The 288358-nt window shown below is 42.6% G+C and overlaps 2 protein-coding genes, 1 long non-coding RNA gene and 3 pseudogenes across 5 annotated transcripts; 5 read left to right on the top strand and 1 right to left on the bottom strand.

Annotated features, from left to right (window-relative positions):
• The first annotated feature begins 50521 nt into the window (after positions 1–50521).
• PROSER2 (proline and serine rich 2) lies at positions 50522–102264 on the top strand. Its single transcript, XM_075552387.1, has 4 exons — positions 50522–50650; positions 78292–78517; positions 98145–98397; positions 100723–102264. The coding sequence occupies exons 2-4, from the start codon at positions 78380–78382 to the stop codon at positions 101754–101756; spliced, it is 1425 nt and encodes a 474-aa protein (XP_075408502.1). The 5' UTR covers positions 50522–50650; positions 78292–78379; the 3' UTR covers positions 101757–102264.
• Positions 58569–58986, top strand: LOC142451301 (peptidyl-prolyl cis-trans isomerase NIMA-interacting 4 pseudogene; annotated as a pseudogene).
• A 61605-nt stretch (positions 102265–163869) lies between the features above and the next one.
• Positions 163870–273890, bottom strand: UPF2 (UPF2 regulator of nonsense mediated mRNA decay). 3 transcript variants are annotated; one of them, XM_075552384.1, is made up of 22 exons: positions 273771–273890; positions 267820–268199; positions 265856–266635; positions 252991–253151; positions 249399–249596; positions 238760–238909; positions 235204–235307; positions 229138–229223; positions 212239–212347; positions 204851–204964; positions 202518–202634; positions 198675–198860; positions 195266–195469; positions 194344–194619; positions 191482–191665; positions 185355–185494; positions 182311–182415; positions 181920–182018; positions 179285–179452; positions 172141–172282; positions 169962–170082; positions 163870–165153 (listed from the first exon to the last, which is right to left on the bottom strand). In XM_075552384.1, the coding sequence occupies exons 2-22, from the start codon at positions 268179–268181 to the stop codon at positions 165144–165146; spliced, it is 3816 nt and encodes a 1271-aa protein (XP_075408499.1). In that variant the 5' UTR covers positions 268182–268199; positions 273771–273890; the 3' UTR covers positions 163870–165143. The 3 variants fall into 3 exon arrangements, with proteins under 3 accessions (XP_075408499.1, XP_075408500.1, XP_075408501.1); XM_075552385.1 differs by having other exon boundaries at positions 238760–238906; XM_075552386.1 differs by lacking the exon at positions 163870–165153 and having other exon boundaries at positions 169958–170082.
• Positions 215810–216580, top strand: LOC142450586 (peroxiredoxin-1 pseudogene; annotated as a pseudogene).
• Positions 273891–274364: 474 nt separating the features above from the next.
• LOC142451300 (uncharacterized) lies at positions 274365–283836 on the top strand. Its single transcript, XR_012784982.1, has 3 exons — positions 274365–274500; positions 277975–278084; positions 283182–283836. It is a non-coding gene; the product is annotated as an uncharacterized LOC142451300 (long non-coding RNA).
• Positions 283837–285639: 1803 nt separating this feature from the next.
• Positions 285640–287733, top strand: LOC142451714 (large ribosomal subunit protein eL6 pseudogene; annotated as a pseudogene).
• The last annotated feature ends 625 nt before the right edge of the window (positions 287734–288358 follow it).

The raw sequence follows: 288358 nt of genomic DNA, 5'->3' as shown, positions 1-288358 counted from the left end.
AGAGTTCCCCTCATAGAGGGGTTTAGGAGAGGAGATGGGTTAATTAGGGTGTGAGGTAGTACCGATGAAGAACACAGCTTTCCCCCAGATCCTGGATGCTTCCTCCCCCCAACTACCATGATCCGAATTCTACCTTGCAGGGCTGGATAGGACAGAAGCTGTACACTGGTACATATGAAGGTTGGAGGTACAGGGAATCCAGGGTGGATGATACCTTCAGGACCAAGGGTGTGAAGGACGATGCTGGGAGAGTGGAGGGTGAGTGGGTTGGAAAGGGGGAACTGATTACAAGGATCCACATGTGACCTCTTCCCTGGGAGAGGGACAGCAGAGAAGGGGGGAAGGGAGACTCCATATAGGGCAAGATATGACAAAATAACGATGTATAAATTACCAAGGGCATATGAGGGAGGGGGGAATGGGGAGGGAGGGGGGGAAAAAAGAGGACCTGATGCAAGGGGCTTAAGTGGAGAGCAAATGCCTTGAGAATGATTGGGGCAGGGAATGTATGGATGTGCTTTATACAATTGATGTATGTATATGTATGGATTGTGGTAAGAGTTGTTTGAGTCCCTAATAAAATGTAAAAGAAGAAAAGAGAAAAAAATGATTAGGGCAAAGACTGTAAAAAAAAAAAAAAGATGTGCTTCTTTTAGGCAGCATATTGATGGATGTTGTTTTCTTAACTTTCTGCTACTTTCAGTCCCTTTGTTGGTGCATTTAGTCCATTAACATTCCATGAAATTATTCATATGTATGTATTAGCTACTGTCATTTTGGTGTATACATCTCTGTGTGTAGTGTGTTTGTATGTGGTTTATGTTTAGTTTCTTTGTGCTCTGGTGTTGTTTTCTTGCTTTGGGTGTTGCTCTGTGGGGGGGAGTTTTGTGAGGAATTGTCTTGTATGTTGGTTGCAGATCTGTGTGTTGTTGCTGTCAATTTTGAGCCATTTAGTATTTAGTTGAGTATTTTGTTTGTTTGTAGTGGTGGTTTTATTTTTGTGAATTCTTTTAGTTTTTCCTTGTCTTGGAATACTTTTATTTCTCCATCATATTTGAGTGATCATTTTTCTGGGTACAAGATTATAGGTTGACAATTTTTTTCTCCAGCATTCTGTATGCATCACTCCATTGTCTTGTTCTTGGCTGAGGATATTCTAATTCCAAACACTTTATATGTAATTGATCTTTTTTTCCTCTGACTTCACTTTGAATTTCTTCCTTGTCATTGGTGTTAGACATCTTGACTAGAATATGCAGGGAGTTTTCCTTTTGAACTCTTTCCTGGATGGGGTTCTTTCATCTTCCTGAATAGTTGTTTTTCCTTCTTTAGACATTGAGGAAACTTGTCTTGCAGGAGCTCTTGGATTTTCTTCTAATCTTCCTTTTCTGGAATCCCTAGAAGATACAGGGTGTTCCTCTTAATTCTGTCCCATATTGTTCACAAGCCTTTCTCAGTCTCCTTCGCATTTTTTGTTATTTGTTCTTCTTTTAGGTTCGAAGCGATAGGTTTGTCTTCTAACTCACTAATTTGTTTCCATCTCTTCAATTTTGTTTCTCTGTTGTTTTATAGGGCCGTTCTGTTCCATTAGAGTGCCATTTAGTCCTGCTATGGTAGTTTATGATTTTTGTGTCTGTTTGGAGTTTCTCTAGTGAGGTTACTAGCTTTTCTATTGTTATACCTTTTCTCTCAGATGCTTCCTTAAACTGTTGCACGAGTACAGTATCATTATTTTAAATTATTTTTCTGGTAAATCCATAGCCGGTTCAATTTCAGAAATTACCTGTAGGTCTGGTTGGTATTCAGTTATTTGTTTCTGCTTCTCTCTCTCTCTCTCTCTCTCTCTCTCTCTCTCTCTCTCTCTCTCTCTCTCTCTCTCTCTTTCTCTCTCTCTGGGTGTGTGTGTGTGTGTGTGTGAGAACTGATGTCTTCTGTTGTTTCCCTGACATCTTGGAGTCACTATGAAGGGTGCTGGGAAAGGATGTTAAATGGAAATGGTTACCTCTGTTAGGTGGTGCAGTGGAGGGGTGATGGGCCCTTTGTATTATGTATCTGGGGGAGAGTTCTAGATTAGGTGTTAGGGGAACAATCAGAATGGGGGGCTGTGTAAGAGAGGGAGAGAGAAAGGAACAGAAGGCAAAAGAGTGGGCAGGATCAGGTAGTGTTATTTGGTAATTAAAAAAAGGGAAATTACATTTTTAAAAATGCCTGTTTTGCAATGATGGAGAAATGATATCAAATGATATTTGATAGACAAAAGATGTTTAAAAGTGTAAAAATAATGTCAACTTTTGGTTTTATGAAGATGAGGAGGAAAGAAAAGGTTTGATGACAAGAAAGGTGAAACTAAAAGATAGATTGATAGTGCTATGAAATAAAACAATGTATTTAGATTAAAGGAAGAAAAATTAAAGGAAAGGGCAAGAGATGAAAATTTAAGAATAATATAGGAAAAATAATATGAGAGAAAGACACAAAAGTGTTAATGTACATTTGTTTGATCTCTAAGCTTTTCCCAGGAGCTTTGTCTCTGTTGTGTGTGCTAACTTCTGGGTAGATAGTGTGGTAAGGGACTAGAAAACACACAAAATAAATTGAAAGTAAAAAAAGTAAAGTTATATATCATTTCCCCCCTGTCCTTACATATACCTACAAGTGGGGAAGTCCTGATGGAGGATGAATTGTAACAGTAGACACAACTTTATTTTAAAGAAGAGGAGGGTATAGGAGTGATCGTACCCAGAGCAACAATACCAGCAGAAAGCAGCTGAGTCCCACACCTTGCCCTGGGAGGGAGTCAGGACTGTGGGAGCACAGATCTTTAAGAAGTTGGGGGACAGTGTCTGGTAGTATGAAGTTGTACTACCCTGTGATCTTGTAGGGTGTCAGAATAGGGCTAAGATTCAGGAGAGAGGGATGATTTTGGCTTCTGGTATGGCTGTGAGTCCTATATTCTTTGATTTAAGTTAATTATCTTGAGAGAATAGACCTCTAGTGAATCAGGTCAGAGGGGATGGGGTTCACTCTTTTTGGACAGTGGGGGTGACCAAGTGGGGATTGGGGTAGTGGAGTCTATACCTATTATCTACCTAGGTGGCCCAGGAGCGCAGAATAAAGCAATCACCAGCTCAGAGGGCAAGTGGTTTATGTGAGAGTCTTGAGATACTGACCAGGGCCTGCTGGATAGGTAGGTATGTGGATAGCTAGGTATGTGCACCATGATTGGCTCCTGGGCCCCTAGGCTTCCAGTTTCTGTCTGAAGCCTAATGTCTGTGCCTGTGGTTGTGAAACCTGTTGCAGTTTCTACCTGTTTTGCTATGCTGATAAATGGATCAGGTGTGCATTGCCTGCAACCAGAGAAGTTTAAAAAAATAATTTTAAAAGGCCTTGTAATGGCCATGTTTTTTTTTTAAGGCTTTGGCCTTTGTTGGGTGTCTTGAGATCAGGGGCTGTGCCACGTTGTGCCTCAGGGAAGGGGGATGATTGGGTTTGCTGAGTGGGGCTGCGGTTCCCTGGACTTGCGTTCACTATTTATGCCTGCTCCAGGCTTCCCTGCAGATGTATCCCCATGTAGCTCCATAAGCTGTGTTGTCCCTGCTATTGGGGAGTTAGGGCTGTGGGGTATCCACCAGGACTCCTCTGGCTTGGGCAGAGAGCCAAAGCTACTTATATTTAATAGTCTCATTGGGATATAATCCTCATATAATACAATCAATCATTCAATGAGATCAATCAGAGTTGTACAATCTTTGCCAAAACCAACTTTAGAACATTTTCTTTGTTCTAATATTCATCACTATTAGCTGCCCATGTTCCCTGAACTTCCCCTGCCCAAACCCTAAGAGCCATTAATCCAGTTACTGTCTCTAGAGATTTGTCTATCCTTGATTTCATATGCATAAAAACCTTAAACAATGCCAACAAAATGAACAACAATAACAAAGTAAAATGGATAAAAACCTCAATCGAAATGAAGGCAGGGCATAATAAAAACTAGAACATTTTTAAACTGAGCCGAAAGAAGATCAGGTGATAAGGTATTAAATTTTAACCTAACTGCATCTGTAATAAGCCACTTTCCAATGCATTCTGAGCGATAGCAAAGTTATCCACATCCCTGGTCTATGGCCAGAGGGATTTCCTAGAGGCTTCATCTATGCATATTTCCCCTTCTCTTCTTCCCACCTTCATGCTAACGTGCCACAGTTACTTTACGATGCTCTCTGATTTGTACAAACAGACTGCCAGATCTTCCTCCCAGAGAGCTGCTGGCGGGTCCAACCACACAACTACTGCACAACTAAGGTTCTGGGTGTAATAGCATTAACCATTTTATATTTTACTGTGAAACATTACACACACCATAGTGTGCATATACTATATATGTACAATTAACAGACACCCATGGATGCACCAATCAGTTTAACCAGAACAAGGGCAGCAGTTCGAAACCACCGTTCCCTCTGCGGGGAAAGATGAGGCTCTCTGCTCCCAAAGCATTTAGGGGGAGCAATTCTACTCCATCCTACAGGGTCAGGGACACAGAATCAAGTCCCTGGCAGTGAGTTGAATTCCAACAACTATAAGCCACTAGTGCCCCCTCTCAGTTTTCTCTACTCCCCTCTTACCCACAGGTAACTACAACCCTGAGGTTTATGTTAGTTATGTTTTTGCTTCTCGTTATAGTTTCATTATCCAATGAGATCTCTCTAAATAATTTGCCTAGCCTTGCATGCTTTCTGACTTCAATGGAATCAGACTGGTATTCATTCTTCAGTAACTTTCATTACAATCAACTCTGTGTTTGAGATTCCCTCCACGTTGAAACATGCAGTGGTAGTTCATTTTAACTCCTATGGAAAAATACACAAAAGACATGAATCATACCCAAACATGAAATATTACAGCCATGACACTCAAAGCGCTAATTTCCATCACCCCCAATAGTGCCAGCCAAGGGAGCTGATGTGTGTTATAATTAGCAAGATTAGAGTGAAGCAAGAAGCTCTCCTTTGCCGGATTTCAGGGAATTTCCACCTATCTCAAGGCTATTATTAAAAGAAAATTATAACAATTTCATGAGCGATATTAATGTGTATTTTTCTTTCATATAAAGCAATAAGGAGTACTTCCTGATTTCAATGGTTGGTACCTAACTACTAAATAAAACAGGAGCCTTGGTGGTACTGTGGCTTAGGTATTGTCCTGCTAACGAAAGACCAGTGGTTCAAACTTAGCAGCTGCTCCTTGGGAGAAAGATGAGGCTGTCTGCTCCTGTAAAGATTTACAGTCTCAGAAACCCAATGTAGAGTTGCTATGAACTGGGGATGATTCAATGGTAGTGGGTTGGTTTTGTTGGGTTATGTGTTAGTCTGGGTAGACTAGAGAAACAAATTCATAGACACTCATATGTGTATAAGAAAGTGTTTTATATACAAGAGCAATTGAGTATTGAGAAAACATCCCAGCCAAGTCTAGATCAAGTCCATAAGTCCAATATCAGCCCATGTGTCTGATACCAATCTATAAAGTCCTCTTCAGACTCAAAAACACAAGCAAGGACACCGAATGCAGGAGATCATAGGCCAGTGGGTGTGAAGTCTTGTGGATCCAGTGGTGTTGCAATCATCTCTGTGCTGGCAGGGGTCTCCCTGTGGATTCTCCAGCTCCAAGGCTCTGGCTGCCATTGGCCTGTCTCCATGTGGCTTGTCAACAAGAACGTCTCACAGGGACTGAGCCTGTGTCCCACCTAGTTGTCTCCTTAGTGCCTCCAAATGAGGCCATCAAGCTGCCACCTGATTGATAGGCTAACCCTACCCCTTCTCTCTTAATTCTCTCAAATTGACAACAGATTATGTAACTACCACAGGTTACTAAACAAAAGGTTGGCAGTTGACTCCATCCAGGGCCACTGATCAAAAACACAGAGTAATTGTCACTGACCCCAGGTGCTCAGAGTCCCCCTGCTCCATAGAGCTCAGGTCCCAGACCAGTCTTCCCATGCGCCCCCCAGGCCCTCCCAGGGGTTGACAGGGAACTGTCGTGTGAAAGATTGCAGTAAAGCTGTGCCTCTTCAGGCAGTCAACAGAGGGAAACAGGACACTCTCAATTGAAGGGCATCCTAGTTTGCTTTAGCCTTGAGTGCATGCGGTAACATGTATAGAATTTGCCTGGTACTCCTTGGCCTCCCAAACCTGACCAATCATTACTGGCACCGTATTCTTTTGTGGGGGGTGTGGTGGATATTCTTGAGTGCTGGCTAGTTGGTTCCCACTCATGTGACCCCAGGGGACAGAGTAGAACTGCCTCACGGGGCTTTCATAGCAGTAATCTTTAGGGAAGCAGATCACCAGACGTGTCTCCTGTTCTAACAGTTCATTTTCCAGCCAGCAATTTAGCCCACCATCATGGCTCCTTTCCCCAAGATCATGGCCACTGCTGCTCCCTATGGGGTGCAGCTTTACCCCAAAGTGCGTGGGGCCCTGCCAGGGGTCAGAATGGACTGTCTGGCAACAGGGTTGCTTCTTGGGGTTTTGATATCTCGAAGTTAACAAGGGAATGTAAAGGTCAGGCCCTGGTATTCCCCACAGACAATGAGATGTATAGTGGGACTAGATACACAGTCAACATTTACTGAGAACCCAAAACATCTGAGCAAAGAGGCAGTGGGTCTCTTAAGCTTGTTTTAAATATGGAGAAGCCAAGACACAAACTAGCCAAACAACCATGGATGGAAGCAAGCAATAGAATTCCACAGTAGAGTTTCCAGTGGTTGCCGATCTTTACATTATGTTGGGCTATTTTTTTTAGGGTATTAAGGAAGGAATGAGAACAGGATGGATTTAAGGGTCTACTAGGAAATAGTTCATTTTTAAATGCATTTCCACATCCTATAGGCTCTCTCTATATGGTCACTGTGATATGTAGGTTTATTGTGCAAACCTGGCCAATAGGAACATGTAACATTAATCCGGTCGCACTTTGATTGGAGGGCAAAGGGATAAATGACTCTGCAAGGCCCGCCTCCCGCTCTCTTGCTCTCTGGTGATCGAGCGTGCTGGAGTATGTGTGCTGTTGCCGTAGCAAAATTCTCTGCCTCAACCTGTGAGCTACACTACCTGTGAGCCAGGCCATCCCATGGATCGTGTGACTAGAGCTTGAGGCTCCTTCCAGACCTGCTTTGCCATGCTACTGGTGTGTACATGGTAGTATATCGCTCGAGCTTGAGGCAGGTGAATTCTGTCGCCTGGCATTGCTTGCTTCCACATCCCATCTGGGCCTGCCAGGACTAAGTTCTCAAGCTACTGACTGTGGGTGACCCACCCTGCTGTTTGTTGCCTGTGGGCAGACTCTGCTGTCTGTTTCTTTGACCTTGGACTGGGCAGCCCACATGAGTTGAAAGACTTTCAGTATGTTAGCTGTTCCACAGAAGTGAATTGAACTGAACCCTCTGTACTGCTGTGTGGACTAATTAGCTGTTATATTCCCTCTTGCTGTATGAATCTATATCTATCTATCTATCTATCTATCTATCTATCTATCTATCTATCTATCTGTCTATCTAATCATAAGTGTCCTGGTTTTGTTTCTCTAGAGAACCCTGCCTAACACGGTCATAAACCTTCTACTTCTTCCACCAGGGCAGCGCTACGGATTGGAATAGCTGACAGCCCTCAAAGGTGATTTTGTCACTTGGGAGAAGCCCTAACCTACATGCTTATTCAGCCACCCTCCTGAGATTCCTCCACCAGCAATCACTAGGGCAGGACCAAGAGTTTCCCATCTCAAGGCTCCCCGATAAATTACGTTCATTCCCGAGGGACTGAGTAAGGTTGTGGGGAGGCAGGGCTCGGGATTCTGGGAAACAAGCCGGGCAGCCTTGTTAAGGTAGAGAACGATGTGAGGGACGGGAACAAAAGTCCAGGAGACAAGGGGGGAGTTAAAGACAGATTTATTACTTTTGCCTTATCCGGCCTTCCTTACAATGATCTCGCATTCTTTACCTCTGAGTCTTTCGCTCCACTCAGTTCAGAGCGTTCCTTCAGTCGGGAATCCTTGCCTCCCTTTGCCAGGCCTTGTCCAACATTTTAAGATAGCGGCTCTCAACCTGTGGGTCGCGACCCCTTTGGGGGTTGAATGACCCCTTCACAGGGGTCGCCTGATTCATAACAGCAGCAAAATGACAGTGAGCAGGTGATGAGGGCTTACGGTAGGAAGGCCCCAGGCTACTGACATGCTGCTGGGGCAGCCAGTCTGAGTCACAGGGGGTGAGGGGAGGCGTCGTGCAAATATTTAACAATCTCGTCTTTGAGAACTGCGCCCACCGGGAGGTGCCTCCAAAGAAATGCCTAGTGATCTACTAAGCCCTGGGTGGCATGGTGGTTCCACACTGGGTTGCTAATTGCAAGGCCAGCAGTTCAAAGCCACCATGCTCTCCACAGGAGAAAGACAAGGCTTTCTACTTCCATAAAGGGTTACCGCCTCAGAGACCCACAGGGCAGTTCTAGCCTGTCCTAGAGGCTCACTATGAGCCAGCAGTGATGCGATGGCAGTGCGTTTGGTTTGGGTTTGAAAACCCTACGGAGGCCAGTTCGACTCTGACTCATGCGACATAGCAGCACGCGGTACTGGTAAGAGATGAGGAAACTGAGCACTGGAGGCAGAAAGTTGGTGATGGAATGTGATGATCGCTAAAAGGGATCACAGGGTGGAACTGAGATGCAATTTTCGGCAGCTTAAGGCAGAAGAAGGACCCACCAGGAGAGGAAAAACAGTTGAGTCTGGAGAGAGAAAGATGCTAAATTCTGAGTCCTTGATAAGGTGTCCTTGGGCGCAGTAGTAACCCATCGGGCTGTTAACCGAATAATTTTATGGTTGGGGAGGGGGAGTCCCCACAACATGAGGAACTGTATTAAAGGGTCGTGGCATGAGGAAGGTTGAGGACCACTGATCTAGTGCATTCTGTCTTTTTATCTTTTCATCCCCATTCAGGTTTGCTTCCAGCTATCCGAGTTCAGTTCCGTGTTTAAAATGTGGAGCGCCTTTCGTGTTCTAGACAGGAAGAGAAAGACCAGGCATGAAGCCTGCCTCGGGCTTCAGAGGACTTCTGCTCCACTGGGAGGACAGAGGGTCTGAGCCAGGAATGGTAACAGAGTGAACATCCTAAGCATTGCACGAAGAGAAAAGGGGGCTACAGAGGCAGAGAAGAGGCTTGACAGACAACTGAGAAAACTTGAGGACAAAGGTAGCATTTAAACTGAGCTTTATGAGCTCTGGTTACCTGTTGGGCTGCTAACTGCAAGGTCAGCAGTTCACACTCACCAACTGCTCTTTGGGAGAAAGATGAGGCTTTCTGCTTCCGTAAAGAATTATAGCCCGAGGAACCCAGAGGGGCAGTTCTGCTCTGCCCTGTAGGGTCACTGTGAGTCAGAATTGACTCGATGGCAGTGAGTTTGGGTTTGTTGAAGCTGAACTTGAAAAGTCCAGCAAGATCATCACTGGGTCAAGATGAGAACATCCTGAGCCCCAGTCCTGAGCAGAGATAGCCCCCGTTAGCATCCGAGAAACAACGAGGACTCACGATCATCTAATGCAGAGAAGAAGCAAGGGAGCTGAGCAACGAGGTCATTTACAGGCCAGAGGAACACAAAGTTAGAGGTTGATGAATTTAGCAAACAATCAAATGTTTTTGATTGCCCCCCCCCTTTATTTCAGTGTTGGAATACTTATCAGGCAGCAGTAACATCTTACTAACTTGGCCTTTATATTTCAACTTCTCTGATCAGTAGTTCTCAGGAGAAAGATGAGGCTTTCTACTACCTTAAAGAGTTCCAGTCTCAGAAATCCACAGAGGCAGTCCCTGACCTATAGGGTCGCTGTGAGTCAGAGTCTAGTCAATAGCAGTGAGTTCACAAGGAACGAAGGACAGTGCCAGACACAAACAAACCCCAAATCCCTTGCTGTTGAGGTCATTAGGAGCTGTGCTATCTTCCCCCCCCCCCCCCGTGTCTGGAGTCGATCTGCTCCCCAGAGTTTCCTGAGCTGTCATCTTTATGGGAGTGGTCGCCAGGCCTCTCTTCTGCAGCACTCCTGGCAGGACTGGAACCAACAAACAAGCTTTAGGTTACTAGTCATGCACAAGCAATTGACAAACAATTTTTCAAATACACACACTCTCCCTCAAGTAACAAAGGAAGTGGGTCACCAGTCCCCCCTCAACATATCCCCGATTTCTTCTATGCTAACTATCTTAGTTCTTTTCCACTAATGGAGGGGGGAAAACGTCTCAGATTTGAGTATCAGCTTCTGGATCTGAATCTGAGCAGAGTCAGGAGTTTTAATTCTAAGTCATATTCATATATATATGCATATATATATCTGAGCATATATATGTGTGAGCATATATATCTATCTGAGTGTGTATATATATATATATCTGAGCAGGGTCAGGAGTTTTAATTCTTAGTAATATATATATATTACATAATATATATCTAAGTCATATAATATATATATATATAATCAGAAACAGACATCTTTGCTTTGTGAATGTGTCAAGTAAGCATGCCTCCCCCTCACCCCCTGTGACTCAGACTGGCTGCCCCAGCAGCATGTCGGTAGCCTGGGGCCTTCCTACCACAAGCTCTCATCACCTGCTCACTTTCTAAGAGAACTGGGTCATCACTCAGTAATCTCGAAACCGCTGCCAATAGGGCTCCTGCCCCGAGGGCAGTGCTTGCTGATCCTGGAAGGCAAGCCCTGGTGAAATGGAAGGCCTCAGAGATAGACGATGTGATCAGTCGGGGGATAGTGATCAGACCCAGAAAGGGTGGTCAGCCCACAGGCTAGTGCTGAAATGTCACACTGCCTTGGCACACACGGATCCCCCTGCTTCCGTTACTGGATACGTTTCACTGGCTTAAAGATCTCAAGCGAGGGCCACCCTATAGACATCTTTCTGTTGGCAAGGGAATGAAACACACACACACACATCCATACCAGAAATATATATAGTTTCTATTGTTTCCTTCTAATCTAATCTTTATGGCTTTTCTCAACGAATTAGCTAAACACTATGTTGCCGGATTTCACAGCACTGTATCCCTATGCTGCCTTATTTTAAGGATAAGCTGTTTTCATAGCAATCCCACCAGCAAGGTAAACCAGCCAGTTGCTGCCCTGTCAGTTCTGTCAGGGCAACCCCATGTGTGTCAGAGGAGACTGGCTGATTTGGAGGGAAGTAGATTGGTAGGCCCTTCTGCCAGGCACCTCTGAGCAGAATCAAACCGCTACCCTTTCGGTTACCAGCTGAGATGTTAAGCGTACCTCTTGGGAACTGTAAAATGAACTGCATTGAGAGAGTGCTCAGTCGTGAAGAGAGATACAGATTGGGGGTGACGGGCCCTACTCTCCCACCATTTCCTGTGCTTAGCTTTTCGTTCTGAAACTGAGAAGATGTGACTTACTGAATAAACATCTGGAAGATATTTTGAGTGTGAGATGTGAAAAGTCTGATGTGTCCAGAGCTACAGCCATGGCTCATCCCCCACAGACAGATGGGTGGAAGGTGTGTGTACCCTGAGTGTTTCCAGTGCAGCGAGGGGGGCTGTGAGTGCATTTATGAAAGGGAAAAGTACTTTATTAAAAAGACTTCAAATATTTCCATTCTATTATAGAAATTTTTAGGAGCCCTGGGGTATAGTAGCTAAGAGTTGGGCTGCTAGCCATAAGGTCAGCAGTTCAAAACCACCAGCCACTCCTTGGGAGAAAGATGAGACTTTTACTCCCTTAAGGAGTTACCTGGTCCTGTAGGGTTGTTATGAGTCAGTGTTGATGGTTTGACAGTGCGTGTAGTTTGGGTTGCAGTAATGTTTAATGCAATGTAAATTACCATCTCTTATTCTTTATGACATCATTCCACCTTTTAAAATAGATGACTCCTCTGTACTTCCCACTGTCCTTGAGTTGATTCTACCTCACAGCAACTCTATAGGACAGAGGAGAACCACCCCTGTGGGTGTCCATGGCTGTAAATATGTTAGGTTTCTTGGGTTAGAAATACCTTGGTCCTTGGCTTCCCCTGAGAAAGAATTCAAGCTGAAGCCTGGTTTGTGATCCAAGTGAGTTTTATAAAGGAAAGAAGAAGCTTCAGGCTTTACACAGGTGCCCTTGGGGCACCGCACACCCTCCTGTGGAAACCTGATGTGGAGAAACTGCAGCGCAGCCGGCCAAGGAGAAGCTGGAAAAGAGGGCGGTGGGCTTAGGATTCTGGTTTTTTCAGGGCCCTCCGCTGGGAGGCGTGGTTGACGGTACTGGTTGACCGCATTGGCTGAATTAAGCTCAGCTGACCTGGATTGGGGTCCTCCTAAATGTACTGGCTTCCTGTCTCAAAGGCCTGAATTTGTGCATGCCCCTCTAGCCTTGATCGTCTCTTGGCATGGAGAGGAAAAATCCCCTGTCCTTCTACCTAACAAATCCTTATGGAAGCAGACTGCCACATTGTTCTCCTACAGAGAGGCTATTGGGTTCGAACTTCCGACCTTTTGATCAGCAACCAAATACTGAACCACTGTGCTACTCTTGGGGCTTTTTCCTTCTTTCAATGTCTGCAGCTGTAACATCAGCTCTAAGCTGCTTAAACTACTTGTGTTATTCATTTAACTAGATCTGTCTCCCTGGAGGGCTCATAAGCATTTCTTTCCAGGACCTCTGGAAGGGAAGGGAAGTTAATGAAAATTAAATCAGTTGATTTTTGCCGTTTCTTAGTAAGCTTTGGAAATGTACCAATGAAAGACAAAGTTCAACCCGCTTACAGAGTTATGTTAGTAAACCAACTATCCCTGGGATCTTCAAGCAGCTGCTTAAAAACAGGTATATTTAAAAGCTACACCGAAAATCATCATGCTTCTTAGGTATTTCTCAAGGACGGCGAATTGGGACGGAGTATGACGCATCCTTGTTACCTGGCAACTCTCCTTACTGCCACTCTCGGTCCGGTGCGTGGAGGGCTTCAGAATGAAACTGAAACAACTACACCTGAGGACCATGAGTCCTAGGAGCCCTGGTGGGACAGAGGTTATGAGTGGGGCTGCTAACTGCAAGGTCAGCAGTTTGAAACCACCGGCTCCAAAGGAAAAAGACGGGGCTTTCTACTCAGGTCAAGAGTTAACCGTCTCAGAAAGTCACAGGGGAAGTGCTGCCCGGTCTGCAGAGTGTCGATGAGCAGCCTTGACTCAAGGGCAGGGAGTTCGGGTTTGAGAGGTCTCTTTGTTGCTTCTGTGAATTTTCAAGTAAAGACTTGTCTTCGGAGGAGCTGAGGCTTTACGTGGGTTAATATTACTCAATGGAGGTTTTCTATTTTAGGTTTATTTGATAGATGGAAGCACAGGATCATTTTTGTAAATAAAAACAGCTCTTTGTTTTTTAAAAAAAGTGAGAAAAATGAGACTGTCTCCTCCCGTAAAGATGTACAGTCTCAGAAACCCTCTGGGCAGTTCTGGCCTCTAGGGTCCTAGTGAGCTGGAAGTGGCCAGATGGCAGTGGGGGGTCGGGAGGGGGAGTATTTGGCACCTAGTGATGCTTTCTGGAGTACTTACGGAAAACCTTTGAATGCTTTCCATCAAAATTGTCATGGGATTTTTATACAGTGCTTTAGCTGGGAAATGCAGCTTGTGGTTTGTGTTCTCCTCACAGCCTCCTCTTAGCACTAGCCTGTGCTGATTCGATTCAGATGAATAGCTAATAAGATTTCCACATTTCTAACGTTTATTACTATTCCTTGAACTCTCATAAAGGTCGTACTTGTTCCCAATGCTAATTTCATAACCTTGAAAATAGTCAACAATGTGCACGCAAATCCCTTAATTGGTTTTAGAGAATGGGCTCCTTTCAAGGGCACTTCTGTGCCAGTTAGGCACGGGCACATGCAACACAGCCCTGGTGCCCAGCAGAGAACAGTAGACGGACAATGAGTCGGCTGCTACTTGTTACCTGAGTGGACCTGAGACTTGGGCCTCACTCTGTTTCTCTCATCTCTAAAATGGGGACATTAAGGCCACGGAGACGCTTGTGAGAATTCAATGAGTGTGAATGAGTGGTAAACTATGAAATGGTATGAAGATACAAGATATTATTATGTGAGCAAGAGGTCTTTTAAAGAACATAAGTAAGAAGAGTAGGCCACCAAGACACCAAGAGGAAGACAGAGAGTGAGACCCAAACACAACAAACGCATGAGTATATGAATGCCCCCATGAGTAATCTAGCAGATATGAAGAATAAGTCCCCAATGTCACAGACAAATGCCTTATATGATCCAGGCATCTTCTCGTTCTCTGACATCTCGGGGGCAGGAGTCACCATTGTATTTAATTTTAAAAGAAATGTAAATTATCATAATAGAAGATTCTACCACACCCCCATTTCTCTGAGATAGTGGGCGTATGGTGCTTTGTTCTCTCGTCCACGTTACAGCTGACTTGCCTGCCATCTTCTGACTCCACATCAGGACTCAGAGCTATCGTAGGACCCATGGGCCTCTCTGGAACCAGAGGACTCAGCTCTCCATTCTCTTCTCCCACCCCACCCTAAGATCTGCTGAGGCCAACTGAGGTTACTAAAGGTTGGGTAGTAGCAACAGAGAATTACTAGGCAATTTTCTTAAACCTCAACTTTTGTGCCGCACACCATTGCTGTGACAGCCTGTGGCCATCCCCGTATGGAGGATTTTTTGTGTGCCTATGTCTCTCCGCAGTCCTGGTCACATTCAGTCCCCAGTTCTCTTTTGAAGTGTCAGTGGATTACTCCTGTTTCCATATTACGCGGAAAGTTCCACTTTTCTCTATCCTTTCCCTTCTAGAACGTTCTAAGAAGAAATCTTTGGCTTTCACAATAAATAGATGGAACGGGTAAATGAATGGATTTAGTGAAGGGGAGTGAGCAGTTTAAAATGAGGTTCCCAACCAAAACGGAAGTAGGCACTCAGCTTGCTAAATTACAAATGCTGAAGGGGAGATGTTTTCCAGGTCATCCCTGGAGAGGCAATATTTGATGACAGAAGTGATGGCTGCTTTTTCCCAAGGAGAACAGGATAAACCCTATGCAGAAGGCTCAGCTCTGGGAAAAATACTTATATTTAATGGAGGACCCAGACTGCAAGGTAGAAAGATCAGAGGTGAACTGAGAGAATGTTGCTTCAGACAGTTGTGAGAATAGAATATACTCAGCAAGAATTAAGGAAACACATGGAAAATAAAATGATATGGGCAATAACTGGGTAGCTTGCTACATTCTTGTGTGACTATTTTCAAAGTTGGTATGCTTGTTCAGTAAAGCCTGCCCAAGGGGGGTGTCTTTTGTCTCATGTACCAATCGTTTATTCGTGTAACTGGTTGACTCCGGATTCCCAACTTGTTGGGGTATAAACATGACATGGTTACCTATTCTATCGTTGATCCCCAATGGGAAGGAGAGGTGAATGACACCAGGGATCAGATTTTTCAGATTTAATAATGGTCCCAACATTTATGGGTATTAGCCTATTGTCATTTTTTAAAACTCAAGACTCAATCCTAGTCATTGAAGGATTTTTCATCTCAAACTCAAATTGCTTGGCCTATCAGCCCCCTCATATTTGGTTGGCGCGTCTCCTTGATAACTTCCTATGGTCCTACCCGTGGCACTCTGAGAACCACAGGGGTCCTCCTCCACTGGCTTTGAGAGGCTTGGGGAACTGTGGTGGGTGGAGTTACCCCATCTCCTCCCCAGGCTCACAGTGCTTCCAACTTTGATGGAAATATCTCGCCTGGGAGCAGGGAAGAGTCTTTCAAGGATGCCCAAAATTTTAGTAGCAGGAGACTTACCATCCACCTTGGCTCTCAGAATGCTCTTTGTGACCTCTCTTACCATGTTCAGCTGACTGGTAACTGTGGGGTGTGTGCTTTAGCAAGGGCCCAGCTGGGTAATGCCACGCCAATTTCCTCAGTCTTCAAGAGTGACATGTCTTAAAAGGACACCCTTGACTTGGCATCAGGAATCAGGAATTAAAGGGAATCCTTTTCTTATGGGTAGTCAAAGATCCCCACCTCCCTTGTATAGAATCCCTTACACGTAGGCAGTCTGTGGATTTGATGGGGTGTTACTTCTGTCATTTTGTTACATTATGTGACAGTAGGCAACTTGGGGATAAAATTAAAGCTTTGAATCAGTTGGCTTGGAGTTATTCCGACCCTTTATCCTGAATGGGTCTTATCTAACCAGGTGATTGTGACAAAATAGGAAACAAGTTTTATAGTTTGTTTTACCCACTTGAGGCCTTGGTGTCATAGAGATTAAACTTTGGACCACAAAGCCAGCAGTTCAAAACCACCAGCTGCTCTGAGGGAGAACAGTGAGGCTTTTTACTCCTATAAAGAGTTACAGTCTTGGAAATCCACAGGGGCAGTCTACCCTGCTCCATAGAGTCACTATGAGTCAGGATAAACTCAATGGCAGTGAGAGTAGTACTCATCTACTACATTAAATTCTTGTAAACTCATTTCAGTTAAAATATTTTATTATATCAGATTTCTAAGTTTGAGGTCTGAGATTTTCAATACAGTTCAGTTGTAAACCCAAATATAACTTTCTCTCTAATCTGACTCAAAAGTTAAAGATGCTCATTTCCTGGATTCTGAGTGAGCTTTTAACCTAGCCTTCTGGGTAGAGAGCCAGAATAGCAAACCTCCAGTGGGACGATTGGCCATTTACTGTCATGCAGGGGTTCTCAACTTCCCTCATGCCACAACCCTTTCATACAGTCCTCATGCTGTGGTGACCCCCCTCAACAATAAAATTATTTTCATTGCTACTTCATCACTGTCATTTTGCTACTGTTATGAATTGGGCAACCCCGGTGAAAGGATTGTTTGACTCCCAAAGGGGTTGCAACCCACAGGCTGAGAATCGCTGCTATAGTGAGTCCAGGCCTGCCCCTCAGGGCTACAGCCAGACATTCCATTCTTGTCCCAGCTACCTAGACATGACTAGACATTCATCCAAGCTGCAAGATGAGACTGGGAGAAATCTTATTGGCACTCTTTGATAAACTTAAAATATTTTATTCCAGCTATTCAATGTGTTAGGGTTCTCTAGAGAAACAAAACCAGCAGAATTATGATTAGATAGATAGATGGGTAGTCAGATTGAAGATACATAGATAGATTTATACAGCAAGAAGGAATATAACAGCTAATTAGTGCACACAGCAGTACAGAGGGCTCAGTCCAACTCACTTTCATGGAACAGTTAATATACTGGAAGTCCTTCAACTCATGTGAACTGCTGGGTCCAAGGTCAAGGAAGCAGACGGTGAAGTCTTCCCTCAGGCAAGACAAGCAATGTCTGCTCATAGTAGCAGAGAGTAGGGTGGCTCAGCTACAGTCAGTAGCATGGAAACTTAGTGGAGCAGGCCCAAATGGGATCCCAAACTCAAATGATGCACGGCCACAGGATCCACCAGTCTCAAGCTCAAGTGATGTGCACACCAGCAGCGTGGAAAATCAGGTCTCAAAGGAGCCTCAAGCTCAAGAAACACGATCCATGGGTTGGCTTGGCCCACAGGTAGTGAAGCACACAGGTTGAGGCAGAGAACTAGCTAAAGCAACCGCACGCTGGTCTGATCACCATGCAGCAAGGGGGGGGGGGGGGTGGCAGGCCTTGCAGAGCCATTTATCTTATTGCCCTCCAATCAAGCTGCAACCTGATTAATCTCCCCCAACATGTTCCTATTGTCCTAGTTGGCACAATAAACCTATCACACTCATTTTTTTAAAAAATAACAAAACTTGTCAATTGCTCCACCTCACACACTTACTTCCTCCCTAATATAAATTCAAATAAACTCACTCATCAAGTCCATACCCATTCATAGTGACCTTATGGGACAGAGTAGAACTACACCTGTGGGTTTCCAAGACGGTAACTCTTCATGGGAGTTACAAGCCTCATCTTTCTCCCAGTGGAGCATCTGGTAGTTTCGAACTGCTGACCTGGTAATGACAGTCAAGTTTTTTAAAAAATGAAAACAAAGAAAAGAATAGATGTTGGGGGGGAGGGCTTCTGAGAGATTAGCATCCTCATACACTGCTGGCGGGACTGTAATTATGTGCAACCGCTATGGAAAGTGATATGGCACAACCTCAAACCATTGGGAATTGAAATTCCAGAGGATCCAGCAATCCCTCTGTTGGGTGTATACCCTAAAGAAGAATTGTAACACAAACCTGTACACCCATGTTCATCACACCCTGTTCACAAAAGCAAGAGGATGGAAGCAACTGCCCATCAGGAGAATGGATAAAGAAGCGTGGTTCACCGAGACAATGGAATATTATGCATTGCTGCAAACAATGACGAAACCATGAAACACCTGAATACATTGACGGACCTGGTAAACATTCTGCTGACTGAAATTATCCCATCACAAAAGGACAAATATTATGAGACCTCTGTTATAATAAATAAATAACAAACAAGAGAAAAGTGTTCATGCTAAAGGGAAGAGAATTTGGAGATTGCAAGGGGCAGGCGGGGGGGGGGGAGGGGAGGACAAGGAAGAGAAGAAATAGCTTTGGTCTAGACTGCTGATGAGTGCTCACCTGGGTGTAGTGGAAGATAGGAGTCCACAGAGGGAGAAGACAAATTAAGGAACTGGTGAAGGGGGAAACTATTGAGGAGTTAGATTACTAGTGTAAACTATTGAATACAAAGTTGATTGTTGAAGTATAAACTTCAACTAATTTACAATTTTAAAATTGCAAATAAATAAATAAAAATTTTTACCTGGAATATGAACAAATTTGTATGTCATCCATTTGCTTTCAGGAAGCATAAAACCATTTTATTATCACATTTTAATAATTTTCCTCACAAGTTGTCACACACATGTTAAAACTCCAGGCTATAATAGTTTTATTTGTTTGTTTTTTAAATCAATAAACATCGCTGGGAAGGTACCCTTGACATGTATCAATCAGACACAGCACAAGTGGATGTACACTCTCCCATGTTCATAGCAATGCAGTTCACAGTAGCAAGAAACTGGAAGCAGCCCAAATGCCCAACAGTGGAATACTGGATAAAGAAACTCTGGTACATACACACAATGGAATACTCTACATCCCTTAAAAAAAAAAAACAGTGATGAGAGCATGAAGCACCAGATGACATGGAAGGACATGGAGACCATTATGCTGAGTTAAGTAAGTCAGTCACAAATGGATAAATATTGTATGAGTCCCCTGCTCTAAAGAGAAACACCAATGAAACAAATTCTCGGGACCAATTCCCAAACAAAGGTGTCGAGAGTCTATCGACCTTCCATGAAGCCTATATCCCCCTTTGTATGCACTTCATGTGAACCACCTTGAAAGAGAAACCTCGAGAAGGGGAAAGGGAACAAGACCTTCCACTTGATGCTATACAACATTGAGAGAAGGCTCGACAAATCAACAAGAACGAGAGGAGAACCCTACTGGAAAAGCAAGTTCAGACCAGGGGAGGGAGCATCTGCATTACAGAGGAGGCACCCATGTTTCTGTTGGTGGGTGTGGCAGGTGAATGGGGAGGAGCAAGCTTCACACGGAGAAGACGTGCTAAATAATAATTGGAGGGAAGCTAAAAAGGTTCTAGGGTCCTGGGCAGACACTTTGAATATGTTTCTACCCAACCCTTGGTGACCCTCGTCATGGACAATGATGACCTTAGCCTCTTGGGGAACATGGCATGTCCCAGGGGCCACATCAGAAGGACTCGGAGTGAAAGCCTGCCTGAATGAACTGGCCCTGCCTCACAACTACCTGCACCCTTGGACTCAGAACCGAAATATCCTGATGGGAGAGAAGGCAAGGGATGGCCACCACAAGACTTGGACCTTGGGTGGGACTCCCAGCTAGTGGGTGTCAAATGAAAGGGGACCCAGAACCACCATATACACAGTACCTCAATGTTCCCTTGATATTAATATGACAAGTGTTCATCTGAGAGGCAAGGGCCTTCCCTTGTAAGAAATCATACAGGAAATTCCCCTCGCACCAGCCCCCATGCTCAGTGTAAACAGAGCTCAATCAATCCGGAAATCAATCTGCACAAAGCAGCAACTTATGGATTTCAGCTCACACTTGGACTATCTATATTCACAGAAACTCCTCATATCAACAGTACCTTAAGTTCTATTCCATCAGATAAATCATCGATATTATCAATGCAATAGCCTTATTCCCTAGGGGGATGATTGGCAATGTTTTGGTTTTGTTTTTATTTGATTGGTGGTGGTAGATCTATTTTCTGTTTTTGTTATAATATGACCACCAAAGTAAACCAGAGCCGTTCATAAACCAGGGACAAGCAGATGGATTCTGGGCTCACACATAAGTCTAGCCCTAATCCAAGAAAAGTTACTTCTTATCACATGAGATGTATAACCTGCTTTCTATTCCCCTTCACTGAAGATAAGGGTGCTACAGCAAAGTGTGGTGAAGAAAGTAGATGGTGCCCGGCTATCAATTGGAATAGCGTCTGGGGTCTTTATTCAAACAAGCAGTCATCTAAGTGAGGAGCCAACTACGTCTATACGGAAGCAGCACCAGCCTGTGTGATCCAAAGATGATGATAACAAAATCCAAATAGGATGAAGGGAAAAGTATCAGAGCTTAAATTGGGAACACCCAATTTGCAGAATGCTGTGGAGGACAGTGGGAACCCAAAATCCACCTGCAGAGTATGTAGTCAGATTAAGCTGCGGGCAGACCCCTCTCTTCACAGGCAAGAGGCTCAAAGAACTTTACTATCAGACAGAGATTATTGTAGATTTCATTATGGTGGATAGAACCACGGTATTGTATGATACTTGGTCTCTTGACCTCTCTCTTGACCCAACCTGAATGTGCTCTAGGCTCAAATATTTCTCGATTTTTCCATGACAGAAATTTCTTCTCTGGCTTCTAAAATATAGTTGCCATTTTTTTCTTTAATACTCTATTATTATTGTTGTTGTTTTCTTCTTTCTGTTGTGTTCTGTTTCGCTTTTTTTCTTGTTTCTGGTAGGCTTCTCAGTTTATGAAACCCAGCAGGAATAGAAGCCCAGAGACAATAACTGATGCAATGGTTTATCAGGAGGCGAATTGGGGAGCAATCCATGAATGCGGGAGGTTGGAGGGAGCATTAGAACTGACTGTGATGATGTATATACAACTCTTTCAAAAAGCAATTTAACTATGTAAATGTGATGCCTCTAAAAGCTACGTGTACTAATGAAGCTAAGTCAATTCCTGTCTGTTTATATTTGCTTTTCCCGTTTTGTAAACTCTTTGTCCTTTGTTCATGGTGACTTGTAAGCTAAGGGGAAGGGGCGCCTAGATGCCTTTGTGTTTCTCCATGTTCTGTGCTCCTGGGCCAGTTGCCCCCCACCCCCTTCCTCTCCTATTGTACGTCATGGCCCCCCTTCCTCTCCTATTGTACGTCATGGCCTCCCTTCCTCTCCTATCATATGTCATGGCCTCCCTTCCTCTCCTATTGTACGTCATGGCCCCCCTTCCTCTCCTATTGTACATCATGGCCTCCCTTCCTCTCCTATTGTACGTCATGGCCTCCCTTCCTCTCCTATTGTATGTCATGGCCCCCTTCCTCTCCTATTGTACGTCATGGCCTCCCTTCCTCTCCTATTGTACGTCATGGCCTCCCTTCCTCTCCTATTGTATGTCATGGCCTCCCTTCCTCTCCGCACCTTTCCAGCAAGTACTTTCCAAAGAACTTTGTACATTTTAATATAAAAATTATGTTGAGCCATTAAGAAAACTAAATGTGGGATATGTGAAGATTACCAGGGGGTACCCAATAAAAACCCAGAATTGTGGTGGGCAGTGCACGGATCTTTCATTCTACCCATCTCCTTGCGCACCCCCTCCCCCAAGGTGAGCATCCAGAAACTCTCTCTGAGTTAGTGCACCCAGTGGCATCGCCTGGGAAGGTTCTCTCTGATCACAGTGAATTTTTTTCACAAAAACAGTTTCTCTTAAACCTCGTTTTTTGAGGTCACCAGTTTTAGAAAATATCATGTGACTGAAATTTTGTTTCCTGCTCAGGAAAAATGCCACAGAAACTGTTGGGATGTTGAACACAGCTTCCAAGGACAGTACTATGAGAAAAACTCATGTTTAAGAGTGGTGTTCTCATATCAAAAAAGGTGAAATGTCAATTGATGACAAACCTTGTTCTGAATATCTGTCAGCTTCCCAAATGGAAGAAAATGCCAATTCATGGTGCATTTGGGGTTCATTCCACCAGGTCAGACTGTTAATCAAGCTTTCTATTTAGAGGTTCTGAAACGATTGGGTAACAGCGTGTGACCTAAAAAGGCCTGATTTTTTGGCAGACGGGGAACTGGTTTTGCCACCACAACAATGCACCTGTTCATGCAGTCGTCTCAGTGTGCCAATTTTTGGCAAAAACAACATACCTCTCTTGCCCCATGCACCTGACTCACCTGACTTAGCTTTGTGTGACTTCTTTTTGCTTCTTTGAATGCAGAGGGGCATAAAAGGACAGCAATTTGACATCGTAGAAGAGGTGAAAAAATACAAGGGAGATGCTGTCAGCCATCCAAATGGATGCATTTGAAAAATGTTTCCAAGAATGGAATAACAGATTTGACAAATGTATTAAGTGTAATGGAGAGTGCTTGAGTTCTTTGAAGGTGATAAGATTACTTTGTAAAAAAAAACCAAAATCAATTTACTCCCCTGCACTATCATGACCCCAATTCTACCTTACAAATCTGGCGAGACTGGAGCATGTACATTGGTACAGATAAGAGCTCGCAACACAAGGAATCCAGGACAGATAAACCCCTCAGGAACAATAATGAGAGTAGCCATACCAGGGGAGTAAGGGGAAGGTAAAGGGAGAAAGGGGGAACTGATCACAATGATCAACACCACCACCACCCGACCACCTCCAGGGGAACAAAACACAGAAAACGTGGTGAAGAGAGACAGAAGTCGGTGTAAGACATGAAAAAATAATAATTTATAAGTTATCAAGAGTTCATGATGGATGAAGGGTGGGGGAGGGAGGGAAAAAATGACGAGCTGATACCAAGGACTCAAGTAGAAAGAAAATGTTTTGAAAATGATGGTGGCAACATATATACAAATGTGCTTGATACAATTGATGTATGGATTGTTATAAGAGCTGAATAGCTCCCAATAAAATGATCTTTAAAAAAATTTAAATACATAGCTTGGATTGGGGTGGGAGTGGGGTGGGGGAGAGGAATTATTCTGGAGTTTTTTAGGTACCCCTTAGTATATCAAGAAAATTACTAAAAAAGAAAAGAAACCAAACTTGACCTATGGTTACTATGGGTGAAAGAGGAAGGGATTTTGTTTAGGGGGCCTTGAGTTGATGTTCATGGTGATGGAACAATTTGGAGAGGGATATCAATAATAATTGTACAACACAAAGAGCATAATCAATGGCACTGAATCATACATGTAGAAGTTATTGAATTGGAAATGTTCTGTTGTGTATGTTTTTGCCAAATATTGGGGGGAAACTGCATGAATAACAATGAGTACAAGGGAGAAGAAAAAGTACTAATATTGATTGTGGTAAAGATTGTACAACTCTTCTTGATATGATTGAACTATTGAATTATATGATATGTAGGTGAAATGCCAGTAAAACTGTTTTAAAAAAGAAATGAATCATTCACATTTCTGTCTTCCTTGTAGCCATCAATTAAATATTAAATGTTTGCTCAAAGCCAGACTCTCTATGTCATGCATATCAACACTCATCAGCTGATCGGATAAATGACATTTGTTAGTTTGTGTATAATAAAAGTAATATACAGTGACAGCAAAAAATGGAATGTGAGCTCTCTCAATCACAGGCCAAAAGATAACTGTTAGAGGTTAATATGTTTCTTTCTGTTTTTTCACATATTTACATTTTCTATAATATATTGGATAGTTTGAAATGTTCTTTTCTAATAATCTACTGTGGTATTTTCTCATGTTCATTTAAACTTCCCCATTTTCAATAGCTTATTATGCTTCTTCTGATCCTCATGATAGAAGCCCCAGATAGGGAACAAGAGGATCACTGGACACAAACGTCTTTAAGGATCTTGAAATACTTCACAAAAAAAGCTTTTAGGAAAGCTGTATCAACTTATGTTCCCAAAAATAGTTTATAAAATCACTCATTTCATCACACTGCAGCCGGTACTTAATATTAAGATCAATTATTTTCTAATTTATAGGTAAGAATATTGTATATTATTTGTAATTTTTCTGAAAAAGTCAAGTTATTACAAAATTTGATAACTATGAGCAACTTAAAGATTTTTCTTTTAACTGTGAAGATGTACGGTACAAATTCTACAAAAGAAAGTTCACATAAGAAACTTTTTAGATTTTCCATTTAGAATATTTGTGACATGAAAATACATGTGGAAATATATAGTAATTACCAAATATTTCATTTGATATCTTTCTACTATGTACTTTACATTTGAACTAAATAACATATGATTATTCACCAGCAAAAATGTGTTTCTGTAATGCTAAATTGAAATATAACTGATAGAAATAAAGTAGAAAAGTACTGCTAAATATAACTTATTTTTTAAGTTACCAGATAGCTCAAACACATGCATGCACGCACACACCGAGAGACACATGGATGCGTAAAAAGTCTTGCTGTAGGGTTCTAGTCCATGCGCATGTCTCTGAGAGCAGAGAGGGCTACAAACAAGTTCCCAGTAAAACATGTATCTTCATCTCCTTTGGTGCCTTCTTGAAATGTCCAGTCAACATAGGGGCTTCTGGGATCTGCTGAGCTAGTTCAAGGCAGAGAAGTCAGCTCAGAAGGTCATGGTGACTGTTCCTTTTTTCAAATAATTTTACTGGGGTCTCGTACAACTCTTATCACAATCCATACATCCATCCATTGTGTCAAGCACTTTTATACATCTGTTTCCCTCATCATTCTCAAAACATTTGCTTTCTACTTGAGTCCTTCGTATCAGCTCATTTTCCCCCACTACCCCCTCCTTCATGGATAATTTATAAATTATTATTATTTTGTCATATCTTACACCATTCGACGTCTCCCTTCACCCTCTTCTCCGCTGTCTGTCCCCTAGGGAGGAGGTTATATGTAGATCCTTGTAATCTGTTCTCCCTTTGTCCCCCACCCTTCTGGCATTGCCACTCTCACCACTGATCCTGAAGCGATCATCTGTTCTGGATTCCCTGTGTTTCCAGTTCCTATCTGTACCAGTGTACACCCTCTGGTCCAGCCAATTTGTAAGGTCGACTTGGCATCATGATAGTGGGGGAGGGGAGGATAAAGCATTTAGGAAGTAAAGGAAAGTTGTATGTTTCATCCTTGCTACATCACACCCTAAAGGGGATGCCCAATTGCCCACAGATGGACCTTGGGTCCCCACTCCGCACTAGCCCCCCTCCTCATTCACAATGCTATGATTTTTTTTTGGTCTTTGATGCCTGGTACCTGGTCCCTTTAATAGATTGTCTCACGAGGGATTGTTAGGAAGGAGTTTTAAGGAAACTGAAAACTGCATTGGTGAGGAAAAAGCCAGGGAAGTTACTCTGAGGAATTTTTTTTAACATGACCATGAACTTCATCTTCCGGATAGCAATGGGGCCTTAGGAGAATCTCAGTGGCAAACCTTACCCCATCCGCCCTACAACCCTGATCCATCTCCTTCACACTTTTCCAGCCCCCAAACTCAAAGAACACTTCCACGGAGCATGATTGGAGTCCCCTGAGGATGTCCAAATGCCATTTTGTTGTGGTGTCAGTAATGGAGCCAGGGTTGTGTAGGGAACAGTTAGAGAGATGAAACATCTCCGGAAGGATCTAGACCTAGATGGAGGATGCTGCTGCTTAATTTAAATTTCTAAGATTTTGTAGCAGTACTTTTTCTTTTCCTCATATAAGTATACTTACAGGGACAGATACACATATGAAGGGGTTTTAGCAAGTTTGTGGGAAAACGGAATTAAAAGACAGCAGGATTTTCCCACAAATATTTGGAAGCCTCCTTATTTACAGTTACTGTTTCTACCTCTTGTTTGAGGAAATTTTTTCCTTAAGATTTTATTATTTTATTATTAATTTTATTATTAATTTCCTTATTAATTTGCTCATAGTTTTGTATTAATGGTATAATTCAACATCAGATTTCTTAGTCTTTTAGTTTGAAATATTTTTGTAATACTTAATATTTTAAAACTTAAATTTCATTTCCAGAATTCATGTTCCTATAGATGCACACATGTGCATATGCATACAGGTTGTGTTCCCAAGCAAAGGTGAGGTAAGGACTCTACATCTCAACTTATTGAGTTATGGGTCCCACATAAAATGACTCTTTAAAAAGCAGGATCACAAATCCATTGGCACAAATCCGTTATCATGTGGCTTAAGCCCCCAGAGAACCCCCTCTGACCAGGAATGTGACTCCCCTTGCTATCAGGCAGAGTGGAGGGCACGGGAAAGTGGATTAAGGCTGATGTAGTTTGGCTAAAATGAACACCTTATATCATTTGTTCTCCCTTTGACCTATTTAAATATGTTCTAGTTTTTATAATTTTATATAATTATACAATTTTATAAATTTTATCATTTCAGATTGAGGTCTTCCTGTGATTTGTTTTGTAATTGTTGTTGGGTGGGGGTTGTATGGCTTTCTTGATATGAAATCCAGGATAGATGAGTCTCTATAGAGACAGTAACTGGATTAATAGTGCTTTCTTAGCATTATGACCGGGGAGGCTGCATGGAAATGGGAAGCTACTAATCATGAGGACAAGAATGAAGAAAATGTTCTAAAACGGATTGTGGTGATGGTCGCACAACTCTTTTAATATCTTCAAGGCCCTGAAATATGTGGCATGAGAATTGTCAATAAAACTGTAAAAAAAACAGTCTTGGCAATTGAAAGCTGCTATTATTTTTTTGGAAAGAACATATTACTTATAGAAAGCAAACAGTAAATAACTGGAACAAATTTGAGGTGAACTCGGCCCCTCCACCCCTATCAGTACCCTTATCATTGTAGGGGAGAAAATACTTATTTGCAAAAGAGGGTCCACTCACCCTTCCCAGATAAGCCATGCCAATTCCTGTGTCCCTGAGTGGACATGTCACAGATCAGTGTCCACAGGTCCTTTCTCAGCAAGTGTGTCAGGGACTCAGGTTGGGTATGGCATGACTGGGTTCATTCTTCCTTACATTGTTGCTTGGCTGCCTCTGGCTCCCTGTGCTTACTGGTCCAAGCTTCAACTAAGAGCTTCGGGATAACCTTGAGTAAATTCCAGGGATAGACCAGCATTTCAATATCTCTTGAGATAAAACAATTTTATAGGAACCCCCTGGACGTTTCAGGTCCTTCAGATTGGCCCCCCATCAGCCTTACAGTTACAGGTTCCAGCACAGCTGGATTTGTACCACTGTCAAAGGCAGGTCCATGTGGACCTGACACTTGCTCTGTGCAGGCGTCTGCCTACAAAGGCCTGGAATGTGGCTGCTTCCCCTTGGTAGGGTGTCCTGGATTACATTGTGTCCCCCCAAAATGAGTTGGCTTGACTGGGGCATGGTTCTCATTGGCAGTTATGTAATGATGTAGTCATACTCCATGGTGTGACCTGGTATGGTCTGTCGATTAGTTATAAGGGGATAACGGTGGGATCACAAACCCAAACTCACTGCCTTCAAGTGGATTCTGACTCAGAGAGATCCTAAAAGGCATGGTAGAACTGCCCCTTTGGGTTTCTGAAACTTTAAATCTTTATGAGAGTAGATAGCTCATCTTTCTCCCACAGAGCGGCTGGTGGGTTTGAACCACTGACCCAGCAGCTCAGTGTGAAAGGTGGGATGTAACGCCCTTTATCAAGTCACACCCCTGATCCAGTCACACCCCTGATCCAATGCAAAAGGAGTTTCTCTGGAGTGTGGTCTATGAGGGGGTAACCTAGTGCCCCCAGGGAGTACCCCCAGAAAAAAGCTTGGCTGGGCAGGGTTTTCATTGTACCCATTTTTCCTGATAGGCAAGCATCAAGCAACGTGTTCTGAGTCAGTGCACCCAGTGGCGTCACCTGGGAAGGTTCTCTCTCTGGTCACAGTGAATTTTTTTATAAAAGCAATCTCACTCAAACCTTGTTTTTTTGATGGCCAATTTAAAAGAATAGCTTGAAGCTGTGAGATTTTGCTTCCTGCTCAGGGAAAATGGCACAGAAACTGTTGTGATATTGAATACAGTTTATAAGCACAGCACTACAGGGAAAACTCAAGTGCTCTCCTTTCAAAAAAGGTGAAATGTTGATTGACGACAAACTTCGTTCTGGACATCTGACAACTTTTCGAATGAACGAAAATGTCGACAAAATCCCTTCACTTGTGCTCAAAGACAGACAACGGACCATTTAAGAGAAGGGAAGACATCTGAACTGTCTTGGAGCACAGCTCAGCGAATTTTAGCAGATTTGGGAATGAGAAGGGTCATGGCAAAAGGTGTGCCTCAGGTTCTGATTGACCCAGAAAAAGAACATCAAGAGGAAACATTCTGAGCTTTGAAAAAACAGCTCCAAGGTGACCCAGACTTCCCCACCTTCCCCCAAGGTCATTACTGGTGCTATTCTTACAACGCTGAAAGCAAACTAACCCAAGCCAGTAGGAGACTCCATTGTAACCTCGCTCAAAAAAAGCTATTCAAGACGATGCTCATTTGGTTATTTGATGTGAGGGGGATAGTGCCCTTGGAGTTCACTCCACCAGGTCAGACTGTTCTTCAAGCTTTCTATTTAGAGGTTTGAAAAATATAGCATAACTGCAACCAAAAAAGGCCAGATTTGTGGCAGACGGGGGACTGGTTTGCCACCATGCCAATGCACCTGCTCACTCAACCATCTCAGTGCGCCAGTTTTTGGCAAAAAACAGTACGCCTCTCTTGCTCCTGACATCTGACTCACCTGACCTTTCTCAGGTGATTTCTTTTCTTTGCATGAATGAAGAGGGACATGAAAGGACATCATCTGAGGACACAGAAGAGGTGAAGAAAAAAACAAGGGAGGTGCTGTCAGCCATCCAAACAGATGAGTTTGAAAAATGTTTCCTAGAATAGAATCACAGATTTGACGAATGTATTGAGTGAAATGGAGAGTGTTTTGAAGGTGATAAAGTTGTTTTGTAAAAAAAAAAAAGTTAAGATCTGTATATACTCGCGTATAAGGCGAGTTTTTCAGCACAAAAAATGTGCTGAAAAACTGGAGTTCGCCTTATACATGGGCCAGTGGTACCCCAGCGAGGTGTAACATCTTGCGGGTGATTGCCGTTCCTCCAGTGTTTGTTCAAAGCCCCACTGACACTCCAGGGCTTTGAATGTTTGTTTCCTCACATCTAACCAATCAGAGCTGTCCTATGACGTGGACGACTCCAATTCACAGAAACACCCGTAGTGATTCACTTACGTAGGCAGCTGAACTGGTAAAGATGTGTCTGTGGCTGCGCTCTGTCTCTCCCCTCTGGTCTCTGTGTTAATTCACATCCTGCATTTCCCACCCTAGGCTTATACTCGAGTCAATCCGTTTTTCTGGTTTCCCAGGTAATAATTAGGTACCTCGGCTTATACTCGGGTCGGCTTATATTTGAGTATATATGGTACATAGTTTTGAAATCAAAATTCTGGCATATTTTGGCTACCCCTTGTATATCACCCTCTATCTTACAAGAAATAAAAGAAGAGACATACATATATAGAAGGGGAACTCCTATAACAAAGAAAGAAGAGGTGGGAGTGGGTGTGTCTCTTGGACCTGGGTTCCCTGTGCTGTGAAACTTCTAGACCCTGGTGAAAACCAAGATACAGGAAACTCTCTGTGGAATGTTGGGACCGCAGATCTTAAAAGAAGGCATGTGATGGGATCTATTGTAATGGGAGTTGCCCTGGGGTGTACACCACATTGTCTTTTACCTTAAAGAGGGAAAAGGGAACAGGCAGGGGGAATGACTACGACCAAGAAAGAAGAGTCAGGAGTGGAGCATGGTCTTTGGATCTGGGGGCCCAATACTGAGAACCAAGTACCTCATCCCAGTACTTGCACAGAGAGGAAGTCTTCTCTAGAGCTGGCGCTCTGAATTCAGACTTATAGACTTCAGATTGCGAGGGAACAAATTTCTGTTAAAACCATTCACTTTGGGTATTTCTGTTACCATTCAAAATCTCACGGCCATAGGGTGGATCCCAACTCATAGTGACCTTATAGGACAGGATAGAACTGCCTCTGTGGGTTTCTGAGACTGTAAATCTTTCCAGTAGTAGAAAGCATCACCTTCATTCCACAGTGCAGCTGATGTTTGGAGCTGCTTAGCTTTCAGTTCGCAGCCCAGGGTGTACCGCACTACGCCACCGGGCCCCTATTTCTGTTACAGCAGCACAAAATACTAGGACACAGCACACCCTGCTCTGCTGGCTGTTTTCAAGGGTCACCTCACCCACCACCACCTTCTTCCCTGTAGGACAACTAACCCATCAGTCGTCTCTGTGGCTGGACCACATAAGACTTTCATTCAGTGTTATCAGCTTAGTGTTAATCCTTTCACCCATATTGCAACTCTTCTAGGAGGTTCTCAGCATTGGGGCCCCGGGGCCAAAGCATACACTCCTCTCCAGGTTCTTGTTGAGCAGGAGGTCCCCCAAACACCTCCCTTATAGAGGGAAACTCCTTGTTTCTCTCTATAATAAACCAAGAGTCACTTAGGGCCTAAGTCTTCCGCAGATAGATAGCCAACCACTGTAAGACACTGAGGCAAATAGCTAACAGACCAATTACTTCTGGTGGATTGCAAACCAACTTATCACTTTGGAAGAAACTCATACCGTAACCAGAAAGGTCAAATAAGAAAAATACATTGCACACAGAATTCATTTTTCAATGTAATCTAATCTATCCAATAGTTGTTTCCCTTGTGATTTTTCCATTTCTTTTCTTCCCTCATATGGCTTGCTGTTGTTTTTGTTAGGTGCCGTCGAGCTGATTCTGACTCATAACAACCAGAAGGAACACTGCCCAGCCCTTCAATGCATCACTAGCTTTGGTGGTTGGACCATAAATTGGAATAATAGTTGTATTGATTCATTTCCTTGTGTGCAAATAGATATTACCCTATCACAGTCAGCACTGTACTTCAAGATAGATCTTGAGGTGTCCTTTTTGACTAGGAAACGATATGCTTTTTTTTTTTTTTTTTTTTTTAAACATTTTATTAGGGGCTCATACAACACTTATCACAATCCATACATAGACATACATCAATTGTATAAAGCACATCTGTACATATTTTGCCCTAATCATTTTCTTTTTTTTTTTTTCTTTTACATTTTATTAGGGACTCCAACAACTCTTACCACAATCCATACATATACATACATCAATTGTACAAAGCACACCCATACACTCCCTGTCCCAATCACTCTCAAGGCATTTGCTCTTCACCTAAGCCCCTTGCATCAGGTCCTCCTTTTTTTCCCCCCCTCCCTCCCTTTTCCCCCCTCCCACATATGCCCTTGGTAATTTATACCTCGTTATTTTGTCATATCTTGCCCTATTCGGGGTCTCCCTTCCCCCCTTCTCTGCTGTCCCTCTCCCAGGGAAGAGGTCACATGTGGCTCCTTGTAATCAGTTTCCCCTTTCCAACCCACTCACCCTCCACTCTCCCAGCATCGTCCCTCACTCCCTTGGTCCTGGAGGTATCATCCACCCTGGATTCCCTGTATCTCCAACCCTCCTATGTACCAGTGTACAGCCTCTGTCCTATCCAGCCCTGCAAGGTAGAATTCGGATCATGGTAGTTGGGGGGAGGAAGCATCCAGGATCTGGGGGAAAGCTGTGTTCTTCATCGATACTACCTCACACCCTAATTAACCCATCTCCTCTCCTAAGCCCCTCTATGAGGGGATCTCCATTGGCTGACACTTGGGCCTTGGGTCTCCACTCTGCACTTCCCCCTTCATTTAATATAATATATATATACACATACATATATACATATACACATAAATACACATACATACACACACTTATATTTTTTTTTTTTGCATGATGCCTTATATCTGGTCCCTTGGGCACCTCGTGATCGCACTGGCCGGTGTGCTTCTTCCATGTGGGCTTATTTGTTTCTGAGCGAGATGGCCGCTTGTTCACCTTCAAGCCTTAAAGACCCCAGACACTATCTCTTTTGATAGCCGGGCACCATCAGCTTTCTTCACCACATTTGCTTATGCACCCATTTGTCTTCAGCGATCCTATCATGGAGGTGTGCAGTCAATGATATGATTTTTTGTTCTTTGATGCCTGGTAACTGATCCCTTTGGGACCACTCGATCACACAGGCTGGTGTGTTCTTCCATGTGGACTTTGTTGCTTCTGAGCTAGATGGCCGCTTGTTTATCTTCAAGCCTTTAAGACCCCAGTCACTATCTCTTTTGATAGCCGGGCACCATCAGCTTTCTTCACCACATTTACTTGTTCACCCATGTAGGCTCCAGCTGTTGTGTCGGGAGAGTGAGCATTTTAATTCAAAATGGTCAACAACTGTCCGTTTCAGCTATCTCACCTAGAATCTCCATCTTTATGCATTTCATTTTTAACCACTTCCAATGTTCCTGGGTTCATATTTTGTATATTCCAAGTTCAAACTATTAATTGATGTTTGTAGCTGTGTCTTCTCATTTTGAGTCGTGTCCCCTCAGGAGGTGCAGGTCCGGAAGGCTGTCCTCCCACAAGCTTCACTCCATCCCATCCGCATTGTTGACTCTACTTTGAGAAGGCGGCTCTTTCTTAGTCATATTTGAGTGTCTTCTGACCTAAGGGGTCCATCTACTGACAATGTTCTGCTTCTACTCACTAAGTGTTGAGTAGCTGACAATGGTTTGGTGCTGTCCCTGGGCTTTCAGGGGCTTAGTCCTGTGAAGTGGACAGCCCATTCCTTCTTAGTAGCCTGTTCTTAGCCTGGAAGCTCTGCTGAAGCCTGTGCACTTGGGGTGACCTTGCTGGTATCTGAAATACCCGTGACATAGCTTCCAGCACCGCAGCAACACACACACCACAGTGTGACAAGGTGACAGAGCAGTGGTGGCCGCCATCTTGAGGTTACATGAAAAATGGCCTAAATTTTCTCCTAGTTTTAACAGGCTTTTAATGTTTTAAATTTCTTTAGTATGTAATGAAAGGTAAAGACATCATTTGATTATTTTTTAAATTACTGGTTTTATCCATCTCCATTATTCAAAATCATTTCTTTTTCATTTATTTATAATGACCCCTTTTCACATATTAAAATATTATACCTATGATACCATTTTCTAGGTTATATATTACATGCTGTTATGTATTAATTTACTATTACATTATAATTCTATGATTACACTTCAAATTAGAATAATCTTATAGTGTAGTGTATATGCTTCAAAATTAAATAGGACATTACCTTCTATTTTCTTTATTTTTGTATTTTTCTTAGCTCTTTTCATCTGTTATTTGTTTGCAGAAATTTTGTTTTAACCTTACAAGGCAGAGGTTCATCGCCTCATTGCACAGACGAGGAACCAAGACTCAGAAACGAAAGAGAGCAACATCTCAATAAGAAAAGAACAAATAATCTTATTAAAAGGTGGGCAAAGGCCATGAACAGACAATCCACCAGGATGACACCTGAATGGCTAACACGCACATGAGGAATTGCTCACTATGACTAGCCATCCAGGAGAAGCGAAACAAAAATTGATGAGATATCATCCTACAACCATAACTATAGCCCAATTAAAAAACAAACAGAGAACAACAAATACTGGAGAGTGTACGGATATAGTGGAAGTCTTATATCTTGTAAATACGTACAACCATTGTGGAGAGCACTGTACAAAGAAACAGACTCTGTCATCGAGTTGATGCTGACATATATAGACCCTAGAGGGCAGGGTAGAACTGCCCGTGAGATTCCAATACTGTTTTATTAGTGCCACATTTATCTTATTCTTTTCCAACAGTTTTATTGGCAAGTAATTTACATATCATATAAATCAATAGTTCAGTCGTTCAATCATATCGAGGAGAATTATACAATCACCCCCACATCAATTTTAGAGCACCCCCCCATAGTTAAATCACCTTTAAGATGAGTTACGCAATCACAATCCCTTCTAGTGCTCCCTCCCCACTTCTGTCTTCATTATTTACTGCTGAAATCCCCTTTTCATCCCCACCCCCATCCCAGGATTCCCTATAACTCCTTGTATCAGCTATTAACATTATGCATCCACTGCTCCTGTAGCAAACATACAAATAATGTGCAGGAAGGAAAAGATCCCCAATAGCATTCAAAAAGCCAAGGAAGAAATTTCTGTCATGGAACCAGTAAGAGGTGCTTGCCCCCAGAACCAATTTGGGTTGGACCTCTAGGGAGGTCAATTGGCCACGTGCTGAGTTTGATCCAGCACAATCAAGATTACAATGGTCTCTGCCTGACAGTCAGGCTGTTTGAGACGCTTGCCTGTGGCTAGAGTGGACCTATCTGCCAGGGGCTCAGTCTGATGAGATACTCTGCAGATGGGTTTGGGCTCCCACTGTCGTCTACAAACTGGGTGGTCATCATATTTGTTCTCATGTTTTTCTCCTCACCAGAGTCGAGGTTTGCAATTGTCCTCCTTGGATCACACAAACTGGGGTGCTTCTTCCTTGTGGACTTAGTTGACTCCTCCCTCAGATGGCTGCTTGTTTAAATGCAAGCCTTTAAGACCCCAGACACTATTCGGATTGATAGTTAGGCCCCATCTGCTTTCTTCACCACACGTTGCTTTAGCACCCTTATCGTCAGTGATCATTTCACGAAGGTGAGCATCGAGCAGGGCCATGAGGTAAGAACTGATCGTTCTAAGTCGGAGCTAGGATTTAATACGAGCCCAAACCCCATTCCTGGATCTATGCCTTTTTTTTTAATCTGCTGGAACTTGGGAGCCAATGCATATGTCATATCATTCCATAGCTCAATCATGTCAAACATATTTGCACAGTTTCTTCCATAAGCATACATGTTTTCCAAAATACTTTTCCTTCCTAGACTTCTTGACACCATCTCCCCTTTATCTCCCGCACCCCTCTAGATCCCCCAACCCTTGTTATATTTTCTTTCCCTGCAGGCTCAGCATCCCTGGGTTTCATTGACCAAAAAATAAAGAAACAAATAACACAGCTTCAAGAGGGGTGAGCCCCAATGGTGACGCACTCTAAGGTATGCCCTAATACGAACAAGCAGAAGCAGAATATAACAGAATGGTCGTCACATGATGGCCGGGGATGATACATCTCTTCATACAGCATAGAGGTCGTTGATGTACCACGATCTTGTTTGTTCACCAACCAACAGTGCATCTGGTTTCTTCTACATATGTCTTCAGGCCTAAGTCCTCAGGTTACAAACGTGTCTGTGAGAGAGCACAGTTCACCCAGTGGAGTTCCCATTTGGGGATCTCACTGATACAGCCTCTGGAGCATGACATGCACCCCTAAGATCCAGGATTCGGTGTTCTGTGGCACCTAGCCGGCATTCCTAGGTTACGTCCAGGCAATTCTGCCCTCCAGCTGCACACCTCTAAAACCCCTCATTCTCTCCTCCCCCCACCTGGTAGGCAGCCCTCCCTTTCCCCCTTCCCCACAAAGACATGCAACTATGCTCGCCCAAACTTGACCATTCCCTCTCCCTTCTCCCGCACTGCCCCTCCCATCAGTGACCTCATCCATCTGACAGGGCCGCCTCCCTCTCTGGGAAACCTCACCCCCGATACACAAGGCTATCACTCAGCAGACAGCACCCCACTCTCTGCCCCGACCATTTGATCCCAGCTGTAGGGAGGTGCCCTCCAGTCAAGTGACCTCCACTATGCTTACCTGGATCAGATGATGTGCGGTTCATTGGCACTGGTCCAGCTCTTTGCCAGGCTCGCTGGTCTTCAGCCAGAAGACTGGATGGCCTGCAAGCTTGAGCTTGTGTCCCTTCTGCTGCCTGTCCCTCCCACAGTGGGCTCACAGCATGATGTCTTCCAGATCCCTCTGCGTCTTGAGGTGTTTCATGGTTTCATCGCTGGTTTGTAGGGATGCGTATTGCATTGTGTGAATGCACCCGAGTTTTTTCATCCACTCTTCTATTGATGGGAATTTAGGCTGTTTCCAGCTTTTTGATATCATGAACGGTGCTGGGATGAACATGGGGAGCAAACATCTGTTTGTGATCTGTTTCTTAGTTCTTTGGGGTACATGCCCAGTCATGGTATTGCTAGGTCATATGGTAGTTTAATTTGCATCTGCTTTAGGTATCGCCTTCCACAGTGGTTGTACATAGCTACAAGTCCACCAGCAGTGGATAAGAATTCCTATCTCACCACACTCTCTCCAATGTTGGTTGTTCTCGTTTTTTGTTTGTTGTTTTTTGATTGGGCTACCGCAATGGGCGTTAGGTAGTATCTCATGGTTGTTTTGATTTGCATTTCCCAGATGGCTAATGACCGAGAGCATTTTCTCATGTGTTTATTAGCCATTCGAGGTCACCTTTGCAAAGTGTCTGGTCAGGTCTTTTGCCCACCTTCTCAGAAGGCTATTGGTTTTTTTCTTGTTGTAAGCTTTTAAAATTCTGTAGATTTTAGTAATTAGTCCTTCTTCTGTTATTTTGTTACTAAATACCTTTCCCCATCTGTGGGCTCTCTTTTTACTCTTTTAATAAAGCAAGACCGGAGTTTTTACAGGAGTAGAAAGCCCTGTATTTCTCCCTCAAAGCAGGCTGGTGGTTTTGAACTGTTGCCCTTTTGGATTACAGCCACATTCATAACCAGTATGCTACCAGGGTGATATGGTGAGACACAGAAAACAAATGGAAAAAGAAATCCCATACAACCCAGCAATGTCTTTGCTGGACACTTACCCTAAACAAGTAAGAGACAGAGCATGAATAGATGTATGCTCCCCCATGTTCCTCACAGCACAGTTCACAGTAGGAAGAAGCTGGGAACAGCCCAAATGCCCATCAGTGAAAGAATGGATAAGGAGTCTAGGGTACATACATGCAGTGGAATACTACACATCCCTAAAAACATCTCAACTCATGAAGGGGTCTGGAAGACACGATGCTGAGTGAAGTTAGTCCATCACAAAAAGACAAACATTGTATGAGCCCACTGTTACAAGAATAAACACTAAGATGAAGGCAGGCTTCTGCTGCCAGGTCATTTGATCGGCTAACTAACTCAGTCTGCCAAACAACTCGGGGAGAGCCTGCCGAGCACCCATGAACCATATAGCACCCCTTCTAGATGTACATCTGATCTCCCTTTTGACCTATTTTAAAGTTGGTTCTGATTTAAATAAGTGAGGGAGACATCCACATGGATGAAACCTCTGGTGTATGCCCTCTGACCACAGAGCAGGGATGTGACTCTCTTGCTGTCATGCAGAGCGCATTGGAAAGTGCACTATTGCAGGTGCGGTTAGGTTAAAATGTAACACTTTATCATTTGCTCTCCCTTTTGATATATTCTACATTTGTTCTACTTTTGAATATTTTCTGCATTCTTTTCTATCCAGGTTTTCTATTGTACTTTGTTATTGTTGGTTTCCTTTAGTTTGTTTTTGTACGTTTTTCTGTATGTGGAACGCAGGAGAGGCAAGTCTAGAGACAGTCATCGGATTAATAGTTTCTTGGCGGTATGGCATGGAGGTAGTGGGGAAATGAGCTAATAACAATGAGTATAAGACCGAAGAAAATGTTCTCAATTTTGGTGATGAAAGTACAATTCTACTAAGTGTGATTAAACTATTGACTTGCATGATATGTGAATTATATGCCAATAAGACTGTTAAAAATCCAACAATAAATTCCAAAGGATGGCTGCTCGAGTTTACAGAGTATATGCTTTATACATATTTGGGATACATATTTCAGAAAGTAATGGTCCCATCAATTTTATTTAAGAGTCTGCACCAATGGGCTCAAATGTAACCATTGTGAACCTGGTGCATGACAGGGGAGGGTTTGCTTCTGTTGAATGCAGGGTCAGTATGAGTCAGAACTGACTTCGTTACTTATCAGCAATAACAGCTTTTTAATTTTTTACATCTTTGTAAATAATAATACTTTGTTTATTATGTTTGTCAAATATGAAGATAATAATGATATAATTTTAATACAAAGTAAATAACTCCAGGTAACATATCTTTGAAGTGGGAGAGGCATAAGTTGAGATCGTGTCTTTTGACATCTCCACTATGTTCTACTTTAAAGAAAATTCTTGATGTGTGACTTAGGGGAAGGTTTACAGAGCAGATCAGTTTCCGCTCAACAATTTACGCACATTTTGTTTCATCTCATGATGGCAGTCCCCACAATGTCACATCATTTATTCTACTTCCGCCTAGTGTTTCCATTCCTCTGAATCTTATCCTTGGAGAAATGTTGCCCTTTTGATCTCAAATGGTTGACTCTCCTAAGGTGTGCACACCACACTAGTGTCATTATTTCCCACATGGACCTGTCAGTTGTTTGGCTGAAAATTGAACCAAGGAGGTGAGTTGCTTTCTGCACCTGAAGGGTGGCTAAGGGACATGGCCTTTGGGGTCCACCCATCTCCGAATGACCAGTAAGCCTACTGCCGTGTGGCAGTTACGTAATCTATTATCAACTTGAGTGAAGGGTGGAGTCTGACCTGTCATTCAGGTCACAGCTTGATGACCTCATTGGGAGGCGCGATTGAGACAGAGCTCATTAGAGGCTCGACCAAGTCTCTCTATCTTCTCTTTCCTGCTGGTGAGACACTCAAAGAGCTGAAGGAGACACATGGGAAACCCATGCCAGAGTTGAGATCCTTCCACTATCACCGGATCCACAAGACAATTCTTCCCACTGGCCTGTGATCTTCCTGCATTCGGCATCATTACATGTGTTGTGTGAGTCTAAAGAGAAATGTATGGTAGCTACGGGCTGTGATAGTTAAGGTTTATTGTGCCAACCTGGCCAATAAATACATGTGGGATTAATTGAAGGGTGGAGAGATAAATGGATTGCCGAGCCTTGCCTTTCTTGTTCTCATATGGTCAGACTAATGTGTGGCTGCTTTAGCCAGTTCCCTGCTTCAGCTGGCAAGGCTCATTTCCTGCAAGACATACCTGAGGAGAAGCCGCATGGATCTACCCTGATGCAGCCCTGGGTGCTGGAGCAGCTGTGTGTAGACCCCTGCCAGCACTGAAATGCTTATACATTAAATGATTTGACTTTCCTCCTGCATTCAGCGTTATTGTGTGTGTTTTGTGAGTTTCAGGACTTTGTAGATTGGTGTCAGAGATATGGGCTAATGTTGGACTTAAGGGCTTGGACTGGACTGGATTGGGATGCTTTCTGAATGTACACTTACCCTTTATATAAACTCTCTCTTATATACATGTGAGTCTCTGTAGATTTGTTTCTCTAATCTACCCAGACTAACACATGGGCTAATATGAAACTTTGGGGCTAATAGCGGACTTATGGACTTGATCTGGACTGGGCTGGGATGTGTTCTCAATATTAAATTGTTCTTTTATATAAAGCTCATTCTTCTTTTTTTAAATCATTTTATTGGGGGCGCATACAACTCTTATCACAACCCATACATACATCCATTGTGTCAAGCACATTTGTACATTTGTTGCCATCATCATTTTCAAAACATTTTCTTTCTATGTGAGCCCTTGGTATCAGCTCTCCATTTTGCCCCTCCCTCCTGCCCTGCCTCCCTAACAAAACCTTGACAATTTATAAATTATTATTATTTTGTCATGTCTTACACTGTCCAACATCTCCCTTCACCCACTTTTCTGTTGTCTATGCCCCAGGGAAGGGGCTATATGGAGACCCTTGTGATCAGTTCCCCCTTTCTACTCTACCTTCCCCTTACCCTCCTAGTATCTCTACTCTTATTATTGGTCCTGAGGGGTTTATCTGTCCTGGATTCCCTGTGTTCCCAGTTCTTATCTGTACTACTGTACATGCTCTGGTCTAGCCAGATTTGTAAGGTAGAATTGGGATCATGATAGTGGGGTGGAGGGGAGAGGAAGCATTTAGGAACTAGAGGAAAGTTGTATGTTTCATCGTTGCTACACTGCACCCTGACTGGCTCGTCTCCTTGAGACCCTTCCATAAGGGGATGGCCAGTTGCCTACAGATGGTCTTTGGGTCTCCGCTCTGCACTCACTCTCATTTACAATGATATGATTTTTTATTCTTTCATGCCTGATACCTGATCCCATCAACAACTTGTGATCGCACAAGCTGGTGTGGTTCTTCCATGTGGGCTTTGTTGCTTCTGAGCTAAATGGCCGCTTGTTTATCTTCAAGTCTTTAAGATCCTAGATGCTATATCTTTTGATAGCCGGGCACCATCAGCTTTTTTCACCACATTTGCTTATGCACTTGCTTTATTTTCAGCGATCGTCTTGGGAAGGTGAGCATCATGGAATGCCAGGTTAATAGAACAAAATGTTCTTGCATTGAGGGAGTACTTGAGTGGAGGCCCAATGTCCATTTGCTACCTTAATACTAAACCTATAAATATATGCACAAAGATCTATTTCCCCATCATCATATAAAAATATATTTATATATGTACATGCCTGTATTTAGACCTCTATAAATGCCCTTTGTCTCCTAGTTCTTTCCTCTATTTCCTTTGACTTTCCTCTTGTCCCACTATCATGCTCAGCCTTCATTTGGGTTTCAGTAATTCCTTTCGGTTACTTTGCCCTTGATCACTCCCTACCAGGCCTCCTACACCCTCCTCGCCATCGATTTTGGATCACTTGTTGTTCCCTTGTCCCTGGGTTTGTTAACACCCACTTCCATAAAGCTCATTCTTATGCACATATGAGTTTCTATGAATTTGTTTCTCTAGTCAACCCAGAGTAACACATCTAGTTTATTATTTTGAGTTTCATTCCATATTTTTCTCACTCCATCTAGAACTTTCTAATGTGACCCCTTTCAGAGCAATTGGTAGTGGTAGCTTGGCACCATCTCATGCCACTGGTCTCTGGATCGTGGAGACTGATGTTAGCGTGGTCCATTTGTCCATTAGACCAATGGTTTCCGTGCATCTTTAATTCTCCTCATTCTTCCTTCCCTGAGAGAGAGAGAGAGAGAGAGAGAGAGAGAGAAATGGTTGTGCCTTAGATGAATGCTCACCAGCTTAGATAAATGCTCACCCATTTCTAGTCACCAAAGAAGGATGCAGAGCACTGTCCTTGTGGACTATCGTCCTGAGCCCCCAGGCCCTGGGACTCATTTCTTCAAAGTATACGCTTATATCTAAGCAGTTTTCATAACTCTGTGTGCATCACCACATCCATGAATATGTTTGCAGCAATATACACCTATACACTTTTCTGCGAATACTCCAACCCTCCCTGCCACACCCCTTCAACTCACAAGTCTATCTGCGCATCTACTCATAGTGCAATGTGATCGTAGGATTGTTTGTAAAGCACTATTTACTTCTTCTGCCCTAACTCTCTCACTCCTTCCAATGTCTGGCCCTCCTGCTATCGTTTCTCACTAACCTCCCTTTTACTGCATGTTGACTTCTCCTTCACGCAAGTTAACATGTGTCTGCCCTCCAGCTAGGGGCACCCCCACCCAGCCTCTGCCTCCCAGCCCTGGTAGCCAGCGGAGAATGTTCCTTGTCCTGTGAGTGAAAGCTGAAACTACATGTTTTCTTGACATTTTACAACAGTGTGTCATGTAATATTGATCCTTTTGTGATGGACTACACTCACTGAGCACAATGCCCTCCAGGTTAATTATGAGGCACTTGGCAAATTCCTCTTTAAGGTTGTTCAATCATGTGTATGTACCAAAGCACACATTTGCCCATTCTTCCACTGATGGACGTTAGGCTGTTTTTGTCTTTTAGCTGTTGTGGATAATGCTCTGAGGAACATGAATGTGCATATACCGAGGCTACCTCTTGGAAAGATACCAAGCAGAGGGGTTGATGATGTTATGATTATTTTTACTATGTTTGTAAATTCATGAAATTTACTTACCAACCACTATTCCCACTCATTTTTGTCTGCATCCCCCTAGTGGCCCCCACAGACATTGCAGTCTCTGGAAACAATTTTTACACCGATATAGTACAAACATATTCATTTAGCTTAAATTATTTTTTCTTACTTTCTAACAAGTTAATTTATACCATGTTCACAAGAATAATTGTCTACCATTTGGGGCTTATCCATTATCAGCATTTCTTAGCAAAGGCCAGCCTTAGAGGATATTTATTTAAAAGGCAAGTGACTATAGACATTTTATAAATGATATGGGTTTTTTAAGTATCAATAATACCTATTACAAACACCTTCCAGATTTTTTTGTTCATTTTCTTCTATTTAGCCATTATCTGAGTATTTTCATAAATCTCAAAATCAAACTCTGATGCTGATGGCTTAACCATCACCTTCTAACCATAAGGTCAGCAGTTCAAAGCCACCAGCCGCTCCATAGAAGAAAGACAGAGCTTTCAACTCCCTTAAAGAGGTACATCAAGGAAACTCACAGAGGCTGTTCCACTTGTCCGATAGGGTTACTGAGTTGGCATTGACTCTGTGGCAGTGAGTTTATTTTCATAAATGTATCTCTCAATCTCCCTGACAAAAGCGCTTTGTTTCTTATTCCACTTCTTGTCCCTTCTTGCCTGCTAGTCCCATGTGTACGCCCAGTGGCCCCAAAGGTTGCACGGAGCATGTGTTAGTGTAGGCACTTTAGAGAAACAAATCCACAGAAACTCACGAATGAGAGACGGTTTTATATAAAGGGTAAGTGCGCATCAAGAAAACATCCCAACCCAGTGTTACCCAAGCCCACAAGTCCAACATTAACCCATTAATCCATATGTCCAACACCAATCCACAAAGTCCTCCTCCACTTCACAAAACACATGCAATGATGCTGACTGCAGGAGGAAAGCCGAGTCGGAGAATGTGTAAGCATCTCAGCGCTGGCAGGGGTCTCCACAAGGGTGCTCCAGCACCCAGGGCTGCATTGGGGTAGGTCCATGTGGCTTCTCCTTGGGGATGTCCTGCAGCAAGTCAGCCTTGCCAGCTGAAGCAGGGAACTGCTAAGGCAGCTGCACCCTGGTGCGACCATCAGAAAGCAAGAGAACTAAAAGGGGAGGTTCACCGAGCCATTTATCCCTTAGCCCTTCAATTAACCCCACCTGTGTTTATCGGCCAAATTGGCACAACAAACTAACTCTGAGCAGTTGAAGAAGCCAGTCTGTGTTCTGCAGGGCAAATGGAGGTTCTGGCTAGGTCCGCACGCACCCAGAGGAGGGGCCGCCTGGAGGCAGTCCCCTGGAGGAGCTGCTGTGGGCTAACAGCATCTGACCCCTGTGTTCCCCCAGTGCCACTGGGCTGAAACCTTCTTCTCAGTCTCAATTTCTTCTTTATTTCCTACCCAGTTTTTTTTTGCCTTTATCTTTTCCTTTCTCTTCTTCTTCCTCCATTCCACCACCTTTCAATCTCTTCTTTGACCTATAATAAAACAAACGAACAAAACAAGTAATAAAACCCCACTTCCAACAAGTACATTTCTACTACTGTCAATCGTATATGAGTGTCCAAGGCCATAAATCTAAATGGGAGCAGAGGCTCAACTTTTCCCAAGAATTGGCTTACCGATTTGAACCTCTAATCTTGTAGTTAGCAGTCTTAGGGTCACTGGACAGCACCCCCAGGGATTCATCCTATAGAGAGAGAACAAAAGCAAACATTTATATCTGTACCCAACCAGACATACTGCCTACAGGTTGACACCTACGCACAGAAATCCTCTGGGACGGAGCAGGTAGAAGACCTGGGGCTTCAGGGGGGCATGCACTGAGCTAGTGACTGCCAGGTCAGCCGTTGGAACCCACTGGGGCTTCCACAGGAGAAAGATGAGGCTTTCTGTCCCATGAAGATTCACAGCTGCAGAAACCAAAGGAGGCAGGACTACTCTGACCTATAGGGTTGCTAGGAATGGCAGTGAGTTTTTGAAGGTTTTTTTTTTTGTTTTGCTTTGCTTTTAGGACAAAGGAGAACTGTCCCGTTGGGTTTCCAAAGCTGCCAAGCTTCACAGAAACTGGTGGCCCAACTGTCTCCTGTGAATCGGCTGGTGGGTTCAAACCGCAGGCCTTGAGGTTACCAGCCAAGCTCTTAATCTCTGCCCCACCAGGGCCCCCCTTGGAAAAGGGAAAATATGAAATGATAGTGAAGTGTGACTTCCTCTAACTTCATAAGGGGGAGGAAAATCACCACCTGGAGCATCGGCTGCCCAAAACTGACTCTTCTGAGGCGGCAGTTCCCACCCTACCAACTCTGACACCCACGGTCCCTCCCATGGCGCACTCTACTTTCCCCCTGGGCCCAAGAATTCCTTACCGTGCCACGCAACTCCCAGACAATCCGTACTCCCAGGACTGGTTTACTGAGGAGCTTGATGGGCTACAGAAGCCCAGAATGCAATTATGCAGACAGGAAATCTCTCCTCAGTTGTGCCTACAGGCAGGCAGGCCTTTCGCTAGTCCTCGGCTCTAAGTAGGCCACATAGTCCATTTGGGTTAACATCAATCAGTATGCCCCTTGCAGCTGTCATCCCTTGTGTGATCTAATCTCTGGACTATATCGTGAAGCTATAGTCCCATTTTGGAGGGCAGTCTCTACTAATGATGGGATTAAGACCCGACCTTGGTCAAGTGTGTGAGCAGGGCCATTCTCTTTGTTTTCTTGACCGTAGCGTTAAGATCCCACCTTAGAACAGGCTATGAACCAGGCTACATGCCTAATTTTCCTTGGATGCTGCCCGTTAATATCCTATCAACATTATCGCCTCACCTGGAAAGTCAGACTTCCATTTTCTGACAGAGCTTTGGTAGAAGCACGAGGAGCTACTGTGACTTTGGGACATCTTCGGCTTCTGGCGCTGGCACCTGCATCTGGCTCACCCCTCCCTGACCTTCAGGTTTTGAGCTTTAACAGTACCACGTACGACAGTCTGAGTTTCGGTGGGACATTGCAGTGATTCACAGACCCCGGGAATGCCAGGGAATATACTGTAGGGCGGAGCGGGTAGGAAAAACAAGAAACCACACGCACTGCCACGGAGTTGATGTCGACTCAGCAAGCCTGAGTTTCCCCCTGTGAGTTTTTCAGACTGCGACTGTTTATGAAGTAGAAAGCCCATCTGTCTCCCGAAGGGCGGGCTGGCGGTTTCGAACTGCTGATTTTGCTGATTGCGGCCCAATGCATAACTACTGCACCATCAGGGGCTCCCTAGTAGGGGGAGAAATGGAGCTGAATTGCATCTTGGAAAAGTTAGACATTTGGGCCATCATTCATGTTCAGCTCTTTGAGACTAGTCTGTTATTAATTCATCGAAAAGAAAGGATTACCACATCATTGACCTCTTGCTTGTGCAATATTACAAAGCTCTTTGAGGGTTCCCAATAAATGCCTAAAGGGCGTGCCACTCCACCTTAATCCTCAAGCCAAAGAGGGTCAGCAAGCACAGCTCCACCTATTCCAGGCCAGCCTCCTGCCTGAAGGCACTCTACTTGTGTGGGCTGGGAACCCCAGCACTGTCCAGTACTCTGGCTCCTGCTTCTGCTTCTCTGCCTTTCCTCTGGTGTCATAGCAGTTTCCTGGATTAAGGAGTGTGAGGGATGAAGTCTCACCATCCTTACTTCCGAGAACCATTCAGAGTGTGCAGTTCGCTGTTCTTTTGTCAGTCTGTTCAATATTCTTTGTCTACACGACAATTCCAAGGCATCAATCCTTAGTCACTGTCTAGCTTTTCTGTACATATGATGGCATTGAAAACACCATGCCTTAGGAAAGGTACAATTTAGTGCTCAAAGTAAAATTTTTACTTGTTAACTCTTTAAAGAAGTCTTTGGCAGCAGATTTGCCTAATCAATAATACATCTTGGAGTTTCTTGACTGCTGCTTCTATGGGCAATGACTGGCATCCAAGTAAAATGAAATATTTGACAACTTCAGTCTTTGCTCCGCCGATCATGATGTTGCTTATTGGTTCAGCTGTGAGGATTTCTGTTTCCTTTATGTTGAGGTGTAATTCATGCTGTAACTTCTGATCCTTATCAGTAAGTGATTCAAGTCTCTTCATTTGTAGCAAGCAAGATTATGTCATCTACATATCAAATGCTATTAATAACCCTTACTCCTCTCTTGGTTCTTTCATATAGATCAGCTTCTCAGATTATTTACTCATTATAGAGACTGAATAAGTATCATGAAAGAACACCACACTGACACACACCTTCCTGGTTTTCGAACATTCAATAGCCTCTTGTTCAATTCAAACAACTGCCTCTTGGTGTGTGTACAGATTCTGCTTGGGAATGATTAAGTGCCCTGCAATTCCCATCCTTCACAATGTTATCTGGATTTTATTATGATCTGAACAGTCAAATGCCTTTGCATAGTCAATAAGACACAGGGAAAGATCTTTCTGATATTCTCTCTGCGTTCAGCCAGGGCCCATTTGGCATCAACAATGATCTGTCTCATTGCACTTTCTCTTCTGAATCCAGCTTGACTTTCTGGCAGTTCACCGTCAATGGACTGCTGCATCTATTTTTAACTGATTTTTGGCAAAACTTTACTTAGATATGATATTAATGACAGTGTTCAATAATTTCTGCATGCTGTTCGGTTACTTTTCTTTAGAATAGGAATAAAGTCAGTCGTCCAGATAACTATCTTCCAAACGCATTGGCCTGAGGAGTGAGCATTTCCAGGGCTACGTGTGTTTGTTGAAACATTCTCAGTTGGTTATCTGTCTATTCCTGGAGCCTTGGTTTTCACTAATGCTCTGAGTAGCTTGTCCTTCATCCTTCAGTACCAAAGTTCTTGATCATGCAATACCTCTTGACATACATGACCACTGACTAATTATTTTTTGCACATTGATTCTATGTATCCTTCCATCTTCCCTTAGAAATGCTTCATTCAATAACTGGCCTATGGAATGCTTCAAGTAGAAGCTTGATTTTTTTTCTCCTCTCTCAACTCTTTCAATTTAAGAAACAACAAGAAAGTTATTTCTTTGGGGCTTTCTAATTTCACGTCTTGGCACATTTTTTGGTAATACTACTTTGTCTTCTAGACTCACCCTTTGAAATCTTCCACTGGTTTTAACCCACTCTATGTTCATGGAAAGCTTCAGAATCTCTTATCTATATTTTGGACTTTAATTTCTTTCTTGGCTTTTAATTTTTTTAAATGTTTAACAGTTTTGTTGGCATATAATGCATTTACTATGCAATTCAATAGGTGAAATATATAAAAGTGTTGTGTAATCATTACCACAATCCATTTTAGAACATTTTCTTCATTCTTGTACCCATTATTATTAGCTCCTAATTACCAACCTCTCTTGCCATAACCTTATTACTCTAATTACTGTCTCTATTGATTACTCATTCTGGATTTCTTTTTTTTTTTTAACAATTTATTAGGGGCTCATACAACTCTTATCACCATCCATACATATACATACATCAATTGTATAAAGCACATCCGTACATTCTTTGCCCTAATCATTTTCAAAGCATTTGCTCTCCACTTAAGCCCTTTGCATCAGGTCCTTTTTTTTCCCCTCTCTCCCCGCTCCCCACTCCCTCATGAGCCCTTGATAATTTATAGATTATTATTTTGTCATATCTTGCCCTATCCGGAGTCTCCCTTCCCCCCCTTCTCTGCCGTCCATCTCCCAGGGAAGAGGTTACATGTGGATCCTTGTAATCAGTTCCCCCTTTCCAACCCACTCACCCTCCACTCTCCCAGCAACACCCCTCACACCCCTGGTCCTGAAGGTATCATCCACCCTGGATTCCCTGTGCCTCCAGCTCCCATATGCACCAGTGTACAACCTCTACCCTATCCAGTCCTGCAAGGTAGAATTCAGATCATGGTAGTTGGGGGGTCATTCTGGATTTCTTATAAGAAAATCACACCCAAAACCCAACAATAATGACAACACAAAACACAGAAAAACCTCAATCCAAAAGAAAGCAGAATAGAAATTAGAGCACATTTTAAAGGACTAAAAGGGAAAAGTGATCATGTATTAAATTTTAACCTAAACATGTCTTCAGTGATCCATTTCCAATGCACTCTTCTTAAGGGCAAGACTATTCACACCCCTAGTCAAGGGTCTGAGGGGGTTCAATGGAGCCTTAATCCAACTGGGACTCTGCAAATGCATTTGGGGCTTTCACTGTCATCCAGAGCCTTCTGTAAGATGGGTACTCAGAATTAAGCTCTAACATAATTCTCTCCTCTGATCCTGGATTTCATTATTTGCAGTTCTTGGATCACGTGGGCGTGTGTGCTTCTTTTGCGGGGACTTAGCTGACACCACGCTTAGATGGTTGCTTGTTTGAAGACAAGTCTTTTTCCTTTCTTGGCTTTTTAATGACCTTTTGCTTTCTTCTTGTGCAAGCATGATGTCCTCCACAACGTGCTTGGACTCTGGTCACAAGTGTTTGCTGCATCCAATCGACTCTGGAGATGTTCTCTAAATTCAGGTGTGATGTACTCCAGGTTGTACTTCGGCTCTAATGGACTTGGTTTACTTTTCTTCAACTTCAACCTGAATATGAGCAGCTGATGGGATTCAGGTATACTTATCACTTACTAGTTGTGATCAAGTGGACGGCAGTGTCACCCATTCATAGTGACTCTATAGGACTGGGTGGAACTGCTCCCGTGTGTTTCTAACGCATCCCTTAAAGGAGCAGGAAGCCTTGTCTTTCTCTTTAGATTAGCTGGCGGGTTCGAACCACTGTTAATAGCCTCAGCCTTAATCTGCCATGCCACAGCTCCTGGGTACTCTATAGTCACCATTTATGTCATTGGAAAAAGATATTTGAAAAAAAGAAAAAAGGTATTTGCAAGGCATTAGTCATTGATCTTGCAAAATTTTAGCACGGGATCCCTGGGGCCAATTTCTATCCCCCGGCCATGCTTTCCAGCTACGGATGCTGTGTTTTTGTCTCCAACTTTTGCATTCCAATCACCAGTACTTAACAATGCATCCTGATCATGAGTTTGATTGATTTCTGACAGCCGAAGTTTGGGTACAGAGCTTCAATGTCCTCATCTTTGGCATTAGTGGTTGGTGAGTAAATTCGAAGGATAGTAAGACGAACTAGTCTTGCTTGTGGGCGTGCAGATATTATCCTATCACCACCAGCGATGTACTTCAGAATAATTGCCTGATTAACCAGCATGTTGGGTAGATTAAAGTGCTTTGTAAACATTAATTAAAGAGGCAGGGAAGCCAATGTGTTATTAGAGAAAAAGTTTTCTTCCCTTTAATCAGGTATTTCTTCCTGGGAATAGCAAAGAAATGATCTTAGGACTAAGGAACTGGACTGGGACTGGGTGTCAGGTGTTGCCAATGACTCTGCTGTTCTATGCAGCCAACCACTTCCTTCCTTGTTTTCTCTAAAATGGGGATAAAGAATATGGTCACTTTGGGAATATAGTTTAAGCTTTGCAATTTGAGTATATAGCAAACCCTGCAATTAGTAAAACCCCGTAACTCTTGCTTTCTCCTTCCCCGCAGAGCTGTCCCAGTTCACAGAAGCACCAATAGCGTCAACAGTCCACAAGTCACAAAAAGCGCCCCGCTGGAACAGGTAGGTAAGGTAGTCCCATGGTGATAGAGGGAAGTTAAGAAAGTAGCACTGAACAATGGGGTCAAAACTGGACACGTGGAAAGCTCCGTGAACCTCAGTTTTCCTCCTCTGAAAAATGGTCAAGAGACATCAGAAGATTGTTTTGTTGTTGTTTTTTATATTTTATTAGGGGCTCATACAATTCTTATCACAATCCATACATATACATACATCAATTGTATAAAGCACATCCATACATTCCCCGCCCCAATCATTCTCAAAGCATTCGCTCTCCACTTACAGAAGATTGTTTTAAGAGTCGAATGAAATCTCTATCTAGGAAGGTTTGTTGCCCAGTACCTTGTCCTGGCTTCATAGTATCTTTAATCTTGTCGGTTGTTATCATCATCTTCATTATAAATATAAAGTAACCTCTCAAAACGGAAGAGCATGAAAACAGCAGGACACGTCCCATTTCACTCAACACATCCCTACTTTTTCTTCGAGGTTTTAGCTCGGAGATGGGAAGCAGAGAGATGGCCACTAGGCTTGGGACCTGGGAACGAGGACCGAGGCCAGGGCAGCGCTGGTTCGGGGCCTGGCCCTTTAAACGGCGCGGACGCGCGCAGCCCCTGCGGAGCGGCCGGGCGCGGGCGCGCGCACGGGGCGGGGCGGCGCGCAGGGGGAGCGCGCGGCGGCGGGCCCGGGACCGGGCGGGCGGGCGCGCGCGCAGGCAGTGGCTGGCTGGTAGCGCGGCGGCGGCTCCGGGGCTCGGGTTTGCGGACGGCGTGGGAAAGAGCCGCCACCGGGAAGGGTCCCTGCCAGGTGAGTGCGCATCTTCGGCTCCAGGACCTTCGCTTTAGAGCGGCAGTGGGGCGCCTGGGCGCGGGTGCCCTTGTTTGGAACCCCTCTAAAGGATCGGTGCTGGGCGTCTGCCGTGGTTTCTATCGGAGAGGGTGAAGACCCCCCCAATCTCTGCGCTGTCCCCACGTCCCCGGGGTCTGCCCCCCCCCTCACCCCCCGCGCACCCATCTCTCTGCGTCCCCTGGAAGTTAGGAAAGACGGGCGCAACGCCGAAGGGGACACTCAGTCGCGGCGCCCCGCTTGCATTTTGTACCCAGAAACGCGCCTCTCCTTTGGAGTTTCACAGGTTCGTGGTGCGACCTGGGTTGGGGGCGTTGGGGACAACTGCGTTGTTTTCCGGCGGGGGTCCCAGTAGTTGGTGGCCCCGTTTTTTCAGGTGTGTGGCACGGCCGTCCCTGGTCGCTCCGAATACCCTTCCCTACCCCCACCACCCGTGCCCCGAGCCTTGGTGACGCCCCGACTTTCCAGCACGGCCCGAGAGTCCCCCCAGACCTGCTCCCAAACGCTGAGGACAGGAAGGTGTGAGTCCTAATTGGCCGGAGGTCGCTAAAGCCACCTGTTAAACTTGGGGTACAGTTCAAAATGAGCAGGAGTTTTCGTCCGCCCCCCCCCCCTCGCGCGCCCCAACAGGTAACTGAATCGTGCCGGAATGTGTAAGATCTGCCAGAGACAGGGCGGGAGGGATTAAAAAAGAGAAGAAAACGTGGCTAATGTGATGCAATTCGACAAAAGGCAATAAAATAAACTCCCCGTGTTTCATAGAGGCTTTGAAAATTTCCCAGTATTGTTTTACCGAATCTAAATTTAAGCATCTCGCTTTTTTTTTTTTTTAAGCCGCAGGAACGAACCTCAGAAATCATTTAACTCTTTGCCAGGACCTAGTTGGTACAGGAGCAGAAAACTTCAAGCGTGTAAAAGAAAAATGATTATCGTGTTTGTGCCTCGTCTCAACCAACAGTGCGGCCAGTCCTGGTCTGTCGCTTATAGGCTGTTGTAAAAAGGTTCCCCCTGGGTCCACTTCTAATGAAGTACAGTTATAAAACTCTTTCTTTCTGAAAGGTCTAGGGGCCTGAACTCAAGGGAAGAACATCTTCTTCCCCAGAGTTCAGGCCCTGTTAAGAATACATGTCTACTTTATTATTATTATTTAAGTACTATGGACTTCATGCTCCTAAACAGACATTACAGAGTTGGCCCTCAGAGTTCCCTGGCTGAATACTATGAGGTGTTTTTCTGGGTGGAGGATGTGTTTCCATTCATGCCACCGCTGTGGAAATCCAAACAAATGCCCTATTGACTTGGAATTGGGTGGGAAGGATGGAAGTTGTCTTAAAACTTTTCTTGCCAAACTTGGTGGTGTATGTATGGAATCGTGTGTGTTTTCTTACCCCACACCAGCAGTTAGGCATTTTTTTTTTAAGTGACTAGCTATCTCCCTGGGAATCAGCCTTTCCAAGTAGGTTTTTCTTAGAAAATGCTGGACACAGATACTTGGAAAGGAATGCATTTTTCTTCATTACTTGAAATTAGAATTCCAAAATTCATGTGATAATTTGGGCAAAACTGGACAGAGGAGAGATGCGTATAAGAACAGTTGGTTATGTTCTATTCCACCACCTTTGTTGGTGAGGGTGGGGGCTGGGAAGGGGGAGGATTTGCTTGTTTGATGCAGGCCTGGGGTGTTCACCCATTCATCCAGCAGTATTTGTGGGCTGACCACCTACTGTGTGCCGAGCTAGTCATGGAGGACACACTCAGCTCTCGATAATGACCATCTAGCCCGAACTGATGAAAACCAGATTAAATAAGCCTTCATTAGGCGTGGAAGACAGGCCTGGCCCTGGTTCCAAAGTTCCCTGACACCCAAGGAGTCTAAAGTTGGCACCTGATGTTGATTCTAAAGATCATATCAGGTAGCTGCAAGAAGCAGAGTGGGACCTTCAAACCTGAAGGGAGAGCGTGGAAAGACTTGGGTGGAGTCGGGCGAAGAGCAGGGGCCTTCTGCAGTACTGCGCCTGAACTCCATTGGGGTGGGAGCGCCAGTGGGTGTGGAAGCCACTGGGTAGGGGTTGGAGAACTCTAGGAGTATCCCAAAGCTCTAGGCTTTGACGGACAGGAGTCAGTATTTTCTTTCCATTTCCATTGCCCTTGCTGGCGGTAGCGGTCGCAGCGACCTAGGTGCCTGTCTGTCCTAAAGAGTATGAGCTTGGCACCTGCGATGCCCTGCTGCACCCCCTCTGGAGTTTTGGAGTGGGTCTGACAGGAAAGCCTTTGTCCACACTGACTGCACCAGAGGCGGCAATGTCGCTGATTCCGTGATAACAGGCTCAGTGGAGAACCACGGGGAAGCTGCACCCATCTGGGGCCTCCCCCACTTCTAGACTAGCAGCCTTCTTCTTGAAATCCAAGAGTATTTTTTTAAAAAGAAGATTAGGGGGTTATAACCTGTGCCCTCAGAATTGATGGCAGGGGCGTAGGGAAAGCATTCTGCCTTGGAGAGGGAGGGGTATGGTGAGATAGCTCTTTCTGGGTATTTGTGTGCGCTCTTCTGGCACGCTAATGACAATAGCACAATGAAGACTTGGTTGTCGTTTGCAGAAACGTTTGTACACTTTTTTTTGGTATACTTTTGTAGACACTACAACTGTGCATGGACTGAAGGGAAGTTGTTTTGAAGGGGCTTGGTTTGTATATTGTTTCCCCCAAACCCTCGTTCCTGTTCTGTCTGCTCTCTCTTTTAGGCCTCTGCTCCTTCTCCCGAGAGACTGACGTATCTGATTGGTGCTTGGAAATATGTTTAATATTCTCCTTTCTTCTTGATCCAACTGCAGATACGAGTCCTCTCCTACTCCTGTTTTTTTATATGCACAGATACGCTTTGTTTTTTTAAAGATTAACAGATTAATGGAGTGCTAGACTGGAAGCCAGGGAATGTTGACTTCTGCCTCACATCCCATTGCCAAATAACTGTATGACCTTAGGGCTCACCTCTTCACCTCGGTTTCCTGGTCTGTAAAATCGGGGTAGGACTAAATGACTTTGTAGGCCAGACCTTGAAACTGGAGATTCTGAATTAATGATTCACTACAGATTTCCTTGGGCACTTATTTTATTTTTTTACTTAAAGGAAATATGTTGAAAAAAAGCAACCAAAAAGATAAGCTTGCGTTCTTATGCACTAAGCTGTGAATTTTCCAGTTGTTGCTTTCCAGAGTGGTGCCTTTGCTGTTTCCTAGAGATTCAGAGGGGTTGTCGAGTTTCTTTAGCGAATATTTACATTCCTACCAGTTAGGAGGATAGAGATGAATCGGGTCTGATCCGCTGTCTCTAAAGCCCTAAGGTCTGGTAGAAAAGATAATGTCCAGTATGAATGATAGCAATATCAGGCAAGAGAATGCTAAGTGTTTGAGAAACAGAGGAACGAGACCTTCTGTCCGAGGGGGCTCGGAACAGGTCTAACATGTGGGGGGAGGGGGATCATGGAAAATTAGACTTCAATGGTGGAACTGTGGAAGGCATTATCATGCTAAGAGGTGTAGGCTGTATTCTGGGGACATTGACCAGGGGAGGTTTTTTGAGTAGTGTGTTTGCAGAATTTGGCGTTGGGGCCTCATTAGAAGTTGAATGAGCGTTTCGGGCCTGAGGAAGGAAGGCTAGACATATGAAGACACAGTGACACCTGCCAAAGCCGGAACCGGTGTCGAGTGAAAAATTATCCAGAGAAGAACAGCCCCCATAGTTCCCACTCAGATGAGTGTTAGAGACATGTTAAGACTACACCCGATCAGAGACACTAACCTCATGAGACCTGGGAAGACCAGGCAGCCCCATGGAGTCCCTACCTCGCAGGTTTTGCTGTTCGAAGGTAGGATGGTGTGAGGCCGAGAGGGGCATCCAGAAGGTTCAGAAAAAATTTGGAAAGCATTTTCCTGGAGTGGAGATCTAAGAACCTACTTCGAGCTCTGCCTGATTTGGCAAGTCTTCTCTGAGGCTTTGCACTTCAGTTGCTGCACGAATTAAAGATCAATTGTCCGACACACACACACACACACACACACACACACACACGAGATAATCAATGAAATTGTTCATTGGGCTCCTGCTTACTCAGGCAACTGTGCTTTATGAATCATGTTTTTGAAATGTCTGTGAGGTGAATAGGCTACATGCTAATCTTTCTTCTTTTTTTTTTTTTTCTCCCTCTTTGGCAGATTGCCAATAGGATCTTAGCACTATATCTTCTGTGGGAAAACATTCCACTATCAGCGTGTAATGAAATCACACTTCCACCAAAACTTTATTTCAAGGAACATTGTGCTTTTTTAAAAAACAAGGGCACTGATGAATCCAATTCCCAAACTGAAAATTCACACAATATAAAATGAACCCTACGAAATCAATCCAAACTCACTGCATCAAGACGATGCCAATTCCTATTGGCCCTATGGGACAGGGTAGTACTTAGGTATGGTGCTTCCTATTTCAGTTAAGAAATTAATTCTTATTAACTTAATTTTTAAAAACATATTCTCAAGTTAATTCTTTCACCAGGCTGAGTTTTGTTTTTATTTTCCAATGGGATTGACAAGTAACCTGGTTGCTTCAACAGCCAACAGCCCTTGTCATTTCTTCACTAAGTCTCAAACGCTAATCTGCGCTTCTTAAAGTCGCTGTTTTCTTCCAGAAGGCTTCCCAGGCCATGCTTGAACTTCGGAAAATAGTAGCATCTGAACTGTTGCTTTGAGTCATTTGGAGTTTTTTTGAACAAACATTTTATTGTCCACAGCCCTGGTCAAGATGCTGGAAGCCTCTTTTGTCTTCCTCCTCTGTTAAAATTTAGGATGTGCGTGGGAGATCAAAAGCCTAGATTTAAAATGAGTGGACTGTGGGACGTGTTATTGAATCTCAGAGTCAGGGTAGCAAGAGACCTGGGGGCAGGGTACAGGGAAGGGCAACTGCATCCATACACCCACAGGTAGACAAGTTGGTACTCAGAGCCCCTAAGTAGGTCTAACAGAGGGAGTGTGGATTAGCTCAACAGGAGGGCTTGTGTAAATTTTGCTCCTTGGCTGAGACTTACATCTGTTCTGTTTTCAGTAAGACAGCCCTCTGCTCTTAACATGGTCAGCCGTAATAAATTGTTGTTAGGTGCTGTCTTCGTCATTAAGTTGATTTCAACAGACAGGGGCCGCGTGTGGTAGAGTAAAGCTGCCCTCTAGTTTACTGTGTACTAACCTTTCTGAGAGCAGCATACCAGCCCTTTCTCCCTTGAAGCTGTGAGGGGGGCTACAAATCTTCAACCCTCCCTTTAGCAGGTGAGCAATGTAAGGGTTACGCCTCCAGGGGTCTCTGGTCTCATAAGTCCCACTGCAAAATGAACGCAGCCGATTTTATCCTTGTGATAAGGACAAATGAAAAGTGTAAGAATGTTGAGCTGCTCAGCAGGGGAACAATCCGCTGTAAAAAAAAGTACAATCGTTTTAGGTCACCCCTAATACATCAGTGTAGCATAGGGGGTGCGCTACTAAAATTTGCTTCACAAGTGACAAGAACAACTGCAACTGGAATTTTCCTTTAGGTTTTAAGTTGCTGGGGGATCCAGAAATGTAATAGGCAAGCCAGGTGTCAGATTTCTTCAAAATGAGCTGAGAAGCGAAATTGGAAGTGTCTATCTTTGTAAGTAGAGCTATTTTCCCAACTAGATTTTGCGATTTGACTGCTTTTCATAGGAATGGACTCAAGGCCAGTGAGTCTGCAGTTGTTTGTTTGGATGCTTTGCTCTTTGCTTTCCTGCACGTCATTGTTTTGTTTGCGGCTGGGAGTTAATCTGCAATCTAGTCAAGGTTGGCTTGTTTAGGAACAAACCCTGGTGGTGTGATGGTTAAGTGCTCATCAGGTGATTCAAACCCATATGCGGTTGTTACATAATCTGGTGTCAACTTGATACTATTAAGAATGAAGGTGGGGCAGGGTTTAGTCTGTCAATAAGGTCACAGCTTGATGACCTCATTTGGAGGCTCTACAGAGATAAATAGCTCACTGGAGGCCAGACCCACACTTACTGTAAGACATTCCTGTTGACAAGCCACATGGAGCTACGTTGACAGAGCCAGAGCTCTGGAGCTGGAGGAGCCACATGGAGACCCACAGTAGTAATGAGATACTTTCACCAACACTGGATCCACAAGACTTTCCACCCACTGGCCTATGATCTTCCTGCATTAGATGTCATTGCATATATTTCATGAGTCTGAAGAGGAATTTATAGATTGGTATTGGACATATGGGCTAATAATGGACTTATGGACTTGATCAGTATTGGGCTGGAATGTTTTTTTACAATATTCAATTTTTCTGTGTATCAAGCTCTTTCTTTCTTTTTAAAAAAATCATTTTATTGGGGGCTCATAAAATTCATATCATAATCCATCCATATATCCATTCTGTCAAGCACATATGTACATTTGTTGCCATCATCATTCTAAAAACATTTGCCTTCTACTTGAGCCCTTAATAACAGCTCATTTTCCCCCTCTCTTCCCACTCCCCCCTCCCTCATCAACCCTTCATAATTCGTAAATTATTATTATTTTGTCATATGTTACACTGTTCAACATCTCTCCCCTCCCTCTTCTCTGCTGTCCATCCCCCAGGGAGGAGGCTATATGTAGATTCTTATAATCAGGTCCCCCTTTCCACCCCACATTCCCTCCACCCTCCAGGCATCGCCACTTTCACCACTGGTCCTGAAGGGGTCATCTGTCCTGGATTCCCTGTGTTTCCAGTTGCTATCTGTACCAATGTACATCCTCTGGTCTAGCCAGATTTGTAAGGTAGAAATGGGACCATGATAGTGGGGGGAAGGAAGCATTAAGAACTAGAGGAAAGTTGTATGTTTCATCGTTGCTACCCTGCACCCTGACTGGCTCATCTCCTCCCCACAACCCTTCAGTGAGGGGGTGTCCAGTTGCCTACCGATGGGCTTTGAGTCTCCACTCTGCACTCACCAACATTTACAATGATATGGTTTTTTGTTCCTTGATGCTTGATAATTGGTCCATTCTATACCTCGTGATCAGACAGGCTGGTGTGCTTCTTCCATGTGGGTTTTGTTGCTTCTCAGCTAGATGGTCGCTTGTTTATCTTCAAGCCTTTAAGACCCCAGACAGTATATCTTTTGATAGCCGGGCACCATTAGCTTTCTTCACCACATTTGCTTATTCACACGTTTGTCTTCAGTGATCGTATCAGGAAGGCGGGCACGCACTGATATGATTTTTAGTTCTTTGATGTCTAATAACTGGTCTCTTCTACACCTTGTGGTCAGACAGGCTGGTGTGCTTCTTCCATGTGGGCTTTGATGCTTCTCAGCTAGATGGTCGCTTGTTTATCTTCAAGCCTTTAAGACCCCAGATGCTATATCTTTTGATAGCCGGGCACCATCAGTTTTCTTCATCACATTTGCTTATGCACACGTTTTTCTTCAGCAATCGTGTCGGGAAGGTGTGTAAAGCTCTTTCTTATACACATATGAATGCTTTTAAATTTGTTTCTCTAGTCTACCCAGACTAACACACCACAGGGGAAAGATGTAGCACTCTGTTTCTGTAAGATTACAGCTTTGGAAACCCCTATGGGGAAATGCCACTCTACCCTATAAGGTCATTTACTTAGGAAAAATCCCACGTGCCTATCTTACATTCCAGAGATATCCTGTAGTAGGAGATATCCTGCCTCCGGGCCTGTGAAGGCAGCCTGCTCTGTAAAGGCCTCCCAGTGAACTTGTTTGCTTGTGGGTAGGCGGATCAATTACTTCCAGGTGGTGTGTGGCCCTAAGTCAATTATTTCTTTGCATTAAGAGTTGAAAATAGGCGAGCTCGCCTGCAAGTTTCCAAGATGCCGCCCAAGGGAAGAAGTGGTACTGGAAAAGGTGGAAAAGGGGGAGCAGCCTCTGGGAGTGACAGTACTGACAAGAAGGCTCAGGCTCAGGGTCCCAAAGGTGGTGGCAATGCAATAAAGGTCAGGCACATTCTGTGTGAAAAACATAGCAGAATTTTGGAAGCCATGGAAAAATTGAAGTCTGGAATGAGATTCAATGAAGTAGCTGCACAATATAGTGAAGATAAAGCCAGGCAAGGGGTGACTTGGGTTGGATGACCAGAGGGTCCATGGTAGGACCATTTCAAGAAGCAGCATTTGCCTTGCCTGTGAGTGGATTAGATAAACCTGTGTATACAGACCCTCCTGTTAAGACAAAATTTGGTTATCATATTATTATGATTGAAGGGAGAAAATAAAATCATGTGAAAATTGAATTAAAAAAAAGAGTTGAAAATATTCACACTAGAGCCCATCTGAAATCAACTTTGCTTTTACTTTTTCAGAAAGAGATTTAAAAAATCAAAATCAAAATGAAAGCCTGGTACTTCTTCCCAAGAAGTACAATGACTACCTTTTTTATTTTTAATAGTATTTAATACGGTTTGATTCCAGTTAGAGTTTAAAGTCCTAACTTTGTACAAAAGGAAAAACCTGACCTGGGGGACACAGAATCCTATAACATGGATGTGGAAACATTGACCACGTCGACATTTACATCCCCAGAGCAACCCTCACTGGCCACTGTCAGTCTTCCAGCAGCAGCCAGCCTTTTACCTGAGCGGCCGTGTCCTCCGAGCCTCAGTGTTAGGACACAGCCCCAGTTTGCTCAGTGAGTATTTTTGGAAGTATTCTTTTCTTTACAAGATCTTTGTTTTCTTGAGATTGGGAAAGAGCTCACAACCAAGAGTAGTTTCTACATCAGCCGGTTTGCTTATATAATATATATACACACACACACACGTACATACATACACACACACACACACACTCACTGCCATGTAGGCTTTGTCAACTCATAGCAACCCTATGGGACAGAGTATTTATGGGATAAGAAAGTCTCATCTTTCGCTCTCACAACAGCTGGTGGTTTCAAACTACTGACCTTGAAGTTAGCAGGCCAATTCCTAACCCCTATACTACCAGGCCCATAACAAAATAGGTGAATTTGGTTAGTGGAGTGCATCTAGAAATACATACACATGCATTCATATTGATACTTTTGATATTGGGAAATGTTATTGGTTTAATGTGCTTATTGATGCCATTTTTAAAAAAAACTACCCAGTATTATTTGTGAAATGAAGCATCTACCCTATGGCTGTGTTTAAAATCAACTGCCTCACTTGATCTTCTCTCCACATTTGTTCTTGATTGAGTTCTATAAGTGGAATGAGATAAATTCTCTTTTAAAAAAATCATTTTATTGGGGGCTTGTATAATTCTTATCACAATCCATACCTCCATCCATTGTGTCAACCACTTATGTACATCTGTTGCCATCATCATTCTCAAAACATTTTCTTCTACTTGAGCCCTTGATATCAGCTCCTCATTTTCCCCCTCCCTCTCCACTCCCTCTGAGGTAAATTCTTCCTGAGAAGGATTTGACTTGTAAATATGATAGAGGAGCAAACATTGGTTTCACAATGATGTTCACATAGTTAAAGCATTTCTCATAAATGTCTCTTTTAGATCAAAGGTTTCACTTAAGGATGCTCTGATTTTTTGGTTTGTTTGCTTTCATATGGCGATTGTAGAGTATCAGAATATAAATGTTGGCTCAGTCGTGACTATTTATTAAGCCCATGTTTTGGAGCCCTGGCGGTGTGATGGTTACCAGTTGGGCTGCCAACCTGAAGGTCAAACTCGTCCATGGGAGAAAGACAAGGAGGCTTTCTACTCCCATCAAGAGTTAGAGTCTCGGAAACCCGCAGATGCAGTTCTAGCCTGTCCATCAGGTTGCTATGGCTCGTTGGCAGTGAGTTTAATTTATTTTTCCATCTATTCAAAGTGCTGTGGCCATACTTTAAAGCATGAGCTCTGCCTACAATGAGCTTAGAGTCTAATGGAGAGAAAAAGACTTTAGATGCATAATGAAACCTAGTAAATAATCGATTACATGAGATTGCCAAAGACAGTACAGAAGGAGCTGGGCGGGAGGTCCGTGATGAATAGATTCATGAGGTCATGTATGGCAAGGTTTGGGACAGTGTGTAGGCTAGTCCCGGAAGACTAGCAGAGCGACCGGAGAGGCTGTTGAAAAGTGGCCCACCACTGGGCAGAAAGTCTGGAAGACCCGAACTACATCAAAGGGATTATTGTTTGTTCTTGTTCATTTTCAAACTCTGTACTGTGAATTGGGAGAAGGTTTACAGAGCGGACCATCCGCTCGATGTTGAACAATTCACCCACATTTTGCTTCATCTCATTCATTTCAACCCCAGCCATCCCACCTCCTCTTTGTGTTGCCCGCCTCCACGCCTCCCTCTCTTCTAACCTTTCCGAACTTTGTCTCTGAGGAAATGCTGTCCACCTGATCTCAAACTGGAGCTCTGGTGACATCGTGGTTTTTGCGTTGGGCTGCTAACCCCAAGCCCGGTGGTTTGAACCCCACAGCCTCTCTTCAGAAGAAAGGAGGGGCGTTCTGCTCCTGTAAAGACTTACAGTCGCTGTGAGTCAGAATCGACTTCATGGCTGTGGGTTTGGTCTTGGGTGGGGGTGGGTGGGTGTTGACCTCAAGTGGTTGATTATTCTAAAATGTGTGCACCTCACTAGTGTTACTGTGCCCGTACAGAGCTGCCTGTTGTTGGGTTGAAAGTTGAGCCACGGTGCCGAGTTCAGTTCCACACGGGCAGGCCAGCAAGGGCCACAGTCTAGGGGTTCCGTCGCTCTATCCAACCAGTCAGGGCCACCTCTTCCGAGTTTCAGTCTGGGTCCACCTGTGTCTCCCGTTCCATACAGACAGGACCTTCTGTACGGGGAAGGGAAACTCAGTTCAAATTCTAGAGAGGTCCTGGAAAGCCCTATTTCTTACAGCTAGGTTCCTCGGCAGTATCGGTTAAGAAAAATGGAAATCGTGCAAGTGATGGCAGGCCCTTGCTACCTAGAATAATCCAGGATTTTAGCAAGATTTAGTACTTGGCACTAACCGGTGAGTGTTGTACTCAGTGCTTGTTTTATTTTTAATGAAGATTTTGAGAGTAGGAGTATTTGGACAAAAATGAGCTCTAGAACCAGCAGGTACTTTCTCCCTCCAGTAGGCCAACTCCATGCATGTGTGTCTCTGAGGCTGCAAGAGAGGGAAGAAGAAAGAAAATGTATTTCTGTACTTCCCGTGTGGAATTAGAGGTAGAATGGAGAATGGGCCTCCGAACCACTAGATGCATTGTGGTCACTAAAGTAAAATCCTAATTTTATGGAGGTAGTCTATCCATTATTTTAAGGGGTAGAAAGAAAACGATTCCTTTAGTCTAAGAAGTATTTTAAAACAGAAATTTGGGTGGATAGTAAGCAAAAAAAAAAAATTCCCTTCCTCCTATGAAATGGATTAGTTAGACCGTGTTAAGCATCTTGGCATAATCCATAGTTCCATCTTCTAGTTAACTTTTCATTGTAAAATTCATCTTTATTAACATACATGGCATATGTGAAAATAGGAACTAATCTTGAACTAGATAAAAATGATAGAGAAGTTGGAATGGGTTCTTTGATTGAGTGAAATCAGAGCCAGCTGCCTGTCCCAGGGAAGGCATCCGCTACATTACATGATCGAATGAACATGTGCTGTTCACAGGTCCCGCTAGCATTCAGGACAACAATAACTGTCTTGTGTCTAGTGGTTATTTCTAACTACAGGGGGTACATTCCATTAAAAATGGCCTTCTCTTCATTGTTACCCACCGTCTAACCCTGTGAAAAGCCCGCTCATGATAATGAGCTGGGGTGACCCAAACAGCGCCCTCTGTGAAAGGCTTTCATTTTTAAGGTTCTTGGGGGTCAACGAACACACACCTTTGGAGAGTTTCATGAGTGCTACATCATCGTACTGATGTTTCTCAGATTATTGCGTTTGAGTTGGCTACCATGTGTATCCCTGGATTTGGTCTGGCCCCTGCCGTACTACCTGGTCCTCACCCCAGGAAAGTTTGTATACAGTAGCTTTTTCTCTATGCCTCTTTTGCATTTTTTTTTTTTTAGAGCTTGCCTCAGCAGACTCCTGTTGTACTTGTCCTTTTGTGCTTGGCTTACTTTGCTAAGCATGATTTTCTCCAGTTCTTCCCATGCAGTTATGTGCTTCATACATTCATCACTGCTTTTTAGCGATGCGTAGTACTCCATTGTATGTATGTACCACAGTTTGTTAATCCACTCATCAGTTGATGGAAATTTGGGTTGTTTCCAGCTCCTTGCAATTGTGAACTGTGCCACAGTGGACATTGGAGCACAGATGTCTGGCCGTGGTTTGTTTCTTGCCTCTTCTGGGTATATGCCCAGTAGGGGGATTGCTGGGTCCTGTGGTAGCTCGATTTCCATCTGTTTTAAATATCACCAGATCGATTTCCATAGTGGCTGTACATACTTACAGGTCCACCAGCAGTGGTAGATTGTTGCTTTTAACGTTAATTTCTTACCTACGATCTTTTTCTACTACACTCCAGAACAGGTCTTGACACAATTCCTATGAGTGGAAATAGGAGAGAATGACATCCAAGAGTAGGACTTGGGTGAAACCTTGATCCTGCCCTCGTTCACAGACTTGCACACTGATCCTGCCTGAAAATATCACCAGAATCCATTAGCTTTGCTAAAGAGCAATCACAGTCCCTACATTCGGAGCCTCAGTGGCAGTGGTTACACATGGAGCTGTGATCCACAAGGTCAGCAGTTCAAAACCACCAGCTACTCCAAAGGAGAAAGATAGCTTTCTACTCTTGTAAACAGTTACAGTCTCGGAACCTTACCAAGGCAGCCATTCAACCCTGTTTTATAGTGTCACTATGAGTCAGTGACTCCATAGCAGTGAGTTTGGTTCTATATATTCAGTGTGATTTGACTTAATGAGAATTGCTACTTATATGACATTGAATCTTCCAATCTTGAATGTGGTATCTCCTTTAATGATGTCTTTATTGACTTTCAATAACATATTCTTATTGAAGGTTGAGTTAGTCTGGGTAGATTAGAGAAACAAATTCATAGACATTCAAATGGTATAAGAAAGACCTTTATATAAAGAGTAATTGTACATTAAGAAAATTTCCCAGCCCAGTCCAGATCAAGCCCATAAGTCCGATATTAACCCATATGTCTGATACCAATCTATAAGTCCTCTTCAGACTCATGAAACACATGCAATGACGCCAAGTGCAGGAAGATCACAGGCCAGTGGGTGGGAATTCTTGTGGATCCAATGGTGTTGTAAGCATCTCAGCACTGGCAGTGGTCTCCACGTGGCTCCTCCAGCTCAGGGCACTAGCATTGTTCAATGTATCTTGTCAGCTGCAATGTCTTTCAGGGAGTGAGCAGAGAGAGAAAGTGTCTCCCGCCTCCAAGGAGGAAATACAGGAGTTCCCAGAATCCTCAGGAGAAGGCCATGCCCACACAGAGACCTCATTGGCTATGACCTGATTGACAGACTAGATTCCATCCCTTCACTCTTAAGCCTCTCAAATGGACAAATGATTATATAACTACCACAAAAGGTTTACACATCTTTGGTAAACCTATTTTGAAGCAATAGGAATATAGATACATTTGTACATATATATTTGTACAAACATATCTTTCCATGCTAATGTTACCTTGTAAAATTACTATTTGTGGTTAGTATCTAGAAATTGGTGGGGATTTTTAATATATTGATTCATATTCAGCAATTTGGTTTGATTCTTTTTTAAAAAATCATTTATTTTGCTGTTGTTGAGAATGTGCACAGCAGAACGTACACCAACCCAGCAGTGTCTGGGAGTACAATTCAGTGGCATGAATTATGTTCATTGATCTGTGCAACCATTCCCACCATTCTTTTCCTTGTTAATTAACCTACATCCACTGCCTTCGACGTTTCCCATCTAATCTTTTGAGTGACTGTTGCCATTTTTATCACATCTACCAAACCAAAGCCACTGCCACGGCTGACTCTATAGAGATAAATCTTAAAAGAGCACAATGCTTAAGGCAGACATTCTTTACTAGTTAGGCTTAACCACTGATTTAAAGAAGAGTTCAGGGAGTAGTTTTGGTTTAAAGTTTAAAAAGTATCTGAGGACGGTCATCTCAGGGGGTCATCTCGTCTTCGGCTCCAGAAAATTGGGAGTCCATGAGAATTTGAAATTCTATCCTGCCTTTCTTCCCTTTCCATCATTATCTGTCTGCAGGATCTTTGATCAACGTGTTCAGTAAAGATAGCTGGGGCACTATCTAGTTCCTCTGGTCTCATGGCAAAGGAGCTGGTGGTTCTTGGAGACTGAGCCTCGTATTTCATACACCCTCCTATTCCTGACTCTCCTTTCACCTCTGCCACTTAGGCAAATAGAGGCCAATTGTTGTGCCTTCGATGACCACATGCCTGATTTTAACACCCAGATCCCACACAGTAAACCAAGAAGTAGAACAGAAACACTACACACAGTATTAGGCCAATTAACTAGGGGATCCATGAAGCCATGAGCCTAAATCTCGAAGCCAAGGAACATGGCATCTAATCGATCAACAGCTTCTCTCTCTCTCTCTCTCTCTCTCTCTCTCTCTCTCTCTCTCTCTCTCTCTCTCTCTCTCTCTCTCTCTTTCTTTCTCTCTCTCTAATACGTTAGTAAATTCTTACTAATTCTAATTATTTATTCTTTGGAGTGTTCTACACAGGTTATTCATGATCTCTGAATAATGACATTTTAGTTTCTTTCATTGCAGTCATTTTACACTCTTTTCTTGTGTGTGGATTGTTGGTTTTAGGTGCCATTGGGTGAACTCCTAGTGGCCTCGTGTGACAACAGAGCTGCCTCATAGGGTTTTCTGGGAACAGAGGCACATGACCATGTCTTGCTCCCTCGAAGCCACCGGGGGGAGGGTTCTGACAGCCAGCCTGTGGGTCAGTAGCTCAGCCCGTGACCACTGTGCTAGCAGGGCACCTTGAGGGCTTGACATACCGTGTGGAACGGCAGTGATGGTAATAGGAATGGTCTTAAGGTTTGGCCATTAAGTATAATGTTTACTGTAACTTTTTACTGGCTTTTATCAAGTTAAAATATTCACATTCACTTTTAAAACTTTAACGTCACTAAATTTATTTTAGTAACTTTATATTTTTAAAATGTGAATGTTTTATCATCTGTTGAGATAATTGTATGATTTTTTAAAATCAGTGTGATGTTAGCCTTGCATTCTTGATATTAACTCATTTAAATCATGACTTATTTCCTAGACCTAGTTAACTGACACCGTATGTACTTGCGTATAAGCCGATCCGAATAGTCACCGAGGAACCTACTTTTACCACAAAAACTGCATTAAAAATGCGCTGAAAAACCCGACTTATACTCAAGTATATATGGTCATTTGTTTAGAACCTTCTACCTCTGTGTTCAGCTCTGATGGATAAAGAATCTGGAGGGGGTTGGTGGCAGTGACCCCTCTCTCTTTGAATTAACTTTATTTATGTATGTTTTCCTTATGTCTAGCTACAAAGAAAGCATATGCTACGTAGTGGCACAGCCCCTCCCGTCATATCAGGGACGGTACCCATGAAACCTGCGTACGTGGGTCTCCCCCAGCCCACCCCAGCAAGGAGTGTCAGCTACTAACTGATTTTATTGAATGGTTATGCAGCAATGTACACTTTTCCCTTTTGTTCTTGAATGCCAAAATGCTCAAGAACTGAATATATATTGTCCCATAAGAAATAATGGAAAACCAAATAATTGATGATGAGGCCCAAATATTGCACTTATAAATTCCTTATGGAGGCTTTTAGCCTTCGACCGTATCGCTGTCATCATCGAGTTGTCTCAAATGTAGCCAAGTAGCCGTAACTTTTCAACCTCTTCCATGATCTGAGTTCCTTGTTTTGTAGATAACGATTTCACACCCTTTTTTTTTCCTTCCCTCAAAAAATGTTGATAATGTCAACTTCGCCCTGTGTATTCAGCGGCCAAATCAGACAAGCGGGGACCTGATTCAGATGTCGCAATGATTTATTTCTTCAGCTCTATCGTAGTTCTCACAGTTTTCCTCTTAGTTTTACTGCAGGGGACACTACCTTTCTTTGGAACCACGGTTACGATACTTTTTGCAAATCCAGCGCATACAAGGGCACAAGGACGAATGTTTTGATGCACTAACACAAGCACGGTATGGTGTCCCAGGAAGAGTGACCCAAGACTCACTCTCAGCTCACACAGAGTTTCTCTGAGTCAGATTTTCAGTTCGACTATGGAGCAAAGATACCAGCACTGAGCAGATTTTTTGGACTTCACTGTTTGTATAGTGGGCGGTGCAAGCCTGGAGCTGTTCAATAACAGAGATATCCCCTAATATTCTTTTGTCTGCTTTCTCAATCGCCACGCGAGGCATTCTAAAATCTCTCCCTATACTGGTGGATTTGTTCATTTGTCTTATACCTTTGTCTTTGAGACTAGTTATTAGATACAGCTAAGATAAATGGAACTTTTAAAATTACTATTAAATACTTTTATTGGGAGCTCTTACATCTCCCATCGCAATCCATTATGTTAAGCACATTTGTACATATGCTGCCATCATCATTTTCAAAGCATTTTCTTTTTACTTGAGCTCTTGATATCAGCTCCTCATTCTCATTTTTCCCTTTCACTCCCCCACCCTCCTTCATGAACCCTTGATAAGTTATGGATTATTATTTTCATATCTTACATCATCCTCTGCCACCCTTCACCTGCTTTTCTGTTGTTCGTTCTCCTGGGAGGGGATTATTTGTTGATCCTGGTGATCGATTCCCCCTGTCTCCCTCCACCTTCCCCTTATCCTCCTGGCATCTCTCTTCTAATTGTTACCTCTGAGGGGTTTATCTATCCTGGATTCCCTGTGTTTAGGGCTCTTATCTGTAACAGTGTATATGTTCTGGTCTAATCCAATTTGTAAGGTAGAATTGAGGTCATGATAGTGGGGGAAGGAAGCATTAAGGAACAAGAGGAAGGTTGTGTTTCATTGGTGCTATACTGCACCCTGACCGACTCATCTCTTCCTTGTGACCCTTCTGTGAGGGGATGTCCAGTTGTCTGCAGATGGGCTTTGGGTCTCCACTCCATGCCCTCCCACCCCAATTCACATTGGGTATGATTTTGTCCTGGGTCTTAAATGCCTGATACTGATCCCATTGACACCTCGTGATCAGACAGCCTGTTGTGCATCTTCCATGTAGGCTCTGTTGCTTCTCAGCTAGATGGCCGCTTGCTTATCTTCAAACTTTTAAGACCCCAGATGCTATATCTTTTGCTAGCTGGGCACCATCAGCTTTCTTTACCACATTTTCTTATGCACCCATTCTGTCTTCAGTGATTGTGTCAGGAAGAATGCCGGATTATTAGAACAAAGTGTTCTTGTTGAGAGAGTACTTGAGTTGAGACCCAATGTCCATCTGCAACCTTACTTCTTAACATATAGATATAAGTACATTGATTTATTCCCCTCTTGTTATATATAACCATATTTGCATATGTACATGCCTGTATTCAGACCTCTATAAATGTCCTTTGCCTCCTGGTTCTTCCCTCTACTTCCTTGGTAAATGGAACTTTTTATCATGTTGAAGTGGCTCCCTGTTTGTAGTAATTTTTGCCTTAGTCTCTTCTGTCTGCTGTCAGTATGATCATTCCTGCTGCTTCTTAATTGGTATTTGCCTGGGGAATATTGTTGTGTCTTTCTGACATTCACGGCTGGATAGAGAATGGATCCAAGAAGGTCAAATTGAAAATGTTTCATACGGCACCCTTCATCAATTCTAGAAGATTCTCAGCTCGTCTGTCTTTGAACACTATTTGTACCTCACTCTTCTCCACCCCCCCCCCTCTGAGATGCGAGTTTAACATAGGTTGAACTTTGTCATGTTGTCTTCTGTCTCTTAAACTTTTCCATATTTCTTCCCATGCTTCTCTCTCAGGATACATCGCTGTCTTATTCAGAACCGTTTTCTTCCTCCGTGTTGTCATTGGCTATATTTAATCCTCTACCTCATCCTCTGAGTTTTTAAATTGTTATTAATCGTTTTCATTTTTTAAATCCCATTTGGTTCTTTTTCAAATCACCCAGGTTGATATTCATGATGATAGAATTTCCTTCCGCCTTGCACTGGCAGGAGGAGGTGTCCAAGATGTGCTTCATATTTCATCCAGAATTTTAGGAAATTTCAACAAGTGGTCACCCAGGCTAGCTAGTCAACACCATTGGCTGGGAAAAAGGTACCCTCTTAGCCCTGTTCTCTCTCTTAGGATAATGACGAGGTTTGTGCATGTTCTGTTCTTAAAAACGAAACAAAGTAAGTAAGCAAAACAAAAAATCCCTCCAAATGACCTTTCTTGGACTTGGTTGTCTTCGGTGACTACCGCCTGATGGTTCTCATTCCTGTGGCAACTCCTGTTCTAAAAATAATCATTGGTGCTCTGTTTCCACAATGCTCACTCACTCTTGGCCTCTTGCCATTCCACTTCCAACCCGTCTCTCGACTCATTATTATTTTCTAGCACTCCCTTCGTTGATGAAGTCAGTGGATCATTTTTAGTCTTTATTCTGATTCACTTTTGGGGGCCATGGTTAACGACCCCAGGAAGGCTGCTGCGAGTCCAACTATCCTCTGTGGCAGGTTTGGTTGGTTGACGTAACTACACCTTCATTCTTGAAATGCCCTCTGCCCCTGACTTTAAGTCAATCCCTCCAGTTTCGTAGATTCTTCCCCTTTCCTCTCTCACACCTCTCCCATCTCTCCACCCCATCTCTTCTCTGAACCCAGGACATCACCTAACAACTGCTTTCATTAGCTTTTCGAAAAAGTATTTATTGAAAAGCTAATAGAGGCACCATTAAAAAGTTAGAAAGCTATCTCTCTTTTCCTCTAGTCTCCTGTCTGTCCATCATTCCTCTTTCCCTCCCCAGGACAGCCACTGTTACCGTTGTTCCTGTGTATCCGTTCAGATATTCCGTGCACGTAAAAGCATGTCTGTGCATAGCTTCTCGTTTATTCCCTCTACAGATAGACATGTGCTAACCTCTGCCCTCTGCCTTGCTTCGTCCCATGTCAAATGTGGTTAAGAAATCGCCATGCTCCTTCAGCCGTCCTTCAACAGCACAGTTTTTGGTGGTGGTGGTGGTATTTTTCTTTTGCTTTTGTTTTTAGGTTCTTGGCCTGATTGCTTGTAAGGTCTGCCTCCGATGCAGCCAATCCAAACTACTGCCAGAGTTGTCTTTCTAACTATAAATCATGTCACTCCGCTGGGCATACATCTTCCCTGGCGCCCCATCATCTGCGGGTGAAATTCAACATTCAAAGCTTCTTCTGGCCTCAACCATATTTCCTGATCTTTCCATGTGTTCTCTCCATCCCTTCAGCTTATTTTGTACCTTGGGCGTTGGCTAAGGGGAGGGTTTCACCCTGTCTGTCTACTGTTTTGTTTGGGTTTTTTTTTTTAAAATACAAGGCATGCATTTACATACCTCTGTGTACTTTCTTTCTCTGTGTGGAATGCTCATCACAGTTTGTTTAAACAGGCTCAAACCAAAACCAAACCGACTGCCAAATAGTCGCTTCCGACTCATCGCGGCAACCCTGTAAGGCCCAGTAGAACTGCCCCTGCGGGTTTCTGAGACCATAAATCTTCGCTTGAGTAGAAAGCCTCATCTTTCTCTTGTAAATAGGCAGTGTGGTAGGTATATAATTGTCAATTTAAGGATTAAGCGTGTAGGGGTGGAGTCTCGCCTGTTAATTAGGTCATAGCCAATGAGGCTTCTGTGTGGGCATAGCCTTCCCCTGAGGATTCTGGGAACTCTGGTATTTCCTCTTTGGAGGTGGGAGACTCTCTGCTCACACCCTGGGAGACATGGCAGCTGCCGAGACACATGGACCCACCCTGATGCAGCCTTGGGTGCTGGAGAAGCCATGCAGAGACCCCTGCCAGCGCTGAGATGTTTCTGATGCCACTGGATCCACAGACTCTCTACCTGCTGGCATGTGTTTCTTGAGTCTCAGGAGGACTTTATAGATTGGTATCAGACATATGTGCTAATATCGGAATTATGGACCTGATCTGGACTGGGCAGGGATGTTTTCTCAATATTCAACTGCTCTTCAATATAAATCTTTCTTGTACACACATGTGTGTCCGTGGATGTGTTTCTCTAGTCTATCCAGACTCACACAGGCAGTTTCCTTAAAGCTCCTTTAGAGACTGGCGTCGTTGTCACCGTTGCTTGGTCTCTAGATCCTCCTAGGAAGGGTTGGCCCTCTTTGCTGTGTGATCCCACATTGCCTTTACTGCCCCTGAACTTCATCTGTCTTCTAGTTGTTGTTATTGTGGGTGCGTGCTGTCAAATTGGCTCCGTCTCATAGCGACCCTGTGCACAACTGACGGAAACGCCCCATCCTCACAATGGGTCTTAGGTTTGAGTCCCTCGATGTAGCCACTGTGACAGTCCATCTTGTCCCAGGTCTTCCTCTCATTTGCTGCCCCACTACTTCACCAAGCGTGAGGGGCTTCTCTGGGAGCTGGTCTCTCCTGACAATATGCCCAACGTACATGCATCAGAGTCTCATTGTTCTTGCCTCTAAGGAGCATTCTGGCTGTACTTCCCCCAACTTCTTCCAAGACAGATTTGTCTTTAATTAGAGTCAGTGCTATATGTCAGAATGGTGTGTGGAGTTCTAAAAAGGACACCTACCCAGGCGCTACACACAACATGTATTCAGTCGATGTGGGTCTGATTGCCAACATGCTTCTGGTCTGTTGTCTGGATTAAGAACCAAAGCCCATGTTGTTTCCTCTATGGAAAAGAGGACTCTTTCCCAGCGGTCTTGTTCTAGTGCCGAGAAGCTGTTCAGTGTGAAATAGGAAAAAAGTAAACGTGATTTAGAATTCGCTTAGGCTAGAAAGGTTCAGATTCAAGCAGGTTTTGATTATAGGATAAAGCTTTGAAGTCTATTGGAAATGGGTGAGAGTTGCTATTTTTAACCACATGGTGACTTTCAACGTGGGATTTCAAGGTTAATTTCGCAAACGTTCAGAGATGGGAGGGAAAGCAAGGAGAACCATCGCAGCTGTGTTGATCTGCTCTAAAAAGGTCCGGAACTAAGGAGCGGGGCTAGAAGGGAAGTAGATAGAGAGACCATTGCTCAGGAAGAGCCCTGGGGGCTGCAAGCTGCTCGGTGGAGAAGGCAGGAAGAGGGAGAAGTCAGAGATAACCCCAGAGCTCTGTGTGAAGCTAAAAGCCACTGAGAGTAGGGCGGGTGGGTCTCTGGCAAGCATAATTCAGCCCCCACTGCCCTGGAGACGATGCTGACTCATAGCAACCGTACATTGGGGTTCTGAGACTGCCCGTCCTTTGAGGCGCACACAGCCTCCTCGTTCCCCCTCAGATTGGTGGGCGACTCCAAACTACCTACCTTGGCGCGAGCAGCAATGCTTCCCCGACAGCACCACCAATCTAACAAAACCTGGAAGAGCCCTCAATAAAATGTTTGTGTTTTTAAAGAGTAAAACAAAATCGCTTTAAAAAAACAAACAAGCTCACTGCAATCCAGTTGATTCCGACTCATAGAACAAGGTAGAACTGCCTCTGTGGGTTTCCAAGACTATTCTTGACAGGCTGAGAGAGCCTCCTCTTTCTCCCGCAGAGTGACCGGTAGTCTCAAACGGCTGACCTTGTCGGTAGCAACCCAGTGCATAACCACTACGCCCCTGGGACTCCTTAATTCACTTTCCAGGTTTGGCAAAAACAGAGATTTGGGGTGACTGGAGGAAAGACCTAGTTACTTGGGCTCCTCTGCCTATCTGGGCAGGGTGGGGGTGAAAGGAGGACTTCATCCCATCGAGGCCGGTCTAGGTCCGATTCTGCACGATAAGGGGAGGATAGTAAAATGGAGCTGCCCACCCCGGCTTCCCCAGGACCGTCCCCTCAGACAGTGCTTTCTGGCTGACTAGTCATGCTTGGCTGATGCAGATGAATGAAGAAGAGTGACCAGTCATGCCTTCGTTCTTGTAGAGACTTTACCAGAAAAAAACCCCGTGACTAGTAAGGAATGGGAAACACACAGGAAGTGGGAAAGAATCAGCAGAAATGAGCTCCCCCGTCCCTTGTTCTGCTCCCTTGGTAAAACGTTCCTGTCTTCCTCTTACAAGCCTATCTCAGTCTACTTTCTGGCCCTAGTCTTGTGTTTTTAAAGCGCTCACAGGTTGAAAACCCAAAAGGTGAACCGTCGACTGGAAAAGGAGTCCAAGTCCTTGTGGCTGGCAATGACCTTGCAGATGCCTGTCTGCTTCTTGTCTCCTACATCTTTCCCCCATCGCCTTCCCCTTCCGGGATGAAGGCAGCCCCCTTGCCCTGCAGAAAGCTTGGTCTTTCCACAGTGGACCTCCCAGGGCATTTTGTATTTTTAGTCCCTAGGTGTTGGGCTGCTATCCACAAGGTCAGTGATTCAAACCCACCAACCTCTTCTTGGGAGAAAGACGCGGCTATCATAAAGATGTATGGCTTGGAGCTCCCATATGGAATCAGTATGAGTCAAAATTGGCCTGATGGCAGCGGGAAAAGGGTCAAAGCTAGGGAGTTCCTACCTTGACACCCCCCCCCCATTCCTTGGGAGGCCAAAAAAGATGGCCACCACGCACCTGTGAAAAGGTAGTAAACATTTTCACTTTTTCTTTACAAACCCTGCCTTGGAGAGGACTCTGCTTGGCGTCCCCATAATGTTTCAGGAGAATGGTTTTTTGATGAAGTCTAAATATCATGATTTCACAGTGGCAGAATTACTTTTAGAATTATAGTAACACACGAAGAGGGTGTCACTCTCAAGTAGTGTGGGAAAATTGCCATCCTCCAAGCCCACTGTGGGGTCTCAGAATGGTTCTCCCATTGCCTGGACCGGAACCAGAATCCCATGTCCTCTCCCCTGGCCCTCTTCACTGGGTTGGGTGAGTCTGTATTTCACCTCCTGCCCTTCATCTCATTGATATGTGTGGAGAAGAGGTAGCTCGCCACCGTCTCCTCCTATTAGCACAGTGACGCACTTAGTTCAGGAATGGATTTACGCTGAGTCAGGGCTGAGGAATCTGCAGATCAAGGAAAATCTAAGACCTGTCCTATCTTCTCTGCATAACCTGGCCCACCTTCTCCAGGCTCCAGCTACTCACGGGACTCTCAGATTTAGCCTCAATGCCTGCCTTTGCCTTGCCTCTGTGGTCAGCTCACTGAGCGCGGTGTGTGTTCCTGACCTGCAGGTTGAATAGTTATTTAGATGAGGAGCCCTGGAACATAGTGGTTTCACATTGGACTGCTAACCACAAGGTCAGCAGTTTGAAACCACCAGCCACTCCTCAGGAGAAAGCTGAGGCTATCTACCCCCATAGAGTTACAGTCTCAGAAAGTGACTGACATTCTGAAGAAGTTGCCATGAGTCAGGACTGACTCGCTGGCCGTGAGTTTTTGGAGTTATTTAGCCAGTTTATGTAAAATCAAGGTATTTTTTACGCTTTCATATTTTTCAACGAATTTCAAAATGTAATGTTTTCTAAAGTCTTTATTATTTGGGGTGATAACAAGTTGGGGGGCTGGGGGGCTGGGCCCTGACTTGATTACAGCTCACGGACTAGAGGACAGCAGAGCCTGTCCATAGAGGGCCATGGGCTGTAGTCCTGAGAGGGCCAGAGCGACAGGTCTTTTTTTCCATGGGGGGGGGGGGGAGACGGGGGTTTCAAACGGCCAGCCACCAGCCAGCAGTCTCCGTAATGTCAATTTACAAAGTGTAGGCAGACTCACGGTCTTCTGGTTTCCTGTTCTTGCTTCTCAATTGCTGCTCGCCCTGTGCTGGCTCTCCAGATAAACCAAGCGAGGTGGGATGAGCTATCGTTTCTTCCTCCGTCAGTGGTAACAAGCTATCTTCAGCGTCTCTCTTAGATGGTGGTCACAATGTTTACAGAAATCTTAAGGAACAAGTTCCCCCTAAAGGTGTTCCATGCTGGGTGGGCTTTCTCCCCAAATGGTAGTGTTTCTCTTACACACACAGAGTACCACCCCCATGATTCCACGAAGCAACACTGTGCGGTTTTCCATAAGCGTACCACATTGTTCTCAGGGTAATTTTAGCTCATGTGCCCCATCAGTATTCTTTTAAAGACTCTGATGGCCACCGGACACTGGTTTTGGTATAGAAAGGATGTGAGACAGCAGTCTCTTCACTTGCCACTGTATCAGTCACTTTCCATAGCCTTCTAGAAGGTTGTGTCGAATCCACTTAATGGTTGTTCAGGGACTGGGCCGCATTTGCTGCGAAGGGGGCCAGAGAACTCCAAGAAACTAAGCGTCCTACAGAGCAGACGTTCACTGTCTTTGTTCCTGATGGGGAAAATGTGAACTTCCTGAGGGTGTTAAGGTCGTATTTGATATCTGAGTCTTTTCTTCAGACATTTTAATAGCATCCTGTCTTATGGAGAGTCTAGAATTGTTGAGACGTCAGCGAAGTTTCTATTGGTGACTGTATGGCTCTTGTTGCCGCCCCTCTGAGGGGGAATGTTGGCGGCACGAAAGACAAGTCTGTTCCCGTAAAAGTTAGTTTCACAAAAAAGCCCAGCTGTGAAAAGTGACCTAAGCTAACTTTTTAAGAGGTTGGCATAAATGACTTCCTTAAGTGAGTGGCTTTGGGTCCTGACTACATCCCATTTATTAGCATTGAAGTTGGCCGAGAGAGAGAGAGAGAGAGAGAGAGAGAGAGAGAGAGAGAGAGAGAGAGAGAGAGAGAGAGAGAGAGAGAGAGAGAGAGAGAGAGTTTTTCTGCATCTTCCAAGTGGAAATGTTCAATGGTTCTGGTGTGGAACTGCCTCCTGCTTTCCATCGGCCTGGAGGACCTGGGCAGAATGCGCGTAGCAGGTGCATACAACATAATCTAGATGGAAGAAGCCTGCTGGAAGCTTCAGTGCAGGCCATCATGTGCTTTCTACCTTCAGTTTGATCAAAGGCCCTTCCCGGATTACTTGACTGCGGGTGTGGTGGTGGTTTGCCACCTTCTAGTCACTTCTGGCTCACGGAGTTCCCACGTGCGGGCCAAAGGCTGGGCTCTGTAGACTTCTCAATGGCTGTGACCTTGAAGCAGACCGCCAGGCCTGCATTCTGACGTGTCTCAGGGCAGTGAGGGGCTGTTGAAACAGCCCACCTTTTGGTTCGTAGTCAAGCCCTCCACTCCTTGGTACAACTGAATTAAGTCCTGAACTGGAAAGGCATCGTTCGGGATCGATGAATGTCGTAACAATAAACAAAACAAGCTCACGGCCATCAAGTCAATGCTGACTTGTAGCAGCCTCCTGGTGGGTTTCTGTAGACTGGTTATGAGCGTGGAAAGCCCAGTCTGATGGTTTCCCTCTGCCGACCATGCGGATCACAGCCCAACTCGTAACCACCATCCCACCAGGATGACCAGGGTCATTTCCATAGTTGTTGGCATGTTGTACTCTGCAACCCAGCCTTTGCCTCCCTAGTGAGTCTGTTTATTTTGTGGTAATAGCGTGTACACTGGGGAAAGTGGGCACTTTCAGGTGACTCAACACGAGTCCAATGGCAATGGAGGAGCAAGGGTAAGGCAGAAGATTCTGTGACGTATCTATGCCCTTGGTAAATTGCCATTATGCCAAAAAGTAAAAAGAAAAAGATTTCAGAAGACGTTTTACGAGTTTCAAGATGTGTTTAATTTCAGGAAAGCTTGAACGACATCACAGATTTCACATCAACTAGCTGTGTAACCAGCCGGCTTAGCTATCTAGTGCTGCCGCCCAGAGATAGCACACATGGATATCTTGAACAGACAGAAATGCATCCTCTCACCGATTACGGGACTGAAAGTCCAAACTCAGTCTGCCGGGTCAGAGGGAAGGCTTTCTTTTGCTCTCTGCCAGAGCTGAGGGAAGGTTCTTGTCTCTTTGCAGCGTCTGTAGGCTCAGCCTCCCCTTGGAGAGCTGCATGTGAGTCGGCATCAATCAGTCTTCTCCAGGTTCTAGGAGGTTCTCAGCTGAGGGACCGTAATCCTGGTAATCCCACCTTCTCTGCTCAGTTCTCTCTTCTTTTATCTCTTGTAAGATAAAGAGCGATGCCAGCCCCACCTGTAGTAGGTCCATACTCCCTCCACTGGACCAGGGCTGTGGCCTGAGTACGGGTGTGGCTTCCCATCTTGTCTCCTTACAGCAGGTTGGCTGGTCACACCAACGCACATCATGGGGGGTGGTCCCACACTGCCATACCTGCCAAATGGCATCGCTACGTAACTGCCAAACCCTGCGAGTCATGGCCCGCCAAATGGATACATATTTGGGGAGCACAATTCATGCCATGACGAAGATTCACCTGCAAATTCAGGGGCAATGGAACTCTCCAAGGTTTTCCATGTAGTAAACTAACCCCCTGATATGAATGAAAGTACAGGCCCTCTGGGCAAAAGAAAATGCTAAAATATACTTCTGAAAGATTTGTAGTACCCAAGTGATGTTTAGTACATCCATCGTTTCATAAGAATAATCCCTACAAGCATTGTAAAGCCAGTGACGGCAGATGTAGTCACGTTACAATCATTTGAGCTCCCTTTGGACCCGTTTTACAGTTTGTCCAGTCGCTTCCCTCTCCATTGAGGTTTTCCTCTGTTGTGTGTCTAGTCGTTGTTGTTGTCGATCACTTCCGGTTTGTGTTCCGTATGATTTCCTGTGTATGCAATCCAGGGTAGCTAAATCTATAGGGACAGTCGCTGGATTAATAATGACCTAGGGGCGCCGCGGGGGACACCGAGGGGAAGTGGGGAACCGACAGCAGTGAGCTGGGGTAACCCGCTTGACATTTGGTACGCCTTGCGGGGTGAAGCGCCCTCTCACTTCCGTCGCCTTACATTTTACACAAATGGAGAGCCCTCCCCAGCCGGGAAGCAGCGCTGCGAACTATGACTGAACGATGGAATCATACGGGAAGTAAAGGGCTACCAAAACTCTGTAAAATAATAACAAACCCTCCATCCTCGTCAGGATTCGAGTGCCCCTCCTCCTTGCCCTTGGCTGCACTGTGCTTTGCAGCGGTGGCATTTTGTACCCCCTGAAGCCTGGCAGAGTCCTCGGTCAAGCAAATCTCACGTTTAGGAAACGATCCCAAGATTTCCAACTTGTTCATAATGCTGTCGCACACTTAATATACCACGGCATAGGATAAGCATGATGTTCCTGGGCACTGGGAGCCAAAGAAGTCAACAAAACAAGCTTGCTATATTGTGATATTCACTTTAGTGCAGTGGTCTCTGCACTCCAGCCCGAAGTATCACTGATGTCTGCCTGCCTCCATACGGGAACGGAGGGACACTGGCGACGCCAAACTAGCCCACCGAGGAAAGGGGTCTCCTTCTCATTCCCCTTGTCCTCCTGCTTAGGAATCTAGAAGGTCTAGGGGTCCAGATGTCAACCGGTTCATTTGGGGGGCATGAGGCCTTTCACTAAGCATTGTCACTCTGTGTTTGCTTTCTCTAGAAGTAATCCCGTCCCGCACAATGGGCCAGGGCCACTGGCTCCGCTCCCACGAGCTGTGAGCTGGCCCGGCGCTGCGGTTTCTGTGGGGATGCCTGTAAACCACCTGAAACCAGACTCCGCCGGGATGGACTCGGACATGTCACCCAGCTGCAGGCTCAGCGACTGGAGCCGAGGCGGGAGCTTGGAGAGCCGAAGTAGCAGTTCTCGATCCAGAAGTTTCACGTTGGTGAGTGATGGTTTGGCTGTGGGCTTGGGGGGGGTGCCCCTCCCTGTCCTGTCTCCCACCCTTTTTTTTTTTTGTTTTAAACGTTTTATTAGGGGCTCATACAACTCTTATCACAATCCATACATATACATACATCAATTGTATAAAGCACATCCATACATTTCCCCGCCCCAATCATTCTCAAAGCATTTGCTCTCCACTTAAGCCCTTTGCATCAGGTCCTCTTTTTTTTGCCCCTCCCTCCCCGCTCCCCACTCCCTTATGTGCCCTTTGTAATTTACACATCGTTATTTTGTCATATCTTGCTCTATCCGGAGTCTCTCTTCCCTCCCTTCTCTGTCGTCCCTCTCCCAGGGAGGAGGTCACATGTGGATCCTTGTAATCAGTTCCCCCTTTCCAACCCACTCACCCTCCACTCTCCCAGCATCGTCCCTCACACCCTTGGTCCTGAAGGTATCATCCACCCTGAATTCCCTGTCCCTCCAGCCCTCATATGTACCAGTGTACAACCTCTGCCCTATCCAGCCCTGCAAGGTAGAACTCAGATCATGGTAGTTGGGGGGAGGAAGCATCCAGGATCTGGTCTCCCACCCTTTTAAGGAATGGCTTGCAAACTTCTCTTGGGATAACTAGCTTGAGGTTTGGTAAGACTTGTTTGTGAAATCCGTGCATCTTACTTTGCACAAAGGTGCAGTCTGATGATCCACAGCGGGGAAGCCGATCCCTGGCTGTAGTTTTGGGCTGCCTTGGCCTCAGAAAGGCCTGGGCCACACACACAGAAGGGACACCCTGCTGCCCTTCCTTCCAGATGCCTGGTAGGAGAGGAACACCAAGCCTTTCACTAGTGAAGACTAAATTCCCTTGAAGACAGGTTTGTAAAAACTCCTTCACAAACATCAATGCCACAAATATGAATATGCCTTTGTGGGGGTTTGCCCTCTCAGGATTCTCCAAGGCCCTTCCGGACCCTCACCAGCTTTGGGAACGTTTCCATGAAAAGAGTCTTTAGTTCGAAAGATAAGAGAGGACCTTTTAATATTCTCCTGCACCCACCCACCCCACCCCCTACCCCCTTTCTCTCCGTGTTTTTCTTTCAAGAGAAATCTTTATATTCGTAGAGGGAGGAAATAAAAAAATTAACCCTTGGACCTTACTGGGTCTATAATTCATCTCAGCCCACCCCCTTTCGGGGGGGGGGGGGCTCCAATTTCTTTCAGGTACCCTGAGCACCAAAGTTAACCCCTAGTAGGCTCACTGTCAGAAAGATACACAGAATACGGGGGAAGCGGTTAAGTAATGAACAAATTTTATAGCTTCTACTTGCATATTTCCTCTTAGAGAAGTATCATGGTGGTATATAATAAATGTGAATTGATTTGCCAAAAGAAAGCTACAGTATAAACCGGTGCATTTTTACCAGAGACCTTAGCTAAGGGCAGCTGGCCTGTAAAAAGAGGCTCTATAGGCAAGCGGGGTATGAAGGCCTGTCTTGGGGCACAGTTGGAGCAGCTGCTGTGTTGTGTCCACTGTTTGTTCAGACCTCAGTCCCAACAACACATCTCCAGAGACAGCAGCTCCTATCAGAGAAGTCTGTTGTGCTCCAAAGTCACCAAGAGGAATGTCTTATTCTAAAATAAAATACATGATGGAAATTTCATCGGGCTTCAAGAAGAGGGGAAACGTCAATTTCTGACTTAAATAACAGAGGGTCAAGGTGGGTGAAGGAGCACCTGATGGTGCTTCTGATCTGCCCGATGTGGGAAGTTTCTTTTGAACCCCTCCTCCACCCCCCCCCCATGTTGGTTTGCACAGGTGTTATAATGGTGTCGGAGTTAACGGTACGAATTAGAAGAATAGCTCCCCAGATATTTGTAATTTATCTTCCATTAAAATACGTCCTTCTCCTTTAAAAAAAGAAAGGCCGTCTTCCTTGCCAACTAGTAATCTTGCAGATGAGCTTAACACAGTGATAACTGCAATGGTTTTGGAGACAGCGGGCTCAAATCCAAATAGAACTACTCGACTCTTGGGTCAGCTTCAGTTGGCTCATGAGCAGAGCCTGCAGAGCATCCCCGTAGGGTTTCCGAGACTGTACGTCTTTGGCTGGTGATTGAAACAGCCAGCCTTTAGGTGAATGACCCAGTGCTTAGCCCACTGCACCACCAAGTCTCCTCTCCACCCTTGAGGAAGTTCATTATTTGATTACTTTCAGCATCATCTTGGTCATTAGTTAGAAAGGGATGGGAGGATGATGATCCTTTCTTTCTTTTTTATCATTTTATTGGGGGCTTGTGAGTTCATCATAATCCACACATATATCCATTGTGTCAAGCACATTTGTACATTTGTTGCCATCATCATTCTCAAAACATTTGCTTTCTACTTGAGCCCTTGGTATCAGCTCCTCATTTTCCCCCTCCCTCCCTACTCCCTCCCTCTTTCATGAACCCTTGATAATTTATAAATTATTATTTTGTCATATTTTATACTGTCCAACATCTCTCTTAATCTACTTTTCTGTTGTCCATCCCCCAAGGAGGAGGTTATATGTAGATCCTTGTAATTGGTTACCCCTTTCTACCCCACCTCCCTCCAACTCCCTCCACCTACCCGGTATTGCCACTCTCACCACTGGTCCTGAAGGGATCATCTTTCCTGGATTCCCTGTGTTTTCAGTTCCTATCTGTACCAATGTACATCCCAAGGTCTAGCCGAATTCGTCAGGTAGGATTGGGATCATGATAGTGGGGTACGGGTGGGGGAAGCATTTAAGAACTAGAGGAAAGTTTTATGTTTCATCATTGCTACACTACACCCTGAATGGCTCATCTCCTCCCACAACCCTTCCATAAGGGGATGTCCGGTTGCCTAGATGGGCTTTGTGTCCCCACTCCTCAGTCCCCCTTATTCACAATGATATGATTTTTTGTTCTTTGATGCCCGATACCTGATCCCATCGACACTTGGTGATCACACAAGCTGGTATGCTACTTCCATGTGGACTTTGTTGCTTCTCAGCTAGATGATTGCTTGTTTATCTTCAAGCCTTTAAGACCCCAGACGCTATATCTTTTCATAACCCAACACCATCAGCTTTCTTCACCACATTTGCTTATGCACCTGCTTTGTCTTCAGTGATCGTGTTGGCAAGATGAACATAATGGAATGCCAGGTTATTAGAACAAAGTATTCTTGCATTGGGGGTGTACTTGAGTAGAGGCCCAATGTCCATCTGCTACCTTAATATTAAACCTATAAATAGATGCACATACGAAAGCCCATGAGCAGTTCTACTCTGTTCTGGGGGGTCAATGACAATAGATGTTAGCTCCAAGGTTGAATACAGTTGCTTTCCACCCTGCTGCCATCATTAGTTTTGGATCCGTGTTATGTCTTTTGCTCCACTCAATAGTCTCCTATATATATAGTAGGATACCCACCCCCACAATCGAATGGGTCCAAGGGGCGGTTGTGTGATTGAGGGATAAACTTAGAGACATCAGACAAGATAAGGCATGCAGGTGGTCACCTCCAGGATGATCATGGCTTCAGGAGCCAAGTCTGTGCAGAGAGAGAGAATATATTTCCAACCAAGCCTTATCTACACTCAGGGGGGCGTGCAAGGCCTGCTAATTACAGGGAACCACATAGGTAACAAAGTGGGCTGTACCCTAACCCTGAAGGTCCCTGAGTGTATTGGAGGAGAAACCTAACACCAGTATCCCCAGCCGGTAAGGGGGAGTGGCTTAGAGAGCAATAGCACACGTCTGCTCCTGTAGTACAAGCTACATAGCAATCAGTCACGTGCTGGTAAGAGGCAACCAACTTTAAAGCAGCACTACTGTGGGAGGACATAGTGGGAACAGTATTATGAGAATGTGATTGGGATTCACTTCCAACTCAGAAGAGTGAAGGCCTCCCTCCACCCCAGAAACCCAGCCTGCCAGGATCCTTAATATATGAGAGTAAAGGATTCACGCATATACACTCTCTTTCCGTTCTCTGCTCCCCAATATATATATATAAGACTAAAGGTAAGATGGCAAAAGGAAAATATCCTTTCTTCACCCACTGTCACGAATTTTCATCAACTGTTCTTCGCCGGCTGGTAAGATTTTAAGATATACTTTGATGTATTTGGCCCACTTGTCCAAAGGGAGCTTCAAAAGTTCCTGGGAAAATGATATTAAAAGATAATGGGACTTTGCCGTGAACTTTCTGAAGCCCCTGCATATGTTCTCCACGGGGTTCATCGTTGTGCGTAATAGAAGATAATAGTGGAAATGAAATTACAAATTCCACTTTGGCGAGGTTCAGCATTAGATGATAATAATCCTATGATATGTGTGTGATGACATGCTCCTGCCACATGCACTGCTGTACCACGTATTTCTTCCCCGGAGGCTAAGTCCCAAGAGTGTCCCATGACAATATACAAATCCAACTGAACTTATGAACTTAGGCTCACAGGTTGTTTTCAAGCATTTTCCTTTATGGAAAACGATTGAACCTGGCTGTCACCTATTATTATCTTTCCGTGGTTGTGTGTAAGGGGGTTTCAAAAAGTTCATGAAAAAATTCAGTGAAGAGATAACGGAATTTTTCCATGAACTTTTTGAATCCCCCCCATATTATCCTGGAGCTGGCAAACTGAGGGGAAATGGCACTAGGTTTTAAATGACAGCTGAAGTCATTTTTTAAAAACTGTGTTAATACTTGGTTTTTGCAAAGCATTATTCTTAGCGGCCAGGATCTCCTGGAAGAGAAACCATCTATAGCATACTTTAATTTGGGGGATATTTTGATTAGAAAAGAAGTTCTGCTGTTGTTGTAATCTTGACATCGAAGTCACTTAATGCCGTTTTTTATGATAAGCCTTCTCAAGCTTGAGAACCAACAGCAGTCGTCTGGCCCTCTGCTCTCCTTCAATCGTTCACAATGTGAAAGACGGCTCGCCGAATAGTGGATTTCTAGGCCTCTGAATTGTGCGATAGGCAGATGACTCTTAAAATAAAAGAACCTCGCGCTGCTTTATCAAAAATGTTTCTTTTAAGCAATAGCTCTCTTGCTAAAGAGATAACAATGTCATCCTGAGGCTTCCCTACAGGTTTCAACTAGCGAGCACTAGGTGAACTGTGACCTGCTCTTTGGAAACGCTGCTGCTGAGCTAATGCAAAAAATGATTGTGGTCAGATGGTGGTGGCCACTCCTGTGGCTCCCACTGTGACGGAGACTCCTCTGAGATGGGTGTGAGATCAGGATGTCTCCCTGGGGACATTTTTTCTAATGAGAGGGGTGGCAAGCACATGACCCAGTGGGTCATATCCTGGAATTCTTGACCGAGGATACAATCCTGGAATGTTATGCAGAGGGACGGCTTTGTTACAAGTGCACTGTGGTACTTTACAGAGTTGCGTATAATTGTGGAATGGCTGCCTTGGGGCGTGCTGTGTACTCCAAAGAAAAGGATTCAAAGATATTCCTAAGGGATCGCTCTTTAAGGCTACTCTTAAAGGAAGTTGTGGGGGTTGGATCGCCTATACCCTTAGCTTCTTGAGGTGAGTGTCTCCAGACATGCGTGCCAGGTGATAAACATGTGGGACAGAATGCTCTCTCCCGCCCATATTCTTAGCTTCTTGTTCTGAACGTTCCTGAGCTTTGCTCTGTTTTCCGTGCATAGCAGAGCTTCCTCTAGAAAGTCGTATGGCTCGATCCGTTGAATAGAATGGGAAACTCTTGATACCCAGGCTGTTTAAGGTATTCAACTTGTCTGTTTCGTTGAGATGGGTTGGGGAGCGGCATCACCAAGCTACAAGGGTACTTCCTATTCATTGTATCTCTGATGGCCTATTTTCATTATTCATTCATCTATAATGAACTTTTAAAATAAACCTTTCAACACGGTCCTGGAATTCCCAAGTTAACAAATACCGTGGTCCCGAAGTCGCATGATGATCTCATCTCTGGGCAGTGATTGTCAGCCCCATCCTTCTCCAAAGCACCTGATGTCTTTTGATATCGCCCTTTAGTCATGCAATAAGAAGGGAGAACAAATCCTACGAAATGCTTTCTTCGCGGCTGGGCTTGACTGAAATCTAAGGAACAGAGTGAAAGTGCACTACACTATCTGCTGTATGATTTTCAGGGGGAGAAATAGAAGCCTAAGAGTGGGAAGGAGGGACAGGCTTATCAGTAAGTCGCTTGTCCGTTCGGTTCTGGCTTCTCACCCAGGTGGAATAAAAAACTGTCCTCATCAAAACAGCTATTTAATAGGTGCTTACTCTTTGCAAGACCTAAGAGGTAATGCAGTACAACCGGGTTTGAACCTCATAGGAGTTCATCATTTAGGGGAAAGACAAGTCACACGACCCAGGCTGATGCCTTCTACTTACGATGTTTCCCTCCTAATCCAAATCTCTTCATTGTAAACAGCTTAAAGATGCTTAAGGCAGTCCGGGAGAGAGCCTAATTATAATTCTGCACACAAAACTGTACCTGGAATATCTGATCCTTCCCTGATTTTATTTGGTGTGCCTCTTCTCTCCCAGAAACACGGGTTGAGCTGTTCACAATGGAAATTTTAGGGAAGTGACTAGGTACTAAGAACCGTGAACCAACATTTAACCCTGAAACTGTGGGAGCACCATTTGCACTTATGGTCTTTTGGGGGTACAGCTGTCCACGTAAGCATGAAGGCTAGGCTGGGGGGCACTCTGTGGGTACAGGGGTTCAAGGCCCAAGTGCTCCGAGACTGCCAGAAGTTCAGTAGTTCACAGCCACCAGCAGCTCCACGGATCTGTTTCCACGAACGTGCGCAGCCTTGGAAACCCTCTGGGGCAGTTCTACTCTGTCCTATAGGGTTGCTATGAGTCAGAACTGACTTGAGGGTCGTGGGTTCGATTTGGGTTAAGAGAATTACAGAACAGGCTTATTTTGTTTCTGCTCTCGAGAGTCAGTCATCCATTCAGATTATTAGGTTAGTAAGGCAAGTGTCAGGGAGATCATTTTGGTGACTGAGAACATGCAAATATGAGGAGGTCACACCGTGCTAAAATGAATCTCCTAAGCCAGTGGTTCTCAACCTTCCTAGTGCCGTGGCCCTTTCATACAGTTCCTCATGCTGTGGTGACCCCAACCATAAAATTATTTCCGTTGCTACTTCATCACTGTCATTTTGCTCCTGTTAGGAATTGGGTGACCCCTGTGAAAGGGTTGTTCAACCCCCAAAGGAGTCACGACCCACAGGTTGAGAACCGCTGTAGCTGTCTGTGTACCTAGGAGCTGGTAGGTAAGACATGCTTGGTTCATCTCCAGACGTGTTTGCCGCCATCCCAATTATTTTTGTGACGCTTTAAAACACCTGGAACAGAGATGAGGTCTGCTGTTGCTCAGTCTCTCCTGCCTCTTCCTTCCTGCCTTCCTTCCTTCCTTCCTTCCTTCCTTCCTTCCTTCCTGGCTGCCTGCCTTCCTTCCTGCCTTCTATCTATCCTTCCTTCTTCCAAGGAATCAACTGACATTTCTTTGATTAAAAGAAAAGAAAATGAAAATCATAAGGGTTTAATTATGGAAGATTCAGTAGGTTTGGTTATTTTTAGTAGGGAATATTTTAGTATTATTTTAAACGGTCTCATTTTGTTGTTGTTGTTGTTGTTTAACCAAAACCCATGGTTTTCCCTCTGTTCCATTTGCCCCCAAACAAGAGTCCTGCCCCACGCCTGCACTGACATAGGTATAATCGAGCACGACTGATTGCCGTATCTACTGGATTTTAAAAGTGAGCCATCCAGGGATCTGATCTAATTCACAATTTAAAAATTATTTTTAAAAGGTAGCCATCCAACTTTTGGCCTGCTAGATCAAATGGAACTAGATACGGCTTCCGTCACTTTTGTGTAGGAATGAACTGTGCGCCTGTCGAACACGGTCCCCTCACCTGGAGGGAGCAGGTTACCAGGGAATTCTTTCTCACAGAGCATCCGGTAGATTCGAACCACCCACATTGTGGTTCACAGCTGAACTCTTACCTATGGTGCCACCACAGCACCTTGTCCTCAGCCCTAGGCGCCCCCTAATCTGCGTTTGGTCTCCATCAGACAACAAACCCAAACCCACTGCAGATTTCTCACTGCTGTGCGCGCCACCTAGCTTGTTGCTGCTCCACCTCTCCCCCAAGGACCACCCATTCCTCTTTGAAGACTTTGACTGAGGGAGGCAACCCCAATGTCTGGGAACTGGGGGACCAGACAGGCATTCTCTTGAACTAGGGCCACATACCCCCATTCCTGGTGCTAAATTGACCCGCTCCACTGCCCTCGGCATGGTGTTTTGTTTTGTTTTGCTTTATTTTCTCTCTGTGACTACCTTCTCACCTCTTCCATGGGCAGGCCGAGGCCAGGTTCAATGGAAGGGCAGCTTCGTGTTTGGGGGATTTAGCAATGGACTGCGCCCACAGCCCTTTTGGCCCTGGCTCATGGGTCAGGGCTCAAGGCCAGGCTGATCACAGAGAAGGCACTGGGGATGAATTCCAATCACTCAGCCCATACTCCACCTGGTAGGCCTAGCGAGAGACCTCAGCGGGGATGAGGACGCAATAACGTGGGTCTTCCGGGAGCTGGACATCTGAGCCCCGAGCAGTCTGAGTCACGCTGATTTGTGTCTCGTGTTGCCCAGACATGAAGAAAACAGGGCCAGGGAGGGAGGGATGGACTGGGAAGGAAACCTGGGAATTTGAAGAGTCGGCGGCATAGATGAGGAACACAGAGGGGTGGCTGGGCTCCGTGTTCTGCTTTCCTTCCCACAGAAGCAGTATGCTTTCACTCGCGAGGTTTTGGTTTGGGGTTTATTTCAGGTGCAAAACAGCCCTAATCAAAAATAAATAAATAAAATTTTTAAAAGCCCTAATCGTCTTGGCTGATCATCATAAATCAGACTAGAATGAATGGTAGTTCTATCAAGATTGGGGGACGTTTAGTGATCATCCGTGGTGGTGTGGTTGTTGTCGTCATCCTTGTGAGGTGCCATTGAGTCGGGTGCGGCCCTGTGCACAACAGGATGAAACACTGCCCGGCCCCGCGCCATCCTCCCAACTGTCCCATGCCTGAGCCCATTGGTCCAGCCACTGTGTCCGTCCATCTCGGTGAGGGCCTTCCTCTTTGTCGCTGCCCCTCTGCTTTACCAAGCATGATGTCCTTCTCCAGGAACTGGTCTCTCCTGACAACGTGTCCAAAGCAGACCTTTAAAACTCTTGACCTACCCAAGATCCCGTTTGCTGTCCGCAGCAAGGTGAGAAGCCAAAGGCATGGTCTCATTAGACTGTGTCCATCAAGCATAAGCATTTGACTTAAGTGCCTTATTTTCATTTTGGTTGTGTGACACTTTGTGAAACGACAGGGCAGTCACCTTGAGGGAGCTTCGAAAACTCTGTGGAAAAGCAGTAATGGAAATAATGGAATTTTTCCATGAACTTTTGGAAGCCCTCGATTAGGTGCCTGCATTTCTGCATAATGTATGACATTGAAAACACTAACGTGAACGCAGTGCATAAGCGAATAAGTAAATTAATGGATGGTCATGTCAGCAACTTACATTTAAACGTGTTAAAGTGGCTGTCGTTGGCATTTATTACGAAATGTGAGTAGAGTGGCTAATTCATCCTGATGTCTGCCACCACCGCCAGCCATTGCCAGTGAGTCACCTACAACCCCTGGACACCCGTCTGTGTGAGACTGGGTCTTCAGTGCCCAGTTATCCGGAGGGAGCAAATCACCAGTGCTTTCCTCCAAGGAGCTTTCTGTTCCCGGATGTGCTCGTCATTGCAGGGCCTCCTGCACACACTTGGCACGCAGTCTGCGTGACTCCATCCAGTCTTCTCCATTTTGGGCCAAGATGGGAATTTCCAGTTGAGAGTGATTGCTTGATTGTCTTTGTTCCTAATCAGCAGAACAGATAGGATGCAACCTCATCAAAGGCCGAGAGCCAATGGTACAGAGGACAGTGGACAGGGCTAGAGCAGTGGTTCTCAACCTCCCTAATGCCGCGCCCTTTCATACAGATCCTCATATTGTGGGGACCCCCAACCATCAAATCATTTTCGTTGCTACTTCTTCACTGTAACTTTGCTACTGTTGTGAATCGGGCGACCCATGTGAAAGGGTCATTCGACCCCCAGAGGCGTTAGGACCCCTAGGTGGAGAACCGCTGGGCTAGAAGAAGCCCCCCTGTGGGACTGAACAGGCACATTTGCACATAGGCCGCCATCATCATTTTCAAAGCATCCTCTTCCCACTTGAGTCCCTGATATCTGCTCCCCATTTCTTCCCCCTCCCTTGCCTGCCCTCCCTCCTTCATGAACCCTTGATAAGTTATAGGTTATGTTTTACATAGCTTACATCGTCCATTCTTATTTTTATCCTTAATGTCAGAAAGCAGCATATGCCTTAAGCTACAGGCTCATTTTTGTAGATCCATTTCTGTAAGCTGTAAAAAACAAACATGGGAAAAGTAGTGAACTAGTGTAGGTATTTTTTTAAAAGAAAACAAACAAACTCATGAGTAACCCTTCAGAAGTACCGAATTAAAGAGGCCAAAGTAGGCGGGAAAGGGCATTCACTTACTTTCCTAGATTTTTAATTCAAGGTTCTTATCATGATCCTGTCATCCTGCTGCTGGTTGTTGTAATTATTAATGAAAACACTGGCGATTGCGGATATACACGGCGTTTGTGTGGAACCCCTGAGCTCATCCATGCCACCGGGCTGGAAGACAGATGTGAAATGCCTTGAGGTGAATCTGGGGAACAGTGAAGCTGACCTGCGAGCATGGGGGAGTGGGCTGGGGACAGGTCCTCAGTAAGAACAGGAAATGGGAGAAGAGATGGGGCAGGAAGGCCCAACAGCTTTTATTGTGGTGATAATCCCACACATTCAATTAAATCTAAAAAAAAATACTTTTGAAAAAAAAAACCTTACCATAGTCAATGAAGGGGGGGGTGCAGAGTGGAGACCCAAAGCCCACTTGTCGGCCACTGGAGATCCCCTCACAGAGGGGTCTAGGGGAGGAGATGAGTCAGTCAGGGTGTGATGTAGCACTGATGAAGAATACAGCTTTCCTCCAGTTCCTAAATGCTTCCGCCCTCCCCCCTCCCCCCACTACCATGATCTGAATTCTCCCTTGCAAGTCTGGATAGAGCAGAGGTTGTTCACTGGTGCAGATAGGAGCTGGAGGCACAGGGAATCCAGGGTGGATGATACCTTCAGGACCAGGGGTATGAGGGGCGATACTGGGAGGGTAGAGGGAGAGTGGGTTGGAAAGAGGGAACCGATTATAAGGATCTACATGTGACCTCCTCCCTGGGGGATGGACAACAGAAAAGGGGGTGAAGGGAGACGCTGGACAGGGCAAGATATGACAAAATAATAATTTATAAATTATCAAGGGCTCATGAAGGACAGGGGAGCGGGGAGGGAGGGGGAAAAAGAGGACTTGATGCAAAGGGCTTGAGTGGAGAACAAATGCTTTGAAAATGATGAGGGCAAAGAATGTACGGATGTGCTTGATACAGTTGATGTATGTATATGCATGGATTGTGATAAGAGTTGTATGAGCCCCTAATAAAAAATACTTTTGAAAAATATATTGTATGACTGGGCTTCTTAGGAAACATCACAAAGGGAGTTTCTTGTTCTGCTTCACCATAGACAGATACGGTGAGCAGACAGCAGCTTCCGTGGTTACATTGACCTCCAACTGGCTGTCAGACCTCATCTAAGCCCCACGGATAAACACGTGGGTACCTTTCTTGAGCAAAAAGCCCAGCAGAGGTGAAAGACATGGGCATTAATCCCTCTCGTAGGGAAGAGAGTTCTGTATAAGGGGTTGATTCGGTGCTTTAAATATCTCTCAAAGCCACCTGTTTCTGTTTCCTAGGCTTCCTTTAACTCTAGTCTAAGTTGGTTCTCCTAGTCAACATTTACCAATGTTACCTTTTCTAGTAGAAAGACGTGTCTGACCGATCTGGGTCCCCCTTCACTCCCACCCATTTCTTTCAGGTTGCCAACGTAGAGTGTCCTTTCCTCTGTGATGCTTTTCCTCACCAGAGCTCGTTCCCCCAAACTGGGAATTGATATCCTTCTTGTGTGACCCATTCTACCTTTGTCACAGCAGTTTCCACACTGCAATGTATTTGCGTTTTCTAATCTGAAGCCCTCACTGGGCAGCGAGTTGTAGGAGCTAAGAACAGTATCTACACTGTTGTGTGGACACTGTTTGATGTTTACTCTGTACTCAAATATTTGACTGCATGATTCAGTCGATGCTATGGGAGTAGGTTGAAGGTGTGGAAACATTTAAGTTGGACCATGAAGGATCGGGTAAGATGTAGCTATTGGCACATTAGACTTTTAATTCATAGACCTGTGTGTAGGAATTAGCAAATAGATGCATGTCTAGGAATTAGCAAATAGTTAGATTTGATTAGCGTACAGAGCAAGGGCTGGCAAATGTCAGCCTGTGGATTATATGTGGCCACCAGCCTGTTTCAATGAGGATTTTGTTGTAACACGACCATGCTCTGTTATTGACAGTGTCTAAGGTTTCTTTCACATTAAATCAACAACACTCAAAACCCCCAAACACTCAAAAAAACCCAACACTCAAACCCCCCAATACTCAAAACCCCCAAACAGATCCTCTAACAGAAGAGTTAGATAGAGGATAAGAAAGGGAGGGTGGTAGAAAGCAAAGTCTGAAAAGTCAGTAGGAGCGTGTCCTGAACTTTTCAGAATAAACAATACATTCTGTAGTTGAATGTTCTATAGACACAAAGGACTGGGCAAGGATGATGATGCTGATTCACTGTTTCCCTTGGTCCAACGCTAAGTTAAAAAATATCAAATAAAGGATACTTTATATCCTTTTTACCTATAAGTATATCTTCTAATTTCTCTAATGTCACCTTCTGTTGACCTTCACCTAGAGGAAGCATGGACCTTCTCAAGGACAATCTAGCTGGGTAAATTGCTAAGAGTACAGCATTCTAGTTCATGCAATCGAGCCCTCGTGGTGTGGTTGATTATACATTGCGTTGCTAGCCACAAGGTCAGCGGTTTGAACCCACCAGCCCCTCTGTCGGAGGAAGAGGAGGCTGTCTGCTTCTGAAAAGGTTTGAAGTCTCAGAAACCCACAGTCCAGTTTTACTCCATCCAGCAGAGTCCCTATGGGTCAGAATTGGCTCAGTTGGCCCTGAGTTTTGTTTTCCTGGTAGTTAATATGAAACTTCTAATTTTAGCTCCCCCCCCCAAAAAAAGCTGTTCTTGCATTGGTGTCTAGTGGTGAGCGTAGCCTGACCTTCTCTTATACCCCCCATCCACCCCAACATCTCAGAAAAGGTAGGACAAAAAGATCTTCCATGAACTTTAATTTTATGGAATAGTATTTCAAAAGTTTTAATTTTTGCAATTAGGAGAGCTACAAAATGTGATTACAATGAAAGGACAACGGCAGGTCAGTGTGCTTTGTGAACATAATGCTAAACCAACAAACAAACAAACAGAATGGTAGCAAATCAAATTCAGGGGCATATGAGCAATAATGATGTCACATCCAAAGTAGACTTGCTCTGAGAATGCAAGGCTGGTTTAATATTTGAAAATCCATTCCCTTAACCGAATAAAGGAGAACATGCATATGGTCATCTCCAAAGAGCAGGTTTCCTCAGCTTGGGCACTCTTGACATTTTAGAGCAGATGATTCTTTGTTGTGGAAGGTTGTCTTTCTCACTGCAGGATGTTTGGCAGCACTTCCCAGTCTCGATCTACTAGAAGCCAATAGCATCTACCTAATTGTGGCACATGAAAATATCTCCATAGTTGGCCAGAGATGCCAGGAGGGACAGGAAGGTGGACGGTCATCCCTGGTTGAGGAGCACTGGCATAATTGAAGGAAGAGCATTTGACAAAATTCACTTATCATTTTAACACACCCAGCAACCTAGAAATGGAAGAGAACTTGAAAATTTGATAATTATACTTTAAAAATGCATTGCAGTAAATATTATTTCACTGTGAAATGTTCAAAGCTTTCTCCTTTGACCTGGAGAACAAGACAGAGATGCTACTTGTACCTGGCTGACTGGAGAGCCCTGCCCATGAAAGGGGGAATGAATGAAAGAGCAGCATAAGGCACGGAAACTGCTGCTTTCAGACACCATTGTCTAGGTAGGAAGTTGAAAAGAATCTTCAAGTGAGCTATTCAGAATTAAACAATGACTGTGTTAAATTATTATCAATTCAGGAGCCCTGGTGGAGCGGTGAGTTATGCATAGAGCTGGTAACTGCAAAATCTGCAATCTGAACACACACACACACACACACACACCAGTCGCTCCTTCAGAGGAAGAAGAGACTGCGCTGCTGTAAAGTTAAGGTCTCAGAAACCCAGGGGGACTGTTCTACCCTGCGCTATAGGGTTGCTATGAGCCAGCATTGATTCACTGGCAGTAAGTTTGGAGCATGTGGTAACGCAGTGGGTTAAGCATTGTGCCGCCAACCACGGTCAAGTTCAAACCCAGCAGAGTGTCCTCAAGAGAAAAGTGTGGTTGACATTCTGCTTCCATAAAGACTTACCGCCTCAGAGACCTTTTGGAAGAGTTACACTCTGTCCTGGGGCAGTGCCACGTGTCAGAGTCAACTAGGGGGTAACGGGTTTGCTGGTTTGCTTATCTACTTGGCATTTCTAGATAGAACAAGTATAAAAATGTTAGGTGATACCACTTATAGTGGCAGCAAATAAAAGCAAACATCGAGGAATACGTATGCATATAACCAGAAAATGTGTAAGACGTCTTACACTGGCAACAATAAAATATTACTGGGAGAAATTAACAACTCATCCCTTCTCAGACTTTCTTATGTCAGAATGGTCGTCGAAGCATGTGAAAGCTCAGAGGGACAGATCCAGTGTCTGCTTGAGTCATTGTGGGATGGGGCTGAGAAGTTGTATATCTAATAAGTTCCTAGGTGATGTTGTTGATACTGATGTTGGTGCTGCTAGCCGAGGGCCCACGTTTTGGAACTAACTCATCTCCATAAGTAAAAGAACACAGATAGTTGTGACTTGATAAAAGCTCTTTAAAACTGCCAACACTCAAGTTGAGGAATTTCACTGCAGTCTCCAAATCCAAGCAAGTGTGTGTGCGTGTGTGCATGTGTGTGAACTGACCAACTGAGACTAAGATGTACATAAAAATAAAAAGGGCCCAGGAAAACGGGGACACATTTAAGGGAAAACCACAAAACTAGGGGGCCTTAACTACCAGATATCGACGTACGATTAAGCTGTAATTATTAAAACCGGGTTTTACTGGTGCGTGGATAAAGATGTAGACAAACGAACAGAACAAAAACGCTCGAACCGAAGCACATGTCGTAACCGCTAACTGACAGCGAAGGAAGCACTGTAACGAAAGGATCGTTTCGAATGCGTGATGCTGAGACAGCTGGGTGTCAGTTTTAGAAAATAGTGAATCTTAGCCTCTTCCTGATGAATTGTAGCAATATAGAAAGAAGGTCAAAACCAATGGTACTTCTAGAACAAGACCGAAGTGAACATCTTCCTGGCCATTGAGTCAACACTGGCTTCTTAAATAGGACCCCAATTCCCACCACCTCACCCCCACTCACCCACCATCCCTCTCATTGCCATTAAGTCAATTCCAACTCATAGTTACCCTACAGGAGGAGAGGATATTGCTTTCTCCCACAGAAGAATCAATGGTTTAGAACTGCCAACCTTGCAATAAGCAACCCAAGACCTAAACCATCATGCCATTAGGGCGCTGCTTGAAAATTAAAGACAGTCTTCTCCCACCTATCATGATCCCAATTCTACCTTGCAAACCTGGTTAGGCCAGAGGATGCACAGTGGTGCAGATGGGAACTGGAAACACAGAAAATCCAGGACAGATGATCCTCTCAGGACCAACAGTGAGAGTGGCGATACTGGGAGGGTAGGTGGGGTGGAAAGGGGGAACCAGTCATGGGGATCAACATATAACCTCCTCTTTGGGGGATAGGCAACGGAAAAGTGGGTGAAGGGAGACACCGGGCAGTGTAAGATAAGCTAAAATAAAAATTTATAAGTTATTAAGGGTTCATGAGGGAGGGGGAGCGGGGAGGGGAAAAAGGAAAATGAGGAGCTGATTCCAGGAACCCAAGCGGAAGGCGAATTTTGAGAATGAAGAGGCCAACGAATGTATAAGTGTGCTTTACACAATTGATGTATGTATGGATTGTGATGAGTTGTATGAGCCCCAATAAAATGATTTTTTTTAATTAAAGACGGTCATCAAAAGGCCCCCATTAAGACAGGGAAAAGACAAGCCATAAAAGGAGAGCCGATATTTGTAATAAATACACGTATGCCTAATAAACGATTTGTACCTACAAAGTATGTATTTTTTAAAAGACAACTTGATAGAAAAAAAATAGAAGCTAAACAAGCACTTCCCAAATAGGATCTCCAAATGACCAATACATATCATGTAATTAATGCTCAACACCATTAGTCTTGAGGGAAATACAATTGGGAATATCAAGGAGTGATTGCTACTTACCTATCACACAGGGCTGTAGAGAAACCAGCACTCCAGCACGTTGCTAATAGGAGAGGAAATTGGTACAACCACTTTGGAAACCTGTTTGGCTGTGCCTACCAAATGAACACACGGTTTATGGTGCAGCACCTGTCTCTAGGTCAGCACCCAACAGGGACCTGCTGCTCATGCTCTCTGGCAACCTGCTGCTCTAGCTTCACCCAGCTCAGACTGTAGCCGGCTCTTCTTTTCCTGCACCGTCATTTCTTCAGCATTAAGCTGTGGGTTGTGTGTGGTCTGGCTTGTGAAATTGGCACATATTATTTTATTAATCATCCTAGAAACAGGATTTCTATAGTATGCATGTACATAGTATACCTACGTGTATACTATGATTTAAACTAAAGCAATGTCCCTAACTGTCTTTTCCTGTGATGGGCCTGAGAGTTAGATGCTACGGTATCTTCATTAATGTTTTCTATTTTACCTTTCTGGGTTCTAATATCCATTGCAGTGGCTATCCAAAATTAATGATTAAAGGGTTTATTAATGAAGTTAATAGGTTCTAATGCCAATGAGAAATGTACAGGGCTGAGTTGTTTATCAGGACATATTACAAAGTTCGTCCAGGTCTAGTAATAAATGCCCAATGGGGCATTCCTCTCCACTGTAAGCCACAACCCAAAGACCTTCAACTCAAGCTCTGTGGGTCAGCAAACCCAGCTCCCCGAATTAAGTGCCCATAGGTCACCCCACTCTGCACGCCAGCCTCCTGCCCCGAAGCACGGAGCTTTCCTTGATCCATGGGTTGGGAAGTCCGTCTCCTGATTCTAATGCTGCTCCTCTGATGTTGCAGCTGTCATGTGGATCTAGAAGGTTCACTGCACAGGGTCCAGAGGACATGCTCCACTCCTGGCCCTTGCTAGTAATGAGATCCTCCCCTCCTGCATCTCAGGGAGCTCATTCTATACCCAGGAGGCTGGCACTCCTTACTCTCGGGTAAATGCTGTCAGTATTGATCCTTCTTAGCAGACCGATGCAGGAAAGGGTTGTTTGGTGGAAGTTAAAGACTTTAGTTAGAAGAACCACACTAAATAATGCACCACCCCTGAATGCTTTGGGATAAATAGGCGTCCCTCTCCAATCACAGAAGGAGAAATATTACCTACACCTTATGGATCAGCTCTGGACCACCTTTGTTTCAGCCATGTTTTATTCATCAAAGTTTACGCTCATCGCCGAGCATCAGTTCATGTCCTAAGGTCTGTGGAATCATCAGTTCCCCATGCTCTCCCCCAACTCCCTACTCCCTAGAGACAACCACGTTTAATGCATGCTTCTTATTTGTCTTCATCCATCCACCGCTGTTAGCTTTTTACCATATATGCTTTCAGTGTGTTTATCTGTTTGTGTATTCTGTATACATACGAGGGGGTACCCCCAAAAAAACAGAAAAAGCTCTGCTGGACGGGGCTTTCATAGTATGCAATGCTCACCACTAGGTGAGCATCAAGCAACTCGCTCTCAGTCAGTGCACCCAGTGGCCGTGTGGCTGGGGAAAGGCTCTTCTGTTATTTTATGTGCTTCCTTCGCTTACCCTCGGTTTTCCCTGGTTTCTCTTTCTGTAACTCTCCTTGCTCCGTTTCGGATCTCTGAAACTTACTCTCTAACTTTCTTCTTTTTCTATTCAGTGTTCTGTTTTAATTTTTTTTTACTTCTTGTACTTTTCTAGCTTCTGAACATTATCTTCTAGGTTTTTTTTTTAAAGTTCTGCCATACTATTTTGAATGTCTAAGAGTTCTTTCTGTTCTCTAGTGGTGTTATTTTTGTTTTGCTAATAGCATCACAATCTCATTTCTGGATGGCATCTCTCCTCTTATCTCTCCAATGGTATGCATGATGGTAATCTCTTTTCAATTTTTTTTTCACTCTAAGAGTAATTTCATATACGTGGCTTGTTCCCTTCTCTTTGTTTGGATATGTCCTTTGTGGTGTAGGTTTTTATAAGGTGCTTTGTAATCATTAGCTATCTGCACACATTTAAGAGTTGGGCATTAAGAAACAGTGCGCACTGCTAGAGCTGGTTGATTGTGATCTTCACTTACAGCGTGATCTTGCTGAGCAAGATGGGCAGTTGGGCAGCCATTGATGTCAGCCCCTTTGGCCTCTTGGACCACTCAGACATTCGCACCTCTTATTGTCTCCCACAGTCTTCTGTCTTAAGGGCATCAAGCTGCCTTTTAACAATGTACTTCTCCTATTTTCAACTCTGCTTGATGTCCCCCAGTTCAACATCTCTTTTGACCTTCTTTAAGAACAAATGCCTAGTTTTATGCCAGGTGACCTAATTGCTTCTGATAGAGACTCAGAACCCCTTCTGATAGACAGGTTGGACTTCACCTTCACGTAGGTACCATCAAGTTGGCATGAAATCTAACCACCACATCTATGAACTTCCAACTTGTGTAGCTGTCCTCTCGTTTCCTTTTATTTTTCTCCTTGAGATTGATGTTTTTCTTTTTGTTAAGGAAAAATAACAATAAAGCCTTTCATTGGTTGGTGAGGTTTCTAAAGGGGGAGGAGATAAACATGTGAGTGCCAGCCATGATGTTTAACCAGAAGTTTCCCCATTCTTACTATTATGGGACAAACAAGTAGATCTAGCAGTGCAGTAAGTTGGACTCTGCTTTGCCAAGGAGGTGCTGAAGGAGGATGCGTTCGCTGTCATTGATTCACGAGAAGCTACTGGATGAGCACAGGTAGTGGGTTCTGAGGTCTTTTATTTGCTCTGCCTTTTTTATAAACTTCTCTTTTAAATGCAGGTAAAATGGGGAGGGACGTCATGATTCAGGTTTGTCCATGGGACACCCTGGATGGCAGGCTGTCTCTGAGAGGGACATTTTAGAGTGCCATCTACACTAGATTCTAAATTGCTCCGTGTGTGTGTGTGTGTGTGTGTGTGTGTGTGTGTTTTCCACCTCGGTGAAACCGTTGCTTATTTCATCTCTTCCATTTCCAACCCCCAAACCCGTCCCATAGGATGACGAGAGCTTGAAGCATCTCACGCACGAGGAAAAGGATGTGCTCCTGTTTTTTGAAGAAACGATCGATTCCCTGGAAGAGGACTTTGGGGAGGACGGGCTGTGTGACAGTGGGATTCACTGCCACTCTCTGAGGTCCCTGGAGGAGACCATGTCCAGTCACTCTGAGCCAGAAGATGTCATCGACTTGGTGCAGCCAGTGCCTGCAGCTGAGGAGCCTGGGTGCCCCCCGGCTGCCACTCGGGCAGCAGGTGAGGAGGGCAGTCCGAGTCCTAGACCTGTGACAAAGTGGCCTTCGTTGGTGTCTTCCCCTGCCTCGGCCGGTCCAGAGCTTTTGAGGCTTATCAGAGTTTTCGACGTAGGATCCTCTTGGTAACTTGATTCTCTAGCGAAGAAAATGCATGAAGGGAAATCCCAAAAGGCTCAAATAAAGAACGAGACTAAGATGCTACACAAATATAGACTTTAAAAACAGGAAGCAGGGAGTCACTTTGGGGTAACAATTCTATCCTATAAAGAACATCAGAGGCCCTTAGATTTTAGCCATTGAGGTTTTACCTAAATTTTTGTCCAATATTATATCCCTGTGGTAGGCCAGGTTGACTAAGAAACAAATCCAGTAACATTCATATATGAGTAAGAGAGAGCTTTATATCAAGAAGTAATTATATAGCAAGCAAACATCCCTGCCTAGTCCAGATCAGGTTCAGAAGTCGTTACTAGGCCATGAATCCCTCTTCAGCCTCACACAGCCACGGGCCATGATGCAACATGCAGGATGAACACAGGCCGTTGCTGCACAGTTGAGTGGATCCAGTGGCAGTGGCCACATCACAGATTTCAGCATGGCTCGTCAACAGGAAGGTGAAGGCGGGGGGGGGGGGCTCCAGAGAGCCATTATCTCTGTCGCATCCCCAAAAAGGAGGTCATCAAGCTGTGACCTGACAGGCTCACTGCCACCCACATTTTCTTACAGATGCCATGTTGGCACAAAAGACTTAACTCTCACACCCCCATTTCTGTCTACCTAGACTGTGTTAGTCTGGGTAGACTAGAGAAACAAATCCATGGACACACATATGTGTATAAGAAAGAGATTTTTATATAAGAGCAATTGAACATTGAGAAAACATCCTAGCCCAGTCCAGATTAAGTCCATAAGTCCGATATTAGCCTATATTACTGATATCAATCTATAAAGTCCTCTTCAGACTCACGAAACACATGCAATGAAGCCAAATGCAGGACGATCACAAGCCAGTGGGTAGAAAGTCTTTGGATCCAGTGTCATTGGAAACATCTCAACGCTGGCAGGGGTTTCTCTGTGGCTTTTCCGGCTTCCGAGATCTGGTTTCATCCATGTGGCTGGTCTTCCACGATGTCTCCCAGGGAGTAGCAGAGAGAGAGTGTGTCTCACCTGCTTCTAAGGGGGAAGTCCCAGATTTCCCAGAATTCTCAAGAGAAGACCACGCCCACACAGAAGTCTCATTGGCTATCTCCAGATTCACAGCATAGACTCCACCCCTACACTCTTAATCCTTAAATTGACACCAAATTAGTTGACTGCCACGTAGACTTTTTCAGCAGTGTGTACTACTCAGAATCTCACATGTGTGCCAAGCATGAAGCTTGATTTGCAGCTCTGTCTTCCTTCAACGAAGATGCTCGAGATGCATTTCTCTTTCATTCCTAAAATTAATTTGAACCAATTTACTCTGAAAATGCCAGATCACGACCGTGCCAAAGAACACACTATCTGAAAAGAAGTCACTCCCACCCATCAGTTCTCTGACATGATGTTTTGATAACATATTGCTCTAAACATATCATTTGTGACGCCCTGTGGAAGGGACAGGAAATACGGTATGCAGTTTTAGAGTGGGAGAGAGGCATGTGCGTACAGAAGTAAGGCGCGTCCGTAGGTACAGACAATGTTAGGTGGCCTGGGATAGACACGCGTTAAGAAATCAAAACCCAACTCATTGGCCGTGGTCCATGCTGACTCAGAGGGACCCTCTCTGACAGAGGAGCACTGCCCCTGTGAGTTTCCAACTGCAGACCTTGCAGTTAGCAGTCCAGCGCATGACCGAGGTGCCACCAGGCCTGTCGGAAAGGCTCGGAGACGTGAAATTCCACCTGGGGCTGTCAGGAAACCCTGTTTCCTAGAAAAGGGTGCTGCTTCTAAATATTCAACACCTAGAAAGACTTGGTTGAGTTGTTGGCACGTGTGCCAGGCAACTCTCCAACTTCAGTGTCCCCTTCTGTAAGGTCCCCTGGTGAGGCCTCTGTGCCACGCTGCAGGAGAGTGGGTCCTTAGAAGCCTCACTTCCTGACCGATCGGCTTCCTCAGTATGACCCTTTTCCACTGGCTGGGCTTTCAGCATCCCGGCGCGGTGGCCCTTGCCCGTGGCCAGGAGAGCCACAGACAAAGCTCCACCCTTGGGGGCGCAGGGAGCGGGAGGGAGGCACGGGAGGTGCCGTTGAAGGCAGAGTCGAGTCCCTGTGGATTCCGTGGGATGCATTGACTTTTACAAGCCAGGGTCTCGCTGACGGGAATTCGCTCTCACTCTTTTCAGAAGCCGAACCTGTCGGACAGGAAGATGTGCCTGTCCTGGAAGGCAGGAGGCAAAATGACGGGAATTCTACACCGCCAGACTCCACCGTTCCAGACACCCTTCCCACGCCGCCTTCCCCACCTGCCACCCCGACCCCAGCCCACCCCAAGAAAGAGCTGCTGTCTCCATCCCCACCTCCAGAGCACCCCAAACTGCCCCGCTCCGTGCCCACGCCTCTGGTCCTCGCTCAGAAGATTTCCGAGAAGCTGGGGGGCAAGGACGCGCTCTCGCCCACGGCCCCGTCGAGGGAGGGCCGCCCTGGAGAATGGGGCCCTCTGACTTCCCCAGCCTCTCCCACGGGCGACCGCTTCCGCTGGTGCAGCCGACACCTGACACAGCCTGCACCCAAGACCCACCGCTTCCCCAGCAACATCAGCATGACCAACAGCTCGGGCAAGGAATTCAATAAGACCATCTCCAAAGCGGCTGTCAATGTCCAGGAGCGCAAGGCCCAGGTCTTAGCCAACATCAATGGAGTCTCCTTCCTCACCGGGAGGGAAACGGGAGATCGGGCACACAGGGGTGACCCCACGGAGCAGAGGAGAAGCCTCTCTCCCGAGCGGGTGACAAGTGACCAGAGCAAGCCAGGCCCGGTCAAGGCAGCTGTATGCCCAGGGACAGGAGGGCAGCCCGGCGGCCAACAGTCCAAAGGCATTCAGACAGAACAGTCCCCGGCGTTGGCCAACGGCTTCCAAAGCATCCACGACCTCCTAAAGGGGGACCCCAGCCCCTTTGTCTCTACTGGAAAGACTATCACCATCCGCCCGGACAAAGCACTGCCCAACAAGCTCACCCGCCAGAATGCCACCAAGAGCTTTCATGAGCACCGCCAGCTGGACTGTGGCCCCGAAGGTAGGAAGCTGGCAGGTTCCCTCCCCAGAGCCACCGGCTTCAGACCCCAAGGCATCACTGTTCAGTTCTCTGGCCGGGGCTCCACAGAAGAAGCCCGGCGCGAGGCCCTGAGGAAGCTGGGCCTCCTGAAGGAGAACTTGTAATGGGGTGATGGGAGGGCCGCTGGAAGAGGCAGAGTGGCTAAAGGGCACTTCCCCACCTTGCACCCTGAAAAGAGGCGGAGGGAGTGTCTGGTCCAGCAAATCCAAGAGGCATGTGGCCTGAACGGGCATCACCTTCCCAAGGACTGTGCCATGCTGAGGAGTAGAGAGGAGAGATACCAGGACTCTTAGTGTGGGCTAAGAGTAAAGACACGTCAATGCTGCCTTCCCCACCCCACCGCACCACCACACATCTGAACAGGAGGAGACCCCTGTCTTCTGTCTCCAGGAACTCAGAGAGAATCGCCTTCAAGCCCCGTGAGCACCTCATCGGTCAATGCCGCATGGATGTGGGTTGGAGCAGAGGGCAGTTGGGAGGGGCTCATGAGGCCCTGGTTCAGCTGCTTATTCCAAGTACCCAACATGGAAGCCGGTGTAGCTCTCTTGCCCCCTGTTCTCTAAGAAAGGAATCCCCCCCTCCTTTTCTAAGAAAATAAAAAGAAATCCGCAATGTCTTAATGGAAGTGGTTGTTTTTGACAGGCGAAGAGAGGTGCATTAGACCTAGATAAGTTTGGGTTTGGTTTCTTGGGATTTTTTTTTAATATGTAAGATTTTGTTTGAATCATTTTTTTCCTTTTGGAAATTGAAACGCAACCTTCAGAATGTGAGCTGTTATTTTCAGTGATACAGGCTGAATGTGGGCAAGGTGGCCATTATACAAAAAACAAGAGCCATCAGTTTGTGGGACCTGCGTTACTGGGATATGAGTGTGTGTTGTGTGTGTGTGTGTGTGTGTGTGTGTGTGTGCGAATATTAAGCATCTGTAGACACATATAGGTTAATATATACACACATGGGTATTGTGTTAGGCAGGATTGGCACAGTAAACCTAACCATCACAGGTATCATCTGTGTGTCTAGACACATTTATTGAAACACATAAACTTCTTAAAACCCCACAGGATGTAAGAGCTTCCTAATTCTCTTGATAGACACGGCCCACTTGGCAATGTGATGGATGACCAAGAAAGTGCTCCTGCCAAACATGGAAGGGCCTGGAAGGACCTATCCCTGCTTTCTCCTCCACACCGTGCAACTCTGCTCCCAGTTAGGACAAGGTTCCTTTTTTCCAAGAAGAATCTTTTCCAAGGTTCATCTCTTCTGATCTGTTACCTTATTCTAGTTTTGCATGTTCCAAGAGAGCCAGTCTCCAGGAGGAAAGAAAAGATCCTTAAAGAGCTCTCCCTGATTGGGTTGTGTCCAGGAGCAGGATTTCAGGAGGAATGTAGAAGCAGGGGAGGGGGAGGGGAGGTGGGAGGGGCCACCCAACTAGGTGACTCCGCCGCATGAAGAGACCCGGCCTTCTCCCAGGCTGCCTCACAAGCATTATTATTATCACAACTATTTTGGGCTGAAGTCTCCAACCTCCAAAAATAGGCTGGGAAGGGCTGCGTTTAGGAGCCACACCCTTTGGTGACGATGGAATCTGTTTCTTTCCTGTTGGGGATGACTTCAATTCAAACTTTGTCACGTGCCCAGAATGGTGTTCTCTGCAGTACTCAACTTGCCCTACCGGTTTCCTACCGGAGGATTGCTTTTCTTTTCCTTAAAACTACCTTATTTAGTGTCGCGTCTGGTTCTTGTCCTGATGGAATAATCTCACAGGTTCTTCGTGGTCGTCGTGGTTTGACTTTGCAGCTAGTGGAGGTCGGGTCGGATTCTTCAGGGGCGTCACCAGGGCTGTGCGTCCTGTCACAAAGAGATCCTGTCACAAAGAGATCCACACGGTGCTTCGTAGCAGAGGGTCTTGCGATGGCCAACATTTACAACAGGCTTTACATAGGAGGGTGACTTCTTTGGTCTTGGCCTATGATTTCATTGTGAATAGGATGAACTTGACTATATTAGTATATTTGTTCCCTTGAGGACATAATTGCAGGGAAAATCAGAGATTTGTGTATAAGCAACTTTCTGGTGGTATAGTGGCTCCGGGCTGGGCTGCTAACCAAACAGTCAGCAGTTCGAAACCATGAGCCGCTCCGAGGGAGAAAGACGAGGCTTTTACTCCTATGAAGAATTACTGTCTCCGGAACCTACTGTGCTCTAAATATGGTTGCTATGAGTTGGCACCGACTCGATGGCAGAGAGTTTGGTTTGGGGTTCTATAAGGAGTTCAAATTATAGCCACGACAGAACTTCCCTTTGTGTGCATGTATCGTGTTGACAAAAGTAGCCAGTTAGGAGCCCTGGTGGCGTAGTGGTTATACAAAAGTAGCCAGTCTGCTGAGCGGCATTAGATTCCTTCCCATTCTGTGTGCTTTGTCGCCTTTCACGGATCATAACTAATCGCAAGGACCGTGTTCCAAAACAAAACTGTAATGAAAAGAAATGGTGACACGCGTTTGGAAACGGGAATTCAAAGAAGGTGCGAAAGCATGGCCAACTAGCGTCTCATCAGTACTCAGGATTACCTGCAGTTACCAGGGTCCCAGAGCTTGGGCCCAGTCTCTCCTCTGTAGCCCCTTGGGCTCGGGTTCCCAGTGTGCAGACGTATCCTGACAAAGCTGATGGAGATGTTGCTCTTGCCTCTCCCCAGCCTCAACTCACGTGCTCCTGCCAGGCTGGTTGGGGAAGAAAGCCAGATGGGGTGTCCGCAGACAGGTCTCTGAGTCTAGTCAAGGGGCACGCTGGCTGAGCTCTGGTCCTTCTCCCCCCTTCCACTGCGCCAGCTGACTGTGCTGTGGACAGGTCGTCACTCAGTGTGCCAGCCTCGCGTGGTGCCCACTGGAAAACTAGCTGTCAGGAAGGGCTTAATGGAGCTGATGAACGAGACCTTCCAGAACCCTTGGGATTGACGTTTTTACTTTTAAAAAAAAATCAGAAATACATTCTTTTAAATTCCCACGGCTCTGGTGCTGGGCTGCTGACCTTTCAAGAAAGGATGTTTTGTTTTGGGGTTTATATACCAGCAACCCCTCCTCCCCACCCCCCACAGACACAGTTATTTAATATTGATTACGGAGGAATGAGATAACCTACAAAAACAGTTGATTCGTATCAAAAAGCGTGTGACTGCTGGACTGGTGGTTTTTCCCTCCGAGCAGCCACATAAGGAGGTTTTATTTCCCTTTGAGTGTATGCTCTCGGTGTGACACGCCAAGTTAATAAACCTTCCCTCCCCCCTCCCTACACTGCTTCCCCCGGGTTCTTAAACGTTTGTCATCAATGATCCGGTTCCCCGGATGGGCAAGGGCCTTCCTGCCCTGTTTTGCTTCGCGCCCTCTCTGCTGGGAGGTGGCAGGAGGAAGGGGAGGAGCGTCCCGGGGAGCATGCACCTGGGAAAGGTTCATGTTTTCATTGAAATGACAAGCTACCAAGCAAGTTTTGAGTCTTCTCTTCACAACCAGGCTCTCCCCACCACCAGCCCGGGCCCCTCCCTTTCTTTTCTGCTTTAGAGAGTGGGCAACGGTTCTGTCTCCTTTCTAATCCACTGGTCGAACAAGCCCTCCTGCTTTCAACTCAGACAGAGCCATCAGCGGGACCCATTGTCACTGGATGAGACACGGAGGAGTGCCACAGGGCACTGCCAGGAATCCCATTCATGCTGCTGGGGCACCACCCGCCCTTTCTAGGGCCTGCCTCTTCCAAACCCTCTGGGGGTGGAAGCCCTCAGGGCCCGGGTGGGAATCCACTTGTCTGACGAAAGGGGCTCTGTGGCAGGAGGATGGCATAAGGACACTTCCCGCCCCACACGTCTTTCTCTTTAGCAGAAAGCAGTCAGTCTTTATGCCGGACAGTGAAAGTCCTTTCCAAAGGGCCCTTTGTCCACCTGGTGGCCTGGTGGATAAGGCCTTGGTGGCATGCTGGATCAAGCACTGGGCTGCGAACTGCAAGGTCAGTGGTGCCACCCTCGGGAGACAGACAGGACAGGCTGCTGCTGTACAGGAGTCTCGTCATCCTTGGAAGCCCAATGGAGATGTTCTACCCTGTCCTATAGTAGTGGGGCATGGGGGGCTTCGAGTCAGAAGGGACCCTCTAGGAAGGAGGTTGGTTTTTGTTTTGCTACTATTGAAAAAAACGTAAAATCTCCACACATTCCAAATCCATAAACCAAAACTCCCTGCCTTTGAGTCAATGCCAACTCACAGGACAGGGTAGCACTGATTTGGGGTTTCCAAGACCATTACCTTTGATGGGAGTAGAAAGCTTCGTCTTTCTCCTGCTCCAAAGCCACGGGGCTTAAGATATCCTAATCACTTCAGCCACAAGCAGACTTCCATTCTCCCGTCTGGTTTTTATGCTTCTAGGGGATGCTGAAGGAGCCCTGGCAGTGTAGTGGGTTACACATTGAGTGGCAACTGCAAGGTCTGTGGTTCGAATCCACCAGCCACTCCAAGAATGGAAGATGAGATTTTCTGCTTCCATGTAGATTTATAGCATTGGAAACACAGAGAGGCCGTTCTACCCTGTCTTACAGGGTTGCTGTGAGTCAGAATTGACTTGATAACCATGAGTGACAGGTCATCCCCAAGACCGAGGTAGGCTTTGACCCACAGAGGCCAGTCCAGGATGGCCCTGACCATGATTCTAACTTCAATCCCTGTCAACCTGGCTCCAGAGAGATTTACTTGAAATTTGCCTCTTAATCATCAAGAGAGTGTGAGTTGCTCTTGGACAATTAATAATGGCCTAAAATGCCTAACTGGCAAGCTCTTATTCTCTAACCCAGGGGCCGGCAAACTTTTGAGAAAGAAGAGCCAAACCTGTCCCTTGCCATAATTAAAAAATGATTCAAGAGCCTTAAGTATGTTTTCACAAGCAAATGAAATCATCATGGTTTGAATCATATCCTTGAAATGTTCTCAGCTTTACCTCAGAGGCACCTATGGTTTACAGGCCGCAGTTTGCTGAGCCCTGCTCTGCCCCTTGTTTGCTGCCCTCTGAGCTGCCCACATGCCCAGGGACTCCTTGCACCCGGGAGCAGAGGGCAGTCCGGTCCTCCCTAGTCCGCCTTTATCTGGAAGCAAAAACTTGTTCAGCCTCCAGGCGACATGCAGACCTCCATTGACGTATGGCTGGTGGCTGTGTGAGGTGGATTGACCAGGAATCTACCTGTCACGTCCATCCCGCTGGAGACCGCAGCCCCTTCTCTGACCTAGGGGAGCAAGAGCAAAACCAAACCCACTGCCATCGAGTCAATGGCCGCTCATAGCGAGCCTGTGCAACAGGGCAGCAGGGCTCCTCAAGGGCAGGGGTCCTCAAACTTTTTAAACAGGAGGCCAGTTCACTGTCCCTCAGACCCATTGGAGGGCCGGACCATAGTTTAAAAAAACAAACTATGAACAAATTCCTATGCACACTGCACCTGTCTTATTTTGAAGTAAAAAAACAAACAGGGCAAAAACACCTGGCGGGCCGGATAAATGTCCTCGGCGGGCTGGATAGATGTCCTTGGCGGGCCACATGTGGCCTGCGAGCCGTAGTTTGAGGACGCCTGCTCAAGGGCGTCTAAGGCTAAGACTGTAAATCGTTACCAAAGCCAACAGCCTCAGCTGTCTTACGAGGAACAGCTGGTGAGTTTGACCTACCAACCTTGTGACTGGCAGTGCAATGCTTAACACGTGGTGCCATGAGAGAATAAAGGGGGAGGAATGAAAATCACTCTGAAGAGCAGGAAATGGGAATTTGTTGAGACCTGGGATGTCCTCCCTGTATTGCTTTTTTTGCCAGAGACACCCCCTCGCAACCCCCCGGAGCTGTCTGCCAGAGTGTCTCCAGAGCCCCGGCTGAGTGCACTGTCGCGTTTTCTGATTCCCGGTGTGTTTCCAAAGCCCTGGAGCCAGGCTTGCCCCCAAAGAACATGACTTCTGAGGTTCGTGGCCCACCTCTAGTGGGTCCCCTTTGGAGGTGCTGCAGCCCCCAGCTTGATGGGTTAAGAGGAAGGAGAAGAACCAGCGAGCCAGCTCGTGGTAGGTTCAGGGTAACCTCCCTCACCAGCCCCTGCCTGCCTTCGGGGCATCGCTCAGTAGGAACCGCCTTGCTCAGACGCCACCCTGGGGGGCTGAGGTTAGTGAAACGCAGTCATTGATAAACAAGTCACGCTTCGTAAACGCTAACCTCGTCATATTTGTGTGTGAAGCAAAGCTGCGGAGGGTGGTAACCTAAATTCTGGGGATGCCTTTCACGGGTGGGGCAGAGAGAAGCAGGCATGCGTGTGCCAAGGGCGAGGTGCTCTCTCTGCGGGCGCACGTGCGCACACACAGTCACGCATATTCACCTCTCGGTGGCCCGTGTGACTTCAGCCCTCTGGGCGCTCACCCTATTCCCATGAGCCTTTTGAGTTCTGGGGCTCACGCCAGAGGTGTGCCCTTGTTGCTAAAGATGCCCTGGGCCCTTTATGAAATTCCCTGACTCCTCGTAGAGCCTACATTCCAGACAAGTTTCTGTGAGGGTTCTCTTCACCTTCCCACTACTTCTCTCCATTACCACACGCAGCACCTGGTCCATGAACTAGGATGGGCTCTACCCCTGGGGGTCCATTCTTTTGGTGCCTGTAGGGATTTTGGGTCTGGGGAAAGTGTACCCTGCCTAGGACGACCATCCTCAAAGAGGAAGGAGAGGGGAAATAAACGTCTTCCTTCCACGTGTGGTAGGAGAAGTTACCCAAAATAAACCCGAATTTTTTTCAAAGCTATGTATTTAATTTTTTTTACAAAACAATCTTATCACCTTCAAAGCAATCTCCATTATGCTTAACACATTTGTCAAATCTGCGAATCCATTCTTAAGCATTTTTCAAACTCATCTGCTTTGGGATGGCTGACTGCACCTCCCTCGTTTCTTCTTCACCTCTCTACGTCACTAAATTGCTGTCCTCCATGCCCCTCTTCATTCACAGAGACCAAATGCAGTCCCACAGAATGAAGTCAGGTAAGGTGTGTGGGTCATGCTGTTTCGGGACAAAAACTGGCACACTGAGATAGCTGCGTGAGCAGGTGCATTGTCCTGATGGCAGAACCAGTACCCTGTCGGCCACAGAGTGGGTCTATTTTGTCACACGCTGTTATGCATCTTTTCAGAACCTCTAAATAGAAAGCTTGATTAACAGTCTGACCTGGTGGAATGAACTCCGAATGCAAGTTGACATTTTCGTCGTTTGGAAGCTGATGGACGTCCAGAATGAGATTTGTCATCAATCGACATTTCATCTTTTTTGAAACGAGAAAACCATACCTATGCATGAGTTTTTCTATAGCGCTGCCCTTGTAAGCTGTGTTCAACACCACAAGAGTTGCGGCAGACCACAGTTTCTGCGGTTTCTTTTCCGAGTAGGAAACAAAATTTCACAGCCGCACACTATTCGACCATCACAAAAAATGAGGTTCCAGCAAAACTGCTTTCACGAAAAAATTCACTGTGACCAAAGAGGACCTTCCCAGAGCTCTCTGAGTGCCCCTACCCTGTCCTTGCCTCCAGACTCCTGGCCCCAGAGTGCATCCCTGCTTCACAGTTGTGGCTCAGTGAATAAGGGACCAGGGGCCTGTTTGCCTTTAGGAATGAGGAAACAAGCAGATGTAGTGTGTCTCGTTGTGAAGGCAGACTTGGGGTGACGAACACTCCTAGGGGCTGAGCGGAACTGTGAAGGAGGAAAGGGAAGCGGGTTCATGGCCCTGGGTGGAGAAGGGGTTGAGTCAGCAGGGGCAGGTTCTTAAATCCACTGCCTGTGACCTCTACCGTGGAGAGGCCAGTACAAAACAGGTCATTGGCTAGACAGATGGCACCCGCCTTAGGACGTAGCTCTCGAACCCAGAACTGTCTTGTGTAATTTCCACCCACTCTGCGTTCGAGACTCCTACACACAGCTGACTGGGTTCGCCAGGGAGACATTGCCCAATCTGCTCCTTGGCAGCCCTTGGAAGCCAAGGCTGTTACTGGAAAGGCAGCTTTAATGGAAAGTCACAGACCTGGCTCCTGCTGCCCCCCCCCCCCTACCAGACAGGCTCCGGCTCTCTCCACCGGGAAGGCCTCTTGCTGCAAGTTCTGGCATTTCCTGGCTCAGGCTGAGCTCTGCCTCCCAAAGGGCACAGGAATTCCACTTCATTTCACCCGAGTGAGGTCTCCATCCAGATTTTCATCACGGCATGACTGCAAGGAAAGCCAATGACCCTTCCTGTCACGGCAGACACTGACAAGGCTGCGGTACTTGTGAGTGGCAGCGTTGAAACGCCTTTTTGGTGGGGTGTGTCTGCTCCCCACAGAACTGAGCATCTCTTTGCCCTTGAAGAAGCCACCTTGGGAGGTGGCTTAGTCTAATACAGGTGCTGTGGAAGCCCTGTGTTTTGCACATGTAATAGACTTTTTTAAAAAAACCACTCAACCATTGCCTTTAGGTTGATCGCAATTCAGAGCAACTCAGAATAGGGGTTGCAAAACTGTAAGTCTCTAAGGAAACAGATGGTCCTCGCCTTCCCCTGTAGCGTGGCTGATGGGCTGTAACTGCAGACCTGCAGGTGAACTGCCCAGTGCCTACCCAACAGTGCCCTCAGGACTCCACCCTAACTTAGAGCCCCAATGGCGCCGTGACTACAAGTTAGGCTGCTAGCTACAAGGTCAGTAGTTCAAAACCACCAGCCTCTCTGTGGGGGAAAGATGAGGCTTTCTGCTCCTGGACAGAGCTACGATCTTGGAAACGGACAAGAGCCATTCTACCCTGTCCCATAGGCTTGTTATGAGTCAGGACAAGATAGCAATGAGTATAGTTTTTGAGCTCGGAAACAAACTTTGTGTGACTCCCTTGATCGTGGTGGTCTGGAATCCCGAATCCACCCTGTCTCTGAAGTATGCCTATAATGTTGCTATTGTTTACACTATGATTTTGCCATTCCTCCTGGAATTGCAGTGACAGTTTAGGCCAGATACAAAATAATCACTCTTTTAACCTGACATTGTTCTCGACTCCATCATCTATAGCCCACATGTACCCGTCTCGATTCCAAAGAAGTGCTTGTGGCCTCTGAACATCAGCTCTTTCTCCATCGCTCTGGGGACAGCCTGCCTGTGTTCAGATTCCACAGCAGAAGCTGTGACACTTCCTGGGGAGTAAGGGCTGCGCAAAAGGAACTGGAGATTTAATTTTTAAAAAAAAGATGAGAGAACCTGCCCCTGGAGGCTTAAGGATTACTTAAATAATAATACTATATATAGTATTAAAAAGAATAGAAATAAATAATAAATATAAATGTTTATATTTGTTGTATTTTTATTTAGATAAATTTATATATAAATAACAAATTTATATATAAATATAAAACACAAACATTTACATTTATTATATAAATAATACATAAATATATGCATGGTATATAATATAAATAATATGTAATGTGTAAATAATATCTATAAATTATATACTATATGTAATATTTATTCTATATTTATATTTTTATATAAATAATATAATATATAAAGTATATATGATATATAAATATAAAGAAATCATAGATTACTCTGTGTGACTATGGAGATGGTTCAGCTCGATCAAGAGGGCATCGATAGCATTCAGAGCTGACTGAAATTGGAGAGAACAGTTCCCATTCTCACGAGTGGGCTTTCTTGTTTGGGAGCTGTGTACACAGAGACCCTCCGAGAGGGCTGGAGAGAAAGAAGGGGTGTGGGAAATGTGCCCAATGCCCAATGATGCCCCTTCCAACACTGAGAATAGGGGGCTGCTTCAGATAGGAGCAGACTTTGGACTCTCCCTTTCTTGAGTTTGAAACCCGTCCCAGGGGTGGTTTGCTGTGTGGCAAGTCTCCCTTTATCTGATCAATGGGGGCTGAACAGTGCCGGCCTCAGTGCTGGTGTGAGGAGCCTGGTGGCTCACGGGGTTACACCCAGAGCTGCTAACCACAAGGTCAGCCATTGGAACCCGCCCGAAGCTCTGAGGGAGAAAGAAGAGGCTGCCTGCGCCTAGAACAATGTAAAGTCTCGGAAATCCAGAGTGGTTCTTTGCCTTTAGGGGGCTGGGTGTTGGCTCTGCGCCCCAGCAGGGACCTCTGTGTACTGTTTGTAGGATTTATCATGAGACCACATAAACCACGTACTTACCATCTCAGCCATCTCCAAGGCGGTCCCTGAATTCACCCCAACCTGCCCGAGCAGCAGCAGCCTGTGGTGTAAGCGGACGCCTCTGTGAGAATTTCTGAGAAGCAAAACAGTTAAAAAACAAAATGAGAGGTGTTTTTATTTTTTCATTCTGTCTGCGATTTTCGGATCAGGGAACACAGATTCAACCAGGTGCTTCACAGAAACATGGCGACCTCTGTGGACGCCCCAGGGGGAACCTCATCAGTGGGGACAGAGAGTCAAAGAGCGCTGATGGGTTGTAGCTGATTTTTTTTTTGTAAATTCGTTACAACATCCCTGGAAACTCTCTCTTCTCCAAGCTATCCATTTTCTTAAGAGACCAAGGTTGCCGTCGGGACTGGGGGCTTTCTGAGCGGAGATGGACAGCCAGCTGTCTGCCTGTCTGGATGCTGGAGTGAAAGCGCAATCCCTGTTGACCATCCAAAAATCGACAGAAACAAGACAATTACGATTTCTCAAAGTGCGGTTCCATTGGGTTCAGAGACTCCACGGGCGTTTTAGCTTCCTCGCCAACCAGAGCAAGGAAACCAAACCCATGACCATGGCTGTCCGGTGCCATCCGGCCACCGCCGACTCACAGCGACCCTGCATAACACAGACGGGAGCACGCCATGCTCACAATCGTTCTGGCTGAGCCCACTGTTGCAGCCACACGGTCGGTCCATCTTGTCGAGGGTCTTCTTTTGGCTGACCTTCTACCTTGCTGAGCATGATATCATTTTCCAGGGACTGGGATCTCCTGACCACCTGACCAAACCACGTGGTATTCTTCTAAGGAGGTTTCTGGCTAAGCTGCCTCCAGGACAGCATTGTTGACTCTTCCGCGGTGCAGGGAGCTTGCAATGATCGTTGTCAGGACCATAACTCGGATGCACCGACTCCGCTAGGGCCTTCCTGATTCACCGTGCAACTTTCACAGGCAGATGAGCCCCCGGAAAATGCCCCGGTGTGGTCGGACACACCTAGTCCACACAGTGACGTCCGTACTCCATAGCCCTCAGAAGATGTCTTGTGCCACAGATTTGCCGGATGCCAGAGGTTGTTTGATTTCTGGTTTGCTGTTCCCATCACCACTGATGGTGGAGCAAGTGAAATGAAGTCCATCGTTTTTCTGGTTATTGTGATGTTGTCTGTTGGGCCAGTGTGAGGCTTTGGGTTTGCTTTACATTGAGTCGTTATCCAGGCTGAAAGTTCTTCCCACCCCCCTCTTATTGTAAGGTTTATTGGGGCGCGAAACAGAACCAAAGATCCAATTGGCAAAGTTTTAGAAACAGGCTTTATTGAGAAGCTTGCGGGCGGGTTCAGCAACTCAGGGTATTGAGCTATTGAAGCCACGCCGGGGGGTAAAAATCCTGGCGGCATTTTTATGCCCACTGCTGGCAGGCACAGCTGGGAAGGATCAAAGCTGGGGAGGATCTGCACCCACAGGTGCTTCAGAAGGGAGAAGGTCATTAATCTTATCTATATGTCAGGGACAGGTGGAGTGACCATATCTTCAAAGAACATCCTGGCTCTGAGGATGTTTGGTTCTCAGAACTTGCGGTTTTCAGCGAGGGGAGAGGAGGCCAGCGAGGGATGAGTTCTGAGAGCTAAGGTGGAGGCGCCGAACTCAAAATGGAGTCCCTTGTGCCAAGACCAGGCACCTATCATCAGCAGCAAATGCTTCAACTCCTATTCAGCGAGCCAGCTGTCATCATCTGCATATCACAGGCTGCTGATGAGCCTTCCTCCAATCCCGAGACCCGCTTCTTTATCTAGCCCAGCTCCTCTATTCATTTGCTCCATCTGCACATTGACTAAGTATGGCAAAGGGATACAACCCCGACACTCACCTTTCCTGATTTTAAACCATGCCATATCCCCTTGTTCTGAGTGAACAGCCCCTTGGTCCATGTCCAGGTTCTACCCAAGCACAATACAGTGTTCTGGACTTCCCCTTCTTCTCAGTGTTATCCGTAGTGTGTTATGATACACACAGTTTGAAAGCCTTTGCACAGTCAATGAAACATGTAAGCATCTTTCCAATAGTCTCGGCCTTCAGTCCAGACCCAAGTGGGTTCCGCAATGAGACCCCAGGTTCCGAATCCTCTTCTGAATCCAGCTTGCGTTTCTGGTAGCAACCGTTTTTGTATAATCTTCAGCAAAACTCTGCTTGTGTATAATATACTAATGACATGGTTTGATAAATTTCCGCGTTCTGTTGGGTCACTTTCCTTTCAAATGAGCTCAAGCAGAGATCTCTTTCAGTCAGTTGGCCAGGCAGCTATCTTCCAAACTGCTTGCCATAGATGCGTGAATGCTCCCAGCGCTTCCTCAGTTTGTTGAAACATTTCAGCTGGTGTTTGGTCAATTCCTGGAGCCTGGTTGTTGACAAATGCCTGCAGTGTAGCTTGGACTTCCAAGGACTTCGGAGGCTGTGAATCCTTACAGGAGCAGATAGCCTCATTGTTTTCCCGAGGAGCAGCTGGTGAGTTTGAAGCACCCACTTTTCGGTTAGCAGTCCAATGCTTACTAGACAGCACCGCCAATGCTCCTTTCCACGCCCGCACACCCCTCTAAAAGCCACATTCAGTCATCACTCCTTTTCATCATGTTATCCAGGGGTGTCTTTAGCAATGAGGCAAGTTTTAGATTTAAATTATATTGCCTACAGAGTTAACAGGGCTTACCCACTTTCTAAAAATGCATACACACAGTTTATTTTCCCTCTCTCAGGTGGGCAGGTCTGGATTCCTCTTTAGATATACAACATCAGAGGAATCCCCCCACCTAAGTCCATGTTTTCCCACATCTCCTGTCCTTTCCCCCTGGAATTCCCAGCAGAGCTCTTCCCGGAGCTGGGCTCTCCCTACCGGCTCTGGGGCCTCCTCCCAGCTAAGGAAGTGCCTGCACCGCCCCAGCCAGCTCCCAGAAGGCTGAAGAACACTGGGAGATTGTCAGTGGAGCCCCTTGGCCGCCTGGGGCTGGCAGAGGGAAGTGCTTATTCTGAAATGTTGGGCTGGCTGGGGCTTCAGGCTCAGACTTTCCATCTTCAGACACAACCCAAGTCCCCGGGCGGGGCAGGTGTTGGCATGGGACTGAGAACCTATGGCAACCTCAGGAAGGCACCGTGGGCTCTTTTGCAAGAGCCTCCCTGGTGGACCGAGTGGGGGGGGTTTAATGGTTTGGGGCTTGGGTGTCCCCTCCCAGGTCTTTCCAGGACTACCTCATCCCGTCGGCGTCCTCTGCAGAGGGACCAATTGTTGTGCTTTAGCCCATCCTGCCTTAAGTCAACACTCCTTCCTGGATGGAGTAGCAGGCTCTTCCTTGCTCCCTCCCAAAGAATGTTCTCCTCTGAGGATTCCTCCAGCTTGGCCCCTGCTGTCTCCCACTGAGTGATGAGAGCTTTCCCAGAATTCCTATGGCATCTGGGTGGTCATCTGCCCCACCAGCACCACAAAGAGAGGGCAGCAGTCAGCAGGAAGACGGGGCTCCTGCCAGTCATGTACATAGGCAACAGTGATGGAGTGAGAGACCCTGAAGGACTAACTGAGCTAAGGGACGTGAGGAGCACTCAGCACACTGTAAGAAGAGACAATCCAGGCCACTGGTCTCAGAGTGTGGTCCCTGGCTCAGGACATCAGCATCGTATGGGAACTTGCCTGGCATGCAAATTACTACTGAATCAGAAACGATGGAGAGGAGACCCAGGAACCCCTCTGGGTTTTACCAAGCCTGTTATGTGACTTGGATGTACGCTCAAGTTTCAGGACCGCTGGGCTGTGAATAGACAGCAGGCGTCTTCGGCTAAGGCACGTGAAAGAAAGTTGAATGAAAACCACCACTGTATCATGGTGCTGATGCTGACGCCTGGCAACCCGTGTGTCAGAGTAGAGCTGGTCTCCGCTGGGCTTGCATTGGCTACAATTTAGGGAAGTAGATCACCTGGCCTTTCTTCTGAGATGCTTCGGGGTGCATCCGAAACTTCACCCTTTCCCTCAGTAGCAAGCACTTAACTGCTCACACCACCTACTCTAAGGTGCGTAGTTGGGAGAAGTAACCTAGATGCTGATTAAGTATTAGATTACAATACCCTTGAGGGCCAGACTTATCTTTAACTGAGCACTTCCATGTCACATTTATATTTGCCTACCCAGTCAGCGCCCACTGTGGCCTCCAGCCCATGTAGGTGTCCCATACGTGGCCCGCAACACGAACAGTTCTGTGAATACTAAACACAAAAGTCAAACAGTTCAGAACTCTTGCCACGAGGCTGGGCTACTTTCATCGTAAAAGTAGGTAGTTGGAGGAAAGAAGTGGGAGAGAAGAGTAGACATGGCCCACTCTCTAGGTTGCTATGAGAGAGGACGGTCAGTGGGGACCCTCATCCAGCCAAGGGAACAGGTCACCTCTCCTGTGTCCTCACTACCTGGCTTCTGGGTGTCCCTTGAGCATATCAAGAGGTTGATGTTGGCTTTGGTCGGCCATTCATTGGTTCACTCATCATGTGCCGCCCTGGGGGCTACGGGCACAGTGCTAGGCAGTGCAGATCCTGTCCCATCCTCTCCACACATGCAGATGGACTAATAAAGTCATCACAGGAGTATGACAGTGACGTGGGGGTAGGGGGTGATAGGCCTAAGGGCTGGAGGAAGGAGCAGTAGTCAGGGCAGGCTGCCGCTCAGAAAAGATGGCCACCTTGCGGCTTGAAGGAGAAGCGGGTATTAGACTAGACAGTGAGGAGAGAGCGTCCTGGCAGAGGGAGCCAGGCGTTACACCAGCATGGTCGGAACTGCAAGGCCCGTGGGAGGAGCGGTTGGACACCACGGTCACTGGGGTAACACACTGTGCCGAGCAAGGCGGGGTCACAAAGGCGGAGGTCTGGCACGTGCCCACAGAAGCCATGAAAGTCAGAGTTACTCAACCAACAGACACTGCTCTGCACAGGGGGTGGCGGCGGCGGGGGGTGGGAGAGGAGTAAGGTAAAAATAAACCAAATGGAACCGAGTTCATACTCTTGAACTTATTTCCCAGTGGAGAGGACAAAAGCGGTGCTTTCAGGGAGAAAGGTAAGCCGATGTCCTAAGGGAATTCCTCGCTGAGGAGAGTCCAGGCGGGGCCGTGGAAGTTGAAGGCTGGTGTCATCACCAGGTAATTAAGGGTTAGGAATGTGCCAACACACCCCTGACATGCATGGTGGCGGTTTCAGCATCCACACGTGCAATCGAAGAAGGAGGGCAGTCCAAGCTGCGGGGGTAGGAAGGAATAGGCAAAAAGGGCACCCCCCCCCCTTGCAATACGCTAAGCTCTACTGCACCCCGGGAGCCACACAGTCCTTAATAAACAGCCTACTGCCTGGCGCACAGGCCACACTTGGGCATGTTGCTGGAACTGCACAGACACGCCCCTCTGTTCCCAGCTTGGCATCTGGGTCTAGACCAGTGGTTCTCAACCTGTGGGTCGTGACCCCTTTGGGGGTCAAATGGCCCTCTCACAGGGGTCGCCCGATTCCTAACAGTGGCAACATTGTGAAGTAGCAACGAAAATAATTTTATGGTTGGGGGGTCACCACAACATGAGGAATGGTATTCAAGGGTCGCAGCATGAGGAAGGTTGAGAACCACTGCTCTAGACTCTGAGACTGCTCCTCCCAAAGTGGGTCCCTCTCCAGCTAAGAGCCAGATGTGGTCCCAATGAGTTCGGAGGGAAGTGGCAAAGGACAGGGCCAAGGAGGGGTGCTTGTGGCTGAAACCTCCGACAGGCTGATGACAGCTGACGGCAGAGCCGCATCCCAGACACCAGTCAGACCTGCCGCTCCGCTGATGACAGAGGGTGGTTGCTGGGTGCACCTTCCCGGCAGCCAGTTCAAACCTAAAACCCCCCAAGGCCTGATGGTTCGCTTGATCCCATAAAGATGACAGGCTAGAAGGGCACTTACGTTCTGTTACGCGGGGTCACTCTGAGTCCGAATCAACTCGATAGTGCATCACATCAAGGGCAAGCTTGGTGAAAGCCGCCCAGCACGTACCCACTGCGCCACCAGGGCTCCCTGCCATGGACACGGTGTTAGGAACACCTGTATCCATCACTTTCTGAAGTCTGAAAAAATCCAAACAAAACCATCAAGACCTGATTTATAGCAACTGCCACTTTCAGCGGGGGAAATGCTGCTCACCTTCACCGCCACCAGTCGTTCAGTAATCGACTCTGATCCACGGCGACCCCATGTGAGTCAGAGCAGAGCTCCAAAGTGCTTCAAAGGGGTCCCACCAGGGCCGACAGGAGCAAGGGCAGCGTGAATGTGTCCTAGCAACCATCTCTCTCACGGGTCAGACTTTGACCCACCTAGGAAACGGGCAGTGGTGCCACGCTCAAAGATGGCAGCTGACGCCCCTCCAACTGGGAACAAACACGCCGCAGGAAACCATGATGTGATATTCCCACCAAGAGGTCTCAGTCACACCAAGAGCTTCGTTAGAAGGTGATCTTCTTAGGATTCGGAGAATTCAGTACCTCCATTTATAAAGCGATTTGTTGACTTGAAACACTATGATCTTTAATGATGAAAGCATGGCTGTGCCTAGCCATTAGTTTGTAAGATTCCTGAAACTTTCAACATCGGTTTTACCAGCCAGCTCCAGCCAAGACCGAGGAGCAGGAACAGAGAGCCCTTGGGGAGTCAGATCAGAGAAACGCACAGTGTGTCGAGGTTCCTCATGCAGGAGACCCAGTGGACCGTGCTGCGGGAGCTAACCAGAAAAACAAACTCACAGAGGCCTGATCGGACCGGGCAGAACTGCCTGTGAGTTCCCAAGACCGGGACTCTTTTTGGGAGTAGAAAGCCTTGTCTTGTGGAGCTGGCTGATGGTTTTAAACTGCTGACCTTGTGTTTATCAGCCCAACTCGTGGCCACCAGGACGCCTTGACGTGAGCTGGGGAAGTATGGAATGGCAGTGTTAGGCTGCGGAGGACGCTTCTGGGCAGCGAGGACAAGAAGGGGAAGGTCTGGGCCCAGAGGCTGGGCCAGTGGCAGGCTTCTTCACTGGAAGGGACTGGACTCAGCAGCCTGGCTGGTTCCGGGTGTGCCCGCTGCAAAGCCAGGGCCCCAGACAGGCTGGCCTTCTCCAGGAGAAGGCGGAAAACCCTGAGTTTGCTGACATGCGTGTGGTGGATCCACTACTCACCTCGGTCTCACACGGCTGCTGGGGAAGGAGGAGGCGGCCAGCAGAGTAAGAAGAGTAAAGAGGAAAGGGAGGAGAGGAAGAAAGAAGAAGGAGGAGGAGGAGGAGGAGGAGGAGGAGAAGAAAACCCACAGAACCCAAGTGTTTTAATAACCAGATTTCTGGCCAGAGGGGAAGCGATGGGCAGGATTGGCCGGCAAGTGGGGTCAAAACGCCTCACATCTTTGAGTTCAGGCAGCAAAGCGTCTCTGTAAGAGGCTTAGGATTCTAAGCCCACCAGCCCAGAGCCCATCGTGTACAGAAGCGTCTCCTGAGAGACAGGTGTTAGTGATTTCCTTCCCATACAAATGAGATCACCTGCACCTCCCTCTCAACCAGCAGCCCTCCTGAAGGTTCCACAACCGAATCCATCCCAACCCCTCACATCCTGTCCTCTTTCTGTGCCACGGAGACAGGAAGCAGTAGACCCTCCCCTCCCAGGAGCGAGCCAGAGGCTGGTGCGCACGTGTGGGTGTGGTCGCACACCAGCCCAGCCTGGGACAGGCTCTTCTGAAATCTAGATCGTCTGAAGCCTTTGAGAAGTTAGGGAGCAAGCTGACCTGGAAGGGAGGGGAAGTTCAAGGTTATGTGGCAGCATTTTGTGGAGCCAGATCAATAGATACTTTAAGGGCAGTTCTAAGAAGGCCATCTCTCACTCTGCTGATTCAGGATGAATCTTCTCATCCACCCTGCGAGGTGGGTCGTAGTAGAGGGAGCCCAGGTAATTAGGTGACTTTCAGACCCCACAGCCGGCCCATGGGGCAGCAACACTGAAGCACAGGTGGTCGTACTCATGGAGGCCCTGGGTGGTGCAGGCTGCCTGCGAACTGGCCCTGGGAGGAGAGGCCTGGGGACCAACTTCTGAAGAAATCAGCAGCCACTGAAGGCCCCTAGGAGCGCAGTTGGACTTAGGCCCACTTGAATAAGTCTTGCTATGAACTGAGTTGTGAACTGCTGTCCCCACTGCCCCTCCCTCAAACCACCCCACCCCCCAACCACACACAGACTGTTCTAGACTCTCTCACTTCTATCAGACACGTAAGGAGCCCGGGGGGTCATGGCATCAGGACCAGGGCAGGATCAGGTCCGGGGGTCTGAAGTCTGGAGAAGTTGGGGGAACCTTCTTAAGAATACACAGAATATAATACTGTCCATACTAACGGCACTGGTTTTGGAAGAGCTTCTTGCAAGTGGGGGGAACCCTGGTGGCACAGAGGATAAAGTATGGGGCTGCTGACCCCAAGGCTAGGAGTTTGAAGCCCGCAGCTGCCCGGAGGGAGGAAGGGAAGGCGGCTGTCTGCCTGTGTAAAGACATGGAGCCTCTGAAGCCCCGTGTGCAGTGGTGCTCCGCCCTGTAAGGCGGCCATGAGTCGGAATTCACGGGCGCAGTGGTGAAGAGGCCCCGGGACCCCACCCACGTCTTCTTTGCCAGTGCTTAACATACCTTTGCCAGTCCACGGCTACCTCATCTCTCGTTTTGGGAAAGAGATCCAGATCCCAGAAAGGGAAACCGTCAGGATCTAAAAGAAATCCAGAAATAGGGCGGCCACCCTGGCGGCTCCCTGTGCCGGGAATCTGGAGCCCGTGATTCAGACTCCAGGCGAGGGTGCTGCCCATCCCCTGCCACGCTCTGCTCTCAAGCCTCGAGAATAACGGGGTGGGGCGGGGGTGGAAACTTCCCTGGGCAGGCCTGGAACAGGTGGGCTCGGTCCGCTTTAACCTGCGCCCGGGATGCAGCTGTTGTTTACCTTCGATGGTGGCCAATGTGCCCGGGACCTTTCTCTCTGACGCTGTAACGGGGCTTCGCTTTTGAGCAGTATAGGCAGGGTCACAGGTGCCCCTGCCACAAAGCCTCTGTCTGTCCCGAGGGACCAGCTCAGTCGTCTCCACGGACCCGCGATTCTTTGCCACCCATATAGGCTCCTCCTCTCCCACGCAGTCAGTGCAGCCCCACGAGGACACCGCGGCCCAGGGAGAAGACAGAGCCCGGGTGTGCGAGGAGAGGGTAACCCACTGAGGTGATGGCCTCCTCCCTGAGGGGCCACCCCGGGGTGGGAGGTTGGGTGCCTCCAGCGGCAGCATTGCTAGGTCAGAGTAGTAAGGATTCCAGCGACCAGCTTCCTCCCCATCTGAGGAAGAAGTTGCAGGGAAGGAGAGAGAATGTCCTGGAAGGCAGACTCTGGTGTTGGGGAGGAATGGGAGGAATCCGTGTGAATTCACGGTTTTCCATCGACAGAAATGGAGATGTCCATGGACACAGCGAACGTGTCTCTATACGGACGGTTTCTTTTCAAAGCGATTGTGAGTTGGGGGAAGGTTTGTGGATTAGGTAACAGTTCGCGGGCAATTTGTTCCCGCTCACCCCTTGCCATTCATTCTCTCGGGGTGCTACCCATATGTCCTGTCCTCCCGGAGCTGCCACTTCCCACTGTCCGTCTGTCGGGACTCTCTCTACCTGGTCCTTGGGTAAATGCTGCCCCTTTGACCGGAAGTCCTTGATTATTCTAACAAGGGAGGGAGTTCCGTTCCAGAATCTGAGTGCCTAAAATTGGGTGTCCCATCGGTCTCTAAGCAACCAGTAAGCCTGCCTGTTTGATATACATGTTTCCAGACGGTGTCCTCAGAAGGGATGTGAGGACAGTGAGCTTCTCGGGTCCACGGATACACACAGGGCTCATGGCTTAACTTTGATATACCTCTCAGCAGCGCTAAAGAGAAAAAGGAAATGGAAAAAATAGAGAGACAGAGCTGGTTCCAGGATTTGGCCTCAGCAAGAACACAAGGAACACAGGCCCATTTCTCTGCCTGAAAGTAGGAAAGCTGGTGTTCAAAGAATGCTGTCAGGAGGACGCGGAGGCCAGCTGGGAGGGGGTCCCTGTGGCAAAATCCGGGACCATCTGAGCAGCAAAAGAATGAGAGTCAGGGACTGGGTGGCCCATTGACTAAACCAGGAAACTATGAGTCCCTAAATAAACAATGTTTTTCAGTTTGGTGTGTAACAGGATATGTTTACAGCGCCCATGTCCCTCCCCATAAAATACTTCACACTTAAAAAAGACAAAAGGTTAACTCCCCGTGGAGAAGTCTGGCAGACACAGCCCAGATCCAGGGATCAAGGTCAATGGTAACAATGGAACAGAGGAGACCTGGCAGACAGACAGATTTCTATCTTGTCTCGGCCGGTATTATTTGGGCCTCTTTGCTGGAGCAGGCAAGTGGACAAATGCTCCAAGCACTCAGATCCATTCCCTTTGAGTGAGCCAGTTTCTAATTCCTCAAAACACCACCTCTTGTTAGGACCCAATGAGGACACCACTTCATTTCTCAGGGGGGTAGGGGACACCTCACCAGCGCTGTCCCCTGGGACGCCCCACTCATGCCCCTCGATGTCCAAGGTTTCCTCACAGACCAGCAGTTGGACTCCAGACACAGCATCTCAAGAGAGCATCGGGTGTGATCTAGCCTCTGAGGCCACCGTACCACGGAAGCCACAGCACCACGGCGCTGTGGATGGAGGCAAGTCCCCGAGGGCTGTCCGAGGCCAGGAGGGCAGAGAAGCACCACCCACTGCCCAACCCCACAGAACTCACGCAGGCTCCCGGGGTGATGTCCAGTTTGGGAAAATGCCATCTCTGCCGTGGACTTGAATAAAAAGACGTTCCCCTGGCTCCTGAGGGGACAAGCCCTGGTGACAGGGTCTTCTGGCGAGCAGCCATTTTCATTTCTGCTTTTTCTTAGGGAGAAACTGATAGAGATGCTTCGTGACAAGGCTCCCAGGGCCAGAGCCAGAACTCCATCTCTCCTCTCGAACCCCAGGGAGTTTCCTCCCCGACACCAAATCAAACTCGATGCCGACTCATGGCGACCCTATAGGACAGGGTAGAACTGCCCCTTGAGTTCCCGAGACTGTAACTATTCATCTTTCTCCTACAGAGTGGCTGGTGGTTCCGAACTGCTGACCTCTAGGGCTGCAGCCCAATGCATAACCACTATACCACCAGGGCTCCTTTTCCCTCCCCCACCAGCTGTTTCTACCAAGAGGAGCTCAGTGTAAATCAAACTGAGCTGATGTGGGTGTGGATCCACACCTTTCTGGAAACACTCATCTCCCAGGCTGCTTGCGGGTCAGCCTGAAAGTGGCCGTGGGCTGGCGGGGCAGGAGGCTGCCTGGAACGACAGCATCTGTTTTCCGAAAGCTCCTGGGGTTTATTCCCTGTGATCCCAGGCAGAGGCGCTTGGTTATGTGGAGCTCCTGTGATGGGAAGAAACAGGGCATAAGGAGTGAGAATGATTCCTGATCCCAAGAAAGGATACTAAGGGATCCCATCTGAGCTCTGGCATGGACTAGGGGAATAGTTCTCCACTTGCCTCTGGTGACAAAGAGACTGAAATCTCATTGGCTACGGTCCCTGACTGATGCACACAGTTGGTGCTCAGCTACTAACCAGAAGGTGGGCAGTTTGAATTCACCCAGGAAGACAAGCCTGGCCATCTACTTTCCAAAGGTTATAATCATCGAAAGCCCTAGGGATTGCAGTTAACCAAAAAGATGTATGTCATGTCATGTCAGTTGAGTAAGTGATGGGGTCTCCACACACATCGGGGATCCAGGAGTCTTTAAGGATTTGCTCTGCCCTCATGGATGGCGATGGACAGATGGCTCTTCAGAGCCCTCTCTGCTCAAGTGGAGAACAAGTGCTGCCCAGCCTGTGTGAGCTCCAGCGGGTCGCAGCTACTGTGCCAACCCAGCCCACCAAAAGCTTCCCTCATCCTCCTCCAGCGATCATCCCTCCTGATCAGTTGCCCAACAAGCGCATCAGATGGTGTTCCGCTGTCATCCATAAGGCTCTCATTGGCTTCAGAAGTAGATCCCCAGGCCTTTCTGCCTAGTGTGTTTTCATCCGGAAGCTCCGCTGAGATCTTTCCACCATGGGTGACTCCGCTGGTGCTTGGAAGACGGTGCCACAGCTTCCAGCATCCCAGAAGCAACAGGCCACCACAGAATGACTGAGTGACCTACAGGTGGTGAGAGCAGCACCAAGCCTTGTGAAAAGGCAGTGAATGCGCATAGGGTATCAGCTAGCCAATTCGGCCGCACAAACAGTGCGTTTTATCTCCTTAGGATGAACAGGGCCAGCCTTCCCTCCAGCCCTTGCATATTTGAGTCCAATTTCCTTTGCTCAGAAGTGCACGCGGGATCTGAGCCAGACCACAGCAGCATCCGTCTACTCAGCCTCTCCCAGGAATTCCCCTCCATTCCACACTCTCCTTGTCTGGTTTGTGTTCTTTCTGCTCTAGGGTTGGCCCCCAGCCTTCTGCTCTGCCAATGGGGAGGGCAAGCTGCAGGGCGCCTCCCAGTGTACAATGAGACTTTATCTGTCCTCAGTCTAGCCAGGAAGGGATGAGCCAAGCCTCCCCTGGCAGGGGGTGACTTTCAAGCTCATCCGCCAACCCTTAGCATTGCCATGATGCCTGGGTTCTGGGCGGGAGCCACGCCAGCACTGCTGGGAGGTAGGGAAAGAGAAGGACCACCCCCAGGGACAAGTGGGCCCAGTGGCAGTGTCCCAAGAACATCTGGGTAAGTAAGCCCTTCTTCAGAGATCAGGCTGAGGACCCAGGCTGCATGTGTGGCTGGAATCAGCATTCCTGGGTTTCTTTTTCAACGGGACCAGTTCAGAGCCTCTTCGGGGTTTCTGGCTGGAGCAATCGGCTGCTAACACTCGGGTTGGTGGTTTGAAGCCACCCAGAGGGCCCTCAGAAGAAAGGCCTGGCAATCTCCTTCCAAACAATTAGCCCTTGAAAATGTTGGGGAGCGCAGTTCGACTCTCACACTCCTGGGGTTGCCGTGTGTCGGATCAATGCAGTAGCAACTAGTTTGCATTCTTCTACAAATGGAGGGAAGGGCCCTATATCCCCAGACACAGGCAAGCCAGGGCAGCCGAGGCTGCAGCAGATGACATGTGAACTCAGAGAGCCAATACGTCATAGCTCTGCTGTGGTAAACTGAGGATTGGCTGAAAGAACTTGACCTTATTTCTACACTCGCAACCATGGGCATGGAAAACTAGCTCTATGGAGCTAGATCTGTAGAGAAAGATCTCCATTGCTCAGAGATAGAAATGTCTTCAAAAATGTTCTCCAGGCCAAATCATGAGCACCTCCATCCCGACCCCCCCCCCCCACAGTCATAATAGATGAATCATTTCTGTGTCTGGCTACTTCACTATGCCTGAAGGTTATCTGTAGGTCAGAGCAATCAGGTTCTAGAGCCAACCCACCATAAATGTAGTAGCCCCCTGGGGAGGTTTCAGGAGTGTTTGAGATCAACGAGCCCTAGGTCAGGATGATGACCCACCACACTGCTAGTTCATTATGCTTCCCGCTTATGATATTACCCAGTGACTAGGTGATACGTGTGCTGGAGGATGCGTATGCCTTTTGAAAGATCTGGAAGCCCCATTATACAAGGGGGTACCTGCCCCCAAATGGATTTCCTCCCCAAAGCCATGAATTTACTCTATCTTTTTTTTTTTTTAACAAAACAACCTTATCACCTTCAAAGTACTCTCCATTATACTTAATATATTTATCAAATCTGTGATTCTCATCTTGGAGACATTTTTCAAACTCATCTGCTTGGGTGGCTGGCAGCACCTCCCTCTTCTTTCTTCACTTCTTCTATGTTGTCAAATCACTGTCCTTTCATGTCCCTCTTCATTCAAGGAAACAGAAAGAAGCAAGGTCAGGTGAGTAAGGTGTGTGGGGCCAGAGAGGCATGCTGTTTTTTGCCCAAAACTGGCCTTCTGAAATGGCTGTGTGAGCAAGTGCATTTTCATGGTGGCAAAACCGGATTCCCAGCTGCCACAATCAAGCCTTTTTTGTTACACACTATTACACAATCTTTTCAGAACCTCTAAATAGAAAGTTTGATTAACAGTCTGACCTGGTGGAACAAACTCCAAATGCTCTATGAATTGACATTTTCATCTGTTTTGGGAGTTGACGGGCATCCAGAATTAGGTTTGTCATCAACTGACATTTCACCTTTTTTAAAACGAGAAAACCACTTGTACACTTGAGTTTCCCCCCATAGAGCTGTCCTTGTAAGCTGTGTTCAACCTCACAACAGTTTCTGAAGTATTGTTCCCAAGCAGGAAACCAAATTTCATAGCTGCATGCTGCTCTCTTGAATCAGCCATCACATAAAAGGAGGTTCGTTAAAGCAAAAGAGCTTTTATGAAAAAACTCACTGTGACCAGAGAGAACCTTCCCAGGCAACACCACTGGGTGCACTAACTCAGAGCAAGTTGCTAGATGCTCATCTAGTAGGAAAAAGGTGTACTACGAGAGTTCTGCCCAGCCGAGCTTTGTACCATTGGTGGGGGGGGGGGGATTAGGGAGGTACCCCTTTGTATATATCCATTGTAAAATCCATTCACTCTCTTAGTTCTGACATAGGGACAAGAAGCCCCTGTGCCCCACTGTCTGTCAATATTTTCCACAACTGAGTCGTTCCTGAGGACTCATTCAAGTGTTGGGGACCCCGTACCCTGAAAATCTGGGAGGGGCAGGAGAGCAGGAGGGCTAAATGTCTGGAATTTAGAGTCAGGATTTCTAGCTGCCAGTCCTGCCTCTAATACTCATTAGTTTGTGGCTATGGGATGTGACCTGCTATCCCCCTGTCTTAGCCTCCCACCTGTAAACTGGCAATAATTGCCCCCACGCGGAGCAATGGGATTGATGGGGTGGGGTATAATCGACGGGCTAGGGCACATAGAGCGTTCAGTATGTAGCAAGCCCTTGACGACCCCTGGCCACCAATATGACTTCATCCCCCTAAGCCCAGTTTGCTCATGCTGAAAAATGAGCATGCTACCTCTCCCACACAGGGGAGTTATGGAGGTTCAAGGTGAACCTGCCTTACACCTATAGTAGGTATGGAAGGTGCTCAGTGCATGGGTGTTTTCTCATTAAAAAAATAATAATTCCCTTCTCTATTCTCCTGATCCTTGACTTAGCTCTAGTAGGAGGCCTGGGGGTGGTGTGGGTGTGTGTGTTATGCACGGTGGCTGCTAACTATGAGGTCGGCAGTCTGAAACCACCAGGCACTCACTATCGGGGAGAAAGATGAGGCTTTCACCTCCCGTAAAGAGTTACAATCTCAGAAACCCACAGGGGCAACTCTCTCCAGTCCCCACGAACAGGAATGGGCTCCATGGCGGGGGACTGGCTTTGGCTTAGCCCTCAGAGAGCCTGAGAGAGGCAGCACTCCAAGGCCCACCTGAATTTCACGGGCCTCACAAATGTCCTGCCGGTGACAGGCTGTGGTTTTACCCCTGTTCTGTCAGCCTGTTGAGGCTCAGAGGGAGTAATAATGGTGGGCCAGTGTTTGTCCAGGGTGTGACAGGTCCCTGTCTTACACAGGTTGTGGTTCTGTCAGGTCTTACTGAGTGTCTTATTGTCACTCTGTGCTCTCAAATGGGTTCCAACTCACAGTGACCCTGTGTGGCAGAGTAGAACTGTCTGCCCCACAGGATCCTTTAGACCAGGGTTTCTCAAAGCGGAGGCCCTGGAATGATTGGGCTGGGGGGAAGGGGGGAAGGGAGTGGCGGGGTAGAAACCTCAGGTGCAATTGTGACATGTTGCCTAAAAGTAAGAAGTCCTGTTTCATCTGCCTTCTGAAAAGAGGGTGGCAGATCAAATAAGTTTGGGAACCTCTGTTCCCAAAGGTAATCTTTTTAAACTAGTTATATTGGCATATTATTCATATCTCATACCATTTCATAATTTAATCCTATTAAGAAGAGTCCTGCAACCATCACCACGATCAATTTCAGAACATTTTCTGCTTTCTCGCACTCATTGTTAGCTCCCCTGCCAGACCCCTAGGTGATTATTTATTCAGTTACTGTCTGTATAGATTTACCTAGCCTGGATTTCATATGCAGAAAAATCATACAAAACAAAAACCCAACAACACTGACAAAACACAACAGGAAAAAAACTCCATAGAAAAGAAAACAGAAAATATTAAAAACTGAAACAACTTTAAGATGGGTCAAAAGGGAGATCAAATGATAAGGAATTCCATTTTAACCCAGCTACATCTGCCACAATCTGCTTTACGATGCTCCCTGTGTGATCGCAAGGCTATTCAAGTTCCTGAACTATAAGCAGAGGGGATTCACCAGAGGCTTTATGCAGATAAGGTTCTGCCAATGAATTTTGGGCTTCCTGCAAACCAGGAATACATACATAACTTTCTGCAAACCACGTGTTCGCAATTTAAGCTCTGATCCCATTCCCTCCTTCAGGTTTAGATTTTATTATGATGATCAAATCCTTGGATCACACAGGCATGATGTGCTTCTTCCATGTGGACTTAGTTGACACCTCACTTAGATGGTGCTATTCTCCCTGATATCCAGGTACCATCTGATTTCTTCACCACACTTACATAGATAGCACCCATGTCTTCAGTGAGGGTCAGTATCGAGTAAGGCCATGTCATAAGAACTAATTTTTCTTAGCATTGGGCTACAATTAAACCTCAAATCCATTCATATATGCATGTCTCAGGGAGCCCTGATGGTATAGTGGTTACACATTGACCTGCGATCCTCATGGTTGGCAGTTCGAAACCACCGCTGGACTTTCTACTCCCACAAACAGTTACAGCCTCAGAAATGTCTCAGGTTCACTTTAGAGACTTCCTTATCAGTTTATGATAAGAGAACATTATAAAGAGTCCCCATGGATCATACGGTAATTCTATTGATGGTATCATTAATTTGGCCAGTGGTATAGAGTTTAAAATTCTGTTGAGAGAAGGAAATTATACATGTGTAGATAGGCTGGCTTTTCAGACCACAATACATGAAATGTTGCCTCGTACAGATTAAAAGCTTAAGTGATTGGACGCTGTTTACACAATGAGGGTTAGGGATAGAGCAAATTCTTCAATAACATCCCCTCACAAAGGCAGAACCATGCCTGCCAGACTAAATAACACGTGTCATTAAAAAAAAAGCAAAAAGGGCATTAGCAGGGGGAGGCGTCGGACAGTGTAACATATGACAAAATAATAATTTATGAATGATGAAGGGCTCATGGGGTGAGGGGGTGGGGAGGGAGGGGGAAAATGAGCAGCTGATATTAAGGGCTCAAGTAGAAGGCACATGTTTTGAGAATGATGATGGCAACAAATGTGCATCTGCGCTTGACACAATGGATGGATGTATGGATGGTGATAAGAATTGTATGAGCCCCCAATAAAATGATTAAACAATTAAATAAAAGATAAATAAAATAGTAACTATACGGTGGTCCCAGGCCACCGTTCGCGGGCACCCTCAAAGCAAGCGCTCGCGACTGTGATCTTCATGGAGTAGATCATCTGGTCATTTCTCCCAAGGCGTCTCTCCAGAAACTGGAACTGCCCACGTTGGGTTAGAAGCTGAAAGCTTAATCGATGCACCACCAATGCTCCTAACAGTGGGGGAGGAAGGGCTTGCCCACCAAGTGTGCGGAACATCCAAACTGCCCTGAATTCCAAGGTGAGCGGCCGGCAAAGTGCCTTGCTTGTTTTGTTTTCCTGTGTCAGAAGCCCTGGTGGCAACAGAGGTGCAACTGCTTGACTACTGATGTAGTTAGTTATTGTGCCAACCTGGCTGATAAACACATGTGGGGGTTAATTGAAGGACTGAGAGATAAATGGCTCGATGAGCCTTGCCTTTCTAGTTCTCGGGTCTCTTGCTTTGTGATGGTCGGACCAGGGTGCAGCTGCCTTAGCCAGTTCCATGCTTCAGCTGGCAAGGCTCACTTCCTGCAAGACATGGAGAAGCCACATGACATGGACCTACCCCGATGTAGCCCTGGGTGCTGGAGCAGCCGTGTAGAGACCCCTGCCAGCGCTGGAATGCTTACATATTTACTGACTCGGCTTTCCTCCTGCAGTCGGCATCATTGCGTCCGTTTTGTGAGATGGAGGAGGACTTTGTGGATTGTTGTCAAACATATGGGTTAATGTTGGACTTGTGGGCTTGGGCAGCACTGGGTTGGGATATTTTCTTGATATGCACTTACCCTTTATATAAAACTCTCTCTCATATATATGAATTCCTGTGGATTGATTTCTCTAATGCACCCAGACTAATACAACTACTAAGCCAAAGGTCAGTGGTTCAAACCCACCCGGGACTCCACAGGAGAAAGGTGTGGCAGTCGGCTTCCATAGAGATTTGTAGCTTTGATGTTCTGCTCTGCCTCGTAGCTTTGCTAGGAGTGGGATGGCAGAGGGTTTGGTGGGTGGGAGTTTGCTGTGTCATGCCCCATGTGGTCAGCTCTGAGAGGGCACTACTGCCCTCAACAGCTTCTGGTGAAAAATAAGCAGGGAAGCCTTCTGACATCACTCCAACTCCAAGCACAGGCTCCCTGGGAGCGAGGGGCTGCTGAGCGGAGCATGCTGGGGGTGTCTCAGGACTCCAGGGACACCTTGTGCTCATAACCCACGTCACACTGACTCAGTCATCACTCCGTTTCCAGGAAGGCAGTCCCCATGAAAAAAGAGCTAGGCCCGGAGTTGCTAATGAGACAGTAGGGCATTTTATTTACTTCTTCATCTGTCCCACCATAAGCACAATAAACAACATCATACTTCAATAACTGCCATATTAGAAATCTTCAGGGTGGTCGATAGTTGGCTAAGACCAAATATAAATTTTAGGAAATAGGAGCAGATCTATGAAAAAATATTAAAAAGTCTGCCACTGTGGCTTAGACTTTGAGCTGGCTGGGTGTGAGGATGGCGCCACTCCAAAGCCAGTGTTTGGGCTTCAGTGTGGATGTTAGGGGAGGAGGCTGGGGATGCAGTGGTTAAGCAATGAGCTCACCAGAGACTCCAAAGGCAAAAACACCTAGAGTTCTCCGTGAGGCCTGGCTGACTACAGAAACAAATCCAGAGAACACTCATAGATGTGTAAGAGAAAGCTTTCTATCAAGAAGCAGTTGTATATCAAGAAAATATCCCGGCTCAGTCCAACTCAAGTCCATAAGTCCAATACTAGTCCATAAGTCCTTCTTCAAAATCACACAGCCACATACAATGATGCAGAATGCAGGAAATTCACAGGCCAGTGGGTGCAAGGTCATGTGGATCCAATGACGGTGGCTCTGCAGCAACCAGGGTCAGCCAGCAGGAAGGTGAAGGCAGAGAGAGAAGGGGAGGTCCCCGGACCCTCTTTATGAGAAGGCCACGCCCACAAGGAGTCACCATCAGGCTGTGGCCTGACTGACACCCCTACACTTTTATATTTCAAGTTGACATGAAATTATGTAACTACCACAAAGAGCCCTGTGGGTGCCATGCTGTCACGCAGAGTAGCAATGAGTATGAATCGACTCCACAGCATACAATGACCACAGATGACAGGGGGCATCTCTGGGTGGCCCCAATGGTTAGCTTGAAAGGTGGGGTGTTGGAGTTTGCCCAGGGGTGCCTCAGAAAAAATGACCAGTCGTATACTTCTGAAAAAAACAGCCTCTGAAATCCGGTGGAGCACAGTTCTCCTCGGACATCCATGGGTTGCCATGAGAGAGAACGGACTCCCCAGAGAAACTGGAGGAGGGAGATATTAAAGCCAAGGTTATTCTGACTCGTGAGGCCTACGCATGTCAGAGTGGAACCGTGCTCCATAGGCTGATTTTAGAGACTTTCTTTAGAGGTGTTATGTGTTCAACCAACCACCCAAGCTTTCCATCAGTAGCCGAGCACTTCGGCATTTGTGCCACCCCAAGGTTTTCTGGGAGATATTGTTGTTTCTTGGTGTCGTTAAGTCCGCTTCAACTCACAGTGACCCAAAGTACCACACACAAAACAATGCCCAGTCCTGCGACATCCTCCGGAGCCCTGGTGGCATCGTGGTTTTGTGTTGGGCTAACTGCAAGGTCAGCAGTTTGGAACCAACAGCTCCTTGGGAGAAAAAAGGGGCTTGCAACGTCCATGAAAAGGTCCAGTCTCTAAAACTCACAGAGGCAGTTCTACCCTGTCCTAGAGGGTCGCTATAAGTCAGCCCCGACTCAATGGCATGGCGTTTTTGTGCCAACCCACAATTGCTCTGTTTGAGCCCATTGTTGTTGTGCCAACCTCACAATTGTTGTTCTGTTTGAGCCCATTGTTGCAGCCGCTGTGTCGATTCATGTCGTCGATGTCTTCCTCTCCATCATCAGCATGATGTCCTTCTCCAGGAACTGGTCTCTCCTGACAACATGTCCAAAATACGATTCTGGGGAATATTCTGGTTCTACTTCAAAGGCAGATTTGTTCTTCTGGAAGACCTTGGTACTTTAACTGTTCTTCATCAGCACTATAATTCAAATGCAGTGATTCTTCTTCAGTCTTCTTTATTTAACGTCCAACTTCCACATGCACATGAGGTGATTGAAAATACCCTACCTTGAGTCAGGAGGACCTTGGTCCTCAAAGTGACAGCCTTGCTGTTCAACACTTGAAAGAGGTCGTGTGCAGCAGATCTGCCCAGTGCAATAAGTCACTTGGCTTTTTGATTATTGCTTCCATGAGTATTCATTACGGATCCACGCAAGATTAAGTCTTTGACAGCTTCAGTCCTTTCTCCGTTTATCATCATGTGCTGATTTTCTTTACATGGAGTTGCAGTCCGAGTTCTTTTATAATGAGATCAGATACTCAAATGACTTATTCGACATACAGATTGAATAAGTTTGGTGAAAGACTATAACCCTGCCTCACACTTTTCCTAGTTTAAAAAAAGCACTATTCCCTTGTTCTGTTTAAGGTGACTGCTTCTTGGTCGGTGAGCAGGTCTGCATAAGCACAATGAAGTTCTCAGGAGTTTCCAGTCTTCTCAAGGGTCTCCATAATCTTTTATAATCCACACAGTCGAATGCTTTTGCATAGTCAGTAAACATCTTTCCAGTATTCTCTGCTTTCAGCCAAGATCCATCTAACGTCAGCAATGATAGTTCTTGTTCCACTTCCTGTTGTGAATCTAGCTTGAATATCAGTTAGCTCCCTATCAATGTACTACTGCAATTGCTGTTAAATAATCTTCAGCAAACTTTTACGTGCAGGTGATATTCATGATATTGTTCTGTGATTTCTGCATTCTGTTGGGCCACCTTTCTTTGGGATGTGTACACATATGGATCTCTTCCAATAAATTGGCCAAGTTGCTGTCTTCCAAAGTTTTTGGTAGAGACCAGGGGTTGGCAAACTTGAGATGGAAGAGCTAATCCTGTCCCTCAAAACAATTTAAAAATTATTCAAGAGCCGTAAATATATTTTCATAAACAAGTAACGTCACCATTATCTGAATAGTACCTTAGAAAATTTTTCAATTTTACTTCAGAGCCACATGCACGTACTGAAAGAGCCCCATATGGCTCTCAAGATGCACTTTGCTAACCCTTGACATAGACGAATAGGTGGTTCCAGTGCTTCATCAGCTTGTTGAAGCCTTTCAGTTAGTTTGTTAATTCCCAGAAACTTGTTTTCCATTAGTGACTTCAGTGCAGCTTGGACTTCTGTCTTCAGTATCACCAGCTCTTGATCAGATACCAACTCTTGAAATGGTTGAATGCCAACCAATTCTTTGGGTACAGTGACTCTGTGTATTCCTTCAATCTTCTTTATTTTGCCCATTGAATCTTTCAATATTGCAACTCGAGTCTTGAATTTTGTCTTCAGTTCTCTCAGGTTGATATATGATTACTCCTTTTTGTTTTTCAAACTCCAGGTCTTTGCATATTTCATTGTAATATTTTGCTTTGTCTATTCGATCTACCCTTTGAAACATTCTGCTCAACTCAATCATTTCTTCCATTTATTTCAACTAGTCTAGAGTGTTTTAGAGTTACTTCTGACACTCATTTTAATCTTTCATTCTTTTCTGTCCTTTTAGTGACCTTTTGCTTTTTTTTTTTTGTAAGATGTTCTTGATGCCATCCCACAACTCATCAGGTCTTTTAACATCAGTGTTTAATGAGACAAATAATCATGTGGGATGCACACAGGTCGTATGTTTGCTCTCAGGGACTTGTTTTCAACCTGAACTTGCACTGAGCAATTGATGGTCTGTTCCAGAGTCAGCCCCTGGCCTCGTTTGGCTACTGCTACTGAGATCCTCCATCATCTCTTCCCACCAGTGTCATCAATTTGATGTCTGTGTACTCCTCCCATCTGGTGAAGTCCACACGTCTAGTAGCTGTCTATGTTATTTTAAAAGGGTATGTGTAATAAAGAAGTCACTGGTCTTACAAAATTCTATCATTTGATCTCCAGCTTCATTTCTGTCATGAAAGCCATATTTTCCAACTGCTGTTCCCTCCTCTTGGTTTCCAACTTTCACATGCTTTAATTTCTTCCTCACTGGTTTTAGTGGTTGCCCATAAACTTGGATTTCCTAGTGTTCGCAGACATTGTACTTCACAATAGATCTTGAAATGTTATTTTTGGTGATGAGCGTGACATCATTCCTTTTGAATTTATCATGCTGAGAATAGTAATCCATATGATTTTCTGACACAAAATGACCAGTACCAGGCCATTTCAGCTCACTAATGCCTATGATGTTGTTCTTTAGGCGTTCCATTTTGTTTTTTGACAACTTCCAATTTCCCTAGATTCAGTCTAGGTTCTGATTATTGATAAGTTGCTAACAGCTGTTTCTTCCCACTTTGAGTCATGGTAGATGTTAGGGAGCTGTAAATATGGAAAGCATGTTTGTGGTGAATGGCACCAGAAGTGTGTGTGGGATGAAGACAGGCTCCAGCATCACTGCAGAGCTCAGTCATAGCATGTCCCCTAATAGCACTGAGCACGGCTAAGTGATTATTCCCGTCTAGCACATCTGTGAGATCTATCGGCGTTGTTTCTCTCCAAATGTCGCTCTTCTTTAATAGTGTTAGCCCGTTTTTATCATTATTATAGAATTTTGCTTGTCTTTGAACCCTGCACTAATGTTCCATTAACCCCACCCCACCCAAGATTTCTTCCTAGTTTTACGTCTAGTTTAGTTACACTTGCGCTTCTTAAAATTTTCAGACCAAAAAAAAAAAATCCACTAAGCAAATGCTCAGAAAATGCCTACTGTCTTTGAAATGCCCTGTGAGCTCTGTGTTAGGTTCAAATACGGAAAGCATGGGCTTAAATTGATAGAAATGTTAAGCTTAACTTCAAAAATACTCTGAAAAGTGTTTGTGGCAATTACATAATCTCCTGTCAACTTGCGAAGGGCTGGAGTCTGGCCTGTCAATCAGGTCACAGCTTGATGACCTCATTTAGAGGCATGAAGGAGATAAACAGCTCACTGGAGGCCAGATACACTCACTCTCTGTGAGACATTCCCGTTGACAAGCCACATGGAGCTAGAGCCCTGGAGCTGGAGGAGCCACGTGGAGACCCCTGCCAACACTGAGATGCGTCCACTGCCACTGGATCCATAAGACCTTCTACCCACTGGCCTGTGATCTTCCTGCATTTGGAGTCATTGCATGTACTGCGTGAGTCTAAAGAAGGATTTATGGACTAGTATCGGACATAGGGGTTAATATCAGACTTATGAACTTGATCTGGATTTGGCTGGGATGTGTTTTCACTACACAATTGCTCTTTGATATAAAGCTCTTTCTTATACACGAGTCTCCCTGGATTTGTTTCTCTAGTCTACCCGGACTAACACGGTGTCAGAAAAGCATGTGCATCTTTTATATACCAGAAAGACATCTGTCCCTGTCAGCATTACAGAGGATGGGGGGGTCATGTGATCACAGGATGCATGACCAGTCGCTGGCAGGAGCACTGTGTAGGAGCCCTAGCCTGGAGGAAGCACACTGAACTGTTCCACGTGGAGAGAAGATGATTTGCTTTGTCTTGTAGCATTAGGTACATGTTTCCTGCTCTATATCCTATCTGTTTGTTTTAATAGATGATTGTTTTCCCCTCACCATCTAAAAGAACTGATGTCCCAGGAAGGAGCACCGTGCTATACTGTGGCTTTGTCTCCCTCTGGCACATCGCCAGGTACACCCAGGGATTCCTGCTCCCAGTCTCTGAAATCCAAAACTCGGGCTCTGTCAAGCTCATTAAAAAGACAGCCGGGAGGGACCAAGGTTGCCATTTACACGCTAGTCTAAATGCACTCCCCCTTCCCGAGGAAAGCGTTCTTTTTTCAACTGGCTCTGGTGAAGGAGGTGAAGGTTAGAGAGTATATCTTGTTTCCCTTTAACAATTCAGATTCATTTTGGTTCTGCCTGTCCATCACCACTCCCTTATTGTGCCATCTCAGCTCCCACCTCCTCCCTGCGCGCGTTTCCATCCTCCCTCCTCTCCCAACCCTCCGAACTTCATCATCCTTGGATAGGTGCTTTTACCCTTTTGCTTTCAATAGTGGATTATTCTAACATAGTCTGAGTGGAGTTCTAGACCTCAAGGACCACAGTCTTGCGGGTTCCACCAGTCTCTAGCCTACCAGTAAGCCCTGTCTGTGTTAGGACTGGGGGACTTGGTCCCCATTTTTGCTTCTGCTCCACCCATGGCCTCTCAGAGCCATTGGTAGTGGTGCCTGGGAGCCGCCTGCTTCTCACAATCTTTCAGGTTGCCAGCACTCTTCCCTCTGGATGGGGAGAAGCCAGGGTTGCCCCTGAGATGGCTGCTCACTCATTGTAAGGCCCCAGTTGCTACTCACGGAAGCAGGATGTACAGCATTGTGACCTTGGTGTCCCCTAAGAGGATGGTCCTGACCCCCCACCCAGGTCTAATGACTGAGGGAAAGTCTTAAGGTGGGGGGTGGGGAGAGGACGGGGGCTGGGGTCAGGGAGGAGAGCAGAGGGCTGGGACGGGCAAGAAGGGAAGCTGAGGTTAGCAATGACAGCTATCCCTCTTTCCTGTCCGGCGCAGGGCCAGCCCTGAGTCTGTGACATCCCTGAGCCGGCAGTTGAAGTATTTGTGAAACACCTGTTTGCTCCAGAACATTCCATTCTGAGGCCCCTTGCAAGGAGAGGGCTGCTTTCGCTGCTAGGTGAAGAGGACCGGGGAGGCGGGGGAGGGGGGGGAGAAAGAAAGGAGCTGGATGGCTCTGTAATGATCAGCCTGGGCAGCTTCCACCCGGACGCTTCCACCTCTCTCCGCCGTTGGAGCCCTGGGCTCTCCTGGGTCCTCAGGAAGCCTCAGTCCACTGGGCTGTCTGGACCCCCTGCCTTCACTCCACCTGCGGGGAGGAAGCCTGAATCGCACACCCACCCAAAAGGTGATGCTCTGGCCAGGAAGAAACAGCCTGCAGCTCCCGGCCCTGTGAATTCAAGACAACACCCTCTCCGCCCCCTCACCCTCCGCACACAGACAAGTACAACAAACTGGTTGCCATGGTGCTGAGGAGAACCCCCCTTCTCTCCCCCAAATCTAATGCTCTAAGCTCAAGCAGCCACAGACACATCCAAACACCCATCCGTCTGTCCAGCAGGGCTGGCGGGTGATGGCCACAGCAAGCCCACTAACCCGGAGATAATGCCAACTCCCAGTGATCCACCCCACAGGCTTTCCAAGTGGCGGTCTCCCCAGACGCAGGTGACCACTGCTTCCCTGCAGAGCGGCTGGCGGGTTTGAACTGCGGATGTGTTGGGTGATCAGCTGAATGCTTAATTACTGGGCCCCCAGGGCAAAGCAGGAAAAACCAAACCTGTTGCCATCAAATTGGTTCCAGCTGATGGCGCCGCTGTGGGACCAAGCAGGGCTAATACTCCAAGGGTTCTGGGGAGCAGCCAGCCTCACCTGCAGGGAGCAGCCCGCCCTGGGCCACCAGGTCACCTCGGGTGTTGGCAAAGAAGATGCAAAAGGTGCTTCTAATAGATGTGTGCTCCACTGCTACGGCCGGGGTCTAGCTCATCAAGAACAGCTGGGAGCTGCCGGAGGAGGGCACACTCACATGTGTTCCCATATCCCACACACTGCTATGGGCACACACGTTCACACCCATGCATGCGCGTCCCAAGGCCACGCTGACACCACGCCAGCAGGGCCAACCTAAGACGGGAAGAGGACTCTTCAGGAGTGAGGACCTTCTTGGACAAAGGCCACTCGATTCTGAAGGCCACACCTTCCGTAAGCCGAAAAGCCCCTGGCCACATTTTCCAAGCCACAGCCAGCGCCTCCAGGAACTGGGGCTGGTGTTTGAAGCAGCACAGAACAGCAAGCCGGGGTCCTGTGGTCACTGGACGCATTGTCCTCCCCTCCTTCCCTCGGCTCATTCACCCTTGCTCACTCCAACGGGGGCAGCCAAAGGCAGCAGAGAAACACCCACCCGGGAAGCTCAGCGAGGGTGCAGACCACACCTTGCTCAGCTCAGGTGGGACCCAAAGACACCCTTCTCTCTCAGATGGCTCTTAAGCACGAGTCTCCGGGAGAGTGGCTTTCTCTCAGCCCAGTAGTTTGTCGTGAGTTTGTAAAATGTCTGTCCAGGCCTGGGTCAGTACGGAGCTTTGCCGACTGTGTGTGTTGTAGAAGTGTAGGAGAGTTAGCAAGAAAAGAGAGAAACATCCAGAAACACACTGAGAGACAGAGACACACAGATAGCCAGAGAGACCCTGAGAGACACAGGCAGCCAGGAAGACACAGAGGCGGTGAGAGACAGAGGCAAAGAGACAGAGAATTAGGGGTTGACACGGAAAAAGAAGCCCAAGAGAGCAGAGAGGGAGAAAGAAAACATCACGCCCACCCCCCCACTGTGGAAACAGGATCTGTCAGCTGACCCCCCACCCTTCACGTCCCACGCTCAGTTCACCAGTGAGCTGCCCCACGAGGACCTTGACCCCTGTGGTGACAGCTCCGCACAGCTCCTCCTGCCTGCTCCGGGCCTGACCTTGCCCACCAAAACTTTGGCCCCGTCTGCAAAAACAAACAGAAAGGCCAGCTTATCTACATTGCCTAACCAAGGTAAACAGCCTTGCTGGGCTCCTGCCCCTGCCCTCACCCCCAAGGCCTGCAACCGGGCCAAAGGTGTGCATGGAATGGGTTGGTGCTGTTCGGTTGGGCTTTGGGGCTTTTTTTTTTGGTGAACTATTTCCTCCTGGCAAGACTTCTGAATTCCCAAGGTTTCAATCCAGGTGTTCCCTCGTCATCACCATAGAAACCTGTGTCTAGAGCAATGGTTCTCACCCTTCCTCATGCCGAGACCCTTTCCTACAGGTCCTCATGTGGTGGTGACCCCAGTCATAAAAGTGTTTTCGTTGCTACTTCACCACTGTCATTTTGCTACTGTTATGAATTGGCATGTAAATATCTGATGTGAAGAATGGATTTTTTATTGTTACAAATTGAGCATAATTAAAGCATAGTGATTCATCACAAAACAATATGTCATTATATATTGTGAAGTATTTATTTCTAATGACAAATCAATGAAATGTTGTCTTGAAGCATGGTGTAGCATGGGTAACAGTCTTCATACCGGGTACTTGTATGTGGGCGTATCTGCATATGGGCGGACCACCTGGGGACAGAGGAGCGGTGTCTCGGTTCCTAAAACCATCAGAAATATGTGTTATCCAATGGTCTTAGTTGACCCTTGCGAAAGAGTCATTCACCCCCAAAGTGTCGCGACCCACAGGTTGAGAACCACTGGTCTAGAGGGCTCTCTGAGGGATCCAGATCCAGTCCATTCCCTGCACCTGCCAGCTGTCCTCAGCAGAAGAAAGTCTGTCACTGCCCTTTACCACACAGCCCCGTGACTCAAGCCCCTGAGTCTGCGCTCAGTCCTCCAGCTTGTGATATCCGCCTGGTCCCCCCTGGACTGCCTCTCATGTACACAGGCAACTGTTGCTGAACGGGCCCTGACCGGCCACAATGGCTGCAGGTGTCAGTCACCCTGCTGGGCCCTCCCCAGCCCCTCGCCTGACCACACAGACAGGCTTGCTGCACCCCAGCCCTTCCCCTGGCCTTCCCCTCCTCTGCTCAGGTGGCCCTGCAGTCAGTCCCCACCTCCCCACCAACCCCCGTCTGTCCCAGCTCCTCGTGCAGAGATCAGTATACACAACACACACATATATTCTTTTTCTTATCATTTTATTAGGGGCTCATACAACTGTGATCATAATCCATACATACATCAATTGTGTCAAGCACATTTGTACATCATTCTCAAAACATTTGCTCTCCACTTAAGCCCCTGGCATCAGCTCCCCATTTCCCCACTCTCCCCGCTACCCCCTCCCTCGTGAATCCTTGATAATTTATAAACTATTTTGTCATATCTTACACTGCCCAACATCACCCACTTTTCTGTTGCCCATCCCCCAGGGAGGAGGTTATATGTAGATCCTTGTAATCGTTTCCCCCTTTCCAACCCACCCTCCCGGTATCGCCACTCTCACCACTGGTCCTGAAGGAATCATCTGCCCTGGATTCCCTGTGTTTCCAGTTCCTATCTGTACCAGTGCACATCCTCTGGTCTAGCCAGATTTGTAAGGTAGAATCGGGATCGTGATAGTGGGTGGGGAGGAAGCATTTAGGAACTAGAGGAAAGCTGTATGTTTCAGCGTTGCTACACTGCCCCTGACTGGTTTGTCTCCTCCCTGCCAACCTTCTGTAAGGGAATGGCCAGTTGCTATTGATGTTTATTTTCTGGAGAACCTAATACTTTGTGCAAGCTATTAACCCTCTGTAAGACTTAAATCAGGAGCGTTGGTGGGGTAGTGGTTATGTGTTAAGCTGCTAACCCCAAGGTCAGGTCAGCAGTTTGAAACCACCAGACACTCCTCCGGAGAAAGATGGGCTTTCTGCTCCCTTAAAGGGCCACCTTCTCAGAAACCCACAAGGGCAGTTCTACCCTGTCCTATTGGGTTACTATGAGTTTTTCAGAAGCCTTGAATCGGGGATTCCCACTTCCTTTTGAGGGAGAAGGTGCATTCCATGCAATGATAGGGTGAGGTACTTAGCCCAGTGCCTGGGTCATATAAATGTGCTGTTGATGTGTTACCAGTATTGCCTGTAATAGCAGTGTTTGGGCTGATCACTTCCTTCCTGGTTGGAGACATTCCTCAGCGGGGTAGGGACGGGCAGGATGGGGTTCCTGTCTAAGTTGGGTTTTCCCATGAACTGCTCTGATGTCATCAGAACTAGTGTCGCTTGTTTGTGGCCAGGAACCCGGACTGGTGGACCTCTCCATCCTCTCTGTGAGGCTATCACACTCCATCAACCCCAAACCCGGCAACTCCCCATAAATACGATGTGCCACTCCAGCTGTGACCGGACTCTTCTTTATCCGAAACATTCCCACTTGATCTCTGAATCTGCTCAAGGGCTCTCTCCTCCCGGGAGACCACCAACCTGCCCCTCATTAGACTGGGCGCCCTTCATCTGTGCTCTCAGACATTCAAATCTGAACACCTCCTGTGGGGTTATCTCGTTCACTAGGGCTCCCTGGTGGTGCAGTGGTTACAAGTTGGGCGCAATCCTCATGGTTGGCAGTTCAAAACTACCAGCAACTCTGAGGGAGAAAGACCGAGCTTTCCACTCCCCAAAACAGTTACAGTCTCAGAAACCAACGTGGGGGGTGAAGGAGGTGTCACTATGAGTCAGCACTGACTTGATGCCAGTGCCTTTGGTTTGCTTTAACTAATACTAGGTCCAGGGCTCCCTCTGGGGAAGGATTGGATTGGTTTTGGTTTTTTAACTTAATTTGTGTGTGTGTGCCATTATTGTAGAGAAGATACACCACAAATCACCCACCAAGGCAACAGCTGCTACATGTACCCTTTGGTGACATGGATGGCACCATTTGGGTTGGGCAGCCATTCTCAGTCTCCTGGGCTGGCCTTTTTCATCATTCTCAAGGACATGGACTAAACACGTATCTAGCAAATGTTAGTGGACAGGAGATGGCTGGGTGGGTAGGCAGTAGTGATGATGGATGCATGTATGCATGGGTGCATGGATGGATGCATGAATGGGTGCATACATACATACATGGAAGGATGGATGGGTGGGTACATGGATAGATGCCTGGGTACATGGATAGATGCATGGATGGATGCATGGGTAGATGGATGCATGTGTGGGTGGATGGGTGCATGGGTGGGTGAGTGGATGGATGGATGCATGGGTGGGTGGATGGATGGATGCATAGGTGGATGGATGAATGTGTGGGTGGATGGGTGCATGGGTGGATGGATGCATGTGTGGGTGGGTGGATGGATGGATGCATAGGTGGATGGATGAATGTATGGATGGATGCATGCATGGGTGAGTGGATGGATGGATGGATGCATGGGTGGGTGGATGGATGGATGCATAGGTGGATGGATGAATGTGTGGGTGGATGTATGCATGGGTGGGTGGATATATGGATGCATGCATGCATGGATGCATGGGTGGATGGATGGATGCATGTATGGATGAGGAATGAGGACTCTGCCTTTCCCAGTCCCTCCTCTGAGAGTGGCTTCCAGATGAATCTTCCTAAATTCCAACTTGGCTCATTTCATGACCCAAATACCTTCAGAAGCTGCCTAGAATCTCTAGCCTAGATTCTGACCCTGTCTACTTTTCTAGTTCTGCTCTGCCCAGCCTCCTGCCCACCCCTCCGCCCCTCACTATTCTCCAGCCAAACCATATGGATGTTCTTCAAGGTCTTGCTACTCTGCGTGTGGTCCTTAGAAGAGCAGCACCAGCTGCATCTGGTGGCGTGTGCACTCTCCAGCCACTTCCCAGACCCCCTGAATTTAGCACCCGCGTCCTAACAAGGTTCCAGGTGCTTCACATGCGCATGACAGGTTTGAGAAGCACTTCTCCAAGGTGTCCCCGCCCCGTGCCAGTCTTCTGTCAGAACCCTGTAACACTAATGATACAGAAAGGAGCCTTGATTGGTGCAGTGGCGTCTGTGTTGGGCTGCTAGCGCCCAGAAGGTCTTAAGTTCAAAACCACCAGCCAATCCATGGAAGAAAGATGAGACTTTCTACTTCTGTAAAGAGCTACAGTTTCAGAAACCCACGGAGCAGTTGTATGCTGTTCTATAGGGTCGTGTGAGTCGGACTGGGCTCAGTGGCAGTGAGTGAGAAGGACATGGGATGGCATCTGACCCCTGGCTGTACAGGCAGAACATCACCAGCATCAGCACCAGCTGCCCAAGGCCCATCCCTGTGAGGCTGATGTCAGACATGCCTCTACCCCCTCATCCTTCGTTTGCCCTATTCTGACATCAGCCCTCTCGCCTCGGGCACTTTCCTTCTCTGCTGGACGCCATACCTGGTGGCAATGGCCACAGGTACTCCCAGACAGTCCTCTTGATGGAAGTTAGCTGGCTCCCACAAGTTGTGATCAGAAACACTGAAGGTATAGTCTTTGGTCCACAATAGCAATTCTTCCCAGTCAGCAGCAAGCTTCACTGTGCTGCCCTACATGTAACGCCTCTTAATCTCAGCACCCCCGTGTGCTCTCTCTCTCTCTCTCTCTCTCTCACACACACACACACACACACACACACACATGCTGTGGCCTTTCTCTGAATGACCACAGCATGGGAAGAGAATGACAGCCAGTCCTTATCCACAACCTGCCATCCTTTCTCTTGGAAATCACGGAGAAGCAGAGCCCCAACGACGTGCTGTCCAGAGGCTCGTGCCTCAGTGAGCTGCTTGTCCTCTGGGAAGAGGCCAATGACCTGAAGTGGTGGGAGGACACTCCATACTCTCCTTTCTGCCCTGGTGTGCTCTGAGCAGGGGTGGCTACATTGGACTGTGGGCCCCGCACCCTGCATCTGCACATGGCGAGCTGTTCGGTGTCTTCGCAGAGCAACTAGACTAAAACCCAGGCATCACCTTATCCGGTGGCCATGGAGAGAGAGGGAACTTCATATGAGGTGATCACAGAACCCGGGGTGGGACTGACAGGGGCAGGCTCTACTTCTCCTGGTTCCCTCCCCTCTGGGCACTCAGATGCCACCTGAGCAGGGTGAGAGCCATTAGCCATGACCGACCTGGCCCTTGGTGTAGAACAGCATATCTCAGCCCTCTGGCCTCACAGACAGGAGCCCCGCGTAAAGGTAACTGTCAACAGCTGCCTTTTACAATAAAGTCGACTCAGAAGACTTAAGGGCAGAGACTCAACACTAGACTGGTACGGGAACGTTCAGTGTGGCCTTATTCGGAATCGCCAAAAGGTGTAAACAATCAACCTGAACAGCAAGAGAGACGCAACCCGTGGTCCCTACAGGCACGGGAATGCTGCGTCATCATTAGGAGAGATGACATCTTGCTATGTGCCACACATGGACGAAGCATGAAGACACTGTGCCCAGTGAAAGGCAATCACAAAAGGAGGCTGGGGGTGGGGGTGAGGGGTGGGTTCTCCACGTGACCCCCGTGCGCCCCCGCCTTCAGCACAGCTGTGGTCGGCCTGGGTCGCTTCTGTTGATGCCGCTCAAGCCTCTCCTAGGAACCATGCAAAACCCTTGACCAGAGTCAAGTGAAAAGGAAGGGGGAATCCAGGCTGAGCAGAGCAGAGCGAGACAGTTGGCTGTCAGTCAGCCGGCCGATTTTCCACCCCAGGCCCCAAGAGTCTCCGCTGGGGAGCTCTGTGTGACATGAAAACCTGCTGTCACATTGACAGTCTCAGGAGGGAGGGCATCCCCCTGAGGCCTCCATTCCCTGTCTCAGGACAAGTTCATTTTCATACTCCGCTCCCTGCCAAGACCTCTCTCTCTGGTCCCCTGCAGACCAGGGGGTCTGCAGAAACCAGGCCCAGTTGCCCATGCCGTTCTCCATGGTGACCTGTGAAAATGCCAGGTGTAATGCCAGGCAGTGCAAACCACAGCGGTGGGGAGGTGGGCACCTTCTGTGTGCTCTGTCTCCGACCACCCCCAGCTGCCCAATGCCTGGGGCCAGGAACCCAGAGAAGCCTTGCTCCCAGAGACGCCCGCTCCGACATGTAACCATCCCCAAAGGGCTTCTCTCCACCATCACCAAAACAGCATGGTTCAAGCCCCCCATCTCCTCCTCTGGCCCCTGCAGTCTGGTCTCCTCAGCCAGGGAGAGCCTTAAAACCAAAAGAAAGCATTTCTGTCGGGCTTCTAATAAATCCACTTTCTTCTTCACCCGAAAAGTCCCTCTTTGATATAGGCCCTACCCCTCAAGCTCCTGCTTTTCTCCACCCCCCAACCCCCAACTGACTTTTCCTTAAGTTTCGCAAATAGTCTCTCTGCCTTGATTACTCATTGTAATTCATGTCTTTGCAGCGAGGACCACTCTGCGGTGACCCACGGAAGTCACCTCATGTCAGGTAGCACTTGGGATGCAGGGTGTGTCCGGGAAGCAGCCTCTGGGAGGGAAGCTCATGTGCGGCTCTTGGGATCAAGGGGAAGGCAGGAAGAAGGGTGGGCAGGGAGGAGTGACAGTAGCAGAAGACAATGGATTGACACAGTGGTTGTCACATGGGCTCAAGCAATCGTGAGGCTGGCGCAGGACCCGGCCTGTCGCTGTGGGTGGGAACACTGTGGGTGGCACCTCACAATGATGGACAGCAGACTCCGCCGCTGCCAGGAGTAAATCTGACTCAGAGAGACACCAGGGGACTGAGGAGAACTCCCACCGGGGGTTTCTGAAACAGTACGTCTTCACAGGAGTAGACGCCTTCACCTTTCTCCCTGGGAGTGGTTGCTGGTGTTGAACTTCTGACCTGGAGGTTTGCAGCCTAATGTGCAGCCCACGACGACACCCAGACCTCCGTAAGATCGCTTTAAGTTATTGAAAGTCAAGATGTTACTTTGAGGACTAAGGCGCGCCTGACCGGAGCCACGGTGTATTTTCAATCACCTCATAGGCATGTGAAGGTTGGACATTGAGTCAGGAAGGTCGAAGACAAATCGATGAATTTGCATGGTGGTTCTGGAGAAGAGCATTAACAGTACCGGGAACTTCCAACAGAACGAACAAATCCATCCGAGACGAAGTACATCCAGAATGCTCCTTAGGAGGGCGAGGCTTCACCTCATGGACTTTGGACGTGTTGTCAGGAGAGACCAGTCCCTGGAGAAGGACATCCTGCTTGGCAAGACAGAGGGTCAGGGAAAGAGAGGAAGGCTCTCCGGAGATGGATTGACCCAGTAGCCGCAATAATGGGCTCAAATGTAACCATTGTGAGACTAGCGCAAGTCCTGGCCTGGTCCGTTCTGTTCTGCGTTGAAGCCCTATGAGTCGGCACCAGCTCGATGGTATCTAACCACCGCATTAATGACCACAGCAATGCTATCCTTGAATAATATGTCCACGTGCACCCCAGCTGTACCTGTAACTGACCACCCACTGCTCTCTCAGGCCAGCAGTTTCGGGGTGGTGCTGTGTGTGATAAGACCATGAATCCTGTTTGTCAGGAGCCCATTCCAGCATCTCCTTTGCTATAAGGTGGGTCATCTTGCTTGACATGGCATGACGTGGGTCCCATTTCTGTAGATCATACACCGCATGAGTCCTTGGACTGGACTGCGATGCTCGCTGGGGTCCTGAGACAGGAGAAGCAAATCCAGACCCGAATAGGTGTCTGCTGCTGCCAGGATGAATCACTGTCCCTTTCAAGTGGAGGGGCCCTGGGATAGTCACATAATCTGTTGTCAATTTGAGACTTAAGAGTGAAGGGGTGGAGTTTAACCTGTCAATCAGGTCGCAGCTTGATGACCTCATCTGGAGGCGCTAAGGAGATAAATCGCTCTCTGGAGGTGGAACACAAGCTCACTCCCTATAAGGCATTCCTGCGGACAAGACACACAGAGCTACGCTAGAGCCCTGGAGCTGAAGGAGCCACATGGAGCCCCCTGCCAGCGCTGAGATGCTTACAACACCACTGGATCCATAAGACTTCCCACCCACTGGCCTGCGATCTTCCTGCATTTGGCGTTATTGCATGTGTTTGGGGAGTCTGAAGAGGGCTTGATAGATTGGTATCAGACATATGGGCTAATATCGGACTTATGGACTTGATCTGGACTGGCCTGGAATGTTTTCTTAATGTACAATTGCTTTTGTACATAAAGCTCTTTCCTGTACACATAGGAGTGTGGATTTGTTTCTCTAGTCTACCCGGACTCACAGAGGCCCTGGCATCACTGGCTTGTCATCAGATGCCAGTTGGCCTCTTAAAGGGATGATGCCATTTGAAGGACTTGGTATTAGTCTTTCTCTGTGGCACACCAGATGTTCAGTGGGGTCCATCAAATTGCTAGATCAGCCTTGGAAGTTCATGCTGCTGGACCCCTATTCTTTGTCCCTGCCACCATGGCCACTTTGCTCATGTGCCCATCATGGCCTCACTGGGGTGGCTGGTGACAGAGGCTGGCTGATATCAACTGGCTGAGCCATGCTGTCTATTTGTTGTTGAATGTTTCTTCCACATGGGGGATGTTCTTCGGAGGGCCTTCATATGCAATGTGTAGCCTTTCACACCTTGTTCTCACCCCCATAAAGACATCACATGTCTATCTCACAGCTCTTGTCCCAAACTTCCCATCTTTCTTCTTCCAGGCCACTGACCAGCTGGTCAAGCCAGTGGTGAGGAGGGCAAGTGCAGTACATGAGTGTTGTCTAATAGGGAAGAGGTCTCTTTGTTGTCTTCAGGCAAGGTGGGACATGCTGGGTCTTAATAGTGAGGGATTGCCTGCTTGTGAAGGCTCAGAGGGGTCCGGAAGATCTGAGACTCAAGATATTTGGGAGCATCAAGCCAGCTGTCCCCTTGCTGTGAACTAGGGTCCTCTTTCCCCACCAGGGCTCTGACTTTGACCCAAAAGTTCTGCCATGGCTGGGACTTCAACCTTCTTTGAGATTTGGCTGCTCTGACAATGAAGTCCTGAGTCCGGTCCTTGATGACCCCCTCACTGTAGGAGTTAGAGCCTCTTTATGGGACGTCCAGCTTTTTAAAATCTTCCTCTGACCCTGGCAGGTTAATGACTTAGCCTATATACTCCTGTATAAGCTGAGTTTTTTCAGCACATTTTTAATGTAGTTTTTGTGGTAAAATTACGGTAGGTGCCTCGGCTGATATTCGGGTCAGCTTATACTCGAGTATATACGGTAAGTTCAATAGGAGAAACCTATCCCATTGTCCTTTGAGCTACTGGTCCCCATAGTCCTGAACTGCCTGGTACATCACCCCAGCTGGTCACTTACCTTCGAGCACATCCCTTCCACCAGCAGACGATCCCAGTTCACTGCTGCAGAGTTTTAACAATTGGACTTTGTGTTCCACCCACCACTGTGGTGGGTTCTTCACTGCCAGCTTTAGGGGCGTCAAATGACCCCAAATCCTATCATAGCCTCTTCCTCTTGCTCAGCAGACTGAGAGATCTGCAGTGTGCAAGATGCTTATCAAGGAATGTCCTTGGGACCAACTTGTGTGGAGGGGAAGGAAGAGGACTGGGTGGAAGGAGAAGTCAAGCTGTGGGGCAGGCCCAAGCACGGCCTTCACGGGACATTCTGGAGCTAACCTTCAGAACCGTGCTGTGTTGCCCCAAAGACCAGGTCTGTTCACTCCTGCGTTGGCCAGTCCCTGGAGGTGCCCGTCCAAGAAAGACCGCAACCTCAGCCAGGTGCTCTTTGCTGCAACCGGAAGGGGCTGAGAGCGGAGGCTGTCTGCCAACAGCACTCCCGGCAGCTGAGGCAACAAACCCGGGGCTGCGCATCACCAGCTCCGTCCACCGTATTTAGCTGATATTTATCCAAATTATTAGGTCGCTCCCTCCAAGAACAGAAGCCCCATTGAAGCAGGTCTTCCTCTGACTTGTCTATCACCTTGGCACTGAGTATTGGGTAGGGACTAGAGGGAGATTTCTGGGCAAATAAAATGCATTGCCTTCATAACCACCCCGGAAAGGTTCCTAATTTTATTTGTGATTGTTCAGGTGAGACCAACGAGGCGTAGGCTAGGAGAGTTGCCAGTGGCAGGATCCGAAATCAACCTCAGCTGCAGAACGACGGGAAGGGGGTGACTGGCTCGGTGTTGAAGGATCAGGGTGCACATTCCAGACACAGCTTTGCACCAGATTATAAATAAGTAAAGGGTCTGGGCAGTTCCTTAAATTTCCTCGCATTCCGGTACACACGGGAGACATGGCCTCCCTGGTCTGCGGAGCCCCACTGTGACATCCCTGTGCTAGACACGCACACTGATGGCCGAGACTGACGGAAGAGCAACTCTCCTTTCTCGTTGGGAAGCGCACTGCTTGGTGCTTCCCACACCCTCACTGTTTGCTTGTCCCAGTTCCTTCCAAGGAAGCCCTGCAAAACTCCCGCCTGCCTCCTCAAGAGGATGTTGGGGTCTTTTCCTGACCAGCCTGGGGAGCTTCAGGGATTCCACTTTTTCACAGGACATCTTGGAATCGTGTCGGCCCTGATCCCTCTCCACGGAGCCCTGGTGGCATAGTAGTTAAGCGCGGGGCTGCTAATGGAAAGGTCAGAGGTTTGAATCCTACCACCTACATGGAATCTCACCACCTATGGGGGAGAAAGGTATGGTGGTCTACTTCCATAAAGATTTACAGCCTGGAAGACTCCCTGAAGCAGTTTGGGTCTGTCCTGTAGGACAGCCATGAGTCAGAATTGATCTGGAGGCTGTGGGGTAACAGACCCCTGCCCACCATGTAGTGCAGATAATCGCTGGGCCGGGCGACTTGATCCATTCACTCTTTCTTATCCCATCTTTGGAGGGCTTAGAAATTGCAAACAAGTACTGTTTTCAGGAGTTACAGAAACTAAAACACCTTGTATTTTTCCATCATGTTCAAGAAAACCACCAAGTTCGTATTATCAGGGCGGGGAATGGCAGAGAGCACGTTAGTGTTCATTTGAACTTCAGGGGCCAGTGATCTCTGGGGAGATCGGGACCTGACTCCTGTCCTTAGCACGGAAGCTGGACTGAGCTCAGGCCGGATGAACCAGAAGGGTGGCATTCTCACTGCCGCTCGGGCACATTTTTCTATGATCAATGAAGTAGAGTTGTTGGGATTTGTGCCTGTGATTCAAGCTACCCAGGTCTGTCTGAACTTGATATTCACTCGTGCGTACTTGAAGGGTTTACGAGCTCTTCAAGGGCAGACCGGTCTGGCCAGCTTGGCATACAACACCGTGCCTGGCACCTAGAAGCTGTGGTGGAAGCAACAAAAACAGAATCTGCCAGTTACCCTGGCATTGGTTCCGATGTACGATGGCCCCCATGTGTCTGAGCAGAGCTGTACCCCACAGGTGGTCAGCAGATTTCTCAGAAGTAGATGGCCAGGCCTTTCTTCAGAGGGGCCTCTCTGGGCACTGCAACCGCCAGTCTTTGTGCCAGTGGCTGAACACGTCAACCATTTACACCACTGCCCAGGGACCCGAATCAGACTAATCATTAGCCTTTTTGAGGCTGAATAATATAAGCCACTGAGCTGAGGGCCTATATCCATTACCCTATTAATTCTTCATCCAAGCCTGTTAAGTTATTCCCATTTGACAGATGAGAAAGCTGAGGCTTGTGGTGGTGGTGGTGACAGTGACGGTGGGAGTGGGGGTGGTGGGGATGGGGTGGTGGTGGTGGTGGTGACGGTGACGGTGGGGGTGGGGGGATGAGGGTGGGGATAGGGGTGGTAGTGATGGTGGTGGTGGTGGTGACAGTGGGGGAGGGGGGGTGGGGATGTGGTGGTGGTGGTGGGGATGGGGGTGGTAGTGATGGTGGTGGTGGTAACGATAGGGGTGGTGGGGGGTGGTAGTGGTGGTGATGGTGACGATGTGGGGGGGATTGGGTGGTCGTGGTGGTGGTGACAGTGGGGGTGGGGGTGGGGGTGATAGGGGTGGGGATGGGGGTGGGGGGTAGGGATGGGGGGTGGGAGTGGGGGTGGGGGGATAGGGGTGGGGGTGGGGATGATAGGGGTGGGGGTGGGTTGGGAATGGTAGGGTTGGGGATTGGGGTGGGAGGTAGGGAGGTGGGGGTGGGGATGGGGGTGGGGGTGGTGACCCTTCTGACTCCTTGACCGTGTCGGTGTCGCAGCTGTGCATCTTGACAAGAGCAGGTCCCAGGACTTTTCCAAGAGCTGCTCTGGGGATCGTGGGGGCAGGGTCCTGGCCAAGGCCCTTCCTGTATGCAGCTCAACAGTTTAACCAGTGTCCCCCAGGGCTCCTATCAACTGAGGTTTAGAGATTCCTAAGAGCCGAGGTTAGAAACTGGGGCTTAATATGTATCAATATGCTGAAACTGGGGCTCAATGTGTTATCTAATGAGTGAGTGACATCTCATTGGTCAGCCTGGACCCACAGTAGTAGGAACCTCTAGTCTCTGGGCCTCTACTAAGAAGTGACACTGTCCGATAGATCGTTACAGCAGGAGGAAGCCACAAAAAGGGCTGTTGAGTTTTGAACCACTAACCTTGTGGTTAGTGGCTCTCTGAAAGGAAATCAACTCAATGGGAGCGAGTTTAGCTTTTGGTTTGTGCACTGGAATCAATTCGGTGGCAGTGAGTTTGGGGCCTCTACTGAGAAAGACAGCAGCCTTGGCGGCATAGGGGGTTACATAGCGTTAGGCTAGTCAGCAGTGCGAAACCACCAGCTGCTCTCAGCAAGAAAGAGGAAGCTTTCTACTCCCATAGAGAGTTACAGCCTCGAAAAGCCACAGGGCCAGTTTAGTCCTACCCTGTCCTTGAGGGTCACTGAGGACTAGTGTACTGGGACTAATGGTCCGGATCTGAGCCCCCTACTGGCAAGTGTTTGCAAGACACACAACTCCGGAAACAAGAAGAAGCTGGGTGTCGCCGCTTCCATTACACAACAAGCCATTCAGGGGACTAGAATGGAGTCTGCGTCCATCGGTCCTGAAAACGAGCACAGCCAGGGCTGACCACAGCAGCCAGCCGTCGCCTTGCTCCCATCCGGAGAGGACGTGAATAGGATCTGTTTCCACTAGCTCAATTCCTGAGCTCAACTTATCAGGCCAGACAAAGCACAAGACAAGATGAGGGTGAGCTCATCAGCAAGCCTAGAGCGAGACAGTGTTAGTGACAAACACCAGAGATACGTTTACAGCGATGTGGGAAGCCTCACGCTGGACATCTAAGACATCACCACTTTGAAGTGACCGCTGGAGGCAGTGTCCCTCGCCCACTACTTCTTCTGGTGCCTGGGAGAGCTACCTAATGCTTACCTGCTCGTCCACCCCTGAACTAAGATGTGGTAACAACTCTGGGGGCATTTAGACTTGGTTGCTAAGTCCTCATCAGGCCAATCGCTGCTGCAGCAAGATATAAAACTCAGGAGCTGGTGGCAACCAAGTTCACAATGAGAGCAAACAAAGCAGAGGGGCAGGAAGCAAGGGAGAGTCTGGCTGCATTTGGTGTTGTTGATTTGCACGCACTGTAACCCGAGCATGGTAGCACCGTTCCATAGCACTTCGAGACCTACTGAAGTGGACCGCAGGCCTAGCTACCATAGTGCCTGTCAGTGGACTCGAACCCCCAGCCCCACAGTTAGTGGTCTAACACTTATCCGGGGAATCCTCTCACTGCATTTAGTTGTTTCTAAAACCCAACAATAATCCCGTGCTTGGCTTTATACTTTACGGTTCTTATAATAATCTCCTTTGTTGAAGCATATTCAAATTGCATATCTTTCATCTGCAACTAAATAAGTTAGACTTTGGCCTAGATGAAAGTTGTGCATATGTGTAACAACTTTAGAACCATTTTAACAGGGCAGCCATGATATAGTGGTTCATCTCTGCCTTTTATAAAATATTGTGTGTGCACATATATTTGCAGCTTCGTGTCTTTCCATTTTTTTGGTTTTTTGTGTTTGGCGGCAATCTTCCTCACCAAATGCATCCATTCCTAGCTTCCACAGGAACAGTCCGATAGCCTTGGCTACAGACTTCACATGGTGACACCATACGATCTCTACCCATCATTTCATCACCATTTAGCCTCTCTGCCCCTCAAAGTTCCCATCTGTTGGTGTTTATACTGGTATAGATGATTCTTCATGAGAACTCTATTGTTCATCGTTTTAAGCTACATGCTAGGTTTTTCATTATCTCCATCATGAACTTTCCAAATAATACTGTGATGGCTAAAAATGTTTAGCTGGGTCATGATTTTCTCATTTATCAGCCAAGAAGAAATCTAATATGATGTAACCATCTCCATGAGGAAATTGGCTATGAGTCGCTCATCAGCTGAATGTCTCCTCAGGGGTGTGCCCTGAGCTGGGTATATATGGACCTTGTGGCAAGGTTGTCCAGCTTTTTACTCCATGAATACTGCCCCCAACTTTCATCATCCAGTTCTTTTTTAAAAAATCATTTTATTGGGGGCTCTTATCACAATCCACTCATACATCCATTGTGTCAAGCACATTTGTTGCCATCATCATTCTCAAAACATTTTCTTTCTACTTGAGCCCTTGGTATCAGCTCCTCATTTTATTTCCCTTCCTCCCTACCCTGTCTTCGTGAACCCTTAATAATTTATAAATTATTATTTTTCCATGTCTCACACTGACTGATGTCTCCCTTCACCACTTTTCTGTTGTACATCCCCCTGCAAGGGGGTTATATGTAGATCATTGTGATTGGTTCCCCCTTTCTCCCTCCACCTTCTCCTTACCCTCCTGGTATCACTACTCTCTTTATTGGTCCTGAGGGGTTTATCTGTCCTGGATTCCCTGTGTTTCCAGCTCTGATCGGTACCCATGTACATGCTCTGGTCTAGCCGGATTTGTAAGGTAGAATTGGGGTAATGATAACAGGAGGGAAGAAGCCTTAAAGAACTAGAGGAAAGTTATATGTTTCATTGATGCTATACTGAACCCTGACTGGCTCGTCTCTTCCTGTGACTCTTCTGTAAGGGGACATCATCCAGTTCTTTTTCTTATTTTTTGAGTGAGTGAGTTAGGGAGTGAGTGAGAGAGTGAGTGAGTTAGGGAGTTAGTGGGAGGGTGAGTGAGTGAGTGAGTGAGTGAGTGAGTGAGTGAGTGAGAGAGTGAGAGAGTAGTTCTTAAGACTTGAGTCTGCCTTATCCTTTGCAGTCTGTGAGCTATCTAACCTAGACATCATGGGTGTGTCAGCCCATTCAACTGCATGAGCCAGAAGCCTCCAGCTTGACTGCTGACCCACAGACTTGGGATTTACACGCCTCTAGTACTGTGTGAGCCATTTATTTGACATAAGTCTTTCTATGTATTCATATATACATGCATACATATATGAGGGAGCTTCAGAAAAGTTCATGGAAAAACAGAATTACAAGATAATGGAATTTTACATGAACTTTCTGGAGCCTCCCCCCCACCCCATATAGATTCACTGGTGCTCCCTATCCAGAGAACTTAACCTAAGACATTTATGGTTGGAGTTACTGGGAAATAGCCTATGTATTGGGCTCTAACCCTGCCTGTACTGTTAGTCTCCACTCGGGGCTATTTGCTTCCTAGAATGCAGTTATTTCTGCTACTCACATAAGATCTGACACCATCAATTATGGACCCCGCTATCCTGAATGGCGCTGGGTAAAGTCTACTCTCTCTACATGCTTCCTCATGTGTAACATGAACGTGGCCTTCCAATCTAAACTCGATACCATCTACATCTAGGGATTGTGTGCTGGGCTGCTAGTGTTTTGCCCCTACACTCTCTCCTCTTCCTTGCACTGTGTACAACCCACACCCCTTTCCTTCTGTCTGGCTGCTCCGTTGTAAATGGCTCATTTGTATGGCGCTCTGAATTGAATGCTACCCCACCCTCAATTATACGGATGTTCAGGCACCTGGAGAAAAAGAAGTCTTGGTGATGTAGTAGGTAAGCACTCAGATACTAACCGACAGATGAGCCAGTCGAACCAGCCCTCTGGAAGAAAGATGCGCACTCTGTTTCTGGCGAGATGCAGTCTTGGAAACGATAGGCAGTTCTGGTCCTAGAAGGATGCTGAGCTGCAATGACTCCGTGGCAAAGGGTTTGGTTTTGTTGTTGGGCCCTGTGGAGAGTTCCAATCGCAATGGCCCTGTCCACAACATAAGGAACCCCTGCCTAGTCCTGCGCCATCCTCACCATTGAGCCCGCTGTTGTCGCCAGGGACGGGGCCATCCTAACATTACCACCTTTGCTTCTAAGGCACATTCTGACTGCATCTCTTCCCAGATGGATTTGTTTTTCTGATAGTCCGCAGGATAGTCAATATTCTTTACCAATACCATAATTCAAATCTATCTTCTCTCTTCTTTGTTATTCCCAGCCCAGCTTTCACACGCATCTGGGGTTACTGAAAATATCATCTTGTGTCTTCAAAGTGACATCTTTGCTTTTTAACGCTCTAAAGGGGTCTGTGGCAACAGATAGCCATTAGATTTTCAAAACGTCTTTTGATTCCCTGGCTGCTGCTTCCTGAGTAATGCTTGTGGATCTAAGTAGAACGAAGTCCTTGTCAGCGTCAGTGTTATTCTTCCTGTTTATGATGCTGTTGCTGCTGGTCCAGTTGAGGAATTGTAATCTATACTGAAGAGGCTGCGTTCTTGGATCTTCTTCAGCAAGTGCTCCAAGTCCTCCTCTTTGCTTGCAGCAAGCTTGTGTCGTTTACATGTCATCTATGTACCACAAGGTTGTTAATGGCGCCACATTCTTCTGCATATAATCCAATGCTGATGCTGCATTCTTCTTCTTACAGGCCAGCTTCTCAAAGTATTTTCTCAGGGTACACACTTAGTAACGATGGTGAAAGGACACAACACAAACATCTTTCCTGATTTTAAACCAAGCAGTGTCCCCTTGTTCTGTTTGAACAACTGCCTTTTGGTCTTTATAAGGCTCCTCATGAGCATAATTCGGTGTTTCCTAAGTCCCCGTCATTGCGATGTTATTCATAGTTGGTTATGATACACAATGAAATTAAACGTCTTTCTGATATGTTTTGCTTTCAGCCAAGAGCCGTTGGCATCAGCAATGAGTCATCTCGTGTGACATCCCCTTCTGAATCCAGCATGAATGTCTGGCAGCTCATTGGTGTACCGCTGCGGTCATTTTTAAATGATCTCCAGCAAAAATGTTACCCACATGTGATACTGATTGCCTTGGTATTGTCCACATTCTGTCGGGTCACCTTTCTTTGGAAGGGGCCCAAATATATCTCTCTTCCAGTCGCTTGACCAGGTAGATGGCTTCCAAATTTCTTGTCATAGGCCAGTGAGCACTGCATACATTTTTGTTTTGTTTTGAAAGTAACTTAATTGGTATTCTAATTCCCGCAGCTACTTATTTTAGCTAATGCCATTCGTGCAGCTTGGACATCTTCCTTCAAGACCACCAGTTCTTGATCACATGCTATTCCTTGAAATAGGTGAATGACGACCAATTCTTTTTGGTACAGTGACTGTGTTCTTTCCATCTTCTTTTGAGGGCTTCCTGTGTCAAGATTTCGCCCAGGAGACCCATCCAAAAACCCACTGCCATCAAGTCCAAACCACAGTGACCCTAAAGAATAGGGCAGAATTGCCCGGTGGTTTTCTGAGACTGTAGCTGTTTACAGGAGTCAAAAAGTCTCATCTTTCCCTCAGGGTGCTGGTGGTTTCCGACTGCTGGCCTTGTGGTTTGCAGTCCAATGTGTAACTTACTATGTCCCCAGGGATCCTTTTATTTTGCCCATAGAGTCCCTCAATATTGTAACCAATATTGGGTTGCTTTTCTTTCCCCTAGTTCTTTCAACTTGAGAAATGCTGTGTTCTTCCTTTTAATTTTCTAACTCCAGCTCTTTTCACATTTCGTTACGCTACTTTGTTTTCTTTACCTGCTCTTTGAACTTTTGTTATGTCACTCCATTTACTTTAGCTACGCTAAGTTCAAAGTTTCCAATTATCTTCCGACAACTTTGCTGACAACTTCATGACCGGTTGCTTTCTTCGCGTCTGCTATTCTGATGTCATTCCACAAATCACCTGCCTTTCAGTCATGAATGTTCAGCATAGCCTGTCTGTTCTTGAGATGGTTTCTAAATATATACTCAAGGTCAAATATTGGAGCTCATGAGCTTTTCTTCGGCTTTAACTAGAACATGCGTATGTTTAACTGGAACATGCATATGGCCCCTGGCCTTGTTCTGGCTGACGATATTGGGTTTCCCCATTGTCTCCTCACATGTATGGAGTCAATTTACTTTCTGTGAATTCCATTTGGTGAGGTCCATGTGAATAGTCACTGTTTATGTTGTTGAAAAGAGAGTTTATAAGTGTGTGTATGTATGTGTATATGTGTTTATATGTATATGTATATATATATCATATTAAATGAAGGGGGAAGTGCAGAGTGGAGACCCAAGGCCCAAGTGTCGGCCAATGGAGATCCCCTCATAGAGGGGTTTAGGAGAGGAGATGGGTTAATTAGGGTGTGAGGTAGTATCGATGAAGAACACAGCTTTCCCCCAGTTCCTGGATGCTTCCTCCCCCCAACTACCATGATCCGAATTCTACCTTGCAGGGCTGGATAGGACAGAGGCTGTACACTGGTACATATGAGGGCTGGAGACACAGGGAATCCAGGGTGGATGATACCTTCAGGACCAAGGGTGTGAGGGACGATGCTGGGAGAGTGGAGGGTGAGTGGGTTGGAAAGGGGGAACTGATTACAAGGATCCACATGTGACCTCTTCCCTGGGAGAGGGACAGCAGAGAAGGGGGGAAGGGAGACTCCGGATAGGGCAAGATATGACAAAATAACGATGTATAAATTACCAAGGGCACATGAGGGAGGGGGGAATGGGGAGGGAGGGGAAAAAAAAGAGGACCTGATGCAAGGGGCTTAAGTGGAGAGCAAATGCCTTGAGAATGATTGGGGCAGGGAATGTATGGATGTGCTTTATACAATTGATGTATGTATATGTATGGATTGTGGTAAGAGTCCCTAACAAAATGTAAAAGAAGAAAAGAGAAAAAAATGATTAGGGCAAAGACTGTACAGATGTGCTTTATACAATTGATGTATGTATATGTATGAACTGTGAAAAGAATTGTATGAGCCCCAATAAATTGTTTAAAAAAAAAGAAAAGAGAGTTTATTTGCAATTATTAAGTGGTTGGTCTTGCAAAATTCTAGCATGCAGTCTCCAGAATCGTTTCTATCCCCAAGGCTTTATTTTCCAATGGGTTGTGGTACAAACCAGATTCACTGGAAATACAGGGTTTCCTTTGTTGATGAGGTATGACAGAGTAAGATGGGACCTAAATAATCCCTTCTGTGGCAGTTACGTAATCGGTTGTCAATTTGAGACTTAAGAGTGAAGGGGTGGAGTTTAGCCTGTCAATCAGGCCACAGCTTGATGACCTCATTGGAGGTGCTGAGATAAATAGCTCACTGGAGTCGAGACACAAGCTCACTGCCTGTGAGACATTCCCGTGGAGAAGACACATGGAGCTACGCAAGAGCTCTGGAGCTTAAGGAGCCACATGGAGACCCCTGCCAACACTGAAATGCTTACAATGCCACTGAATCCACAAGACTTCCTACCCACTGGCCTGTGATCTTCCTGCATTTGGTGTCATTGCATGTGTTTCATGAGTCTGAAGAGGACGATATAGCTTGGTGTCAGACATATGGACTAACATCGGACTTATGGACTTGATCTGGACTGGGCTTAATGTACAATTTACTCTTTATATAAAGCTCTTTCTTATACACATGAGTATCTATGAATTTGTTTACTTTGTCTACATAGACTAACACATTATGGTACCTTGGGAGTGGGTTACTAGAGGAACACATCATAAGGATGGAAAGTGGATGTTTATATGACTTCTGCCTCCTGGGAGTGCTTCTTCTTTGGCTAGCCAGAGGTCAGATATGCCCATGTGGTTTACTGGGTTGTTTTCTGGCAAGCACATGGGAAGTTAAAAGTTTTGACTCTTTTCATTGGTTGTTGTTTTTGGTTATTCCTGTGTGAAATGGCAAAAATGAATGTGATTAATGTGTATTTTGAGCCCAGCTTACAAAATTGCCCTTTGAATTTCTCAGAGCAGCTTAGTGAAAAATCGCTGCCAGAGGTCAAAATGGCTGACAGCCTGGCTCTGGCTTGATGCTGTCAGATGCCTAATCCCATATTTTGTATCAATAGAATAGTTTAGATAAGGATTTAGATAAACTAAATGAGGATTGGGCTTGACTGCTTTAAGAATTGAAATTTTAAAGAATTTGATTCTACTTTCTTTTGCTTACTTATTGTTATCGATTTAATGATTGATAGAAAGCTTGGAAGCCCACTTGCCTAGAGCCATTACAATTGGAATCTTTAAATGGGTTAGGGCGCACCTGCAAAGAAGGCTTTGAAAAGATAAGCCCCACCCAATGCTTTGGAGTGCTCAGGGCAATTGCATTCCAAGAGACTTGTCTAGAGGGCTGTTGACAGATTAAAGAAAAAGGAATTCTTTGGCTTTTTGAATCTTGAACTAGTGGGTTTTGTCAGAAGCTGGAAAAATCTGGAGCTCTGAAGAAACCCCTGCTCTAGGACTGAGCTCTTAAAGGGAGCCTGTGGGCAAGCTGACATGCTTGCTAGGTGACCTCCTGGATCCGCTTGTTGAGTGGAAGTGAGAGAAATGCAGCAATAGAGATGGGCTGAGTCTGGTCACTGACACCCATGGACCTGGTTTACAGGAACTAGAGGTGATGAGGAGGGCAGATTGACTGGTCTGAAGTTCAAGATCTAGCCCAACAGGGCTAGGGCTGTTGAGAATTTGTGAAGGGGCCTGATCTAAAGGCAAGGTGAGCAATGGGCATCCTGGTGAGGCAGCCCACTTTGAGTTGACCAGAACCCAACCAGATGAAGAGGATATTTTACCCTGTAAACTAGATAGAGCACATTGCTGTCTTTTATGAAGCCTGTCCTGATTTGACTTTGCTTATGGATGCAGACTCACAAGGTTCCAACTGAAATGAAGATTCTTCTCATCAAAGAATATAACTTTTCTCAGCGCCCGGGAATTATAGAAATTGGATCACAAAAATATGGGTGGATTAGGGAAGAAGTGGCTGACTTACAGACTTTCATAGGTGGGGGAATATATTCATAGGGTTATTGTACAGGTCAGCAGTTCTCAACCTGTGGGTCGCAACCCTGTTGGGGCTCAAACGACCCCTTTCACTGGGGTCGCCTGATTCATAACAGCAGCAAAATTACAATATGAAGTAGCAACAAAAATCATTTTATGGTGGTGGGGGGGTCACCACAACATGAACTGTATTAAAGGGTCGTGGCATTAGCAAGGTTGAGAACCACTGGTGCAGCTGATCACATATGTATTTTTGTTTCCTTCGAATGCTATGTTTAGATGAGGGAGGCACATATTGAACTGTATGTATTTTAGTTTTATCCTGTTAGGTACAGATAGGATCTTGTTTGAAAATCACATATAGCTGAAGAATTTGAGACCTAAGAGTGAAGGGGTGGAGTTTAGCCTGGTAATCAGGTCACAGCTTGATGACCTTTTTGAAGGCTCTAAAGAGATACATAGCTCACATGAAGCTACGTTAGCGCCCTGGAGCTGATGGAGACACATGGAGACCCCGGCCAGCGATGAGATGCTTACAATACCACTGGATCCATAAAACTTCCCACCTACTGTCCTGTGATTTTCCTGCATTTGGCACCATTGCATGTTTCATGAGTCTGAAGAGCGCTTTATAGATTTATATCAGACAAGTGGGCTAATATCAGACTTATGGACTTGATCTGTCCTGGGCTGGATTGTTTTCTTAATGTACAATTACTATTCATTTAAAGCTCTTTCTTATACACATATGAATTTCTCTCGTCTACCCAGACTAACACACCTTCTGAATTTTAATTTATAAAAGAAAATGTACTAGACACAGCCACATAGGAAACTGTCTGCAAGCTAAGGAATACCTACGTGTGTCAGCAAAGGGCCCTTCCCTAGAGGCATGCTCTGATGTAGACTTCTAATAACCAAAACTGAGACAAATAGGTCCCTTTAAAGGCTATATTTTTGTTATGACACCATGAGATGACAAGAACATTAGAAAACCTAAACATTCACTGCCATCAAGTCATTGCTAACTCACAGCAACTTCCTGAGTTTCCGAAAGGGGGACTTTTACTGGAGCAGAAAGCTCAGTCTTCCTCCTGTGGAGTTGCTGGTGGATTTGAACTGCCAACCATGTGGATCAAGCCCAAAGCAGAACTATACCACCAGAGTTCTGGTTATATATAAAGAATATTCAAGATCTGAGAGAATAATCATAAAGGAATATGTAGACTATGTAGAAACGAATGTTGAGATAATGCCTAGGCTGCCCAGAGGGCTTTAGAACTATCATTCCCCCAAAAGGAGTTAAAGAATCTGAAGCATTTTTGACAGCTAGGTTTATTAACTGCTATTAAAAAAAAAACACCACAAGAGGTCTAAAACAATAGTTATAAAAATCCCACTTCTCAAACTTCAAGATGGTTTTTCCCCATCCTACAAGGCAGCTTCTTGATAATGAACATAGAACCAATTTCACATATTGCCAGGTTTAGGGCCACAAAACACCTGTCTTTGTTAACAGTGATTTAATTGAATCAAGTACCAATATTGCGAAGATCTGTGTTCCTCCATTCTCCTTATGGTTCCCCAAATGTAATGCAGATCTCTAGACCAAAGAGGAAAAGTGACTTGAAGGTGTAATTTGACGGCAGGGTATATCCATTCTTCTGTCTAATGCATGATATGTGGCATCAAGGATGAATGTAGAACTAAAAGGGACTCTTGGTATTGCAGTGGGTTCTGGATTGGGCTGCTAACCAGGTCAGCTGTCTGGACCTTTCTACCCCCATCAAAATGTAGTCTTGGAAGCCCACAGGGGCAGCTCTGCTCCGTCCCAAAGGGTTACTGTAAGTGGGAATAGTTGATGACTGGAAGTTTTTCTTCTGCCTTTTCCTAACAATCAAAATTCTGAGACTAATAGGAACAAAATGATCAAATAAACCATTTCCCCAAACAATGAAGGAACTACTACTAGCATATAGATCAGCAATGACAGTGATGTCACGAGCTGAAAGATTAGGGGTGGAGGGGGATGCTCTCAGATAGATGTAGTCATGACTGTACAATTCCCCTTGATATGACTGAATAATTGAACTACTCAATTGTATGATATTAAATTATGTGCCAGTAAAACTGTTGAGGAAAAACAGAATTGCAATATTAAACAATAGACTAAATGAGAGGAAGTTTTGAGATTTTTATTTAAAAAACATTTATTTTTCAAATGGCCAACAAGCAGGTGATAAAAATACTTGGTCATTAGCAGATAGATAGATGCAAATCAAAATCATAATGAGGTACACATCAACATTAGCATCAAAAGAACAGAAAACGCAAGTGTTGGTGAAGACTGGAGAGACTGGGGCCTTCATGCATTGCTGGTGGGTGGGAACGTAAAATGGTGCCACCATTGAGAACAATTAGCAGCTCTTCAGAACACTGAACTTCACCATGTGGCCCAGCATTCCCAATCCCAGGTAAGAACACAGCCAGATGAGAAGGCAGAAACACAGACAGAAACCTGTACACCAATGTCCACCAGGAGACGAATGGAAACACAAACTACTGTGCACAGTGGTGTACAATGGACAGGCTACTGAACCGAGCCAAAAACCCCAAGTCCTGATGCACACTCCAACACGAGTGGGCCTTAAACATGTCACGCTGCCAACGGGCACACACCGTGCGACCTCTTACATGAAATAAACAAACACATGTTTTGCTTATTTAATGTAATAGTAATTTCCAGGGAAAGTGGGATGCAGAATAGGGAAAATCTTTTGTTAGTGGGCTGAATAGGGAAAATCTTTTTATTAATGGTGGTGGAAATATATTTGGAAAAGGAGAACAATTATCATTGCTAAATGCTGTTAACAGAATTACACATGTACAAATTGTATTTTTTGTGTATATTTTTACCAGTTTTACAAAAAAAGGTAGTTCTCTTCCATTTTTAAAACTCTAACCAGAATTTTAGAAATTTACTCCTTTAAGATTTCTTAAGGCTGTTCTGAAATTAATACCTGGTGATAAACTGAAAGCAATATGCCAACTCTTCACTAATCAGCCTAGTTAGGTTCCAAAGACATTATTTGAAAATGTGTGTTACAGGGAAACAGATGATGACTACATTATATAACTGCTAAATTGCACCATTGTGCAACTGCCAAAAGACTGAGCATCAAACCCAGTCGGGGTGGCACATAACCAGCATTACTCTGAACTTGCACTTCAGCACTCATTACTAGAGTCACATCATTAAGATGCAGCACAGAGCGATACATGTTTTACTACTGTCAAAATCTTAAATGTCAGATAACAAAGTCTTCAACGAACAGTAGGTGTGATGCTCTGAGTCATGTCCCTCACAGAAACTTTCTATCACACTTGCTACACCTGCTGGGTAAAATCGCAAACTCTGCCTAATGCTAAACCATGCTATGCCAACTCTTCCCATCTTAACCAGCTTTCATTTTATTCTCAAGTATTTACTCCATTGGACTCCACAAGCTGCTTCTTGTAATACATGGAGGCACTTAAGAAAATACAACAAATGTACAATGTCGGAGTGATAGAAATACTAATAGTTAAAAACTGTCCTAAAGAATACTTTATTAAAAAAAGAATATTTTATAAAGCACAAAGATGACCTTGGAAGATAGTGATTTTAAATGCCCAATTAATATGCTTCCAAAACCCAACCAAATAAAAAGACAACCACACCAAGTCTAAATGACAACACTTTATTGCAGCATCGGCAAAGGTCAGATTTCTGAAGCTGGTGAAGATCGGGCAGCATTTCCATGTGAAATGTTACAACTTTACAAATTTTGTTTCTCATTTAATTCTACATGCAGAAACTGAAACGTGGTAAAAGAAAAAAATGCAAAATAGCTAGAAAAAAAGATGTAATCAAGTTGTAGCATACAGATGTGCTTGTTAACTAAATTTACTATGCCTTATCAGAAAGCAAACGAAAGACAACTATTCTATAAATTAACAGATTGTCAGAAACAGACTAAGAACCCTCGTTTCTATTTAGTGGGGAGAGGGGTGGGACAAAACAAAAAACAAAACAAAATAAAAGCTCTACTTGTTTCCATACTTTGTTTAGAGACAGAGGCTGTATGCCCATGAAGGTCAAACAAAATATTCTGATCCACTTCTTCCTGTCCTTCGTTCATTTTCTGTGACATGCTGACTGGCACATTTGTTTTCAATGATACTTACAATGGGCTCAACCAGATCCCTGTTCTTAGGCTGGTGTCAGACTTTTCTAGGCCATCTGAATTACTGCTCCTCGCATACCAACCGTCTTCACAGTTTCCTTTACCCTGATAGGCAATTCTACATTACTGACTCTGATGGATAAAGCGGATTTTTCTCCCTCATCCCTTGTTCCTCTTGAAACACATTCTTAAAACAAAAACCTTCCTGGTGGAATAGCTGGTATTTGGATATCTTTCATCACTTTGTTGTCCTGCATGTAAGTTTGAACTAGAAGATTTTACTGCTTGCTCTATATTTTTCTACTGTAGTCCTGGAGCCCCCAAGTGTATCTTCTTCCAACATGGGATGTTCAATTCAGAGACACTGTAACTCAAGTCAAGTTTAAACTCAGGTTCATTTCCCCCAAACCATTACCATTACAACCTTTTCTTCTCCGATGCGCTCATCTCATTGACAGCTCTTCTTAGTGTAACTGCTCAGTAGGTAAGGGAACCATCTCGTTTCTTGACTTCCATTCTCAAGAGAAGATTAACCCTCACGTGGTTTCCATTACAAAAGGCCTTTTACGCCATATCTGGACGCGTCGGCTTGTTCCGGTGTGGGCAGAGGCTGCTGTTTCTGCCTCATGGCCCCAGCCTGTCCCAGGTTTAGATTCGCAACTCTCTAGACCGACATGCTGAGATGTGTCCACTGCTCTCATTCAATTGCTGGAGGACTCCACTATCCACAACATCAGATACAGGACCTAATGAAATGACACGTGCTGCTGGATCAACGTCTCCTGAAGGCACAAACAGGCAAGAGTTAACCGCTGCAGGACCAACCCCTGGCAAGAAAATGCTCGTAAAATAAACCGACCGCTGTCCAGTGACTTCTCCAAACAAATGGCTGCTCTTTTACAAGCACAGCATACCCTCCCTGTACCGGACACGACAGAATCACAGCAAATACTGCAAGACCGATTCTGACAGTGAAGAGAAAGGGTAGACAGAACCACAGCAGATACTGCAAGACCGATTCTGACAGTGAAGAGGAAGGGTAGACAGAACCACAGCAGAGAGTACTACAAAAACAATCCGACAGGAAAGAGAAACGGTGGCCCCTGGATCTACGCTAAAACTTCTGAGGCATTAAGGATTCATGGTTTCTTTCCTTGTCGGAGGGCAAATTTCATTAGCAAGAAAGTCTCAAAGAACAAAATATAAACATAGAAAAGTACAATTATATCTATGACTGAACAGAATAGGGAAAAAAAGGTCACCGGCACAAGCATTCTTGGAAAGAAAGCTACAAGAAATCTCCCCTGAGGTCAAGGCAAAACAATTGTCTGAATTACAATCCTCTAAATAAATGCAACCAATGAGAGGAAAACATGATCGTTGGTAATACAACATGACTCTATCATTCGTGACAGTATGTGGCCCTGGACTTAAAAGCAAGCAGTCATTCTGAGAGATTAAAAATTTTAAAAGACCAAAAAGTAAGTACCATATGCTCTTCTAGGAGGGGCTAATTTATAACGAATTACCATTCATTCAACCTTCTTTCTAATAAGGATACAAGAGATTACGGAATAAAAAAACGCTGGGTTTCAAAGGGTCTGTAATGTCTCTCTTTGCAACTCAACGTGTGATGTGCAATGGTTCTCGCATCATCCAGCCACCTCGTAGAAATACATCAGAGACTGCATTTTAGTAAGTCTAAAATGATTAGCAGGCATCCTAAATCTAAGGAGTACTGAGTCATAGAGGTAGATGAATTTATAGCAAAATGTAAATCTAATTTGAACTAACACTTACCAGAGATGCTAAATTTCTAGTATGGAAACCTATTCTGTAGAATAGTTTACCTAGATAATAGTTTGATGGGAACGCCGTGATTTTAACTCATTCTAAGCAAACACTTCTATTTCATTATAGTTCATTAGACCATAATCACCCAATGAGAAGCACTTTTTCAAAGATTCTATGATTAGAAAACCTTATTTCAAGGATCACTAATAAGAAAGTATTTTTAAAAACTAGTAATATTTGAAAGTGCATTAAAACCCACAGGGGAGCAGAATCTTAAGCTGTATCAATAAGCAACTTATAAATAAATTTCACTCAACCTTCAAGTACGGTTTCCTGAAAGGTACCTGACAAATTCACTGCCCCAGAAGTAACAAGGAGGCAGAAAGGAGCCAGACCACCAGGAGCCTCCACTGCATCAGCCACGTCCTTCCAGAAGAACTACACTCAAAACTGCACTGGTAAAAGTGGCAGAGCCTGCGGTAGTGCAAAAGGCTCACACACCAGTGTTCCAAGCTGAACTGCTCTACGATTTTCCCGCACACCTACGTCTTAGGGCACTGGCGTTTAAACCACACGCAGTCGCTGAGTTTATCCCACGCATGGAGCCCCAGGTGCACCGACCAGAACGCAATGCCTGTCTTCCGAGGTGCCTCAGGGTGGGCCTGAACTGTCAACCTTTTGGCTTTTAGTGCAATGCCTAACTCCGAGTGCCACTCAGGGCTCCTCTAAAATTGATAGTGTCATTCTTAAAATTGATAAACAAACGAGGGCCTTCCCTCTCTCGTGATAATTTCAAAGAGAGATTTAAAGCATGAAGGAGACTTGCTGAAGAATTGCACCTCTCACAAGACCTGCAAATCTAGAGGGAAGAGCTAGGGAGCAGATGTCAAGAGAGCAGAACTTAAAACACTTATTGAATGACTACATACAGATTTTCAAAAGGCCCTTTGCCCATTCAACAAACATCTACTGAACATCTACTATATGCCAGCCACAAAGAGCTATCAAGAAAGTAAAGTGGAAAACAAGACAGTCTCTGCTCTTACAGAATCTTGTGGGGTTAAAAGCAAGCTAACAGGTAATTAAGTAGGAAGGGCAGTGAGTCACGGCAGTACTATGTCAGACTTTAGACTAGGAAGGTGAGACCGGAAGGTGAGCAGGGTTACACGAGGGAAAAGCAGGCGTGCGCCACAAAGAAAGAGCTGCAAAAGAACATGGTTAGAAGTAAAAGGCCCCTCTGTCTGGAGGTCGGAGAAGAAACAGCAAGAGATGACGTCAGTAGGGCCTTGCTAACCCACTCAAGGTGTTTTGACTCCATCCAACCAGCCACACAGAGCTACTGATGGGTTTCAATCGGAAAAGCACTCATAATCAGTGAGGAGATAGGCATTTTAGAATGATCCCTGAAAGTATAGCTGATAGAACAAATCAGAAGGGGTTGAAATTAGATGACAGTCAATCACGAGGGTGACTGGTGGCTGTAATCCAAATGAGAGAAGACAGGTGTCTTATCTAGGGTCTGAGCAGTGGGAGTGGACTAAAATGGATACATGTCAGAGACATTTAGTGGTAGAATGGAGTGATTCTGGTGATGAATTAGCTATGGGAACTGAGAGAGAAAGAGGAGTAAAAATAAAGCATCCTTTTCTAGTTTGGACAACTAGTAGGCAATGTTTCCACTGAATCAGCTAGACAAGTGCAGAGGAGGAAAATGGGAGCTGGGGAACACAGAAGGTTTACATTTCTAAGACTTCTAGGTCCTGATCAAGAAGGCAGCTAGACAGTGAAGGCTGGGCTGGAGACGCAGAGAGCAATGGGGCCATGGGAGAAATATATGATGGTAGCGAGCGTCTACAACTGACCCTGAGGAACACTAATATTATTAGGTAAAACAAAGTGCGCAAAAGAGACAAGGAGCCACATGTGACCTCCTCCCTGGGAGACGGACGGCAGAGAAGGGGGGAAGGGAGACTCCGGATGGGGCAAGATACGACAAAACAACGATCTGTGGATTATCAAGGGCTCATGAGGGAGGGGGCAGCGGGGAGGGAGGGAAAAAAAAAAGAGGACCTGACGCAGACGGCTTAAGTGGAGAGCAAATGCTTTGAGAGTGATTAGGGCAAAGAATGTACGGATGTGCTTTATACAATTGATGTATGTATATGTGTGGATTGTGATAAGAGTTGTATGAGCCCCTAATAAAATGTTAAAAAAAAAAAAGAGGTAAGGAGTCAAAAGTAGAAGAGGAAAATCAAGAAGATACAGTGTCACAGACAATGGAAGACATTTGAAATACTCTTCAATGATAAATAGAAAAGTCCACAATGGTAAGTGCTGCAGGACAGAGCCCACAAAGACTACTGCATAAAGCAATGGGGAGGCAGCTGGGGACCCTGGACAAGGCAGCTTCAGTGAAATAGCAGCAGGGGTTGATACCCAAACATTTACCAATTAGGAAGATACTTTACTCATAATATCTCAATTCAAAAGTGGTTTGGTATTCATAAAAACAATAGTATTCAGAGACGTTCAGCTGCAATATGGAAGAAACAACGGCAAACATCACGAGACAAATACTGTAGTAGTTTTGATCTCTGGTGACCAGACTAAAAGAAAGGGGCCCGGCAAGAACGCCATGAGACAGATTTGAAGCCACTCTAAGAAAGTGCAAAGCAGGAGACCGACAGTTTCCATTGCCTGCTAACCCCGTTTCTATATTCTATTAGCAATAAAAGTAGGTTTATAAAAAGGGCTTAAAAGAGGTTTGGATAATTATAACCTCATACACTTGATTATGCCTTAATTCAATAGGTTTGTACATTATTTCTAACTTCGATTAGCAAAAAAACCTACAATCAAGAGATGTTAAAGAACAGATTGTTGTGAGAAATGTATTTTTTTAAACAGCAATTTCATTCCTTAGCCAAGAGCATACAGTTCAACAAAGAAGACATTTTTGGGAACCACAAGTATATTCGGTGAGTAAAATGATACTCTAACATGTCCATTTCCCCTAAACCAGCCTCAGCAATTAATAGTCCCTCATACTCTCTTCTATGCAGTCCCAAAAACGCAGTAACATCCTGAGGCTGTTGAATAATCTGAGTCTATACGCAAACACTCAAGTGAAGTCTGAGGAGCAGAAGCCAATGGCAATTGTTATTGTAACCCTACCACAAGATAAAGTCAATGAAATTGATGGTACGAATCTTCAACTCAGGTCCCAACAAACATAAGATAATTGTTTTCCTTGACAAAATGAGGATCGCAAGGAACATTTTAACTGTGAAATTCATTACTGAATTTAATAATTTCACATTAAACAATTCAAAACTAATTTTAAGAACTGGCATGGATCCCATGGGGGAAATTCTAAAATTTAAAATACAAGCAAACAAAACACAAAATAAACGCTATCTGCATCTGAAAGTCTACCATAAAGTTTATCGAGTTTTGTAAAGAGAAAGATAAATATTAACCCAAGAAATCCTAATAAAACCTATAATTTCTCTCAAAATAATCTATAACTAGTCTTCTTTATAAATTCAAAAGATAATTAAGCCATCTGAGAAGAGACTAAAACCCAGGATCTATATGGCTGAAACCAACATCTTCTTAAATAAATCAGCCAGTTTTCCTCTGGTCCAAGTATTTTCAATTCGTAGTCTTTTCTATTTTGTTACTGGTTAGGCCTGGTCTATATGTTTAAGTACATCTAGAATTCTCTAAATTATTCAAATGGAAGCCAAGAAAAACAAACAGTGAAGGAAGAATTAGATGAAGATTGGCATCTTACCTCCCACCAGTCTTAAAGATTAGATCTGCATTAGGTGCTCCCTTTGGATGTTGGTAACGAGGCCTTCGCTCACGATTGGTGTTTGCTGGAGCTGGGCGCTGTGCTAGGGACTGCAGCATTTCTGTAATTAGGGAAAAAGGAGGGGGGGGGTGATTTAATACTTCTAAATGTATTATTCTATGAAGCAAATAAGACACCAGGGAGATCACACTTATTAGCTCCATTAACTGACTGAATTAAAAAAAACACGAAATTTTAAAGTACTCAGAGAACATGTCAAGAGATGAGATTCTTTTATTGTCTTATGTTCACCTTTATTGGCAATTTGTTGACTCTGTATGCGGCTTAGGAAGCAGGAAGAATGGCCCAGGAGGCACAATAACTAACCGCAGTGCATTTGAGGTTCAGTAATATTGGTTCAAACCCCAGCGCCACCATTATTAGCGATGAGATTTCTGGTTCAGTTTCCTAACATGTGAAATGGAAATACTAGATTCCATTAATTAATAACAGAATTACAGAGTTGTAAAGATTGAATGATCTGGAAATAGGTACGAGACAAAATAGTGTTTGACTCATAGTAGCTATTTGAGTATTCCCTAAAACCTCCAAATCCATGGCCATCATCAAGTCAATTCCGACTCATGTGACTTCCTGAGGGTAGAACTGCCCCTTGTGGGTTCCTGGCACTGTAACTCTTCATGGAAGTAGAAAGCTTCATCTTTATCTTACAGAGTAGCTGGTGATTTCAAGCTGCTAACCGCGGTTAGTAGCCCAACATGCAACCCAGGGTTCTAATGAATGCTACATATTATTATTAAGCAATCTGAAATACTCATCTGTACATTTTCTTGCATGAACAAAAGCATGCTAGCTCAGTAGAGTGCTACATAAATAACAATGCCCAAAGGCTGGCTATGAGGAGGCCGTAGACTCTAGACATTAGGTGGAAACCAATCCATGACTGTGTGCATAAAACAAGAATCCTAATTTAAGTATGCAGCCAAATCTGAAGAAATGTTGAGTCTGAGACCAGGAGAGAAGCCAGGTACAGTGATTGATAAGCATGGACGCTAAGCAGTTCACCCCCACCAGCTGCAGTTCAGCCGAAGATAGGTTTCGGTAAAGAGTGACTGCCATGGTGCCTCTGGGGCAGTTCTACTCTGTCCTCTGGGGGGAAGGGGGGGCTCAGAATCAACTTGACAGCGTCATCTTTTGTGTGGAGACCAGTATCTCCAAATACATAACTGAAGCAATAAATACTTGTTGAATTAATTTGGCATGTACATGATACAATAAAGTGATTATTTTTTTCCTATGTCTAAACATGGCTAAAAATATGAAGTCTAAATGAATTATGGTATTAGCAGTTAAGAAAAAAGCCAAACACCCACTGCTGTTAAGTTCAAACAGTTGACCTTGTGGTTAGCAGCCCAATGTATAACTCCTACACCACCAGGGCTCCTTGGAGTGAGCAATAGATCAATATTATTATAATTACTATTCTTATTTTAATAAATGAGAGAAACATATAATGGGATCAAAAACCACTTCTCAGGTGAAATATAAACAAAGCATGACATAAAAAAAGAGGATAATAACTTTGACACTGTTTTCAAAACTCAGAAAGTTCCACTTTGCATCCCCTTACAGAATGGTCACAAGGAAGAGATGAGTCATTCAGGGTGCAGTATAGCGCTGATGAAACTTACAACTTTCCTCTAGTTCTGTAATGTTTCCTGCCCCCCACTATCATGACCCTAATTCTACCTTACAAATCTGGCTAGACGAGAGCATGTACATGGGTACAGACAGATATGAGCTGGTAAGACAGGGAATCTAGGACAGATAAACCCCTCAGGACCAATAATGAGAGTAGTGATACTAGGGGGATAGACAAGAGAAAGTGGGTGAAGGAAGATATCGGTCAGTAGAAAACATGAAGAAATAATAATAATTTAGAAATTATCAAGGGTTCAAGAGGGAGGGAGGGAGGGAGGGTGGGAAAGGGAGGGGGAGAAATTTGCTGATACCAAGGGCTCAAGTGAAAAGAAAATGTTATGTACAAATGTGATTGATACAATAGATGTATGTATGGATTGTGATAAGAGCTGCATAAGCCCCCAATATGATTTAAAATTTAGAAAGTTCCATTTTGTCCTATACATTCATTTTATACCTTGATAATCTTCTTGTTCTTGCCGTTCATTGATATCTAGTGTGAGCTTTTTCATTCTCATCCTTTCTTCTTGTTCTGCCTGTTGCTGGTTCCAATGATTTGCAGCAAGTTGAGAAGACATGGGTACATTAAGGATCTTAAACTAAGAAGAAAAAAAGGAAATCACAAATAACTTGAGAAAATGGGGGGTGGAGGTGGTAGGTTTCAAATAAAGAGCAAGTAGAACACAATGAATTTGTAAAGTACAATCTATTTGGAAGAACATATCTAACAACCCAAACCATCTCACCACCATCAATTCGATTCTGATTCACAAAAGCAAACTCCAAATTCACTGCCATCAACCCTATAGGACAGAGCAGACTTGCCCTGTGAGTTTCTAAGACTGTAACTCTTTAAAGGAATAGAAACCCCTGCCTTTTTCCTGAGATGTGAGCCATTCACCACATCACCACTCCATTACCAGGGCTCCCAAGTCTCACTTATAGCCACTTTCTAGAGGACTCCCAAGACCATACACTTTACAGAAGCAGAGAGCTTCAGCTTTCTCCTGTGGAACGGCTTATGGTTTTGAACCACCAACCATTTGGTTAGCAGCCCAACACAGCAGCATCAGGACTCCTTTATCTAACAACAATGAAATAATCCTTTATACTGTACATGATGTCCTTTCTTAGAGCAATACAGAAAGACTTTTAGACTGCAACCTGAAATCTCCACCCTTTTCATTTCTTTCCTCTGGAACCCCTTCTTCCCACCTGAACTATACGTGGAACAAATCTAAGTCCATCTTCCAGATACATAGCCCTTCACATTCCAGAAGGTAGCTGTGATACTGGAAAAAAGAACCACAAACTCAGCAACTTCAGCAGCAGAGAGGGAAGCGTCTTCATCGTGGAATGCGTCTGTTTCCAGCAGGCTGTCCCTACCTCAGGGCGCACGTGGGGAAGCAAACTGTTGCTCTCCTCGGTGGTCTAGTTGGCTCCAGCTCATGGAGGCGGCAGTGTGCAGAGCAGAGCAGAGCAGACTGCTCCATGGGGTTTGCCAGGCTTTAGGAAGCAGAGCACCGGCCTGTCGACCAAGGTGCTCCTGGGTGCGACCTAGTCATTACTCTTTCAGCTAGTAGTCAAGTGCTCAGCCTTTTGTGTCACCTAGTGACTCCAAATTGTAAACTATGTAATTAAGTAAAAAATGGACGTCTTAAAATGCGAATTTTCCTTGTTGTGTGATAACTTGTCCGTGTCACATAAGAGGTCTTTATTCATCTGGATACCTGACGTGGAAATGAAAGACTTGGAAGCCGTCCTAAGGATTCCAGAAATTTCTCTGCTAGATCTGTACCCACCGATTGCTTGCACTCAAACTACTGGTAAAGCTTAACACTGAATGAGTATTCTAATTCACAGGAGTCTGATTTGACTCTTGATTCTCTGTCATTATCTCAGAGAGAGACTGTCCGTTCAGGCTTCAACACTAAATGTCAACATCCCACTACTAAATACACCAAGCCACACAAATTACAGTGGACAATAGTAAGCGTACAGTGGACAATAGTAAGCGTGAGTGTGAAACTATCTACAAACTTACGTAATCATATCTCTTATGTGCCACTGATAATTAAATCTCACTTATAGCAAAAATAAAAAAACAGCTAAGGTATTCCACTTAGCGACAACAGCCTAGTAGCCCAATGAACTTATTACTAACTTTTAGTGATCAGTACTAACTCCTTAAACTCTTTCTAGTCTAAGATCTCAAGACGATCCTGAAAAACAAACACAACCACTTCTTCGAGGTATGAATGACAAGTAATAAATCGTATTTATTTGAAATATGTAATTTGATGATCTTGACAGTTCTATACATTTAAGAAATCCTGATCACAATAAAAATAAACACATCTGTCAGGCAAGCAGTAATATGTCTTGTCACTACTGATTAGTGTGTAGCTTCTTAAAAAATTATAGAATTTGAACAACGCGTACTCTCTTTTACCAGGGTATCTTTGTTAGCATTAGGGTTTTAAATGAACCCGTGTTGTTGCGTGGACTGTGATTTGTTCCTCTTACTGAAGGGTGCACAGTAGTGCATTACACAGCTACACCCCAATTTGTTAATACACTTACTTGCTGATGTCATTTGGGTTGTTAGCTTTTGGTTCTTTTTTTTTAAAATCATTTTATTGAGGGAGCTTTTAGTTCTTAAAAATGCAATTAATTGTAAATCCCAGGAAAAATCTTTATGTAGTTAATGCTTTCTTTTCTTTCCTTTTATATTAAAAATGCTAGAAGCAGAATAGTTGGCATCTGTCTTAGTTTTTAAGAAACTGTCCAACTGAAAGAGATTTATAACAAATAACCAGAAAATTGAAACTCCTAATTACTTCAATATATGCCCTTATGCCCAGTTATCTGGATAGACTTAACCCAACTGTTTTTATTTCCACTAACAAACCATCAGAAATAAAGTTTTTAATAAAGATAATTATATCTTCCTATAATAATCTTGTTATTGATTTTTAAAAACTTAGGAAACAATACAAAAAAAGTAGGTAAGAAAAAGTCAACTCAAATGATTTTTTTTGCCAGACCTTATAGATGCCTCTAGTATCTGAAACGAAAGTCTCATAATTAATTCACTTTTCCTAAACAAGTGTTGTGATAAAATGGAAATCAATATGCAATAAAATTCTTTATTGTAAGCATTATTCAAGTGGGAAGCATTTATTGCACCTGTTTTTCCAAATCCAGGTGCTGTGAACTACTGATAGAAAGCGTGGCAACAATTAAGCTTTTGAGAAAAAACAACTATCAGAATGATTTCCAGAATGAGGATTTGAAACAAGGCTATTTTCCAACCTTCCCTTAGTAGAATAATAGCAAAATGTGGTTGGCAGCTATTTAATAAGTACAGATAGGCTAAGTAAAATTTAATTTCCCTAATTGATAAAATATTGATGTTATCGTCTTTCCATGTTTCTAATTTAACCCGGGCTTCTAAGTATTTATAAGCAAGCAGGCTGGGAAAGTACTACAAAGGGTAGAGAAGATGTAGTTTTAATGACATTCTTCCTACGGACGCTGATTAAAGAATTACAGCATTTTTAAGAACATGCAATGTGCCTGCATCTAAACATTAGTCCCACACTTACAAACCATAACCCTTGAGGAGTGCTTTAATCATCATGTGTCCTAAGTTTTCTCGTATCTAAATTGGGGACAATAAAAGAACCTAATGTGTAAAAAGCAAAGTAGTCACTTTGACAACTAATTGTCTTCCATGCATATGAAAGTTGGACAGTGAAAAAAAAGAGAATTGATCTGTGGTGTTGACACAGAATATAGGACATATTCTGGTCTGCCAGAAAAATGAACAAACTTATACTAGAAGAAATACAATCAGAATGCTTCTTAAAAGGAAGGATGGCAAGATTTCAGCTCACTAATTTTGGACATGTCACAGGAAAGACCAGTTGCTAAAAAAGGCTATCATGTTAGTAAAACAGAGTAATGCTTTCCACAGTAGATGCCACCCCTGGAAGGTGCTGCGATGGTCGGATGGTTTGGCGGGTGGCGGTGCTGCAAAAGCAGAGAACTACATTTACTTGACCCTGCATAATGGGCTTCACATACAGTAACATCCAGTTTGTTATATATACAAGGGGTAGCATGGAAAAGCCCGCTTTCTGTTTCATTCCTATTTCCATGAACTTCCTGAAGCTCCTTCGCATATGCTTACCATGAGTCAGAGCTGACTCAATAGCCAACAAACCTTTATAGGGTTGTTGATAAACTTACTTGGAAAAAATTAATGGAATTACTTTATTATTTTAAAACCTCTATACAGATAGGTATCTGGGTAAGGCTGATTATTTCCTTGGTGAAATACATATTATCTATTGGGCTCTGATAACAGCTACATTTTAAACCATTCGCTGTTCCTGCTGTCAAGTAAGATGCTTTAGCTGAGATAGCAGGGGTAAAGAAAGATGAAAGTCTGAGTTTCTAAATATAAATGACGCACCCAAACATTACAATGTTACTCTATCAGCTGGCTGGTTTACCTGACAATAGCTTTACCACCTGTCTTAAAACTTTCATAAGTATATTCAAATACAAAGAGGAGTGACATATTACTATTTTACAAAATGCTCAAAGAACTCAGCCTCGTAAGAAGTGTAGGCAATTTCTCCTAACAGCACAAATTAGAGGTTGCCTTTGGTAAGATGCTTTTTGTTTATCTGCCAAACCATTAAGCACTCAGATATGAAACCGCGAGGCCATTATGACTTTCCTGGTGATAACATTTGAAATTTCCTTCAGAATTCAGTAGTCGTGAGGCTAATGATGGTGGTAATGATCATACTAATGAAACAGTATAAAACATCATAAAGGAAATGTCATAATATACTATAATATATTAAAAGATTGGCTTTCTTTTCATATACAAGTTTAGAATTTCTTAAGTGTTGGAAAGAAAAGAAGCAGAAATAAAAGATACACAAAAATACATTTTATGACCTCTGAGACACATTTTACCAAAGGTAAAGGTCCCAAGTACTATGTGTTTAAAAAGAAGACACGGCAATAAATCCAGCTCACGCTCAAGACCAACAGTGTTACCCTGGTCAGCTGCTAAGATACTATCAGAAGTAGTTAAAGTCACTGAATTAGAGTTCCTGAAACAAGCTAACCGCAACAAAGGTTAAATTAGGTTGTGCTTTATTGTTACTCTTTAACCTTTGCTGGGTGTGTGTGTATGTGTGTAGGGGGGTACTTCAAAAGTTCATTAAAAAGTCATTATCTTTTGATTCCATTTTCCCACAAACTTTTTGATGTCCCCTCAAAAATAAAAACCCAAGTTGTGAAAGATAATTTTTAGTTAATGCAGGCAAAACATACATAAAAACTAATCACGAATCCTCAAAAATATTAGCTGCAAAACAGGTTGTTCAAAAGTACTGTGCCTTTATTGAAAATAAGAAAGCTCTATTTAAAAATTATGCAATAAGTCTATAACATTAGATTTTGCTTGTACATGATCACTAGATTTTCTGTTATTTCAATTTGTAAAAATTTAAATCTAGAAGGAAAGAAATTAACCAATTGGTTTTTTAATCTTTCCAACTACTCCCTTTTCCTAACGACTGCAGGAGAAAGCTATTTGTGAGCAAAGATTTAGTGTACAAAGAGATCTTTCATTTCAGAATTTCCCCCCCCCCCATTTCAGAATTAAGTAGTCTTAATAAGGCAACACATTTCTAGAAAAACTGTTACACCATAAGGGCCAACTCCCAAAATCCAAACAGAGAAAAAAAAATCAGAACAAAACACACTTTCTTTTTCAGACCACAAAATACCAGTGTTTCTTCAAATGATGTTCCTAACATTAAAAATCTTCTAAAATTCCAAATATGGTTTACATGAGTTTAAAGTTTTACTTTATGAGCCAAGAACTCTCATTTCATATCTACTAATACTTTAAAAGTTCAAAAGAAAGTATTCCTTTAAAAATTAAACTAATTTAGCATTTTAATAAGGATTTCACCTTTATTTGTGTAAAGCTGTATGAAATATATAAAACTTTGTATAAACTCCTCTAAGACACACAGAATGTCATTTATTAACCTTGAGCAAAAATATTTCTTCTAAAATATAAACATATAAATAGTTTAATTATTAGCCCATGCAATTTAGAATTGGGAACTTCTTGACCGAATTGTTTTTTCAAATCACAAAAACTTTGCAACAGTAAGTTTTATTTATCTAAATGTCCTTTAAGTCTTAAACTGAGTGTACAAGATAACCCATATAAGACCAGTCTCCATGCATAAGAGCAGACTACTAACTGCCTGGAAAAGGGTCACAGTAGAAGGGTTTGGATAGACTGGGAGAAAAATTTGGAACGAAGCTCGAAATCCTGAGACCAGGCTTCCTAACAGGGCAGAGAGTGGTAGAAGCCCTTACTCCAGAACTGAACCCACCTCATTAGAAAACGCAACCCTTTAAGGTAAAAAAGAGCAGCATTTCCCCGAGGACAAACGACCTAAGTTTAGAAAAGACGGGGGGGGGGGGGGGGGGGGGGGTGGTGTTGGAGAGGAAGTGGGATAAGTAATGGTACACTGAGTGGATTGCAATGAAGGCGATGAAACAAAGTTTGCATTGTGTTGAATGTCAACTGATGATTTGCTCTCAGCTTTATCAGGTGAGAGCAATAAAAAGTATTTTAAAAAGAACTATGCTAAAGGCAATCTAGTACTGTGCAGGGACCGGAATCAAGACCTAGCTCGAGTTGTTTATGCATAGTACTTTATAAAGAAAAAGATGTCATATCATTACTGTGTATGTGCACATGCGTGCCTTAAAATGCCGGCGCTTACTTGCCTTTGAAAATGTCTTTAGTAAGGCACGCAGGAAAAGTCAAGAAGATTGTAAAAGGATAAGCGACTATAGGAGACCTTAAATGAAAGGCTGCAGGTTGAACCCACCAGAAGTGCCTTTGAAGACAGGCCTCACAAGCCTGAGGGGTCACCAGGACTCAGAATCGATTCTAAGGCAAAAAACAAAAATGTATCTATATCTCCATATGAATGAAAAGGTTTAAATGTCCTTTTCATAAAAAAAAAGAATCTACGTTGTGGAAGTCAGATGGATAGAACCTTAGGGTTGCAAATAATTAAACTTGTTGAGAAAAACCTGGCCATCTACTTCTGAAAGGATTACACTCTATTTGGCAATTCTCCTGTCACAGTGGATCACTTTTCATAAAAATCAACTCATTGGCACCAACAGCTATCTGAATAAATAAATACATCTCCACCAAACTGAAACGGAACACTTTTAAAAGTCTCCAATTTTATGCCTTGTACAACAAGAGATCATCTGAACCTACAAAACCAGTTACAGGGCCCTGGCGAGACAATGGGCTATGTACCAGACTGCTAACCACAAGGTCAGTGGTTTTGAACCTACCAGGTACTAAGATGAGCTGTTCTGCTTCTGCACATTTACAGTCTCAGAGACCCACTGGGGGTGGGGGGATGGGGGGAGGTCCTATAGGGTTGCTCTGAGTTTGGTTTGGTATGAAATGGTTAACACACTTGATCACAATCATGTGTGACCGACCCTTCAGCTGTGTTTCTTACCTGCTGTTTATTTCCTTTTCTTGTTAACATGACAAACGGCATCGTGTCTGCAGACTCGGCTTCGCCTTCCCCCCCACCAAGTGGTGGCCCTTTCCTCAGTTGGCTTTTGAGATGCAACGGAATAGCGACATCAAGTTGGTGTACTTTAACAGATTCGCCACTTCGTTGCTTAAAGACAGAAATTTAAAATGATACAAACACTCTCAGACGCATGTACATAAAAACTGCAAGCGACTTGACTCACTCAGTGTTGTTTCTTAAAATACAATAATCACGACAATCACACAGATGAAACCAGTTACTTCTCTGCACAGTTAGAATCAACTCGCAGTGAGTTGATCTAAAACCAAGGTCCTGTTTATATGTAATGCAAGCCCCTCCCAAATACCCAGTACTTCCATTCTAGTAAATCTCAGCTCACCAACCCATCACGGGCATTTTCACTAGCCTGCATGCTCCTTTTTCATACTCAAAATCAGTGTAGGGCTTTCCTCAAAGTTACCCTAAAGTAACACAGCTGCCTGTTTACTGACTGAATTCTCCACAAGACTACTCAAGCTCACCATTCAGTTCCCTATTGCCAGTGTTCTCAAGCAGTGCTTGCTTCAAACACACCAGGTACTCGGCAAATATTCGAGAACGGATGAAACCTATTATGTTCAGATCATTTCTGGTTGAACTTATTATAACAATGACTTAACAAATAATTAAATAAACCTTCCTCAAGACTTACTTGTAGGTTTGGATACAGTAATAATAAAAGATTTAGTGTATAATCAAGGAGCCCACAAACTTGTTAGGATATATGCAGGTAAATATACACTTATGAGGGGGTTTCAAAAAGTTCGTAGGAAAATGGAATGAAGTTTTCCCAAATATTTTGAAGCTCCTTCATGTGTATGTGTTTATAAGACACTTGCAAATCAAGCAAAAATGGTAAAAAAAGGTCATATTCTGTTTTTCTTTCATAAATTTTAATGTCTTAGAATTTACTTAACATCTTCCCAAGTTTGTTAAGGTTTTTAGAGTTTTTACTTAAAATTTTCAAGGATTGAGTTAGATTACCCTGGTTTTTAAAAGTATTTTTAATTTCCTGATTACAATATTAATATTTTATCTTCATATTTAAATACAAAATTTCAAACTGTGCACAATTATCTCTCCAGGTATCTTCGTGAGTCCCACCCATGAAAGCAACCAATCTATGACCTTAATGCACACATAAAACAAGCAAGCACTCCTCCTCTTCTATATTAAACGTGCATGCTCTCTGTTCAAACCTTTTATCGTGGGCCTCTTTCTCTGAGTATGAGGGGGTTTCAAAAGCTCATGGAAAAATTCCACGACCTTTTAGTTCTATTTTTCCATGAGCTTTCTGACACTCTACCAGAACTGATCTAATTAATATCAAACCCACTACTATTGAGTCAAATCCAACTACTGACACCATAAGGACTTCCAATATAGTGATGCTTTATGGGAGCAGACTGCCTCATCTTTCTCCCAAGCAGCAACTGGTGGTTTAGAACTGCCAATCTTGCATGTAGTAGCTCAACACTTAACCACAGCACCCACGGACTCCTATTATATATGGATATGGTCTTATTTATTTGAAAAATTCCCTATTGATTGATACCTATGTCTCATTTTCTCTAGTAAAATATAATGTTACATTGCTGTTTATTTAACACACTTGAGAGACTTACTAAGGGTAAATTTTTAGATCAAATGGAAACATCATCCCACTGGCAACAGTGTCTGTCTCAATCTTAGTATTTTCTGGTCTTAGTAAAAAAGGCTCATTGTAATTTGCCTGTAGTTGATTATTAGTGAGCCTGATTTTGTCTATTTTATCTTTCGTTAAAAACAAACGGAAATTAGGTGGGTCATTCATCTTTGCTCACTCTCACCGGTAGCCTGTAATTTTTTTTGTGGATGTTATAACAAGCAAATTTATATTTTTATTCCAGAAGCCTCTTCAGATCTCTACACATTTCCATGTTAACGCCTCACAGGAGGCTCAGCTGAACACGGCCAAAGGCGAATACCTGCTTGCTCTTCATGCTTCCTCCCAGAATTGAGTGGCCCGTGCTAGAAAACCCACGTCCATCTTCTGACTTCCCCCACATTCCTATGTAACCAAGCACCGAATAAACCCAGCTCATTCTATCTTCTAGAATCTCAACTCCAGACTTCTTTCCACGTGCCCTGCCACTATCCTATGTCTACTACCTAACGTACTTTAATAGCCTCCCCACCACTTCCACAGTGGAGTCTGCCAGGCCTTTCCTAACAGGCCCCGAAAGGTGTCCCGCGACACGAGTCCACTCTCATGCAGCACTGCCTCTCAAACTAAGTTCTATTAGTCTTGACCTTCTTTTAATTATTCCAAACAAAAACTAGTTATTTTCTGCCACAGGGCCTTTGTACACATTGCTCCCACATGATCTATATGGATTTTTCACCTGGATGCGTTCTCTGACTTGTCTCTCTAAAATTCATCATCTTAAGAAATGTCTACCCCTGAAATATATATGAATAGATATGTAGAAAACAGAAAGACTCGTAAAACATGACTTTAATGTTCTATGATATATATGGGGAAGATTCTCTGGAATAGATTAATATTTAATACCTGAAGATTTTCTAGCATCATTTTATCCAGAGCTTGAATGAAGTCCTCATCTTCTACACAAGGAACATGCTTAAGTCCCCCACCTTTAATCATTACCTCCTTAATAAAAAACAGTAACAGATCAGAACTGTAATTGTAACATATGATATGGCACAGCTTGTTCAAAGCAATTTAAAGAATACATAACATTATTAAATAACAAAAGAATTCATTAGTAAAGAAAAAATATTTACTTAGAAAAGCACACTGAAAGTAAATTTCCAGAAAAAAAAGAGTAAACGTCCAGAAAGATAATTTTCAATAATCAAAAGAAACAACAACTCAACGGGTAGAATCCAAGTATTATGAAAACGTTGCACAATTTAAAAGGAACTTTTTGAGCCACACATACGTTACTCTCTTCATCAGTCTCGTTCTCCTTATTGGAATCTGTAAGATAGTCTGTATTCTCTCCCTCTTCCTCTTCGCCTTCATCATCATCATCATCAGAACCCTCCTGAAATTATTACACATTAGTGGCAGCTTAAATACACTGAAAAGTATTTTAAATGGTTCAAAAAGATTTTATAACTTCTGAATAACTGTTTATTATTATCATCAAGTTTCATGAAGTGTTTTTCGTCGTCTCCTTAAAATGATTAAGCAAAGTCAGCTGGTAACATCTGCTAAGTCTGAGTAACTGGAAAGCCCATTTCACTATCTTCCGCTGACCCAATAATACAAAGATCCCTTGTAGGAACTCCTCCTTGAATTCCACAAGGAAACGATTTCCTGAACATTAGAACTGAGGTTCAGACAAGTGAAGTGACACGCCCAAAAATGGAGAGTTTCCTTGCGAAGTTAGCTATTCTGCTGGTTCGCAACTCATGGTTTGAAGTACTCCTGCTCCTTCTCGTTTCCACTCAATACCTCCGCACTTTTCTTTTGAGTCAGCTGAAATCCCTTTATAAACAAAAAAATCACATAGAACCTCATGGATTTGTGTGTGCAACACAAAGTGGAATTCTGTTTGCTTATTCTTTGACCCTCTGAACCCCAATTCACCCCCACATGGTTCCATAAAGTTTTAGATTCACTGCACTAAGCAAACAAGCTTCTCAGTGCACCCAGATGACTGAACAATCACTCCTAAAAATCCAAGGACTTCAAATTTATTCTAGTAGTTTAATGTATGTCATAATTAATTGTTTAATCTGACGTATTGAATTTTAATATCTAAAATGGTAACACTTAAAGAAAGCACACAAATTTACTGACTACAATTTTTATGCATAATTCTCGATTTCAAAGTTAAGAGATGCTCTCAAAATTTGCCCTAAAGAGATTTAATTTCTTTAAGATTTTTGCAACTTTCTATTTAAAAAACTAAATTCAAATACAGTAACTTTTCCCCCTTCATCTCTTATTTGTTTTATATTACTTGAACAAATTATTCAACTCATCTGTGCTTTAATTCTTTTTTTCATAAGGGGTAATAAGAAACAGAAATGCAAATACAGTGCTTAAGACCCTGACCATGACTAAGAAATGCTCAATAAACTACTATTATGTTAATAAATTCACATTTCATTTGTTATAAAATTATCATTTCAACGTTCTAGTAACTTAAGACCAAGATGAAAACATCAACAGCTATTTCTGTCAAGCTGAATATTTAGCTCTTCTCTTTCTCAATTGAAGCAGATTGTAGAATAACCCCCATTATTTTATTACTTCACATTAAAATTATCATCTCTCCTTACAAAATTTTTCTTATCCCTATTTTCAAGGGCAGCGATGGGAAAGAGTGGTGATGAGGTGAAGAAGGAAACCATTCTAACTTTATTTCTCTTATCATGAACCACAGCTTTAATTCCTGCTCCCAGACACAGCCTAGGACTCCCCAGCAGAACATCATTTTCCGCCCCAGCAGGGGAGCACCTATCTGTCTTGAACAATACTCACTTCGCAATTTGGAAAGTAAGCAGTGATCTATTAGAGCCTGTTTGTCTAATCACTGGAGTGAGCAAAAGCTAAAGACACTCATAGGATTAGTCTGACAACGTGCATCGGAACTACTCCCATTTCCTTCTGTTGGTCTAAAATACTTAATAACCCAATTAAAACTGTACCAGAGAAACTTTCTGTGATAATCTCATTTTGAAAACAAAGCAATATAAAGTCCACTGAAACCAATTATAGAAACATATTTCAGCTCTAATTTATTTTTTAAGAGGGCTTGAAAGTTAAAAAGAAAAAGTTATGACCATAAATCTTTAAGGTACAATAACATAACTACTTAAGGGAAAATTTCCACTGCCTGTAATACGAGCCAAATTATTGAAACCACACATCACTGTCTACACTGCCTTTCACACACACATTCAATTTTTACCCAACAGTGAAGGTATCTATCGTGCAGTCATTAAACCATTTAAATGTTCAATAGCAGCTACAGACCTTAAGGGCTAACATAAACAATATATGAAATTTTATCTCTAGCATGAGAAAATCTTAAACATTATTATCAATCCAATCCTCTAAATCTTTAATTCCATTTACTCAAATCAATAAACCTAAGAATTCAACACACAGAATCTCTCTGCAAACACTTAACATTTTGAGTGCAAATTTAAACTTTTATTAACACCAACTCATGTTTTTTAATTATTCTCCTAAAGGAGAAGTTTTCAACCTACCCAATGCCACGACCCTTTAATACAGTTCCTCATGTTGTGGTGATCCCCCCCCCCCAACCATAAAATTATTTTCATTGCCACTTCATAACTGTAATTGTGCTACTGTTATGAATCGGGAGTCTCCTGTGAAAGGGTTATTCGACACCCCTCCCAAGGGGTCATGACCCACAGGTTGAGAACTGCTGTCCTAAAGGCTCTAAGTACCTAAGGAGTAGACATATCATGAGTAGGGGAAAAGTACGAAGCATACTTATTAGCTTGACTTAAAAAAAAACACTTCAAAGTTCATATATAGAGACAATAGTAAAACCCCTTTTTACTCTCACACAGTTGAGTTCATGTCAGTTATGTTTTCTTCGATACATTTGATTCACTCACTACGGTATGGACAAGAAGCAAATTGTAAGACATTATTTTAAATAAAAAATTTTAACTTAACGTTTTGAAAAAAGAAGTAATGAAAACTGTTTTGATCAATGATAAAAAATGACGTCTTGACAGCGCGTGCGCATGATAGAAGAGCAATCAACTGTCTACAGTTTGTCTTAATAGAGCCACAGAAATACAATAACTATTCACTTGTTAAAGAAAGTGTCGGTATTTTACCTCTCAAAAAGTTAATCAAGGGATTTTGAAACAAAAATACTGAGAGTTACATTTCCTATGATAAAATGAGGAAAGGCGATCTGTTTAACTGTTTAGAGATCGTGGTTCACACAATCAAATGTACCTATTTGTTATAAAGAAAAGGCATCACCTCTTCTTCTGGCTCATTTACTTCACTTTCATTTCCAGATTGCTCTTCCGTTTCAGCTCGGCCTTCTTCGTCTTCTTCATCCTCTTCAAGGTTCTCTCCTTCTGCCAGAGAATCTTTTGAATCTTTGTCATTTACTAGCCCTTAAAATAAAGAGAAAACAGAAAAATAAATTTCAAAAGCTTCTAAAGACTAGTTTTCAACACTATAGCCACTTCAGTTAAAGTGTCTATATTAGAATAATCCAATAACCATTTTTTTGGCCACAGAAAATAAGAATGGAATTTAAAACTACTTTGAGAAACATTTTGAAAATTACATGTACAAACCTTCATTTGAATAAAGGAGCATGTTATACTTTACTTCACCATAACAAAAAAATACACAAATGTATACATCACCACTACCCTTTCAAAATGTTCCAGAATTACCCTGCTTATCTCAGTCTCAATCTCAACTAAAGAAACATGCAAAGTCACAGCACATAGGTATAACCTTACTGAACACACAGGAATTCCCTTTACCAAAAAAACTTTTAAAATCTCTGAAAACTCAAAGATGACCGTGTCACATTAGTGGAGAAGCTGCACTGGCTATCATGCTGAGGGCCTGCAAATGAAGACTGAGGAAAAACAGAGTAACAGCATCTGTCAAAATACAGTTTCCCTGCCTTGCCCCAAACCGTTCCTTCCAAGGCAACTCAAACCAAGCGGCTTGAATTTGTTCCCACTTTCTCATGTTCATATGACATTTCACTGCCGAATCAATTCTCCCTTATTAAAATTTGACTTCCAAGTTCATCTGTACTTCCAAGTTGCACATAAAATAGTCACTTGATCCAATTATTTCCCATCCTGCTCCCCTAAGTCTTCTCCGCGTCATGTCATAAAGCACACTGCCTTGGGACATTGCTCATGGGAGGCTGTTGTTGGCTGCCATCCTGTCTGCTGCAACTCCTAACAACCCTGTGTCCAACAGATGAAAACCCTGCGGGGGTCTTGCTGCTGCTGGCAAAATCCATTGTTCAAGCAGCGGTGCCATCTCCCTCAACCGAGAATACACTTCAATATATATTTTCAAATTCTACCCATTCTCACAATTTAGTTTTGTACTTCCTGTATAAACTAACATTGACAACTATTTTAATCTGCAACTTCATCTCCTACAAGCTCCTAAAATACTTCAAAAATGTATCATCCCATTTTATATTTAATGATAGAACACATCTTTTCCCCCAAAGTTGTCATAATAGTTCATGGAAAAATTGGGTTAAAGGATCATCTAATTTTTCCAAGACCTTTTTAAAGCCCTTGTCACTTTGCACTTTTGCTATACCCACTTAAAATGCATGTGTACAAGTAGCAGAATTTTGATAGTTGTACTATAATTTGTAAAGTAAAATGCATATTTTAGCATATGTTCATTTGTGTTACAAATCAGCTTTTAAAAACACTTTATAAGTATTATATTTTGCATTTGCTAAACTTTATCATCATCCAGTAGAACCCTAGGAAACTAAATTTCAAATTGATTATGAAAATAAGATAAACTACAAAATCCAAGCAGTAAAATACTAACAATGCACATCAGATTTAAGTGTGTCTGAGGACTAAAATCAAACATGGCTCTCCTGAACCCGAGCTGCTTGGTACTCTAGTTATCCTGTCACAACACAGACTAATCTAAACTGCAAGATCCCCTTGTCGGACTTAATAGCTATTTCGCCGTTATGTGGACTGTTTTCCCTACATATTCAGCATATCAGAAAGCACAATCTTTGAATTCTGATTTGGTATGTTACCTAGTAATAGTACCTCTATCATTAGGACAATACTTAATAACTTAATAAAAATATCAACTACAGGTGTTGTCTTATTTAATTACGTAACGTCCATTTGTCTATGGAACTACTCAGATGTACCAACGTGCCTGTGATCTTTAAAACAAGTGACAACAAACTGGCCTGGGATGCAAAGATTTGTCCTTTCATTTTAATTTCCCACTATAAGAAAGACTTAAATACCAGAATTTTTCTGCTTTTGTGTTCTTCTATATATTTGTAAGATTTGGGAACATAAACATCTCTCCAGATATATGATTAACTATTTAAAAAGTAAATATTTCATCCTTAATCCCTCTGGTGTTTGCCACATGATACAAAATGATTTCCTATCAAATTTTCACCAATATGCTTGTCACCATCCTATTTTTGCTTTTATATTTTTCTTTTTTTTAAAGTTTTATTGGCAATTCATCCACATGTCATGTCAGACAATTCAATAATTCAACCATATCAAGAGCTGTATAATTATCACCACAATCAATTCTAACTCTAGAACATTTTCTTCTTCCTTATACAGTTATTTGTGTAATTTTTAAAACTTTAGGTTACCATATACACCACAAAGCATTCTCCAATTCCACAACTTCTCTATGTATAAAAGGATCCTAATTTCATCATATACAAAATTTGAAAAATTTAAAGTAGATGAATATACATCAAAATGTTAACACATGATATCTTTATGAGTATGGAATCTAAAGAGTATGAAATTATGGGTTTTCTCTTGTCATTTTAAAAAATTTCTACAGCAAACATATTTATTACTTTTAATGATAACACATAGAATTCAAGGGAATGATTGTTCTGTTTCTTTATTACCTAGCATCGCATTGTTATAAAACTAAAATAAGCTAATGCATGTTCAGGCGTGGAGGGTGGGTAGGGTGGAAAGGGGGAACCGATTAGAGATCTACATATAGCCTCCTCCCTGGGGGGCAGACAACAGAAAAGTGGGTGAAGCGAGAGAAATCGGACAGTGTAAGATATGACAAAATAATAATTTATAAATTATCAAGGGTTCATGAGGGAGGGGTGAAGGGGAGGGAGGGAATAAAAAAGAGGAGCTGATGCCAGGGGCTTAAGTGGAGAGCAAATGTTTTGAGAATGTTGAGGGCAACGAATGTACAAATGTGCTTTACACAATTGATGTATGGATTGTGATAAGAGTTGTATGAGGCCCCAATAAAATGATTTTAAAAATATATCAAAGGCAAGATACTATATTATCTAACGGCTTTCAACATGAAATAGATTTAATATTTATTCATGAATATGACAATTTTCTTCCTGACATACAGAGTCTACAATCAGGAGGAAAATGGACAAGGCTTGGGACCATATCGATAATATTTGTTATCATCTTTTATAGTTTCATTTGTAAATGGTGGCCCGTTTCTCCCACTCTTACATTCTAAATAAAAACAGGCTTCTCACAGGAAGCCTCTAATGCCCTTTGATTTATCAAGGACAAACCACAATGTTCTCTTTACTGCTACCAAACTAGGTGTGAAAAATATTTACTCATGCATACTATACAGATTACCAAAAGATTTGGAAAGAAGACTAACACAATTTGAAAGAAAATGAAGTTAATGAAATACATAGTAAATAAATTAACACTTTGCTTACACCAATGGAAAACTGAAAAGTGAAAACAAAGTAGATGACTTGGGGTACAGTTCAAAGAACAAAAAAAAAATCAGTAAGCCTTTAGGAGATGAGAGGTAGGAAAAATTAATATTTATACAGTTGTACCTTTAAGAATTAAGCACAAATAAGTAACACCAATTATATGCTCCAAAAGAGTATTTGCCATTGGAAAAAGAAATCTATTAATATGCCAGATTTAATGATATGGTAAAAGAATAGCTTTAGAGGGAAAATCAAATGCCACAAAGAAAAAATTTTCAGATATACAATACTATAAACTTATACAATACTATCATGTGAGGGTAAAGATCCTCTAATGAAAAATGTTAGTCTGTGTTGAAAATACGTGACAACAATAAACATGGTAGGAGCTATCAACAACCAAACCACATGGTATAGTTACCTCTTGTCACACCTGTTTCTAAGGACAAAAGCAGTTGTCTCCTACAGTCCCCAATGGAGGTATTCTTCTCCAAGAAGAATTGTAGGAGGAGACTGAGAACGTGCAGAGGTAATTGTCTACTAAGTTTCTCTAGTCCTTAGAAAGACCGAAGGAGCAAAGAGAGAGAAAACAGAAAAAAAGGGAGAAAACTGCCAGTTGATAAGGTCTGGAACGCTGTAGGATAGGTACCAATTTCTAGGAGGTACTCCCACCTTTTGTAATTTCTAGCCTGCCCTTTCTTTCTTAAGAAATAATGCCTGTTGAAAATACACAATATATAATAGCTAAGAAGAACCTAAATGGAAAACTTTATATATCGAAAAACAAAACAAAAACCCATCTCTACTGAGCTGATTCTGACTCAGGATAATTCCATGTGTTAGAATAGAAACACTTTATTGAGTTTTCTTGGCTACAATTTTGGTGTAATGGTTAAGAACTTGGCTGCTCACTACAGGGTAGTGAATTACTTAATATGGTTCTTCTAGCCAGTCTTTCTGTTTCATAGCAGCCCCACAGGACAGAGTACAACTATCTTCGTGGGTTTCCAAGACTAACTCTTTACAGAAGTAGAAAGCCTAATCTTTCCTCACAGAGTGGATGGTGATTTCAAACTGATGTCCAATACATAACCCGCTGCAACACTAAGGCTCCTTACAAGGTTTTATAAAATGGCAAAACTATTTGAGATACTAACTTCAAGAAGTTTTAAGTAATCCAATATCAAGACTTCCTTTGAAAGTGGCCTTAAAGAGCTATCACTGTAAATCAAAATGGCTTGACAGCAGTGAATAAGTGAACAATCGTCTTTTTAACTCCCATTAAATGACTTTTCCTAATGGGTCTGAATAAGAGAAGGGAAAATGGTGATAGAATTATATGACTCAATTGTGAGTGACGGTTGATAGGGTTATTTGTGACTATAAAAACTTGGAATCTAACATGAGGATTACTTTTGCCACCCCACTTGGTATTAAAAAAAAATCAGAAGCAGGAAAGGGGAACTATTACTAATCTGAAAAAAGAAGGCCTCAGAGTAGAACATGGACTTTGGATCCCGAAAGTCCAGCACAGTACACCTCCTCACTCCAGGGACAGACAGTGTCCGAGGAACGGCAGCAAGAGCAGATTTATGGGCTAGAGCACAAGACAAGACAGAGCCGGGAAAGCTGCCTGCCTTCAGGGAAGAAAACTGGCTTGTTGAGTCAGGGGCCTACAAGCATTTAATTTCAGAAGGTTGGTTTGCTGACTCACAGAGCTAGATTTGAGTGTCTTTTGGGCATTTACCTGCAGCACTACAAGAGCTTGGTGACACTACCTGAGCAGAGCAGAGGCCAAGGGGTCACATGCCTAAGCAGCCAAAGCCCAGAGAGCAGTGTGCCTGTGGGCACAGCCGAAAAGAAACCGTCTTGACTAGAAGAACTGTGACCTGAGCGTTCCTGATTTTGAACTGTATCCTGTTACCTTCTCGAATAAACCTTCACATCACTGTGAGTCTGCGATGAGAAAGGGATAGTTGGTGGGCGAACTGGTAAAAAGGCTGGAGGGGGAGGGTAAAGGCATGTCCAACCTCTACGTCGTAGGAACTGGTCCAGGGCTGGTGCTAGTGGTGACTCTTATCCTTCCCTCCTGTGAAATCAAAAGAGGTCAGACATTTCCCCCTTGATCTTTTTACACTCAACCAAAGGTAAGGAGTTGACACCCAAAATCCATGCTGTGGGAGAAAAGTGTTAGGTCTATTTTCATCAAGAGTATATATAGATTTAGAAGCACCCGGGGCCAGCTTTCCTCTGTCACCGAGAGCTGCTATGAGTCAGAGCTGAACCAGTGGCGCAGGGTTTGTCTTTACAGAAGCATACGTCTCAAGGGTGCCCCAATATGGGTTCAAATAAATCAGCAACATTTAGGGACCTTCCGAATTTACATTCGCAAGCAAACCATCTACAATTTACAGAGAGGCTAAGAGGATTGTAGTTTTCTATCACTATCCGCTGCTTCAAAGTCCTCCAATTTGGGATTATTTAATAAAATTTCTTAGTAGACGTACAGATTTCATCTAGTACTGCAACACAGCACTCAACATCAAAAGTAGAAAACTGACAAACGTAAACTCAAATTGCCAACATTAGAAAGCAAATTCTAGGAACAATCTGCCAAGTGTCACTTTCATTTTCTCTCTGAAATTAATTGCTTACCTAGTTTTATTAAGAATTCTTGTTCCAGGTCGTGTACCTGTCTGATGGATTCCTCCAGAGAATTACAGAGTTTGATCTTTGGTCTTAGCAGTTCTAGTGTATCACTGATCATGTAATCTATGTCGATAGGAAATGGATGGTCTTTTGTCCAAACCTCCAAACTTTTCTTCCACCAAACATAACGCTGATAACAGATGAAAATTAAATTAAGCTATTGCAAAGAAATTTACAATATTTATAAAATAATTTGTATTGTGACGCAACGTAATTAAAATACAACTAAAGAATGATAGAAGACCTCTATCATATTTCTATTTGGTCAACAGCAATGTTCTTATTCCTGCTCCCTATTCTAATTAGTTTCCTCAATTTACAGTTTCTGAATCATTTGTTGACTCCAAGTATTTTTTTAAATTGTAACTATTACAGAGTCCCTTTTTTAAAGTCAGGCAAGGAAAAATTATACATGAAGTAAGAGAAAATTTCAGGTAGTCTGAAATAATGTAGCAACTCCGCCTTCACCCCAAACTGTTGCCAACAAGGCTTTCCTCCATCCACAAACAGGGTTTAAATAATTTTACAAGACAAAACCAGATTAAAGTGATTTAAAAAAATCATTGCCAGCAAGCCGACGATTCTGACTGACAGTGAGCCTACAGGACAGGGTAGAACTGCCCCTGAGTTTCCAAGACTGTTAAAAAGTAGAACGCCTCATCTTTCTCCCATGGAAAGGTTGGTGATTTCAAACTGATGACCTTGCAGTTAGCAAGCACTACATACCATGAAACGCATAACCACTATACTACCAGGACTTCCTTAGTTCTTATAAAATAGTATTTTCTCTATGCCATCTCCTTTGATTTTAAAAAGGTCAGTTAAAGAATCTGGAGACAGGGTTTTTAAAATATATAAAAATCATTAACCAATAAGCATTTATTGATCATCTACAGTGCATATGGCTCTGTGTACATATTTTCCCTACTTTCATTTTGTACTTGCTCAAAATCATAAGTTTTCAATAACTGGAAGCAGACCCCAAGAATTTACTAGGATATAAACAGGTAATTTCTGATGTCTTAATGCTTCCTGTCCAGTTTGTTCTTGGTCCTCACATCAAAATATGAGCTGCACTCATATAGAGATATAGCATCTTAGACTCCATCACTGACCAACTAAATCTTAACAATATCCACTTTATGCAACATGTACGCATTAACGTAGAGAAGCACTGTTCCTGGTAATCTTCCTATCTATATTCTAAGTTCTAGGCAAAATACACCAACTTTCCCCTACACTTCATTCCTATTTCCCACATATTATCTCGGCTACACTTCTATCTTGTAATCAATTTGGAAAATGTGTCTTTCTATTTCTTATACTGGATATTTCTGATTGTCTTATCTCTGTCTGGGATGTCTGAGTGAATCCAAATAAGAAATCTCTTCTGAAAGGGATTCTACATTGCAAGTGGAGAACAATAGCTGTCATGTTGTAGCTAACCTGTGGTTTTCAATAAAGGTACTCGCCAATGTAAAAACACTCTTTACTACGGAATCTGACCCTCAAGTCTCTCAACCAGTGGATCTCAATCTTCCTAATGCTGCAACCCTTTCATACAGTTCCTCATGTGGTGGTGACCCCCAACCATAAAACTGTTTTCGTTGGTACTTCATCACTGTCATTTTGCTACTGTTAGGGATCGTCATGTAAATATCTGATTTGCAGGATATATTTTCATTGTTACAAATTGAACATAATCAAAATAGTGATTCATCACAAAAACAATGACAAATAAATGGAATTTTGTCTTGAAGCATGGTGTAGCATGGGTAAGTTTTCATGGTGGGTACTCGTGTAGGTGGGCGTAACTGCATGTGGGCGGACCCACCTGGTGAAGGATAGAGGAGCGGTGTCTCAGTTCCTAAGACCATCGGAAATGTGATTTCCGATAGTCTTAGGTGACCCCTGTGAAAGAGTCGTTTGATACCCAAAGGGGTAGTGACCAACAGGTTGAGAACCGATGATCTAAACTCGCCTCCCCGTGTTTTGCTCAGTAGCTCAGAAGATATGGGAGTAAGATATAGTGGTGGCAGGAGATCACTAATGAGCTGTTCTTTCTGAAGTGTATTTAGCCTCAGCTATTGTGAGGATGAAATTTGGATGCCTCAAGCTGTAACTTTACATTTATTGTCTTCATCAATGGGTGAATGACAACAATACTGACAACAGTGGTCATATAGAATTGGGTAGTATTATTGGCACTTGACTTCAGCAGCATTACTTAAGAAATCGGGCTGTGAGCTGTCACCCTAATTGCCACTGAATATTTTGGAACTCAACCTAGTACTTGGGTTTCAAACACAAAATTAATATGTTAATTTTTAAAACACAAACATTATAGAAGATTATCTCTACTGTAGAAGGTCAGGCACAAGAATAGATAGTGGCTAAATTGCAATTCAATTTATACTGTATTTGTTCTAAATTATAAGTTTACATCATAAACTGAAATATGTAAGATATGGAAAGATCAACCTATTAATTTAACTATAAATCAGTATATTAATAGTAATTTATAATCTATTATATCAAATTCAGAAACTGTTGTCAAAATAATTCCTAAGGCAAATGACCATTAACAATAATAAAAGTTACAATGCAATTAGGATGTTTATATAACATTTTAGAATCCACAAATATTTTTAAATCTCTAAAGTGCCATGCCAGGCATGGAAAATACATCTTATATGAACATTAATATAATAATTTTTATAATAATAACAACATTCATATTATTAAGAACACTAACATTTTTATAACATGATCTCAGAATGTATATATTTGGCTCTTATATGGATATACCTGAAAATATACAAGGAAGCAATCGAGTTTTCGCTTGCTGGAACCTCTATCAAAGTACTGGCCACAGGTATCCAAAATAGTGCATACTAGTCTAATTCTGAAGAGATGTTCAGGTGGATCCAGTGAACTTGGAGAACCATCAGGGTTAACGCCAAATGAAGTAAAAGAATAAAGAGTTCTAAAAATAACAGCTGATTCAACCATTCTGTAATTATAAAGTTCCCCTAAGAACTTAGCACTGCTAATGCGTCTCTGGTTGAATTTCGGTTGATTAACCTAAGAAACAAAGAAACACAAATATTTAGATTTCCATTATAGATTTAAATAATGCATATGATAAAAACAGGTAAAAATCCCCTCAGTCATATTACAAAATCAATAGAGTACAATGAATAAGGAGAAAAAAATTTCCTAAGACCAGGATCACTCTGTTCTCTCTATAGGAAATTGCTATCCTTAAAATGTTTTAATAAAAGAAGACTAAGTTTTAAAATCTAATATTGCTATTACTAAATGGATAGTTTCTAAAACAGTGTCTCCTTACTGGCCTCCTCTAACCTATTTTCCCTGTCATCCTGTACTTAAGCAATAAATACTTTCAAGTTTTGCTATTAGAGGGAACTGCTTACAAAAATTCTTATACAACAATTAGCAGGTTTTTCTAATTTAATAAATGTATAGATGCCTGTAACCTGAATGCCAAACCCGATAAGCTTGAGAAAGAGACAAAAATACACTAGTATTAGTCCAAGCTAAGAAATCTGATACAACAGGGATTTTAGCAAATCTTAACTCAATAGGTATAATAAATTGTACTACATTTTATAAGTACATGCATTTTTTCAATAAAATTAGGTAACAGTTATTTCAAATTTCCCAAACAGCTCAAGTTGGGGCCCTGAGTCCCCAAAGTCCTTTTTACCTCCATTCCTAATCGAATATCTTCTAGAACACCGTCCACTACATGAATTCCGACATCCTCTTGGTAGAGCACTAGCCCTGCTAAGAGGTTGGCTACACAATGAATACTATTATATTTCACATTCCAGATGTTTATCATACAGCAGATAACATAGTCCTTCACTTCTTGGTCCTGCCAGGGCAACTTGCGCATCTGCCTCAAAACCTAAAAGGAGGAAGTTTTAAGTTATTAAAAGAAACACAAAGTAAGCTTCTATGACAAATAATTCAGATGTTTTATTGTGGAGTCACAGAACTGGGAAAGACTTCAGAGAGCTTCAACCAGCCTCTTCACTTTAGAGACATGAGCATTAAGATTCATTCAGTTAAGTGGTGACAATATTTATTTACATATTGCCAAAGTCTTTCCATACTGTCTTCAAATTGTCTTTAGTTTCCTAGTCTTCAATAAAACTAACAGTATACAGGTAGTCCCTGAATTATGGTGTATTAAAACTACAAGGAACTGCATTTAACTCGTCCATTTTTGGTTTATTTTTCCGTGTATACTATTGCTGTTGGTGTATCTTCATAGGAGGAATGTAGGGGGAATAGGAAAAATTGGTGAACTCTTGGACATGCTCCAAGTACATGAGCAGGATAACGTGATGCGAGATAATGGTGGGGAAATTGTCTATATGACAAGAACACCAAATTTAGAACTTGCTGTTAGCGACAGGGAAAAGTTCAATGATCCTGAGGGCTAATTGAAAGACTAGGAAGTAATGGATTTTTAAAGGGAAAGAAATAGTTAAGAAAGAGAAGTCATCAAAAATATTCCAGTGAAAAAATTTACTGGAATGTTTCTAAATTATTTAAGGGGCATTAGCTGCTTGAAAACATCGGCTGTTTTGCTAAACTATCCACTGCCATCAAATCGGTTTGGACTCCTGGTGACTTTATGTAGGGTTTTAAGGCAGTAAATCTCTACAGTGGCAGATAGCTTCATCTTTCTATATGGGCAGGATTGGGACAAAATGAGGTATCACTTGGAAAACAGGAAGAATAAGAGAAAGGGACCAGGTAGCCAACTCTCACTAGTTTTCTGACTAGGCACGTCATCCCCATTCCAGGGATCATCCATATGATCCAAGTGGAGCTAATACTGCCACGGACACATTATGACATCCAACTCTTCTGCATTAGCCGTGGACATTTTTGTGATGTGATTTTTTATGTACATAAGTACAGAAGGGCACTGAAAACAGAAAGCCCCTCAAGAAACTGGGCTGACACAGAAGCTGCAACAACAGGCTCTAACACAGAAATAATTCAGAGGATGGCCCAGAGCCAGGCAGTGTTTGTTCTGTTGTACACAGGGATGCTGTGCATCAGAACAGATTTCATAGCACTTAAACAACATGTATTTAAAAATCTGTAATTTTATATGTAATGCTTTCAATACCCAAAGGCAAATAAAAATCAGATTTATAAACATTGCAATACAAGAAATAATAATTAAAATATTTAAAGAAAAGGGGAAAGGTATATTTGACTTACATCAGAACTGACTTACAAAGGAGTCATTGAAATAAAACTCAGTCCGTAAGTCAAGACTGCCTATAAATTTACATACTCAGGTCACTCGGAAAAAATGCCCCAGGTTGTTGTATTGTTGGTTTTTTGTTTTTAATTAATTATGTTCTTAGGCCCACCATTCACTTTGTCTTTAATAACAATTTCCAACAAATCAATAAGACCAAGAATGCTCATTAATAGAGCACTGAAAATAGAGAACATTATCTCAGGACCAATACTACCCAACATTCTCAGTTTCCTCACCTGTAAAAGGGCCATACTAAAAGCCTTTTACATAGATACGTGAAATTCATAGAAAATGATCGGCACATTGTAAGTGTCCCATCAAAGTAACTGCTATTTCCCAAACTATTCCTCATGAGGTCATCAGAATTCTGTAATTAAAAATCTTTCCACTCTTACTCTGGAAGAAAGTGGATACTATCGGAAGACTGCCAACTATTGCTTTAATCTCTGCCTTCTATATCTAGAATCCACTATCTTTTTCATACCAGTAGATATTATCATTTTAATTTCATTGGAAATATCTTCTCAACTGCTTCACACGTCTCAAACAGCTTTCAAAATCCTTACTGTTTTCAACTACTGTCTCTGGTTTTCAGAAACACGGTTTCCATTTTCAAAGCTACACCATCAATCCTCTTTGCTCTCCTCCCTCCCCATGGCTAGCTCATGTTGTTTATCCTCCCATAAGTCTCCTTTTCCAGAAGTGAATTTGCTTTTTCTCCCCATAACCCATCTACTCCCCAAAAGTTGTTAAACATTGTATTATTTTCACACTGTAAAGTTAACCAAGAAATACTGTCTTGGTGAAGACATTTTACTTCAAAGTTTCTAACAAGGTAGCCAAAATGATTTAAGCAAATAGGATAATCAACCTTAAGCTATTCTGGAAATTGGCCCATGTTGAGATTCTAAAGAAGGTTAAAAAAAAAAGCCACAGAAATTAAAATTATGAAATTTGAAAGGGTTCATGGATCACCTAATGCCACTCAAGGTTTACATCTCATAGACTGAGAGGTCTATTTAAGGCAAAATTCATTACAGAACACCAAAAATAAACGGAACTAAGATAAAGGGGTTTCAAAAAATTTAAGAACATATCCATTATCCTTTTCTTTTTTCCTACAGTCACTTTTGCCTCCTTTGTATACACCGAGACAATTCTTTTACTTGGAAACATTAACATTTTAATTAGAAAAAGAAGTTATCATAAAAGGAAAGTAAAATCTGCATCTCAAACATTATATATTATATAAAGTCTTACTTAGAATGACTTATAGAATCAATCACAATGGAGCCTGGGATATAAACCTACCTCTCTTTACTGTTGGAATTTTTATAGCCCCACTTACATTTCTCTGTCATAAAATGTTACCTAATATAAGAAATTTACTTGTCTGTACCTTGTAGGTCGTTAAAAGGAGGGGCCTAGTGGCATAGTGGTTATACAAACATTGGGTTATAATCCAAAAAGTCAGTAGCTCAAAACCACCAGCTTCCCCGAAGGAGAAAGACAAGAGTTTCTGAGAAAGGGTTTTCTCCCATGAAGAGTTAGTCTGGAAACTCATGGGAGGAGTCCTACCATGTTCTATAGGGTCCCTATGAGACATCCTTGTCTCAATGGCAGTGGGTTTGAGTTTTTTGTCTATGAAAACGAATGTATCACCCTGATCTAAAACTACTGGAAAATGCATGGACTTGAAGGAAAGCACTCACTGATTTTAATACTACTGCAATTAAGCTGACAAAGTATTTATTTGCTCGAATATTAAGTTTTGCATTACCACAAGTCAAACAGACTATTACGATATGATTTCATTAAGATTTACCTTCTCAGTAGTAACCTTAGAGAGATCCTTGTATAAAAGCTTCCGAACATATTCCTGGAGAGGAGGACGCTTCTTTCTCACGGTTTTCTCAGCCAGAGGTGGGTTGCAATAGTAATATGCGTTCTCCACCATTGTGACATACCTGGCATCAAGATGCATTGCTTGTTTTTTTCTCATCATTTGTTCCTAAAATTAAAGACCCAAATTAACCAAGACATTTCAATTCAGATGGCTTTATTCCAAATACATTTCTATTCTCAGGGATAAATGGTTGTTGGCTAGAAAAGGCAAAGAAATCATTAAGTCTATCTAAGAATGTGTAAGCACACCAAATCACTTCCACCAACAATCATCTTTTTTTAGAATATTTGGTCTATGTGTATTTAGCCAGAAGGCTTATTCAATAAAATACTTATGATAATTTTACTACAACTATACCTTATAACTCTGCTAAATTGAACTGTACAGAAAGCAAAACTTGCATATATGAGTGACCAGAATTAAGGAGAATGTAAAAACCCTAAACAACTGTCCTGGGATCTTAATGCTTTAAACCAAAAACAGTTCCTAAAGTCTTCTTAAAAGCAATCAATAGTCTAGCTTGACTAGTCAAAGTCTGCCTTGAGTACTACACTCGGTAAGAACTACCTAACTGGGATCAAATGGAAACCGGCAACTGGAAAGATAAGAACTTTCAGGTGCAGTGACATGCTTTCAATTCTGAAAAATCACTCTCTCTATGTATACAAATGTAAGCTCGATGGTGCCCGGCTATCAAAATAGATAGTATATGAGGTCTTAAAGGCTTGAAGGTAAACAAGAGGCCATCTAGCTCAGAAGCAACAAAGCCCACATGGAAGAAGTACACCAGCATGTGTAATCACGAGGTGTCGAAGGTCAGGTATCAAGCATCAAAGAACAACAAAAAAAATCATATCATTGTGAATGAGGGAAGAGTTCAGATTGGGGACCCAAGACCCATCTGTAGGCAACTGGTCATTCCCTTACAACAGGGTAGCCAGGAGGAGACAAGCCAGTCAGGGTATGGTGTAGCAATGATGAAATATACAACTTTCTTCTAGTTTCTAAATGCTTGCTGCCCCCACGCCCCTGCCCTCCACACTATCATGATCCCAATTTTACCTTACAACTCTGGCTAGACCAGAGGATGTACATTGGTACAAATAGGAACTGGAAAAGCAGGGAATCCAGGATAGCTGAGTCCTTCAGGACCAGTGCTGAGAGTGGCGATACTGGGAGGGTGGGGTAGAAAGGGGGAACCGATTACAGGGATCTACATATAACCTCCTCCCTGAGGGATTGACAAAAGAAAAGTGGGTAAAGGGAGACGTCGGACAGTGTAAGATATGACAAAATAATAATTTATAAATTATGAAGGGTTCATGAGGGAGGCGGGAGCGTGGAGGGAGATAGAAAAATGAGGAGTTGATGTCAAGGGCTTAAGCAGAGAGGAAATGTTTTGAGAATGTTGAGGGCAATGAATGTACAAATGTTTCTTGACGCTACTGATGTATGTATGGATTGTGATGAGTTGCATAAGCCCCCAATAAAATGATTAAATAAAAAAATGTAAGTTCGAAAATAGGAGATATTATCTTTTCCAATGCTGAATACCTAGCTAGCGCTTAAAACAGTGCCTGGACTAGCACACAGGAGGTGCAATTAGTATACAACAGAATATATGAATGGATGAACAAACGAACGAACTCTTAAAAACACTTGAGTTTCTCCATATAGATTGCCATCCATATAAACCTGTCAAATACGAAAATTTTTGCTACTTTAAACTTATTTCATAACTGTTTTTCTGGTCTATTAGTACTTCTAAACTATTTATAGATGCTTAACTTACCATTTGTAAATACGTAACATAGTCTTTATTCATATTAAAAAGCCCTAGTGCTACCATGGGTTAGGCATTGGGCAGCTAAACACAAGGTCCACAGTTCAAGCACACCAGCTGCTCCGTAGAGGAAAGATGAGGCTGTCTGTTCCCATAAAGATTTACAGTGTTTTCTAAAGTGGACGATACCACCCCTGAGGAGGTGCTGGAACAATGGAGAAGAGGCTGCAAAAGCAGAAACCTACACTTTACCCCTGGAATTAGAGTAAAAAAAATTGTAATTGCCAGGGGACACAGAGTAATTTATTTTCCCCTGAACAGGTGGCAGGTCAAAAAAAAAAGGAACCTATGATTTGCAGCCTCGGCAATGGTTTGGTTTTAATCTACATTATTTATTTGGACAGATTACAAAGAGATTCCTCAATCAAGTAGGATGAAGAGACACACATCAAACTAATTTTAACTTAGCAGAGAACAAATTTGAATGCAAACTGGAGATGATTTGCATGTGCTTCCAAAACAATAAACTATGCATTTTGGATTATCCTAGAAGCATAAATATGCTTCCAATCATGTTCCCATCTGTTTCTCAACCTTCTCTGCTCTCTGTGACTGCCCCTACCTCATGTCAAAATGCTGGAGATTGGGGCACTTCAATCTTCCTCACCCCTTCCATCTCACCACCAAGTCTCAACTGTTTTACCTCCTAAATTTTTCATACTAAGCATGTCAGGAGGATCCTGTGAACTGTCTTCAAAAAAATTTAATTGATGCCCCCTTGTATATCAAGTTATGTTCCATCCCAATTCATTGTTATTACACTAAAGTTTTACAAACAACCTTTGGCTGTTTTACCTATCTCGGGTATCAGCCACTTCATATACCTCTTCTACATCAATATAAAGACAAATCCAATCACATCCATCTTCCGTGCTTAAAATCCTTGCTTAAAATCCTTCCATAGCTCTTTAGGGACATCAGACACACACAACACACGACTCCTCTCAAAATTCAATGTTCATATTCATATGGCAGAACAAGATAATGAGCATTAGTCATTATTTTTAATCTCTGAAGTAAATAATGCACTTCAATTATATACATAGGGAGCATACATGAATAGGTATATTTATAGACATATGTATCAACTGTGTGTGCTACATATGAGGGCTTCAAAAAACTCATGGGAAATGGAATTAAAAGAAAATAGAATTTTCCCACAGACTTTTTGAGCCCACTTGTAAGTGAATAGAGCTGAACACCTCACGAGATTAGCTTATTTGGTTAAAAAGCTTGCGATCATAATCACCTGGTGCAACTCAGTGGCTGGCACAGTAAGAGCTCATAAAGATCATGATCCCCCTCCTAGTTCGGTAAGTAGTGTCTGGGGTCTTAAAGACTTTTGAATCGTCATCTAAGTTACAACTACGAGTCTCTCCTCATGTGAAGCGAGAGAGTGACGGAAACCAGATCCAAGAAATGAGTCCACAGGACTAACGGCCACAAGACTAAAAGCCCACATTCTGCCTGGCCTCTCTCAGCCTGCGAGCAGAACTGATGGTGCACAGACACCACTACTGACCATGCTGACCAGGGACACTAAAGAGATCTTCAACAGACAAGAACAAAAAGGACAACAAAACTCAAAACCTAAAAAAAAAAAAAGGCTACCTGGACAACCTACGATACCTTTTTAACTTAGAACTGAAGCCACTCTCAAACAAATAACCTAGTGGGTGATAAGAAAATAATCCTACCAATGAGGAAATTTTTTTAAAAATCAACTTTATGAGACCAGTCAACATTTATCTAAAAGCAAGGGTGAGCAGTCAGGGAAGGGCTGAAAACAAAGCAAACCTTGTAAATATAATGAGAATGCTGACACACTGTGAACATGGTAATGAAATTCATAGAACCATTTGAGTAAAAATTGGATGTAAACTTTCACCTAAAACACAACCAAGCAGTGAAGCTCTTACCAAAAGCACACTGGTCCTCAGGTGAGATTCAGGAGATCTGAAAAGAAACCTTCCACATGTTTCAAGGAGGGTGCATGCCATTTCGATATGGTGATGGGAAAAGTCTGATAGAAGCATCTAGAATAACAGAAACGATTAACCACCACAAAGATAACAATTCAGCCTTACTCAAGAAAGAAGGTAATACATAGCTGTAACAAACTTTGATACAGTCACTGTAAATGTGAGTCTACTTTAATTCAGTAGCTTCATTACTGAGCATCAATCTGTTCAGCCATAGCACATTATTTAGAAACGTGTCTACCCTTTAGATAGATATGTGAAAACTAATTTCAAAGCCTTAACTACATTATTAGCTATGTATTTTAACATGTACCAATATATGATGTTTTTCAAATGGCTCTTATTCCCAGTTTTGATGCATATAAAAGTTCTGATTATAGAAGTACTATTTGTTCATTATATGAATTTATATATGCTTTGTCTTTAACATTTTCATAGCTTCACAATCATTTTATATGTATATTTTCTAAACCAAAACAGACATAACAGCTAATAATGAGAAGTTTTTAACATGCTTATTTATCCTTCTATGGAGTAATTTTAAAGGTATAGATGTTAAATATGAACTTTACAAGTGAAATACTTCTTATTTATGGAGCATACACATTGTTTCTAATAACTTGGTATCATGAACCAACAAAATTTATATATAAAATTTATATACACATCTGATTCTTTCCTTAAAATGAATTTCTCGATAGTCTTTGTCCAAGATATATACACATCCTCTGCATATGCTGTTAATAACAAAGTAGTGAATATATTCATATTTTTAAATTTGTGTGGCATAATTCCTTTCAAGAAAAGTATTCAAAAAGTTTTCACAATTCCTTCTACAATGCTGTCCTGAGTTTGTAGAAAACAGTCTCCTGGAAAGTTTCAAGGTTTAGGAATCTGGTTCCCTTGAATATTTACAGTGATTATTAGCATTCTGAAAACTCCAAGAAATCATACTTAACTATAACTTTTCCATTTGTATTTATTATAAGCCTATTTTGTGTGTTAATAATATGCCAAAAATCCATTTAAGAAAATTAATGGTACAGAGAAAAAGAACTTTAGCAAAGGAACAATCAATAATCTTAATAATTTCAATATCCTGGAGTAACAACATTGTAGAGACTTCATGCTTTATTTTGTTAAGTGGTAAATATGCATCTGCTGTTGGGTGTAAGGTGAACTAAAGATTTTTATATTAAAAATATATGTATTTTTAAATTATGTGGTTCCAATTCTATATATCCTGACTCATCTTGTCCTCCACATATATATATCTTTAACTGTTATATTCTTACTGCTATATATTCTCCCTAACCTTGTCTGCCTGTTGTAAACTATGGCAAGAGGCATTGTCAAGTCTCTTTACTATGTGGATCTATTTAACTATCCTGTAGTTGTGAAAATGTTCTTTATAATAATTTTAAATTGCATTATTTGATGCATATTGATTCAAGAAGTGATAGCTTCCTGTTAGAATGACTCCCATCATTGTGAACCATCCTTCTGTATATTTAGCAATGCTTCATACCTTAAAGTCTACATTGTCTGAGAACAGTATTCCCACCTCCTCTCTTATAGGCAAGGTTTGGTCGCAAAGATCAAGTTGTATGTGCAAACTGCCATTAAATAAAAGGGGTGTATGACTATATCATTACCTAACTACCAAATCAAATCATTGTATAAGCGCCAAACCACCGAGAACCACAGCCTAGTTAGGGCGGCACATAACTTAAAGGCATAGTCAACATTACTCTTGTCTAACACCGTGGTATTCATGACCACAAAAGGTAGGGCACAAAATAGTTAGATAGTGGATTTAATGTGTGAAATAATTGGACAGTGGATCTTTCTCTATCCTTGTAAATGTGAAATGCCAGATAACAAGATGGTCAGTAAAGAAGAAACAGTTGTTATCACGACACCAGGGTTTTTTTTAGTTTAGTGTTTATACATTATTTCTGTCTTTTGACTTTAATATTTCCAGTCTTTATATTTCAGGGTATCTCTCCTACAATAGCATATAGTTGTTTTAATGTTATAAGCTTAAGTCCTTTCACATTTAATAAAAATATTGATGTAGTTGCATTTATATCTATCACCTTACTCTTTGTTTTCTATTTTGCTCTTCTGTTTAATGTCCCCTTTAACTCCTTGTCCTCTTAGAAATTAGCCAAATATTTTAATTTATTCAATTTTTATAGCGCCTATAATTAACACTTTTTCTAGCACTTATAATTAAAGATTGTCTATTCAAATAATTCAACACTAACCTTTAAACAGTGTAAGGTATCATTTTTTGTGAACATCTTAAACTTAGTTAGTTCGCCAATAAACCGAACAGTTTTGTTCTTTGTTTCAATATTGATCTGGTCCTTTTTTCGTACCTACAAATTAAAAACAAAAAGAAATTGCTCATATAATTAACTGCTAGAAATCTGTCCAAGAAAGTATCATTTTAAAAAGTTTGAATTCACACCAAATATTTAAAATCCATTGTATGCAATTTTTTGCTATATTCAAGTCTACAGAATGCCAGCCCCAGGATATCATCTGCAAAAGAGTGGCAGTGGTCAAAAACGTTGAACAAATATACTTTATCAGACTTAGAGAAGCTCGCAAAGAAATGCTCTTAATTTAACGTTGCTGAAATGTATTTTTCAACAGAAACCGCCCCTTGGAAATGTTAATGATTAATACTTATGAAATTAATATTACAAGGAATACAATTTAGAAAATGCTGCTTTAAAAAATAGTGAGTGCCACGAGCTCACTTAAGCAAAAATGTCAATAAAGTTCAACTGGTATATGATCAACTACAATGAATATCTTATTATATATTCACTATAAGAACATTCAATATATTCACTGGTTTGTTTGAGGTCTTTTTTTTTTCTTGGGGGTTATCCAGTCAAAGACATGTCAAAGTTCAAATCTTTCACAAATTAAAACCCTGTAATTATGGCATGCATTTCAAGAACTACTTACTGCTACACAATCTTACTGCAACAGTACAATGTGAACAGAATCATCAGGCTGAGTGCAATTGGATTTACCCCCTAGAATTACCAGTGCATCAGAAAACCAGAACCACAGTCTAGAAATCTTTTTCTTTGAACGATAATGGTAATATGCAGTCCTTGAATTAGTTTAGTGCTTCTACTTTTCTACAATAGTCCTCTATTTCATTTTTTCTATATAACAGCAGTCTCAGAAAAGATAGCTGTTCTGATTTCATATTTAAGCCCATTCCCCTCAAAGAGAGCACAAACTGTCAAATGACTTGAGGAGGATCACTTAAATGCCAGTCTCCTGCCAATCTATATTTTGGATTACCCACCCAAACAGGTGCAAAACTCAAAATAAGGTCTAGTCTCACTTGCAGCACCCAATGATTAATCTGAAGTGCACAACTAATGATAACTACTTATACAAATACTAAACATTTATATATCCAGATATCTAATACTTCCATGGAATTTGTCATTAGACATAAGTGTTGTAGACATTAAGAACTTGTGTAATCACTTTTAAACAAATCTTGTTTACTCGTTTTTTAAAAAAACATAGCAAACTAGAAACTCACTATAATGAAACTTTTAAAACCAATAACATTTCATGAGAATCACAAAAGTCCAACTTCAATCCAGATTTTTATTTTTATCACATTTAAACATACAAAAAAATTTCAGAAGATTAACACAAATAGAAAAAATTACAACTCACTGGACTTGATTTTTAATACAGGATAAATGACTTTAAGTCACATAGAGCATAACCTTCAAAAAGATCTTCCACAAATAAATGTATGTTTTATAAGCAATGCATATTTTAAAACTCCTCTTAGAAGTTTGCTTTATTTTGTTAATCGCTAGAATATATTCAGGGGTGGTCTCAGGATCAGGTTTTCCATGTTTTAATCTCAGTTCTAACACTTGCCAGTTATCCTGTGCCTCAGTTTCCTTGCCTGTAAACAGGGTTAGGAAATAACTTACATTTTAGAGTTGTGAATTTTAAGCAAATTAATACATATAATGTATATAAAGTAATAACTGTTCATTAAAAGTAAGCTATAATTAGTTTAATCTACTTTTATATTTATGTATCTCTAATACATGAACACTAAATGCTCACTAAATGAAAAAGTGAATGTCTATCAAATGAAGAAAATTATTTAATTACGGCATAGGATATAAGGACAGGGTATCTGTGCTGCTGGGTTCGATTTGGGCTTATTTCTTGGATATATCATCTTGAACTCCCTACACCTGGCTTATTCTCTTGGCAAAAAAAAGGGTAAGGATAAGGATAATGGTAACAATGATTCCTACTCTTCACTGGATCCTAGGCAATTAATGTGCAGGACCAAAGATTATCTAACTTTTAAAATGATGTTTAAGAACTACTTCAAATCACATGGCAAAGAGCTTTGAAGTTAAGCAAGAAAAAGGAACAGAAACTCGTAGTACATGCAATATAAATTCATCCAAGTAGTAACTAAATGGGAAAAAAAAGTGAAGAAAATATACCAAAATATTAACAGGGTCTGCTTCTAAGTGATGAAGCCATGTTTTATTTTCTACTTTACACATTTTTCGAATTATCCACACTGAGGCATGTGTGTCCTTTACATTTATAGTCAAAGAAATAGACTAAAAAAGTATAAGACAGCATTCCAGAGCTATACAGTGAAATTGAGTTTAAGCTTGTGAAAAAATTAGAACTAAAAAATAATGGAATTTTTTTCATGGATTTTTCAAAGTCCCCTCTTACATTTATAGATTCAAACACACAAACACACGTACACACACACACACACACACACACACACACACACACACACACACCCTCTGGGTGGTTCTTGAGGCATTACCTTCTTCAAACACTGCTAATGAACCATAAAATTTAAAGTATTAGTAAGCACTACAGTTTCCATTCAAAGCATGAAACATATGTACTATTTCACCTGGAGTGTATTATAGTAACATCATTATTCCTAAATATTATTAAGAGAATCCATTGAACTAGAATTATAAATACTTAAGTATTATAAATCAAATTCCTCCCTGCCTCATTTTCAGATGAGTAAACTGAAGGGTTTTAAAAGGTGTAATTTTGAAAGACTCTTAGTCTGCCTCCTTCAACATTTTCTAGTCTCATTTATTGAGTCCTTGTGATCAAAGATGTGTCAAAGCTCTTCAGATGTCCACATATAAAAAGGAAAGCTATCCAACACTTATCCTTCATTACTCCCCTAAAGAAATAATCCCGTGCCCCAAATCAAATTTAAACCTGAATTCCCAAATACATCTTGTACTTTCTTTCATGTATCATTTGCTCATTTTGTTTTATGTGAATTTTATTCCTTCACTCATTCAACAAACTTCTTTCTCATCATCTACTATATGATTAATACCAAGTAGGCAATGAGTTTACAAAGTAAATTTGCCTTGCCAAGATATTTAATTATTTACAATTATTATATTCGGGGGAAAAGTGGACTTCCTGTGCTGTGCAGATAGTCTCAGAAACCTACAGGGGGTTGCTATGGGTCAGCAATGCCTCAATGGCAGTGAGAAAATATTTATTTTCTTGTTCTCTGAACTAGTGCTCACCACACACAAGACTCCTAATAGGGATGTCTAAAAAATTATATTCAAAATTTGATTCATATAGGGGTTTAAATTTTATTTTACACCTGCCAGCTAATATATGTATGTTTTATAATGTACAGAAAATATTGGGTACAACTGCACACATCCACAATTTATGCATATGCATATATACATATTCATTACACACACACACACACACATATATGCTGAGGACATGCGCTCACCTTATTTTAACCGGTGGGAAAACAATCAAAAAAGTTAAGGAGCTTACAGGTTTATTAAAGAAATAGACTCATAATTTAAATTTGGTAACACAGGAAAACTAGAAAGGAAAAAATAATCCTTGTACCATCCCAAACAGCCACTGTTAACATAGTGATGGATAATCCTTTCTCCTTCTTACTCTCCAAGCATTAGAACATAACTGTAAATACATGTCAAAATTTTATATATATATGTATGTATTTGTAACAAACATTCTACGATACAAATTTCTGGGTAAAATCACTTTTAGTGATATTGTCTTATTTTAACATCATGATTATATGATCCTTTGTTTATCTATTGTTGGGCTTTTAGCTTATTTTCAGTTATTTATTACTGGTCTGATGTAAATGAATCTTTTGGGAATACAGGGGTGTTCATTTAGGACAGATTCTGGTTGCCCAATGTTTATGAAAGCCACTAAAGAGCTTGAGCTAACTGCCAACTTGCTTCTCCAAAATCCTACTTATCTGTAGGATGTAATCATTTCTGTTACCTCTATTATCTCAGTCAAAACAGCAATCTATCATTTTTGACTAGAATTTCGTTGAGTACCGGCAGACTCTAAAGTTTCATGAACCAGCTCTACTTCTCAGCTGAGGGTCTTAGACAGTGGAGAAAAATGACCCAACTATGGCACAATATTGGAATTAGATAAAAGGCAAGAATAGAAAAGTCTGAGTACGAAGCTACTATCATAAATTAGATGGTGGATGATGAAGCTAAAGGGCAGTCAGTGTGAGAAGGTGCTGGACTGAAGGAGTGTTTCACAACACATGGCACACTGTGGCACTGTCAGTTAAGCACGGGGCTGCTCACTGCAAGTTAGGAGGTTCAAACTCAACACCTCTCCATGGGAGAAAGATGAGGCTGTCTACCGTACAAATTTACTCTCTCGGAAACCCGATATAGCGTCACTCTACGTCAGAAATGATTCCATGGCAAAGGGGTTGGTCATTTAAAAAAAAATAAGATCGTGAAGGAAGAACTTCAGAAGGACAGAAGTGGCGATATTTCTCTCAGTGATTAAAATATAGTATTGTACATTTACAGACAATATTTAAGTAGATTTGAAGAAGTGGAGGGTAAAGAAATTTTCCCAAAAAATTGGTGTTTATATTTTAAACATAGTTAGAAGTCTGTCAGAAAGTCTAAGTACCAGGAGAGAGGTCTTGGGTTTGTGGGAAATAGATATTAAAGCCATACAGAATGTGTTCTATGAAAAGGAAGGATGAAGAAAGAAATTCAATACATAAACTAAGGTAGCAGGGGCAAACTAAAGGATACCGAGAATAGCAGGCGTTAAGTAAAGAACTAGGAAAGAATGGTAGTCCAGAAGGGATAATTACAGTAATATTTATGCTCATGCACTGTGTGAAGAATTTTCTGTGTACTTAATCCTTAAGAACAATCCTGTTTAAGAAGGAATAATTATTATCCTATTACTAGGGAAAGAAACTGAGGTTTAAAGCACCGAGTAACGACAAAAGTTACAATGTTAGCACACAGTGGAGACAGAAAAAGATTCCAAAAAAGGAGGAAAGTCCAGCAGTTCAACATCTTGCAGGAATCACCTATCACAAGACAGCTGGGAGGGCATTGACAAGCCCTGCCAGGGTGCTCTGATGGGGAGCCAAGGGTGACCGTCAGAGGGTACTCTAAAACACTTAAACAAGAAGGACACTGAAGATGATTTGGGGGCTTCTAGAGTTAAGAAAGGCTTTTTGTTGCTGTTGTTATTTTATTTTCATTTGGAACCGGAGAATGTTAAGTATATTTATGGCTTAAAAGAAAGTGGTTGGCCAAGGCTGCAGGTCAAGGGTGTGGACACAACAGAACCCCGGAAGTAGCAGATAGTACACACCTCAAGTTCCTTTCTTCTCTCCCCCCTGAGAAGTGGTTCCCAAAGTACATATTCCTGTAATTCTGATATCCTTCCAGTTGTAATAAAGTGTTGTACCAGTAATCACAAAAATGCCTATTCCCCCCCCTAAAAAACAACCCCAATTTCAAAAGAAGTGGAGTGAAGAACAAAGCACTAATGGAAGGATTTCCTTAATTTTACTTTTTTTGCCCAAAATACTGATTATACTTAGTACAACAACTTGTGTTTTGCTTATTTTGAAGTTGGTTGAGGAGTATCTCTAATTAACAGAGTCATACTGTCTGCTACTAAGAGTTCCTAGTTTAGAAGAAAGAATTAATCTAGCAACAAAGATATGACGTTTAACGTGTACATCACTGGCTAGCAGCATTTACTAAAGAAGGTTCTTTAAGGAACAGCATACCAACCCCCTCCAAGAACCTGAGTAAGATTAACCTACTGAAGCTTCAAAAATTCTTATACTAAAACAAAACTGTTTAATTTTATTGATCCAGGTGTTCCCAAATTTGGTAATCATAAAAAACTTTTCCTTAGTCAATATTCTGTGATGTCCTAGGGCCTACTTCAGAAACAGCTGGCTCCTCAGAAACATTAGGCACAAATTTAATAACAAGCAATAGCACCTACTGAAATGTATCGATCACACCGCACCAGAGGCTCTCTCCTACCTCTCAATTCAAAGCACTCAATCTCTAGAGTCTAAGGGCTCATTTGGCAATTAAATATGCAATTCCTTATAATATCTATTATATGTAGAGTTTGAATTTTTATTTCACTCTTGCTCAGGGGTCCTCAAACTTTTTAAACATGGGGCCAGTTCACTATCCCTCAGACCCGTTGAAGGGCCAGACTATAGTTTTAAAAATAAACTATAAACAAATTCCTATGCACACTGCACCTATCTTATTTTGAAGTAAAAAACAAAACAGGGCAAAAAAACCAGCGACCTGGATAAATATCTTTGGCGAGACGCATGTGGCCCATGGGCCATATAGTTTCAGGACCCCTGCGTCTTGCTTTTAAAAGGCATATGACTTGCTTTCCGCCTGTATCGAGAGATTTCCTAACTCAGAAACTAGGTCTGCTCTTATTTAAGTGTTCACCAATCTTACTGATTTGCAGACAGTGAATATATAAAGTATGAATGGAATCTGATACACATTTCCTGATTTTATTTACATTGCACGTGGTTTACTACATAGCTACAAATATATTAAACATAATTTTTGTACTAGGCAATAAACACTTGAACTTCCTCTTTTCAAAGTCCATCAAGACCTCAATTACCATCACCTTGAATGCCTTCATTTTATCCCTAGATCAAGCCTTTGTCTGATCCCTTATAGGCACATGAGAAATGGTGTTGACATGGGTTTGAGAGAACCACTATCTCAGTCTTGTCAAGTTTCCAAGACTGAAAAGTTGCCTTATTACTTAAATTTTACCAGGATGCTCCTTAAAGGCCCCACCAACATCCAAAGTAAAAATTCTTCTGGAAAAGAATCTGTCAATAAAACATAGGCTAAAATTGCCTTCACCGAGATTAGAGAATTTTTGGAAACTTATGTCCCACAACATTTGGAACCCAACATGTCAACTGTACCCTCCGTGGGCACTGTGCCTAATTCATTACAGCCTACGTGTCTCGCTGGCTGATTGCGAAGAACAGGGTAGCACAAAGAGCTCACCTCTAGGCTGGAGTTCAACATCAATTTTAAACTTTGCCTAGCAAAATTAATTTTAAAAATTTAGAATTCCATAAATTCTGAACTGTTACACCACTCTTAAATTTTGGAAGTAGGCTATTACCAAGAAAATTATTATGCTCTTAAACCACAGATTCCTAACTCAACTTAGTTATATACATATATCATAAAATAAATACTTAAATACATACATGAAATCTGAAATCCCCCCTCAGCATGGAACAAAGATCCTCTGCTACATCAGACATGCAGGGATGCAATGTAGCAACCAATCTTGCATAAAATGGTAGCAAATCCAACCTGCAAAAGTTATATGTGATATGTGTAAAAGGAAAGACATACCAGAAATTATTCATTTAAAAATTTAAACTTTCTCAGAAATATTCATACATTAAAAGATTAATAAAAACTGACAATCACACAGATACGTTAATTTACTACGATCATAATGAAGTGTACTAAGCTCAATTGCCTTGTGCAAGTTTATTAATTATCTGGTATTTTTCATTAAGTGTACTGATTGTACATCTGCATTTTCACAGAGTATGTGATTTTGATAAAATATGAAGCACCATATGAAGAAAACAATGTTCTGACATGATTAAAATGTTTAATATCATAACTGATGAGTCTTACAAATCTGAAGCAATTTAAAATATTACAAATCATGTCCTTCATTTACACAGAATTGTCATTTGAAAATCTCAATTTCTGAACAGAGTAACAATAACCAAGAGGTCCAAACAATACCACAATCTAGGAGGCCCAACTACTACCACAAAATCCACTTGGTGATTTCTATCTCTAACTCACTGTGGAACCCATTCAGATCTTCTTGAATGCCTATTTATTCTCAGCCTGGACAATAAATGGAAAAGCTGTGGCCCGTGTGCTGTCAGTCCATCTCTCCCAGCCCCCTGCATATCACAGCACTCTTTCCACCAAACTGGAATGCAGCTTCAGACACAAGCTGAAATGTATTTTTCATTTCTGTTATAGACAATATTTGATAAAACTTGATTGATTACCCAATGATTTGATACTCAACAGATGAGATGGTGAGGATTATATGTAGTAAGGTAAAAGCTGCTATGCTAATAACAACCAGTATTGGAAATCAACAGTGAAGAAACTAGAAACTATATAAAAATTAGACACAAGATAGGCTGAAGCGATTTAGAAGAGAACACAATCCTAGAAATCTTAATTATCCCTTAATACATCACCAAATTAAAGCATAAAACATGAAAAATTTTCTACTGATCACCAGGAAAAAGTCTTATATCACAAAAGACTTAGAATTAGGTAGCTAATGGACAAATGAAAGCCTTGGACAGGAGAAAGAACACACAACACATAAGCATGACAGGTGGAGTTAAAGGAAGGAAATTGATTGTACACATTATTTAACTTGTTATTCCTAAAAACTATTCTAGGAGGTAGCTATTAGAATTACAATTTCACAAGTAAAGGGACAGCTGCATAAAGAAGGAAAGAAGAAAGCGACTCCATGGCAGTATTTTAATTTTTTTTAATGAATCACATCCTCCTTCAAAAGAAACTGTGACACATGCACCCCACTATAGTCTTTTTAAAATCATTTTAACGGGGCTCATACAACTCTTATCACAATCCACACATACATCAATTGTGTAAAGCAAACTTATACATTCGTTGCCCTCATCATTCTCAAAATTCGCTTTCCACTTGAGTTCCTAGAATCAACTCATTTTCCTTTTTCCTCTCCCCCTCCCTCCCCGCTCCCCCTTTCCTCATGAACCCTTAATAATTTATAAATTATTATTTTATCTTATCTTTACACTGCCCGGCGTCTCCCTTCACCCACTTTCCTATTGCCCATCCCTCAGAGAGGAGCTTATATGTAGATCCCTGAGATCGGTTCTCCCTTTCTACCCCCCCTTCCCTCCGGGTGTCGCCACTCTCACCGTTAGTCCTGAAGGGTTCATCTGTCCTAGATTCCCTTTGTTTCCAGATCCCAACTGTACCGCTGTGCATCCTCTGGTCTAACCAGGTTTGCAAGGTAGAATTGGGATCGTGATGGTTGGGGGATGGTGGTGGAAGCATTTAAGAACTAGAGGAAGGTTTTAAGTTTCATTGTTGCTACATTGAACCCTGAGTGACTCATCTCCTCCCCACTACCCCTCTGCAAGGGATGCCCAGTTGTCTACAGATGGGCACTGGGTCCCCATCACGCACTCCCCTCATTCACGATATGATTTTTCCCCCGTCTTTGTTGCTTGAAACCTGCTCCCCTCGGCCCTTCATGATCACACGTTTGTGTGCTGCTTCCATGTGGGCTTTGTTGCTTCTGGGCTAGATGGCTGCTTATTTACTTTCAAGCCTTTAAGTCCCCAGACGCTATATCTCTCAATAGCCTGGCACCATCAGCCTTCTTCACCATACTTACTTATGCACACATCCGTCTTCAGCGTTTATGTGGGGAAGGTGATCATACAATGATGGGTTTTGTTCCTTGGTGTCTGCTACCTGATCCCTTCAACACCTCGTGTTCACTTAGGCTTGTGTGCTTCTTCTCTGTGGGCTTTGTTGCTTCCGAGTTAGATGGTCGCTTGTTTGCCTTCAAGCCTTTAAGACCCCAGACGCTATATCTTTTTGATAGCTGGGCACCATCAGCTTTCTTCACCACGTTTGCTTATGCACACATCTGTCTTCAGTGATCATGTCAGGAAGGTGGGTATCATGGAATGACCGTTTAGCTGAACAAGGTGCTATTGGATTGAGGGAGTGCATGCGAGGAGGCCCAATGTCCACCTGCTACTCTACTATTGAACCTATAAATATATGCACACAGGTCTATTTCCCCATAATCATAAGTATATTTACACATGTACATGTCTGCATTTAGATCTTTAATTGTCTGAAGGCTAATTTCTGCCACCCCGAAAACCCATATGCATGGGTCATATCACAAAAGCGGGATATTCCTCTAAGTTATTCCTTTAAACATGTAATACATTTCTTGATGTCTGTTCACTTGCCTGATGTAAATAACCATTTAATTTTCTTCTTTAATAGTTACACTATTAAATAGTTATAGTATAACTAAGTTATACTACTATCAAATACATAGGCTCTTACACATCATTCTTTCTGTTCATAATCAATGGTCAAATTCAAAATAGGATTCTATCCTAGGTTCTACAGTTCCTTACCGCCACACTGAACAACACATACACAACATTAAAATATGAGCTGAGATCAAGAATAATAAAAACAATGCAGTGTAAACAAATCTGCCTCAAATAGTACTTCTTTGACTTTATTAACTGATCTGGCCTCATCTCCAACTATCGTCCCTCTGCTCCAGGCACCCTGGCCGCTCCCTGATCCTCCACCTCTGAGCTGCTGCACCACCTGTTCTCCCTACCGAAAACACCCTTTTCCCAAATAGTCCTATGACTTATTCCCTTCACTGAAGTGAAATGGCTCACCCTCTCAGTGAGATTCTTTTAAATATTCAACTTAAACCTCCAACCCACTCCATTACTAGTTCTTTACCCAAGCCTATTAAAAAAAAAAAAAAGACTTACCCCCTTCTAGCACATTTCAGAATTAACTTAATTGTTGCTCACCGCTTCTCACTAGAATGAGAATCTCCCATTGGAGACTGTTTTCCAACACCCAAAACAGTGTCTAGAACCTCGCAGGCGCGTCTCTATGAGTTGGGTGGGTTTCTTTGTGTCTCAGTGTTGGAAGACCCGGTGGGAGAATGGGCTAAGCATGAGGTTACTAATTGCAAGGTTATTGGTGTGACCCCACCAGTCACTCTGCAAGAAAAAGATGAGAACGTCTGCTCTTGAAATTTTAGTCTTAGAAACCGCGAGGAGACGTTCTCTTCCTGACTGCTGACTGGTACTCGCTCCTTTAGCGCGCCCCTGCTGTTAACAAGGAGTCTTCAGGAACTGCCAAAATCGGGCACCCTGCCCCCACCTTCAAAGTTACAGCTGTTATGCCTGATGGTCAGTTCAAAGCTATCAGCCTGACTGACTACAAAGGAAAATACCAAGTGTTCTTTTTTAACCCTCTTGACTTCCCCTTTGTGTGCCCCATAGAAATCATTGCTTTCAGTGACAGGGCAGACAAATTTAAAACTCAAGTGACAAGTGATTGGTGCTTCTGTGGATTCTCACTTCTGTCATCTGGCTTGGATCAACACACCCAAGAAAGAAGGAGGTTTTGGGCCTAAGAACATTCCTTTGCTATCAGACCCCAAGCACACCATTGCTCAGGGCTATGGGGTCTCAAAGGTGGATGAAGGCATCTCATTTAGGGGCCTCTTCATCATTGATGATAAAGGAATTCTTAGGCAGATCTCTGTAAATGACCTCCCTGTGGGCCGCTCTATGGATGAGACTCTAAGACTAGTTCAGGCCTGCAAGTTCACGGATAAACATGGAGAAGTATGTCCTGCTGGTTGGAAGCCTGGCAGCGATACATTCTATCAAGCCTGATGTCCAGAAGAGCAGAGAGTATTTCGCCAAGCACAAGTGAGCACTGGACCATTTCAGTGCTAGGCTGCAATGAGTAACCTTGAGAAAAACAAAACCTCTTTTGTATATTCTTCTTCTTGTTTGAAACATAAGGTCTTAGACTCTCCTGAGAACATGGAATTTCATAATATGATGGGCTTTTTTTTGTAGGGGCTGGGGAGGGGCAGTCTGTCTACACCCCAGTGAAAATGATCCTGAGCTGTTTGGGGCAGGGCAGCTGACATGCATCATGTACTAGTAGTGGAGCATAAGCCCATTGATCTTTTGTAGCTTTATTAAACTTGAACTCAGAAGAAAAAAAAAGAAAGAAAGAAACTTTGAGGAGCAGTTCTACGGCTGTAAATTGGAATAGACTCAGTGACAGTGGGCGGTTCAAACGCTCCTAAGGCACAATTCTACTCTGTCCGACAGGGTCTCTAAGAGTTGGAATAAGCTCACTGGCAGAGGGGATGTAGTACATAATGTAATAAAATACATTAGATGCTTGTTTAATGCTAGTATTGTGCCGGTATGATAGGGTCTGTCCTACCTAAGAATGGAAACCCAAAACGGAATGAAGTATCACGTGTCATCTCAATTATATTACCATTATTAAAACAAAGTATTTTAATCAACAAAGAATGGAACTGTATACATTTCATCTTATGTGACTTTTAGAAATCAATCAGAAAATGAACTCAGATCCTTCCTTTAAAAACTGATTTCTAAGAGCATGTGTATTACACCAACACACACCGTTGAATAACTTTTATTCTTAAACTTTTTTTTAATTTTCAAGGTCTCCTGACTCATACATTTAAGTATATTGCTAATAGTTAATACAGGTCAAATGAGCAAATATCTAGTAAGTAGCTCTAAATAATAAGACTATAGAAACAGACACTTTAGAGAAGGTGGGGACATTCTTACAGGTTTATCCCTTAATCAATCAACTCTCTGAAAGACTTATCTTGGTTTTCCTCTTTTAAAAATCTAAGAAATTTGACTGTTGAAAGCTCTTAATTTTAGCTGTGCTCAAAAATGTGTGCTTAAAAAAATGAATATGAAAGAACGTGGATACACTTTAAGAACACAAAAGCTTTTGCTCATAGAAGACATTAAAACAGACGATGATTTCAAGTGATGAAATATAATAACCAAAACATTAAGGTCATTTATTCAAAAATTGGCACACAAAATACCCTACAAACTTCTTTCTACAACTCTGCCGTCTCCAATGCAACAGCACCATCAAGTGGCATACTCTACAAACTGCAACTTTAAAAACCCCACCTCACTGTCATTCCAACTCATTCTAACACTACTGGTCAGAGTAGATCAGCCTCTGTGGATTTCTGGGTCTGTAACTCTTTACAGGAGTAGAAAGTTTCAACTTTGCCCATAGAGAGACTGGGGGTTTTGAACTGCTGATCTTGCGGTAGCAGCCCATCAGGACTCCAAGTGTACAAAATAAAAGCAAGCCAAACCCACTACCATCGACTTGATTCTAACACACACAAAAAAAGCTATAAAAAATCATTCTTTGATAAATTCAAATTTAGTGAGAAGGACGTCTCTAATTAGCACAATCTCTCACAAAGACTCCAGTAAATGCTCCTACAAGCTGTTGAAGCACTTCACCTCTGTAGAGTATTATTTACATTAATCTAAAGACATCCTGAACATCCACTACCTAAATTGCAGCTAAATCCAAATGTTTTCAGAGTCATTAAAACCAATACCAGGCTATTCTATTTAAAATAATAAGCTAAGCAATTCTTAAGTACTTTCTCCTGATTCCGGGTGACTTTAGTCAACATTTTGCTAAGGTGAGGAAGCCTTTGGAGGCCCAGGGCATGTTCCGACCTGAGTAATGGATACATATTTTTATGTTACATAAGATTTGAAAAACTTCAATTATCAGTGTGCATGCGTATCGCTCACAGCAACCCTACAGGACTGAGTAGAACTGACCCGTTGGTTTCCAAAGCTGCAGCTATTGACAGTAGAAAGACTCTTTTTTTCCCTGGGTGGTTTTCCTGGGTAGCGACCTCACAGTTAGCAGCCCAACTCATAACCCACTATGCCAGCAGGGCTCCACAGGGTCACCAGCAGTCAGAATTGACTCAATGCAAATGAGTTTGGTTTTTTGAGTTTATGTGTCGCTATATTTTAAGTAAACTCTAAGAGAATATGTAAGTGTCCCATTAATCTGATTTCTAGTAGATTTCATTTCTGTGGAGTCCTTGAGATTAAAAAGATGAGGATACAATGCCAGCCTGTTGAGACTTTTTAAACCAAATTCAAAATTCACTGCCACAGAGTCCATTCTAACTCACAGCAACGCTATGAGACAGAGTAGAACTGCCCCTTCAGGTTGCTGAGGCTGTAAATATTTACAGGAGGAGAAAGCCTCATCTCTCTCCCACTCAGGGGCTGGTGGACTGAAACTGTTGACCTTGCAGTTAGCAGCCCAACTCATAACCCCCTACACCACCTGGGCTCCTTACTTTTCAATCCACTACTTATTTAAGAAAGGGGGAAAAAACACTGGAAACTAAAACACTGCAGTAGATCAGACTACAAATCAGATGAATCAGAATGATAACGAGTGGCATGCACTTTATTAAACTTTTGTGCTGCAAATGACACCAAGAAGGTGAAACCAGAAATTACAGAAGAGAAAGTATCTGCAAACTATATCCCGATGAAGAAACTTGTACCAAGAATATATTTTGAAACTCTCACAACTCAGTAATAAACCAATTAAAGGTAAGAAACAACTATTTACAAAAGCCAGAAGGTAAAAGAACCTAAATATTTATCAACACAGGATTGTATAAACAAAATACCGCACAATACAGTGTGAACTCTGCCCTAAAAATAACCCCAATGTCACTCAAAAATGAATAAACAATAAGCTAAGTCCATACGAACTCACTGCAAAGTCAATTCTAACTCACCCAGACCCTGAAGGAGAGTGCGGAACTGCCCCACAGGGTTTCTTTAGAGGCAGACGGCCACAGCTGCTTTCACCCATGGAGCGAGTGTGTTCAAACCACCAACCTTTCAGTTAACAGCTATGAACTTCAATAAATGGGTCACCCCGGGTCATACAACAGAATATTATTCGGCCGTAAAATGAAGTAAGTACTGATATATTTACAACATAGACAAATCTAAAAAAAAGTTATGCTAAATAAAAGAAACCAGACAGAAAAAGATAAGCATTGCATGAGTCCATATATATGAGATGTCCAAAATAGGAAATTTTACAGACATAGAAAGTAGATTAGTGCTCTGGGTCAGAGGCTGGAGAGGAGAGTAAGGAGAACACAGTGGATACTCACTTCTAAGAAGGACGGGATTTCCATCAGGAGATAGAAAAATGTTCTAAAATTAGATTGTGGTGATGGTGCACAACTCTAGGAATATACTAAAGTCACTCAACTGTACGCTTTAAGGGGGTGACTCATGATATGTGAATTAGATCTCAATAAACTCTCTTAAAAAAACAGAATCACTAAGAACCTTAAAGTTTCCTAGTTTAAGCTCTCTGAAATCAAACTATAAAGACCAGCTAAAACAGCTAAATTTTCTAGCATATACTATAAACAGATAATATACCTTTGGGGGCCTCACAGTTCCAGGCACTCAAATATGTATTAAATCATTAATGTGGGTTTTGTTAATACATTTTTTTGGCAGCTCAGGCTAGGTGGGTTAGATGGAAGGGAAAGGGGATTCCAGCCAAAGAACAAATAAATGTGTTTTTGATACAATTCAACTGATAAAGATTTACATAAATGATGGAAATATGAGCAGAGTAAAAAAGTATAAATAAACATCCTCAACACACTGTGCACTACCAGCCAAACAACAAATATCTCTTGTGCTGTTTCAACAGAAATAACATTAATGACTAAAAACGAACCTTAAATCCAAATACGGTAGAACTGAGCCCAAAATAAGTACACAAAGTTACACAGAGAAGGGCAGTATAAATGGTGTGCTGAATACCACAAGAGCAGCATTCAGAAAAAGCTGAAGTCATGGCAGAAAGGAATAAAAGCACAGCAGCAATCATTAATGTATCTCCTACAACATGTCATCTCTAAAGGGTAAGGAGATGGGAAACCTTTATAAAACGATGATCAAACAATGTAAGACGATCAGTACATTTAAGAAGTACTTCTTATTTTAAAAAACACCCATAAAGTGGCCATGAAAATTGGCAATGTAGTCACAGAGAAACATTCAGGGAATTCCAGAAAGGAAAAATAATAGCATTCTCTACTAACATTGCAATAAAAATATGAGTTACTAAATTAAAACCCAGAAAGCAAGAAAAAGGCCAACCACCTGAAAATTACAAAATTCTTTCAAACAACTCTTAGGTCTCAAAGGAAATACAAACTAAATTTCCAGAATTTCTGAAACATAAAAATAGATACCACGTGTTAGAATTGAGACATTACTAGCATTAGGCTCAGATAAGAAACAAGTGAACACAATCGCAAGGAGTTGGAAACAACCCAAATTTCCATCAACAGACGAATAGATTAAAAAACTGTGGTACATACATACAGTGGAGTACTATGTGTCGTTAAAAAGCAGTGATGAACACATGAAGCATATCGCCGCATGGGAAAAACTGGAGGAAATTATGCTAAGTGAAGTAAGCCAAGCACAAAAGGACAAGTATAACATGAGTCTGCTGGGGTAAGTTTATATATATATAACAGAAAGGTAAATGCAAAAGGGGCAAAGGGAAAAAGCTACTGTATACAAACACTCCAGGGGTACATGAAAGGGGAAAGACAGAAAAAAAACCAGATGTGTGATGGGGGAATAGGGCACTGACCCACCCAAGGGGAGGGTATTGTTTGTGTTTCCACAGGTAAAGAGGGACCAGATATAAAGCCAGTGCCAGAAGAATGCAGTGTGCCGGCAAGGAATGGGGAGCCAGTGGAGGGGCCTGAGGGCTCGACCCCCATACCAGCCACAAGGACAACTGCCCCTTACCCCAGAAGAATTTACTTAAGAAGACGGCACTGAAGCTGCAGCTAGGGGAGAGGAGCATGTCTGATCAGAGTAAAGGGGAGCAAATGAAGGGGGAGGTAGAAAGAGTGGAGCATACCTTGGCACATCAGGCCTGGAGGACGATATCCCCGCTCTGAACAGCCAATGGACAGAGGGGACAATATGGCTGATCCCAGTATGAGACATGCCGTCCCTTGATGGCCCAGGGCCCTAAGGGGGACAACACTGGAGACACAGGGTCGGGACTGGCCCAGGCTAACCCTGTGACACTGAGACAAACCACTAAAAGGGTGCGGCAGAGCAACCGTGGGAGTAGAGCAGGGAGCCCCTGAGGGAGTGCAGGGAGTCCCTGAGGGAGTACAAAGCACAGACTCTGGGGCCAGAGCATGGTACCCCATTGGACCTGACTGAAGGACACGCCTAGAGATCAAAAATCAGACCTTGATCTACTTACAGGCTTTTCTTTCTTTTAAAAATATTTTTCTTTTAATTAATTTATTCTTCTATGGGTAATTGGTTTCCTTTTTTGATGTCATCACTGTGTTCTCACTCATTGCCTATCTTGCTATGGCTTCATTTTTGGTGTATATTATTATCTCTACAGATCTATCAAGATAAGATAGTCTGGATGAATAATCTGGAGGAGAAAACGATGGAACCAATGGTTCCGGGGGGGACACGGGAGAGGGGGAGGCAGGGGTAAGGAGGTGGTGCTGACCAACCCAGGGACGGGAGCAACAAGTGATCCAAAATCAGTGGCAAGGAGGGTGTGTGAGAGGCCTGGTAGGGATGCAGCAAGGGCAAGGTAGCTGAGAGAAATTGCTGAAACCCAAATGAAGGTTGAGCATGATAGTGAGACAAGAGGAAAGTAAAAGGAAATAGAGGAAGGAAACTAGGTGACAAAGGGTATTTATAGAAGTCTAAAGACTGGAATGTACATATGTAAATATATTTAAATGAGTGTGGGGAAACAGGTCTATGTGCACATATTTATAGATTTAGGATTAAGGCAGCAGATGGACATTGGGCCTCAACTCAAGCACATATTCAATGCAAGAACACGTTGTTCAATTAAATTGACATTCCAGGATGCACACCTTCCTGACACGATTGCTGAAGAAAAATGTGTGCATAAGCAAATGTGGTGAAGAAAGCTGATGGTGCCCGGCTATCAAAAGATATAGCATCTGGGGTCTTAAAGACTTGAAGATAAACAAGCAGCCAATCTAGCTGAGAAGCATCAAAGCCCACATAGAAGAAGCACATCAGCCTGCCTGACCATGAAGTATAGAAGGAACCAGTTATCAGATATCAAATAACTAAATATCACATAAGTGGGTACCCACCTTCCTGATACAATCACTGAAGACAAACGTGTGCATAAGCAAATGTGGTGAAATGGTGAAAAAAGCTGATGGTGCCCCGTTATCAAGATATAGCGTCTGGGGTCTTAAAGGCTTGACAATAAACAAGTGGCCATCTAGTTCAGAAGCAACAAAGCCCACATGGAAGAAGCACACCAGCCTGTGTGACCACGAGCTGTCGAAGGGATCAGTTATCAAGCATCAAAGAACAAATAATCATATCATTGTAAATGTGGGTGAGTACAGAGTGGAGACTCAAAGCCCACATAGGTAGCCAACCGGATCCCCCTTACTGTAGGGTTGTGGGGAGGAGATGAGCCAGTAAGGGTGCAGAGTAGCAACGATGAAACATAAAACTTTCCTCTAATTCTTAAATGCTTCCTCCCCCCCCAACTATCATGATCCCAATTCTACCTTAAAAATCTGGCTAGACCAGAAGATATACATTGGTACAGATAGCAACTGGAAACACAGGGAATCCAGGACAGATGACCCCTTCAGGACCACTGGTGAAAGTAGAGGGTGCCTGGAGGGTGGAGGGATATGGGGTAGAAAGGGGGAACCAATTACAAGAACCTAGGTATAGCCTCCTCCCTGGGGATGAACAGCAGAGAAGAGGGGAAAGGGAGCCATCAGACAGTGTAACATATGGCAAAATAATAACAATTTATGAATTATGAAGGGTTCATGAGGTAAGGGGGAGTGGGGAGGGAGGGGGAAAATGGGCAGCTGATATTAAGGGCTCAAGTAGAAGGCACATGCTTTGAGAATGATCATTGCAACAAATATAAACACATATGTGCTTGACACAATGGATGGATGTATGGGCTGTGATAAGAATTGTTGAGCCCCCAATAAAATGATAAAAAAATAAAATAGTAAAGATCAAAATGAAGTGACCTTGAAACTAGTGTTTAAATATATAGAAGCTAAAATGAATGGGAGAAATGATTCAGTAAAGGAACTGAAGTGAACATTTCAAAAGGCAGTTTGAGATGACAAAGGAAAGCATTGTAACAAATTATGCACATAACTGGAGTGAGGACACCAGAGGGAAAAACATGTGGAGCAGATCTTAAATGAAAACACTGAAGGAAAAGTTCAAGGCTGAGTTACAATGTTGACATTCTATGAGCAAAATGTTGAATGATACTGGAAGCATCAAAAGAAGAAAGCAAGCCTATAAGCATCACTGTAACAGAAAGAAGTGGTTGACATCGAACTATTTCAAGAACGACTGTATGAACAAGAACCGAGCAGACTTCAACCTAAAGCCAAGATGAAAGACGGCATGAGACAGGTTACTAGAAATGAAACAACCAGAATGGAATCACCGAGAATGTGGACACGTTGTGAGACATACCACTAACTGTGCAGTCTGTGTAGTAAGTGTTAAATGGGGGCCTAATTTGCTATGCAAACTTTTACTGAAAACACAATAAAACATGTTTAATAGTCAAAGGGAAAAAAAAGAAACAAGTGAACAGAAAGGAGGAAAGAATAAATAAGTCAAAACCAATGAGTAAGAAAATAGTGAAACAATAGCATTAATAATCAACCCAAAATCTGGGAATTTTTGATAGGAAAAACATCAAAAAGACAAACCACTAGCTAACATAATAAAGACGGAAAACCTGAAAAGAAAAAGCACAAATATAGCATTGTTTCTGTTGGCAGAAGATGGGAATGTAGGAAATGGTTAAATAGAGTTCACATAAAAGGAAACACTGTAGCTTTCAAAGAAAGAACAAAGGAAGTCTTTGTGTTGCTACGGAAAGAACTCCAAGATACACTCTGAGGAAGGTAAAGTCAGAACAATCTCCGATTGTATCTACTTGTATTTCTCTTTACAACTTTAGAAAGAATGCTACAAACTGGGAGGGTAACCAAACAGGGTCTCCTACTTGGAGCACTACACAGTCTCCCGCTGGGAGAAAGACTGCAAAGATACCAGAAAGGTGCCTTTCACCTTATAAAGCCATATACTTTGGGGGCTTCAGTTATGTGAATGCATTATCACCCACAGTTTTTTTAAAAAATCAATGATTTCATCATACATTTTCAAATATGTACTGCTTGCCAGATACAAAATCACTTGATGCTGGAGATGTACAAAATGAAAACATATAATCCTCCCTCTTAAATAATTTATAGTTTTTATAGCTTGGGGCAGATATTGTGTGGTTCAGGATACAGTCCTCCTAAGAGAGCTTAGTTTGCATAGTTCGTAGGTAATCAGCAAGTCAACAATCGGGATACAATGTACATAGTTCTTCAAGGGGAGCTTACTTTAAAAGTGTTGTCAAGGAGCATTATAGAGGGAAATAAGGAGGGGTTTTCAGAGAATGTAGCTCCTGGCTTATGCCTTACAGGGTGAATCAAGAGATTTTCGGTGGAAACATAAAGGCTATCTTCACACAAATAGAATGCAGAGGCGAAAACCATCGATGCAAAGAATCAAGAAACCAATACAGGTCAGGATTTTCAAGAGGAAGAATGGCTGGGGTTGAGTTTGAAAAAGTTGAAACCTGGCTAAAATAAGGAGGACTTGTAATGACATACCATGTTATGTAATTCTTCCAAGGAGGTAAATAAATACAGCCTTCTTCCAGGAGTCTGTCTGTGGTCTATGGGACAATGTCCAAGGAGACCAAGAACGAGGTTTCTGCAATAGTTTGATGTTTTGACCTTTCCTGTCTCTAGTCCTCTGCACATGCTGTTGACTCAATCAGAAATGTTCTCTATAGATTCCCTTATCCATTCCTAGTGTACCTAACTCTTTTGCCAGGATTGTGATTAAACGAAATCTTGTTCTGGGCAATCTTCTATGACTTCCCTAACTAAAGCAATCAGTTCTGCTTGCTACAAACCCCAACATCAGGATTTCCACTTGCTACAATTCAAACTTGGAAACTTCTCATAGCACATTGCATATATCTGTCTTTTTCTCCAAATCGTACACAGAATAGAAGACCTAATTCTTCCACTGTGCCCCTAGCACCAATCACAGTTTATTGGTACACAGTACACCCTTAGAGAATTTTAATTAATGAGGAAATTTCAGAATATAATTTAGTTTTTCCTAATCATCTAAGTTATATCATTCCATTTCAGGTATATAAGACTGTGGGGTTATTCATTTCTTTTTATTTTTTAAAATGGTTCATTTTTAAAAAATCTGTTCTTAGCTCAACTCATTGCCATAGAACTGACATCAATTCATAACTACTCAATAGAAATAGAGTAGAAACACCCCTTTGAGTTTCCCAGACTGCCACTCTCTAAGAGAGCAGAAAGCCTCATTTTTCTCCTGAGGAGTGGTTAGTGGTTTTGAACTGAGGACCTTGTGGGCATCAGTCCAGCGTGTAACTACTATGCCACTAGAGCTACTCATTTCTTTTTTGATATACTTTTTCCTTCGTTTCAAAACACAAATTGTCAATTCCTACTACATGCAACCCTGAGATTCCAAATGCTTTTAATTTGCAGCTTTCCATCGGCTAAGCCAAGGAGATAAACTCAGCTATAAAGGATATGACTGGCATGTGGCCAAATAGCAGTATGCAGTTTTAAGGGGTTTTGTTTTGGTTTGGGGGGGGTTGTTTTTTTCCCAGGGGGGCAGGAAGGGTTGTTTTGTTTTTAGGGTGGTGTTGTAATAGGGTAGAAGAAGAGCACAGGGAGGGAAAGAGCTCTAAGTAAGCTATTTCAATGTCACTGCCCAGTGGGTCTTTTGGTAACAAAGCCTTACATTTTTGCTAACTTAAATGGCATATTCCATATTATACGTGCTACAATCAAAGCTAAGTTCAGATAATAGTTGCTATGAGTTTCTTCATTTAGGAGAAAAAAAAACAGTAAACATTCCATTATAAAAGGTTAAAAATAAAACCTAAACAAGTAGCTCAGGATACTAAAGGGGAAAAAAATCATTGATTTTCTACAATCTCATGGTATACATTTCCCCACATTTTAACATATATGAAAATGAAACATAACTCTCAGTCAGAACCTTAAAATTAATTTGCAATACTGAATATTATGCTCTAAGAACCATCTATATGAGATCAAACTGGCAACCCTGTTTGGAAACATATTGGAAAGATTTGGTAAGAACCTAAGGGAACAAGGAATTTATCTGAAGGAGGAGGAGCAAGTAAGAGGAAGCCCACAACTGTTGCACAGCCCAAAGGAGGCATTCGGTGCGACACAATTATACATGTGGAAACTGCTGAACTGCTCTATGCTTTGCTGTGTACATTCTCAACAACAAAATTAATTAAGTAGCAAACATAATTGTGTAACACTAATGGTGTACCTCATAACTGACAGCACTTTATAGAGTTGATAAAAATGCAGTATCGAAGTCTTATAAATATACCCATCCATGCACCAAATTTCTCACCTAGATAGTTCCCTCCCCCTTATGCTACTATACGTCTCATAGGATTTAAAAGTTACTATCAAAAAAGGAAAGTAGTGATTTGGTTGCACTAAGGAATCTTACCCTCAGTACGACAGCTTTAGTTTTAGGAAATAAAAGGCATTCTCATTTTACCTTTAAAATGAAAATTATTATTAAGAGAACTTCATTGATATGAACCAAATAAAAACTCTCCTGTAAAAATTTCCAGTGAAGGGGGGGAAGGGAGACTCCGGATAGGGCAAGATATGACAAAATAACAATCTATAAATTATCAAGGGCTCATGAGAGAGGGGGGAAAAAAAGAGGACCTGATGCAAAGGGCTTAAGTGGAGAGCAAATACTTTGAAAATGATTAGGGCAAAGAATGTACAGATGTGTTTTATACAATTGATGTATGTATATGTACGGACTGCGATAAGAGTTGTATGAACCCCTAATAAAATGAAAAAAAAAAAGGGGGGGGGAAGAAAATGATCAGGGCAAAGAATGTACAGATGTGCTTTATACAACTGATGTATGTATAGGTATGGATTGTGATAAGAATTGTATAAGCCCCTAATAAAATGTTTTTTAAAAAAATCTCCAGTGAAATCTCTTAAAATCTTTACTTTGGGGAGAAAAATATCTATCTTAGCTAAATTATATATAATCATAATAATGCATTTAAAACTTTAATTATTCATTGAACAAATAGAAAAAAACTGTCAGTTAATCCTTTGAATCTCCTCCAGATTAAGTAAAATCACCAGTGACCCTGAAATATACAGGTAAGGGAGGTATTGAACTATTACATAATAAAGAACATGAGAATTTCTGAAAACACAATGCAACTTAATAAGCTTCCTGAATTATCAGTAATATGAACTTGAACTTCAAGGAAAGCTATCTTATCTTTATCAGAACAACAACAAAAACTCCACTGCTTTCAAACGGATTTTGATTCAGAGCAAGTGTACAGGGCAGGGCACAACTGCCCATGCCACCAGAGCTCCTTCCCTGAGCTCTCAACTAGAATGATTCACCTGCTTGAAATGCTTCAGTTAAACACAATTGCAAGGATTAAATACAGTATCCCTGAACTAATGTCATCTGTAGACATATTTAAAAGGTACATACCATATATAAATTTTATCCTGAGACAAAAAGGTAAATCAACTGTTTCTAATAATAAGTTATCATTATCATCAAACATTTCTCTTAAAATAAGAGCTATAATCACAATTAAAACCTTCCTATTAGTGCTAGTATGATATGACAAAATAATAATTTCTAAATTATCAAGGGTTCATGAGAGGGGGGGAGGGGGAGGGGAAGGGAGGAGAAAAAAAACGAGGAGCTGATGCCAGGGGCTTACATGGAGAGCAAATGTTTTGAGAATGATGAGGGTAATGAATATACAAATGTACTTGACACAACTGATGTATGTATGGATTGTGATAAGAGTTGTATGAGCCCCCAATAAAATGATTAAAAAAAAGCAAATGTCTTGAGAATGACGAGAGCAACAAATGTACATATGTGCTTGACACAATGGATGTATGTATGGATTGTGATAAGAGTTGTACGAGCCCCCAATAAGAGGATTCTTTAAAAAAGAACCAAAGTCACTGAGAAATACGTTTAGCTAATAACAGACTAAATAAAACCAGGTAAGTATTACTTACAGAGATAATTAAATGAGAATTTTTATCTTATAACCATCATCGTAGAAGACAGTAATGAACAAATTACTCTTTTAAGAATGCTTACCTTTGTCTAGGAACTATGAAGAGCGCTCGCACCAACTTTTTCCTATTTGCTTTTGTGTTCATGTTCATGCAAAAGTCCATTGCTGCCTGTAAGAGAAATGGCAAATTTTTTCCTTACAAGAAAACGAGAGAACAATCCTCAATTTAGCTGCTGACAGCAGATATTGTGCCTATACTAATGGACTTCAACTAAGTCAGCTTAATGTAAAAAGCTACAAAAAATACGCTCCATAAAACTTTTCACTTCCAACAAAACCGTGAGAAAGGAATTTCACATGGGCAACATAAAGACCTACTAATGAGATGCATGGAAAATATTTATATGGAAAAATACCATCAATGCCTCTGGTCATATTAAAGTCAAGTAAATCAATGTAAATATTAGGAAAGTTCTCTGGTGAACTAAATAGTAGTAAGAATACTTACTTGGAGCCAAATGCTAGCAAGGATAATCTAAAGAAATAAAGATTAACTAGGTATGAGAGAAAGGCACAAATTACTCACAGGAACCTGTGAGAATAAGACAGATGTGTCCCCTCAGAGGCTTTAACAGTTTAGGACCACCAACAATGTGATTTCATCACTCAGTCAGGGAAACCATACCACAGGATTAAAATAAAGGTCCACAAAAAATAAAATAAAATAAAAATAAAGGTCCACAATTGTTATTTAGTTATCATTATCCACTATCCTATTTGTTAAGATGAAAAAACACAACATTTCATCAAAATATCTCACACATCTAGTATAAACATAAAAAATATATGAAGGGAGATGCATGTCTTAGAAAGTACTTTCTAATGAATAAGTAAAATGAGTACCTGATGTTTTAAAAGTACAGGCGTACCTACCAAAAGAACGTTAAGAGATTTTTTGGTGTACTTAGTTTATGAAATAACAAATTACACTAAAAAGGGAATAAACTATTATCAAAAATCCCTTTAAATATCTCAAATATTTTGTTTCCATATGTCCATCTGATTAGTTTATTATTTATTTCCAATCCTTACACAGATATGAGGATCACACAAACTAAAAGACACTCTACTTTTCTCGAACTGTAAAGGATTTCTATTCTTCACTGAACAGTCAGCAGTGAGTCACTGAAGTATCTCCATTTAATTAAAATATCTAATGAAATGTTACAGGTTCCTGTGAATAATCTTTGTCTCTAATAAGACTCAGAACCAGAAAACTTTAACTCAGTCTGAAAGTATTCACTAAGATTGACACTTTACATTAATATAAATCAAGACTCAGTGTGTCTTTTAAGTCTTTGCTTCTACATTTGTAAGGGCACGTAAGTGTTATTACACTCGTGAGCATTCTGTCAGTTCTGACGCATGGCAACCCCTTGTGTGTCACAGTGGAACTGTGCCCCACAGAGCTTCAGAGGCCGATTGCTCTGCAATGGATTGCTGGGAACTTTCTCCAGAGGTGACTCTGGGTGGACTCAAATGACAACATTTTGATTAGCAGCATTTATGTCAACCAGGGACATCAATAAATGTTATAAAGATTTATATTGTATAACATGAAAACTTATTACAGCTAATCAGAATAGAAAGAAAAAAGCTGAAAATTAGAGATTATGTTTCCTTTAAACAATTCACCCAATATGGCCCTAACAATTGCAATGTATTGTCTTTTACATAACTCCTAATAAACTAGTCACAATAACCTCTGCCTTGGTAATAATACTAACAAAACCTCAAAAGGTTTCACTCAAGAATGAGAGATCAGTTAGGATCCAAGAACTTCACACACACCCACAAAATAACCAACATTTGTAAAAAGCAAAATTGGAAAATGTTAAGTTGCTAAAAATATCCGATTTCTCAATATAAATTAGGAATGAATTTTAAAATGTACAGTAACATCCATTTTTTAATCTTATCCCTTGAAGTATCTATTTTAATGTATACTTTAGTTTTATGAAATTATAAAAAGTTATTTTTCCTACCCAGTCAAAGGTCAACTGTATACTATGTGTATATATTTATACATGCACGTATGTGGATTTTATATATACTACTACCATATATATGTTATATATTTTTTCATATATATTATATATTTACATATATTAATACATACATTTTTAAAACTAATGTTCAAAAACTCTCCAACTGAGAGTTAATAATGCAAGTTACTCCATGGCACATACGGTTAAGTAAATGTGTAAAATAAATGATTACAAGATGACATGAGTAGAAAAACAACCAGAATGAATTTGAGAAAATTTGAAGAAAATAAAAAAATCTTCACAGGTACATAAATTCTTTAACTAGTTCCCACCATTTGGGGCAAAACAAAAACACAGTACAGAAGTAATTTTATTTTGAAAAGTAAATTCAATCACATTAAGATAAATAAAATGCAGGAAAAATACGAGTGACATTTACTCACAGAAGATCCTGAAAATGACTCTTCTCTGAGTTATGTGGTATATACATATTGTTGGAAATTAGCTTTAATGCATACATACAGATGTATATATACATCTATACCACATATATGTGTATTGTTGGAAATTAGCTTTAGGCACTAACCAAAAGGTCAGCAGCAGAACAAAGAAAAATGTGGCAGTCGGACACAGGCTGCCAGCCGAGCTCAGCCGGACAGCTCTGTCCACGTGGCATAGTCACAACCAGCCTGGGTCCCGACAGCAGAAGGCCATCTGTCAACTGCGAATGTCTGCTTCACAGTAGAGACAGTTCAGAGTGACAAACTGCACGGCATGCACACATAAGCACGTGTGCACACATGTACACACGCACAGGCACACAAATTTAATACAAACCAAAAGCCAAAAAAAAAGAAAAGAAAAATGTGGCAGTCTGATTCCACAAAGATTACAGTTTCGGAAACCCTGTAGGATAATTGTACCCTATCCTACAGAGCCTTCATGGCGTAGTGGTTTGGAGTTGGGCTGAGATCCACAAAGGCAACAGTTCCAAGCCAGACAGGGCTTTTTACTTCCGCAAAGAGTGACAGTCTCAGAAATTCACAAGGGTCAGTTCAAGCCGGCTCTACAGGTTCACTAAGGTTGGCATGATCTCCCTGGCAGTGAGTGTTTTAGTTACTCTGTCCTAAGCTGTTGCTAGGTGTCAGAACCTACTCAACAGCAGTGGTTGGTTTGTGCCCCTGCCCAGGTAAAGACAATAAACAGATAATAAAATGGAAAGCATAATCATGTTAAAAATTGAAAAGCTATAAAGTTCAACTGCTTCAGAGTAAATATCCACAAAATCAATTTACAGATAAGTCCCTGCTAATGGAATAACAGACTACATGTGAGTCAAGATTAGAATTCTGGTAACATTAAATTTGGGGGGAGGGGGGGGAATTGTTGTTGTTTTCCTTTTTTAAAGTAATAAAACTTTTTTATTAAGACAAGAACAAATTTATTCCCTCAGAGTTATTGCTTCAGGAACTAACTTCTTGAACAATATTCATACAGGTGCTAGAAACATTTACTTGCCTTTACAGTGAATAGGTAGAGAAGGAAAAAGTCTCATTGATGAATTGGTATATACCAAGGAACTTAAAGCTACTCATACTTAAATGATACACAGAAGGAATTTCATATTGTCTATTTTCACATTTGTCATTTAACTTTAAAATTAATACTTATTTCTTCTACTGGAGGAAAGCAACTGCTATTTACAGTCCTATAATCTTGTTGGCAGTAAACAATAAAGCTGGTTAACCAGAAAATTATTTTCCTTTGGCACAAATGAAGCTTGACAGCTGAAATCTGGGGGTGGGAGCTAAGGGTGGGAACCAATCAGCCCACATTGTAAGAATACATACAAGTGTGTGTATATGTAAATACACACACATATCTGCATATTATATATGCAGATAACATCACTTACTACAATTCTGCCTCTTAGAAACCATCAACCCCTCAGTCATAAAATGAGAGACTAAGATCAGATGATTTCTAATGATATTTTTGACTTTACAACTTTAATTATTGATAAGGTAAGACTTAAGGTTTACAACTACATAAATTACTGAACTCAAAAATGTCTTAAGATTTTCTTTGCAAATACTAAACGTACTTTCAAATAAATTTCCTCATAAGCCATCTGGATAGCAAATAGCTTCATCTTCCTCCCACAGAGAGAGTGATAGGTTCAAACAACTGACCTTGCAGTTCGCATCCTAATGAACACCCCACCACATCACCAGGGCTCACTGCCAACATACAGCATAGAAAGTACTCCTTTCATTAAAAAAACAAACAAACTTGGAACCAAAAGGAAGAAGATGGGCCACTAATTTTTATCTGGCAGAGAAATACCTCAGTACTTAATATATAGTGACATTGACAGTAACTACTGAGTACTAGCATATACATCCCAACACCTAAGAGCTGTAATAAGCATGTTTTCTCACCAGAACTGATGCCATCATTCCCACCTTCCTCCTCTACAATAGCACTCAAAGGGTGGTGTGGGGCAGTGCAGCTTTGTCAAGGTATTTTGTACTTACCCTGTTTCAGTATGAGGTAGATCAAATCCTCAAATTAGAAACCTAATCAAGCAATTGTTCAAGATGTGGTTTCTGCTTTATTTTATATAAGATAAAGCAGAAATATACTCTATACATCATAAATTTTAAAAAACTGAACAATATTTTTTAATCACTCCAGAACTAAGACTATCTGATTAAATGACCCACTGCTAAAATCCATTTAAGTTGTTTGAAGAAGGACTAAAAAAGCAAAAAGTCAAAATGCAATCTCACTTCTTTAAGAGGACCCTCAAAAGTATTGTGACTAAAGAAAGTTCTAGAGCAACCGTTTTTTAGAGCTTCTGCTCTCGAGTCCTTGAATACTCTCTATTAATTCCTTATCTAAAAAAGTTTCAAAATAAAAAATAATTGGGCAAACTCCATCTTCCATGACCCTCACGACCAGAACTAGATGGTATTTGGCCACCATGCTCACCATGAAAGGGATCTGAACAGGATCACAACAGATCTTAGAATGGGTGAAAATATATAGAATAAACTCAAAGCAATATTAAATGCAATTAGGCTTTCTCGTCTGAGAGAGCCTGGTGAAATCCCCTAGACATAGGCTCTGGAAGTCCCTTCGAGCATAGACTTGAATCCACTCTCCTGGCTCATCTCTCACCCCAACAACAGGGCTGTGGGGTGAGCAATAACACTCTGGAGGGAAGTCCTATGAGCTCCAGGGTGTTTGCCCACAGAGAAGCTCAGACGGCAGGAAGGGATAGGAAGAAGGGCACGGGGAAAGAGTAAACACAGGGAGGAGATGGGAAGAGTGCTCTTACACTGTGGGGTTGTAATCCATGTCACAAAAGTCTATGAACTGTTGGGAAGTGAAATTATTTTACTGAAAATCACACAAAGCACACAAAAAAAGGTTTTTTTGAAGGTTTAGTGAAAAGAGCAGTACTGTTTTAGGAAACAGCTGTTATTTCAAGTCCATTTATGCATTCCATCTGTTGAAATGTGTTTAAGATGAAGTCGGAAGGAAATCTGGCTCCATACAAATATGTAGTTATGAGGGGAGGTGAACTTTTAATCTGTTTTATATAGAAATTGAGAAGCCTTGGAAGCATAGCGGTTATGCATTGAGCTGCTAACCACAAGGTCAGCAGTTCGAAACCACCAGCTGCTCTGCAGGGGAAAAGAATAGACTTGCCACTCTTGTAAAGTTAGTCTCTGAAACCCAGAGGGAGTTCTACCCTGTCCTACAGAGTTGCTATGATTCAGAATCGACTTGACAGCAGTGAATTGTTTTTAGTTTCATTTTGTTTTTCAAATAGATCCTATTAAAAAAATAATAAATAGATCCTATACCAAAACTTTAAAAATATCTGTATCTTAAGAATCAGTTGTCATTTACAATCTGAAACACCTATTAATAAATGTTTCATTAAAATTATCACTTAAAATTTAACTTAACTTTAAACCCACTGGTCTAGCTTGTACTTTGTATGGATTTTAACACTAATGAAATTCTTAATTAGGAAGATCCTACAAGGTCTACATGTGTAAGTAAAAATCACAAAAGCAATATTCATACCTTGTCTATTAGATCGCGATTGACACAGTTGGGCAACTGCTGCAGGAAAGCATCTACTATGAGCTTGAGATGAGATCCAGTGCTGGCTTCTTCATCCTCTTGTTCTAATATGAAATTGTTTTTATATAAACAAGTTTTTAAAAATGCAAGGAAAATTATAAAAATAACAACATTCACTTACATGACATGATTCTAAATATATAATATCCCAAAGAATTCACAAGAAAACAATGACTGCTAAAAAGTAAGGCAAAGTTTCAGAGTATAAGATTAATACACAGATATCACTTATGTTTTATACATCAGCAATGAACACTGTGAAATCAAGAAAACAATTCTAATTCTAAAGAATTATAATAGGACAAGTACCTAAGAGTAAATTTAACCAAGGAGGAGAGAGCCTTATACACTAAGAACCATAAAACACAGCTGAAATTAAGCAAGAATGGAAAAACACGATGTGTTTATAAATTAGAGATCCTACTGTTAAGAGGCCAACACTATACAGAGACTTACACATTCAATTCAATCCCTATAAAAATTCCTACAGTTTAAAAATTTTTTTGTGGCAAAGAAAGCCAATCTTCAAATTCATGTGGAAATGCAAAGGGCCTCAAATAGTCCAGACAATCTTGAGGAAGGACTCATACTTCCTGATTCCCAAACACATCACTAAGAGAATAAAAGCAGTATTGTTCTGGTATATAGGTATACATACAGACAAATAGAATACAATTAAGAGTAAATAAATAAATGCAGCCATGGCCAAATGATATTGAATCAGGATCCCAAGTCCATTCAACGGGGAAAGATATCTCTATACAGAGTACGAGGACAACGAAGTCTCCATACGCAAAAGAGTCAGTATAAACCTATGCCACGCATCGATACCAAAATTAACTCAAATCAAGGACCTAAATATTAGAACTAAAATCACAAATCCCTTAGAAGAAAAAGCTTCAAGTTTGTGCTTTTGATGATGGATTCTTAAACAAAAGACTAGCAATAAAAGTTCATTTGGATTGTCTCAAAATTGTATTCATCAGAGATGTTTATAAAGAAAATAAAGCTACAACTTATAGAATGGGAGAATATACTTGGGAACTATAAATCTGACAAAGAATACATACATATATGGCTCTTCGATCTATTTTTTATTGGATTGCCTTTTTATCTACTTCTAAATAGATCAAATAGCTATATAAATGGCAAGTGAATATAAGAAAATGTCCAATGTCACTTGGGAAGTTCAAATCAAAACTTAAGGAGCTATCACTTCAGAGCCAGTAGAATGACTGTCATTAAAAATAACAGTAAAAAAAAATATTGGTTAAGATATGGAGAAATTAACCATCTCAGTGCATTGCTGATGAGAAAGTAAAATGATGCAGCCACTGTAGAAAAGTTTTGGCCATTTATCAAAAAGTTAAACATGGAATTACCATATGATTCAGCAATTCCATTCCGAGACACATACAGATGACTTAAAAGCAGGGATTAAAGGAGTATTGATACAACAATGTTCACGGCAACATTATCCACAATAGCCAAAATGTGGACACAACACAAATGCCTATCAACTCAGGAATGGATAAACAAAATGTGGTATAGTCATATAATGGATTATTTTTCAATCACAAAAAGGAATTTATGATTCCTACATACTACAACATATAAAAGTCTTGAAAATATTATACTAAGTTAAAGGTGCCACAAAAAGGGGAGGAATGTATGATTCCACTTATATGAAATATCTGCAGTATGCAAAACTATAGATAGATATGTGGTTAATAGAGGCAGAAGGGGAAAGGGAGGACTTATTTCATAAAGTAATGCTTGCCTAACAGTTAATATAATTAGTGTCACTGAATTATACAATTGAAAATTTTATAATGGCAAATGCTATACCTCATGTTGCCACAATTGTTTAAAATTTAAAAACCTATTTTTTTCTCATGAAGAATTAAATGGCTTTAAAATATTAACCTAGAAAACTTGAGAATCTCTAGAGTGAAAACTCCAAATACATAAGAGCTGTAAAAACCCCCAATAAAATGATTTTTTTTAAAGATAACAATGCCACAAGGAAAAAAAAAAACCTCCAAATGCTTCATGAGGGAAGGGAGAGCGGGGAGGGAGGGGAAAAAATGAGGAGCTTATGCCAGGGTCTTAGGTGGAGAATAAATGTTTTGAGAAGGATGAGGGCAATGAATGTACAAATGTGCTTTACACAATTGATGTGTGTATGGATTGTGATAAGAGTTGTCTGAGCCCCTAATAAAATGATTTTTAAAAATCCAAATGCATCAGTGTTTTAGGTATCAACTATAAAAAGACAAACTTTTTGCAAGAGACTCTAAATGTAATCATAAAATGTATGGAGTTCTACAGTAAATCCCTTGCCCACGTTATTCAATGAACAGTATGATGCACCTTCTTGTGATTCTGCTAAGGGTTAGAAAAGTCCTTGAGTGGCACAGACAGTTAAGCATCCAATTACTGATCAAAAGGCTGAAAGTTCCAACCTACAGAGAGGTCTCAGAAGACAAGCCAGATGATCTGCTTCCAAGAGGTCACCGCCTTAACAACTTTACAGAACACAGTTCTACTCTGATAAACATGATGTCACCATGAATCAGAATGGACTCAATGGGAGGTTAATGAGCAACAACAAGGACTGCCTATGAAAGAACACATAACACTTTCCTCTTCACCACTGGAGTAACAATGACAAGGTACTACCTGAAGTACTTCTGTGATGTTTAAATATAGTAAGAGAGAAACTCTTCTCCTCTGATGGCACTGGTAGGTATTACATAAGCAAAGGACAGCCTCCAGTCATGTCCACCCTCCCTCCATGGCATGAAAAAAGACAGTCAGCAGTCGGAAGCAATGCAGTCAACAAATAAAGGTCATATTGATAGAGGTAAGAAAGGCATAAGAAGTAAGCAAACACAAACCAACAAATCTGATGAAAGCATGAGAGTCTATGAGATCAACACATGGAGTTCCTATTTATACAATTATTCTATTTCATACTTTGCTAGTATGAATTGAATGTTAATCACATACAAACAAGAGTCCAAAGTCATGCATAAATGAGGGCATATTTAGTAAATAATTAATAGTATGTTTTATCATTAAATATAAAACATTTGATTACAAAGACAGATAAAGTTATCAGACAAATGTGCTAGTTGTCTTTCTTTCCATCCCTTTCTAACGACTCAAAAATAACTTAAAATAAAATTACATTAAGTTTGTAAAAATTATGATAGAAAACAAAGGTACAAGACAATGATAGCAAGTGGCCAGAAAAGTATATGAAATGTTTATTAAAATATTGAGAATTAAGATATTTGGAATTTAGACGACCACTAAAGTTTACAGTCACATAATATTGTGGGCACAGTATCTCTATTCTAAATCAAGATCCAAAAGAACAATGACCTGGGAACAACAGAAAGCAGAAAATTAAAGAGAATGGAATTATACCCTTAAACAAGAGCTGTGTAAATAAAAATTAATTAAAAATTTTTGCAACATGGTGCCTTACCCTGTTCATCAAGAAGTTTCTTTGTGAGATCTTCAGCTTCATCACCGCCCTCCAACTCCAAGGCGTCATCGGTAATTTCTAGACTCTCCAACTCAAGTTCTAAATCAGCAGGACTCGACACTTCCTCATTACCCCTACAATCCTTAGCTGCTGTTTAGAGAGAAAGAACGTGTACTTTGTAAAAAGTCTGTTACCAAAATAGTTTAAGGATGCACTTACATCAGAACTTGCAAAACAGCACAAACCTAGCAATAAATTTAAATGTTAATCTATCCAAACTTCAAACAAAAATCCAGACTCAAACCCATCATTTCCATTCTGATTCATAGCAACCCTATAGGACAGTATAGAACTGCTCCCGTGGGTTTCTAAATCTATAACTTTTTTTATTAAATACTTTTACTGGGGGCTCTTACATCTCCTATCACAATCCACTCATTCATCTATTGTGTCAAGCACATTTGCACATATGCTGCCATCATTTTCAAAGCACCTTTCTACTAGAACCCTGGATATCAGCTCATTTCCCCCCCCTCCCCCACCCTCCCTCCCTCCTGAACCCTTGATGCTATATATTATTCTTTTCATATCTTACACCGTCCTCTGTCGCCCTTCACCTACTTTTCTGTTGTTCATCCCCCCTGGGAGGGTTATATGTTGATCCTTGTGATCGATTCCCCCTTTCTCCCCACCACCTTCCCCTAATCCTCCTGGTTTTCTCTATTCTCAGGGTTGGTCCTGAGGGGTTTATCTATCCTGGATTCCCTGTGATGCGGGCTCTTAGCTGTAGCAGTGTGCATGTTCTGGTCTAATTCCATTTGTAAATTAAATTGAGGTCATGACAGTAGGGGGAAGGAATCATTCAAGAACTAGAGGAAAGCTGTGTGATTCAACGGTGCCATATTGCACCCTGACTGGCTCATCTCTTCCTGTGACCCTTCTGTGAGGGGGTGTCCAATTGTCCACAGATGGGCCTTGGGACAGTAACTCTTTATGAGCGTATAAAGCTTTGTCTTTCTCCGGCAGAACAGTTGGTGGTTTCAAACTGCTAACCTTGCAGTTAGCAGCCAAACACATAATTCCTATACCATCAATGCTCCAGAATTAGAAAATATATTATTATTTGTATTATGTTTATTTAGAACAAGGGTCGTAATTATTTTTATTCTGTTATGAAAGAAAAAATTGGGAGGTAGATGGGTAAATGGATAGAGGCAGAGACTTGTATGAGATTATGTGTTCACGATGTAACATACAACTTTCCTCTAATACCTAAATGCTTCCTCCCTCTCCCCACTTCATTATCATGATCCCAATTCCACGTTACAAATCTGGCTAGACCAGAGGATGTACACTGGTACAGATAGGAACTGAAGACACAGGGAATCCAGGGTGGATGATCCCTTTGGGACCAGTGGTGCAAGTGGTGATACTGGGAGGGTGGAGGGAGCGTGGGTTGGAAAGGGGGAACCGATTACAAGGATCTACATGTGACCTCCTCCCTGGGGGTTGGACAACAGAAGAGTGGGTGAGGGGAGACATCAAACAGGGCAAGCTATTACAAAATAATAATTTAAAATTACCAAGGGTTCATGAGGGTGTGGGGAGCAGGGAGGGAGGGGAAAAAATAAGAAGCTGATGCCAGGAGCTTAAGTGGAGAGGAAATGGTTTGAAAATGAGGGCAATGAATGTACAAATGTGCTTTACACAATTGATGTGTGTATGGATTGTGATGAGAGTTGTATGACCCCTAACTAAAAAAGAGAGAGAGAGAACAAGATTATGTGCTCAAGCTGAAGAAAAATGAAGCTGATTAGATAAGGTAATCCTGGGTTATAGAAAATCTCAAACTCCAAGATGAGTTCATATTTTCTCCTTTATGCAACATGACCTCTGTAAAATAATGAGCAAAAGTTAACACATAAATTCAATAAAGTATGAAATTCAATTTACTGGCAGTATACAAGACAATTAGGAGCTCTGGTGGCACAGCATTAATCACTCAGCTGCTAAATTAAAAGTTGGGAGTTCAAACCCACCCGGGCAGCCCTGTGAGGTAGAAACCCATAAAGAATAACCAGAAAGCCAAATTCACTGCCATCAAGTCAACGCCAACTCACAGCAACCCTGAAAGACAGGGTAGAACTGTTTACAGGAGTAGGAAGTCTTGCCTTTCTTCCTCAAAGCAGCTTGTGGTTTTAAACTGTTGACCTTTCAGATTATAGCCCCACGTGTAATTACTACACCACCAGCAGTCCATTCCATAAAGATTACAGCCTAGAAAATCCTTGAGCGCATGGGGTCACTATGAGTTGAAATCTGTCACATGGGTTGTTATGAATTGAAAACATTTGACAAAATGACATACAAAATAAATTAGAGAAACAAAGCTAGACGTAAAAAAAAATTAGAAAAACATTCTTAAAATTTAAATGATTAAAGGAACCCCAAAAATCATACAAAAGAAAAGAAAATGGCTAATTGCTAGTATACTAAAATAGGATTTTTTTAAAAGAAATGAACCAGAGGTTCAGCAAAGTTGACAAAATGTTGATAACTGTTGAAACTAGGTGATAGGTAAATGCAAATTCACTCTTATTTTAGTGATATCAAAATGCTCATAATTAGAAAACAAAGCAAAATAAACCAACCTGAGTTCAAGAACTTGTGGTTACACGCACAGTCCTGAGAGACAATGTTCTACATCCTACTATGGTGAGTAGTATGTATGAAGTTCTGGAGGCATGGTGGGTACCAGCCACAAAATCAACAGTTGGAAACCACCAGCCATTCTACAGGTGAAACGTGAGGCTTTCTCTTCCCACAAAGAAGCAGGGCCTCGGAAACTCAAAGAGGACAAGTCTATCCTCTTCTACAGGGTTGCTGCTGTGAGTCGGAATCTACTTGATGGCAATGAGTTTGGTTTTTGAAATAGTAGGTAACAACTAGGTCTTAAAAGCTTGCTATCAGCTTCTAAAATCAACTATTGGTCTCTCCCTATCCAAAACAAAGAAAATAAAAACATCGAGGGAAACAAATTAGTCCAACGAACTAATCAGCCTATATTAACCTGAGATAAGCAGTCCTGGTGGCATAATGCTTACAAGTTAGAATGCTACCTATAAGGTCGGCAGTTCAAAACCATGAGCCACTCACTCCTCAGGAAAAAGACAAAGATTGTTCAACCCTCAGAAACTCATAGAAACAGTTCTACCCTGCCACATAGGTTTGCTATGAGTCAGAATCCACTTGGTATCAGTGAGTTTGGTTTGGTTTTGGTTTAGCCTGAGATCTTAAGAACTAGATGGTACCTTCCTACCACCACCAACCTCTCTAATCAAGATCATAATAGAAGGTTGTGGTCAGAATGGAAGAAAATTATAAAACAGAATTCAAAATTATAAAAAAAAAAAAAAAGATCAGGCTTACTAGCCTGAAAGACAGGTAAAAGATTCTTCAACTGGAAATGAAACCAACCCCAGGGATCACCTTTTAGCTAAATACTAGAAAGACCTATAAAGTAAACTGTAATGCCCACAAAGAACATACTCCTCAGAATAATCAACCACGTCAGGCCAAAAGGGCAACATATGCCCAAAACACAGTTCAAAAGGTAGGAAGGGGCAGGAAGGAGGACAAATGACAATGGGAAATGCAGTGAGACAATGGGGGAAAAGAGCTGTTACATTGAAAGGACTTCAACTAACATCAGAAAAGCTACGTACAAATTGTTGAATGGAGAGTTAAAGTTATTCTGCAAGTTTTCACCTCTACCACGATAAAATGTTCAATTAAAAACCAAACCAAACACTGAGACCATGCTTATCAAATGTCTGAAACTAAAGAGTGGTCATTAAAGTGCAAAAGCAGAGCAACTGGGACTCTTGCATCAGTAGGAGACACACAAATTGGTATAACCATCATTTTAGAGGATCATATAGGGTTCTCTGCTAAAAATCAGGAAGGGCCCCACAGATAAATACTGTTAAGTTTCTATTACAAGTGCAATACAAAGTCATTAAAGGATGTTGAGGACAGTAAACAATTCTTATGAGCATGTCGAAAGGAGCAAGAACAAATAAAAGACCAGGTAAGAAATAGTAACACGCCTGGCTAAGAGATCATGATCATTTAAACTACAACAGTAGCTGTAAGACAAAGGGAAGCTCAAAAAAGAACCCTAGTGGTGTACAAAGGGTTAGGCTGCAAAACAGTCAGTGGTTCAAGCCTACCACCAGCCCCTCAGGAGAAAGATGAAGCTACTGCTACTGTACAGACTTACAGGCTTGGACACCCTACAGAGCAGATCTACTCTGTCCTGTAGGGTCACTGTACATCAAAACCAACTAGACAGAGTAAGGATGGCAGTGTAGCATCTCAAAGATACACACATACATTCAAATAAAAGCAGAATCAGTGGACTTCATTCGTGATTACTCCCTCCCTCATCCTCCATCTGACCCTGAGAAATGCTGGCATTTAAAGGGGAAAATGAAAGTGAATTCAAGATAAAAAGAAAAATCAAGAGAGATCAGTAACACAGAAGTCAGAGAAGAAAATGCTTCGAGAGCTGTTGACCAGTGATGAGAGATCACAGAAGACGAGGACTGGAAACTGCCCACCAGATCGCAACATGACGGTGACTGGTGATCTTTCAGGGTAAAGATGGGTTGAAGTCAATTTGAGTGAGGTGAAGAATGAGTTAAGAAAGTAAAAAACACACATCCAGACAACTCTTTCAAGATTATTTTTAAAAAGACCGCAGCTGCAAAGAGATTAAAAAAAAAAAAGTCCAGGATATTTCAAGAGTTTTAACAATTTGTTTGATCTGTTTCCTTTCTTCTTTTTCTTCCCCTCCCTCCTTTCCACTTTCTTTCTAGATCAAAACACAGTTTAGGGAAGAGCCCAAAAAGGAAGCAGACGGATTGACACTGAAGATGTGAGAAATAGAATGCTGGATTACATATAGTCGACAAAGGGATTGAATTCAGACTACTGAAGGCAGACTGGCATTTAAGCAGAAGTGCTAAAAGCCCGCATACCCAGGAAAGAATACAGGACAAGAATGAAGGCAGGCAAATGTATTAGGTAAGAAGGGAGACAAAGTTAAAAGACTTCTGTCTTGTCTTCTCTGTGAAGCACAGTGTTAGACATAATCTTTGGCTAAGTAGAGGTAGAATGAAAACTGCACAACAATGGAAACGTGTTATAAAGTGTGAGAGAAGGAGCTGGTGACAGAAATGTCGACACTTCCCCATGCTGTGCTGAGGACACAGTCAAGGTTAGTGATGGTGAATTTATACGGCTAACAACCTAACGGGCTGGTGACCTCCAAGCACAAATCAGCACTTGGAGAGTAGACAAAAATAAGGCTGTTGGAAGGGCTGAACTTGCCAAGGAAACAAGAATGAAGGACAGAGAGAAAAAGAAGGTGGAACACTGACTACTATCTAGAGGAGTGGACACAAGGAACCAAACAAGGGGATAGGCACCCCGAGTCAGAAAAACAGGTGAGTGAGTGCCCTTAAAAAACAAGTGATACTGAGGCAAGCGGAGGACAGGGAGAAGGTGGGGAGGAAAAGCACACACATGGAGAATTTAACAGAATATTCATTTCTTGGATTGGATTATATAAATATATGAAGTGTGCCTCTTTAAAAAAAATCCCTCCAGAGTCCGTATCTCTCAAACCTAAACAGTGGACTGAGTGACTTAAAAAAAAAAAGGAAGAAAAGTAGTAAAACTGAAATGGACTTGGAGTCTTTAGTGACAAGTTCACTTCAAAAAGATCAAAAAGACGAGGGCCATATGGATAAAAACCTAACACAAAACCCACTGTGGTCAACGCTCACGCACCGCAACCCTACAGCAAAGAGAAGGACCCTAGTGTCCAACGCTGCGAATCTCTGACGGAAGCACACTGCCCCATCCTTCACCCAGGAAGCAACTAATACGGACATACAGAAATATTCAATTTAGTGATATCAGAGGTGGTGCCATTCTGAAAAAATGTAATGCCACCAAGAATAAATGGCAAAAAATAAATGTTCTAAGGAGCAAATCAGTAATTCGGAGAACCCATTGTGCAATGTTTTATCCACAAAGCACTTCCGTCTACAAGCTAAAAGGGCAGTTTTACTGTTTTAATTATTTACCAAATCCTACGTGCTCATTCTTGGCTACATTTATTATCCACATCACTTTCTTTCATTATTAATTACAATTACCATAGCTCGCATCACTTATTAACTAGTTCATACTTCAACTCAAATTCATCTTACTTATGGGTGACAAAAGAACCTTCGTAAAGCAGAGCTGCGGATGGACTATCCTGACAGAGAAACGTCAATTAATTGACATCCAAAGACTCTGAACAAGATAGTTCAACTCGATTCCCCACTTGGGATAGTTAGATTTTATGTCAGCTTAATGGTACCTGGGTAAAGACAGTGGTGAAGTCCAACCTATCTAACAAGTCACAGCCAGATGACACCTCTTTGGGGCTGTGACCTTCTTATTAGAGATACTGTGGAGAACTTCTCACTCTCTTACCCCTCTCCTTCCTGTGTGTCTAGGTCCCATATCTCACACCTGGGGCCTAACGGCCCTAAGAGCTGTCCGCACCCTGCCATGTTCCAGACCTTGGATCCATGCAACTCTATATACCCAATGGTCTGTGATCTCCCAGCTTCCTGCTTCACCTGCCTGCTTTATCTGCTAGCAGCTGAGAGGCTGGAGGGCTTCTACCCAGTATCTGACCCAAGGACTTGACTTGGACTGGGCTAGGCTGTTCCCTTGGACATAAATGAGTGTCACTGATTGTTTTCTCTAGAAAACTCAGCCTAACACACCACTACTCTCCTACTTGAATGCATCTTCTTTTTTTTTTTTTTTTTTGATGGCCCGTACGGGGAACGAATTGAATGCATCTTCTAAACAAGGCAAAAATTAATTTTTCAATCCTCACCTCTTCTGTAAGCAAACTTGGATAATTTCTGGTTTCTATGCCTTTATTCCTATCATCTCTCCATTTCCTCTAGCTTTAGCTGGTCCTCCAATGACATCAAAAGCCTTCATGTCCTAATTACTACAGTAAATTTGTACATTTCTTATAGCCTCATTCTTACTCTACTTCAATTTACAATTGTCTAGTTACTCAACACACAATTGTTCTTAAGTCCACAGACATCACACTCGTTTGTATTTCTCACACCATTGCAATACACAACCTCAATGTGAAACCCTGAATATACGTTGTGAAAAAGAAACACCAGAGCCCTTCCAAGAAGTCAATTTTGCACGTGAAAAACTGATCATGGCAGAAATCAAGAAAAATTGTCAAATTGTAAAACTGAAAGAAATACTAAAGTGACTAATATTTTAAAAATTGTGCTTACGTTTTGCAAAAATACGATACTTTTTTTCATTGACGTAATTGGATATTCTAAGAAGCTCCAATAAAATGATTTTTAAAATAGATTAATTTTTGAAACTGGACAGCGGCATGTATATATAAAATAAGTGTTTTTTCTTACTCCCTAACTACCTAATGAAGAAATTAAGCTACTTAAAAATCTGAAATTTTACTACAGGCTAATACTATCTTTGAGACTAATTAAGTTTTAGCATTTAAGTATCAAAAGGGACAAATGGCTTATGCCATAAGATGACCTATCATTTTTGTATAAACAGCATAATTTTAAGATCCAGTGTATTTGACTTTATACTCTGAAAAGTTATAAAAAAATGAGCGACTATTTCATATTTCTAATTAGTACCCCCCCCCCCATAGCACAAAGCTAATTTTCCTGGTTTATTATTTTCCCTATTGCTTTAAAGACCTCAAACCCAGACACCTGTAACACGGACCACTATCGGGATACAGGCTGGTGAAGCAGCGGCTGGAGACTCCCACTCACGCTGTTTAGGGGCACGTGGCAGTGAAGCTTTGGACAGGGCTGCTCCAGCTCCTGAGCAAGGTGGAACAAAGGGAGGGAAGGGCACACTCCTCTTCCTCCCCACCTGCTTCCTCTCACTCTGCTCATGCCACTGCTGCCAGGTCCTCTGCCCCCCCCTCCCGCAGCAACAGTGAGAGGAAAACCAGAAGTGGGCTACCATCGTAAAGTTTTAATATGGTAGTCACACAATGTCCAAGTCATATAACGTCCTATTTCACAAAATGTATGAAGGACATTAAGCGATGTGTATCTGTGTATTTCTCCCACGAGGAACATACACAACCCTGATTAGTTAACCTCTTGGTGCTTTACTTTTCTCACATGAAAAAGAAGGATAACAAGAAAAAACAATTCCTATGATTGTTATGAGGATTAAATGAGTTCAATAAAAATTAAGTTCTGTAATTAAGTCAATTCCAACATAAGGCAACCCCGTATGCTGCGGAGTACAAGTGCATTCCACTGGATTTTCAAAGCTGAGACTTTTGGAAAGAGATCACTGGGCCTGATTTCTGAAGCATTCTGGATAGCTTTAATGTGCCAACCTTTCAACTACTTGTTGACCGCTTAAGCACGTATGCAACCGAGGAGACACTTGGATTTCGTAACCAATATTCTCTAATATAAAAGTAATTTAAAAAAATTTCTCCTAATCCTTGTTACCACACCCCCTTGTGTCCTGTTTTCAAATGCTACAATTTAGTGCGATTCCTTCAAAAAATCTGGTGTACTTTGTTACATGGTAGGTTACACGCCTTGCATAGATTGATAGGCTCCTTCTCCATGGTATAAAAACAAAGTGAAAAACCCACCAAACCAAACCCACTGCCGCTAAGTTGACGCTGCTAGCAACCTGTAGGACGAGGTCGAACTGCCCCACAGGAATTCTGAAGCTGTAATCTTTACAGGAGCAGTTCTAATGCTCTTCCTCCCACTGAAGGGCAGGTGAGCTTGAATCATTGATTTTTCGGTTAGCAGCAGCGTGCCTAAACCATCGTGCCACTCAGTTTCCTTAAACAAGAGAAAGAAGCTACTTGTATGATGGGAGAGAACATTCCATTATTAGTGCAGGAAAGAAACTACTTAATGAACTCCTCCTCTGGGATTGTTTTGTCATGTTTATTAGGAGTCATCCATTGTCTCCCTATCCCTAAAGTGAAGTTGAACTGACTAGTTGCTTAAGAGTTCTGTTCTTGCTTTATTTAGGTTGCCTAATCTAACCTCTACTATAGGTTGAAACTAAATTAAGCACTTTTTTTTTTCAAATCAGAAAATTATTTTATGAAGAATATTCTATATTGGAACAAAAAGTCCTTGGGAATGAAAAGTAAAGCACTTAGTTTTTGCTATTTACTTTTTATTCCACTACTGCCTTTGTTCACTTGCAAAGAAATATGGCCTTAGAATTTTCTTTTTGCTGCAAACATTTCAAAACTGAAAATATGCATCCTTTGGCACACAAATCTTGCCATGAGCAAAACTTAACTTTGTGTATTTATTTGCACAATAAGAACACCAGGAACTTTTGACCCATTTTAAAGCAGTTTTAGGGAAGAAAAAAAAGGAAGGATAACTACACGTGGATTAGCCCCATGGTCAATGCCCTCTGACCAAGAACCAGACATGTGAATAACTCTGCTACCATGTAGAATGCATTGGGAAGTAGATTACTGCACATGCTGTTAGGTTAAAAGTTAGTGCCCTGTCATTTGATCTCCCTTATGATCCATTTAAATTTCTTCTAGTTTTTAAGATTTTCTGCTTTCTTTCAACCGAGGCTTTTATCTGTTTGACTTGGTCATTGTTAGGTTTGTTTTCTTTCTGTATGTGAATTCCAGAATAGGTAAATCCAGAAACCATAACTGGATTCATGGCTCCTGGGTACAGCAGGGAAGGCTGGGGGAATGAGAAGCTATTAACAGTGAGTACAGAATGAAGAAAATGTTCTAAAACTCATGGTGGCGACGTCTGCACAACTCTTCTTGATGAGATTGGATTAGTATATGTGAATTATATGCTAATAAAACTGTGGGGAGAACAAAAACAGAACACCACAGTACCCCCAACCAAAAAAAAATTTTTAAAGACCACGTGGCAGGGGTTTTGTTTTTATGATAAGCTAATTATAAGAGCCTCTTTATTTTTTTTAATTCAAAACATAACAGTTTATTTAACCCACACGGTTGGAGAGTGTATTTTGTACTCCTATTTGAAAGTCATGGGGGTCCTTTTATTAATAAAATGATTACATGGATGTTAAAAAAAAGCTGGCAGTCAGCTCCTCACACTGTGTTAATGATCTCAAAGCTGTTGATGTTTCTAAAGTAGTTTCTCCTCACATTTGGAAAGATCTAGCTTAGAAAGAGCATTCCAGATAACAAGCATTACAGTGGTAACACTTTTGCCAAGAGTCTAAAAAGAGAAATTCTCCTCACCAAGTCCTCATATGAATCCATCCCAGTATATTACACCTAAGCATTTCAAATTAATTCACCTTAACTTAAATGTACTACTGGATTAGAGATGGCAGGCAGCACCATTCATGCTCTAGTCCATGATTCTATCATTTAATCAAATGAGCCAATGTTCATATTGTAGCAGTAATAACTACATTAAATAAATACAACTTTGAAGCTAATCTGTATAGCACATACTATAAATACTTTCCCTCTAGAATTTACCTTTAGAATCATCTTTGTTGGAGTCTTTATTCTGACAACTTTTTTCATTATCTTTAAACAAGATGGCTGGAACAAAAGCTTTCAAATCAATGAGGTTTTCATAAAAATTCCGAGCGTCTTCATCTTCCCAAATGCCACCTTCCAAGTCATATTCTCCAGGCTTCCCAGGTGTGAATATATCAATTCCAGGCCCATGCTCTACAATTAAATAAATCACAGGAAATTAATACCATTAAAGGGTACAAGATGGCAAACATGACAAAATAAGCTATTTTAGACTTTCAGTTTTATAGCTATTGAAGCTTCAGTGTTTCAATTAATAGAAGTTTCTTCAATCAACAAGGACATGGGATTTATACATATGACCAACCATCTTTATCTTACCAAATGTAAATACAAACTTTTAAGCACTGAAAACAGCAAAAAGAATCACATACAATAAAGATGTTTTTCCTCTTAATTTAAGCAAATAAAGAGAGCTTAATTAGTGATTTGATGTATTAGCTCTACCTAATGAAGCTTAAAAGCAAAATAATAAATGTGTATGCTTGGCTATTCCTATAAAAATCCCTCTTAAAGTCCCACTACCCAAATGAACATTTCTTTAATGACTCCGAATCATCTGCACTGCTTTACATGCAAACCAGAGAAATGTGTGAACCTGTGTAAGGTAGAAACCTGCCAGGAAAGAAGATTCAATTATTTTTCCCTTGAGAGAGAGCAATAGTAAAATGGTCAGACTACACAGTATCATAGGTGGGAACCTGCGAGACTGGAGGCGGGGGAGACAGTCTCATGCTGGTGGTCCCAAGTTTCACAGGACTGTCTATACCTTAGTAGCCCATTAATTCAGCAGCATTCCTCCACTTGGTATAATTCTAGACATACAGCAGATAGTCATAAATGCTACTCAAGTGATACATTAACTTGAAACGATGATGACGAAACACAGGACCTCAGTAGTTGGAGGAAACCTAGAGGCACATATCTCTCTCTCTCTGTCCCCACCTTTGTATAAAACTAGTTTCCTAAACTCAAAACATTGAAGGAGAGATATGTTCTACTTCATTATTCTGAGACAATTCAGGAATTTATCTATTTTCACTGAAATTATTTCCAAACAAAAATTGTGACTTGAAGAATAACCAGAACGATTAAAAATAACTTGTAAAAGTTAGAATACCTAGGAAGAAAAGGGGAACGTGGGGGGAGAAAGGGGAATCGACCACAAGGATCAACCTATAACCCCCTCCCTGGGGGATGAACAACAGAAAAGTGGGTGAAGGGTGACAGAAGACAATGTCAGATATGAAAATAATCTATAATTTATCAAAGGTTCATGAGGGAAGAAGGGTGGGAGAGGAATGAGGAGCTGATATCAAGGGATCAAGTAGAAATAAAATGTTTTGAAAATGATGATGGCAACATATGTACAAATGTGCTTGACACAATGGATGAATGTATGGATTGTGATAAGAACTGTATGAGCCCCAATAAAATGATTTTAAAATAAAAATTAAAAAATGTGAAGTAGCAAAAAAAAGATGTTTAAGAGCCCCAAATAAAAGTATTTAATAATTTTTAAAAGTTAGATACATTAAATGTCATTAGAAAGAACTATAGCAAGCGGCCACAAAAACAACAAAATGCTGGCTCCCTACTTTATTCCTCTATTCCTTACAATTATATTTAAATTCAACTTTTAGAATAAAGATGGAAACTACCTCTCTAGATGGAACTCCAAAACCCAAACTCAATCGCCATCTAGTAAATGCAGTCTCATAGCGACTCTGTACGACAAGGTAGAACTGGCCCTGCGAGTTCAACCCTGAACTGGAGCAGAAAGTCCGGTCTTTCTCCCAAGGAGCAACTAACTGGTGGTTTCTAACTGCTGACCTTGCGGTTAGCAGCCCAATGCATAACCACTATGCCACCAGGGCTCCTCTCCAGACAGATACTGTAAATAATAATAATATAGATGAACTTGAAAGCAGAAATATAAATCAGAGCAGAAAAAAAGTACTAAAGAAAAAAAAGAACACCAAGAATCTGTAAGTCAGCCTCAGATGGTTTAATGGAGATGTAATTGAACTCCCCTGGATAGAGAGGAAGAGGATATATTTACATGGATAGAATAGTCACTATTTTCCAATTTTTTTCCCTTTTTTAAAACATTTTATTAGGGACTCATACAACTCTTATCGTGATCCACACATGCATCAATTGTACAAAGCACATCTGTACATTTTTTGCCCTCATCATTTTCAAAGCATTTGCTCGCCACTTAAGCCCTTTGCACTTAAGCCCTTTTTTCTCCTCCCTCCCTCATTTTCCAAATTTAATAAAATTGTAAATTCAGTTTTAAGTTCAGTGACCTTCAAAAACAGAAAATAAAATCACATCAAGCCATACCATAACAAAGTTGCTTGAAATCAGTGCTACAAGATTTTAAAGGCGTCAGGGAAAAATTATACATTATATAAAGAACAAAAGACAATAACAACAGCAGATTTAGTATTGCAAACAAAACAAGGTAGATGACAGCATTTTTTGTAGCAGCAAGAGAACACTCGGCCTAAAATTCTATTCCAGTAAAAATATCATTCAAAAATGACAGAAATGCTGTATGAGCCCTGAAGAAAATGATAAAAATAAGACAGAACCTTGTTGAGATCTATTATTGATGAAAATACCATATAAACCCGAGTAAAGGCAAGTTTTTCAGCATATTTTATGCCATTTTTGTGGTTAAATTAGGTGCCTTGGCTGATATTCAGGTCAGCTTATAGTAGAGTATATGCGGTACTTTAAAAATCCTTTTGAAGCAATTTAAAATTAGAAGATATCCTTTACCACTAAAAAATGTTCTAATATGAGTAATCAGAGAAAAAAATTGTATAAAAATAAAACTAAATCAATACCAAAATGCTGTATACTATGAAAAGATGATCTAAAATATAATAAATACTTAGAAATTTCTGAGAAAACAGCCAGATTCAACTAAAATACAAACTATGGGCTACTTATTTTCATGAGATAAGAAAAATTATGTTTGATGACATAATAAAACTATATTCATAGTGAGAAAGTTATTTCTTAGTTATGTGTAAAATACAATTATATACAAATATAAAATACTAATTTTATAAAATATAAAATTTTTTCAGAAAATGATTCTATACAAATTACTTCTTTTAAAAGCGATTTCTTCACATACTAGCATGTTATACTTATCTAACTATATATACATCAATACATTTATTTATTACCTATTTAAGTTTATGACATGTCCAAGAATATTAAGAGCCCTATTATATGAAGGATAATAATACATATGGAAAATATATTGCCTCACAAGATGATGAAACAATTTATCTCATAAAACTACAAGGCTGTAAGCTTTAACTATAATATTGTATCATTCAAATAAAAGAACTGAAAACAAGGATAAATTAGAATCCATCTTCTTATTAACTATTTAACATAATAAATGCATTTTTAAGATTTAAAATTTCAATAGCAGAAATCTGAGAAGGCCAAAGTTAACTGATCAGTATTTATAAAAGCTTGCTTGTTTTTAAGGACATTTTACCTTCAGGTGTTGGTTTATCTTGAGGAAGATCTGGCATATTTTCATCCAAAAGGTCTGCTAAGGATTGAGAATTTGCCAGCAGCTTTTGATAAGACATAGCAAATTCTTCATATTGTTTATGTCTATCTTCACTTAGCTCCCCTTTAGAATGTAGAATACGCCTGTAAAAATAAAATAATCTGATAATTCCATCAATTTGATCATGTATTTTTTTATCGGCTATGTTCCACAAAACAAGTTCTTCTACACAAACTTTAAATTTTCAGTCACTTATTTTTACTACTGTAAGTTGTATCTGAAAATTTTAATTTTTAAAATCAAATCCATCTAAGTAACTAAATTTTAAAACTAGCTCCTCAAAATATGAGGTCTGATTAATAATTATAGCTGTACAATGTCATACTTAAGGAGCCCTAATAGCATAGTGAATGAAGCAGTGGTCAAAAGAAGAGGTTTGATGTTCCCCATAAGACTGGGAACCTGAGAGCAGGTCTACACTGCCCTCTAGCTAACTATGAATTGGCACTAACTTGACAGCAGTGGGTAGGCTTAATACCATTTTAGACAATATACCACCAAACTAAAAATCTTTTATTGTTTTTTACACCCATATTTTTCTAACATTTATCAGAATTATATAATGCCACAAAATAAGTGACTTTTAAAAAGAAAAGGAAAAAGGTTATAGAAAGGAAGGCTGAAACATCTTTGAAACTTAAATATCCACAATGTTCTGAATCAAAATTATCTAGAAAAACCTCGCTTTCAGCTCTCTTTCACTCAATTCCCTGCCATGCAAGGACCAGTTATTTATCCAGTAAACAAATATTTACATAGCAACCCACTTGAAAAAGGCCAAGGCATTCTGAACAAAGAAGCAAATACTATTCCACTCTATAAGCCATACACCAGAGTAAGCCCCCTGAAATGAGAAATGTTAAACAACTGAAAAGTATCAAACTGTAAAATTAAATAAAGGCTGAGACTTCCAAAGGCGGATTAATTTTTTTCTATATTAAATATTTATTTGAATTATATAAGCAGAGTATCAAACCCAACCTATCACTGTCATTCAGTCTACAACTCATAGCAACCCTAACCCAGAGCAACTGCATACAGTTTCAAAAAGTTAATACTTTTAACTAATTTTCAAAAAGTTTTTTGAAGTTCTTTGAAAAAATTTTTTCTCTTACAAACAATAAAAAAATTAGTTAAACTGATATTGTATGTGATGTTATCTTCTAAAAAGTTATAGAAAACAAAGTTGAAAAAATGTGTACTTATTCACCCATACTTACTTACTAGGAACCGTTTTCAAATGTTCCCATCTTCCCCAACTCCATCAACCTTTTTGTTTAAATGCCCGTAACACTCCAAATGATAAAATTTTACATTTTAGAAAAACTCAAGTTTCAATTACAAGCACATCCTTTATCAATGCAGTTACTATTCATTAAAAACAATCATTTTTCCTTCTTTTAAAATCTAGGTCTAAAAATGATAAAATCTTCATACATATTCTTATAATATACACTAAATTAAAATTTAAAACTGTTAGACAGTAACCAACATCAGCAGAATGGAAAAATAGTTCATCATACTACAGGCTACTTTTTTCTTTTAAAATGTTGGTAGTACTGAGCAGCTATTTTGTCTCTTCCCAGAGCAATTTTAGTAGCAAAAGCAAAGTTTTCTCAGAAAGTTTTATGAATACATTCTAGAAATTTATACATACATCCAAAGTATTTTTAAATGCTTTTATCTATAGAAGAAGCTTATGGAATTACTTTGAATAAGCTTGCTAGAACATAAAAAATAGTTCTAACAGATCTTTTTTTAAGTCATTACCATCAAATAGATAAAAATTATTCAGCTATATACTACTCAAAAGTAGGCTACTCTAAAATGTTCTGCAATGTTAATAAAATTGTTAATTGTATAAATTCAGGTGTTTTCTGTGAAGCAAAATAAGTTAAATATGTTAAAAGGGACAGCAAGGCCCTATGGGATTTCAGATCCTGTCAATTAAGATGTAACAGGAATTCAGTACTTAAAAACAAACTCAAAAATACCTCAGAATAAAATAACCTGGAACTTTATTTCACCAACAAATTTTGATTCTGGACATTTGGAAAGCATCCAGTTCACTTATATGTACAATACTCATATATAGAATACAGTGCAGGTTTTCTGATGCATAAGCAGTAGAAAGTTGATGACTATTTTATCAGAATGGATTAACTGCCTAGTACATAGTATCAACCTCCAGTTCAAATATTTGCCTAGAATTTTTCACTTAATAAATGCAAAATGATTTAATTCTACAATGGTTCCATTATGCATTAATTCCAATTACTCAGTCTTACAGAAAGCAAATTAAAACTTTAAGTCTTCAGAGATACTCCCTGTCCTCCCAGAAACCCAAGTCCATAGTAAAATGTCTAAGCAGCACCAACTTATCTAACTACTTAAGTAACAGTGCACTTAGGTTATTAATAGACCTCAAGAAAAAAGAAAACTGAAATTTAGTTGGTGTGGTTTTGGTCATATTTACACTGAGCACCTTTTAAGCAGTGCAGGATACTAATGAAAGGAACTGCAAGCTTTCTGTAGTGTACAAACTTACAGACATCTGTTTTCAACACATATTTACTGAACATCTGACTAACTTCCCAGCATGCAGTACAGCTCTAGGGGCCAGAATACAAAAAGGGAACTTACAACACACTTTAAGAAGAGAAGCAGAACACTTCAAATCCCAAAATCATTTAGAAGCTATCATGAAAATAAAGCCTTTTAAAATATACTGTATACATATCAAGTTTTGAGTTTATGAAGTTGTTGGAAAAAACGTTCAGTTTGATTAAATTTTAGAAAAAATATAAGCAAAATCAGGTTGAAGATATGACATCACACCATTTAATTACAATCTGTTCATAAACACACCTACTACATAAAGTTGAACTAAGCTATTCTTTTAAGAATATCATAAATCAGAGGCCAATAAAGTTTTTCTGGAAAGAGCTACACATTTGTCCCAACTATTCAGTCCCACAGCTACAGTACAGAGCAACCATAGACAATATGCAAACAAAAGCGTATAACTACATTCTAATAAATCTTTATTTCTGGTTACAGAAACTAGAATTTCAAAAGTTTCATATTTTACAAAATATTCCTCTGCCCCCAACCATTAAAAAGGTAAAAACTACTGTCAGTTCACAAGCTGCATAAAAACTAGTGGTAGGTCTCTAACATGGCCCACCTATTTGTAGTTTGCCAATCTCTATGATAGATTTAAATGAATCAGTACCTCTGGTTAATGTTACACAAACTATCTCATTCCTTCTCATATCATTGCACCAAAAAATGGTACTGACATCTTTTTGCAAACTAAAAATTCAGTGAAAACATAAATTCATGCTTATTCATTACAATGCAAATATAAGAAAGTAAATCTCCTTCATCTAATACATAAGGCATCACAGCCTGGAAAAACCCTGAAGGTTCATCAATCCCTAACTGAAGAGTGAGCTTTAAGAGAGTCCATTCTTGAATCAAGCATCATAGCTCACATTTTTAAAAAAATCATTCACATATAAAAAATCGTAATATTAAGATACATATCTTGATTTCCCCATTTTTCTATTTTATAACTATTGTTTGACTTGACATATTTTTTACAGGTTTACTTTGTTACTTTGTTTTAAAAAGTAGGTTTAAAACAAGCTATCAAAGTTTAAGAAGTCTAACATTCCAATTTCAAAATCACAAAATGGCACAAAGAGTTCTCATTCAAAAGTCTTTCAGAAGAACTAACTAGACAATATAACTAATGACAGCGAATTACCAGTTTCTGCTAGTCTGCTCACCTAAAGGTTGGCAGTTTGAACCCACCCAGCAGTACCTGGCAATCTGTTTCCCTTAAGATTAAAGCGAGGAAAAGTCAATGGGTGCAGATCTACTCTCTTACCAATGGGGTCACCATGAGTCAGAATCAACAGCTTAGATGCCCTTACACCTATAAAATCACTACATTTCTCACATGTATCTGAGAGGTAGATGTTGTTAGGTGCCACTGAGTTAGCTACAACCCATAGCACCTTTTGCACATCAGAACAAAACAATGCCCAGTCCTGCGCTATCCTCACAATTGTCTCCATGCCTGAACCCATTGTTGCAGCCACTGTGTCTATCCATCCCCTATAAGAGCCTTCCTCTTTTTCCCTGCCCCTCCACTATTATCATTTTATAGATGAGGACTGAGCACAGAGAGGTTTCTAGGCTCACAAATTGAGTAACTGAGTAAAATAAGATTTGAGCCCAACCAGCCTGGCTCCAGAATCTATGTTCTTAACTATTAGACTACACTGCCTTTGAAATGAAAGTTAAATTAGCACTTTGGATTATATATAGATATTAAAATGTCTCTCACCAAACCCATCAAATGAAAGCCTTCCCCGAGAAGAGCGCTTGTTTTCTATCCTTGGTACAGTGGCTTTGATATTTGGAAAGGTAAGTACAAACTCACTCGAAGCTTGCTGTGCAGACCTCTTTAAAGTGTTGGGAATCAAGGACGTCACTTTGAGGAAGACAGTGCACCTAGCCTCCTCAGCCATGAGATTTTCCACTGTCTCGTATGCATGTCCAGGTTGGACACTGAATAAGGAAGCCCACAGAAGAATCAATGCATATGAATTAAAGTGCTGGCAAAGAACACGGAAAGTGCCAAGGACCATCCGAAGAACAAACAAATGTGTCTTAGAGGATATGCTTAAGTGAAGACTTCATCTCACATTTTTGGACATGTTATCAAGAGAAGCTCGTCCCTGGAAAAGGGCATCTATTTGGTACAGAAGAAGAGCAGCAGCGGAAAGAGGAAGACGTTTGATGAGATGGACTAGCACAGCGGCTAAAACAATGGGCTCAAACCTAGCAATTGTGAGAGCAGCACAGGACCGAGCAGCATTGCACTCTGTTGTACATGGGAGCTAATACGACAGCAACCAACAAGTGACTCACATTTGCTAGATGGCTTAAAAATAAGTAAAGACACTAACTGCAGACAATGATGGATACTATGTAAAATAATAGACAAACGTTGAAAAGACCCTTAGAAAATTTATGGAAAAAAATGATTCTATCACTAGCTGTTACATTGACTGAACAAGTCCTTGAAATCCAAAAGCTGTTCTTAATGACCTTCAAAACACGGATTCCTTTCAGGATCATATGTTGGTCACACGTATGAATGTGAATACACTAAATAAATGTAAAGAAGCATTATCAACAGAAAAAATTTTAAATACCAAAGTCTACTGGAAAAAAAGCAGGACCTTCAATGTCAAGTTATTAATTTCATCTTCGATTAATCAAATGAAAAAAGAATATTTTGACAATTATAGATCTGATGTCCGTCATCACCCAAAATAACAGAAACCACCTGGCCCAAACCATTAAGAAATGGGGAGCTGATAACAGAGGCTCAAGTGGGAAGAGAATGCATTGAAAATTATGGCAGCGGCATATGTGCATAAATGTACTTGACACATTGGAGGAATGTATGGACTGCGTAAGAGATATAATAGCCCCCAATAAAAGTATTAAAAAAAATGAAATGATCATGAAGACTACCCAAGAGACACTACTGGGTTTTACTTTTCATCTCCTTAAGCATCCAATCAAATTTTCATGAAAATCTGCTTTAGAATTAAATTTTCTTTTGGTTTCATTTTCATTTAAAATTAATCTGGTAAGGTTTCTTAAAATCTTGGGGAAAGACATTAGAAGAGAATTTAAGTATAACTATTATTTAAAGGGGGTGTAGTAGGTTCCCTACTGAGCAGCTACTAATGGTCAGTGGCTCAGTGCAACCAGTCATTCCCCGGGCCAAAAGACGACACTAAGTCAGGAACGCCCAAAGGAAAGGTCCTTTCCTATAAAGTCACCAGGCGTCCAAATCAACTCAAGGGTAGGCGTTCGGTTTGTGGTCTGTACATATTCAACAAATATTTCACCAACAACTACATCACAGTCCTTTAAACAGAACTACAGAGTATCTGGGAAATGGTAACTACAGCATATATAATACTGGCAGTACCTCCTGAAATTTAAGGCAGAGTGATAGAGAATACTCAACTACAAGGTTTAACTTACCCAGAAAGTGAAACACTTCATCTGAAACTACAGTGTTTTCAAAGTTTCAACATTGCTAAAGTAACACCTTTTACAATAATCAAAGACACATTTTTAAAAAGAACATTGTACATATATTTTCCCCTCAACTTTAATTAAATCAAATTGCTTACTGCTGTTCAGACTGTAAACAATCAGGAAGGTCCTAACTCTTAAACGTTAAGAAGAGAAGCTGGCCACTAGTCCTACCAATTAAGGAGAAAAATGGATTAAGATTCTTCAGGATTCTTCAAGCAAGAATTTGGACTTAATGTATAATTTCTAAGATTTCGATATAATATACAAACTAGTCTTATAAGTTAATATTACGTTATGGCCAATAAAATTAAATAATTTCTTCAGCCAATTTTTATTATATACCAACATCTTCATTTATTTGTCTAACATTAGAAACTTTAAAAAATATTCCATTGAAATAAGTGGGTCAAATGAATTTTTAAGTAGAGTGTAAAGAGACCAAGATTCATTTATAAAATTTCAGTCTTCCAGGTTCAATAAAATAACCAAGACCATTTACTTTATTCAGTGCCATCGAGTCAATGATGACTCATAATGACCCTACAAGACAGGGTAGAATTGCCTTTGCGAGTTTCTGATCCAATGTAGCACTAAACTGAAAATAATAGAACATGTTTGACTTTTTTAAAACCCTTATTAACATATTAAATAAAGGCCTTAAAATTTTTAACGTATTACACAAGTCTTAAATTTATCACATGGCTTAACTTGATTTCTAACATTATGAATTAGAGAAACCTTACTGCTAAAAACCTCAAAACACTCCATGGATAACGACTGGAAGGGAGAAACTTAAAAATTGGTCATTTTAACAGGACACTGTCATGCATTCTCATACTAAAATAAAAAATCAAGGAAACTTAACAGCAGGCTAACTATAACTAAGGCTTCTGCATTAGTCTTTTCCTCCTGTCCTCTCCCTTCTCTGCCCTTGTCAGGTACTAGCATCAGTACAGAGGTTGCTTAAGCTGAAGCTAAGGTATGGAGTGACTTATTAGTCCTCCTGTCATTCTCTATTAAGATTCGTAGTCTCCAAATTATTGCACCTAGGAGACAAAGTCTCCCATGATAAAATGACTGAAAATATACTAAATTATACTAATAGCCTACTCTAATAAACATCGTTTCCTATCAAAAAAGGATGTTTCTATGAAAATGCCACAAAACTGTGCTATAAATACTATCTATATCCCAAATATTTTATCAGTGACTTGAATAATAAAGAACAGAAGGCTGTTTATCAAAACTGGATGTGACCACAGTTAAAATACACCTGTAATTGTTATTCAAAATTATCATTAGGCTGATATAATATGTGAAAGCATTTTTTAAGTTTAAAAGAATATACTTAAGTTTTAAAAATTATTTCACTAGTTCTCAGTAAAAAGAACTGCCCAGGCAGCTCTTCATTTGAAAAACTAGGCTTTTTGGTATATATAAGCCTAATGAAAAATTCAAAGAACAAGCATAACTAGTAAGAACACAGACAAGTGTTGGCAAAAATGCAAAAAAATTGGAGCCCTATTCTACCGATGCTCTGTATGTAAGTTTATGTAAAACGGTTAGCAATTCAAAGTTAGATATATACTTTTCAACTAAGGTTTTCCCATGTTTTATTTTGCTCTTATTATTGGTTTTTATTGTGTGTGTGTATGGTTTTTTGTTGTATGTTTTTCTCTATATGAAATGCACTCTAAGTAAATTTATAAAGACAGTAACTGAATTAAAGTTTCTTGGGTTTGGGGGGAAATAGGGAGCTAAGAACAATGAGTATAAAAAAGAAGAAAACGTCCTAAAATGATTTCAGTGGTGACTGAACAACTCTTCAATACACTTAAACTACCGCATAGGGGAACTGTATCAAAAAAAACTGTTAAAATTGTAAAAAAAAATCTATTAAAAGGACAACTAATTGATATAAAACCCTATGCAAGTTAAGATGAAAGACAGAAAGGAATACATCCAAAAACAAAAAGTCTTAAAAAATAGTAAAATGTAAAGAAACATTGGAGCATACTGAAGAGATGGGAGGTACTTCGATGAAACGGAGCATCTTGGCACAGTCTGCAAATATTAGCACAATCTATATTGAAAGACCACTTTAAAAATAAATTGTTGAAGGCAATCTATATAAAAAAGTAGCACATTAAAGTATATAATTTCCTACAAAAACTTTAAAAATGCTTCGTTGCAATTTACATACTTAAGTGTTAGTAGGTGAGTAGCTTTATTATAGTCTAACAGAAAGAAAACAGAACTAAGCCAAATGTAACCAAGCACTTTGAGTTAAATGTTAAGTCTGATTACAAAGCATTCTTAGCAAATGGTTGCCCTCATTACAATGGTTCCGAGAGCACTGAGAGTCTTTGGGAAGCACATTCAGAAGATGAATAATTTCCCGGGGCAAATAATTGTAAAATGGATTCTTGCATTGAAATAAATATACTGCAAATCCCTCTAATCTCTAAAGTTCTGTGATGCCAGTAAAGACACCGATAAACACAAAACCCTAAAAAAGTAGCCAATAAAAAGTACTCTAGCAATATCAGTTGTTGTATTAGGTAAAATATGCTGGAAAAAATACTATGAAAATAAGCACACACACCAAAAAAACCCATAAACCCACTGCCCATGAGTCCATTCCAACTGCGAGTGACCCTATAGAGTAACTAACCCTATGGGATTCTAAGGCTGTAAATATTTGGGGGGGACTGTAAATCTTTATGGGTGCAAAAAGCCTCATCTTTCTCCCATGGGGATACTGATTTCAAACTGCTGGTCTTACAGGAAACAGCCATGGCCTTACATAGGTTCCCAAGCGATAAATCTGTAAGGGAGGAGCAAACAGCATTATCTTTCTCCCCTGGAGTGGTTGGTGAGTTTGAACCATCAAACATGAGGTGAAACAGTCTAATGCTTAACCAGCAGCACTACTAGGGCTCCTTAAGGCACACTTCCAAAAAACCAAACGTACAGCTATCAAGATGATGTCAACTCACAGAGACCCTACAGGACAGAACTGCCCCTGTGAGTTTCCCAGAGAGCTCAAGACTACCTTTTTTAGGAGGCAAGTAGAAAGTCTCATCTTTCTCCTCAGGAGTGGCTGATCATTTCAAACTGCTGGATTGCAGCCCAACTCGTAACCACTACTAATGGATTAAAAAGGAACATGGTGGCTTTTTAATAATTCTCATGTTCTTGAAAAAGCACACAGTAAGAAACCTTAAAGAGATGAGAATTAAAGAACCACCATACAGCTTCTAATGCATTACTGACTATACAAATTTTTAAGCTACTCTCCCCAAAGTTTAAAACAATCTTCCCTATTCAACAGCCGAGAAAGATGACAACTTTTTTTTTTTCTTTAAGAATCACTGATGGGTAAAGAAAGAGGGATCAGACTTCAACCCGGTGCTCCAAGATGTGAATGCAAAATACCGGCATGGAGCAGGAAATCAATAGAGATGTCTGAGGGACAGGCCCCAATCCCAACAATGTGGACACTTGCCCCTCCACCCTGAAGAATTTCAGAGGACAGCACTGAAGCTGCAGCTCAGGAAGAGGGATATGTCTGAGGAGAGCATATGGGAGCAAACGAAGGGGGAGGAAGCAAGAGTGGAGCACATCCTGGCTCACCAAGACTTGAGGATGATGTCCCTGCTCAAAGCAGCCAATCCACAGAGAAAACCTTATGGCCTGTCCCTCTGAGACATGACATCTCTCACGGACCCATAGCCCTACAGGGACAACACTAGACAGTGTGGGAATTGCACCTGATCTGACCCAACCACAGTGAGGCAAAGCACTAAGGGTGTGCAACAGAACAGCAAGGGGAACAAAGAAACAAAGTGCCCAGGGAACACCAAAAATAGATTTTGGGGTCAAGGTGTGGCACCCCATCAGACTCAACCAGAAAACACTCCTAAAAGCCAACAAACAGTACCTGAACTATCTACAGGCTTTTCTTTTGTCATTGGCTTTGTTTTGCTTTGTTGCTTTGTTTTGCTGTCTTGTTTTGTGCATGTTATTATCTCTGCAGGTCTGTCTAAATAAGATAGACTGAATAAACAATCTGGAGGAGAAAACCATGAACAGACAGTTCCAGGGGACATGGGAAATGGGGAGGTGGCGGAAAGGAAGTCGTGTTAACAAACCCGGAGACTAGGGAACAACACGTGATCCAAAATCAGTGGTGAGGAGGGTGTAGGAGGCCTGGTTAGGGCTTGATCAAGGGCAATGTAACTGAGAGGAATTACTGAAACCCAAATGAAGGCTGAGCATGATAGTGGGACAAGAGGAAAATAAAAGGAAATAGAGGAAAGAACTAGGAAGCAAAGGGCCATTTATAGAGGTCTAAATATAGGCATATACATATGTAAATATATTTATATAGTAGGGTGGGGAAATAGATCTATGTGTATATATTTATAGGTTTAGTATTATGGTAGCAGATGGATATTGGGCCTTCACTCAAGAACTCCCCTTCAGTGTAAAAACACTTTGTTTATTAAACTGGCATTCCATGATGCTCACCTTCCGGACAAAATCGCTGAAGACAAAGCAGGTGTATAAACAAATGTGGTGAAGAAAGCTGATGGTGCCCTGCTATCAAGATACAGCGTCTGGGGTCTTAAAGGCTTAAAGGTAAACAAGTGGCCATCTAGCTCAGAAACAAAAAAATCCACATGGAAGAAGCACACAGCCTGTGTGATCACGAGGTATCGTAGGGATCAGGTATCAGGCATCAAAGAACAAAAAATCAAATCACTGTGAATAAAGAATGCAGATTGGAGATAAAAAATCCATCTGTAGGCAACTGGACATCCCCTTAAAGAAGGGTGACAAGGAGATGAGCCAGTCAGGGTGCAGTGTAGCAACAATGAAGCATACAAGTTTCCTCTAGTTTTTACATGCTTCCTTCCCTGTCCCCCCACCGCCCCACTATCATGATCCCAATTCTACATCACAAATCTGGCTAGACCAGAGGATGTACACTGGTACAGATAGGAACTGGAAACACAGGGAATCCAGGACAGATGATCCCTTCAGGACCAGTGATGAGTGGCGATACTGGGAGGGTGGGGTGGGAATGGGGAACCGATTACAAGGATCCACATATAACCTCCTCCTTGAGGGATGGACAACAGAAAAGTAGGTGAAGGGAGACGTCGGGTAGTATAAGACATGACAAAGTAATAATTTATATATTATCAAGGGTTCATGAGGGAGGGGGAGAGAGGGGAAAAAATTAGGAGCTGATACCAAGGGTTCAAGTGGAAAGCGAATGTTTTGAGAATGATGCTGGCAGCAAATGTACAAATGTAATTGTTACAATAGATTATGATGGGTTCTACGAGCCTCCAATAAAATGACTAAAAAAAAAATCACTGATGAGTACCAATGCGCTCTTAAATTCTTCTCACCTCTAAGTAACCTTCAGTCACGAGGCTCTAACCATATTGTCTCTGCACTTGTCTTAACCCTGTCCTGATAGTACTGTCCAATCTTACTTGCACATATGGTTATTACCTTGTCCAATATTACTTGCACAAATGCTCTTCTAAGTAAACCAATCACCTCCCAGCAGTAATCATTTAAATCAAGGCTCCCCTAGTGCACTTATGGGAACAGAAAAGGACACTGTCCCATACTAGTTCCTGAACAGCCATTTCAATAGCAATTTCAGATGTTCAGCCACGCAATGTACACAGCTGCAAAGTATCCATTCATATGCTGCGCTTCCCCTTTCCCCCCAATGCCTCAGCTCTTTTCTAAACCTCCCCTCCATTAAAGCTGACCTACAGCCTGCAATGCATCAACTTCTACCTCACTGATTCTTCTAGGGTACAGTGCTACATGCCAGTCTGTTCTATCTTGTAATCAAGGTTGCCCCTCACCCCCAGTCATGTGTACTTGTGCCATAGGCATCGTACCTTATTGAACTTGATGCTTTCAGAAAAAAACTGTACAAACTTTACATAGTTGCATTTAGGAAATTTTTTTCATAACGAATTTTGCACACAACATTCTAATATGAATGACTCCACTCTTTAAAGAGAATATAAATAATAACATCAAAAAGTTAAAATACATAACAGTGAAAGAAAACCTGTTACAGAAAACTCAAACTCCCTGCCACTGAGTCGATTCCAACCCACAGTGACCCTAAAGGGCAGCGTTGAACTGTCCCTGTGGGTTTCTGAAACTGTAACTCTTTAGGGGAGTAGAAAGTCTAATCTTTCTCCAGTGGAGCAGCTGGCGATTTCGAACTGCTGACCTTGCAGCTAGCAATCCAATGCACAAACACTACGCCAAGGGAGCAAGACCAAAATTTAGAAAAGGTTAAAGGTGACAAGTTGAAGTGACAGAAAAATGTACCTCTCGATTTTTAGCAGTTTTAAAAGTTACAAGAAAGCATGCCCACAAAGTGAAAGCTCCCATATACTTGTCAGATTCCCTTTAAGCCCAGAAACCACCTCTATTGTAGACTTACATTCACACAAATATTACACTTATAAATTTCCTGGAATGTTAAGAAATCACCTGCAATGAGCCCTTTTCCGTAAGTTCTTTCAATGGCATGAAGACTTTACATTTTTTAAGTATGAGCTCCAAAATAAATTCTCAATTCTGAGAAACATTTGAAAATCACCTGTTTTGTCTCTCAGTGTTCTGTAGCTCCCTGTGGTCCCTTTTCAGGTGTTTGGTCAAAGACGTAAAGTACTCCTTTAAAAGGTTCTGGAAAGGCTGCTGTTTCTCTGGACTAATTATCTCGCTAGGAGGAAAACTCAAATTAAACTTCTCGGCAGCACCCTTTACTTTCCTTGGTACAAGTCCAGCAATATCATCTCCACAATGTCGACAAAAGCTTATCACCACAGAAACATGAGTATGGGATTCTCGATCAGCATTAATAATATTTTTTAGCTGTTCATAGATTAAGGAAAGACCTTCCTTGTCCGTGAAAATCCCAACGATTGTCAATTCCGCAATGAACCGCAAGTCCGTTCTTAGCTTGGTAATGTTAGGTGTCTTTTCTTCTTTCCTTGCTTCAAAATGTTTTTTCCAGACCTGGAGAAGCGATGGGGCAAAGTCAGCGTAGCGCTGGTGAAAGAGAGAGCATAAGTGCACAGCACAATTCACATCAGATATTTTTAGCTTTGCCTCCACAATAGAAGCTACAGCTTCTGCAATGTATTTGCTTAAATTTAGGCCATTAAAATCATGGGACAAGGAGTCTCTCTGCTGTTCTGTAATAGTTTTTAGTTTCTTGACAAAAGCAGTATTCTTCTTCAAACTGGAGTCTAGTCGGCTAAAGAAATTTTCCTCTGGTCTGTTGTCTGGTGCATTTTGATTTTTGCTACGAAGTTCCTTCCTTAATTGGTGTCGTTCCCAAGCTTCCTGATGAAGCTGAAGAGACTCCTCTTTCTCTCTAAATTAAAAAAACAAACAAATGAGTAAATAAAATACCTTGCCTATTTTGAAGCCTCACTGACTAACCTCATCAGAGTGAAAGCCAATGGAAAAGTAATTATGTAAGTTTCTAAACCCAAGAATGAAAGATACAAAAGGCACCACTTTTAAAGGCATTTTATTAATGACTTAGTAAGAGTTCTAGATATTGATAACACCCAAATGTGGTAGTGCAGGGAAGGTTGAACTAGATTACAATTAAAAATAATTCTGCCAACTGGCAAGCCAAATGGATAAAATACATGACACATAATGAAAAACATACCATACTATGCCTGAGTATATAAAGCATTGAGCAAGTAGAAGACCTAAAAAAAAGTCCACAAAGCAATACTTAAAGAATAAGCATTATAAAAGAATATATTAAAAACATTTTGAAATGATGGGTTTTTCTATTCTTGGTACCTAGATAGGTTTAGGGTCTGAAAATTCATATGTGATTTAGAAAATTTGGGAAAAGGAACTATCACATGAATGTCCTTTAATAAAAATCTAACAAAGGGGAGGAAGCAGCTGAGAACAAATCTACCTATATTCACAGTAAAAAGATGGGCGGGTGTGGAGAGACTGGTATTAAAAATATGACTTGAAATTTTAAACCTAACTCTCTAGAAAAGTCAATTTTTATCTTTCTGAAAAAGTCTTTGATTTTTCTACTAAAAGCTGTAATAAGTTCATGGAAAAGTTATACTTATCTCTGGAAACACCAACATTTAACTATCTATTGGAATTCACCCAATTACATACGAACACTGGATTACCAATTACTAGTTCATCTTTGTGTTCTTCGCATAAAGGCTGCCTGATATTTTTCACGAGTTTATTATGCTAATAAGAATTCAACAAGCAGTACCTCTTAAAAATAAAATTTTCAACTAAAAAAGATTATTATCCTATCATGTAAAAAATTAATTGAAATTTCAATTATCCTAGACCTCAGGAAAATACTTTTAAAAGATTATTACTAATATTTATTTTAAATAATTAAATTGTCTGAGGCTTACCTCCCCATCACCAAACCTAACCAAACAAGTAAAATAAGGTACTTCCAATTCTCAAGTAAGTCTTATTTCTAATCACCTTCTCCTAAACTACCCCAATCTTGTCATCCCTTCCCATCAACAATTAAACACACGTTCTTACTTCAGCTGCGCAGCTGCTTCTTCTTGCTGGCGCTTTGCCTGCTCTTCTTGCTTCTTTCTCTCTTCCTCCTCGTGTTTCTTTTTTTCTTCTTCCTCTTTCTTCTTTAATTCTTCTTCTGCCTTCACCTTCTCTTCTTCTTTTTTCTTCCGTTCTTTGTCTTCTTTTTTCCTTTTGTCTTCTTCCAGTTTCTTCTTTTTATCTTCTGGGACCTTAATGACTTCCTTCTTGGCAGGAAGCTTGATATCATCTTTTGGTTTCTCTCTGCTGCTCACTGGCCGCCTTTCACTGCAGTCTTTTTCCTTGTTGTTCAATAAAGATTCTTTTTCGTCCATATTTGCTGGCTTTTTACGCTCAGCTGGCATTATGTTACCCAGGACAATCTGTAAGAGTAGAAGAATGTCAGTACTGTAGATTTAGTGATGCAACACTTTAAAACAGGAAATATTAATGTACTGTAACTAAGCATTTGTGAGGGATTAATTAAATGCATACAAAATAAATACTTTATCTATAAGAAAAACAAGTTACAGGTCACATTCCACATTCTCTCATTACTAGTTATTCATTTTCTAGGCAAAAAAAACAACAATTTTTTAGCTTTTTATAACCAAAAATTCAAACACATACAACCAAGTAGAAAACGCAGCAAAAGGAGCCTCTACGTACCCATTACCCAGATATAACCATTAAAATCAACCTCAAAACAATGTCATTTAATCACAAATACATCAGTATATAGCTAAAAAACATTTTGAATCCGTTTTAACCCACCTTCCTCAGAATGGTACAAGATACTGGTCCATTATCTCATACAATATTCAATAGAGTACTCATTAAGTCCTAGAATGGAGCTTAAATGGCTTCTTATAGTCTACAAACTACTGCTCAATTTCACCCCACTCCTTTAACCTTTTCATCTAACTTTCAAATGCAAAAACTGTGAACTATGCCAAATTAGACTAGTATTAGTGACAGTCAATTTTAATCTATAAAAATGCTTATAGCAAGATATGACAAAATAATCATTTATAAATTATCAAGGGTTCATGAGGAAGTGGGGAGAAGGGAAGGAGGGGGAAAAATGAGGACCTGATGGCAGGGGCTTAAGTGGAGGGCAAATGTTTTGAGAATGATGAGGGCAATGAATGTACAGATGTGCTTTACACAATTGATGTATGTATAGATTGTGATAAGAGTTGTTTGAGCCTCTAATAAAACTATTTTTTAAAATGCTTATAAAATCTGTAAATTCTGTTATACCTACCAATACAATAACTACTACTAGGCTAAAGTTTCTCAACCTTGACATAAATGACACTTAGGGGGTACTTTTATGTTGAGGAGTGATGTCTTGTGCACTGTATAATATTAAGAAGTCTTTTAACTTCTACCCATTAGACATCAGTAATGGCTACCTGGCCCTTTTCACGGATGACAACCAAAAATGATGCCCAAAGTCTTCTGTGAGCCAAAATCACCCTGATTAAGAAGCTCAAACACTGGAAAAATGTGGCTATTTAAATGCAAATTAATAACTTAATAAAGTTTGTAATTCATTTCTTTAGTTACTCTCTATATTTCAAGTGTTCCTTCCACACATTGTTAGTGGATACCAGAATGGGTGTGCAGATGCAGAATATCTGACCATCACAGGAAGTAATATTGGATAGCATTTGTCTGTAGTAATGGTTCTATAAAATTAAATGGAAATAACAAAACTAATAAACAAAAAATTGTATTCCCTAAAAATCTATTTCTCTAAGCCCAGAAAAATTATTTGCCTAATATAGTGTCTTTTCTGGATAGTGCTTTATGTTTTAACTCCTAAATCATCTGAAAGTCACACTCAGAAATTCAAAATAGGTTTCTGTTTAAGAAGTATTGGGGGGGGGGGGGGGCAACCTACTGCTATAGAGTGACTTCTGGCTAACAGATATCCCATTGGACAGAGGGTTTCCAAGGCTGTAAAATTTTTTAATCACTTTATTGGGGGTTCTTACAACTCAGTACAATCCATTCATACATCCACTGTGTCAAGCACATTGGTATATTTGTTGCCATCATGATTCTCAAATTCAAAACATTTTCTTTCTACTTGAGCCCTTGGTATCAGCTCCTCGTTTTTCCCAAAGGCTGTAAATCTTTATAGAAGCAGAAGGCCACAGCTTTCTCCCAAGGAGTAGCTTGTAGACAGCCACTGTAAGCACTGTGCCAACAGGGGTCCTCCTCAGATGACTAGGACAACTTACATAAACTTCGTGATTTTTATTAAAAGCTAAAGTATTCCTAGGTATTTTCAAATACTGGTTTTTAATTACAGCAGTAAAAAGTAGGTTAGCAAACATGTACAATAAATAGTGTATAAATACACAACTTCAGCATTATTATAAAATGTTATCAGAGAAAGACAACCTAAGGCAGTAGAAGCGTTCTAAGTAATTTTTGGAAACGCATGCCACACTTTGTACCTTCTCTCTGCCACCTCTTCCTTCCCCCCTTTCTCTTTAACACTCTTATTCTCCTCTCCTTCCATGGTCTACGCCAGTGGTTCTCAACCAGTGGGTCATGACCCACAGGGGTCACGTGATTCGTAACAGTAAAAAATTACAGTTATGAAGAAGCAACGAAAATAATGTTATGAAAAAAAAAAAGAAAATAATGTTATGTTGGGGGTCAGACCCACAACATGAGGAACTGTATGAAAGGGCGGCGGCGTTAGGAAGGCTGAGAAGCACTGTTCGCTCTATGCATTCATTCTGATGAGGACACCCAAAGGCTTTAGTTAACCCCATTGGTGGAACTCAGAACAAAACAAAACAAAAAGGGCTCTTAATCCTGTTGCAGTGAACATTTTAAAGATGTAAAAAATATTTACATATTTGACACTCCTTCAAGTGCCAAGACAGTACTTACAATATATTATGTGGAAATTTCATTAACAATTCTTGTACAGCTTCAATCAAGGGTCCACCTTTCATATGAAAGTATTATCATACTTCGATAATACTAACAAGGTATCGCCCATTGGCATTATGTGAAACACTTGACTTACGTTATCTCATTTAATACTAAAATCTTCATGAGGTGGGTATTATTTTCCTTATTTTATAAATGAGTAAACTTGAGACTTAACTGAGTAACTTGACCAAGGTCTCTACAACGGATGAAGAGCGAGCTGGGATCTGAGCCCACACTCTCATCAAGCACCGTTAAGCACCCTAGGAGCACCAAGTTGTGAGTTGAAAGACTTGGCAAGAGATCCTAACTAGGGCAAATGATACAATTCTGAATGTTGGGGTACAAAGAATCCTCTGATAATTAATGGATAAACAGTTTTTACATCATGTTATTAACTTTTGCCAGTTTCTGGCTGAAAAGTGTAAGGACATAATACCCACGTAAACATGATCTTATTTACAGGTATTAGTCATTATGCATAAAAAATGAAAATACTAATTATACTGAATTCGTATTTTTTATGTGAAGTATCAATAAATGACGTTGTAGGGCCACTGTAAACAGTTCTCAGATAATATAAAGAATGGAATCAGAATTGCCAATTAATGTATTACTTTTAAAGATAAAATTAAATCTTATTAAATTTTTTAAATTAAGAAATGAGCTTGAAACCTGGTAAACTCATAAGCTGCGTTATCTACCAGCTCAACAGAACGAAAAGTTTCCTGACTCAATAGCATAAATGTTTGTCATAGGTTTCCACTATATAAAATATAGTAGGAATTCATGATAATCTAGAACATGATAGAAAGTCTCAAAGATGGCCCTTACATCTTGATACTACTACTGTCATTGAATCATATAATCCTTGTAAGTATATATCCAAAGTACACTTGACCAAATTTCAGTCAACAAAAAATTTGACAAAAATTTGAAGGTCCCTGTACAAGCAATAGGTAACCAACCTGTAGTGACAGGACCTTCAGAGTGATACAGACTTTTAAGTTTGCATCCTAGGCTGATTATGGAGATAGGACAAGTTATTTCTCCCAGTTTATTTTTATTCCTCAACAAATGAGAAATATGCTACCTGTCTTTAGAGCTTTTGACGCAAAGTTCCTAGTATAGCAAACCACATGAAGGGGGCAATAAACATTTGAATTCTTTCTCACGTTGAACACTGACAAGTCTGTCATACGAGATTTTTAGAGTCAGAAGGACCAATTAAGCTGGATTCCATTCTCAATTTCTGCACTGAGGATGTAACAGAATGATCTGTCCAAGATTATACATTTAGTTTGGCGGTTATTGCCAAGACTCACCCTCCAATGTTCTCTTCCACTGTACAACCTGGTTTGAATATTTAGAAAACCAAATAAAATACAGAAATGACAAAACCTAGATCAGTACATGTTTGTATTACATCCATTTAAAAAATAAAACAGTATTGAATTATATGTATCACAATGCTAAGATTCTTTAGTAATAAACCCATGCTTTAAACAGCCAAATGCATTACTTCAAATATTTCAAAAAGCTTAACAAGTGAAAAAAGAACATTAAATAATCAAGGTTAACAATTAGTGATCTTTTTATTAGAATGATAAAGTCTCACAAAAAAATTTACTACGGAAAATTGCATTCACACAAAATATTTCACCAAGTAAAATTAGATTCAGACAGCCCTGAAAAGGAAACCAAGCTTGAAAACGACCTTCTTGGCTCCCAAAACAATATCCTAGTAGATGAGTGGGGCTGCATATTTTGAGTTTCTGAACACACACTGAACTTCCAAGTAAAATTACCTTATTGGTAAACCAGGTACTATGAGTGGAGGAGTAGAGTCAACAGGGGCAGTTCCCTTTAAAACATTCCTTTGCAAGCCCCATATGGAATAAGTATGAAATCACAATTAGGCGGCTCTGAAAATACTACAGAGAAAGAACATTTCTACCTTTTAACACCCCGTTATTCGAAACGTTCTGGCTAAGAGGTAGACTCACACAGGGGCATTATGTACCCAGTCTCGGACTTGACTCTTTACAGAATGTCCTTAGAATAAAAACCTCAATGCTTTTACAAATTTCAGCACAGTTCACAACTACTGTTCTTGAGGGCTCTTACAATTTTCCCAAACCCCTAAAGGCTATGGTACATGAAAAGGGTGATTGATAGTTTGTCCGAAGTTCTATGAGCGCAAGAGAACTGATGATCCGCCAGTGAGTACCCCAAACTGCCTCTGCTTTGCCAACCCGGAGACCAGCTATCCTGGGGTCGCCTCGTTAGTCCACCAGCTCTAACGAGCCAAGTGCCTGGAGCCTTGGAACGAAGGCAACGTGAACAATCAAGCAGCCTGTGCGACCGAAGGCAAATAGATGTAAATAAAGGACCCAGGTCCACAGTCCTCAAGACACCAAAACCCCATCCTCGCCACACAGCTCCCACAACCCCGTGCTGCTCCCTCACATTCCCACACCAAACACGCTTCCCCGCCACAACTCTTCCTCCGGCTACCTACACGGGTCACCTTCGCGGACCACCTTTGCCCCAACCCTAACTTCGGCCCCACACTGGCCGCCCCACTCCACATCCTCCCACACACTCGCCCTCGCTTTCCCTCCCAGCTCCCGGGGAGCTTTCCCCCACCTCCCCTCGCTCCACTCCACGCCCCCAAACACCTTCACCCCGCCACGGCGGGCTGCCCGCCTCCAGAGCCGAGGCCCAGCCCCGGGGAGCGGGGCAGGCACCTCCTCTACCGCCCCTCATGCCTGCCCGGAGCCGGAGCTCCCGCGTTGATGGGAGCCTCCGGGAGAAGGCTCTGAGGAGGGCGACGCCGGACCAGCCGTCTCTTTACTGCTCCCCACCCCCGGAGAGCTGGGGTGCGGAGTCGCCTTTGGAGTCCCTCAGGGAGTAGGGGGTCTAGGCCAGAGCCCCTCAGCCCCGCTCCCTCCCGATCGTTGGAGCGGAGGGGCAGGAGGTTCCCCGGGACTCACCTCGAGCCTGTTGTCAACATTAGCCCCGGGTTTCCCAGCACCAACTCCAGCGCTCGGGCTCTCCCCTCCCCTCCCCCCACCTATCTCGCCGCCGAGGACCCGCCTTCCCTCAGCTCCCCCTCCTCCCTCCGCCCGTCGGCCCTCCCGCCCGCCACTCACCAGCGCGGCCGGGCTGCGAGTGGGGGCGGGGCGGAGGAAGGCCGAGAGGAAGAGGCTGTCCTTGCGACGGCCCGACTTGGAAACCGTCCGAATCGCTCGTTCCCCTGGCATGCGTTGTCCTTAGGTGGACTCTGAGATGGTTATTCCAGAGCAAAGGCTCTGATAGGGGTCACCCGCTTAGCGGCTGGCTCAAATTGCCCAATCGATGGGAGGAGCAAATTTTTCAGACAGGCAGTTAATAAGGCAGCCACCAGGAGCCCCTCAGCCAAGGGCCCCAACAGAGGGGAGGAGTGTTCTGAGTACCGGAGACAGGAAGTGGAAGCGTCTGAACTGGAGATGCGCAAGCGCAGACTTGGAGTTAGGGGCGCGAGAATGGGGCGGGGCGGAGCTAGCGGAGGTAAGGAGGGGGAGGAGGAAGCAGGATTACGGAGCGCCATTAAGGACAAGGTTGACCATGTGACTCTCGGCGGACTTTCTCGCTGAGAACTCGGGGAGGAGGTCTAACAAGGAAAAGTTTGATTGGACTACTCCGAGGGAAGGTTGACGCGGTAGAAAATTGGAAGCTGGGGAGGTTGGTGGTGGTTTTAGGACTACGAAAGTCCCGTGGGGGGATTTCCAGCGCAATTCTAAGGGTTCGATATAAAATGTCTCAGAGTGAAGATCTATGGCTTTTCTCAAGTTCTTAAAAAGTGCCTAGTACTAGCAGGCAAACTTTTAAATTACAATGAAACGTTCTCCCTGAATTACTGGGGGAAATCTCCTGTAATCGAAAATTTTTAAAGAAAAAAATCAGTCTTACCGTTTTGTTTTTCTCCAAATGCAAATCCTGGTGGAGTTTTTAAAATGGGTATCGGAGTATCAACACTTTATTTCCTCTCAAATCGCCGCTGCTGCTGCTGCGTTCGATTTTTATCAAAAACGATGCTGGACAGATTATCAACGTGGTCTGGCTGGCCAGGAGCCAAAGGTGCTAAGTGACTGCTGCGTCTTGCTCGATCTGCAGCGCCCTAACAAGTAGTCAAGCCCACAGCTGGAGCTGCTGTCAACCTTAAATGCTTGCAGCCTTTCTAGATTCCATTTTATTGTTAGTCAGTCAGCCAGCCAGCCAGCCAGCCTGTCGGTCGGCTCTGAGGAAACCCTGGTGGTGTAGTGGTTTTGTGTTGGGCTGTAATCTGCATGGTCGGCAGTTCAAAACACCAGCAGCTGTGTGGGAGAACGGCTGCTTACTACTCTCGTTGGCAGATACGGTCCTGGAAACCCACAGGGTGTCTCTACGAGTCAGTATGGACTCCATGGCAGAGAGTTTGGTTTGGAGTCCTAACTACCAGCTTTGCAACAGTGCAATCCTTCTCTACACCATCCTTGTAATCCTCATGTTTGAGCCCAGTTGTTGCAGCCACTAGGTTAATCCATCTCCATGAGGGTCTTCTCTTTTTCACTGACCACCTACACTTGACCAAGCACGATGTCCTTCAGGAACTAGCCCCCTCACAATATCGTGCAAAGTTCTTGAGAAGAAATCACAACATCCTTGCTTCTGAGTATCCCTGCTGTACTACTTCCCTGTATTTGCTTTTGCTTACTTGCCTCTATTTATTAATTCTTCTCACTTTTTTTTCTTCTTTTTGCTCTTAGCACACAAATTCCACTAACAAGCCCAAGTGATCTGCCCTCTTTAAAAAAAAAAATTCTCCCCAAAACACAAAAGAGGTCAATCATTTAAAAGACAGTAGTTGTATACTGAGTCTATTCTGACCTATAACTCAACCCAAACCACACCATGGTGTGAAATTCAAACACATAACAATACTATAAGATGTGATAGAACTGGCTCATAAGGTTTTCTAAAATGTCATCTAGGCAGTGAAAAAGAGGAAGACCCTTGACACACGAATTGACACATTGGCTGCAGCAATGGATTCAAACAGTTTTAAGGAAGACGGGCCCAGGCAGTGTTTCATTCTGGTGTACATAGGGTTGCTATGAGTCAACCAACTTGATGGCACCTTACTGCGCAGTCTTTCCTGGAACAGATTGCCAGGCCTTTTCTCCTGCACAGCAGCTGATGGCCAAACTGAAAATCCAAACTCACTGCTGCCCAATCTATTCTAACTTATAGTTGAGCCCATAGGACACAGTTGAACTGCCCCTGTGGGGTTCTTGACACTAACTCTTCACAGGCGTAGCAAGCCTCATCTTTCTCCCTCAGAGTGGCTGGGGTGGTTTTGAACTGCTGACTTTGTGGCATAACCCACTAGGCCCCCAGGGCTTGAATGTAGGTGGCCTGTGGATTTGAATGGAGATTGATAGCCAAGCTATATACTATCATCAAGGCTCCTAAAAGTGGTAGAGAGACGAATAACTACTCCTAAAACACTATGTATGCAATCGCCAGTCATTTGTCTTCAAAGTATCTGATCTGATTTTGTCTGAATACCTGAAGAAGCTTTGCCCCTACTGTTGAAAACTAAGCCCTCATTCTATTCTAAACCACACTGGGTTGTACAATGGTTCAAGACTGTGCACACCAACTATATTAATCTCTACAAGGCCCCTTCTTGTTATCTCAAGAACCTTGCTCACTTTGAAGTAATAGCTGGTAGATGTTTAACTGAAAGGTTTCTTTTTCCCAAGACAATATCTCCAAGATTTCGTGTATTCCATATGAAGTATTCTGCATTACTATTCATCTATAACCTTGAAAGAACCAATTATTCATTGGAAGTGACATATAAGCTAAAAATAGCCCTAGCAGTTTCTCTAGAACTGGCTGCCTGTTTGCCAATACTATCTTTCCCTTAATAAATAGTTCATCTCTTTAGCTGTAAGTAGAAGAAAGACAAGGTTTTCTCCTCCCATAAAGAGTTAAAGTCTGAGAACCCCACAGCAGTGGTTTTACCCTGCCCTATAGGGTCGCTATGAATTGGAATCGATTCAATGGCAGTGTTTGGTTTTTTAGTTGTAAATGTATTGTTTTTAATATAGGATTAAGAAGAGAGGAGGAAGGCATTGTTAGTAAGCAGTTCCTATTTTATATTTTAATAATTATAAAAATCCTGTAGATAAATATTATGATCTCCGTCTTCTAGATAAGGACACTGCATCTCAGAAAAATTAAGTAATTTATCCAAGATCAAAAATTTGTGAGCCTCCTGTCTACTTTTTATTCAAGTTTGTCTAATTCCAAAACCCCAGGCTCTTTCCACTATAATCTGTTTTTATGCAACTGAAAATGTAACTGATCATAGCTGACAAAAGCTTTCTCGTGTAGGGACGCCACTGCAATTAAGAGTAGAAACATAGTACTCTGAAGAGGTCATCAAACCACTATTTTCTGAAAATATATTGTACTAAGCATTTAAGTAGATACATCAGGATTTGAAAACAATCTCAAAAATGTCCAGTGTCCTCCTTTGTGCTTGCTTCAGTTGACAAACTGATATAACATATATTTTTTCTAAATTTTGCTATTTATACAAACTTATATGATACAATTTTCCACTTAAAACCTAGTTATAATGTTGCTGCTTCCCAGAAGAACCCAAAGTCAGGGGACAAGTTAGAAAGTTAGAATTACAGGGCAGAGCAAACCCTGACTTAAAAACCAGGCATCACATGAGGCATACCACGTCTAACTACAGCCTTTTCCCACTGGCCTCACACCAGTATAATAATGGGGACAACCTGGAAGTGTGCTGTGCCTTGTCTGTCTTTAGAACTTGAAGTTTAGTTTAACTAAACGAGTTTAAGCTACCTATTTTTTTAAGCACTCACTTATTCATGGTATATGAAGGGGTCCCAAAAAAAACCCAGAATTTTTTTATTCCCCAAAGCTATGTATTAAATTTTTTCTTTACAAAACAACCTTATCACCTTCAACGTCCTCTCCATTACACTTACTACATTGATCAAATCTGCAATTCCATTCTTGGAAACATTTTCCAAACTCATCTGTTTGGATGGCTGACAGCACCTCCCTTGTTTTTTTCTTTACCTCTGACACTTCCTCAAATCACTGTCCTTTCATGTCCCTCTGCATTCACAGAAACAAGAGGAAGTCACATGGAGCAAAGTCAGGCGAGTGTGGTGTGTGGGGCAATGGAAGCATGCTGTTCTTTGACAAAAACTGGCGCACTGAGATGGCTGCATGAGCAGGTACATTGTTGTGGTGACAAAACCAGTCCCCCATGTGTCACAAATCAGACCTTTTTTGTTACACACTGTTACGCAATCTGTTCAGAACCTCTCGATAGAAATCTTGATTAGCAGTCTGACCTGCTGGAACAAACTCCAAATGCACTGAGTCCACATTTTTATCCTTTTGGGAAGTTGACGTTCATCCAGGAGGAAGTTTGGAATCAATGAACATTTTCCCTTTTGAAATAAGAAAACCACTCAGACACTGGAGTTTTTCCCATAGCACTGCCATTGTGAACTATGTTCAACATTACAATAGTTTCTTCAACATTTTTCCCAATCAGGAAACAAAATTCCACAGTCACATGCTTAAGTCAGCCTTAACAAAAATCGAGATTTGAAGAAACTGCTCTTATGAAAAAATTCACTGACCAGAGAGAACCTTCCCAGGCAATGCCACTGGGTGCACTAACTCAGAGGGAGTTGCTGAATGCTCACCTAGTGGGGAAAAGTGTGTACTAGGAAAGCTCCATTCTGTCCAGTGCAATTCTCAAGGGTACCTCTCATATGCCTCGTAGAGAGTTTCAAAACATTTTTACCCCCGTCTCTCTACTTAACAATTTCTAAAAGAAATGTATCAAGATGTGTCAACTAAATAAAAATGCTAAGATAATTTTTTGAACAAATATAAATATTAAGTATGTTGTGGGGTGCCGTCAAGTCAATTCTGACTCATGGTGGCTCTGTACAACAGAATAAAACGACCCCGTCCTGGACCACCTCACAATTGTTATGTGGGAGCCCAACATTGAAGCCCCTGTGTCATTCCATCGACCCTAAGGGTCTTCATCTTTTTTCTTCTTCATCTGCCCTCCTACTTTAAGAGCCATGGTGTCCTTGTCTAGGGATTGGTCTCTCTTGATAACACGTCCAAAGTATGTCATCATCACTTCTAAGGAGCATTCTGGCTGTATTTCTTCCAAGACAAATCTGTTGGCTCTTTTGGCAGTCCATGGCACTCTCAACATTCTTTGTCAGTACCATCATTCAAATGCAGTGGGTCTTCTTTGATTTTCCTTATCCAGTGTCCACCTTTCACTTGCGTATGAGCCAAGTGAAACACCAGGATTTGGGTCAGGCACACCTAGCCCTCAAAATGATATTCTTGCCCTTCAACAGTTGAAAGATATTTCTTGACTGCTACTTCCATGAGTATGGATTGTGGATCCAAGCAAGATAAAATCCTTGACAACTTCAGTATTTTCTGTTTTTCCAATTGTGAGGATTTGGGTTTTCTTTTACATTGAGTTGTAATCCATATTGCAGGCTGCATTCCTTGATCAACATCAGCAGGTGCTTCGAGTCCTCACTTTTAGCAAGTAAGATAGTGTTACCTACACATCACAGGTTGTTAATAAATTGAAATGTGCCCACAAATTAAAAAGTGTTGAGGACACATATAAGCAAATATAAATATTAAGTATATGGAACATAATAGTAACACCTAGTAAATATCCCTTGATATCAAATCATATTGAGATTTGTCATAGACCTACAAGATTTAAAATTATAAAGTGTTTAGAACATTGCATAGAAAATTGTGAGAATCCAATAAATAGGATTATAATCTAATTCAAGACAGAGACAATATATAAGCCAAGAAAAAGAAGTTAGTAGGATAAATGCAAAAGTACATAAACAGTACTGTGACTGAGAGTAACTGAAGAGAAGGAAGAGGGTGGACACTTCAGAGTTGACAGACTATATCACTTTAATGATGCAAAATGTGTGCTAAAATTGAAGAATTAGAATGTCCTGCCTATTCAAAACAAGGCTCTAGGAATTAATGGAATACCAATTGAAATGTTCCAACAAGCTGATAAAACACTGGAAGCAATCACTTGTCTCTGCCAGGAATTTTGGAGGAAACTACATGGCAACTAACTGGAAGAGATCTATATTTGTACCTGTTGCAAAAAGAGGTGACCAAAAAGAATGTTCGAATTATAGAACAATCTCATTGATATCACGTGCAAGTAAAATTTTGCTGAAGATCATCCAACAATGGTTGCAGCAGTACTTGACAGGGAGGTGCCAGAAGTTCAGGCTGGATTCAAAAGAGGACAATGGAACAAAGGATATCATTGTTGATGCCCGATAGACCTTTGAAGGAAGCAGAGAATACCAGGAAGATGTGAAGGCATTCAGCTGTGTGCATAGCCCAGAAGAATGAGGGTTCCAGAAAACTTGGTTGTGCTCAGGTGGAATTTGTAGATGAATCCAGAGGCAATTGTGCTAACAGAAGGAAGACATGATGACGTCTGGTTTAAAATCAGGAAAGGTGAGCATCGGGTTTATATCCTCTCACCATAGTGATTCAATCTGCATGTTGAGCAGATAATCAGAGAAGATGGATCATATAAGAAAAATGCAGCATCAGGATATGAGGATGGCTAATTAACAAGCTGCCATATGCAGATGACACAACTTTGCTTGCTGAGCGCAAGAAGGACTTGAAGCACTTGGTGATGAAAATCAAGGGTTGTAGTCTTCAGTGTGGATTACAACTCAACAGAAAGGAAACCAAAATCCTCCCAACTGGACCAGTAGGTATCATCATGATAAAAAGAGAAAAAGTTGAAATTATCAAATGGAACACAAAAAAAAGGATTTTATCTTTCTTGGATCCACAATCATGCTTTTGAAAGTAGCACTCAAGAAAGCAAAGGACACATTGCTTTGGGCAAGTCGGCTGCACAAAAGCTCTTGAAAGTGTTGAAAAACAAAGGGGTCACTTTGAGGACTAAGGTGTGTCTGACAAGCCATGGTATTTTCAATCACCTCCTATGCATGTCAATGTTGGACATTGATTAAAGAAGACCTAAGAAGAAGAGATGCATTTGAACTATGATTTTGGCAAAGAGTATTGGAAGTCCTATAGACTAGTAAAAGAACAAACAGATCTGTCTTGGAAAAAGTTCAAGCAGAATGCTCCTTATAGTCAAGGACGGGACAGCTTCATCTCAAGTACCTCAGGAAAGACTAGTCTGGAGAATGACATCATCCTTGGTGAAATAGGGGAGCATTGGGGGGAAAACATGACTCTCAGCAAAATGAGCTAACATAATGGACTCAAACATAAGAACAATTGTGAGGATGGTACAGGACCAGTAGTGTTTCCTTTTGTTATATATAGAATCATTATGAGTTGGAACCAATTCAGTAGCATCCAGCAACAACGTATTCAACTACAGATATCAAATGGGCCATTGGAACTCTAGGGAAGATTCTGAGGTAGAAATTAATATTTGAAAATAATCATCACAGGGTATTTTTTAATCATTTTATTCATAGCTCGTACAGGTCTTATCACAATCTATACATCCATCCATTGTGTCAAGCACATTTGTACAGTTGTTGCCATCATCATTCTCAAAACATTTGCTGCTTTCTACTTGAGGCTTTGGTATCAGCTCCTCATTTTTTTCCCCTTCCCCTCCCACCATCCCTCCTTCATGAACCCTTGATAATTTATAAATGATTATTATTTTTTCATGTCTTACACTGACCGACATCTCCCTTCAACCACTTTTCTGTTGTCGGTCCCCTGAGAAAGAGTTATATGTAGATCATTTTGATCAGTTCTCCCTTTTTCCCCCCATCTTTCTCTTACCCACCTGGTATCTCTCATTATTGGTCCCGAGGGGTTTATCTATCCTGGATTCCCTGTGTTTCCAGCTCTTGTCTGTACCTGTGTACATGCTCTGGTCTAGCTGGATTTGTAAGGTAGAATTGGGATCATGATAGTGGGGGCTTGGGGAGAGGAAGCATTAAAGAACTCGAGGAAGAAGAAAAAAAGAAATCGAGGAAAGTTGTATGTTTCATTGGTGCTATACTATACCTTGACTGACTCATCTCTTCCTTGTGGCCCTTCTGTAAGGGGATGTCCAATTGTCTACAGATGGGTTTTGGGTATCCACTATGCACCTTCTTCTTCCATGTGGACTTTGTTGCTTCTCAAGGTATTCTTGCATTGAGGGACTACTTGAGTAGAGGCCCAATGTCCATCTGCTACCTTAATACTTAACACAGAAATATATGCACATAGACCTATTTCCCTATCATTTTATATATATACATATGTACATGCCTGTATTTAGACCTCTATAAATGTCCTTTGTGTCCTAGTTCTTTCTTCAATTTCACAGGTGGTATGTTAAGCTATGAAATAATTTCTCCCAAACCATAAAGAAATGTAGTAAGAGATCAAAGACCAGGACCAACTCCTGATCAACTAAAAGAAAGTCTCTAAAAGAGACGACTGAATGACAACAGGGAAAGCCAGTAATGCCACAAAAACCAAGGAAAAGGACTTTTCAAGAAGGAAAAAGAGGTTAACTATCTCAAATGTTGCTGAAATTGCAACTAATTTGAGGACAGAGAAGTGCTCATTGGATTGTTGACATTATGGGGATCAATACTGACCTTGCAGGAGGTAGTTCAATGAACTAGTGGGGACAAATTGGAATAGTTGAAGACCAAATTGGAGTTAAAATAAGTGAACATGGGTATTTGAGAAATTTTATTGTGAATTGTAGCCAAAAAATATAGCTGTAGGATGATATGGGATCAGGGGAGATTGGGGATGTGTGTGTGCATATATGTGTATATATACTGATATTATTATATGTTTGCTGTTGTTGAGACTGCACAACACACACCAATTCCATAGTTTCTACCTGTACAATTCTGTGACACTGATGACATTCTTGGAGTTGTGCAACCTTCCTCAACCACCTGGTCCAAGTTGTTCCTCTGCCATTAACATCAACTTATTCTCCCCTCAGTGCCTGCCTAGATTTTTGAGTTGCTGTTGTCAATTTGATCCTTATAGAAAGATCTTTATAAAGCACAATTCTTGAGGCAGACATTCTTTACTGGTTATGCTAAACAATAGTTTGGTTTTAGAAACCTTCAGGGTTTAGTTTTAATTGAGATCTGCAGTGTAAAAATTATGTCAGGACAATATTTTCAGGAGTTCGTCCAGTCTTATGGGTCCAGAAAGTCTAGATTCACTGAGTATTCTAATTATGTTCTATATTTTCTCTCTTTTAGATCAAGATTCTTCTATAGAAGAGTGCACTTCCGAGGACAGCACTGAAGCTACAGCTTGGGGAGAAGGGCATGTCTGCTTAGAGCACACAGGAGACATGAAGAAGGGTGGAGAGGGAGGGGAACACATCCTGGCCCAACAAGCCCTGAGGAGGATATTCCTGCTCAGAGCACACAATGCAAAGAGAAGGCCATAGGGTCAGCCCTACCACGAGACACGACGTCCCTCACTAAACCATAATGCTACAGGGGACAACACTGGAGACACAGTTTGGGAATTGTGCACAATCTGACCCCATCATACAAGTGAAACATTAAGGGCATGCAACAGAACAGCAAGGGTAGCAAAGTGATGAAATCCCCAGGAAATACCAAAAGTAAACTTTGGAGTCAAAGTGTGGCACCCCATCAGACTCCACTGGAGAACACTCATAAAGGTCAACAAACAGACATTGAATTATTTATAGGCTTTTCCATTTTTGTCAGTGGCATTCTTTTTGTTGTTATTTTGGTTTTGTTTGTTGTTTTCTTTATTGTTATTGTGTTGTCTTGACTTCCTTTGTTGCTTTGTTTGGCTTTGCCTAGTTTTTGTACTTATTAATGTCTCTGCATATCTATATAGATAATATAGGCAGGATAAACAATTCAGAGATGAAAAGAATGGGACCAATGATTCTAGGAGAGGCACAGGAGAACGGGAGGTGGGAGAAGGGAAGGTGGAGGGGAGGGGGGGAACCACCCTAGCGACAAGGGAACAACAAGTGAACTAAAATCAATGGAGAGGAGGGTGCAGGATGCCTAGTGGGGCTTAATCAAGGGCAATGTAGCTTCAAGGAATTACTAAACCCAAAAGAAGGCCAAACATGATCTTGGACAAGAGGAACATAAATGGAAATAGAGGAAAGAGTCAGGAGGCAAAGGGCATTTATAGAGGCCTAAATGTAGGCATGTACATATGTGAAAGTATTTATATATACTGAGAGAGGAATAGATCTATGTACTCATATCTATATGTTAAGAATAAGGTAACAGATGGACATTGGGTCTCTACTCAAGTACTCCCTCAATGCAAGAACACTTTGTTCTAATAATCTGGCATTCCATGATGCTCACCTTCCCAAAACAATCGCTGAAGACAAAACGGGTACATAGCAAATGCGGTGAAGAAAGCTGATGGTGCCCGGCTATCAAAATTTATAGTGTCTGGGGTCTTAAAGGCTTGAAAATAAACGAGCAGACATCTAGCTGAGAAACAACAAAATCCACATGGAAGAAGCACACCAGCCTGTGTGATCCTGAGGTGTCAATAGGATCAGGTATTAGTCACCAAAGACCCAGAACAAAAAATCCCATCAATGTGAATGAGGAGGAGTGCGGAGTGGAGACCCAAAACCCATCTGTAGGTAACTGGACATTCCCCTATAGAAGGGTCATGGGAAGGAGATGAGCCAGCCAGGCTGCAGAATAGCACCTATGAAACATTTAACTTTCCTCTAGTTCTTTAATGCTTCCTTCTCCACCCCACATCCACTATCATGATCCCAATTTTACCTTACAAATCTGGCTTGATCAGAGCATGTACACTGGTACATATAAGAGCTGGAAACACAGGGAATCCAGGACAGATAAATCCCTCAGGACCAATAATAAGAGTAGTGATACCAGGAGGGTAAGGGAAAGGTAGGGGAAGAAAGGAGGAACTGATCAAAATGATCTATATATAACCCCCTTCCCTGGGGCATGGACAACAGAGAAGTGGGGGAAGGGAGACATCGGTTAGTGTAAGACATGAAAAAATAATTCATAAATCATCAAGGGTCCGTGATGACGGGAGGGTGGGGGGCAGGTGAAAAATGAGAATACCAAGGACTCAAGTACAAAGAAAATGTTTTGAGAATGATGATGGCAACAGCTGTACAAATGTGCTTGACACAATGGATGAATGGATGGATTGTGATAAGAGCTGTACAAGCCCCATAAAATGATTTTTAAAATTCTTCTATAGGATCTTCAGTTAAAATGTTCAATCATGGCATCCAGGGACCGTCCAGTTTGTTCATGGACACAATTACTTACTAATTCCATTTCTTCCTTCTATTCCAGACTATGGATTTTTGAAAGAAGATATGGAGATGAAATCTGGGTAGGAGAGTGAGGGGCCACCGCTGCTGGGTTTTTATAAAGAAGGTCGGTTTTATTTTACATGCTTTGAATTAATGTTAGAATATTCATCAAAAAGTTTCTAAGCCAAAAATGACATGTAAAAAGACCATCAACATTCGGTCAAAATGGGAGAAAAAAAAGATGTAGAGAAAATGTTTCTATGCTATAAGCAGAAGGAAATGTTGGTGATAAAGGAGAGGGGGGCAAATAACTAGGAACAATTCAAGAAGGGTAGAAAGATTGCCTTTGGCAGAAACAGGGACATTTCTTTATCATATTAGAAGAGACCACAGAGAAGATGGGTGCAAATATAGAACGGCTTGTACGTTTGAAGAGGAAATAGTTTAATTTCCTCAATAAAGCTTGAGGCAAAGTCACAGGTACTACGGAAGTAAGGGAGAGCTAAACTGATGGCCATCGATGTGATGCTGATTCATCATGGCCCTGTGAGTTTCCAAAACCTTAACTAGAGGAGTGTTGAACTGCTGGCCTTATGGATCACAGCCAACCACATACCCTCCATGCCACCAGGACTCCGTGAGGGATTGCTCAGGTGGTGTTACACAAAGAAACTATGAAGGGGGCACCTTGAGCAGGATGAAAGGGATGCGAATGCCAGACACGTATAAACGGCCAGGTGGAAGAATGGCCGCTCTTCTCTGCAAGAGTGGATCTCCGACCTTAATCTTTCACCATCCCAACTGTGAGGGCGTCAAGTTGCCATCTAGACTGATCGGTCATGCTCAGGGAAGATTTCTTTCTTTCCTTTTTCTCCCTTGGGTTTGTGGCATGGTCCAAAGCAGATAGCGGGTGAAAGGGGGGGGGGGGGGGAGGAGCAGCCAGGCACCAAGGAGAAGAGGCCCAAAGTCACGAAAGCAGATGCCAGTGCCAAGTGAAGAAGGCTGAACTCAAGGGCAAAAAGGCCCATTGCAGCCGAAACCCATCGGCTGGTCTCCGCCTCTCCGGTTATTCCAGAAAGGCCATGCACAGGAGGACGATTTCAGCGGCCAGAGGCAGGGTTGGGGAGGATGATAAAGCCCTGGCGACTGTCACAAAGCCACCTGGGGGCGACAAGCATGGTGGTACCTGAGTGGTTAAGCTGCGCAAAAGGCCGGATTTCCCAACAGAAGACGTGGCTCGGAAGCTATGCAGCCACTGGGAAAAGCCTTGTGGCCAGCATGGGAGGTGACCGCCCGCCAGCATAACCCCGGGGACAGGGAACTGTTCTGATCAGCCAGGCGGGACGCCACCGAGGCGAGGCAGTCGTTTTCCTGAAGCAGCTGGCCAGGGGCGTGCTGCTGGTGACTGGCCCTCTCTCCCTCAATCGATCTCCTCTGAGCAGAACGCACCAGAAATTGGTCATCGCCACCACCTCTACCAAAATTGAGACCAGTGATCTGAAAATCCCCAGACATCTGACGGACACCTCCTTCAAGAAGAATAAGCTACGGAAGCCCAGACACCAAGAAGGCGAGATATTTGACACGGACGAGGAGAGATTTGAGATCACAGATTAGCACAAGGCTCATCAGAAATCCGTGGACTCCCAAATTCTGGCAAACTAGAAGCTGTTCCCCAGCTCCAAGGCTACTTGAATGCTACCTTCACAGTCAACAAATGGAATTTATCCTCACAAATTGGTGTCCTAGATTTCTTGCAAAGAACCTGATTAAATAACTCATAAAGTTGGGGTGGAGAGGGGTGTCAGAACTCGCTAGCAGCTACTTGAAGTTCCAAACCAAACTCATTGCCATCTAATTGATTCTGAAGCTTAACGGTCCTCTAGGACAGAGTAGAACTGCCCCTGTGGGTTCCTGAGACTGTGAATCTTTACAAGAGGAGAAAGCCTCCTTTATCTCACTTGGAGCAGCTGGTGGTTTTAAACTTCTGACCTTGCAGTTCACAGCCCAAGGAGTAACCCACTACACCACCAGGGCTCCTTAGTTGAGGCTAATGGGCATAAATTTCAGGCAAAACCATCCAGCCTACATATGTAGTTTCTCCAGAAAAATAAGAGTTAGGCTTGACCAGAGTTGGGCATTTTCAATGAGAGTAATGACAGAAAGAGAAGAAGGGAGTTGAGAGCGTTCGCAGGAAGCTTATTATAATGGAGGATCATGGAGTATAAAGGAAGGAGGAAAGTGAGGTATATGGGATTATGGGATTGACAGTAGAGTTGCAACTATAGTCGTTAAGTGAGGCAGTTCAAAAGGAGAGGATGGAGTCACAAACATCAGCCAGTGACTGTGAAGAGCTGCAGTGACTGGGGTTCTAGACAGAAGGAATGTGTTGAAGGGAACCTGTTCTTGAAGGCGGATGGAGACCACCTGGCTTGGAAGCTGCAATGTAAAGCAGGGACGGCGAGCACAATGGAAAGTGGTGCAGTGCTGGTCTGCCGGAGTTCAACTTCTGGTTCCAACACTTACTAGCTGTTTGAACTTGGGTTTCAACTGCAGCTATTTGTTTGTTTTGTTTTCTAAGATGGCAACCACAGCTTTTTAATCCTTTAAAAAAGTGACAATAATAATCCTTTCCATAGAGTTGAGTCTTGTGAGTATTAAAGGAGGTAATTCAAATAAAAGCATTCACCAGAGGGCTTAGGGGATGTGCTCTGTAAATGTCAGCTTTTACTAAGTCATTTCAAAAACCATGAACACATTTAATATAAATGGTTCTTCAGGGTGAATAAATAGTATTTCCACAATCCTTTCTTTGCCTTAGGATTGTTAGGAAACAAGGCCATCTGAACCCATTTACTCCAAGCATTATTAATTCATGCTAAAACAATGAATTGAAGATTCATTGATGAGATTGTGGGTGGAGAGTTTTTCTCTGCTACTCCAAAACTCTCTATTCTGGAGTCCTTTCCAAATTCATAGTGACCCTACAGGACAGACCAGAACTGCTCCCTTGAGTTTCTCAGACTATAAAGCTTTCCAGGAGCAGAATGCCTCCCCTTTCTCCTATGGAGCCGCTGCTTGTCTAGAACTGCTGAGCTTGTGGTTAGCAGTCCAAGG

This window comes from Tenrec ecaudatus, chromosome 6, assembly GCF_050624435.1.
Source record: "Tenrec ecaudatus isolate mTenEca1 chromosome 6, mTenEca1.hap1, whole genome shotgun sequence".
Taxonomy (NCBI): Eukaryota; Metazoa; Chordata; class Mammalia; order Afrosoricida; family Tenrecidae; genus Tenrec; species Tenrec ecaudatus.
Note: the sequence above shows the minus strand (reverse complement) of the source record. Positions and strands in the feature narration are given on the sequence as shown.

Excerpts from the sequence above, each read along its gene's own strand:
- UPF2 (XM_075552384.1), bottom strand. The coding sequence starts at position 268,181 with ATGCCAGCTGAGCGTAAAAAGCCAGCAAATATGGACGAAAAAGAATCT. Across the intron at positions 198,861-202,517 it reads TGAGGACCAGTGTGCTTTTG|GAACAAATGATGAGAAAAAA; the intron begins GTAAGAGCTTCA and ends CTTTAATTTTAG. Across the intron at positions 191,666-194,343 it reads GCTTCCTTGTATATTTTCAG|CGTTATGTTTGGTGGAAGAA; the intron begins GTATATCCATAT and ends ATCTGTTATCAG.
- PROSER2 (XM_075552387.1), top strand. The coding sequence starts at position 78,380 with ATGCCTGTAAACCACCTGAAACCAGACTCCGCCGGGATGGACTCGGAC. Across the intron at positions 78,518-98,144 it reads GATCCAGAAGTTTCACGTTG|GATGACGAGAGCTTGAAGCA; the intron begins GTGAGTGATGGT and ends CCCGTCCCATAG. Across the intron at positions 98,398-100,722 it reads GGCTGCCACTCGGGCAGCAG|AAGCCGAACCTGTCGGACAG; the intron begins GTGAGGAGGGCA and ends CACTCTTTTCAG.